We start from the raw sequence: 285,806 nt of genomic DNA, 5'->3' as shown, positions 1-285,806 counted from the left end.
GATGATCAGTGTCAAACCCTAGTGCTCTAATCAGACTCTGTGAGCAACCAGAATTCAGTGGAGTTACAGGCTCCAACCAATATCAGGCCCCCACTCTGCATACACATAGTAAGAGACAGTCCCTGCCCTTAAGAGCTTACAATCAAAATGGGCAATACAGAAAAAGGGTGGGTGAAATGGAAGGATCATTATTTAAACATGGGTAGCTGAGGGCCAGGGGGATAAAGTGACTTGGCACGTTCATACAAGCAGTAGACACTCTCTGCAAACTTTGGAGCCATACTCAATGAACCAGCATCCAAACTGGGACTCAAGTACAATTCCACATCTAAACTAAACCTTACGGGGACACAAGCAAGAGGCACTCGCTGGGGCTGAGGTGAAATTTGGGCTAGAGAAAGAATGGTTTTGTGATTAAGGTGTTACAACTACACAATTAATAATAATTATAAGTGAATTAAAACATGTGACAACTCAATGATCAAACAGGCAACTAGGGGAGTATTATTAGACACATTAAGAATTTCTAGTATTTCAGCTACTAACTGATAGAGAAGCATGTGATATGAGCGCACTGCCACCCAACCCCATGGGACAGAGCAACAGTTTTAATTCACATACCGCACAGGGAGGGATGGAATTGTCGGTTACAAACCCCGACCGTCCTGCCTGGATTACAAAACCGTAGCTAAACAGTCAGCCAGAATGTGCAAGAAATGAGCTGAAGAAAGAATCCTGAGATTTCCTGTTCTCATCCCGCAGCAGAATCCAAGGAGACTCCAGAGCCAGCAATACTGTCCACAGTGTTCACTGCGTTTTATGTGAGAGGGAAAGTATTGTGAGAGCCCCTCTCAGAGGACACAGAGAACATGCGGTAATCACACAGAAGAGATCTGATAGTTTGATTGCTGTGCTTGACAGAACTGCAGGACCAGTGGATGAGCAGTAAGTGGTCAGTGTGATATAACCAACCCTTGGTAACACATATGAGATAGTGTCTTACAAAATGTGACTCTCAAAATTAATTCAAATTGTGTGGAGATCTGGTCCAACAGAATTAAGACACGTAGCTCAGCCTTTCCCAGCGCAGAGGCCCCTGGACATCTCCCCGCCTCACCACGGGTTGTTTAGCAATTGGTGCACATGATTTCAGCAATGTATTTGAAAATTTTTTCCTTTTCCCCTGACCAACCTCCCCATGTACCTGCCCCGGCAGGGTGGCCAATGGAAACATCCTGCAGATGGAGGGAGAAAAGCCATCGATTCAGGGAGGACAGGAGCAGGCAGCCAATGAGGCACTAGCCCGTATAGAGGAGGCAGGGTATAAAAGGGCTTCCCCTGAGAGGGACAGGGCTGCCCACCCAGTTCTCACTGAATCCCACAGGGCACAGGATGGAAACCTGCCTGAAAGTCCTGCTGATCGTCAGGGTGGTCACAGCAGCCCCCACACCATCATCATCCCCTCTGCCAACCCAAGAGGATGCGGTTTTAGCTGCAGTTCAGATCTACAACCAGCCTATCGGCTCCTGGAAGCTGAGTCCTTGTCTACCCTACCGTTTAAAGAAAAGGAGGACTTGTGGCACCTTAGAGACTAACAAATTTATTTGAGCATGAGCTTTCGTGAGCTACAGCTCACTCCATCGGATGCATTCAGTGGAAAATACAGCGGGGAGATTTATATACACAGAGAACATGAAACAATGGGTGTTACCATACACACCGTAACCAGAGAGTGATCACTTAAGATGAGCTAGTACTAGCAGGAGAGCGGGGGTGGGGTGGTGGAACCTTTTGTAGTGATAATCAAGGTGGGCCATTTCCGGCAGTTCACAAGAACGTGGGAGGAACAGTGTGTGTGGGGGGGGAATAAACATTGGGAAATAGTTTAAGTTGATGTAAATTACATCACTCAGGGGTGTAAAAACCCACCCCCCTGAGCAACATTCCTTACATCAACTTAACACGGTATCTACACTGCGCTAGGTCAGCAGGCGACATGCTCCCGTCAACACAGCTTCCGCCTTTCACTGAGGTGGATTAATTATGTCGACGGGAGAGCTGTTTGCCAGAAGCTGGGAATGGGCAACAGGGGATGGATCACTTGATGATGACCTGTTCTGTTCATTCCCTCTGGGGCACCTGCCATTGGATCCTCTTGGAAGACAGGATATTGGGCTAGATGGACCTTTGGTCTGACCAGGTATGGCCGTTCACCAGACCCTCCGGCTAACTTGATGCCACTGCATCAATCGCAGCAGTGCGGATTTAGCATGGTAGTGAAGACAAGCCATAGCCTCAGCCAGACTGGGGGAGTGACCTGGGGAATTGCTTTGTGGCCTGTGTATATTCCATGCTGCTTGAGCTCATAGGGCCAGTCAATGGGAATCGCTGCCCTCTGATGCTAGGCTCCTGAATCTACAGTCTGGTATTTGCACCCTGATTGTTATTATCGAGGGCTGATTTCTGGTGGTGTCCCTATGGGCCTGGTACTTTCCAAACATTCAAGGACACTTAGGGAAATAACCTGTTTTAATGAAAGTCTGGATCCTGTGAGCTGCTGAGCACCCCCTGCTTGCAATGAGGTCAATGGAAATTGAGGGTGCTCAGCCCCACACAAGGGTGCTCAGAGCCATGCATGGTCAAGCCCAAAAGGAGGACACTTGGGGCCCAATCCTGCAAACACTTTTACACACAAGTCACTTCTGCAAGACAGGAACCTACATATGAAAATTACCGTGAGGCAATAAGACCTGGAATCCCAAGAGCTCACTTGGACCATCTCACTTTTCAAACCAGAATTGCACTTTCAGTAATTAAAACAAGTGCAGAAACACTGAGCGACTGGTCTTTCTAAAAGAACAGCAGGAGATGGGGGAGGAATTGCAAGATACTCATTATTTGTTCAAAACATCGTGCTGAAGACACATTGGCCAGACCTCTACTGCTGCAAATCAGCCCCATTTAAGACAATGGAGCTACACCAGATCTAGCGCACAGCATATGAAGTTACATTCCTGGATTAATATTTGAACTGCATTTGAAATATGCAAGGCCCTAGTCAACAGCTGAGAATGATTATTAACTTTTTACTTCAGTGGACAAGAACAAGTCAATGTTGCATTCTGATAGACTGGAATCTCTTTGGGGCAAGGGCCTTGCCTGCATATGTGTGTGACAAGCGCCCAGCACAATGCGGCTCTGACACCAATCTAAGCCTCTAGGCGATACTGTAACATAAAAGAAAAATATTTACAAGCTCAAAGTGGAGCCTGGTGCCTTGTCGATCACCATAAATGTTTATTTTGTTCTTTCATTGAATGTCTTCTTAGGACATGTCTTCAAAAACTATCCAAAAGCTGAAATTCACTGTTAAAGAGACAGTGTGCCCGGTATCAGAGAAATGTGACATCAACCAGTGTGAATTCAAAGAAGATGGGGTAAGGATCACTTGCTTCACTGAGACATCGCCATCTGCTCTTCTGTCTCACTGATCACACAGCTGCTTCTTGATAATAGTATTGCTCAGATCCCCAGGTCTCACAGAAAATGTATGTTTCCAGCAGAGACATAAAGGAAGGAATGGGGCTATGGGACAGTGCCTTTTCTGCAGTAGCCTGATTACTGATCCTTACATCAATGTCACAGACAACATACATCCATTCATCCAACCCCTAATTATAGGACTGGATGGCTTTTAATCTCTGGTTTGCTGTTGTCAGCTGGGGCACCGTTCTACTGGGGAACCCTCACTGAAGTCCAAAGGTGAAGGGGATGCAGCTCGTGTCTAATATTATTCGTGGTACACTAGCACTTTGACATCCCTAATGAGATCAGGGCCCCATGGTGCCAGGTGCTGCACAGACACAGACAGTCCCGGCCCCAAAGTGTTCACAATCTAAATAGACCAGACAGAGAGAGGCTGGCCGAGAGGGAGTGCTCTTATCCCCGTCTCACTGGTCGGTGATGTGACCCAGTGGAGAATTCAACCCAGGTGTCCTGAATCTGTGCCCTTCGCTGTAACTGCAAGACCCTGCTTCTAGTTCCATAAGCATGCTCTGCCCTAACAGCAATCCAGCCTCGCCTGGCTCAACTGAGTGTAGATTTTGACTCATTCTCTCCATGTCTATGTCTACATTTACCAATACACTTTTTTCTGTGTGCCCCTCTCACTCATCTGGAGTACACAAGGAATCCCACAGATTGCACAGTGACAGCTCACAAAGGTGCTATTGAACATGAGCCAGGGTTACCTAGATTGTGAACTCCTCGGGGCAGGGCCCATCCTTCTGGTCTCTGTACAGTGCCTCGCACAATGGGGTCCTGGTCCACTGTGATGCCCAAACCAGGCCCAAGGTCGAGCCTCCCAACCTCCTGCTGAACTTGTGACCAACCCACCCTGGGAAGCAGGTCTCCACATGCGAGTGGTCTGAGCGTTATCACTCCCTGACAGGCAGATGCTGAGGTCTCTTTTCTCTCCCTTGCAGCTGGTCAAAGACTGCTCTGGATTCTTCTCCACTGAAAAGGACCCCCCTTCCGTCATTATCAAATGTGAGGAGGCGTCTGAGGAGGTGGGTAACCGAGAGGGCCTCCTCTCTGCTCACGGCTGGGCTGAGGCAGGGTTACGGGTTTCCCTCACTGAGATCCTGGCCAGGTATTTCACACTGCACAAGTGTTCCCAGGACAAGTGTCCAGCTCCACCTGCTGGCAGTGAGCTGGCAAAGGCCGCCTGCCCTATGAGCCTGGAGGTGGAGCCCTACAGCTGCCAGCAGAACCGCTGGGAGCAAATTTTAATGTCACTGGGATACATAAGAAACCTAAAGCTCCAGATGGTGCCTGGGAGCGGGGCAAGGGCAGGGGGGCTCTGTGGAGGCTCCTCACCACCTACTTTTGTCTGGCAGCGACATTTACAAATGCTGTATGATGCAGACACTGAATGGCCCCTGGTCCCACACACAAGACAAAAGGCCCCAGCATGGCCCTTTCTTCTTGCTCTACAGCAGGGACCTGCCCTAACACGTGGGCCCAGGTGGGTGTGTGGAGCAGAGACAGCAAAGGGGGAGGGGATAGGAGTTGTTTATAATCATAGATCCTGCACCTTCAATGGCACGGCCCTAGCGCTCTGTCTCTCCAGGAGGCAAACGCCTGCCCCTTCCTGAGCCACAGAGCGATGTCACCCTCTGTCCAAGAGCTCACTGGTAACACTCACTCCTGAAGGCCACCCTTCTGCCCCATTAGCCACCTAGTCCTGCAGTGACACTGGCCGGGTGCTCTCTGTTGCTCTGGAGAGGCCATGTGCTCCAGGGGAGCGGGCACTGGACTGGGACTCAGGAGCCCAGGGCGCTACTCTTTGCTCTGCCACTGAACAGCTGTGGGACCTCAGGCATGTCACGCTGTTACCGTCCCACCCTTTGCCCCCATGTATCTTGAGTGTAAGCCCCTTGGGGCAGAGATGGTCTCCCAGTGTGTGTGTGTGTACAGTAACACCTGTAGCCCTGATCAAAGGTGGGGCCTCTAGTCATTGCTAACCAACAATATACAAAAGAGAACAAACTAACATTCCCTGAGCTGCAGGAGCCAGTGTCAGTCTGCGTGGAGATGCTAACCCTGACTTCTTTCCCCTCTAGCCTAATCTCATCTCACAGGGCTGCTGAGGAAATGGTGGTAGGTTTATTCGTCAAAATGCCTGGAACCTTATTCACGTCGGTCTTGCCCTTACTAGCTAGGAAGATCCAGAAAGAGAGGAGATGAAAGCGAGCCGATGCTGCCAGACCCAGCTGTGGCTCCATTTCCCCTCCACTGGAAGCACCATCGGAAGCCAGGCTCATAACAATCTCAACAGCTTCAGAGTATCTGCTTCTATCCGCCGCTTAGCACTTGTTTCAGTGCTGCTCTACGGGGCTCCTCTGCATAATAAACTGCCATGCTGCAAACCTAAACTGTTGTCCTCTTCTCCCCTATTGTAGGAGGAGATTAGGGACATGAACCAGAGTGAGTCACCAGACTGTGCAGCAGGCCAATGAAAGACCCCGACTAAGAGTCACACGCCACCCTCATTAAAGAGACCCAACCCCTGCCCTATTGCAACAGAGATCCAAACACTAAGGCCCAACTTGTTAAAAGTGACAAGAGATTTTGGGTGCCCAACACAGAAGGCCTCAAAGAGGCCTGGTTTTCAGAAAGTGCTGAGCCCCCACCCTCTGAAAACGAGGCCCCTTCAATATCTCTCTCATTGGGCATCCAAATTTTGAGCCACCCAAAACCAGCAGTCACTTGGGAAAACTTAGGGCCCAGGGCATGTAATGCTTTTATAGAATCATAGAATATCAGGGTTGGAAGGGATCTCAGGAGGTATCTAGTCCAACCCCCTGATCAAAGCAGGACCAATCCCCAACTAAATCATCCCAGCCAGGGCTTTGTCAAGCCTGAGTGTAGACTGGGACTTTCATTCATCCACCACATGGCACCAATTGGCCTCAGGTGCAGTAAAGGGAATGGGTGTAACTAGCACACACAAGCCCTGGCTTCAGTCACTGAGGATCTTAACTGGGTTAACAGTCACATCCATCATGGACTCACTCAGTCTCCCTGATTTACTGCAGGTTCCAGCCAGAAAGTGGTAACACCCTCTGCCCTGTTGGTTCGATGGTCCAGGTAGCCCCATAACCCTCAAAGAAATCACTACATGAGGGTTTAGTACACTCCAGCAAGGAGGGACTGACTGCATCCCATGTTAAAGGCTTGATGGTCACAGGTCCCTTTGCAGACTTGGGGTGAAATTTCCCCTAAAGAACAAGCTGGGGCTGCCCCAAGGTTTCTCCCAACCAGACACACCAGTAGAGTTCAGGCTCCTCGCACAGCTTTCAGTGAGGTGCTGATAATGAGAGTAGACCCCACAGCTCCCTTCCCACCTCCCAGTGCAGAAACCAAAAGGGACCAAATCCCACAGCAGGGTCATTAAGGGTACAATTCCACCAGACTAAAAACCCTCGAGCTGTTTGGCCTGACAACAAACCTGATTCTGCCGCCCTTATGCTCCAGCCTTAAAACGCTATGAATTTGGAGTCATGAGGGACAGGAAGTCTAGTGAGAGGCCAATATGGCTGTATCAGGAGCTCTCTAGGGACCTGAAAATCATAAAGTGGAATCATGGACAAATTGCTACGGATGAGTAGAAAAGAACAACCCAAGTATGCAGGGAGAAAACCAGGAAGGCTAAGACACAAAATAAGTTACACCTAGCAAGGGATATACCAGGCAATAAGAAGAGGTTCTATAAATACATGAGGAGCAAGGGTAAAATGAAGGAAAGTGCAGGTCTGCTACGTAAGAGGGAAGGAGAGCTAATAACTGAAGACATCAAGAAGGCGGAAGAGTTTGATGCCTATTTTACTTCAGTCTTCACTAAAGGAGTTGATTGTGACCAGATGCTAAACAAGAGGGGGGGGAGGAACACAAGCCAGAATAGGAAAAACAGATTAAAGAATATTTAAATGTTAGATGTTTTCAAGTTGGCAAGGCCGGATGCCATTCACCCTAGGGTACCTGAGGAACTAGCTGAAACAGTCTTTGAACCCGTAGCAATGATCTTCCAGAACTCATGGAGGATGGGTTGGGTCCCAGAGGTTGACACTGGTTGAAAATATAGTCATGAATGTTCACTGTCAAACTGGGAGGGTGTATTTAGTGAGGTTGTCCAGGGATCTGTCCTGGGTCTGGTACTATTCAATATTTTCACTCATGATGTGGATAATGGAGTGGAGAGTATTCTTATAAAATCTGCAGATGACACCAAGCTGAGAGGGGTTGCAAGCACTTTGGAGGACAGGACAAAAATTCAAAATCACCTTGATCAATTGGAGAATTTGCAGTAAGTATTATTTAGATTAGATATGAGGAAATACTTTCCAACTATAAGGATAGTTAAGCTCTGGAATAGTTTCAGCATTAACTGCTCTCTGACACCCTCTGCTCTGCCGTGGTTCCTGAGCACCCACAATTTAAGCACACACTAAACATTCCAGGAAGCACCCACCAGCCTTATGGGGTCCCTACCAGGCCAAAGTCTTTCTAACACTTCCGCGAAGGTTGGGGTCCCCCTTGGACAGAAGGCCCTGTCCATTTGCTGGATCAGAATCCGTGTCCGTTTAAACTCAGCCTTTTATACCAAAAGCCCGTTCTCTGATTGTCTCTGGAAATCCCAGTTTTGAACCAATCTATTGAAACCTCTCCAGAGGCAGATCCCTTTCTAGAATGGTTCAGGTTTAGTGACTTGCCTGAATCACCCCCTCCCCTGATGGTTGTAGTTCTGGGAGGAGGTCTGGTACCCCTCCCCCAGGGAGTAGGACACAAACACCAAAGCCATTCCTAGGTTTAACGCATTGGTCCCCAAAGATCCTGCAGGGGGTTGCAGTAGCTGTCACACCCAGTTCTTCTCCCTCAGCTGCTTGTCTGCTGCCAAGGAATGAATGTGGTGGCTGCCGTGGCCACAGTGACCCACCAACAGGATCATGCCACCTCTCCCCATCCAGTGCTGGGAAGGGCCATCATGCCGCCCCACTAGGACACCCCCAATTGTTACTCTGACCTTGGGAGATTTGTTGTTTGTACATGTGGGTTTTCCCAAAAGCTGTTGCTTCCTTTTGCAGGAAATACCTGTTGGCAAACGTGCCAGGGCAAGCAGAGATGGGAACTCAAATCAGCTGGGATCGTGGGGTTAGGCTGTACACCCCACGTTCAGAAGAGTGTACGGCTTTCAGTGTCCTGAGGTCAACAGCCCTTCTGGCTCCCTGTCAGGAATACTCACCATCAGGTAGATATCTCACCGTACCCACTCAGCTAGTGATCCTCCTGGGACAAATGTACCTGCATCTCTAGGCACCCAGGTTATAATCAATGGAAACCTCACCTGATGTAAATAAGCACAACTCCATTAAATTCAGTAGATCAAGAGGCACTTTTACCAGCAGGGAATTTATCCCCTAGGTAGGGTATGATTTTTTCCCATTGTTCGTGAAGGAATGTCTGCCTTGTGAGACTGTGTGTACAGAAAGAACAGGAGTACTTGTGGCACCTTAGAGACTAACAAATTTATTTGAGCATAAGCTTTCGTGAGCTACAGCTCACTTCATCGGATGTATGCAGTGGAAAATACAGGAGGGAGATTTTATATACACAGAGAACATGAAACAATGGGTGTTACCATACACACTGTAACGAGAGTGATCAGGTAAGGTGAGCTATTACCTTGCTTACAGACAGCCCCCCAACCTGAAGCAAATACTCACCAGCAACCACACACCACACAACAGAACCACTAACCCAGGAACCTATCCTTGCAACAAAGCCCGTTGCCAACTGTGTCCACATATCTATTCAGGGGACACCATCATAGGGCCTAATCACATCAGCCACACTATCAGAGGCTCGTTCACCTGCACATCTACCAATGTGATATATGCCATCATGTGCCAGCAATGTCCCTCTGCCATGTACATTGGCCAAACTGGACAGTCCCTACATAAAAGAATAAATGGACATAAATCAGATGTCAATAATTATAACATTCATAAACCAGTCAGAGAACACTTCAATCTCTTTGGTCACTCTATTACAGACCTAAAGTGGCAATTCTTCAAGAAAAGAACTTCAAAAACAGACTCTAACGAGAGACTGCTGAATTGAATTAATTTGCAAACTGGACACCATTAAATTAGGCTTGAATAAAGACTGGGAGTGGATGGGTCATTACCCAAAGTAAAACTATTTCCCCGTGTTTACTTTTCCCCCCTACTGTTCCTCAGACGTTCTTGTCAACTGCTGGAAATGGCCCCCCTTGATTATCACTACAAAAGGTTTTTTTTTCTCTCCTGGTGGTAATAGCTCACCTTTCCTAATCACTCTTGTTACAGTCTGTATGGTAACACCCATTGTTTCATGTTCTCTGTGTATATAAATCTCCCCATTGTATTTTCCACTGAATGCATCCGATGAAGTGAGCTGAGGCTCACGAAAGCTTATGCTCAAATACATTTGTTAGTCTCTAAGGTGCCACAAGTACTCCTTTTCTTTTTTCTCATTATAGTGTGTTTGGTAACATCCATTGTTTCATGTTCTCTGTGTATATAAAATCTCCCTCCTCTATTTTCCACTGCATGCATCTGATGAAGTGAGCTGTAGCTCATGAAAGTTTATGCTCAAATAAATTTGTTAGTCTCTAAGGTGCCACAAGTACTCCTTTTCCTTTTGCAGATTCAGACTAACATGGCTGCTACTCTGAAACCTGTGTGTACAGTGTGTGTGTGTGTGTGTTGGGAGGGGTGGGGACAAGACTGACGACTATGAGCATACATTTGAGACTGCTAGACACACTTTGGTGCAACTTGCGTGTCTTTATATGACTAAACTCCTCACTGAGTTTGACATGTGAGAGGCACTGGGACCAAGTGGATTTGGAATTTTCATGCAAAATGTCATCTGATGGACAGAGAGGAGCAAGAAGTCTCGTCCAAGTGATAGACGCTGCTGAGAAGAAGGTTCTTGTGCTAACAATGATGCGATTGTAAGGAGGGGCAGAGATGAGGGAGCTTCCAAGCTCCCACTGAGAAAGGAATTTGGAACCTCATCACATGTGTAACTGAAGCATTGCTGCCGACTTTCATAGCTTTCATACAGTCATAGTGAAGGCCAGCAAGGCCATTGTGGTCCTGTAGTCTGACCTGCTGCAGAACACAGAACAGGCCAAAGAACCACAGCCAGTCATTTCTGCATCAAGCCTGTAACTTCCATTTCTGCGAAAGCATCTTTTTGAAAGGAAATCAAATCCTGACGGAAAGCCTGCAAGTGATGGAGAATCCAGCATATCCCCAGATAAGTGGTTCCCGTGGTCAATTATCTTCACTATTTCAAAATGCACCATATTTCTAGTCTGAACATTGCAAGAGCTCCAACTTTTAGGCCCCAAATCTGCAGTCATCCCAAAGGACAGACCTCTGTGCCCACATGGACCCCATGGAAACCATCGGGTGCCACACGGGTGCCAGGGTCTGTCTGTCTGCACAATACTGGGGAATTGGGGTTTTATTTAGCACAGCAAAGACATGGACTGGAAACCCTATTCCAGTGAGCAAACTGCTGGGAGTGTTACCCAACTAACTTCTATTTCCTGCATTTGCAAAAGAAATACCATAGCATTTGGGAAGCAAACCTGCAACTGACATAATGTCACAGTGCTATACAGATTCACAGAATATCAGGGTTGGAAGGGACCTCAGGAGATCATCTAGTCCAGTGGTCCCCAACGCAGTCCCTGCGGGTGCCATGGGGCCTGCCAGGGCATTTTTGTGCACCCGTAGGGCACCCCGCTGCTGAAATGCTGCCGAGAAGCATTGCTGTTTCTCAGCGGCATTTCGGAGGCGACGCTTCGTGCCGCTTCTCGGTGGCATTTTGGCAGCAGGGTGGCTGGCAGATGTGGGGGACCACTGATCTAGTCCAACCCCCTGCTTAAAGCAGGACCAATCCCCAATTAAATCATCCAACCGATTTTTGCCCCATATCCCTAAACAGCCCCCTCAAGGATTGAACTCACAATGCTGGGTTTAGCAGGCCAATGCTCAAACCACTGAGCTACCCCTCCCCCCATTCTGAATAACCTCTGTCCTCAGCTCTTTCAGGTCGTAGTACTTTGCTCTAATAGCAGAATGTATATTACATTTTACGTACTCGGACATTGTCTAATTAACCCTCCCAACACTCCTGAGACCCGGGTCTAGAGAAATATTATAATCTCCATTTCAGGGAGTTCCAGGCACAGAAATGCCATTTATCTTTGTCTCCTCTAACGAAAGCATAACCCGAGAAAGGAAAGGCGCTTTAGTTCTCTGTAAGGTAAATCAGAGACTGTCCAACACAACAGGACACAACACACACGTGTAAGTCACCTTGGGTGTGTAGTGTTCTGATATATGTGTACTGTGTATGTGACGGGCACAGGGTATCTGAAAAATCCAAAGAGCCATTTCTAGGGAAAAATTCACAGCAAAATTATTTATTATCGGTGATTTGCATCACAGCAGCCCCTGTTCAGTGCTGGTATCAGAGTCTCATTGCGCCAAGCACCGTACCCAGGAACGAAGCCTGGACTTGGCTGGTAGCCAGCATCGATGTGAGCAGCCTTTAAGACCAGCCTGCACTGGGATGGCCCCATGGTCCCCTTTAAACCAACCTGTCTTAAAAGCACTTCATGCAAACATGAGGGGTCTCTCATTAGCTGAAGGCTTCAGGAGGACACACAAAGCTCTGTGGAAAACAAGTGGGGATTCTTGAAATCCGAGGCTTCCATCTCTGTGCTCCAGATCCTCCAAACTTTGGAAACAGAGTTCAAGGCCTGTTGGGGCAGCTCCCTCGCTCTTCCAAGGAAGAGAGCTGGGGAGCTGTGGAGGAGCCTGCTGCTTGGCACCGTTGTGGGGACCGTATGAGCAGCGAGGATTGTGTTGGAATCAATACTGGTTAGCCCTGGAGGGAGAGGCTGGATTCCAGGATCTGCGGAGTGGGGACACAGGGAAGATGCACTGGCTGGTAATGTAAAAGGCAGCTGCCCTCCAGATCTGTCGGACTGAGGATACAGGGAAGATATGCCAGTGAGGTCTGGAGAAAGAGGCTTCTTGAGGGACCCGGACAGCCATGAGGGATAAATGCTGGTCAGTTTCCCAAGGCCAGGTTGTGCTGCAAAGGGAGGGGTCTGTGCTCCACAGGACAAACCAAGATTTCAATTAAGCAGGAGTCTTGTGATAAACAGGGGTCAGTGATCCAGTTTGTGCTGGAGAGCAGCAAGGAGAAAGCAGGGAGACATCTGACAGATACAAAAGCAACATCTTGTTACAGATGCACCTGCAAGAATGAGACTGCAAATGTTTGTGTAACAAACACACCTCCTGGGTGTGGTGTTCTGTCCCATCTAGTGGCACCCAGGAGGTGCCTGGGTTACATTTGCAGGCCCCTTGGCTGAGCACTGCTAAACCTTAGGGCTGCAACAGAGCTGCAGTGGGACTCTCGGAGCAACCACTATTCAACAGAGCGCCAGAAACTGAAGACTGGTGACTGAATTCTTCACCGCCATGCACCTCAGTCTTATTTCACAGGACACTAGCACCTGCATATACCAACCAAGGTCTGTTATGCTAAGCGCTGTACGCAGACATAGGACAGGAGAGTCCTTGCCCTTATGAGCATTCAATCTAAACAGGCCACACGGAGGAAGAGTGGGAGAAAGAAAGGATCGCTATTCACAGAGGGGGAGCTGAGGCCCATCGAGATAAAGTAACTTGCCAAAAGTCACACATGGAGTTGACAGACTTTGTAAACTATTGGCCAGATTCAATCATCAACATCTAAACTTTGGATCAAATACAATTCTGCATTGAACCTAAACCCCAGGAGAGCACATGCAAGAAGCACTCCTTAGGCTGAGGGGGAAAATTCGGCGGGGCAAAACATGATTTTGTGATTAAGGTGTTACAATAATAAGTAATAATAATACGTAATAAGACTCAAGGATCAGTCAAGTTAACAGGGGAGTATTATAGGACACATCAAGAATTTCTAGCATTTCAGCAACTGACTGATAGAGAAGTAAGTGGTACGAGCGCACTGCCGCCCAACCCCACGTGACGCAGCACCAGCTTTAATTCACATAAGAACGGCCATACTGGGTCAGACCAAAGGTCCATCCGGCCTAGTATCCAGCCCAGTATCCTGTCTACCAACAGAGGCCCATGCCAGCTGCCCCAGAGGGAGTGAACCTAACAGTTAATGATCTAGTGATCTCTCTCCTGCCATCCATCTCCACCCTCTGACAGTCAGAGGCTAGGGACACCATTCCTTACACATACTGACTGATAGCCATTAATGGATTTATCCATGAATTTATCCAGTTCTCCTTTAAAACCTGTGTGACAGGGCGGACTGGCCCCGCACTGGGAATGAGAGGGTCAACGCTTCCCTGCTGGCAGAGGAAGCCACGCACCTGAGGCTCTGCTGGGCATGCTCCAACAGAGAGTCAAGTATAAAAGCCTGCAGAGCTGCTCAGTCAGGGCTGGCAGCTGAGGTAGGAAGACACCCAGTGGAGGCTCCAGCCCAGGAGCAGGGGCGACTCGTACAGGAGGGAGCCGAGGGGCCAGGAAGTGTGACCAGAGACTGGCAGCTGTGGGAACCCCAGGGAGTCCCAGGGGCTGAGGAACCTGAAGACCCTGATGCCACAGGGACTGCTACATCAGGAGAACTGGTCGGAAGTGACCCAGGAAAGGGAAGGGAGTGGTATCTCCCACCACTCTGAGGGCAGTGTGTTGCGGTAGAATTCCCCGCTGACCGGGGGAGGATCACGCCGTCAGTGACAGGGCCCTGGGTTGGAGCCCAGTGAAGGTGGGTGGGCCCAGGCTCCCCTACCGGAGGTCTCTAAGCCCCCCTGCCTTTTTTTGTGATGACATAATTCACCAACCCCTCTCTAACCTCAAAGGAGATAGATGAACTCCGGCTGCTGGGCTGCACTATCCTACGAGGGGAAGGGGACTGAGAGGGACTCTGGCCCTCAGGCCACACCGCTTTAGGAGCGCACTATAGAGACTCCGGCCGCTAGGCCATGCTATCCCACCAAAGGAAGAGAAATTTTGGGAGACTCTGGCCATTGGGCCACACTGCTTTGGGAGCACACTATAGGGACTCTAGCCGCTAGGCCGCACTATCTCACCAGGGGAAGAAGATTTAGAGGGACTCTGGCCATTGGGCCATACAGCCCTGACTACCAGGGAGGTTGTAGAACTGGCGTAGAAGCTGGGAGGTGGGGTTAACCTTGCCCCACCCCAGAATCAAAGAGGCAGACGAGGTACAAAACCCGCCACATCCTGTTATAGTCCTAGCCTTCACAACCTCCTCAGGCAAGGAGTTCCACAGGTTGACTCTGCGTTGAGTGAAGAAGAACTTCCTTTTATTTGTTTTAAACCTGCTACCCATTAATGTCATTTGGTGACCCCTAGTTCTTATATTATGGGAACGAGTAAATAACTTTCCTTATTCACTTTCTCCACATCACTCATGATTTTATAGACCTCTATCATAGCCCCCCTTAGTCTCCTCTTTTCCAAGATGAAAAGTCCTAGCCTCTTTAATCTCTCCTCATATGGGACCCGTTCCAACCCCCTAATCATTTTAGTTGCCCTTCTCTGAACCTTTTCTAATGCCAGTATATCTTTTTTGAGATGAGGAGACCACATCTGCATGCAGTATTCAAGATGTGGGCGTACCATGGATTTATATAAGGGCAATAAGATATTCTCCATCTTATTCTCTATCACTTTTTAATGATTCCTAACATCCCGGTTGCTTTTTTGACTGCCGCTGCACAATGCGTGGACGTCTTCAGAGAACTATCCACGATGACTCCAAGATCTGTTTCCTGATTAGTTGTAGCTAAATTAGCCCCCATCATATTGTATGTATAGTTGGGGTTATCTTTTCCAATGTGCATTACTTTACATTTATCCACATTAAATTTAATTTGCCATTTTGTTGCCCAATAACTTAGTTCACATACCGCACAGGGAGGGATGGAATTGTCAGTTACAAACCCCGTCCGTCCTGCCTGGATTACCAAACTGTAGCTAAACGGTAAGCCAGAATGTGCAAGAAATGAGCTGAAGAAAGAATTCTGAGACTTCCTGGTCTTATCCTGCAGCAGAATCCTGATGAAGGGGACTTCACAGCCAGGAATACCGTCCACACTGTTTACTGTATTTTGTGTACGAGGGAAAGTATTGTGAGAGCCCCACTCAGAGGACACAGAGAACATGCTCTAATCACATAAAAAGAATCTGACAGTTTGATTGCTGTGCTTGACAGAACTGCAGGACCAGTGGATAAAGAGGAAGTGATTGATGGGATATAACTGGCTCTTGGCAACACGTTTGAAACAGTCTCTCATGAAATCTGATTCTCAAAATTAATTGAAATTGGCTTCGGTAGGGACACAGCCACATGCACTGAAAATTGGCCAATGTATATACAGAATAAGGAAAAAGCGGTAGCAGCCTACAAAAGAGTTAACCCAAAGAGACGGGGATCCATTTGGAAAGGGGGCTAGGGGTATGACTAGGAGCAATGGGATAACATTAAGAAGGAATGGGTTCGGATGACTCATAGGAAGACTTCATGATGGTGAGATGTCTCCAGCTTTGGAACAGGGGCCTCCTATTGGATACGGGGGAGCCGCATTGCTAGGGATACAAAAGAGCAAGTTCGCCAGTGAGGAGCAGTCTGGTGTGTGGTTATCCATTGTTGATACACTGTACAGTCCCCTTGGATTTAGTGGTGGCACCATCAAAAACAATGACCTGGGCCTACTGACTGGCTCTAGGGGAATGCTTGTTGTGTGATTTCTGGACTGAGAGCTGACAGGTAAAGCTCTGGTTGTCTGGACTTTAGGGGAGAGGTGTTTTCTTGATATAAGTCAGCATAGATAGAGCAATGGCAACTTATAGCAGCTGAGGTTCTGGCCCAACAGATCCTCAGCTGGTATAAGTTGCCCTAGCTCCATTGGCTTTCATGGATCTATGCTGACTCACACCAAGACAGGTACAGGTACCTTGGCCTTTCCCAGTACAGAGGCCCCTGGCCACCCCCCAGCTATCGGCTGTTTAGCCATTGGTGCACACGATTTCAGCAATTTATTTGAAAAAATCCTCCTTTTCTCCTGACCAACCTCCCTCTGTGCCCGCCCCAGCAGGGTGGCCAATGGAAACATCCTGCAGATGGAGGGAAAAAAGTCACCTGTTAAGGGAGGATGAAGCAGTCAGCCAATGAGGCACTAGCCCACACGGAGGAGGCAGCGTATAAAAGGGCTTTCCCCGGGAGGGACAGGGTTGCCGACCCAGCTCTCACTGAATCCCACAGCGCACAGGATGGAGACCTGCCTGAAAGTCCTGCTGATTGTCGGGGTGGTCACAGCAGCCCCCGCGCCATCATCATCCCCTCTGCCAACCCACAAGGATGCGGTTTTAGCTGCAGTTCAGCTCTACAACCAAGAGCCAGATATAACACTGGCCTATCGGCTCCTGGAAGCTGAGCCGCAGCCAGACTGGGTGAGTGATCTGGGGAATCACTTTTTGGCCTATTAGATGATGCTTAAACTCATAGGGCGAGTCAATGGGAATCGCAGCCCTGTAATGCTAGGCTCCTGTACCTACACTTTGGTATTTGCACCCTTACTGTTATTATCCAGGGCTGATTTCTGGCTGTGCCAAGAAAGACAGTTTCTGCTCACAATCCAAGTAGGCAGTGGTTAGGGGAAGGGGAACGACAGGGAATTTATAGACCAGCCAACTCGAGTCACTGAAAGCAGCATGGCCAAAATTGGTTATAAAGAGGGAGTGAAATATGTGCAGGGATGGGTAGCAGCCAGACAGCTATTTCCATGTATTATCACACAGCAGCTTCCTGGTCTCACTGCAGAGGAAGGGCCTGAGAGCAGCAGTTCGTTCAGATTCAGCAGGCAGAGCACGTTTTCCATTTGAATTATACTCTGAGAAACTCGGGGCAGGGACCGTCTTACTCTGTGTTTGTACAGCGCCTGGCACAAAGGCGGTGGCCAGCCATAAGTGTTCAAAGAGAATGCGTCCGCCCTGAAAAAATCATGCAATTGGCTTAAAAATCACGATTTAATAGAGATACCAGTGCAGTTCTAGTGGGGTTGTTTTTTTTTTTTTTTTTGCTGTCTGGGTTCTGTAACTTTACAAATAAATACTGATTATTGGTCATTAAAAGATATGGCTCTTAGAAAGCTTAAAAAACTTTAGGAAAAGACCATTTGAATTCAGTGCCCTCCCTGGGTCTCCTTGCGAAGAGAATTCAAATTTAGTAATATGGAGAAGACAGATTTAATGTAAAGACATTTGTTAATCCCTTATTGTCATTATTTATTAAGTGGTAACAAAGCACTGGGCACTATTCTTCCCAGAGGGACCTAATTGATATATTTATATCCCAGCAGCATCTAGAGGTTCAAGCGAAGACCACAGCTCCATTGTGCTAGGTGCTGTACAAATACATAGTAAGATACAGTTCCTGCCTAGAAGAACTTTACAATCCAAACAGATAAGACAAAGGGTCGGAGAAAGGACATATTATTATCCTCATTTTAGAGGGGGAAACTGAGGCACAGAGCAATACCTTGCAATCAAAATAAGCATACACTATCCTATGTTCTAATGTATGTAATTTTTCATTAATGCCCTGTTCACTGACACCTATGTTGACCGCAAAAGTTGTCAGAGTTACCATTTATCTTCAGTACAAGTTTGTATTCGTTTTAAAATGCTGCCCTTGCTCTGAAAAGTGGGAGTGCCTAAAATGGCATCCCCTTGTTCAGCACAGTGGCTCCCTCTGCGTTTTCACAGTCAGAACTGTCGGCTATGGGCCAAGAGTTTTGTAAGTAACAAGTGATTTCAGGTGCCCAACTTGAAACACCTCAGAAGGGTCTGATTTCCAGAACGTTCTCAGCACCCGCACTCTGAGAGTCAGACCCCTTCAAATAAGGCACCCAATTGTGAGGCACACAAACTCACCAGCCATGTTCTAAAATCGTGGCCCATGGCTAACAGAAATGCTCACTCCTTTGTACTCCAGCTGGGTCTGCAGAGCGGGAGCTGGATTTTGTTCCTTCTCATACATTATCAACAGCACCTTGTTTCTTGGGCTCCCGTGATGAGGCATGAAAAGCAAAAGCAAGGCTTGAGCAAACATTCAATTGGCAAGACTGACAGTTAGGGAAATAACCATATTTTTAATGAAAGGCTTGATCCCGTGAGCTACTGAGCACCCTCTGCTCGCAGTGAGGTCAGTGGAAGTTGAGGGTGCTCAGCACCACACAGGAGTGCTCAGAGTGTTTCATGATCAAGCCCAAAAGGAGGACACTGGGGGTCCGATTCTGCAAACACTTGCACACACAAGTAACTCCTGCAAGACAGGAATCTACATATAGAAATTACAGTGAGGCAATAAGACCTGGAATACCAGGAGTTCACTTGAACAATGTCATTTCAGACCAGAATCGCACTTTCAGCAATTAAAACACATGCAGAAACATTCAGTGACTGGATTTTCTAAGAGAAGGGCAGGGAACAGGAGAGGAAAGGGGGAGGGATAAAGAGAATTGCAAGATACTAATTATTTGTTCATGCTGTAGAAACATGGGCCAGACCCTCATCTGATGCAAATCAGCTCCATTTAAGACAAAGGAGCTTACATCAGAGTTAGGCCGCAGCATATGAAGTTACATTCCTGGATTTAGAGTAACAGCCGTGTTAGCCTGTATTCGCAAAAAGAAAAGGAGTACTTGTGGCACCTTAGAGACTAACCAATTTATTTGAGCATAAGCTTTCGTGAGCTACAGCTTAAGCTTATGCTCAAATAAATTGGTTAGTCTCTAAGGTGCCAGAAGCATTCCTGGATTTATATTTGAACAGCATTTGAAAAATTCAAGGCCCTAGACTACTGCTGAGAACGATTATTAATAACTGTTTAGTTCAGTAGAATAGAACAAGTCAATATTTACATTCTCTTTAGGGCAAGGGCCTTGTGTGTGTGTGTGTGTGTGTGTGTGTGAACAGCGCCCAGCACAATGTGGATCTAATGCCAATCTGGGTTTCTGGGCAATACTGTAACATAAAAGAAAAATATTTACAAGGCCAAAGTTCCTTGTTGCTCACTGTGAATGTTAATTTTCCTTATTCATTGAACTTCTTAGGACATGTCTTCTAAAACTATCCAAACGCTGAGATTTACTGTGAAAGAGACAGTGTGCCCGGTATCAGAGAAACGTGACATCAACCAGTGTGAATTCAAAGAAGACGGGGTAAGGATCACTCCCTGCATGGAGACCCCTCCCTCTGCTCTTCTATCTCACTGACCACACAGATGCTCAACAGCATCTCTCAGATCCCCAAGCCTCGTAGAAAATATATGCTTCAAGCAGAGACATAAAGGAAGGAAGGGTGCTACAGTACAGTGCCTCTTCCGCTGTATCCTATTACTGATCCTTCCATCAAGGTCACAGATGACATACATTCATTCATCCAACCCCTAATTATAGGACTACGTGGTTTTTAATCTCTGGTTTGCTGTTGTCAGCTGGGGCACCGTTCTACCGGGGAACCCTCACTGAAGTCCAAAGGTGAAGGGGATGCAGCTCGTGTCTAATATTATTCGTGGTACACTAGCACTTTGACATCCCTAATGAGATCAGGGCCCCATGGTGTCAGGTGCTGCACAGACACAGACAGTCCCTGCCCCAAACAGTTCACAATCTAAATAGACCAGACAGAGAGAGGCTGGCCGAGGGGGAGTGCTCTTATCCCCGTCTCACTGGTGGGTGATGCGACCCAAGGTCACACACCAGGACAGAGGCACAGTAGAGAATTCAACCCAGGTGTCCTGAATCTGTGCCCATCGCTGTAACTGCAAGACCCTGCTTCTAGTTCCATAAGCATGCTCTGCCTTAACAGCAATCCAGCCTCACTTGGCTCAACTGAGTATAGATTTTGACTCATTCTCTCCTTGTTTATATCTACATTTACCCATATGCCGTTCTCTGTGGGCCCCTCTCACTCATCACTCAAGGAATCCCACAGATTGCACAGTGACTGCTTGCAAAGTAAGGCGCTATTGAACATGAGCCAGGGTTACATAGATTGTGAGCTCCTTGGGGCAGGGATCATCCTTCTGGTCTGTGTTTTGTACTTTCCCTAGCACAATGGGGTCCTGATCCACTGTGATGCCCAAACCAGGCCCAAGGTCGAGCCTCCCAACCTCCTGCTGAACTTGTGATCAACCCACCCTGGGAAGCAGGTCTCCACATGCGAGTGGTCTGAGCGTTATCACTCCCTGACAGGCAGATGCTGAGGTCTCTTTTCTCTCCCTTGCAGCTGGTCAAAGACTGCTCTGGATTCTTCTCCACTGAAAAGGACCCCCCTTCCGTCATTATCAAATGTGAGGAGGCGTCTGAGGAGGTGGGTAACCGAGAGGGCCTCCTCTCTGCTCACGGCTGGACTGAGGCAGGGTTACGGGTTTCCCTCACTGAGATCCTGGCCAGGTATTTCGCACTGCACAAGTGTCCAGCTCATCTGCTGGCATTGAGTTGGCAAAGGCCTCCTGCCCCATGAGCCTGGAGGTGGATCCCTACAGTTGCCAGCAGAACCGCTGGGAGCAAATTCTAATCTCAATGGAATACATAAGAAACCTAAAGCTCCAGACGGTGCCTGGGAGCGGGGCAAGGGCAGGGCGGTCTGGGGAGGCTCCTCACCACCTGCCTTTGTCTGGCAGCAGCATTTACAAACGTTGAATGATGCAGACACTGAATGGCCCCTGGTCCCACACACCAGGCAAAGGCCCCAGCATGGCCCTTCCTTCTTACCCTAGAGCAGGGACCTGCCCAAGGTGGCTGTAAGGGTTCCAGACAGCAAAGCGGGAGGGGATAAGGGCTGCTTATAATCCTGCACCTTAAATGGCACGGCCCTAGCACACTGTCCCTCCAGCAGGCAAGCTCCTTCCCCTCCCTCAGAGCCACAGAGCAATGTCACCCTCTGTCCAGAGTCCAGCAGCAACACTCGCTCCTGAAGGCTACTCCTCTCTCCCACTAGCCACCTAGGCCCACAGTGACACTGGTTGGATGCTCTCTTTTGTTCTGGAGAGGCCATGTGCTCCAGGGGAGAGGGCACTGGACTGGGACTCAGGAGACCTGGGCTCTACTTCCTGCTCTGCTACTGACCAGCTGTGTGACCTCAGGCATGTCACACTCTCACCCCTCACCCTTTACCCCTCTGTCTATCTGGACTGTAATCCCCTTGGGGCAGAGACTGTCGCCCACTGTGCGTGTGTTACAGCAACTACCGCAGCCCTCCTCAAAGTTGGGGCCTCTAGTCACTGCTAATAACAAATGAAACACAAGAGAGAACAAAGTAACATTCCCTGAGCTGCAGGAGCCAGTTTCAGTCTGCGTGGAGATGCTAACCCTGACTTCTTTTCTCTCTAGCCTAATATCGTCACACGGGGCCGCTGGAAAAGATTCTGGAGAGGAGCTGGCAAATTTTTTCGTCAGCATGGTTTGAACATCCTTACTGCTACTCTCAAAATGATTGGCTAACAAGATCCAGAAATAGAGAAGATCCATCTGTGCCTCCATTTCTCCTACACTGGAAGCCCCACTGGTAGCCAGGCTTATTACAATCTGAACAACTTCAAAGCATCTGCTTCGACCTACCACTTATCCACTCTTTCAGTGCTGCTCACCAGGGCCCCTTTGCATAATAAATTGCCATTCTGCAAACCTATACTGTAGTCCTCTGCTTCCATATTGTGGGAGGAGATTAGAGACGTGAACCAGAGTGAGTCACCAGACTGTGCAACAGGCCAATGAAAGACCCGGAGTAAGAGTCACATGCCATCCTCCTTAAAGAGATCCATCCGCTGCCCAATTGCCACAGAGATCCAGACACTAAGGCCCAACTTGTTAAAAGTGACTAGCAATTTTGGGTGCCCAACACAGGATGTCCTCAAAGGGGCCTGGTTTTCAGAAAGTGCTGAGCAGCTGCCCTCTGAAAATGTGGCCCCTTCAAGATCTCTCTAAATTTGGAGACACCCAAAATCAATGGTCACTTTGGAAAATGTAGGACTCAGGGCATGTAATGCTTTAGAAACTGGGATTTTCATTCATCCACCACAAGATGGCAAAATATTGGCCTCAGGGGGCCCTAAGGGAATGGGTTGAAATAGCACACACAGGCCCCGGCTTCAGCCACCAAGGGTCTTAATTGGGTTAACGGCCATAGAGAAGGAATGCCTGGCCACGGTGCTGGCCGCTAAAAAGCTGCAGCCGTATCTCTTTGGGCAGCGCTTTACTGTGCATACTGACCATTCGCCCCTGACGTGGCTTCACCAAATAAAAGGGATTAATGCCAAGCTCCTGAGATGGAGCCTGCTCCTCCAGGGTTATGGCCCATGTGAAGGGGAGTGCCAATGTTATAGCCGATGCTTTACCATGAGGCGGGGGCCCTGAACTTCCCCAGGTGACTGGCTAAGTGACCCCACTCAGTTCAGACTCAAAGGGGTGGGGAAGAGATGTGATGAAGCAAGGGGGGTTCCTGTTGTTTTCAATGGTTTGCATGCAGAGGGGAGTGAGACTCAGTTTCCCTGGGTGTTTCTGGTTTAACAAGGTGGTGGTGGGAGAGGGAGTTTGTTGTTACAGAGGGCCAGCAAATGGCCTGGAGAATGGGTACCCCAGCGACTGGTGACCTGGTTACCGGGAGGCCCAGCTTGGGAGTCACAGCCGGTTCTGGCCAGTGGGAGGACAATGGACCGTGGAGAGAGGTCCCCAGTGACCTGACCAGCCGGTTCCAGCCAGAGGGGAAACAAAGGATGGATGAGAGGAGAGGTTGAGAGAAGAGGAGGCCCAGGCGGCCTGTTTACCTGGGACAGAAGACAAAGGACAGAGGTGGGACTTGGGGGACGGTGATATCGGATGCCCAGCTGGAAGGAGGGGGTTCTGGGCTCGGAGGAGAGAGCAGCCAGAGCCCACCTGGAGACCGGAGAGACCTAGATGTACTGTGCTGAAGGATGCTAGGCCTGAGGCCCTGAGAGTTTCCTATGCTGTGTTCAGATGTTCAATAAACCCTTCTGTTTTATGCTGGCTAAGAGTCACTCCGGTCTAGAGATCAGGGTTGCATTATTCCCTCTGGGTGTGGAGGCCCCGAGGTCCAGAGCGAGTGGACTCCCTGAGGGGGCCCACGGCAAGAGACAGGCGAGCTGAGAGCTCAGAGAGGTGCAGTTCCAGGAGGCGGAGGGGCCTATGGCTTAACCGCCGAGGGAGAGTGGACCCCTGAGAAGGGCTGTCACACTGAAGGGGGTTCCTCCCAGGGACCGTACAGAGCCGAGAGAGAGCATGAGTCCTTTGAGTCTGTGACAAGAGGCCAATATGGCTGTATCAGGTGCTCTCTAGAGACCTGAAAATCATAAAGTGGAATCATGGACAAATTGCTAAGGATGAGTAGAAAAGAACAACCCAAGTATGTAGGGAGAGAACCAGGAAGGCTAAGACACAAAATAAGTCACACCTAGCAAGGGACATACAAGGCAATAAGAAGAGGTTCTATAAACCCACTAGGAGCAAAGTAAGATGAAGGAAAGTGCAGGTCTGCTATTTAAGAGGGAAGGAGAGCTAATAATAGACAACACCAAAAAGACTGAGGATTTTGATGCTTATTTTACTTCGGTCTTCACTAAAAGTGTTGATTGTGACGAGATGCTTATCAAGAAGGGGGAAGGAACACAAGCCAGAATAGGGAAAACAGATTAAAGAATATTTAAATAAGTTAGATGTATTCAAGTTGTCAAGGACGGATGCCATTCACCCTAGGGTACTTAATAAACTATCTGAAGCAATCTTTGTACCAGTAGCAATTATCTTCCAGAACTCATGGAGGGTATGTGGGGTCCCAGAGGACTACAGAAGGGAAAACATGGTACCTCTCTTTAAAAAAAGGGAACAAAGGGAATTACAGACAGTCAGCCTAACTTCAATACCTGGAAAGTTACTCAAACAGACCATTAAACAATCCATGTGTAAGCGCCTAGAGTAGAACAGCATGATGAGTAGTAGACAAAATGGATTTGTCAAGAACTAATCATGCCAAATCAACTTAATTTCTTTTTTTGTCAGGCTATTGGCCAGCGTGTGAGGTGAAGCAGTAGATGTGCTATATCTTGATTTTAGTAAAGCTTTTGACACAGTCCCACATGACATTTCATAGAATCATAGAAGATTAGGGTTGAAAGAGACCTCAGGAGGTCGAGTCCAACCCCCTGCTCAAAGCAGGACCCCACCTAAATCATCCCAGCCAGGGCTTTGTCAAGCCAGGCCTTAAAAACCTCTAAGGATGGAGATTTCACCACCTCCCTGGGCAACCCATTCCAGTGCTTCACCCACTGCAACTTGAGACCATTGCTCCTTGTTCTGTCATCTGCCACCACTCAGAACAGCCGAGCTCCATCCTCTTTGGAACCCCCCTTCAGGTAGTTGAAAGCTGCTATCAAATCCCCCCTCACTCTTCTGCAGACTAAACAAGCCCAGTTCCCTCAGCCTCTCCTCATAAGTCATGTGCCCCAACCCCCTAATCATTTTCGTTGCCCTCTGCTGGACTCTTTCCAATTTGTCCACATCCTTTCTGGAGTGTAGACGCAATATTCCAGATGTGGCCTCACCAGTCCCAAATAGAGGGGAATAATCACGTCCCTCGATCTGCTGGCAATGCTCCTACTAATGCAGCCCACTATGCTGTTAGCCTTCTTGGCAACAAGGGCACACTGTTGACTCATATCTAGCTTCTCATCCACTGTAATCCCCAGGTCCTTTTCTGCAGAACTGCTGCTTAGCCAGTCGGTCCCCAGCCTGTAGAGGTGCATGGGATTCTTCCATCCTACGTGCAGGACTCTGCGCTTGTCTTTGTTGAACCTCATCAGATTTCTTTTGGACGAATCCTCCAATTTGTCTAGGTCACTCTGGACCCTATCCCTACCCTCCGGCATATCTACCTCTTCCCCCAGCTTAGTGTCATCTGCAAACTCGCTGAGGGTGCAATCCATCCCATCATCCAGATCATTAATAAAGATGTTGAACCGGCCCCAGGACTGACCCCTGGGACACTCCACTTGATACTGGCTGCCAACTAGACATCAAACCGTTGATCACTACCTGTTGAGCCTGACAATCTAGCCAGCTTTCTATCCACCTTATAATCCATTCATCCAATCCATACTTTTTTAACTTGCTGGCAAGAATACCGTGGGAGGCCGTATCAAAAGCTTTGCTAAAGTCATGATATATCACGTCAACTGCTTTCCCCATATCCACAGAGCCAGTTATCTCAGCATAGAAGGCAATCAGGTTGGTCAGGCATGACTTGCCCTTGGTGAATTCATGTTGAATGTTCCTGATCACCTTCCTCTCCTCCAAGTGCTTCAAAATGGTTTCCTTGAGGACCTGCTCCATGATTTTTCCAGTGACTGAGGTGAGGCTGACTGGTCTGTAGTTCCCCGGATTCTCCTTCTTCCCTTTTTTAAAGATGGGCACTATGTTTGCCTTTTTCCAGTTATCCAGGACCTCCCCTGATCACCACGAGTTTTGCATAAGCAAATGAGAGGAATGTGGTCTAGATGAAATACTAAAGGGTGGGTGCAACACTGGTTAAAAAAAACCTACTCAAAAAGTAGTTATGAATGTTCATAGTCAAACTGGGAGGGTGTATTCAATGGTATCCTCCAGTGATCTGTCCTGGGTCCATTACTATTCAATATTTTCATTAATGAGGTGGATAATGGAGTGGAGAGTATGCTTATAAAATCTGCAGAGGACACCAAGCTGAGAGGGGTTGCAAGCACTTTGCAGGACAGGATTAACATTCAAAATCACCTTGATCAATTGGAGAACTTTTCTGAGATCAACAAAATAATATTCAGTAAAGACAAGTGCAAAGTACAACACCAAGGAAGGAAAAATCAAATGCCCAAATACATAATGGACAATGACTGGCTAGGTGGTAATACTGCAGAAATGGATCTGGGGTTACAGGAGATCACAAACTGAATAGAGCCAATGACAGGATGTTCTTTTGAAAAAGGTTAATCTCATTCTGGGGTGTGTTAACAGGAGTGCCATATGTAAGACCCAGGAGATCATTGTTCCATTCTACTGGGCACGGGTGAGACCCCAGCTGGAGTGCCGTGTCTAGTTGTGGGGGCCACACTTTAAAAAATACATAACAAACTGGAGAGAGACCAGAGGAGAGCAACCAAAATGATAAAAGGTTTAGAAAACCTGACCTATGAGGAAAGGGGGGAAAAACGGGGCATGTTTAGGCTTGAGAAAAGAAGACTGAGGGGGACCCGATAACAGTCTTCAAATATGTGACGGGCTGTTATAAAGAGGGTGGGGATCCATGGTTCTCCATGGAGACTGAAGGTAGGACACGAAGCAATGGGCTTTATCCACAGCTAGGGAGAGTTAGGTTATTATTATTAGGAAATACTAATTATTAGGAAATACTTTCTAACTATAAGGATAGTTAAGATCTGGAATAGTTTCAGCATTAACTGCTCTTTTGATACCCTTCCACCTCCACCCTCATTCCTGGGCACCCACAATTTAAGCACACACTAAACATTCCAGGAAGCACCCACCAGTCTTATGGGGTCCCTACTGGGCCAAAGTCTTTCTAACACTTCCGCAAAGGTTGGGGCCCCCCTTGGACAGAATCATAGAATCATAGAATCATAGAATATCAGGGTTGGAAGGGACCCCTGAAGGTCATCTAGTCCAACCCCCTGCTCGAAGCAGGACCAATTCCCAGTTAAATCATCCCAGCCAGGGCTTTGTCAAGCCTGACCTTAAAAACTTCCAAGGAAGGAGATTCCACCACCTCCCTAGGCAACGCATTCCAGTGTTTCACCACCCTCTTAGTGAAAAAGTTTTTCCTAATATCCAATCTAAACCTCCCCCACTGCAACTTGAGACCATTACTCCTCGTTCTGTCATCTGCTACCATTGAGAACAGTCTAGATCCATCCTCTTTGGAACCCCCTTTCAGGTAGTTGAAAGCAGCTATCAAATCCCCCCTCATTCTTCTCTTATGCAGGCTAAACAATCCCAGCTCCCTCAGCCTCTCCTCATAAGTCATGTGTTCTAGACCCCTAATCATTTTTGTTGCCCTTCGCTGGACTCTCTCCAATTTATCCACATCCTTCTTGTAGTGTGGGGCCCAAAACTGGACACAGTACTCCAGATGAGGCCTCACCAATGTCGAATAGAGGGGGACGATCACGTCCCTCGATCTGCTCGCTATGCCCCTACTTATACATCCCAAAATGCCATTGGCCTTCTTGGCAACAAGGGCACACTGCTGACTCATATCCAGCTTCTCGTCCACTGTCACCCCTAGGTCCTTTTCCGCAGAACTGCTGCCTAGCCATTCGGTCCCTAGTCTGTAGCGGTGCATTGGATTCTTCTGTCCTAAGTGCAGGACCCTGCACTTATCCTTATTGAACCTCATCAGATTTCTTTTGGCCCAATCCTCCAATTTGTCTAGGTCCTTCTGTATCCTATCCCTCCCCTCCAGCGTATCTACCACACCTCCCAGTTTAGTATCGTCCGCAAATTTGCTGAGAGTGCAATCCACACCATCCTCCAGATCATTTATGAAGATATTGAACAAAACCGGCCCCAGGACCGACCCCTGGGGCACTCCACTTGACACCGGCTGCCAACTAGACATGGAGCCATTGATCACTACCCGTTGAGCCCGACAATCTAGCCAGCTTTCTACCCACCTTATAGTGCATTCATCCAGCCCATACTTCCTTAACTTGCTGACAAGAATACTGTGGGAGACCGTGTCAAAAGCTTTGCTAAAGTCAAGAAACAATACATCCACTGCTTTCCCTTCATCCACAGAACCAGTAATCTCATGATAAAAGGCGATTAGATTAGTCAGGCATGACCTTCCCTTGGTGAATCCATGCTGACTGTTCCTGATCACTTTCCTCTCATGCAAGTACTTCAGGATTGATTCTTTGAGGACCTGCTCCATGATTTTTCCAGGGACTGAGGTGAGGCTGACTGGCCTGTAGTTCCTAGGATCCTCCTTCTTCCCTTTTTTAAAGATTGGCACTACATTAGCCTTTTTCCAGTCATCCGGGACTTCCCCGGTTCGCCATGAGTTTTCAAAGATAATGGCCAATGGCTCTGCAATCACAGCCGCCAATTCCTTCAGTACTCTCGGATGCAACTCGTCCGGCCCCATGGACTTGTGCATGTCCAGCTTTTCTAAATAGTCCCTAACCACCTCTATCTCCACAGAGGGCTGGCCATCTCTTCCCCATTTTGTGATGCCCAGCGCAGCAGTCTGGGAGCTGACCTTGTTAGTGAAAACAGAGGCAAAAAAAGCATTGAGTACATTAGCTTTTTCCACATCCTCTGTCACTAGAAGATCCTGTCAGATTGCTGGATCAGAATCCATGTCAGTTTAAACGCAGCCTTTTATACCAAAAGCCCGTTCTCTGATTGTCTCTGGAAACCCCAGTTTTGAACCAATATATTGAAATCTCTCCAGAGGCAGATCCCTTTCTAGAATGGTTCAGTTTTAGTGACTCGCCTTAATCACCCCCTCCCCTGATGTTTGTAGTTCCGGGAGGAGGTCTGGTACCCCTCCCCCAGGGAGTAGGACACAAACACTGAAGCCATTCCTAGGTTTAATGCATTGGTCCCCAAAGATCCTGCAGGGGGTTGCAGTAGCTGTCACACCCAGTTCTTCTCCCTCAGCTGCTTGTCTGCTGCCAAGGAGTGAATGTGATGGCTGCCGTAGCCAAAGTGACCCACCAACAGGATCATGCCACCTCTCCCCATCCAGTGCTGGGAAGGGCCATCATGTCACCCCACTAGGACACCCCCGATTGTTACTCTGACCTTGGGGGATCTATTGTTTGTGCACTTGGGTTTTCCCAAAAGCTGTTGCTTCCTTTTGCAGGAAATACCTGTTGGCAAATATGCCAGGAGTAGCAGATATGGGAACTCAAATCAGCTGAGATCATGGGGATAGGCTGCACACCCCACATTCACAAGAGTGTACGGCTTTCAGTGTCCAGAGGGCAATAGTCCTTGTGGCTCTCTGTCAGGGAAACCCACCATCAGGGAGATATCTCACTGTACCCACTGTGCTAGGGATCCTTTTGGTACAAATGTACCTGCATCTCTGGGCACCCAGGTTATAATCAATGGGAACTTCACCAGATGGTAAAAGGCATAACTCCATTAAATTCTATAGATCAAGAGGCACTGTTACCAGCAAGGAATTTATCCCATAGGTAGGGTATGATTTTCTCCATTGTGTGTCATGGCATGTCTGCCTTAGGAGACTGCGTACAGAGAGAGAGAGAGAGTGTGGGTGTGTGGTGGAGGACAGACTGACAACTTTGTGCACACATTTTAGACTGCTAGACACACTTCTGGGCAACACTCGCTTGTCATTATATGACTAAACTCCTCATTGAGTTTGACATATGAGAGGCACTGGTAAAGCCCAGGGACCGAGTGGATTTGGAATTTTCATACAATATCATCTGATAGACTGATGCTTGGTCCAAATGACAGGAGCTGCAGAGAAGAAGGTTCTCATGCTAACAATGATGCCATTGTAAGGAAAGGCAGAGATAAGGGAGCTTCCAAGCTTTCACTGAGAAAGGAATTTGGAACCACATCAACTATGTAACTGAACCGTTGCTGCCGACCTTCATAGTTTTCATACAGTCATAGTTGTTAAGTCCACCAGAGACCATTGTGGGCGTCTAGTCTGACCTGCTGTGGAACACAGGACAGGCCAAAGAACCTCAGCTAATCATTTCTGCCTCAAGCCCATAACTTCCATTTGAGCGAGAGCCTCTCTTTTAGAAAGAGATCCCGTCCTGACTGAAAGCCGGCAAGTGATGGAGAATCCAGAACATCCCGAGGTAAATTGTTCCCGTGGCCAATTATCTTCACTATTATAAAATGCACCATATTTCTACTCTGAACAGTACAAGTGCTCCCACTTTTAAGCCCCAAATCCGCAGTTATTCTAAAGGACAGAACCCTGTGCCCCCATGGACCCCAATGAAGACGCAATGGGGTGCCACACGGGTGCCAGGGTCTGTCTGTCTGCACAATACTGGGGAATTGGGGTTTTACTTAGCACAGCAAGAAATGGACTAGAAACCCTATTCCAGTGGGCAAACTGCTGGGGGTGTTACCCAACTAACTTCTATTTCCTGCATTTGCAAAAGAAATACCATAGTATTTGGGAAGCAAACCGGCAACTGCCATAACGTTACGGTGCTGTGTAGGTGAGGGTGAGAGACCCACTCTGAATAGCCTCTGTCCTCAGCTCTTTCAGGTTGTAGTACTTTGCTCTAATAGCAGAATGTATATTACATTTTACGTATTCGGACATTGTCTAATTAACCCTCCCAACACTCCTGAGACCCGGGTCTAGAGAAATATTATAATCTCCATTTCAGGGAGTTCCAGGCACAGAAATGCCATTTATCTTTGTCTCCTCTAACGAAAGCATACCCCGAGAAAGGAAAGGCGCTTTAGTTCTCTGTAAGGTAAATCACAGACTGTCCAACACAAGAGGACACAACACACATGTGTAAAGTCACTATGGGTGTGTACTATGCTGAGATATCTGTATTGTGTGTGTGATGGACAAAGGGTATATGAAAACTCTGAAGAGCCATTTCTAGGGGAAAATTCATAGCAAAATTGCTTATTATCAGTGATTTGCATCACAGCAGCCCCCATTCAGTGCCGGTATCAGAGTCCCATTGCGCCAAGCACTGTCCCCAGGAATGAAGCCTGGAGTTGGCTGGTAGCCACCATTGATGAGGGCAGTCTTTAAGGCCAGCCTGCACTGGGATGGCCCCACGGTCCTCTTTAAACCAATCTGTCTTAAAAGCACTTCATGCAAACTAGGGGTGTCTCATTAGCTGAAGGCTTCAGGAGGACACACAAAACTCTATGGAAACAATTTTCCTGAAATCTGAGGCTTCGATCTCTGTGCTCCGGATCCCCCAAACTCTGGAAACAGAGTTCAAGGCCTGTAGGGGCAGCTCCTTCGCTCTTCCACGGAAGAGAGCTAGGGAGTTCTGGAGGAACCTGCTGCATGGCATGGTTGTGGGGACCGTATGAGCAGTGAGGATTGTGTTGGAATCAATACTGGCTGGCCCTGGAGGGAGGGGCTGGATTCCAGGATCTGGGGAGTGGGGACACAGGAATGAGGTGCTGGCTGGCTATGAAGGAGGCAGCTTCCCTCCAGATCTGGGGGACTGGGCATACAGGGAAGATATGCCAGTGAGGTCTGGAGAAAGAGCTGCTTGAGGGACCTGGACAGCCAGGAGGGATAAATGCTGGTCAGTTTCCCAAGGGCAGGTTGTGCTGCAGACAGAAGAGCCTGTGCTCCGTGGTCGGAGGATTTCACTGCAGTGCAGACACGCTGGTAACACAGGGCAAACCAAGAAGAACCCCGCACATTTCAGTTAAGCAGGAGTGTTGGGATAAGCAGGGTGCAGTGATCAGGTTTGTGCCGGAGAGCTGCAAGGAGAAAGCAGGGAGACATCTGACAGATACAAAAGCAACATCTTGTTACAGATGCACCCTCAAGAAGGAGACTGCAAATGTTTGCAGGCCCCTGGCTGAGCAGTGCTAAACCTTCCAACAGAGCTGCAGTGGGACTCTCAGAGCAACCACTATTCAATAGAGTGCCCGGAGATAAAGACTAGGAGCTGAATTCTTCACCGCCATGCACCTCAGTCTTCTTATTCATAGGACACTAGCACCTACAGACACCAATCAAGGTCTATTATGCTAAGCGCTGTACACAGACACAACAGGAGAGTCCTTGCCTTTATGAGTGTTCAATCTAAACAGGCAATACGGAGGAAGAGTGGGAGAAAGTAAGGATCGCTATTCACAGATGGGGAACTGAGCCTCAGACAGATAAAGTGACTTGCTGGAAGTCACACATGGAGTTGACAGGGTTTGCAAAATAATGGCCAAATTCAGTCATCAGAATCCAAACTGTGACCAAGTACAACTCTGCATCAAGCTGTACCCCGGGGGGCACATGCAAGAGGCACTGCCTAGGCTGAGAGGGAAATTTTAGGTGGACAAAATATGATTTTGTGATTATGGTTTTACAATAATTATAATAAGTAAATTAAATGTTATCATGACACAAGGATCAGATGAGCTAATAGGGGAGTGTTATAAGACACTTCAAGAACTTCTAGCAACTGACTGATAGAGAAATAAGTGGTACGAGCGCACTGCCGCCCAACCCCACGTGACGCAGCACCAGCTTTAATTCACACACCGCACAGGGAGGGATGGAATTGTCAGTTACAAACCCCGACCGTCCTGCCTGGATTACCAAACTGTAGCTAAACGGTCAGCCAGAATGTGCAGGAAATGAGCTGAAGAAAGAATCCTGAGACTTCCTGTTCTTATCCCGCAGCAGAATCCTGATAAAGGGGACTTCTCAGCCAGGAATACCATCCACACTGTTGACAGTATTTTATGTAGGAGGGAAAGTATTGTGAGAGCCCCACTCAGAGGACACAGAGAATGTGCTCGAATCACACAGAAGAGATCTGATAGTTTGATGGTGCTTGACAGAACTGCAGGACCAGTGGATGAAGAGGAAGTGGCAGATAGGATATAACTGGCTTTTAGTAACACATTTGAGACAGTCTCTCATGAAATCAGACTCTCAAAATTAATTCAACTTTTCTTGGGTAGGGACACAGCCACGTACACTGAAAATTGGCCAACTGTAAATACAGGATAATGAAAAAAGGATAGCAGCCTACAAAGGACTTAACCCCGTGAGAGGGGGATACATTTGGAAAGGGGGTTAGGGTTATGACTAGGAGCAATGGGATAACATTAAGAAGGGACGAGTTAGACTGACTCACAGGAAGACTTCATAATAGAAGGTTTCAGAGTAGCAGCCGTGTTAGTCTGTATTTGCAAAAAGAAAAGGAGTACTTGTGGCACCTTAGAGACTAACCAATTTATTTGATTGGTTAGTCTCTAAGGTGCCACAAGTACTCCTTTTCTTTTCATGATAGAAAAATCTCTCAGGCTTTGGAACAGGGTCCTCCTATTGGACACAGGGGAGCCCCATTGCTAGGGATACAAAAGAGCAGGTTGGCCTGTCAGGAGCAGTCCGATGTGTGGTTATCCATTGTTAATGCACTGTACAGTCCCCTTGGATTTAGTGGTGGCACCATCAAAACCAATGACCTGGGCCTACTGACTGGCTCTAGGGGAATGCTTGTTGTGTGATTTCTGGACTGAGAGCTGTTGGGTAAAGCTCTGGTTGTCTGGACTTTAGGGGACAGGTCTTCTATTCATGTAAATCAGCGTAGATCCATGAAAGCCGATGGAGCTATGGCAACTATACCAGACGAGGATCTGGCCCAACAGAATTAAGACACGTAGCTCAGCCCTTCCCAATACAGGGGGCCCTGGATACCCTCTACCCACTACCATGGGTTGTTTTGCAATTGGTGCACACGATTTCAGCAATTTATTTGAAAAAATCCTCCTTTTCCTCTTACCGACCTCCCCTCTGTGCCTGCTCCAGCAGGGTGGCCAATAGAAACGTCCTGCAGATGGATGGGGAAAAGTCACCTGTTAAGGGAGGACCAAAGCAGGCAGCCAATAAGGCACTAGCCCATACAGAGGAGGCAGCGTATAAAAGGGCTTCCCCCAGGGGTGATTGGGCTGCCCACCCAGCACTCACTGAATCCCACAGGGCACAGGATGGAGACCTGCCTGAAAGTCCTGCTGATTGTCGGAGTGGTCACAGCAGCCCCCGCGCCATCATCATCCCCTCTGCCAACCCACGAGGATGCGGTTTTAGCTGCCGTTCAGCTCTACAACGAAGAGCCAGATATAACACTGGCCTACCGGCTCCTGGAAGCTGAGCCGCAGCCAGACTGGGTGAGTGACCTGGGGAATCGCTTTGTGGCCTGTGTAAATTTGATGCCACTTGAGCTCATAGAGCAGGTCAATAGGAAATCGCTGGCCTCTGATGCTAGACTCCTGTACCTACAGTCTGGTATTTGCACCCTTACTGTTATTATCCAGGGCTGATTTCTGGTGGTGCTGGCTATGGGCTAGGTACCCTCCAGGCACTTATGAAAACAGTTTCTGCTCACAATCCAAGTAGGCAGTGGTTAGGGGAAGGGGAAGGACAGGGAATTTATAAACCAGCCAACTTGAGTCACTGAAAGCAGCATGGCCAAAATTGGTTATAAAGAGGGAGTGAAATATGTGCAGGGACGGGTAGCAGCCAGACAGCTATTTCCCTGTATTACCACACAGCAGCTTCCTGGTGCTGCTGCAGAGGAAGGGCCTGAGAGCAGCAGTTCATTCAGATTCAGCAGGCAGAGCCTGTTTTCCATTTGAATTATACTCTGAGCAACTCGGTGCAGGGATCGTCTTACTCTGTGTTTGTACAGCACCTGGCACAAAGGCGGTGGCCAGCATAAGTGTTCAAAGAGAATGAGTCCGCCCTGAAAAAATCATGCAGTTGGCTCACAATTCTTGAGTGTTCTTAAAGTAATACACTTGTTTTGTTTTGTTCTGTTTGTCTGGGTTCTGAGCCTTTACAAATAAATACTGATTATTGGTGATTAAAGGCATGGAGTTCGGAAGGTTTAAAAAGGTTTAAGAGGAAAAATTATTTGAATTAAATGCCTCCCTGGGTCTCCTTGCGAAGAGAATTCATATTAAGTAGTATGTAGAAGACAGATTTAATGTAAAGACATTTGATAATCCCTTATTGTCATTATTTATTAAGTGGCAACAAAGCGCTGGGCACTATTCTTCCTGGAGGGACCGAATTGATATATTATTTATATCCCAGCAGCATCTACAGGTTCCAGCCAAGACCATGGCCCCATTGTGCTAGGTGCTGTACAAATACATACTGTCAGCCCTGGCGGATTGGGCTCATGCAGAAGGGCCGTGCACACCCGGGCGGTGGTGGGAGGGGATAAAGGGAACAGATGGAGTCCTGCCACTCTGGGGCTGACAGCCAGAGGCCCCGCCTCCCCGGGACAGTCACGGCCTGAATGCCGCTGCCCCGAGTCAGTCACTGCCAGAATCCTGCCACCCAGGCTCTCCCTCCCATCCCCCCAATCCCTCACCAGGAGACAGCCCAGGCTTGGGTTCTTTTCCCCATCCCGCAATCACTCACCCGGAGGCAATGGCAGGGCTCCCGTTGTCAGCACTGGGCAGTGGGGACCTGGCTGTCAGCCCTGGGGTTACAGCAGCAGTGCAGAAGTAAGAGTGGCAACGGGACACTAAGTGTGCTGTGAAAAGTGATATTTCACATTGCCACCCCACCCTTATTCTGCACTGCTGCTGGTGGGGCGCTGCCTACAGAGCTGGACGCCCACCCCGCAGCCGCTGCTCTCTGATCCCCTGGGAAGCAGTCTATGTATTTGAGTGGTGGGAGAGTGGGGAGGGATAAATGACTATAGATACAAAGAAGGGGGGTGTGATCAAATAAATCTGAGAACCACTGGACTAGAACAAGTCAATACTTACATTGTGCTTAGACTGGAATCTTTTTGCATAAGGGCCTCATCTGTGTATGTGTTTGAACAGCTCCTAGCACAATGCGGATCTGATGTCAGTCTAGGCCTCTGGGCGATACTGTAATAGAATAGAAAATAATTACAAGGCCAAAGTGGAGCCTGGTGCCTTGTTGCTCACAGTGAATGTTTATTTTGTTCTTTCATTGAATTTCTTCTTAGGACGTGTCTTCAAAAACTATCCAACCGCTGACATTCACTGTTCAAGAGACAGTGTGTCCAGTAAAAGAGAAACGCGACATCAGCCAGTGTGAATTCAAAGAAGATGGGGTAAGGATCACTTGCTGCATGGAGACACCTCCCTGTGTACCTTAAGTTGACCAATAGCATCTGTCAGGTCCCGAAGCTTCACAGAAAACGTGTGTTTCCAGCAGAGACATGAAGGAATGGGGCCATGGGACAGTGCCTTTTCCACAGTAGCCTCCTTACCAATCCTTACATCAATGTCACAAACAACATCCATCCATTCATCCATCCCCTAATTATAGGACTGGATGGTTTTTAATCTCCAGTTTGCTGTTGTCAGCTGGGGCACCGTTCTACCAGGGAACCCTCACTGAAGTCAAACAGAGAAGGGGATGCAGTTCGTGTAAAATATTATTGGTGGTACACTGATGTTCCTAATGAGATCAGGGCTGCATGGTGCCACGTGCTGCATAAACTCAGACAGTCCCTGCTCCGCCCCAAAGAGTTCACAATCTAAATAGACCAGACAGAGACAGGCTGGCCGAGAGGGAGTGCTCTTATGCCCGTCTCACTGGTGGGTGATGTGACTCACTCAGGGTGACACACCAGGACAGTGGCAGAGTGGGGAATTCCACCCAGGTCTCCTGAATGGCAGCCCAGTGCTTTAACTGCACGTCCACTCTTCCAGTTCTATAGGTATGCTCTGCCCTAACAGAAATCCTGCTTCACTTGGCTCAACTGAGTACAGATTTTGGCTCATTCTCTCCTTGTCTATGTCTACATTTACCCATATGCTGTTCTCTGTGGGCCCCTCTCACTCTTCTGGAGTACACAAGGAATCGCAAAGTGACTGCTCGCAAAGTAAGGAACTATTGAACATGAGCAAAGGCTACTTAGATTGAAAGCTCCTCAGGGCAGGGATCATCTTTCTGGTCTGTGTTTGTACAGTTCCTCTCGCAATGGGGTCCTGATCCAGGGTGATGTCCAAACCAGGCCGAAGACTGAGCCTCCCAACGTCCTCTTTAACTTGTGACCAAACCACCCTGAGAAGCAGGTCTCCACATGCAAGAGGCCTGAGCGTTAGCGCTCCCTGACAGTAAGATGCTGAGGTCTCTTTTCTCTCCCTTACAGCTGGTCAAAGACTGCTCTGGATTCTTCTCCACTGAACAGGACCCCGCTTCCGTCATTATCAAATGCGAGGAGGCATCTGAGGAGGTGAGTGGCCGAGACAGCCTCCTCTCTGCTCACAGCTGGGCTGAGGCAGGGTTAAGGGTTTCCCTCACTGAGATCCTGGCCAGGTATTTCACACTGCACAAGTGTTCCCAGAACAAGTGTCCAGCTCCACCTGCTGGCAGTGAGCTGGCAAAGGCCTCCTGCCCCACAGGCCTGGAGATGGAACCCTACAGCCGCCAGCAGAACCGCAGGGAGCAAATTCTGATCTCACTGGGATACATAAGAAACCTAAAGCTCCAGACGGTGCCTGGGAGCGGGGCAAGGGCAGGGGGCTCTGGGGAGGATCCTCACCACCTGCCTTTGTCTGGCAGTGACATTTACATACGTTGTATGATGCAGACACTGAATGGCCCCTGGTCCCACACACCAGACAAAAGGCCCCAGGCATGGCCCTTTCTTCTTGCTCTACAGCAGGGACCTACCCAAAGTGGGCGTAAGGGTTACAGACAGTAAAGGGCGAGGGGATAAGGGCTGAGTCTATAATCCTGTGCCTTCAATGGCACGGCCCTAGCACACTGTCCCCGCAGCAGGCAAGCTCCTGCCCCTCCCTCAGAGCCACAGAGCGATGTCACCCCCTGTCCAGAGTCCAACGGGAACACTCCTGAAGGCTACTCCTCTCCCCCACTAGCCACCTAGGCCCACAGTGACACTGGTTGGATGCTCTCTTTTGTTCTGGAGAGGCCATGTGCTCCAGGGGAGAGGGCACTGGACTGGGACTCAGGAGACCTGGGCTCTACTTCCTGCTCTGCTACTGACCAGCTGTGTGACCTCAGGCATGTCACACTCTCACCCCTCACCCTTTACCCCTCTGTCTATCTGGACTGTAATCCCCTTGGGGCAGAGACTGTCGCCCACTGTGCGTGTGTTACAGCAACTACCGCAGCCCTCCTCAAAGTTGGGGCCTCTAGTCACTGCTAATAACAAATGAAACACAAGAGGGAACAAAGTAACATTCCCTGAGCTGCAGGAGCCAGTTTCAATTTTGTGTGGAGATGCTAACCCTGACTTCTTTTCTCTCTAGCCTAATATCGTCACACGGGGCCGCTGGAGTAGATTCAGGAAAAGAGCTGGCAGGTTTCTTCGTAGACATAAAGGGAAAATCATTCGTGCCGGTATAGGTATCGCCCTTGGCTAAGAAGATCCAGAAAGAGAGGAGATATAAGCGAGCTGATGCTGCCAGACCCAGCTGTGGCTCCATTTCCCCTCCACTGGAAGCACCATCGGAAGCCAGGCTCATAACAATCTCAACAGCTTCAGAGTATCTGCTTCTATCCGCCGCTTAGCAGCCGTTGCAGGGCTGCTCACCAGGGCTCCTGTGCGTAATAAATTGCCATTCTGCAAACCTAAACTGTTGTCCTCTGGTTCATGTCCCTTATCTCCTCCCACAATATGGAAGCAGAGTGAGTCACCTGACTTTGCTACTGGCCAATGAAAACCCCCCAACAAGGAGTCACACACCATCCTCATTAAAGAGACCCAACCCCTGCCCTATTGCAGCAGAGATCCAGACACTAAGGCCCAACTTGTTAAAAGTGACTAGCAACTATGGGTGCCCAACACGGGATGGCCTCAAAGGGGCCTGGTTTTCAGAAAGTGCTGAGCAGCTGCCCTCCAAAAATGTGGCCCCTTCAAAGTCTCTCTAAGGTTTGAGACACCCAAAATCAATTGTCACTTTGGAAAATTTAGCACTCAGGGCATGCAATGCTTTAGCCTCCTTGATTTACTGCAGGTTCCATCTAGAAAGTGGGTAACGCCCTTTGCCCTCTTGGTTCTATGAGACAGGTAGCCCATAACACCCAAAGAAATCACTCCCTGACGGTTTAGTACACTCCAAGAAGGAGGGACTGACAATGTCCTGTGTTAAAGGGTTGATGGTGCTCAGGTCCCTTTGCAGCCCCTCTGCCATGGGGTGAATTTTCCCCGAAAGAACACAATGGGGCTGCCCCAAGGTTTCTCCCAACCAGGCACACCCATAGAGTTCAGGCTCCTTGCACAGCTTTCAGCGAGGTGTTGATCATGAAAGAGGACCCCACAGCTCCCTTCCCACCTTCCTGTGCACAAACCCACAGGGACAAAATCCCAAAGCCGGGTCATTAAAGGTACAGATTCCATCAGACTGAAAACCCTCAAGCTCTTTGGCCTGACAACAAACTTGATTCTGCTGCCCTTATGCTCCAGCCTTAAAAATCTATCAATTTGGAGTCAAGAATGACATGAAGCCTCCTGAGAGGCCAATACGGCTGCATCAGGCACTCTTTAGTGACCAGAACATTATCAAGTGGAAACAGGGACAAATTGCTACGGATGAGTAGAAAAGAACAAGCCAAGAATGTAGGGAAAAAACCAGGAATGCTAAGATATATAATAAGTTACACGTAGCAAGGGACATACCAGGCACTAAGAAGAGGTTCTATAAATACATTAGGAGCAAGGGTAAGACAAAGGAAAGTGTAGGTCTGCTACGTAAGAGGGAAGGAGAGCTAATAACAGATGACATCAAGAAGGCTGAGGAGGTTGATGCCTATTTTACTTCAGTCTTCACTAAAAGAGTTGATTGTGACCAGGTGCTTCACAAGAAGGGGGAAGGAACACAAGCCAGAATAGGGAAAAACAGATAAAATATTTAAATAAGTTAGATGTATTCAAGTTGGCAAGGCTGTACGCCATTCACCCTAGAATACTTAAGGAAGTAGCTGAAGCAATCTTTGAACCCGTAGTGATTATCTTCTGGAACTCATGGAGGATGGGTGTGGTCCCAGAGGACTACAGAAGGGAAAACATTTCTCTTTAAACTTAAACACTTTTAACATTAAACTTTCTCTTTAAGAAAGGGAAGAAAGAGGACCTGAGGAATTACAGATAGTCAGCCTAACTTCGATACCTGGAAAGTTACTCAAAGAGACCATTAAACAATCCATGTGTAAGAGCCTAGAATAGAACAGAATGATGAGTAGTAGATGAAGGGTGAAGCAATAGATGTCCTATCTCTTGATTTTAGTAAAGCTTTTGACACAGTCCCACACAAGCAAATGAGAGAAAAGTGGTGAAGATGAAATACTAAGAGGTGGGTTCTACAACGGTTGAAAAAACATTCTCAAACAGTAGTTATGAATGTTCACGGTCAAACTGGGAGGGTGTATTTAATGGGGCCTCCAGTGGTCTGTCCTGCGGCCGTTACTATTCAATATTTTCATTAATGAGGTGGATAACTGAGTGAAGAGTACGCTTATGAAATTTGCAGAGGACATCAAGCTGAGCGGGGTTACGAGCACTTTGCAGGACAGGATTAACATTCAAAATCACCTTGATCAATTGGAGAACTTTTTTGAGATCAACAAAATAATACTCAATAAAGACAAGTCCAAGTGCAACACCAAGGAAGAATAAATCAACTGCACAAATACGTAATGGGGAATGACTGACTAGCTGGCAATACTGCAGAAATGAATCTGAGGGCTACGGTAGATCAGAAACTGAGTATGAGCCAATGACGGGATGCTATTTTGAAAAAGCTTAACATCATTCTGGGGTGTCTTAAGAGATATGTCATATGTAAGACCCAGGAGATCATTGTTCCATTCTACTGGGCACGGGTGAGACCCCAGCTGGAGTGCCGTGTCTAGTTGTGGGGGCCACACTTTAAAAAATACATAACAAATTGGAGAGAGACCAGAGGAGAGCAACCAAAATGATAAAAGGTTTAGAAAACCTGACCTATGAGGAAAGGGGGGAAAACGCGATTAGGGTTATTTCTTTTATTTCTTATTGGCTTGTGGACTCCTCTGTGCTAACCCCAGATGCTTTTGTATGCTTGTAACCTTTAAGCTGAACTCCAAGAAAGTTATTTTGGGTGCTTAATTTTTGGAATTGCTCTTTTAAAATCTAGCAAAAGCCTAAGTTCCAGATGTATGTCTTTCTTTTTGATTTTAATAAAATTTACCTTTTTAAAGAACAGGATTGGATTTTTGGTGTCCCAAGAGGTTTATGCATATGCTGTTTAATTAGCTGGTGGCAACAGCTAATTTCCTTTGTTTTCTTTCTCAGCTCTTCCCTGGAGGGGTATGTGTGAAAGGGCTTCAGGGTACCCCAGAGGAAGGAATTCCCAAGTGCGCCTTCCTGGGTTTCAAAAAAGGGGTTTTCCATTTGGGTGGTGGCAGTGTTTCCCAAGCCAACGTCAGAGAAAAGCTGTAACCTTGGGAATCATACAATCATAGAATAACAGGGCTGGAAGGGACCTCAGGAGGTATCTAGACCCTCCCCCTGCTCAAAGCAGGACCAATCCCCAACTAAATCATTCCAACCTGGGCTTTGTCAAGCCTGACCTTAAAAACTTCAAAGGAAGGAGATTCCACTTTTACCTGGGAGTTTAATACAAGCCTGGAGTGGTAAGTATTTATTTTTAAAAATCCTTGCGGGCCCCCACCTTCTGCACTTGAAGTGCCAGAGTGGGGAATCAGCCTTGACAGAACCACATTAAATATGTAACTGAAGCGTTACTGCCGACCTTCATAGTTTTCATACAGTCATAGTTGTTAAGGCTGCCAGGGACAATTGTGGTCATCTAGTCCGACCTGCTGCAGAAAATAGGACAGGCCAAAGAACCTCAGCCAATCATTTCTGCCTCAAGCCTGTAGCTTCCATTTGAGCGAGAGCATCTCTTTTAGAAAGAGATCCAGTCCTGACTGAAAGCCTGCAAGTGATGCAGAATCCAGAACATCCCGAGGTAAATTGTTCCTGTGGTCAATTACCGTCACTATTAAAAAATGCACCATATTTCTACTCTGAACAGTACAAGTGCTCCCACTTTTAAGCCCCAAATCCGCAGTTATTCTAAAGGACAGAACCCTGTGCCCCCATGGACCCCAATGAAGACGCAATGGGGTGCCACACGGGTGCCAGGGTCTGTCTGTCTGCACAATACTGGGGAATTGGGGTTTTACTTAGCACAGCAAAGAAATGGACTAGAAACCCTATTCCAGTGGGCAAACTGCTGGGGGTGTTACCCAACTAACTTCTATTTCCTGCATTCACAAAGAAATACAATAGCATTTGGGAAGCAAACCTGCAACTGACATAACGTTACAGTGCTGTGTCGTTGGGAGCGGGTGACCCATTCTGAATAGCCTCTGTCCTCAGCTCTTTCAGGTCAAAGTACTTTGCTCTAATAACAGAATGTATATTACATTTTACTCAGACATTGTCTAATTAACCCTGTGACGGGTTCGATCACAGAAACCCACTTGGGAAGTGCCAAGACTACTTCTGCCCCTGCTTTCCCTGCCAGCCTGGGACCCCAGCACCCTGTCTTGCTGAGCCAGACATGCCAGCCTGCTCCAACACAGACCCAGGGTCTGAACCACGTGCCCCAAAGCTGCAGGCTTAAACTGAAAGCAGCTTAAGAAGTGTTCCTGTCTTTAATACTCAGTTGCCCAACTCCCAATGGGATCCAAACCCCAAATAAATCTGTTTTACCCTGTATAAAGCTTACACAGGATAAACTCCTAAATTGTTCGCCCTCTATAACACTGATAGAGAGAGATGCACAGCTGTTTGCCCCCCCCCCCCCCAGCCCCGGGTATTAATACATACTCTGGGTTAATTAATAAGTAAAAAGTGATTTTATTAAATACAGAAAGTAGGATTTAAGTGGTTTGAAGTACTAATTGGCAGAACAAAGTGAATTACCAAACAAAATTAAATAGAACATGCAAGTCTATGTCTAATACAGTAAGGAAACTGAACACAGACAAAAACCTCACCCTGAGAGAAATTCCAGTAAGCTTCCTTTTACAGACTAGTCTCCTTCTAGTCGGGGTCCAGCAATCACTCACAGCTCTTGTAGTTTCTGTCCTTTGTTCCAGTTTCTTTCAGGAGTCCTTGGGGGTGGAGAGGCTGTCTCTTGAGCAAGCTGAAGACAAAATGGAGGGGTCTCCCACGGCTTTAAATAGACTTTTTCTTGTGGGTGGAGACCCCCTCCTCTCTCCAATGCAAAGTCCAGCTCCAAGATGGAGTTTTGGAGTCGCATATCCATGCATGACTCATTTTGGAGTCACATATCCATGCATAACTCAGTTTTTACAGGCAGAAGCCATTGCTTATCTGCTACCTTGAACGTCTTCATGTAGACTTCTTATGTGGATTGGAGCCTTCCAAGATCCATTGTCTCTTAAGTGCTTCTTGATTGGGCACTTAATTTGCCCATTCCTTTCTCAAGAAGCTGACCAAATGCTTTACAAAGGCTACTTAAAAATCAAGCCAGTAAGCAGCCAATATCCATAACTTCGAATACAAAAATGACACATGCATACAAATAGGATTAATAGATTCAGTAGATCATAACCTTTACAGAGATGTGTTACATGGCACATGTAGCATGAAACATTTCTAGTTATGTCATATATACATTCATAAGCATATTTCCATAAAGCCTTATGGGGGGCACCGTCACAAACCCTCCCAACACTTCAGAGACCCAGGTCTAGAGAAATATTATAATCTCCATTTCAGGGAGTTCCAGGCACAGATATGCCATTTATCTTTGTCTCCTCTAACGAAAGGATAACCCGAGAAAAGAAAGGCACTTTAGTTCTCTGTAAGGTAAATCACAGACTGTCCAACACAAGAGGACACAACACACATGTGTGAGTCACAACAGGTGTGTAGTGTTCTGAGATATCTGTATTGTGTGTGTGACGGACACAGGGTATTTGAAAACTCGAAAGAGCTGTTTCTAGGGAAAAATTCATGGCAAAATTACTTATTATCAGTGATTTGCATCACAGCAGCCCCCATTCAGTGTCGGTATCAGAGTCAAATTGCGCCAAGCACCGTATCCAGGAATGAAGCCTGGAGTTGGCTGGTAGCCACCAATGATGAGGGCAATCTTTAAGGCCAGCCTGCACTGGGATGGCCCCATGGTCCCCTTTAAACCAACCTGTCTTAAAAGCATTTCATGCAAACTAGGGGTCTCTCATTAGCTTCAGGAGGACACACAAAGCTCTATGAAAACAAGTGGGGATTCCTGAAATCTGAGGCTTCGATCTCTGTGCTCCGGATCCCGCAAACTCTGGAAACAGAGTTCAAGGCCTGCAGGAGCAGCTCCTTCGCTCTTCCACGGAAGAGAGCTAGGGAGTTCTGGAGGAACCTGCTGCATGGTATGGTTGTGGGGACCGTACAAGCAGTGAGGATTGTGTTGGAATCAGTACTGGCTGGCCCTGGAGGGAGGGGCTGGATTCCAGGATCTGGGGAGTGGGGACACAGGAATGAGGTGCTGGCTGGCTATGAAGGAGGCAGCTTCCCTCCAGATCTGGGGGACTGGGCATACAGGGAAGATATGCCAGTGAGGTCTGGAGAAAGAGCTGCTTGAGGGACCTGGACAGCCAGGAGGGATAAATGCTGGTCAGTTTCCCAAGGGCAGGTTGTGCTATGGAGATGGAGGAGCCTGTGCTCCGTGGTCGGAGGATTTCACTGCAGTGCAGACACGCTGGTAACACAGGGCAAACCAAGAAGAACCCCGCACATTTCAGTTAAGCAGGAGTGTTGGGATAAGCAGGGTGCAGTGATCAGGTTTGTGCCAGAGAGCTGCAAGGAGGAAGCAGGGAGACATCTGACAGATACAAAAGCAACATCTTGTTACAGATGCACCCTCAAGAAGGAGACTGCAAATGTTTGCAGGCCCCTGGGCTGAGCAGTGCTAAACCTTGGGGTTCCAACAGCGCTGCAGTGGGACTCTCAGAGCAACCACTATTCAATAGAGTGCCCGGAGATAAAGACTAGGAGCTGAATTCTTCACCGCCATGCACCTCAGTCTTCTTATTCATAGGACACTAGCACCTACAGACACCAACCAAGGTCTATTATGCTAAGCGCTGTACGCACATGTAAGCAGCCAGGATGAGCTCCACCCTGACATCTGGTGATGAGGTGTAGCAAGTTGTGGAAAAGAACTTCAGGGGCTGATCTCATTTGCATAGGCACACCCACCCCGCCTAGAATGAGGCCATAGCTGCCCAAATGGTCACTTTGGCTGCTGTGGGATCCCCAGTGTCTCTGTTATTGGGGCAGGAAGAATAAATTGTTATTACCCTGATTATGGGAATCAAGGACAGTGGAACTGTACTTGGCCTTTTGTTATGATGGAGAGACTCGCCATCAACTAAGTAGCACTCGCTAGGCAAGGGACATGGGTTCCAAAACTCTGTGAATTGAGACAGGCTGGCGATAGGTATTAATGTGTGAGTGCATGGGTTCCCTGGTGAGGGTCTTACATGCTAATTGCACTTTCTTCTCTTGCTACTGTGGAATATCAGAGCTAATTTTGATTCTATTAGGAGTCTAGTTACAGGCTACTGAGCTGAATTTGCTTTGGGCTGATGGTGTACCAGCACTGAGGCTCCCCTACTACAAGCTAAAATCACAAAAGAGCTAAACTTACTAAGAGCTGAAATCACTGAGTGTTGTGTTAAGTATTGGGGAGCCTGAAGATATATGGTGGAGCAATTTGCAGGACGGCTGGTGGAGCAGAGCAGTTTGTGGGACGGCTGGCAGAGCGGAGCCCCTTTGAGAGGTGGGACCATCAGCTTTAGACCATGTAAGATGCCCCTTGACGCCCCCCGCCCCATCTCCACCCAGGTTGGGAGGTAAAACTCTGTAGATAAACTTTTGAACTCTGGGGCTGCCCTGACCAGGGACGGAGACTTTTGGGTCATTGGACTTTTGGGACTTTGGGTGATTTGGGGTTGCTGGGCTCAAGAACCAAAGGGAAAGGACATGCCCCAATTTGCTTGGGGTGGGTTTTTTTGCTCATGGGTTGTGTTATGAATCCTGTTGGTGGTGTTTCCCCAACATAATGCCACATTGTTTCTCTCTGTTATTAAAAGGCTTTTTGCTACACTCAGACTATGTGCTTGCGAGAGGGGAAGTATTGCCTCTTGGAGGCACCCAGCGGGGGTGGTATATATTTGTCCCAGGTCACTGGGTGGGGGCTCGAGCTGGTTTTGCATTGTGTTATTGGAATGGAACCCCTAGATACTGAACCCAGCCCTTGTTGCTGCCAACTCTGTCAGGCAGAAGGGTTACATACACATAGGACAGGAGAGTGTTCAATCTAAACAGTGTGTTTATGAGTGTTCAATCTAAACAGGCAATATGGAGGAAGAGTGGGAGAAAGTAAGGATCGCTATTCACAGATGGGGAACTGAGCCTCAGACGGATAAAGTGACTTGCTGGAAGTCACTCATGGAGTTGACAGAGTTTGCAAAATAATGACCAAGTCATCAAAATCCAAACTATGACCAAGTACAACTCTGCATCAAGCTGTACCCCGGGGGGCACATGCAAGAGGCACTGCCTAGGCTGAGAGGGAAATTTTAGGTGGACAAAATATGATTTTGTGATTATGGAGAAGTAAATGGTACGAGCGCACTGCTACCCAACCCCACGTGACGCAGCACCAGCTTTAATTCACACACTGCACAGGGAGAGATGGAATTGTCAGTTACAAACCCCGACCGTCCTGCCTGGATTACCAAACCGTAGCTAAACGGTCAGCCAGAAAGTGCAGGAAATGACCTGAAGAAAGAATCCTGAGACTTCCTGGTCTTATCCTGCAGCAGAATCCTGATGAAGGGGACTTCACAGCTAGGAATACCGTCCACACTATTTACTGTATTTCATGTAGGAGGGAAAGTATTGGGAAAACCCCACTCAGAGGACACAGAGAACGTGCTCGAATCACACAGAAGAGATCTGATAGTTTGATTGTGTTTGACAGAACTGCAGGACCAGTGGATGAAGAGGAAGTGGCCGATAGGATATAACTGGTTTTTAGTAACACATTTGAGACAGTGCCTCATGAAATCAGACTCTCAAAATTAATTCAACTTTTCTTGGGTAGGGACACAGCCACGTGCACTGGAAATTGGCCAACTGTGAATATAGGATAAGGAAAAAAGAATAGCAGCCTACAAAGGATTTAACCCCGTGAGAGGGGGAAACATTTGGAAAGGGGACTAGGGGTATGACTAGGAGCAATGGGATAACATTAAGAAAGGATGGGTTAGGCTGACTCATAGGAAGACTTCATGATAGAAAAATCTCTCAGGCTTTGCAACAGGGTCCTCCTATTGGATACGGGGGAGCCCCATTGCTAGGGATACAAAAGAGCAGGTTGGCCTCTCAGGAGCAGTCCGATGTGTGGTTATCCATTGTTAATGCACTGTACAGTCCCCTTGGATTTAGTGGTGGCACCATCAAAACCAATGACCTGGGCCTAAGGGAATGCTTGTTGTGTGATTTCTGGACAGAGCTGTTGGGTAAAGCTCTGGTTGTCTGGACTTTAGGGGACAGGTCTTCTATTCATGTAAATCAGCGTAGATCCATGAAAGCCAATGGAGCTATGGCAACTATACCAGACGAGGATCTGGCCCAACAGAATTAAGACACATAGCTCAGGCTTTCCCAATACAGGAGGCCCTGGACACCCCCTAACCACTACCATGGGTTGTTTTGCAATTGGTGCACACGATTTCAGCAATTTATTTGAAAAAATCCTCCTTTTCCTCTTACCGACCTCCCCTCTGTGCCTGCTCCAGCAGGGTGGCCAATGGAAAAGCCCTGCAGATGGATGGGGAAAAGCCACCGGTAAAAGGAGGACCAAAGCAGGCAGCCAATAAGGCACTAGCCCATACAGAGGAGGCAGCGTATAAAATAGCTGTCCCCGGGAGGGACAGGGTTGTCCACCCAGCTCTCACTGAATCCCCCAGGGCACAGGATGGAGACCTGCCTGAAAGTCCTGCTGATTCTCGGGGTGGTCACAGCAGCCCCCACGCCATCATCATCCCCTCTGCCAACCCACGAGGATGCGGTTTTAGCTGCAGTTCAGATCTACAACCAAGATCCAGATATAACACTGGCCTACCGGCTCCTGGAAGCTGAGCCGCAGCCAGACTGGGTGAGTGACCTGGGGAATCGCTTTGTGGCCTGTGTATATTCGATGCCGCTTGAGCTCATAGAGCAGGTCAATGGGAAATCGCTGGCCTCTGATGCTAGACTCCTGTACCTACAGTCTGGTATTTGCACCCTTACTGTTATTATCCAGGGCTGATTTCTGGTGGTGCTGGCTATGGGCTAGGTACCATCCAGGCACTCATGAAAGACAGTTTCTGCTCACAATCCAAGTAGGCAGTGGTTAGGGGAAGGGGAACGACAGGGAATTTATAGACCAGCCAACTCGAGTCACTGAAAGCAGCATGGCCAAAATTGGTTATAAAGAGGGTGTGAAATATGTGCAGGGACGGGTAGCAGCCAGACAGCTATTTCCCTGTATTACCACACAGCAGCTTCCTGATGCCACTGCAGAGGAAGGGCCTGAGAGCAGCAGTTCATTCAGATACAGCAGGCAGAGCCTGTTTTCCATTTGAATTATACTCTGAGCAATTCGGGGCAGGGACCGTCTTACTCTGTGTTTGTACAGCGCCTGGCACAAAGGCGGTGGCCAGCCATAAGTGTTCAAAGAGAATGAGTCAGCCCTGAAAAAATCATGCAATGGGCTCACTAAATTCTTCAGTGTTCTTAAAGTAATACACTTGTTTTGTTTTGTTCTGTTTGTCTGGGTTCTGAGCCTTTACAAATAAATACTGATTATTGGTGATTAAAGGCATGGAGTTCGGAAGGTTTAAAAAGGTTTAAGAGGAAAAATTATTTGAATTAAATGCCTCCCTGGGTCTCCTTATGCAGAGAATTCAAATTTAGTAATATGTAGAAGACAGATTTAATGTAAAGACATTTGATAATCCCTTATTGTCATTATTTATTAAGTGGCAACAAAGCACTGGGCACTATTCTTCCTGGAGGGACCAAATTGATGTATTATTTATATCCCAGCAGCATCTACAGGTTCCAGCCAAGACCATGGCCCCATTGTGCTAGGTGCTGTACAAATACATACTGTCAGCCCTGGTGGATTAGGCTCATGCAAAAGGGCCGTGCACACCCGGGCGGTGGTGGGAGGGGATAAAGGGAACAGATGGAGTCCTGCCACTCTGGGGCTGACAGCCAGAGGCCCCGCCCCCCCGGGACAGTCACGGCCTGAATGCCGCTGCCCCGTGTCAGTCACTGCCAGAATCCTGCCACCCAGGCTCTCCCTCCCATCCCTCCAATCCCTCACCAGGAGACAGCCCAGGCTTGGGTTCTTTTCCCATCCCGCAATCACTCACCTGGAGGCAATGGCAGGGCTCCCGTTGTCAGCACTGGGCAGTGGGGACCTGGCTGTCAGCCCTGGGGTTACAGCAGCAGTGCAGAAGTAAGAGTGGCAACGGGACACTAAGTGTGCTGTGAAAAGTGATATTTCACATTGCCACCCCACCCTTATTCTGCACTGCTGCTGGTGGGGCACTGCCTACAGAGCTGGACGCCCACCCCGCAGCCGCTGCTCTCTGATCCCCTGGGAAGCAGTCTATGTATTTGAGTGGCAGGAGAGCGGGGAGGGATAAATGACTATAGATACAAAGAAGGGGGGTGTGATCAAATAAGTCTGAGAACCACTGGACTAAAACATGTCAATACTTATATTCTGTTTAGACTGGAATCTTTTCGCAGGGTCTCATCTGTGTTTGTGTTTGAACAGCTCCTAGCACAATGCGGATCTGATGCCAGTCTAGGCCTCTGGGCGATACTGTAATAGAATAGAAAATAATTACAAGGCCAAAGTGGAGCCTGGTGCCTTGTTGCTCACCGTGAATGTTTATTTTGTTCTTTCATTGAATTTCTTCTTAGGACGTGTCTTCAAAAACTATCCAACCGCTGACATTCACTGTTCAAGAGACAGTGTGTCCAGTAAAAGAGAAACGCGACATCAGCCAGTGTGAATTCAAAGAAGATGGGGTAAGGATCACTTGCTGCATGGAGACACCTCCCTCTGCACCTTAAGTTGACCAATAGCATCTGTCAGGTCCCAAAGCCTCACAGAAAATGTGTGTTTCCAGCAGAGACATAAAGGAAGGAATGGGGCCATGGGACAGTGCCTTTTCCACAGTAGCCTCCTTACCAATCCTTACATCAATGTCACAAACAACATCCATCCATTCATCCATCCCCTAATTATAGGACTGGATGGTTTTTAATCTCCAGTTTGCTGTTGTCAGCTGGGGCACCGTTCTACCAGGGAACCCTCACTGAAGTCAAACAGAGAAGGGGATGCAGTTCGTGTAAAATATTATTGGTGGTACACTGATGTTCCTAATGAGATCAGGGCTGCATGGTGCCACGTGCTGCATAAACTCAGACAGTCCCTGTTCCGCCCCAAAGAGTTCACAATCTAAATAGACCAGACAGAGACAGGCTGGCCGAGAGGGAGTGCTCTTATGCCCGTCTCACTGGTGGGTGATGTGACTCACTCAGGGTGACACACCAGGACAGTGGCAGAGTGGGGAATTCCACCCAGGTCTCCTGAATGGCAGCCCAGTGCTTTAACTGCACGTCCACTCTTCCAGTTCTATAGGTATGCTCTGCCCTAACAGAAATCCTGCTTCACTTGGCTCAACTGAGTACAGATTTTGGCTCATTCTCTCCTTGTCTATGTCTACATTTACCCATATGCTGTTCTCTGTGGGCCCCTCTCACTCTTCTGGAGTACACAAGGAATCGCAAAGTGACTGCTCGCAAAGTAAGGAACTATTGAACATGAGCAAAGGCTACTTAGATTGAAAGCTCCTCAGGGCAGGGATCATCTTTCTGGTCTGTGTTTGTACAGTTCCTCTCGCAATGGGGTCCTGATCCAGGGTGATGTCCAAACTAGGCCGAAGACTGAGCCTCCCAACATCCTCCTTAACTTGTCACGAAACCACCCTGGGAAGCAGGTCTCCACATGCAAGAGGCCTGAGCGTTAGCGCTCCCTGACAATAAGATGCTGAGATCTCTTTTCTCTCCCTTACAGCTGGTCAAAGACTGCTCTGGATTCTTCTCCACTGAACAGGACCCCGCTTCCGTCATTATCAAATGCGAGGAGGCGTCTGAGGAGGTGAGTGGCCTGGAGGACCTGCTCTCTGCTCACAGCTGGGCTGAGGCAGGGTTAAGGGTTTCCCTCGCTGAGATCCTGGCCAGGTATTTCACACTGCACAAGCTTCCCCAGAACAAAAGTGTCCAGCTCCACCTGCTGGCAGTGAGCTGGCAAAGGCCTCCTGCCCCACAGGCCTGGAGATGGAACCCTACAGCCGCCAGCAGAACCGCAGGGAGCAAATTCTGATCTCACTGGGATACATAAGAAACCTAAAGCTCCAGACGGTGCCTGGGAGCGGGGCAAGGGCAGGGGGCTCTGGGGAGGATCCTCACCACCTGCCTTTGTCTGGCAGTGACATTTACATACGTTGTATGATGCAGACACTGAATGGCCCCTGGTCCCACACACCAGACAAAAGGCCCCAGGCATGGCCCTTTCTTCTTGCTCTACAGCAGGGACCTACCCAAAGTGGGCGTAAGGGTTACAGACAGTAAAGGGTGAGGGGATAAGGGCTGAGTCTATAATCCTGTGCCTTCAATGGCACGGCCCTAGCACACTGTCCCCGCAGCAGGCAAGCTCCTGCCCCTCCCTCAGAGCCACAGAGCGATGTCACCCCCTGTCCAGAGTCCAACGGGAACACTCCTGAAGGCTACTCCTCTCCCCCACTAGCCACCTAGGCCCACAGTGACACTGGTCGGATGCTCTCTGTTGTTCTAGAGTGGCCATGTGCTCCAGGGGAGAGGGCACTGGCTAGGGACTCAGGAGACCTGGGCTCTACTTCCTGCTCTGCTACTGACCAGCTGTGTGACCTCAGGCATGTCACACTCTCACCCCTCACCCTTTACCCCTCTGTCTATCTGGACTGTAATCCCCTTGGGGCAGAGACTGTCGCCCACTGTGCGTGTGTTACAGCAACTACCGCAGCCCTCCTCAAAGTTGGGGCCTCTAGTCATTGCTAATAACAAATGAAACACAAGAGAGAACAAAGTAACATTCCCTGAGCTGCAGGAGCCAGTTTCAATCTGTGTGGAGATGCTAACCCTGACTTCTTTTCTCTCTAGCCTAATATCGTCACACGGGGCCGCTGGAGTAGATTCAGGAGAAAAGTTGGCAGGTTTCTTCGTAGACATAAAGGGAAAATCATTCGTGCCGGTATAGGTATCGCCCTTGGCTAAGAAGATCCAGAAAGAGAGGAGATATAAGCGAGCTGATGCTGCCAGACCCAGATGTGGCTCCATTTCTCCTCCACTGGAAGCACCATCGGAAAACAGGCTCATAACAATCTCAACAGCTTCAGAGTGTCTGCTTCTATCCGCCGCTTAGCAGCTGTTGCAGGGCTGCTCACCAGGGCTCCTGTGCGTAATAAATTGCCATTCTGCAAACCTAACTGTTGTCCTCTACTTCCATATTGTGGGAGGAGATTAGGGATATGAACCAGAGAGAGTCACCTGACTTTGCTACTGGCCAATGAAAACCCCCCAACGAGGAGTCACACGCCATCCTCATTAAAGAGACCCAGCCCCTGCCCTATTGCAACAGAGATCCAGACACTAAGGTCCAACTTGTTAAAAGTGACTAGCACCTATGGGTGCCCAACACGGGATGGCCTCAAAGGGGCCTGGTTTTCAGAAAGTGCTGAGCAGCTGCCCTCCAAAAATGTGGCCCCTTCAAAGTCTCTCTAAGGTTTGAGACACCCAAAATCAATTGCCACTTTGGAAAATTTAGCACTCAGGCCATGTAATGCTTTAACCTCCCAAATTTACTGCAGGTTCCATCTAGAAAGTGGGTAACGCCCTTTGCCCTTTTGGTTCTATGAGACAGGTAGCCCATAACACCCAAAGAAATCACTCCCTGACGGTTTAGTACACTCCAAGAAGGAGGGCCTGACAATGTCCTGTGTTAAAGGGTTGATGGTGCTCAGGTCCCTTTGCAGCCCCTCTGCCATGGGGTGAATTTTCCCCAAAAGAACAAGATGGGGCTGCCCCAAGGTTTCTCCCAACCAGGCACACCCATAGAGTTCAGGCTCCTTGCACAGCTTTCAGCGAGGTGTTGATCATGAAAGAGGACCCCACAGCTCCCTTCCCACCTTCCTGTGCACAAACCCACAGGGACAAAATCCCCAAACCGGGTCATTAAAGGTACAAATTCCATCAGACTGAAAACCCACAAGCTCTTTGGCCTGACAACAAACTTGATTCTGCCACCCTTATGCTCTAGCCTTAAAAATCTATCAATTTGGAGTCATGAATGACATGAAGTCTCCTGAGAGGCCAATACGGCTGCATCAGGCACTCTTTGGCGACCTGAACATTATAAAGTGGAAACATGGACAGATTGCTACAGATGAATAGAAAAGAACAAGCCAAGAATGTAGGGAAAAACCCAGGAATACTAAGATATAAAATAAGTTACACCTAGCAAGGGATATACAAGGCAATTAGAAGAGATTTTATAAATACATTAGGAGCAAGGGTAAGATGAAGGAAAGTGCAGGTCTGCTATGTAAGATTTAAGGAGAGTTAACAACAGATGACATCAAGAAGGCTGAGGAGTTTGATGCCTATTTTACTTCAGTCTTCACTAAAAGAGTTGATTGTGATCAGGTGCTTAACAAGAAGGGGGAAGGAACACAAGCTAGAATAGGAAAAAACAGATAAAGTATTTAAATAAGTTAGATGTATTCAAGTTGGCAAGGTTGGACGCCATTCACCCTAGGATACTTAAGGAACTAGCTGAAGTAAACTTTGAACCAGTAGCGATTATCTTCCAGAATTCATGGAGGATGGGTGGGGTCCCAGAGGACTACAGAAGGGAAAACATGGTACATCTCTTTAAAAACGGGAAGAAAGAGGACCTGAGGAATTACAGACAGTCAGCCTAACTTCGATACCTGGAAAGTTACTCAAACAGACCATTAAACAATCCATGTGTAAGAGCCTAGAGTAGAACAGCATGATGAGTAATAGACAAAATGGATTTGTCAAGAATAAATCATGCCAAATCAACTTAATTTCTTTCTTTGTCAGGTTACTGGCCCAGTGGATAGGGTGAAGCAGTAGATGTGCTATATCTTGATTTTAGTAAACTTTTGACACAGTCCCACATGATATTTGCATAAGTAAATGAGAGAAATGTGGTGAAGATGAAATACTAAGAGGTGGCTGCAACAATGGTTGAAAAAACGTACTCAAAAAGTATTTATGAATGTTCACAGTCAAACTGGGTGGGTGTATTTAATGGGGTCTCCAGTGGTATGTCCTGGGTCTGTTACTATTCAATATTTTCATTAATGAGGTGGATAATGGAGTGGAGAGTATGTTTATGAAATCTGCAGAGGACACCAAACTGAGAAGGGTTATGAGCCCTTTCAGGACAGGATTAACATTCAAAATCACCTTGATCAATTGGAGAACTTTTCCGAGACCAACAAAATAATACTCAGTAAAGACAAGTGCAAAGTGCAACACCAAGGAAGGAAAAATCAAATGCACAAATACATAATGGGGAATGACTGAATAGGTGGCAATACTGCAGAAATGAATCTGAGGGCTATGGTAGATCACAAACTGAATATGAGCCAAATTGCAGGATGCTATTTTGAAAAAGGTTAATCTCATTCTGGGGTGTGTTAACAGGAGTGTCATATGTAAGACCCAGGAGGGAATTGTTCCATTCTACTGGGCACTGGTGAGACCCCAGCTGGAGTGCTGTGTCTAGTTGTGGGGGGCCACACTTTAAAAAATACATAACAAATTGGAGAGAGACCAGAGGAGAGCAACCAAAATGATACAAGGTTTAGAAAATCTGATCTATGAGGAAAGGGGGGAAAAACGGGGCATATTTAGTCTTGAGAAAAGAAGACTGAGTGGGACCCAATAACAGTCTTCAAATATGTGATGGACTGTTATAAAGAGGGTGGGGATCAATGGTTCTCCATGGAGACTGAAGGTAGGACACGAAGCAATGGGCTTAATTCGCAGCTAGGGAGAGTTAGGTTAGATATTAGGAAATACTTTCCTAATACTGTGGGACTCTTCAATGACTCCGAGCTTCAACATCCTTTTTACCTCGGCCTTGATCTCCTCCCCCTTTTTGCTGCTGGGACCCAATAGGGCCTTAAAGTTACCTTTGCCCCAGGGTCTGTGATAATGTGGTGATATGCTTCGGTGGTCCGACGTGGCTTGGTTGAAAACAAGTCCTGGTACCAGTTGATCATCTCAGTTACCTCCTTCTTCTGGTTTGGTGTCAGATCAGTGGATATCCTGATCTGCTCCTGCATGTTATTTGCCTGGATTGGTGTCTCTTGGGCCACTACACATGCCTCTCGTTGGTGCCAAGGCTTTAAGAGGTTCATGTGATAAATTTGTTCTTGTTTCCGACATCCTGGCTGCCGCACCTTGTAGGTCACTTCCCCCATGGGTTCAACCACCTCATAGGGCTCCTGCCATGGGGCCAAAAGCTTGCTTTCTGCCTTGGGTACCAACACCATCACCCGATCCCCTCGTTGGAACGGGCGGACTTTTGCCTGGCAATTGTAATGGGTTCGCTGGGCCTCCTGCGCCTTTTCCAAATGATCCCATACAATAGGGGTGACCTGGGCTATCCATTCTCGCATCTGCAACACATGGTCAATTATATTTCTCTCCTCATTGGGTTCCTCTTCCCAGATTTCTTTTGTGATATCTAGTATGCCATGGGGGTGGTGTCCGTATAATAGTTCAAAGGGGGAAAACCCAGTTGAGGCCTGAGGTACCTCCTGGATTGCAAACATAAAGTAGGGTAGTAGCGTGTCCCAATCCTTCCCGTTTCGACTTACCACTTTCCTTATCATTGCCTTGAGGGTTTGGTTAAACCTTTCTACCAGCCCATCGGTCTGCGGATGATAGACTGAAGTTCTCAGGGTATGTATATGGAGCAGCATACAGAGGTCCTTCATTAGCTTCGACATAAATGGGGTACCTTGGTCTGTTAATATCTCCTTTGGTAGCCCCACTTGGGCAAAGATCCCCACCAACTCTTTAGCTGTCGTTTTAGAGGCCGTGTTCCACAGGGGGACGGCTTCTGGGTAGTGAGTAGCATAATCCAGAATGACAAGTATATATTGGTGGCCCTGGACTGTCTTCTCCAGGGGTCCCACTAGGTCCATGGCTATTCGCTCGAAGGGGACCTCTATGATGGGAAGGGATACTAACGGTGCCCTCAAGTGGGGACGGGGACTGTGCAGCTGACACTCCGGGCTGGACGCACAGTACCTCCGCACTTCTTCATGTACTCCGGGCCAGAAGAATCATCGCAGGACCCGTGCCAGGGTCTTCTCTACCCCCAAATGCCCCCCAAAAAGATGGCTAGACTTAATACAGCATTCTGGTGTTTTTGAGGTACTAGGATCTGCTGTACCTTCTGCCCCTGTACTGGTGTAACCCGGTATAAGAGATTCTTCTTCATTATGAGGTAGGGTCCTGGTCCCTGGGTTTTCCCTTCCACGGGGACCCCATCTATTTCAGTCACCTCCTTCCTAATGTTGTCGTACCTTGGGTCTTCAGCCTGGTCCCGTCCAAAATTTCCTCTCCCAGGGCTAATCTGCCCGAGATCTAAGGGGCCAGTCTCTGTTGCCTCTACTGCTTCAGAGGCATTAGGGTGTGGGTCAGACTTGAGTGCTTCTCCCTCCTGGGTGGCCTCCTTTTCAGCTGCTCGGGTCCGCCTACCTACGAGAGCGACCCTCTGGCTTTGGGTCAGTATTCGGGTTCCCAAGGCCTTTGCTGCCCTCCTTTCACTTTTCGACTTCCTACCATGTCTGGGAGTGGAGAACAAATCTGGGGATATTTCAGAGAAGATTGGGGGTTGACAGTCTACTGTGGATGCCTCACTGACTTCAGGGTTTCCCCCTTTCTCCAATTCCCCTACTGGGAGTAAGTCTCCAAACCCTGGGAAGTCCCTCCCTATGAGCACCGGTATGGGAGTTTAGGGACTACACCTGATGCTACCTCAATAGTGTTCCCCTGAATCTTGATTTTTACTGGGATGGTGGGGTAATAACCAACTGTCCCATGGACGCATGTTATCCCCGTACGCTTAGCCCACAGCAGCTGACTACGCTTCACGAGCTTCCCCGAGACAAGTGTGATAGCACTCCCTGAATCAACCAGTGCCATGGTCTCTACCCCATTTAGCTTCACTGGTCTGGTGTACATATCTGGGGTTAGTGAGGCCCCCACAAGGTGGATTCGGGAGCATGGGTCTGCCCAGTTCCCCAGATTACACTGCATAGGCTCCTGGGCATTGGGACACTGTGCAGCTATGTGTCCCCACTTCCCGCAGGCGTAACATCTGTATGGAGCCCTAGGTGTTCCCCGGTCTCTTGGTTTGGGCAGTCTAACATCACGATCCTCTTCCCCCTCAGTGCTCCGACTCTTTGTGGCTTCTAGTGAGCCTTCAGCCCCTCTCTTTTTCCACCTGGGCTCTCCTGGCGGCCCAGTCACCCGAGCTCTAGGGCTTGGTGCTGTTAGTTTAACCCAGGGTGCTTCTTAACTGGTCGGGTCAGCTCCCTTGCCGTCCTTCGCCTTTCTGCCAGCGCGACAACCTCGTCGTAGGTGGAGGGTTCGTTCTGGCTTACCCAGGCGCGAAGGTCTGGCGGTAGTCCTCTCATGTACCGGTCGATGACCTGAACCTCTAGAATCTCCTCTGGACTCTGGGACTCAGTTCGTAATCACTTTCGTGAGAGATGGATGAGATCAAGCAATTGGGACAGCGGGGTTTTGTTTTCCTGGTAACGTCACTCGTGATACCGCTGGGCTCCGCAATGCGGTCGTTACCCCAGATCTGGCCAGGATCTCTGCTTTCAGCTGGCGGTAGTCTTCAGGCAGATCATAGTAGGCCTTCTGGGCCTCCCCACACAGGAATGGGGTGAGGATGCCAGACCACTGATCTCGAGGCCAGGCCTCCGGTAGGGCTGTCCTCTCAAAGGCCAGGAGATATGCCTCTATGTCATCCTCCCCCATCATTTTCTGCAGGCAATTGCTGGCCTGTATGATCTGCGTCCCATCATGGCCGTGGTTCATCTCTGTAAGGGCCTTTAAATGATTTACCAGTTCCCGCAACATAGCCCGGTCTTGAGCAGCCTGGTCCATCAGCAGGCGATTAGTCTCTTGCTGCAGCCACACTGCCTCCTGTTGGGCGGCTGCCCTGACACGGGTAGCCTCCTGCTGGGCAGCCATGGCTTGTATCAGTGCCCTCCTTTCACTTTTTGACTTTCTACCCTGTCTGGGAGTGGAGAACAAATCACACAACCAGTGATCAGGTGTTCTGGAACCTTCCCTGTTACCTTATCCAGGGGCAAGGGACCTACTTAACCTGGGGCTGATATATCTGCCTTCTATCACTCTCCTGTAGCCAGCTGGCCCGACCCTGTAACACCACAAAAGATAGATTTTAAGTGATTGTAAGTCAAAGCACAACAAGTCGGATTTGGTCAAATGAAATAAAAGCAAAATGCATTCTAAGCTGATCTTAACACTTTCAGTGCCCTTACAAACATAGATGCTTCTCACCACATGCTGGCTGTTGCCCTTCAGCCAGGCACTCCCCTTTGAGCAACGCTTTAGTCACTTGGTGGTGATGTCTGTAGATGGAGGTGGAAGAGAGAGGAAGAGCATGGCAAATGGCTCTCCCTTTTATCATGTTCTTTCTTCCCTCTTGGCTTTGCCCCTCCACTTCAGGTTTGCATGATCTCCTTGTAGACCCAAACTGTCCAAAGGAGGGGGGTGACTCACTCAAGAGTCCAACAGATCCTTTGTTGCTGTGAGGCTGGGCTGGGTTTGTCCCATACATGCCCTGATGAGGTGTGAACTGTTCCTGGTGAGTTTTGCCTGGGCTTGTTTTAAGCCACGAGGACACATTTTCAGCCTCATAACTATATACATGAAATTACAACCTATAACGTTACTATAACAACAATGCTCAGTGCATCATGAGCCTTCCAAAGACACCCAACATGACAAACTTTGCATTGGATACCACACAATCATATCATAAGGATGAACATGGGGGTGCAGGGTGTTCCCTTGAGATACAGTGTCACAGGGTTGTTAAGCACTGGAATAAATTGCCTAGGGAGGTTGTGGAACCTCCATCATCGGAGACTTTTAAGAGCAGGTTAGACAAACACCTGTCAGGGATGGTCTAGGTAATATTTAGTCCTGTCCTGAGTGCAGGGGACTGGACTAGATGACCTCTCAAGGTCCCTTCCAGTCTTACAATTCCGTGATTAATGCCACTTAACTTTGCCTTTAAACAAACCAGAGCCTGATAAGTAGGGCCCTACCAAATTCACAGTCCATTTTGGTCAATTTCATGGTCATAGGATTTTAAAAATCATACATTTCATGTTTCAGAGTAACAGCCGTGTTAGTCTGTAATCGCAAAAAGAAAAGGAGTACTTGTGGCACCTTAGAGGCTAACCAATTTATTTGAGCATAAAGCTTTCATGAGCTACAGCTCACTTCATCGGATGCATACTGTGGAAAGTTTAGAAGATCTTATTATATACACACAAAGCATGAAAAAAATACCTCCTCCCACCCCACTCTCCAGCTGGTAATAGCTTATCTAAAGTGATCACTCTCCTTACAATGTGTATGATAATCAAGTTGGGCCATTTCCAGCACAAATCCAGGTTTTCTCACCCCTCCCCACAAACTCACTCTCCTGATGGTAATAGCTTATCTAAAGTGACCACTCTCCTTACAATGTGTATGATAATCAAGGTGGAAATGGGCCACCTTGATTATTATACACATTGTAAGGAGAGTGATCACTTTAGATAAGCTATTACCAGTTGGAGAGTGGGACGGGAGGAGGTATTTTTTTCATGCTTTGTGTGTATATAATAAGATCTTCTAAACTTTCCACAGTATGCATCCGATGAAGTGAGCTGTAGCTCACGAAAGCTTATGCTCAAATAAATTGGTTAGTCTCTAAGGTGCCACAAGTCCTCCTTTTCTTTATACATTTCATGATTTCAGATATTTAAATCTGAAACTTCATGGTGTTATAACTGTAGGAGTCCTGACCCAAAAGGGACTAGTGTGGGGGGTCACAAGGTTATTGTAGGGGAACCGCAGTATTGCCACTCTTCTGCTCTGCGGCTGGCGGCGGTGCTGCCTTCAGAACGGGGTGGCTGGAGAGCTGCGGCTGCTGGCCAGGAGCCCAGCTCTGAAGATAGTGCCACCGACAGCCACAGCGCAGAAGTAAGGGTGGCCGGGTACAGTATCGCCACCCTACCCTTACTTCTGCGCTGCTGCCTGCAGAGCTGGGCCCTCGGCCAGCAGCCACCACGCTCCAGCCGCACAGTTCTGAAGGCAGCAGCGCAGAAGTACGGGTGGCATGCATGGGCGGCGGGTGTAATAGGCCATGGGAGGCTCTACCTCCCCCGGCGCTGCTGCAGCCACGGGACCCCTGATTGCGGGTTTGGTGGTGAAGTTTTTCCTTTATTATGCCCCATACTGCCTCCTCGGCTACCCCAGAACCTGCATGGGGCATATCAAAAGCATCTTCTAACAGACGTTTTTCACTGGGGCGGGGAGACCAGTCCGGGGATCTGTCAGGCGGCGGCAGCGGGGGGGCCTTGGGGCTGCGGCTGGCCCAGGACTCCTGCGGCCGAGAGGGGGCACGCTTCTCTGGGGCTGGGGGGGGGGCGGGGCCTTGTGGCTCCAGCCACAGGGGGGAGGAAGGGGTCTCAGGGCTCTGGCTGTGGGGAGGGCATGGGCAGAAGGGACGGAGCCAGGGGCTAGCCTCCCCAAAGGCAGCGAAGGAGGCAGCTGCCCTCCACATGCAGAGGACCAGTGAAGCTATACCAGCGAAGTCTGAAGAAAGAGGCTGCTTGAGGGACTTGGACTCAATGAAGGATAAATGCTGGTCAGTTTCCTAAGGCCAGCAAGGGCTGGAGCTGGAGGAGCCTGTGCTGCATGCTTGGAAATTCAGAATTTAGTGCAGACACCCTGTCAACACAAGGCAAACCTAGAGGACGACACCCCCAAATTTCAGTTAAGCTGGAGTTCTAGGATAAGCAGCGGTCAGTGATCAGGTTTGTGCTGGAGATCTGCAAGGAGAAAGCAGGGAGATATCTGACAGATTCACATGCAAGAAGGAGACTGCAAATGTTTGCAGGCCCCTTGGCTGAGCAGTGCCAAACCTTAGGGCTGCAACAAAGCTGCAATGGGACCCTCAGAGCAACCACTATTCAGTAGAGCGCCAGAAACTAAAGACTGGACCAGATTCTCCACCACCATGCATCTCATTCTTCTGATTATTTTACATGACACTAGCACCTACAGGTTCCAGCCAAGATCAGGGCCCTATTGCGCTAGGCGCTGTACATACAGATAGAAAGAGAACTTACCTTTATGGCCTTACAGACTAGACAGGCAATTCAGACGAAGAGTGAGAGAAAAGAAGGATCATTATGTATAGATGTGGAACAGAGAGGTAAAGTGACTTGCCTGAAGTCAGAGAAGGAGTCGACAGATTTTGCAAACCATTGGTCAAATTCAATTATCAGCATCCAAACTGTGATTCAAGTGCTACTCTGCATCTAACCTAAGCCCAGAGGGGCACATGCAAGAGACACTCCTGGGGCTGAGGGTGAAAGTTGGGCTAGAGAAAGGATGGTTTTGTGATTAAGGTGTCACAATAATACAAAGAAGTAATCATAACAAACAACAATAATAAGTGGATTAAAGAAAAGCATGACTCAAGGATCAGACAGGCTAACAGGGGAGTATTATAAGACACGTCCAAAACTTCTAGCATTTCAGCAACCCACTGATAGAGAAGCAAGTGGTGTGAACGCACTGCTGCCAAACTCTGCTTGGCACCAGTTTTAATTCACAAACCGCGCAGGGAGGGATGGAATTCTCAATTACAAACCCCGTCCGTCCTGCCTGGATTACAAAACTGTAGCTAAACAATCAGCCAGAATGTGCAAGAAATGAGCTGAAGAAAGAATCCTGAGACTTCCTGGTCTTATCCCGCAGCAGAATCCTGATGAAGGGGACTTCACAGCCAGGAATACCGTCCACACTGTTTACTGTATTTTATGTAAGAGGGAAAGTATTGTGAGAGTCCCACTCAGAGGACACAGAGAGAATGTGCTCTAATCACATAGAAGACGAGATCTGATCGTTTGTTTGCTGTGCTTGACAGAACTGCAGGACCAGTGGATGAAGAGGAAGTGGTCAGTGGGATATAAGTGGCTTTTGATAAAGCATTTGAAACTGTCTCAAGAAATCTGATTCTCAAAACTAATTCAAATTGGCTTGGGTAGGGACACAGCCACGTGCACTGAAAATTGGTCAATTGTAAATAAGGAAGAAAGGAGGTTGTGGGGTCTGTCTAATGGGACACGTTATGGTTTGATGCGAGGCTCAGACTTGTAAACAGCTTCATTAATGATCTGGAAGAGAAGAAAAGAGCCAGTGCAAATTTGGGGATGTCTACGGGAAGCCATGTTGTCAGAGAGTAGAGAGGTAACCGTCCCTCCCTCAGGGGCTCTACAGAAGCTTAGCACATGAGTAACTTTACTGACCCGTTGCATAAGGGTCAGCAGGATCAGGCCTTAGGGTTCTGCTTTTGGCTCTGGGCATCTTACCTCCAGAAAGGGACTGACCAACTGGGGAGGAATTCAGAGAACAGCAGCCAACCCGACCAGGGAGGTGGAGGGATCAACCCATGAGTAAAGACTAAAAGAGCTAAACACAGATTGCTGGCATAAGGGATGGCTGAGGGAGGACACGATGGCAGAGGGTTCACACAAAGTGAGGGGGATATGTTTGTAAAGGTGGGATATGGCAGCAATGGCATAAAATAAAGAAAGAGAAAAGTCAGCCCGGGAGACCGCCTGATAGTGAGATGTCTCAGACTATTGATGACAGGGATCACTTGGGACACAAAGGGCATGAAACCCTGGAAAATGGCCTGTCGGGAGCAATCCAGCGTGTGCTTATCCACTGTCACTGCACTGTACATTCTCTTGGATTTATGAGTGGTACCATCAGAAACAGTGTCCAGTGCCTGCCAATTGGCTCGAGAGGAATTTCGGACTGAGAGTGGATGGGTAAAGCTCTGACTATCTGGACTTCATAGGTGTATGTCTTCAGATGACATAAATCAGCATAGATCTGTGAAAGCCAATGGCAATTTATAGCAGCTGAGGACCTGGCCCAACAGAATTAAGACATGTACCCCAGCCTTCCCCAACAGAGGCCCCTGGCCACGCTCCTCCCCCACCCCCCATCGTGCATTATTTAGCAATTAGTGCACACAATTTCAGCAATTTAAATTTAAAATCCCTCCTTTTGCCCTGACCGATCTCCCCTCTGTGCCTGCCCTGGCAGGGTGGCCAATGGAAATATCTTGCAAATGGAGGGAGAAAAGCCACTGGTTAAGGCAGGACTGAAGCAGGCAGCCAATGAGGCACTAGCCCATACAGAGGAGGGACAGGGTTGCCCACCCAGCTTGCACTGAATCCCACAGGGCACAGGATGGAAACCTGCCTGAAAGTCCTGCTGATCATCGAGGTGGTGTCACGGAGTCCCCAGGTGATGCTCTGGAACTGCTCCCTACGAAGCCAGTCAGGACTCTGGGGAAGTCTCCTGTCTGTGAGCACTTTCTTCAGGGCAAACAGCTCACACAACTTCCACCTTTCTGGGTCTGACCTCGGAGCATTCAGCATCCTCTACCCCTCTGTGCGCTTCCCCCAGCGAGTCCGCCCAGGCGGGGTCCTGGGGAAGCCAGAGGATCCTGCCCCCCAACTTCGCAGTCAGACGCGACTCTCAGCCAGCCAGTAACACAGAAGGTTTATTAGATGACAGGAACATGGTCTAAACCAGAGCTTGCAGGTGCAGAGAACAGGACCCCTCAGCTGGGTCCATTCTGGGGGGCAGTGAGCCAGACAACCACGTCTGCACTTCACTCCATGTCCCCAGCCAGCCCCTAACTGAAACTCCCTCCAGTCCCTCCTCCTCTGGGCTTTGTCCCTTTCCCAGGCCAGGAGGTCACCTGATCCCTTTGTTCTCCAACCCTTTAGCTCTCACCTTGCAGGGGGGAAGGGCCCAGGCCTTCAGTTGCCAGGAAACAGTTCCATTCTCTGTGTCCAGACCCCTGCACACACCTGCCCTCTAGGGCTCTGCAACGATCATACACCCTTATCCCACCACCTAGATACTTAAGAATTGCATAGGGGAAACTGAGGCACCCCCACACTATTCAGAGGAAACATTGAGAACAGTCGCACTTTGTCACAGGTGGTCACAGCACCCCTGTGCCATCATCACTCCCTCTGCCAACTGTCAAAGTCAGATTCAGGACTCACATAATTTGTCAGCCCACTCTGTTTATTAGCAAAGCGCTTTGCCAATGCACCCAGATATGTGAGCCCCTCTCTGAGGCTCAAGATAACTTATTTATACAGCTAAGCCAAAGCCAATTTAACATCAGAGACAAAAGGAAGCGGAAACTGACAAATATACGTACATATCTTATTTGCATACTAATGTTTACCAATCTCCTAGCTCAGTAGGAGCTCTAAGTTAATTAGTTTGAGGACCCATTGTCTCACACTCCTTAATGTTTCTCTTCCTGACAACTATATTTCAACTAACCCTTCAAGTAGCATTTCTTTAATGAATTATAATTTCATTATAATTCATTCTACTTTCACACAACTCATGAGGGTCTCTTTCCCCCTCCATTGGCATTTACAAGCAAGAGCCAGGTACAACACTGGCCTGTTGGCTCCTGGAAGCTGAGCATCAGCCAGACAGAGTGAGTGACCTGGGGATTCCTTTCTGTCCTGTGTATATTCCATGCTGCTTGAACTCATAGGGCAGGTCAACGGGGAATCGCTGCCCTCTGATGCTAAACTCCTGTACCTAGTCTGCACCCTGGTTGTTATTATCCATGGCTGATTTCTGGAGGTGCTCACTGTGGGCTAGGTAGTTTCTAAACACACATACAAAACAGTCCCTGCTGTGAGACACTCACAATCCAAGTAGGCAGAGGTTAAGGGAAAGGGATTAACAAGAGGCAATATATACCCATCAGTTCAATTCACTGTAAGCAGCAGAGCTGATGTGGATATTAAAGAAGGCTGTATGGCTTGTCCACACATGTAAAATAGTCTGGAATAAATTAGGGTGTCAATTTAAAGTGGAATAGTGATTCTGGAATAACTCTGTATGGACTCTGGTTTAGCTTAGTCCACTTCCAAAGTGGATTAAGCTAATTTGGAAAAAGACACTGCTACAGCAGAATAAGAGTAGCCCACATGTGGAGTAATTCAGACAGAGCACAGATATGAACCTGGTCTTCTATGTCCCAGCTCTAACCACTGGGCTCTTAGCTATGCTGGGGTGGGACACTCTTACTCACTTTTTTGCAAAACAAAATTAAAGGTTTTGTTTTTATTTGACAAGGGAAAGAAAACAACTGTCCAAATCCCAACATTTTTCACAAAATTGAACAGTTGTTTTCCAGCCAGCCCTCCACAGAACCTCCCTCTTCTGTGCCTCTCCTCACAGCCACATCACTGTTAGCGCAAGAACCTTCTTCTCTGCAGCTTCTGTAATTTGGACCAACCTTCCTGCATCTCCCTATCAATCAGATACTTTGTATGCAGCTTCCAAATGCACTTAGTTCCTCCACTTTACCAGTGATTCTCATTATGGGCTAATTTCCCTGTTGGTATAAAGGCCTGTATATCCATTAACTTTAACAGTTGTTCTCATTCACATGAGATGAGGATCATGAGCTGATTTCAATTAGGAAGCCTATTTTGGTAAATTTGCAGCAGGACCATCACTAGTACAGGGGGTGCAGTGAGATATCTACCTAGCAGTGGGTTTGCCTGCCAGAGAGCCACAAGGGCTGTTGTCCTCAAGAAACTGGAAGCGAACATGAGATGTGCAGCCTATACAGAAGATTTCATCAGTTCTGAGTTCCCACCTCTGCTTGCACTAGCATATTTGCCAACAGATATTTTCTGCAAAAGGAAGCAACAGCTTATGGGAAAAACCCAAGTGCACAAAGAACAAATTTCCCAAGGTCAGAGTAACAAACAGGGCGTATCCTAGTAGGGTGATAGGATGGCCCTTCCCAGCACTGGATGGAGAAAGGCTTCCTGGTCATGCGGGTGGGTCACTGTGGCTACAGCAGCCACCACTTTCACTGCTTAGCAGCAGACGCTGAGCTGAGGGAGAAGACAGCCTTTTGGTTTGTCTTTTTCACCTTTTAAGCTCTTCTCCCTGATTTGACGTTCAGTCCATCACTTAAATTAAGATGAAGTTTTGTTTTTATCCCAAGGGAAACCATGTGAGCAAAAAGGGCATGAGCCAGCAAGGGCCTGATCCAAAGCCTGTTGAAATCAGTGGGAGTCTGGCCAGCGACTTCAATGAGCTTTAGATCAAGCCTCAAGACCTTGAAGGTTCAAATCTCCTGCAGTGCCCATACGGGGCAATTAGAGATGCGTCCGCAGTCAGATCTGTGAGTGGAGCCCCTCCCGGTGCAGGTCTGTCTGTGTCTGGCCCACAGAGTACAGGAACTGAGCATGAAGGGCTAGTTCTTCAAGGGGACTGTTACTTGGGTGAGAAAGGATGGTAAATTATGCAGTGGCTGGGGTTCAGGACTAGCATAGTGGATTAGGGAGAGACTCAGAGGAAAGTAGGTGCATCCAACTGGAATAAAACTGAAAATAAATAAAATAAAGCTCAGGGTAATTTAGGTGAACATGTGGGGGGAAAATCTGAAGAGTGAAGTTCATTAGGCTGGAGATTTTTGCAAAAAAATAATTGAAATGCCTTGGTTTTGTTTCAATATGGAATGAAAAAACACACAAAACTTTGATTTTTGTGTGAAATGCAATTCTAGTATTCCAGCCAGCTCTAATTATTAACCCCCTCGTAGATGGGAAAACCGAAGCCCAGAGGGATACCTTGCAACCAAAATGAGCTTATAATATAGGCTCTGTGGATGAGGGGAAAGCAGTGGATGTGTTGTTCTTTGACTTTAGCAAAGCTTTTGACACGGTCTCCCACAGTATTCTTGCCAGCAAGTTAAAGAAGTATGGGCTGGATGAATGGCTATAAGGTGGATAGAAAGTTGGCTAGATTATCGGGCTCAATGGGTAGCGATCAATGGCTCCATGTCTAGTTGGCAGCCAGTATCAAGTGGAGTGCCCCAAAGGTCGGTCCTCGGGCCGGTTTTGTTCAATATCTTCATAAATGATCTGGAGGATGGTGTGGATTGCACCCTCAGCAAGTTTGCAGAGGACACTAAACTGGGAGGAGAGGTAGATACACTGGAGGGTAGGGATAGGATACAGAGGGCCCTAGACAAATTAGAGGATTGGGCCAAAAGAAATCTGATGAGGTTCAACAAGGACAAGTGCAGAGTCCTGCACTTAGGATGGAAGAATCCCATGCACCGCTACAGACTAGGGACCGAATGGCTCGGCAGCAGTTCTGCAGAAAAGGACCTAGGGGTTACAGTGGACGAGAAGCTGGATATGAGTCAACAGTGTTCCCTTGTTGCCAGGAAGGCCAATGGCATTTTGGGATGTATACATAGGGGCATTGCCAGCAGATCGAGGGACGTGATTGTTCCCCTCGATTCGACATTGGTGAGGCCTCATCTGGAGTACTGTGTCCAGTTTTGGGCCCCACACTACAAGAAGGATGTGGAAAAATTGGATAGAGTCCAGCGGAGGGCAACAAAAATGATTAGGGATCTGGAACACATGACTTATGAGGAGAGGCTGAGGGAACTGGGATTGTTTAGTCTGCAGAAGAGAAGAATGAGGGGGGATTTGATAGCTGTTTTCAACTGCCTGAAAGGGGATTCCAAAGAGGATGGATCTAGACTGTTCTCAGTGGTAGCAGATGACAGAACGAGGAGTAATGGTCTCAAGTTGCAGTGGGGGAGGTTTAGGTTGGATATTAGGAAAAAGTTTTTCACTAGGAGGGTGGTGAAGCACTGGAATGCGTTGCCTAGGGAGGTGGTGGAATCTCCTTCCCTAGAAGTTTTTAAGGTCAGGCTTGACAAAGCCCTGGCTGGGATGATTTAGTTGGGGATTGGTCCTGCTTTGAGCAGGGGGTTGGACTCGATGACCTTCTGAGGTCTCTTCCAACCCTGATATTCTATGATTCTATATCAAATGTTCTTATACTAATGTAATTGTTCATCAATGGCCTATTTGCTTGCCTCGATGTTGATTGCAAAAGTTTCCAGAATCATTTTTTTATCTTCAGTTCAAGTTTTATCTTCAGTCCAAGTAAAACGCTGCTCCTCCTTTGAGGAGTAGGAGTGCCCCAAAATGCCAACCCCTTGCTCAGCAGAGCAGCTCCGTCTGCATATGCAGAGTCAGAGCTGTCAGCTTTGGGCCAAGATTTTGAAAGAGATGAGTGATTTTTTGTTCCAGCTCTGTTTGGTCATCATTTAAACTAACATTTCTTACGACTGAGTCTCAAGCAGAGAACGGAAGGAAAGAAGGATGGTATGGTACAGTGCCTTTCCTACTGTACTCTGATTACAGATCCTGACACCCACACCTTGACACCCACACCACACATGCTGGACCTGGATCACTCGATAATTACCCTGTTCTGTTCATTCCCTTTGAAACATTTGGCATTGGCCACTGTCGGAAGACAGGATATTGGGCTAGACGGACCATGGGTCTGATCCAGCGTGGCTGTTCTTACGCTCTTACCCATGTCATAAACAATGTGCGCTCATGTTATAGAGGGGTCTGGGACGGAGTTTGGGTGCAGGAGGGGATTCTGACCTGGGGCAGGGGGTTGGGGTGGAGGAGGGGGTGCGAGGTGCAGGCTCTGCCCGGGAGGCGCTTACCACAAGTGTCTCCCAGCCACCGGCGCAGCAGGGCTCAGGCTGCCTGTCTGTCATAGCCCCATGCTGCTCCCAGAAGCGGCTGGCTGCTGGCATGTTCCTGTGGCCCCTGAGTGGAGGGGGGCAGCCACAGAGACATGCCAGCAGCCAGCCGCTTCCGGGAGTGGTGTGGGGCCACGGCATGCAGGCAGCCTGCCTGAGCACCCCTTTTAGCAGCCCAGAGATTGCTGCCTTGATTTATTTTTGCGGGGCCCCCTTGAGCCAGGGCCCTGGGCTGCAGCCTCTAAAGCCCCTGCCTTAATCCGGCCCTGCTCCCTTCTCTATTGCTTCAAACATAAACTGCTTGTTTTCATTTTCAAGTCCCTTCATGGTCGATCCCCACCCTCCCTATCCTCTTCTCATTTGTTACTGAGCTGTCACTGCTCGCCTTTGGTGAGCCTATGCTGCTAGCCTCCATTGCCCATGTATTGCCTTCCTGCTCTCTCCCAGGCTGCCCCAGGCACTCGTGAGATGGCCGCATAAACATCTGCCAGGCCACTTCATAATCCACCTGCAGCTCGCACCTCAAAACTCTCCTTTGCCGTGATGCCTACGAAAAACAGCTAGGCTGCCAATGTGCTGAAACCTCTACCTACCATGCTGACGAGTAGTGTCCCATTGTTTCCTCGTCTGTCTGTCTCCAGCTGTTGTCCCTTGTCTTGTACTTAGACTGCAAGCTCCTTGGGGCAGGGACCATCTGACTGTTCTGTGTTTGTAAGGTGCCTAGCACAATGCGGTCCTGGTCCACCACTAGGTCTCCTTGGTGCTATGGCCACACAAATTATAATAATAATAATGAGCACGTGAAGAAATTACTAGCTCTGGGTTTAACGTACTCCAGAAAGGAGGGACTGATGGCATCCCATGTTAAAGGCTTGAGGACGCTCCAGGCCCTGTGCAGACTCTCTAGTGTGGGGTGAATTTCAGCCTAAAGAACAAGCTGGAGCTGCCCCAAGGTTTCTCCCTACCAGATACACCCACTATAGATCAGGCACCTAGCACAGCTTTGAGCAAACCCCACAGCTCCCTTCCCATCTCCCCAGACACACAGATCACCAAAAGGAACCAAATCCCTTAGCAGGGTCATTAAAGGTACAAATTCCATCACACTAAAAATACTGGGGCTGTTCGGTCTGACACCAAAAATGATTCTGCCACCCTTTTGTTCTGGCCTTAAAACCGTATGAATCTAGGAGTCAGGATTGGACCCTAGTATTGGCAACAGCCTGGAGAAATCACAATTTCAGTTCTTTGCACACTGACAAGGCTTCTTAAGGTATCTTTCAAACCTGGAGCAGGGACTGCAGAAGCAGAGGGGGAGCTGGCTCAGCATGAGCAGCAGCGTTGAACCTGCTCTGAGGCAGCAACTCCGAGGGGCGAGCGAAATATTCATAGGGGGAAATTCACCCCGGTCCAGAGGACCAGCACTGGGCCCCACTTACGTCCCGCTTTAGCACTATCGTCACAGGTACCTAGACCAGCCCTTTGCTCAGGATGCCGGTCACTAAGGGGGTCCTCAAGGTGACAGAATGCCTGCCGAAGCCATCAGTGTTGGTAGTCAGACGTAACAGGGTATTATCAGAAGCAACATATGCCAAGCAGGAGATTTTTATACCGAAGAGACAGTTGGCAGACAAAATTTTGGCATCCCCTGCAGCAGACAAGATTCCCGGTCGGTGGGTGCAGAGAAAGCATGTGACTGAGCAGAATAAACAAGTTTATCTCACATGTTAGCTACCTTCGGATCTAGCGGCCTGATTCAAAACCCACGGTCAATGGAAAGACTCCCCTTCAGTTCAACGGGCTTCACACAAGGCGTTACGTTCACATACCACTGCCCTTGAAGTCTACCCATCTAGAGTGAGATGATGTCCCGATTTTATAGGGACAGTCCCAGTTTTTGGGTCTTTTTCTTATATAGGCTCCTATTACCGCCACCCCCGTCCCGATTTTTCACATTTGCTGTCTGGCCACCCTACACCTGTCACATCTCTAAACGAACTCCTCCAGCACTTTGTGAGAACATCTTATGTTTCAATCCAATTCATATTTGTAAAGGGCTTTGAACAGGAAAAGCACCAAATGTCCTGGGCCAGACACCCAGCTGATGTCAATGGAACTACACTAATTTACACCAGCTCAGCATCTGGCTCTTCAAGTGCTGTTTGAGGCCAGACAGTTAAAAGCCGTGCTGCCTTTCACAGGCAGCGGGAGACTTCTGGACCTAACGGCACATGTAAATAGGAAAGCGTAAATTCTGCTTGGTTATACCAGGCTGGCATCAGCAGTAAAAATATCCTGAGTCTGTCACCTGGGCCTGTGTGTTACTGAGAACCCTGCTGAATGTGAAGCCCTGAACTGTAATTTGGGAAATAAGAGACGATTGCTTCATCTTTTCTTCTGCCAGTAGCATCTCCCTTCCCCCTCCTCCTCCCAGCATGTGTGTGTGCTAATCCAGCCAGGATTTGAGCAATAAAGCAAATCCACTGCACTCATTGTTCTAGCTGAGCTCCTCTGTTTTGCATGCCCTAGCGCTCTGGCCAGTTGCAATTTCCTGTAAGTGCAAGGGAAGGTTGCAGCCTTTGGGAAAACCCAAGTAAGTAGCCAATCAGTCACCATCCACTTTACCTGAGGTACCAGAGGAGGCAGGGCATAAAAGGGTTGCCCTGGAGCCACAGGGCTGCATTTCCACCTCATGCTGAAAAGCCTGGGACCAAGGATGGAGAGAGGCTGGGGAGTCCTAATGATGCTCGGGTTGGCCGTAGCAACCACCACATCACCTCTTCCACAGACACGGAGCTACGAAGTGGCAGTTTCCCATGCTGTTGACCTCTACAACCAGAAGGCACCTGGAGACTCTCTCTTCCGGCTCCTAGAGGCAGACCCTCAGCCTGGATGGGTAAGTACTCAGGGAATAATCAGGAGGTCAGACTAGATGATCAAATGGTCCCTTTTGGCCTTAAATTCTAATGAATTACTTCGGAGCCCAGATGTGTATTAGCTGCTGACTGAAATCATGGACCACTCTGGGCTTCTGCATACTCAGGCCAACTCAAACAGGGGTCCAATCATCTTCTTGGGCATTAAGCACCTCCAGCAAGGTGCAGACAAAAGCCCTTGGCTACTACTGATTTCCACACATGCAAGATCAGGCCCTGTTGTTTCAAACTCACTAGAAAAAATGTGCTGACACCAGGTTGTAGTTTCTGTTGAGTGGCTGAAGGCTGGTGCTGAGCTACTGGACATCAGGCCTGATCCAAAGCCCAAGGAAATCAACAGACTCCCAGTGACTTCAGGGGCCTTGGGATCAAGCCCATCCTGCTGGTGAATTGCAGCTGCTGGACAAGCACAACAGTGGGGTCTGGAACATTGCTGCTCCCCCAAAAGACTTTGTTTTGTTCTTTTATATCATAGATATCTGTCTTTTCATTTAATATCTTAGGACGAAAATTCTCAAAGCACTCAAGAGCTGAACTTCCTCATTAAAGAGACTGTGTGTCCAATGTCGGAGAAAGCTGTCACGGAGCAGTGTGACTTCAAAGAGGATGGGGTAAGGGATCACATGCTATATGGAAAATTGTGCATGTTTATTACTATTTACATTACATTTGAATTTAGAAACCCCAACCAACAGCAGGGCTGCGTTGTGCTAGGCACTGTACACACACACACAGTGAGAATCTGTCCCTGCTCCAAAGAACTTACGGTCTAAGCAAAGAGCGGGAGGTGAAACACACGAAGTGACTTGACTTGTCCAAGTTCATGCAGCAGTGCCAGGAATAAAGTCCTGGTCTCCTGATTCCCAGCCCAGTGCCCTGTCCACTCGGCCAAGCTGCTTCCCTATGAATTCATTGCTTCAATCTGATTTAAATAATTCTGCAGATCACCGATCAGCTCAGTCAAGGTTCTTCAGACCTTATATAAGGAACATTATCTCAGCGAGGTCCCCCACCCAAAGCCCATGCACTCACTCCAGGTACAAATAACACAGAATGGTACTTTCCAATGGATTGGTCAGTGCAGTGCATGAAAAAATTTCTGTTGACATTTTATGTGGGGCTGGAGGGGAGAGTGACAATTTTCAGAGTAACATTAACTTATCCAAATGGCACCTATCTATAGAGTAATGTTTCTGATAAGTAGCAAATATAACATGACAGACTGTTAAATGCACTATGTTACACATACTATATTGAAGTCTAACAGATTCAACATATAATATGTTGCATTTTCCCCATCCAGAGCTGCCAAATCAGTTCACAAATATTAATGAATTATTCCTAATGATGAGGGCAATTAACCATTGGAACCACTTCCCAAGCGGTGGGCCCTCCAGCACTTGGTGTCTTTATATCAAAACTAGATGTCTCTTTCTCAAAGGTCTGCTTTAGTTTAACCCTGGGTTACTGGGTCTGATGCAGCGATCACTGGGTGAAATTCTCTAGCCTGCAAGAGGTCGGATTAGATGATCACATTGTGGCCTCAAAATCTAGTAATTTCCCTGCGAGGCAGGTATTATAATCCTCATTTGCAGGTGGGTAAACTGAGGCACAGAGAGGGGACGTAATTGCAGAGCAGAAAGTTGTAAGGAGCTGTTACTCGATTGCAACCAGTGATACTCGGCCTGCTGCCCGGTCTCTCTGTGCCCACAGGTGGGGACAACAGCTCAGCAGCAGGAAAATCAATATGATCTAGTGAGCTAAGGTTAGAACTGAGAGCAAGAAACTCCTCTGATCGACCACTGACCCACTCCGCGGCCTTGGCCAAGTCCCTCAAAAACACCGTGCCTCAGTTTCTCCATCTGTGACGTGGGGATACTAATATTCACATTCCTTCCTAAAAGTAGAGGGCTGTAGCTATACCAAGATTTATTCCAGATGGGGGCAGAGACAATGGACCACGTGGGAAACACGAGGCCAAGAGACAGAGAACACGGTAGCAGAAGGGGGCAGAGACAGCAGAAGCAAGATCATGGAGTGAACTGAAGAGAGACGAAATCAGAGAGAAGGGAATGGTGCTTTTCAGAGGGAAAAAAAGGGGTTAAAGAGGGGGAAAGCCTAATGAAGCAGTGGTCTGGAGCTGGCCAGAATGTGCTGGACATGCTGGAGAGGGAAAGGGGTGACAGAGTTATTTCTGCTCCTCTGTGATAGAACACTTCCCCTGCAGATGGCCCCTAGCCCCGTGAGTGTGAGCAGCTCCCCTTATCCAGCCACAGAGCAGGCTGGTGGGAGCTGCATGATCGCTCTTGTTGCTCCTTCAGCCAAGCAGTCAGGGCCTTGCTGGGTGGTTTGGGTGAGAAATCGGGGCTGCAGAGGCTGGCTATTTTCTACTCTGTTTACAAAACATACCCAAGTTCCTGGGCCCCTAAACAGCAGTAGGAACAAAACCGCATGGAGGCCACTCCTTGCGGCAGAAATGCCAGATCAGATAGGGCAGCTGCCCCGTCCCGGGCTGCGGAAGCCTGTTTGCTCTGGCTTCTCGCCTAGTCTCCCGGGCTCCCCACAACCGCTTAGCACTGTTCCAGGCCCTGTTCCAGTTCCAGCACTGTTCCAGGCCCTGCGTTTGGAAGTTAGCAAACCCCCCTGGTTGTAGCTCCACGCCCTTCCTTTGGCCGCCTGGGTTGCTCTGGTTATCAGCCACCCACTCTCTGCAGTCAATCCAGCTGTTTTGCACCACAAGAGCCTGGGTTACTCCTGCTGTTGGTTCCCTGAGCACTTTTGCATGCAAGACCCCTGGGATGAGGAGCCATGAGCACCTTTCAGCAGAGTTATCATGCCCATGTTGTAACGTCCCTAGTTAAGCACCAGACCAGGAGACAGCTAACAGGGACACAGCCCAGGAGGTACCAACAAACAGAACTTTGCTGCAGCTTCTCAGAGACCAAACTATCTGAACTCTGTGGAGCTAGTTCCACTTCCTGGCATGTGCTATCGTCAAGGCACACTCCCCTACAGGAGACGGCTGGCCACCATGTGCTGGCTGATTTCCAGACATTTCAGAGGGAGGTGGGGTGGTCCCTGCCCCAGGGAGATCAGTCTATACCTCAGCAGACCCACCCCGACGCGCAAGGGCTGCTCCCAACATCAGGGCTGCAGAGATTAATAAACTGACCCTTGACCTCTTCCCTGCCTTTTCTGAGCTCTTATCACCTTTACTCCCTGGCAGCTGGTGAGAGACTGTTCAGGTTACATCTTCCCTGAGCAGCAGCTGGCCACCATCCTGATCACCTGTGACGCAGTGGCTGAGGAGGTAAGGAAGGTTTACACTCAGGTGATCTGCTGAGGGACCTGCATGGCCATCGTAGGGGCCTGGCAGAGTCAGGGCAGCCTTATCCACCTGGGTTCCTGGCCAGGGATTCCACACGGCATCAGCTCGGGGCATACTCCCATCGGACGAACAGATCCACATGCACCAAAGAAAGGTGCCATGCTAGGATCTATGGAGTTCACATGGGACTGAGGTGGGCAGGAAAGGGGGGGACTTGGGTCCCTCTAGGCCACCTGCTTCTAGGTGAGCCTGATGGGCTAGTGACTTTGGGAACATTATGGGATGAAGACCCCGATTACAGCAGGGGATGTCCCCATTCTCACTCAACAGCCCCAGCAAGGTTCTTCCCTCGCCACCTAGCAGGGCCCTTCACAGAGAGGTGGGGAGCAGCTGCAGTGTCTGGATCTTTACCTTTGGGCCACTATGAAAGTTCTTCTCCAGAACATCAGCCCTGACACTCCCCATCCCTTATAGTGCACATAACACATTGCCCTCTCCCAGTCAAGAGGGCAGGAGTCACACGCAGAGTCAGACCTCAGCTGGCATGAAGGGGCAAAACTCTACGGAACTCAACAGAGCTGCCACGATTTACACCAGCTGAGGATCTGGCCTGCGCGCTAAGGTTGCTCTGTTCCCCAAAGGTGTGAGTGCAATGGCAGGATTTTCCCCCCATATCCCGGTGTGCAAGTATCATCTCCTCCGGGCCCCCAGCTCTTCCTGGCCCCAGGATCAGGGGTGAAAAATCGCCCTTGAAACTCAAGAGCTCCCTCTTAGGGCAGTGCAAAGCAAGTAGGGATGGGCCGGTGCTGTTCTTAAAGGAGAACCCAGCGACACCTAACGACATTCCCTCCCCCCTAGATCATAAGTGCCAGACAGAGGAGTGGAGTTCTCTGAGCATCAGGTAGAGTGGCTCCCTGTCTCCCTGGAACCCCTTACGAATGTGCTTCTCTCTCTCTAGCCTACTCGTGTTCGGCGGTCCAGGTTTGGAAGATTTTTCAAAAAAGTGAGGAAGCAGCTCGGCCGTGTTCTCCGCCACTCCCGCATCACACTTGGGGGACGAATGAGATTCTAAGGCAGAACAGGGAGAAAGGCACAAACATCCCCACAGCAACTACTGTGTCTGAGCTGTGCGTCTGCCTCGATCCTGTCCCTTCGAGTCTCAATACAATAAATGGTCATTTTCAGTGGGTTGTATGTCACTCGCGTTCTCTTTACATCCCAGCTCTCCTCCATGCCTCTCCTTTGTGTCACGTGAAGGGGCCGGGAAACGTGACCCGTGAGTCACCTGACTGTGCTATTAGCCAATGGAAGGTCCCGGTGAGGAGATGTCATGCTCTAGTCCCCACCCTTTCTAAGGGTAATACTCCAGCTCAGAAACTCAATGCACATAACAGGTTTATCACCTGGCACTTCGACTAGGAGAACACCAGACTGGGAGAGCAACTGAACAAAGCCAAGTACCAAGGGCTGATAGGGGACCAGGGGTGACCTGCATGCGCAGCTATTAATTCAGTCCAGGAGGATGAGAGTGACCCAGATGTGGCAGCCAGGGCTTGCCCCACCCGCAGGTCCCACCCAATACGTGGTGTCATCTGCATCCTAAACAACCAAATGCCGGCCAGGTTTATAATACCCCTAGCAATCCCTCCCCAAATGACCATACGGGGAGTAGCTCCCTGCTGCATTCTGCATCAGCAACACAGGGCATGAGAGAACTCCACCCCCGTCCCCAGCTCCCCCCTTCAACAGGAAGAGAAAGAAAAGAGACAGCGTGAGTGCACAGTGACCCGTCCCCTCCTATAAATACATCCTCTGCAAATACAACAGCTGTCAAGCGGGATGTGTGGCCGACAGAGCTGGCTTGGGAGCAGAGCACACAAAGGGATGGGTGTATCAGGAGCGGAGCAGAGGGATGGGCACTGGCATTGGTGAAGCAGTCAGCTGGCAGGGAAGTGAATTACAGAGAGGGACTGTTAGACCCGGCCCCAAAGCTGCACATTCAAGAGGCTGAGATGTATCATTACAAGAAGCCAGGCATCCTACTGCCTCTATTGACCCTCTTGCCCTTGCTGCGATTGAGAGGCGTTCTTAGCACGTGCAAGCTGCCATGAGCCCAGTCCATCTGCCTGTAACAAGTCCATGGGACTGCCACACTGAAGAGGAGCAGTAAGGAGGGGCTGTACTGGAGGGTGGTCCAGTGGACAAGGTGCTGGCCTAGCCCTTGGGAAGCCAGGGTTCCACGGCAAGTCAATTAATCTAGCCCTGCCTCAGTTCCCCACCTGTAAAGCAAGGAGGACACTGCCCTGCCTTGCTGGGGTGCTGTGATGATCATGCTGTTAATGATGGTGATGCGCTCAGATGTTACAGTGATGAGGCTAGACAGATAACTACCCCCCCCCCAGCATTAATTCAGGGCAGCGCCGCGATGCACGCCTGCATTTGGGAGCGAACGTGTTACAGACACAGGACCTCCCTCACCATCTGCAGGGCCCTGCTTAAGGCAGCCGGTGTCGAACAGGGAGCACCGCACCCCTTGTAAAGATGAGCTTCAGTTTCTCTGCTCCTCTCCTTGCAGGGGCTCACCCATGACCTGCCCCTTTACAGCCAATCTCCCTTGCTACCAAAAAAAGGGAAGGAAACACATTTTAGTGTTATGCAACAACACAAGAGGTGCCATTCAGAACAGCTCACTCTTCTCCTCTGTTCCCTTAGAGCAGAGCTACTCAGACCTCAGGAGCCAAATTACCGAGCAACATTACCCAAAAGAGCCACAGGTTTGTGACTCCATTATAGCGCGCTATATTCCTATTTAAAGAGGATGACGGGGAAACACTTAGTTTATATATTAGTCTCACAGCAAAAGGACTGACCAAGGATTATTATTAGATCAACTACAGTTGGTTAACAACATAGGAAAAGCCTCCTGGTTGGTTAATAATGAAATCACACCGCTTTTTACAATTATGTGTTGCCAAGGGTTACAGGCACCACCTTGAAGAGCCGCCCGCTGTGGTTTGGGACCCTCAGGCTGAGGCTCTAGGAGAAATACTGCAGGTGGGAAGGCACGCGGGGTATTTGAATACTGAGCTGTTACAACGTTCGGTTACCCGTTCGGTGGCGGCATTTTCCTTACACACACCTAGGGCCTCCTTCCCCTCACACTTGCCGAGGTGTAAACGAGGAGCAACGCCATTGAAGCGAGCCCATCCCTCACTCCCCCTGGGCAGCAGCTCACTCCAGGCCCTGTAACCTGGTGTACTGGATTGCAGCGTTGGCAGGTTTGGCTGGCCTCCCTCCTGCGTGGTCAGGACGGAGGGGCAACTGGGCCAAACCTGGTCACCACACCTGGAGAGGGCTGCTGGACCCAGCCCCGCAGGAAAGGAGCTGCAGGAGCTGCCGCTGCGGAGTGAGTCACGGATGCCAAAAAAAAAAAATTAATTAATGGACAAACAGAAAAGTGACACTATCCAGGACTTTCTTCGCCTCCACGACAGACCATCAGCCTGAACCGCCGTCGATGGAGCTATTCCCGTGGGAACACTCAACAGTGACCACAAAGTGGGGATAGGTTTATTTGTGTCTGGTAGGAGGTGAAATTTCCCTCTCCCCCAAGACACACTCACAAGGACAAGTGCAGAGTCCTGCACTTAGGACGGAAGAATCCCATGCACCGCTTCAGACTAGGGACCGAATGGCTAGGCAGCAGTTCGGCAGAAAAGGACCTAGGGGTTACAGTGGACGAGAAGCTGGATATGAGTCAACAGTGTGCCCTTGTTGCCAGGAAGGCCAATGGTATTTTGGGATGTATAAGTAGGGGCATTGCCAGCAGATCGAGGGACATGATCGTTCCCCTCTGTTCGACATTGGTGAGGCCTCATCTGGAGTACTGTGTCCAGTTTTGGGCCCCACACTACAAGAAGGATGTGGAAAAATTGGATAGAGTCCAGCGGAGGGCAACAAAAATGATTAGGGGACTGGAACACATGACTTATGAGGAGAGGCTGAGGGAACTGGGATTGTTTAGTCTGCAGAAGAGAAGAATGAGGGGGGATTTGATAGCTGCTTTCAACTACCTGAAAGGGGGTTCCAAAGAGGATGGATCTAGACTGTTCTCAATGGTAGCAGATGACAGAACAAGGAGTAATGGTCTCAAGTTGCAGTGGGGGAGATTTAGGTTGGATATTAGGAAAAACTTTTTTACTATGAGGGTGGTGAAACACTGGAATGTGTTACCCAGGGAGGTGGTAGAATCTCCTTCCCTAGAAGCTTTTAAGGTCAGGCTTGACAAAGCCCTGGCTGGGATGATTTAGTTGGGGATTGGTCCTGCTTTGAGCAGGGGGTTGGAATAAATGACCTCTTGAGGTCCCTTCCAACCCTGATATTCTATGATTCTATGATTCTCCCTCACACTTTATATTTTTGCCCATCTCTTTCCTCCTTGTTTTCATCTCTCCCTGCCCCCTCCCTTTTGGTTAGATTCTTCCACCTTCCACCACCTCCGTGTGGAGGGCGGATGTGCCAGGAGTGGTATGGTTTGTCACAGCAGCTCTTGGAGGCCCCAGCCAAGATTGGGCTCAAGTCTGCTAGTACAACATAGTCCGTGCCCTAAAGAATGAACAGTCCAGGCAGACAACGTGGAGGGGGGGGGGGGAGGGTAAGAAATGAAGTGTTATTTTCATTTTACAGAGGGAAAACTGAGGCACGGAGCAACTAAGTGACTTTCTCGAGGTCACACAAGGAGTCTGTAGTCGAGATGGGAACTGCACCCAGGTCTCCTGATCCACTGCCTTAGCCACAAAACCACCCTCCCTTTCTACTCCCCCTCCATCCCTAATTTTCTTCTTTCCTTCAGTTTCTCTTTGCTGTGAAGACCACACATTGCACTGGCCAGAAGGACAAGACTCCTGCCCAGCATCCCCCCCTTCAGTCAGGTATAAACGCTGGGTTTATACAGGGAATGAATAAAGCTGCTTTCCCTTCCAGGAACCAGGAAACCACGGGTGCTTGGGGCAGCAGCAGGTATTCTGTGTGGTCAGAGAAGCAGCCAGTTTCTGGGCACTGCTACCAATTGCCAGCCAATCTTTCTAATCCACTCCAGGCCCAGCTATGCTGGGAACGAAGGCCCCCCCTCCGCCAAACAAAAATAAACACAAGATTTCCTCTTGTCGGGGAAAAACAGCTCCTTACCTAGGAGAAAGCCTTTCCCCTTCACTGCACACCACCCTTCTGCTGCTTGCTTCACATTCCTCCTTCCATTTTTCTCTTACTGGAAGAGGTTTTTAAAGGTCACAGGTAGTCCCAGGAATCCATAATTAACTTGAGGGCTTATAGGAAAGAGGGTTTTAACCATTCTAAGGCCGATGTACAAGCCTTCAACCACCCTTCCAGAACTGTCGGGTCTGACTTTGTCACAGATGCTGTGTCCCAAAGAGCTAATGCGATCCTGGGATGCAGAAACAGGGGAATCTCGGGGAGTAGAGAGATTATTTTGCCTCTGTATTTGGCACTGGTGTGACCACGGCTGGAATCCCGTGTCAAATTCTGGGGTGCACAATTCAAGAAGGATGTTGATAAATTAGGGAGGGTTCAGAGAATTGCCTCACGAATGATTAAAGGAATAGAAAGCCTGCCTTATAGTGACAGACTCAAGGAGCTCCATTTATTTAGCTTAACAAAAAGAAAGTTTAGGAGTGACTTGATTCCAGGCTATAAGTACCTACATGGGGAATGAATATTTAATAACTGTCTCTTCAGTCTAGCAGAGAGAGGTGTAACATTATCCGAAGACTGGAAGATGAAGCTAGACAAATTCAGACTGGAAATAAGACAAGAATTTTTCAGAGTGAGGTTAATTAACCATTGGAACAATTTACCAAGGGTTGTGGTGGATTCTGCATCCCAGACCATTTTTAAATCAATGTAAGAACATAAGAACAGCCATACTGTGTCCATCTAGCCCAGTATCCTGTCTTCCGACAGTGGCCAATGCCAGGTGCTTCAGAGGGCATGAACAGAACATTTCAAGTGATTCATCCCCTGTTGTCCAGTCCCAGCTTCTGGCAGTTGGAGGCTTAGGGACATGTGGAACATGGAGTTGTGCCCCTGACTATCATGACTACTAGCCATTGGTGGACCTATCCTCCATGAACTTATCTAGTTCTTTTTGTAACCCAGTTATACTTTTGGCTTTCACAACATCTCTTGGCAATGAGTTCCACAGGTTAACTGTGCGCTGTGTGAAGAAGTACTTCTTTGTGTTCATTTTAAACCTGCTGCCTATTAATTTCATTGAGTGCCCCCTGGTTACTGTGTTACGTGCAGGGGTAAATAACAATTCCTTATTCTCTTTCACCAGACCAAGACTGGATGTATTGCTAAAAGCTCTGCTCTAGGAATTGTTTGGGTGAAGTTCTGTGGCCTGTGCTATACAGGAGGTCAGACAAGATGATCACAATGGTCCCTTCTGGCCCTAGAATCTCTGAAAGGCTCTGGCAAGGGTGAGCTGCCAGAGCCTTTCCCCCCTACCGGAGCCTTTCCCTGCAGCAAGGACCCTACGCTACTAAAAATAGCAGTGTAGACATGGGAGGAACCGCGTGGGCGTGTGGAGAGCCATGCAGGGCAGTGGTTCTCAACCAGGGGTCCGGGGGCCCCTAGGGGCCTCGTGCAGGTTTCAGGGGGGCTCCAAGCAGGGCCAGCATTAGACTCGCTGGGGCCCAGGGCAGAAAGCCGAAGCCCCATCGCATGGGGCTGAAGCCCAGGCCCCTGAGCCTCACCACCCGGGGCTGAAGCCGAAGCCTGAGCAATGTAGCTTTGTGGGGGCCCCTGTGGCATGGGGCCCCAGGCCATTGCCCTGCTTGCTGCCCCCTAACGCCAGCCCTGGCTTTTATATGCAGAAAGCCAGCTACTGTGGCACAGGTGGGAGGTGGAGTTTTTATAGCATGTTGCGGAGGCCTCTGAAAGAAGAAGGTTGAGACCCTCTGATGTAGGGTACAGACCCTAAGGTTTTGGCTGGTCGTTACTCTACTCGCCTAAGAAGTGCCTCACCGTCTACACCGCTGTTTATAGCCATGCTAGGGTGGCACGCAGTGTATGCATTCTACATGCCGCCATAAAGCGTGTGCAGAGTAGACGTACCCCTCGGGGCACAGAGGCCTGTGCTCTCTTGCATAGGTAGGCAGGATTCCCTATATCATGTTGTGCACAGAGGGATGGCAAGATGTCCTCCAGGACACAACATCCCTAAGCCCTCTGCACTCCTTGCGCTAGTTTGAAGGGGGAAGGGGCAAGATTTAGCCCGTGCTTCACTTTGCATCAGTGCACACTACTGGCCAAAAGCCCTTCATGCAACAAAATAGGTCAAAATTTAAAAAGGAGGCAACTATGTTATGTCAGAAAGCAAACTGCAGTGTACGGATGCTGACACGCAGAAACCATGGTTCTCTGCTCATTTATAGCAACATAGGAATTGCCACATGGGCTCAAACCAATGAACCATCTCTGGTATCCTGTCTAAGGCAGTGCCAGGTGTTTCAGAGAAAGTTACAAGAATAAGCAATTATGGAATAAACGGGCCAGAAAGGAATTTTCTTCTTGACCTTAAACACCACTTTCTTCCCAGACTCCATGCTAGGGTGGCACGCAGTGTATGCATTCTACATTTAAGAGACCGCTACAGACTAGGGACCGAATGGCTAGGCAGCAGTTCTGCGGAAAAGGACCTAGGGGTGACAGTGGACGAGAAGCTGGATATGAGTCAGCAGTGTGCCCTTGTTGCCAAGAAGGCCAATGGCATTTTGGGATGTATACGTAGGGGCATAGCGAGCAGATCGAGGGACGTGATCGTCCCCCTCTATTCGACATTGGTGAGGCCTCATCTGGAGTACTGTGTCCAGTTTTGGGCCCCACACTACAAGAAGGATGTGGATAAATTGGAGAGAGTCCAGCGAAGGGCAACAAAAATGATTAGGGGTCTAGAACACATGACTTATGAGGAGAGGCTGAGGGAGCTGGGATTGTTTAGCCTGCAGAAGAGAAGAATGAGGGGGGATTTGATAGCTGCTTTCAACTACCTGAAAGGGGGTTCCAAAGAGGATGGCTCTAGACTGTTCTCAATGGTAGCAGATGACAGAACGAGGAGTAATGGCCTCAAGTTGCAGTGGGGGAGGTTTAGATTGGATATTAGGAAAAACTTTTTCACTAAGAGGGTGGTGAAACACTGGAATGCGTTGCCTAGGGAGGTGGTGGAGTCTCCTTCCTTGGAAGTTTTTAAGGTCAGGCTTGACAAAGCCCTGGCTGGGATGATTTAACTGGGAATTGGTCCTGCTTCGAGCAGGGGGTTGGACTAGATGACCTTCAGGGGTCCCTTCGAACCCTGATATTCTATGATTCTATGATTCTATGATTCCAACAGAGTTAACTCCTGATTCACATCAGCACAAGTGAGAGGAGAATCAGGCGCAGAATGGGGTTTAACTTTGCAACCTCGGACAGGAGTCGTGGGCATGCCAGGAAAAAGGACTGAACTATCCGTGATGGAAAGAGCAACAGTGAGGGGTTTTTCCAAGAAGTATTAAAAGGAGCCAGATTACAAAAGCCCGTGGGCCTTTACCAGTAGGGTGGTCAACAGTAAGTCTAGTGTTTTTACACAACCACTCCTCTGCAATAGTGTTGCAAGGTTATTTCTAAAGCAATCGGTTGTCAATATAATTACAGAATGTCAGAAGAAGGAACAGAGAGGAATTCTAGCCAACTGCCAAATAAACGGAGGGAAAACCATACCACCCTCTTTCATTATCTCAACTGACATTAATAAAAGAGAACTCTCTACAGATGACAGTAGAAAGCGGCTATCACCAGACAATGGGTAACACATTTGACAAATTCAGAAGCAAACACTGTACTGAACTCAAGCTGGAAAAACTAATTTAAGAGACAGTTTTCAGAGTAAAAAGAAGAGGAGTACTTGTGGCACCTTAGAGACTGACAAATGTATTTGAGCATAAGCTTTCGTGAGCTACAGCTCACTTCACTGGATACATGCAGTGGAAAATACAGTGGGGAGATTTATATACATAGAGAACATGAAACAATGGGTGTTACCATACACACTGTAACCAGAGTGATCAGGTGAGGTGAGCTATTACCAGCAGGAGAGCGGAGGGAGGGGGGAAACCTTTTGTAGTGATAATCAAGGTGGGCCATTTTTCAGAGTAACAGCCGTGTTAGTCTGTCTCAGAAAAAACAACGAGGAGTCCTTGTGGCACCTCAGAGACTAACAGATAAATAAACAAACATTTGTCAGTCTCTGAGGTGCCACAAGGACTCCTCGTTATTTTTGCTAATTTAAGAGGGACGACCAAGAGCATACAGTGCATTTGTGAGATTACCTATTTTCCAATACCACGTGCATTATCCCAAGATTGATTTCATTCTGCTATCATGAACAACATTAGCTGGAGTAATGGGAGGTGAAATAGAAGCCAGCTGCTGTTAATGACACTGCACCACATCACAGACTTGGTAATTAAGGGTATGTCTACACACCAATCAGACACTGCAGCTGGCCCATGCCAGCTGACTTGGGCTCGCAGGACTCAGGCTAGGGGTCTGCTTCACTGCTGTGTAGACTTCTGCGCTGAGGCCAGAGCCCTGGTTCTAGGACGCTGGCAAATAAAGTGTCACAAAAATTTTACCCAGCTCTATTCCCAACACTGTAGCAGATAAGCTCTGAGTGTCTAAGACAATATTCGGTACCAAAAATATGAATTAAATCAGCTGTAGCAGGCACCAGTAAAATCTGCGTTATTTAAACTCCAAAAGATACATGAGCCAGTTGTGAAACTTGTACCCAGGCCATTCAAACAAACAGGAAACAAAATAAAATCCCATTGGTGTTTAGGTCAGGAGGAGGGAATCTGATAGGAAGCAAGGGGATATTAACAGAATATGCCATTAATTACTCCAAAGCAGTTTTTGTTGCCCTGTGAGCTGCATGCGTTATGGGTCAGAAGCTACGTAGCAAGGAGATTAGAGAGGACCTGGATGGGAGATCTTCCAGGAAAACCCAGGTCCTCTAATAGGGATGATTCAATAGCTGGGGCTTGTAACCTAGGGCTACCGCAGTGCACAGACACGTCCCCCCACCATGGGCCCGCTGCAGCAGGATGTGGCTGTGTCCCACATTAATCCTGCACTCGCTCTTCATCAATATGCATTCGACCCACCTGGAACACGCAGGTTGATCTGTGTTCCCTATGCTAGAGCATTTAATACTCCCGCTCAGTAGTCAGGGTTCAGTGGGAAGCAGCCATACCCCTTCTCTCCTAGCTAGATTGTTGGATCATATTAAAGAAGTTCTGTATTAAAATCACAAATGAGTTTGATTCCCCATAGTTTAAATTCCAGGGTATTACTAATTAAGAGGTCTCTTGGTTTTTGGTACTGTTTCTCTCCCTCTATGTGTGAAACTTGCAAGCTGCTAATTGCATGAGTACATTCTAAGACAGAGTCTGTTCTCAAAGCAATTCACACAGAGAGAGACTCAAAGCAATACTCTGTAACAACAGAAACAGCACCCAGAGACTCCCCGCCCTTTTGTTGTATTAACAATTGTGATTAAAATAGAGATAGAGGATGTATGTGGGTGGATGCTTGGTGTGGATAATAATTGAATGATCAGGGAGGTGCCAGCCTAAGAATCCAGTGTCCATTGGCTGAAGAAGGCGTTAAGTGGAAATAACCGGAGGACCCTCCCCCGCCCCACCCCGGAGGGCAGACTGGAATCCACCCAACAGCCTCAAGAATGGGAGAACCAAAGAACAAGATAACATCTAGCAGCACGGAGCCGTCAGGAGTGTGCTATCTGCTGACTGATTCAGCAACAGCATGATGACGCAATTCCCACAGACTGGCCTAGGAAGAAACTCCTATAAAAATGGACTCTAGAAAGTGAGAACTTTGGGGTCTGATTCTGCAAACCAACTTCCAGGAGCATCAGATGAGCATCTGACAAGGCCCTGCTCCCTCTTCATGTCCAGGCCACCTGGCCAGTGGCTTGGCATGAGCAACTCTAAGGCTGGTAACTATGATAACAACCTTGCAGAACCTGTGTGTGTGTGTGTGTATGAATGAATGTGTGAATAAATATGAGATTGAATGGAATGTTATAACTATAACTAACTGCTTACTATGATTCTTTCTGTATTCACAATAAATGTGGTATTTTGCCTTTTTCCCTTTAATAAGATCCTGCTGGTTTTTATTTTATTGGTATAACAAGATGAGATGGGAAGGGGGCCTGGAACTCTATTCTGTTGTTACATGGGACCGCGGTCTGGAAAAGAGTGGGATTTACAGACCACTGATTTAGAAGGCAAACATAGGCCCCACGTGGCAGAGAGATTAATTTGATTTCAAAAGTGGCGAGTCTCCTTGGAGTCAAACACATCCAATTTTATAATGAGAGTTGGTTGGGAAAGGAAGCATATTTAGCAAAACAAAATTCTATAGATATTAACATTTTTGGTATAATTCAGTCTGGTGTCATTGACAGCCTGGTCAGCGGGTGGCTGAAGGACTAGCTAGAACAACACAAATGACGTTGTTCATCTGGCTCTGTGGATGAGGGGAAAGCAGTGGACGTGTTGTTCCTTGACTTTAGCAAAGCTTTTGACACGGTCTCCCACAGTATTCTTGCCAGCACGTTAAAGAAGTATGGGCTGGATGAATGGACTATAAGGTGGACAGAAAGTTGGCTAGATTGTCGGGCTCAATGGGTAGTGATCAATGGCTCCATGTCTAGTTGGCAGCGGTATCAAGTGGAGTGCCCCAAGAGTCGGTCTCAGGGCCTGTTTTACTCAATATCTTCATAAGTGATCTGGAGGATGGTGTGGATTGCACCCTCAGCAAGTTTGCAGAGGACACTAAACTGGGAGGAGAGGTAGATACGCTGGAGGGTAGGGATAGGATACAGAGGGCCCTAGACAAATTAGAGGATTGGGCCAAAAGAAATCTGATGAGGTTCAATAAGGACAAGTGCAGAGTCCTGCACTTAGGACGGAAGAATCCCATGCACCGCTACAGACTAGGGACCGAATGGCTCGGCAGCAGTTCTGCAGAAAAGGACCTAGGGGTTACATGGACGAGAAGCTGGATATGAGTCAACAGTGTTCCCTTGTTGCCAAGAAGGCCAGTGGCATTTTGGGATGTATACATAGGGGCATTGCCAGCCGATCGAGGGACGTGATCGTTCCCCTCGATTCGACATTGGTGAGGCCTCATCTGGAGTACTGTGTCCAGTTTTGGGCCCCACACTACAAGAAGGATGTGGAAAAATTGGATAGAGTCCAGCGGAGGGCAACAAAAATGATTAGGGGTCTGGAACACATGACTTATGAGGAGAGGCTGAGGGAACTGGGATTGTTTAGTCTACGGAAGAGAAGAATGAGGGGGGATTTGATAGCTGCTTTCAACTACCTGAAAGGAGGTTCCAAAGAGGATGGATCTAAACTTTTCTCAGTGGTAGCAGATGACAGAACAAGGAGTAATGGTTTCAAGTTGCAGTGGGGGAGGTTTAGGTTGGATATTAGGAAAAAGTTTTTCACTAGGAGGGTGGTGAAACACTGGCATGCGTTACCTAGGGAGGTGGTGGAATCTCCTTCCTTAGATATTTTTAAGGTCAGGCTTGACAAAGCCTTGGCTGGGATGATTTAGTTGGGGATTGGTCCTGCTTTGAGCAGGGGGTTGGACTAGATGACCTCCTGAGGTCCCTTCAAACCCTGATATTCTATGATTCTATGGACCGATCGATCAAGTTGATCAAGGTATAATTCATCATTTTTTGTGAATTTGGGTCTTTTTTTCCAACAAAAATTAAGGTTTTGGGCGTTTTGGAAGTATTTGAATCTTTTCTAAATATTTCATTTTATTGAAGAAATCCCCCTCCCTCCCTCCCTCCTCTTGTTTCCAGTGGGGGGAAAGGGAAAGAAAATTCCCACACGGACATATGAAACGAAACAAAACAAAACAATATTTACAAGAAATGAAATGTTGAAATGTTCCTATCAAAAGTTTTCAACCCCCCAAAATGTTGTTTTGCAATTTTTAGTCAAAACCAAAACATTTTGACCAAATTGGACATTTTTCGCGAGCATCTTTGCTTTGGTCAAAAGGATATTTTCTGGCAAAACGTAGGTTGACCAGTTCTAGGGATAACACCTGTCCCTTCCCTGTGTAATGTAGGACATTGTTCAAACTGGATTGCAAGCACCAGCCTGTAAATCAGCACTCCCTATTGCCCTTAATTCCACTGCCCATTTCCTAATATATTTTTTACCAAATAAACAGGATTTGACACAACATAAGAGTGCCGCATGTGAGTAGCTTGGTTGCCTGCAACAGAACTATCTGCGTGAATAAAGATCACAGGATCAGGGGTTTTAGACTAGTTTGCACTGCACTTTCAATATATAATTCTCTCCCCTCCGACCACCCCGGCCCAGCTCCCCTCTGTAAATGTTGTTTCACCTTCTCCGGTGAAAACAAAAGTCTCAAATATCGACAGAATTGTGTATTTTCCATATCCAGTTTAGTTACCAAGGTGCAGTGGGAAAAAATATTGGGATTCTGGCTTTAAAATTAATAAATTTAAATCCAACATTCTTCCCTTCCAGATGATGGATGCCAAAACACAAGAATGACAGGTTTCAGAGTAGCAGCCGTGTTAGTCTGTATTCGCAAAAAGAAAAGGAGGACTTGAGGCACCCACAAGTACTCCTTTTCTTTTTGAAAACACACGAATGTAATTCAATTTAATCAATTATTAATTAGTTACAATTACATTTAAAACTAATAAAAGGAAATACTTTTTCCACGCAAGGCAGAATTCTGGAGCTCATTGCCATAAGATATCACTGAGGCCAAGGGCTTAGCAAGATTCAGAAAGGAATTAGACATTTATAAGGCCAATGAGAATATCCAGAGTGATTATAGTGAAGATTATAGAAGAAACAAGAGTTTTGGAAGGGATACAAACCCTCATGCTTCAGGGCATAAATCAGCCTCTAACTAATTGGGGCAGGAGGAAATTTCCCCTCAGAGTAGGATACCCCATAATTGTGCACTGTAGGGTTTCTTGCAATTTCCTCTGAATCATCCGGTACTGGCCACTGTCAGAGATGGCATCCTGGCCTTGGTGGACCGTTGGTCTGATCCAGGGCAGAAATTCTTTGTTGGCTAATCACAATTTCCCTCCCAGTTGCCCAAAGTGTATATTTTATACCCAGCGATCAAGGTATAAGGAACAACTCTGTACACTGCATTCTGAAAACTGCTTAACACAGAGGTCAAAGGGTCTTCAACACCGAAGATACCTTGGTATGTGACTTGCTCAGCAAAGGCTCACACAATGCTTACAAAATGAAGGTTCTTCCCAGAGCTGGGTTCAAATCCTCATCCTCCTGCTTCTATTTCTGGATTGTCTTTTTTGCCTCTTGAGGAACAAATATCTCTCAGCTCCTTTAAGAAAGAAAGAAAGAAAGAAAACCCTGCTAGAGGGCTTATTCCTTCACCCACTTACTCCCCTGGTCCTTCTCACATGAACAGAGAGCAACAATACCCGAAGTCCAAAGGTGCAAACAATTCACTGTTTATTGGGGTGAACTTCCAGCAAGCATGATTCCAGTTTGCTTCCTTAGTGTCCCCCTTCCCAGCTCTGACACCACAGAGCCTTACACCTGTGTCCCTGTTCCCATTCCTGCCCTTAGCCAAACATGATTCTAATTTCCCCACCCCCATTCCCTGTTCCCATTTCCCCCCCCCCCACACACACACTTCCTGATTGACTGCAGACTGTATAGTAAAACTTGAGTTCTGCTTAGCTATACCTTAACCAATCATTTTCCTGAAATTTAACTAACCAATCCTCACATATTGTAACATGATTATTTAACCAATTATATCCCACCACCTCAATTAGTTTACAGCCAGCAAAATTAATTATACAGCAGACAGAAACAATCAGAGAACCAGACAGAGACCATGCAAATAAACAATAGCAAAGTGTGAACTATAATGACAAAAAGAAAAGGAGTACTTGTGGCACCTTAGAGACTAACCAATGAAGTATGCATCCGATGAAGTGAGCTGTAGCTCACGAAAGCTCATGCTCAAATAAATTGGTTAGTCTCTAAGGTGCCACAAGTACTCCTTTTCTTTTTGCGAATACAGACTAACACGGCTGTTACTCTGAAACCTGTTATAATGACAAAACAATACAGAAGTGAGGATTTCATATCCCAGCTATTGATAAGTGAGTTCTTGCCAGACAGGATGCTATCAAATTAAGTTTCCTTTTACATCTTCTAGGCACTTCCCTTTCTCTGGAGGCGACAGGCATTATCAGGACAGGACTGTATCCTAACAGCCCAATAGCACCTTCTGTCAATGTGACTAGTTTGGAATGTGAGGATCTGACCATTCGCTTCCCAGCTTAGGGCTGCCTCTGCTGCTTAGCCAGAGGCCTTAGCCTAAGCACAGGGCCTCAGACTGTCACAGTAAGAGAAGGACCTTACACCGGCAGAAAGTGATTTTGATTCTTTCTTTTATACCTCTATAACTAGCCAAGTGATAAAAATACACCTAAATTCTTAGAGTATTGACCTTTACAGACAGACCTGAATATCTATATCCTAACACTCCACCCCATTTTTTTCTTTTTCTTTTTCTTTTGGGATCCTCCTGGCCAGGTATCCCTGGAAAAGCATAGGACATATGGCGACACATTTCCTGATAGGGCCAGGCATCAAGGTGGAAGGTGTCGATATTTCATTTGTCCCACTGCCCCTTGTGTAGTACCGTGCCCTGCACCGTCTCTCGTACGGGCTTACCACACCTATTCCAATTAGTGTTCCAGACTTCCCATTAGAGTGGGCCCGAGAAGGTTGGGTCCGGGTTGTCTAGTACACTGTAGGGTTTGGAGGGCTTACTACATTACTTATAGGTTATCTCCATATGCAACGTAACACAAGTACAGTTAACAATTCAAAATCCACAGCAACTCCGAGTCCTGACCACTGCAGTATGGTCCAACATCCGAGACACCCCCAAAACACTGCCTCTCCTCCTTCGACAGGGTCAAGACTGTGTGTGTCCAGTTGCTGGCAGTTGCAACAAGCTGCCCCTGCAGGTTTTGCTTGCTTTTGTCCATATCATAAGTCCACTGAATGTTCACAGAGAAATGGGATATTGTCCAAACCAGCTTAACCACTTGGTATGGAATCAGGCCATAGGCTCTGATTTGATTATTCACAGCAATAAGATTCACAGATCCATTTGTGCACCAAAGTCCAGATAGCAGCATATAGATGGGTGTAGTTTGGTTATGGGCTGGTGTAATTGTGCCCCCAGTAATATGTACATTCCCAGCAAAACACCTTATACAGAGTACACCCAATTGTCCACCCCTTGCATAGGCCATTGATTCTGCTTCTCCATAGTCATAGGAGAGTGGCATATCCAAACATCTTCTGTTGATTTACACTATTTTACACACACCCCCATTAATTCCCAGTGAGCTCCTCCCCTTCTCATTATTTCCATAGGGCTTGTGGGGACCACCTTAGTTGCCATTCCATTTCCAGGTACCACGGTAGCTATTACACAGGTGTTGGCCTCCTAGTTGAGCATTTTGCATTCCCATACACATCTCCCCCCCACGGTCAGCCTTTTGAAGCCATCCCCCACCCATGTCATGAGATTTTCTGTTCATTAAAACACAACAATGCTAGCAACAAGACAAACACCACAGACAAACACAAAACACAGATCCATGGTATTGTGGGTTATTTTTCCGCTGGTGCCAGCTTGCTTGTAGAGTGTCTGAAAAACAAAAGAAACAATTTCCACCCACTGGTGGGGACAGATTATTGCTTAATAATAATAATACCACTTTATTTTACAAATTTCCTTGCTAATTGCAGGAAAAACAAAAGTATTACCTCCAGGCTGTCCTTATTTTGCTCTATAGTCAGGCTAGTGAACTACCCCACTCACTGGTCATTTATGAAATTCATGAGGTGGTGTACCCCAGTTTCCCCTCTTGTACAACAGACCATGTTTGCAATAGTTTCTCTGCTGTACCAAGCATTAAGTTTATTCTCAGGTAATAGCTGACAGACAGCTTCAGATTTTAGTACTACACACAAAATTTGTTTTTGCCTAACATCCCTTGCACTGTGATTACTCTTTTTTACACAACTGTACCCCGATTACACTTCCATCTTGTACAACTAGACACAACCAGGGGTAGCCAAGTTAAGTTCCAATAGAAACCCCTTACATCCTTTAGTGATTTTGATTACATTACCCAATACTCAGATAATTTTGATCAGATTATTTCTCCGCCTGCTGCCTGCAGCAGTCCCTTATAGACCATTTCTGTGGGAGAAGGGCCCATTTTCCTTCAGAATAACTGTAAAGCCTTCTGGGTACAGAAACATAGTGGTGGTAGTAGCCACTCTACCTGACCCCCTTGGATAATTTAATTACCAAGCTTCCATCCAATGTGATTGCACAGAGTTGCACATACAGTTACATTTATATAACTGGGTTTTATCATTAAACAAAAACTTCCTTCTTGTAACACCACAACGGTTACTCTTTAACATCTTCACAACAGTTACCTTTTACCATTTCTACAACTCCCAAATGTTTACTTTCCTGCAAACCCTGTATTATCAATTCCTGCAAAAGCTATTTGTAACTCACTTCTTTCAATCACTTACTCCTACATTTAGTTCTTTAAGGCAGTGCAATTTGTCTGTAACAACTTAGCCACCAAGTACAATTATTGCCACACAGCTGCCTTAACCTGTGCTGTCTTTATCATGACACTGTTCAAAGAGGCAGTAAAACATTTGTCTCCATGGATGCCCATGGATCTTTTACTCCAAAAATTCCAGTGGAATACAGCAGACCTCCGTCATACTTTGTCCAAAATAACCAAAAACAGCTCACATAAGTATCCAAAGTACCCTCCATTAAAGCTTCAGAAAAACAAAAGTGTGGAAAGACAGGGGGAGAGATGGAAAGAAACCAATTAAGCCTGTCAGGTCAGTTTAAAGTATAGGCTACCAGCAGCAAATTAAGTAAACCGAGAAAAAGAAGAAGGAAAAGAAGAAAAGGACATAGCTAGCTCTGAGCCAAGAGTAGGTTCCCTGGGTTGAAACAGTCGGGAACCCTTATCCCCAGGTTCTCATCCTGGCTCTGGGAGAAGAGTGGGAGTTGTTACCTGCTCCTGCAAACCCCCTGCCATTTTGCACTTTGAAACTTTTTTTTTTCTTTCCCTTCTTTCTCTCCACTCCCCCAGGACCAAGTCCCAGCTCCAGTCTCTAAAGGTCGTCTGTTAACTCTGCTTTTGACTTTAAACCCTGTTGTGCCAAATCATCTTTAACTACCCCTAACTAATTTATAACTCTCCAGCAGCCCTTGCTGAAGCAGCACCAAACTTGATAGATTCCTGGCAGCTTCCCATAATGCTGCCCTTACTTCAAACCTCTCACAAGCAGACTGAAGAGCCTCCTTTCCCTGGAAGGCATCTAGTCCCCATGTGCAGGGACCTTCTTCCGCTACCCATATACCAAGGAGGGTGGGCTCCGCAGCCACCCCCCATCCCTCTGGGTCCCCTAACACTTCCTCCATTTCCTTTTTAATCTCATCCCATGTTGACCCCAGCACCTGGTATGGGCCCTGGTTCTTCCTTATCCATTTATCCAAATCCTTTACCCTGGCTTGCCAGAACCCGCAACTACCATCACGAGAGTTCGCTATACCCCCTCCAAGCAGCTGCGCGGACTGTTGGGGAGGGGGACTTACAGGCTGCCACTCACCTATCCGATACTATCTATATCCTAACACCCCCACCAAAAATAGCTCAAATTTGGCTGAATCCTATGGACAAAAGAGGAATTTATTTGCTCTTCTGAATGTAAAAAATACTGCCTTACTAGTGACCACTGGAAAGAAAAAGACATGCCGTGCCATTGTGCAGCAGTGGAATGGAATTTCCTTTCATTGCTAAGGTGAGAGCCGTGATAGATATCGCAACCCCACACAATGGGTTTGCGAATCATCGTGTCTTAAATTTATGTATCACTGTAGGCCAGGTATTGTATGCAACTCCCGGGGAGGGTTACCAACAACTCCTCCAAGAACCAAAAACAGTGCGGGGTGATAAAAGTGAATCACGTAGGTTGTAAACATCCCCTGGGGCTTCCATATACTGGTTCAGACTGCGTTTTCCAGAGGCCAACAGCCAAAGATCTAGCAAACGACCAGGACCTTCTGTTCAAGGAGGCCCCAACCTTTGCAGAAGAATTGGAAAGACTTTGGCCCATTAGGGCCCAATAAAACTGATAGGCATCTCCTTGTAGGGTTAGTGTGTGTTTACATCTGTTTATTGTTTATTATCTGTTTTCTCTGTAATGCTTTTGCCTCACAAATAAAGATGCTTGCGTAGAAGAGCTGTAACTGCTTGTAGCTTGCCCAGTACTGAACTTGTAACTGCTGGCAACACACTGTTCATAGCCCTCAGAGACAGCAAAGCACAGGACTGGCTGGTAGGCAGGCTGGCTTGCTGGGAATACCACAGTATAAGGCAGGGAGTTGTGCAGACTTAAAATCCCAGCTCAGAAGGGAGCAGGACAAGGGTCCCTGCCCAGAGACAGGTGATAGCTGAGACCCAACTGGGCATTCTTAGAGTGGACTATGGAGTCGGGGGGGGGGATACAGGTGTAGTTACCCTGAAACTGTGACAAGAGTGCATAACCTTCTCTATGCTGCGTCTTACTCTGAACCTGGCAATTTCCCATCCACTGATTGTAACTATAACCCAAGGCTGCTGGAAAATCGCTAGAAGGCTTCCAGTAAAATTCTGAATCGGATAATCCATCTCCTCTCTGCTCAGTACTGGGCAGCCCAGGCTTCCTGGCTACATACCACACCAAAGCCCTTGAAAACTTGCCAGAACGGGGCCTCACTAAGACACTGCAAGTTTTCCGTTGGTGCTGTTGAACTGCTGCGATAGAAACACCAGGCATTCAAAATACCCTCTTACCATCTTCAGATAGATCACCGCACTCTTACTCTTAACCTGGGCCCAGGTTGCCCCTCCTGTGTGAAAAGCCATGGGTCAGGGGACATTTTCTGAGGAAATCTCCATGACAATTCCCCTGGGAAAACCAGTGGGGCCTGCCCCCAAATCTGGGGAATTTATAGGAGCCCCACTCTGGGGTAGGCCACTGGCAGGATGGCACCATTAGAGCTATCCCTGCTCTCTCCTCCCAGTCAACTTGGATTCCACCCCCTCCCCAAGAGAGGACCCAGGCCTGTACAGAGAACCCTCCACAGAGCCAGGGGGATGCAGGGCAGAGGACGGTGCCTCTGGTATTTAAATTAAATGGCTACTGGGGATCTGATTTCTTTGCTGGTCACTAGATGACCTCCTGAGGTCCCTTCCAACCCTGATATTCTATGATAGTTAGGTATCCCCAGCAAACCAGTTATTAAGTCTTTTTGTCTTGGGCCTGGTCTACACTTAAAAATTAGAGCAACCTAGCTACGTCACGCAGAGCTGCGAACAATTCCTTGCCCTGAGTGGTGTACTTCGGTCAGCCTCACCCCCTGTGTAGAGCTGGCTAGGTGAAGGGAAGAATCCTTCCATCAACATAGCTGCCACCTCTCAGCGAGATGGTTTAACTAATTAGACAGAAAAACCCTCTTCCATCGATGTGGGAAGCATCCATACTAAGGTCCTACAACGGCACCACTTCAGCAGCTGTCGTGTAGACAGGCCCTCAGACAGCTATTCATAAATGTCAGTGACCGTGATTAGAATAATGACTATTAGCAAGTACAAGCCGGTCACCTCTGCTCTTCTGTCTTACCCCGTTATTTGTAATGGATGCAGTTCAAGCTGTGAGAGGCTGTCCATTTTCTGGTTGCAGCTGTGGGATGGGGGAGTGGGTTTTGTCCCCTCAGTTGATTTTTTTGCTCCCCTTATTGCACTGACAGATACACGGCAAGGTTTCGAAGCCCCTCTCTTTGCAGGCACTGGCTCGCTGGCTGACAACGCTTTCCTGTGGGAGAAGGGGAAAGCCACAGCTTTGAGGAAGAGCTGCGCGCAGAATGAATAAGCCAATCATTCCCCCTTTGCACAAGGCTGCTGAAAAGGCAACGTATATAAAGTGCCCAGGCACTGCACTCCCACCTTACCTTGAAACAAAGAGGACCAAGGATGGCGAGCTGCTGGGCGGACCTGCTGCTGCTGCTTACCGTGGCCACTGCAGTCCCCGTGCAGCCCCCTCAGCCCTACGAGAAGGCCATCGCCCGGGCCATCGACTTCTACAACCAAGGACCGACGGTGAAATACGCCTTCCGCCTCCTTACAGCCACCCCTCCGCCTGAAGTGGTGAGTACTGAAGGGTTCCCTTCGCTAGCTGCTGTTTGAAACCCAGGCAGGGACCCAGTGAGACATGATTCTCCCTGACCCTGGGCCCCCGTCCCCTCTCGCCTGGATCACTCGGGGCCTGCTCTGTAGCCCGTGAAATAAACTCCAGTGTGGGTTGGATCAGACCCGCTGGCCTTTCGCTGTTCTAACAATGCTGAGAAGCGGTGTGGGCCGGTGGCTGAAACACAGGATTGGAACTGGGGGCCCCTGGATTCTCAACCTGGCTCTGCCACTGACCTGCAGTGTGACCTTGGGCCTGTCCCATCCTTCGGCTGCCTTGTGTAGTTAAATGATAAACTCCTTGGGGCAGAAATCTCTGCTTGTTTCTCACTATATGCATGCACAGGAATTAGCTCAATGGGCCCCCCCATCTTAGAGGAGGCTGCTAGATGCTAACAACAGTGACGACCCTCTCAACTTTGAGACTTCACACTCCCCCAAATTTACAACTCAGCAGCAACCTCCTAAGGGCAACCGGTCCCACTCCACTAATCAACCTGTCCTCAATAAGAATATCCAGCTCTTATCTAGCGCTTTGCATCAGTAGCTCTCAAAGGAGGCCAGTAGCATCATCCCCATTTTACAGATGGGGAAACTGAGGCACAGAGAGGGGAAATGACTTGCCCAAGGTCACCCAGCAGGCCAGTGGCGCAGCCAGGAATAAACCCCAGCTCATTAGGAATTAATGAAGCCGGGATTGCTTTCTATCCCCAAAACAACAGACACTGAAATAAAAAGGCATTTCAGAAGGGTTAACCATGGCTGGTCGTGGTGGTGGGGGTGCTGGTGGAACAGGATTAGCCTGACATACTGCACTCAGGTAGACACTGTACATACAGCATTACTGAAATATTCAAAGCTGGTTGAATGGTGCAGTTCTGTCCTACCAAATCCTCAGCGCTACATCTCAAGTAAATGCAACATTCATCCCACACTAATGAATACCAGTGGATTGCTTCAATATGCATTTATCACATCACATCTGAGATAAGGATTAGACACTGACATAGAGACTAGGAACAACAGGAGTTATATAAATTGGGGTAAATTTGTATAAAGGGTACAAAACTTTCCTGTTTCAGGGTTTAAGCCAACCACTACTTGCTGGAAGTTATGGACACCTTTCCTCTATGGCAGGTTATTCTGTAATTGTCCAGTAGGGGACTTTGATACCTTCCTCCGAAGCGTCTGGTATTGACCAATGTTGGAGACAGGAGACCAGAGTAGCTCACTGGTCTGATCCACTATGGAAATTCTCACAAGTAAGCTCACTGCAGAACATTGACACAAGGCTATCCTCTGCCTCCATCCGCCACATGATACCTTGCTTCATACCCAGGGTTTCAGTGGGACTGCTCGTTTAAGGGCACCAAGGTTGGGTCCCAAAGGCTCAGGCTGCATTTGGTGCATGCCATCGGCTGCTGAACAAAGGCAGTGGTTGAGCCCAGCGTGAAGCTACTCACCATGAGACGGTTATCTTGTTCCTTTACTGGTTTTCTCTTAGGCCCAGGGCACCATATCGAATACTCTTCAGCTGAACTTCACCATCATGGAGACCACATGCTCAGCATCAGACAAAGCCCCTGTGGAGCAATGCGCCTTCAAAGAGAATGGGGTAAGGAACAGCTCTGGGGGTGGAGATATTGCCATGTTCTCTTGTTTAGCGCACCTCTGCTGTGATGGGCAACAAGCTCTACTGAGTCCCTGAGGGCTACAGTGGACACCTGACAGGCTTTCACTGCCTTTGGCTTTACATTGTGATGTTATGAACTATAATGATTCAATGAATCATCACAGAACCTGATGAGCCAGATTCACTGCTGTAAATGAAGCTGCAGGTTTCTTTTGCTTGTTCCAGCAATGAATTTAGCCCCGTGAACAGGGGTGCTGGAACAATTTGAATAGTGAGGGTTCTGACAGCCATTGAACCAAACTGTGTAACCCCTGCATATAATGAAAACCACTTCAAACCAGGGGGAGCGGCAACCCCCACAGCACCCCTATTCCAGCACCTATGCCAGTGTGATACTCACAACTCAGAAAGATCTGTTCTCAGCTTCAGTCAGGTCTGTCAACCCACCAGCCCTAGCAGGGGGAAAAATTATGCTGAAGTTCAGGGAAAAAATGTTTGTGACCCAAGACAAAAGATGGAAGCCCCGGAACTAGAGATTCTGAAAATGGGGCAGGACAGAGAGTTAAAAAGTTCCTGGAGAGAACAAATGACAGGGAAATGGACCAAGTGATGTACTGGTTCTCTGCCACCTCTGCCCTCTGGGATATATGTGTGTTTGTTTCAGGTGAAGGGAGGGATGCAGATTCCCAAGGGTTTGGCAAACAATTTCACAGCCAGAATTTCAAAACTAGCCTTTCGTTTTGGGCGTCTCCATTTGTGGGGTGCTCAGCTTCAGGCATGCAGACACCCAAAGTTAGGCACCTGACATTCATTGTTAGGCCCCTAACTAAGCATTTGACTTTCAGAGGTGGCGAGTGCCCACTTGAAGCCCCAGTCGAAGTCAATATGAGCTACGAGTGCTCTGCACCTCTGGGGAAAAAAAGCACAACACAGACCCACAGTTCCTAACTTCCCCGAATGTCTTCAGCAGTCCCCAGACTGACTGAATATCAGAACAAAGGGAAAGAGCCAGGGAAGATCAAATAGAAACATATGAAAGAAGTCAGTAAGTAATGCCAGCTGCTGACCAGATTTCACCTCAAACTACAGCAGCTGCATGGTCTAGTGGACAAGGCAGTGACACAGGGTGACCAGATAGAAAGTGAAAAATCGTGACGGGGGTGGGGGGTAATAGGCGCCAATATAAGAAAAAGCCCCAAATTATCAGGACTGTCCCTATAAAATCAGGACATCTGGTCACCCCACAGTGACAAGACACAGATTCAGTGACTTAGCGCGACAGGAGGGGTGAGGTCTGATCCATACGTGCCTGAACACCTGCTTCCAGATGTGAGTGGTGGGGTGGTTTCCATCAGGAGAGAAGAGGAGGGTGGTTTTTCTGCTAAACGGATCTGTTTTGAGTTACTGCACCATGTGCTACAAGCCAAGAGAAGCACCATTCTATTTCTTTCCATTTTCGCACAAGAACCAGTCAAACAGATGAGCAGAAACAAGACCCTCCTCTCTCCCCATGGAAACCCCCCGCATCTAAGAGCAGACATCCAGGAACCTGTAGATCAGACCTCAGCCCCCCTGTGGAAATCAGGTACGTCAACGCTGCAGCCGGGAGGTGCCATCGCGGCACGGACTCCAGCCGGCTTGGCTTGAGCTAGATCAAAGCGAGCTCGAATAACCGCAGCAGCCAAGGTGGCTCTGGCTAGCGGCTCCCGTGTGATCCCAGGGTCCCCGGCAGGGTGCACTCAAGCGATGTCTGCACTTACAACACTACAGTGGCACCGCTGAAGGGCTGCCCCTGAGCTGCTGCAGTGCTTCAGTGTGGACAGCAGTGACGGGCAGGGTTCTCCTGTCGCTGTCGATAATCCACCGCCCCAGCTAGGGCGAGGGAAGAATTCTTGCACAGAGGGCCCAGCACAGAGGGCTAGGTGGGCATAACTACATCTCTCAGGGATGTGATGTTACCCCGAGAGACGTAGCTATGCCGCTGTAAATTTGCAGTGGAGACCAGCCCTCAGATTCCCCTAGATCTACCTAGATCAAAGTGACCTGGGGTATCCCTATGTGAGCTGCAGTCATACCGCCCCAACTGCCGTTTAGACAGACTCTAAGCTTTTGTCTCCTCCTCTTCCTCCCTTGCAGCTGGTCAGAGACTGCTCAGGACACTTCTCCACCCAGGAAGCATGCCCTGTCCTTGCAATCACCTGTGACGTCGCCCCTCCACAGGTGAGCTGTCCAACCAGATGATTTGGGGGGCGAGGGAGGGGAGAACTTATACCTTGAATGAGTGGGGCTGGGGCAGCATCTCCCCGGGGTGAAAATGCCACTGGGACATCTCTTTCTGCTTTGGGTACATTCACCTGAAAATACACCTCTGCCAAACACCTCCCCCTACCTGGGACCAAGACACCCCAGGGAAGGCGGATGTCCGAGATGGCTCTTTGTCGCTGCACGGCCAGGTCTAACAAAATGAGTGTGTGGGTTTCAGCAGAAGATCCCCTTAACCTCACACTACAGACATTAGGTCCCATGTTGGCTTCCCGGTCTCCCCACAATAGAATCTGCCTTAGCTGGGATGGGTCAACCCTCAGTCTAAGCCATAGAGCCTCATCCAGACATCAAGTGAAGTCCATGACAGTCTTTCCATTGAATTCAATGAGCTTTGTTTCAGGCCTGGAGAGAAAGTAGTACATGATTTGTATCCCCATAACGTTTCCCCAGAATATCAACCCTCCAGCTGGGAATCCCAGTTCCTCCCCAGCACAGACCCCATTAGTGTGGTGTCATCCAGCAGCCAAGAGAGCTTTCCTCCTGAAAGCGAGCCCTTTCCCCAAGTGCCCAGCAAGAGCCCCAGCTGCTATGGCAGTTGCTTCTCCCGGGACGTAGAATTCCAGCCACCCCTTCCTGGCCATTCCCAGCTCCTCTTGGTCTAGCTCCAGTCTCAAACTCAGCTCCCCAGCAGGGGCTGCACAAAGCATGTTAGAATAGGCCTCTCCCCTCACCCCCCAAACCAGCCCTCAGAGATTTGGCAAGGTGCAGATGATGAAGTGGAACACCATTAGAAGCCAGGTAGGTCTCCGTGGAGATGCTAACATACTTCGTTTCCCCCCATACAGCCCGTTCGCGTCACCAGGTGGTGGCCCCTTGTGCGCTTAGGCGCAAAAATCATCGGTCATGGCATTTCCTTTTTCCACTCGAAGAATTAATCCAGAGATTGAGGAGGGGAACGCAAGCTTGTCAGACCTGCCTGTGACCCACGCTGGAAGCTTACCAGGAATCAAGGCGCAAGTCAGAACCGCCTCAGGGATCGCACTTTTCCTCGTGGCCTAGCTACCCCCTTAGTCCAATTGCATCTGCTAGGGCTTCTCTGTACAATAAACGGCTGTTCGCAGACCCATATGATTGTGAATGTTTCCCCTCACCCCTCGCCTTTCCACGCTGCCGGGAGAAGGGACAGGAATCAATCCCCCACCTGTGCTTGCGGGCAGTGGAAAGCCCCCATTAGGCACTGAGCTGCCCCTCTTCCCCGGCCCATTGCCAGGGAGGGACAGAAGCCCAATGCATGGAATGGCTTTAACATCTGGACTTCAAGTCCAGCAGGGAGCTGAGTCACCACGCTAAACCCAGCACGCGGGCAGAGCCAATGTAAGAGGCCCGTATCCTGGACTCACCCAGCTTAGTGACATGGACCTTGGGCACCTCTTGCTTCCATCACTGCAGCTCCAATGGTGCAACCAGCCACGCCAGGGCCCACAAAATTATGGGGGCCCAACCAGGGTCTGATTTCAAATGCAGGAGTCCCAGGCTGGAGATCTCTGGGGATTGCAACCCTGACTGGGTGGACAGGACCCAGGCATCTGGCAGCCTGTATACCCACTGCCTGAAGGTGTAATCAGATCATAGATAGATAGAACCCAGGCGTCCGTGATCCGGGGGGAGGGCTGTCTGTGCTGGTGCTGCAGGGGGCTGCTGGCCATGGGGTGCTCCTGGATCTAGCCCACGTGTGTTCCTGCCACTACCAGCAGTTACTCCACCATGCTCCACAATGGAGAGAGGCCCCGGAGGAGAGCAGGACCCGCCGGCCATGCGGGGCAAATGGGGTGGCTAAGATGGGGTGGGGGGGTCTGTTTGGAGTGGCTCCAGGCATGAGCAGCCAGCAAGGACAGATGGGGAAGCCATGGTGGCACCGCAGCACTGGGAACAGATGGGGGGCCCAGCAGGCAGAGACAGGGGACATAGGCCCCCCTAGAGATGAAACACAAGGTAAAAGCACCGGCTCCTTTGTAGGGGGTGGAGCGGGGAGGGGGGAGCTAGATTGGAGCCAGAGGGGGACAGGTTGGCTAGATTGTCGGGCTCAACGGGTAGTGATCAATGGCTCCATGTCTAGTTGGCAGCCGGTGTCAAGTGGAGTGCCCCAGGGGTCGGTCCTGGGGCTGGTTTTGTTCAATATCTTCATAAATGATCTGGAGGATGGTGTGGATTGCACCCTCAGCAAGTTTGCGGATGATACTAAACTGGGAGGAGTGGTTGATATGCTGGAGGGCAGGGATAGGATACAGAGGGCCCTAGACAAATTGGAGGATTGGGCCAAAAGAAATCTGATGAGGTTCAATAAGGATAAGTGCAGGGTGCTGCACTTAGGATGGAAGAACCCAATGCACAGCTACAGACTAGGGACCGAATGGCTAGGCAGCAGTTCTGCGGAAAAGGACCTAGGGGTGACAGTGGACGAGAAGCTGGATATGAGTCAGCAGTGTGCCCTTGTTGCCAAGAAGGCCAATGGCATTTTGGGATGTATAAGTAGGGGCATAGTGAGCAGATCGAGGGACGTGATCGTTCCCCTCTATTCGACATTGGTGAGGCCTCATCTGGAGTACTGTGTCCAGTTTTGGGCCCCACACTACAAGAAGGATGTGGATAAATTGGAGAGAGTCCAGAGAAGGGCAACAAAAATGATTAGGGGTCCGGAACACATGACTTATGAGGAGAGGCTGAGGGAGCTGGGATTGTTTAGTCTGCAGAAGAGAAGAATGAGGGGGGATTTGATAGCTGCTTTCAACTACCTGAGAGGTGGTTCCAGAGAGGATGGTTCTAGACTATTCTCGGCGGTAGAAGAGGACAGGACAAGGAGTAATGGTCTCAAGTTGCAGTGGGGGAGGTTTAGGTTGGATATTAGGAAAAACTTCTTCACTAGGAGGGTGGTGAAACACTGGCATGCGTTACCTAGGGAGGTGGTAGAATCTCCTTCCTTAGAAGTTTTTAAGGTCAGGCTTGACAAAGCCCTGGCTGGGATGATTTAGTTGGGGTTGGTCCTGCTTTGAGCAGGGGGTTGGACTAGATGACCTCCTGAGGTCCCTTCCAACCCTGATATTCTATGATTCTATGATTCTAGGGGAGGGCAGTGGCAGCAGAACTGGGGGTCTGGACTGGAGCTGCTGAGGCTGGAGAAGGGGACGCATGGAGCTCAGGGGGTCTGGATCAGAGCTGGGTCCAATGCGGGATTGGAGCAGCTGAAGGGATCTGAGGGGAAGGAGCTGGGGGAGGGCTTGTGGGGGCCTGAACCAAGGCTGGGGGGTGGATCAGGGAAGTGGGGTCAGGAGGGGAGCTAAAAGGGCCTGGGGCAGGGGAGATGAGATCAGGGCTGGGAGAGCCTAGGGCTGGGCTGATGGAGGCAGGAGAGGGGTTGAGGGAGAGCTGGGGATGGGGCGGGGGCTGGAAAGGGGACCGGATTGGGGCTCTGGGGAAGTGAGCCAGGAGCTGGGTGGGCTGGAGGATGGTTATTAGTTACCCTGTACTTGTACCGCCTTTGCACCCAGAGGCCTCCAGCGACATCAGGGCCCCAAGGCGCTAGGTGCTGTACAAAACCAGCGTGAGCAACGGGCTCTGCTCAGAAGAGCTGACAGGCTGAATGGCCAAGACAGACAAAGGCTGGGGGGAAAGGAGGCGCCATTAGCCCCAGTTTACAGAGGGGTAGCTGAGGCCCCAGGCCAGACAGGGAGTCTAGGACCTTGACTTCCTGATTCCCAGCCGTGTGCCTTACCCCCAAGACCAGCCTTCCTTTCCTAAAGGCTGGAGGAGCTAAGGGTCTGCAAACTGACTCCTAATTGGGGTGGCTGTGCAGGGGAGTCTCCCTCCTTTTGGCATGTTGTTACTGGCTTTCCAGAGGCTGCTTTTGGGGGTGGTTCTGTGACTGGCCCTCCATCACTGACCTGTCATTGCCCCAGGCCTCGGACTGGCCCCTCTCTTCCCCCAGGCTCGGCTGCCGTCAGGCTGAGCGACTCTCCCCTTCTGGGGTCATACGGCTATGAAGCCAGCCATCAAAGGGTCTGGTTCCCTGAATGTGCTGCCCCGTCATATCAGAGCTCAGTGGTGGTGAGCAAAAGGGCTCCCACCAGCTGGGGGGAGCAGAGTGAAATGCGGTGGGCGGGGAAGGGGGGTCAGCTCGGCGCTGGCCCAGCCGAGGGGGATTGGGAGCTGGGGGGCAGCAAAGGGGAGCTCCCTGATGACTTGAATCCCTGCCTGAAGGCCCCTCTGAAAGTGCTCCAGCCTCTCAGCCCCCCATTGTGCCTGCCAGGCAGCCCCACGTCAAAGGGTGGCCAACCCCTAATGCTGCTTTGGAGAATGGGCCACATGGAAGGGACACCAGCCTGGGCTGTGGACCCAGCACTTGGAAGATGGAAACGCAGAGCCCCCATTGCCCTCAGGGAAAGGAGCAAGAGGCAGGAAGAGAACCCCGGGCCTGCGGGATTGATTTCACAGCATGATTGTCCGTTATCCCCATCTCTCAGGGACACCATGGAGGATTCATTCCAGCCTGGGGTTTGGCTGGTATGGGATGGCCGTGATGAGACACGGAGTCTGGAGTCTGCAGCATCCAGGGTACTTGGCTCAGTGCTCCTGGGATGGCCTGAAAAACACCCCGTGCTGCATCCAAAAGGCTTTACTCCAGCACTGCCATCACTAGGTTGTTATGTTCTGGGGTCCTGAGAGGCCCCAACCAAGAACAGTGTCCCATTGTGCTAGGTGCTGTACAGACACATAGTAAGAGAGTCCCTGTCCTGAAGAGCTTACAGTTTAGAGAACACAAAGTGAAGGAGGGGAAACAGAGGCAGAGAGAAGATCAGCAGCTGAGCCGGCAGCAGACCCCAGTTTCTCCGGCTACTAATCCAGCGCTCTATCCCCTGGACCATGCTGCCTTCCAAGAGCCACCAGCGCTGGTCTGGTCTTTCTTTCCTCCACAGCGGGGGGCCGCAGAGCTCATTGGGACTCAGCTGTGCGACATACTGAAACTAAACGCTGTGTGGACCTCCCAGGTCACCCAGCGCTGCTCCAAACCGAACTAGCTGACTGACGTTTGAGCCGGTCTCCGAGCAAGCCGCAGCAACGGGCCACAGGTCCCGTGCATGGTCTCAGTGTCTTTCATGGCAGCGGGGCTTGTCTGAACAATGCCAGCTGTGGTGAGACCCAGGGAGCAGGGCTGATGCACGTGTCCCAGTGGAGACCCGGGCGGGAGGATCCCTGCAGCAGAGACAGAGGTGAGCTGGAAACAGCAGCAAACAGCACTGGGAAGGCAATGACTCAAGTCAGGCACGCTAAGAATTCAGGCTGGTTCACCCTTGGGCAATGAATCACGCTCCCAGGAACATTCCTGGGACAGTGCAAGGCTCCCTGACAGCCTCTCTGATGAATCCCAGGCAGGGTGAACTTACCCAGGATCCCATCCCGTTACTGACACCGGAGGCCATTGCACTTCCCCGATGAGAACAAGACACAGTCCTGCGGCTTTAGATTTCAACCTAAACACTCATTAATTACTATTAAGGTCACACCCAGAGGTCCCATTCAGGATTCACGTCTCATTGGACTGGGCCTGTTCACACGCCAAGTAAAAGACAGGACCGGCTGTGAAGAGACTAGTGCCATAGAGTTCGGGGCAGGATCTGAATTCCTTGGGCTTCCTTGGGATTTTACTTTAGGTTCATCAGTACTATTAATATTAGCTCTTATTCAGGGCCGTTAAGGATCTCTCTCTCTCTCTCTCTCTCTCACTCACACACACGCACACAAGTTGGCTGAGTGGCAGCTGATTTGCTTTGCAATAAGCGAAGCTTCCTGTGGGAAGATCACTCAGGGACCCAGAGTGAAGATCCAGTGACTCGAAGTTGAAGTCACTCATGTTAACTTGTGTTAACTCTCCCAGGAGGGGAGAGTCGCTCGACCTGACAGCAGCCAAGCCTGGGGGAAGAGAGGGGCCAGTCCGAGGCCTGGGGCAATGACAGGTCAGTGATGGAGGGCCAGTCACAGAACCACCCCCAAAAGCAGCCTCTGGAAAGCCAGTGACAAGGTGCCCGTAAGTAAGGTGCCCGTTTTTAACAATGAGGGCAGCCGAGCTCTGGAAGAGCTCACCCAGAGGATGTGGTGGATTCTCATCTCCCAGAGCCTCTCAATCAAGAGTGGCCATCTTTCTGAACGGCCGACTCTGGTTCAGTCACAAGCTACCAGGCTTGGTGCAGGAATCGCTGAGTGAAAACCCCTGAAACCCAAGATGGAGTCTAGAGACATGTGGTCTGGCCATATGCCCTTGTACAGTCACAGCAGCCGTTACTTGGAGGCCATCTGTCGTGTTCTCAGGCAGGCTCCCCGGGTGGGAGATAAGCTTCTCTTAAGGCCTATTGTTTTTTCTTCATGGCTCATTGCCCTGAATAGGCCCTTCCCCAGCAGCTGTCTAGACTGAAAGCATCTTGTCTAGTGGGCATTACACAGGTGTAACTACATTTGAAATACAGATACATGGACAATATTCATAACTTCAGATACAAAAATGATCCATGCATACAAATAGGATAATCATATTCAGCAAATCATCACTTTTCCAGTGACACCTCACATGACTTACCTTGCATTATAATTATGTCATAATCCTATCATAATAATATCACTGCGAAGAATATTGATTGCAGTGTCACACCAGATACCTGGGAAATAATTCTCTGTAGTAACTCAGAGCCCAGGCCATCCAGTGTCCCGTTTCCAGCCATTGGCGATATTTGCTACTATCTGCAGCTGCAGATCGGCTACATGCCACTGGAGGCAGTCTCATTGTACCCTCCCCTCCATAAAATCATCAAGCTCAGTTTTGAAACAAGTTAGGTTTTTTGCCCCCACTGGGAGTTGTAGGAGCTAAGACAGTTTTTAAACAGGTGGAACTTAAAACCCTCCAAATCCACAGGTGAACGCCGCCCAATGTTTAGAAAATTCACAGATCCGGACCTAAATTTGAAAGCTGTTTCCAATCTGCATCACAGGCCAAACCCAACCCCTCGGTAGGTCCAAGGGCCTCTGAGCGGAGGAAGAATCAAACTCTGGATTCGACCACCCAATGCTAACGGATAATACAGTAAAGCAGTTTCACAGGACACTTCCCCATGGCAGGAATTCTGCCAATGTTCTTCACTCGTCCTCACTTATCCTGGTTTCACTCTAACAACACAAGGAATTCAGGGCCAGGTTTTCAACAACAAGTGCCATGGAAAGCGGGTAAGTGCCCATAAAAACATGATTGGCTAGCAACTGCTGAGCAGAATGACCCCATTTGTGTGCGCACTCATCCATGCAATTCATTATTGATCCATGCAATTGCAGGAATGCACATGTGCCTAGCTTTCTGGAAATCAGGCCCTGATCCCTTACAGTAATGAGCACCATCCCTCTAAGGGCAGGCAAATATGCAGGAGATATTGCAAATTTTATGGGATGCTGAAGCCCCAGTTGCATTTGAGCAAGAAGGGGAGGAGTGTCTATTTCCACATTCAGCATTCGAGAAAACAACCCGGACAGTAATGCTGCATGACATCTGGGGTGTGGGCCCCACCATTCACCTGCCTTGGGTTCTGTTCGATCTTAAGTTTTACAGAATGGTGCAAGAAAACAGCACAAGATACGTGCCCTTGTTGCCAAGAAGGCCAATGGCATTTTGGGATGTATTGCCAGCAGATCGAGGGACGTGATCATTCCCCTCTATTCGACATTGGTGAGGCCTCATCTGGAGTACTGTGTCCAGTTTTGGGCCCCACACTACAAGGATGTGGAAAAATTGGAAAGCGTTCAGCGGAGGGCAACAAAAATGATTAGGGGGCTGGAACACATGACTTATGAGGAGAGGCTGAGGGAGCTGGGATTGTTTAGCCTGCAGAAGAGAAGAATGAGGGGGGATTTGATAGCTGCTTTCAACCACCTGAAAGGGGGTTCCAAAGAGGATGGAGCTCGGCTGTTCTCAGTGGTAGCAGATGACAGAACGAGGAGTAATGGTCTCAATTTGCAGTGGGGGAGGTTTAGGTTGGATATTAGGAAAAACTTTTTCACTAGGAGGGTGGGGAAGCACTGGCATGCGTTACCTAGGGAGATGGTGGATTCTCCTTCCTTTGAAGTTTTTAAGGTCAGGCTTGACAAAGCCCTGGCTGGGGTGATTTAGTTGGGGACTGGTCCTGCTTTGAGCAGGGGGTTGGACTAGACGACCTCCTGAGGTCCCTTCCAACCCGGATATTCTATGACTCTATGTGCTGGGTTTGTGTGAGGACAGTCATCTCTCTATAGCTGGTGCTAGAGAACCTAACCCCCTAATGGATTCGTAACCTCTGTGGATCAGGCGGCGGGGGACACACGCTGAACAGCAGAGCACATCTGAGAGGCATAGGCCTGCCGACGAGGGGAGGGCAAAAGGGGCAATCACCGGGGTGGGCCAAAGGGCTCCTAGGCGGGCGCAGGGTGTTACGAGCAGTGGCAAAGGCAGCCGAGCAGGTATGTGGAAGCCCTGGCTGCCATAGGTGCCGAGTTTCTAATCTGCTGGGGGGGGGGGGGAGCGGCTCCCCCCGGCTCCGCCCAGTCCCCCGCACACGTACCACCCCCGCCCTGCTTCTTTCTTCCCCTTGCCTCTTCCTGCCCCCACCTGGCCCCATTCTGCCTCCTCCCCTGAGCACGCTGTGGCCTCGCTCCGCCCCCCCAGTGCCTCCAGATGCCGTGAAACAGCTGATCCGCGGCAGGCCGTATGCACTGGGAGGGAGCGGGAAGCGCTGATTGGCTGGGGGGAGGGAGAGGTTCTGTTGGGGGGCTGCCAGTGGGTGCTCAGCACCCACCATTTTTTCCCCTGTGGGTGCTCCAGTCCCGGAGCACCCACGGAGTCGGCGCCTGTCCTGGCTCTGCCGGAAGACAGCGCTGGGCACCAGAAGTGCAGGCGCAGCACCGCTCAGACATCAGGCGGATGGCGTGGGCGCACCAGCCGCCCCACGGGGCCCAGCTCCTGGCGTGGGCGCACCAGCCGCCCCACGGGGCCCAGCTCCTGGCGTGGGCGCACCAGCCGCCCCACGGGGCCCAGCTCCTGGCGTGGGCGCACCAGCCGCCCCACGGGGCCCAGCTCCTGGCGTGGGCGCACCAGCCGCCCCACGGGGCCCAGCTCCTGGCGTGGGCGCACCAGCCGCCGCACGGGGCCCAGCTCCTGGCGTGGGCGCACCAGCCGCCCCACGGGGCCCAGCTCCTGGCGTGGGCGCACCAGCCGCCCCACGGGGCCCAGCTCCTGGCGTGGGCGCACCAGCCGCCCCACGGGGCCCAGCTCCTGGCGTGGGCGCACCAGCCGCCCCACGGGGCCCAGCTCCTGGCGTGGGCGCACCAGCCGCCCCACGGGGCCCAGCTCCTGGCGTGGGCGCACCAGCCGCCGCACGGGGCCCAGCTCCTGGCGTGGGCGCACCAGCCGCCCCACGGGGCCCAGCTCCTGGCGTGGGCGCACCAGCCGCCCCACGGGGCCCAGCTCCTGGCGTGGGCGCACCAGCCGCCGCACGGGGCCCAGCTCCTGGCGTGGGCGCACCAGCCGCCGCACGGGGCCCAGCTCCTGGCGTGGGCGCACCAGCCGCCCCACGGGGCCCAGCTCCTGGCGTGGGCGCACCAGCCGCCCCACGGGGCCCAGCTCCTGGCGTGGGCGCACCAGCCGCCCCACGGGGCCCAGCTCCTGGCGTGGGCGCACCAGCCGCCCCACGGGGCCCAGCTCCTGGCGTGGGCGCACCAGCCGCCCCACGGGGCCCAGCTCCTGGCGTGGGTGCACCAGCCGCCTCACGGGGCCCAGCTCCTGGCGTGGGTGCACCAGGCCAGGCGCCGCATGGGGCCCAGCTCCTGGCGTGGGTGCACCAGCCGCCGCACGGGGCCCAGGTCCTGGCGTGGGTGCACCAGCCGCCCCACGGGGCCCAGCTCCTGGCGTGGACACCAGGCCAGCTGCCCCATGGGGCCCAGCTCCTGGCGTGGGTGCACCAGCCGCCCCACGGGGCCCAGCTCCTGGCATGGGTGCACCAGCCGCCGCACGGGGCCCAGCTCCTGGCGTGGGTGCACCAGGCTAGCCGCCGCACGGGGCCCAGCTCCTGGCGTGGGTGCACCAGGCCAGCCGCCGCACGGGGCCCAGCTCCTGGCGTGGACACCAGGCCAGCCGCCCCACGGGGCCCAGCTCCTGGCGTGGACTCCAGGCCAGCCGCCGCACGGGGCCCAGCTCCTGGCGTGGGTGCACCAGCCGCCCTACGGGGCCCAACTCCTGGCTAGGACAGCAGGCCAGCTGCCCCACGGGGCCCAGCTCCTGGCGTGGGTGCACCAGCCGCCCCACGGGGCCCAGCTCCTGGCGTGGGTGCACCAGCCGCCCCACGGGGCCCAGCTTCTGGCGTGGACACCAGGCCAGCCGCCGCACGGGGCCCAGCTCCTGGCGTGGACACCAGGCCAGCCGCCACACGGGGCCCAGCTCCTGGCGTGGGTGCACCAGCCGCCCCACGGGGCCCAGCTCCTGGCGTGGGTGCACCAGCCGCCCCACGGGGCCCAGCTCCTGGTGTGGGTGCACCAGGCCAGCTGCCCCACGGGGCCCAGCTCCTGGCATGGACTCCAGGCCAGCCGCCGCACGGGGCCCAGCTCCTGGCGTGGGTGCACCAGCCTAGCCGCCGCACGGGGCCCAGCTCCTGGCGTGGGTGCACCAGGCCAGCTGCCGCACGGGGCCCAGCTCCTGGCGTGGACACCAGGCCAGCTGCCGCACGGGGCCCAGCTCCTGGCGTGGGTGCACCAGCCGCCGCACGGGGCCCAGCTCCTGGCATGGGTGCACCAGCCGCCGCACGGGGCCCAGCTCCTGGCGTGGACACCAGGCCAGCCGCCCCACGGGGCCCAGCTCCTGGCGTGGACACCAGGCCAGCCGCCCCACGGGGCCCAGCTCCTGGCGTGGACACCAGGCCAGCCGCCCCACGGGGCCCAGCTCCTGGCGTGGACACCAGGCCAGCCGCCGCACGGGGCCCAGCTCCGGCCCATCCTGCACGAATCAAACCCCAGCCATCCCATTGCAGGGGGCCCATTGACTGTTCTGCCCTGGGGCCCGGAATTGCTGTCAGGGAGCCAGGAGAGGCCCCTGGGGGTTTTCAGAGCAGGAACAAGAGCCTGCAAAATTTCCCGTAGCAGCCCCAGGAACAATGTGTGCCTATTAGCTTACTGGCACCGCAGTGGTGTTGCCTTGGCAGGGCTGATCACAGCAGGTGAAGCAATAAATCCAAGGTGAACGGGAGGTCAGGAAATTACAGATTCTTGCCTCATCGAGAGCCCGCCCCCTCCCCTTCCAGCGTGTTGGTTTTTTTGCTAGTGAATCCAAGTGTTTTCAGCAACATCAGAAAATCCGCACCCTCTCCCTCTCCCTAAATCAAGCAGCTCCCTGGGCGGGCATGCACCAATTGGCCAAGAGGGGGTTCTCGGAACTGAAGGGAACCTGCCTCCTTCAGGAAAGCCCGAGGGCTTTCACAATCCATCACAGGCCACCTTGCATAAGGGACCAGAGGAGGCAGCGCATAAAAGGGCTTCCCCTAAGCCCACAGGGCTACATTCCCAGCTCACACTGCAAGGCCTAGGATCGAGGATGGAGAGCTGCTGGGGAGTCCTGATGATGCTCGGGGTGGCCGTAGCAACCACCACATCACCTCCTCCTCCACAGCAGATGCTGAGCTACGAAGAGGCTGTTTCCCTGGCCATAGACCTCTACAACCAAGAGCCACACATAGACTTTGCCTTCCGACTCTTAGAAGCAGAAGCCCAGCCTGACTGGGTAAGTACCTGGGGACATATGTAGTAAGTGCTGCTGGATATCAGAGACCAAGCCTTGGGACCCTGAGTTGTGACAGTCCCCTAAATGTATAGGCCATCCTAACCCCCTTCTTGGCTTGTAGATAGGGCCAGCTAGTTACAACACAGAAACTTCTTGCTTCCTGCGAACAACCAGCCGCACTTCAAATGCCGCATCATAGATCAGCCTCTCGTTTTGATTTAATGAGATAGGTGGGAATGGTCCAGCAGGCCCCCTCTTGATTTCACCCCCCTACACCCGAGCACATTAAAACGGTGCACCTGCTGCTCTCGCTGGACTTCAGCAGACGTTGGGGGTGGCTCATAACGCCAAGGATCAGGCCAGTTGTGTCGGCTGTTAAGTGGAGCAGGCATGTACTGGCTGCGTGGCAATAGCCAATGAAAAATCAGAAGGATGCTGAGTCTGGAAGTTTTCCTGGGGCGGGGAGGGGGGAGAAAATAAAGTTCTGGGTAGATCCTGGGGCTCCAAGCAGAGGTAAAATCCCACTCTCAGCTAGCGAGTGGAGTGACCTACTGCTGGGCCACTCCCACTGCCCAGGGATTTGAGGAGCAGGTTTGGATTGTTAAGGCTACAGCGGGGGAGTCTCTCTAAGTCCCACGACAGAGGTTAGGGTTACGACAACCCTGTGTGATGGTTACAGGGAGAGATGGGTTAGTGATCGGTTTAGGTCTTGCGCTCTGATTTACAAACTGGAGCTTTCTTTGCAATCTTGCCTGAGTTTTCCAGCCTGGGTCAGGTTCCCTTTTCTATATGTGCCCATAGCCCTTTGTTAGTAGTCATATATGCAAAGGCGGAGGGAAACCATAATGTGACTACATTCAGAACCCTAGACCCATCGGGTTACAAGGGACCGCAAGGGTGATCTAGTCCAACCCCTGCCAAAACGCAGGATTTGTTGTGCCTAAACCATGCCAGCCAGGTGGCTAGCTAGTCTCCTTTTGAAAACCACCAGTGCGTCTTTTCTGTGTTTGCATGCTGCCTAGCCCAATGGGGTCTTGGTCCCCGAGTGGGGCTCAGAGATACCATGCCAATTATAATCAGAGGTGGCTTATGTCTCATTGTGTAATTAACGGGCAATGAATAGGCTAGAGAAGTCTTATTCACATATCCTTAAACCATGTGCAACAATATGATTTATTTTCAATGTACAGCTACCGCCCGATTGAATGCTGACAGATACCGCAAAAGCTTGTTTCTCTCACCCACAGAAGTTGGCTCAATAAAAGATATTACCTGCCCCCCCCACCTCGTCTCTCTAAGATACCTCGATTGCAATAGCACCCTTTGCCGTGTATTAGTTACCTGCCAGCAGAGGAATTTCCTGCTGCACGCACTGGAGAGGTTAATTTAGCAGAGCATCTCAATGACGAGAGTGAATGCTCCCTAGCAGATAAATGCACATGGGAGCATTGCTACTGACCAGCGCAGAGTTAATGCCACGTTTTAATTTATTCTCAGGCCGCGACCAATGAAACCCTCCAGCTGCTGGAGTTCACAGTGAAAGAGACCGAGTGCCCTGTGTCTGAGAACCTGCTCCTTGATGAATGTGACTTCAGGAGCAACGGGGTAAGGAGATGCTCTGTGTTTTGAAGTGCTCCGTTTCCTCCTCCTAAGGATTGGGAACAGGACTGGGTTCTTGATGTCCATCCATTCTCGTTATTCCTAAATTCTATCCGGTATCCCAGGGAGCATCTGGGAGAGCCCCATAAACTGCAGCCTTCCGCAGCTTTGTGTTTGAGGCAGAGAGGTCCTGAGCCCTGATGGATTCAGATGAGAATCCAAACTTTTCCTCAGTTAAAGGGGGCTGGGATAAAGTACTAGGTTCAGGCTGGTCATTTTGGCCCAGGTAAACAACCCCCTCCAGAAGCCAGCATACCCGTGACAAACACAACGTTCTAAGGCTGCCGGCTGCACCCTGTCCTAGCTGTGTGGCAGCCTCCCCACGGACCCTCGAGATGGCTGCACCTGTAGGATGAGAAGGAGCAGTTCCAGGAGAGGGAGGATGGGCGTGTGGTGAAGAGCACTGGACACGGACGCAGGAAACCTATGTTTAATTTCTGGCTCTGCCATAGAACACCCTGTGCATCTGGGCAAGTCCCAGCCTCTCTGGGCCCCAGCTCTCCGCCTGTCAAACAGGGAATATCCCTTCTCCCATCCCTTGTCTCTTTGTGGGCGTCTACCTGTGGCTCTCGCATCATACTACTATGACCTAGCTCTTACACCGCACTTCTCAGCCGGAGATCTCAAAGTTCTTCCTGGTCTTTAATGTAGTTATCCTCAGAGAAGTGTTATCCCCAATTTACAGACACAGGGAGACTCAGTGACATGCCCCAGGGAATTGAACCGTGGAATCCCTAGTCCAAGGGCAGTCCTTAATTGCTAGACCAGCCATCCTCTGTGGCAACCTCTATCTCAGCTGGGCTCTCTAGGCGCTACCATAAGGCAAATAATAAGTAATAATAATTCCAGCTGAAGGCGCTTAACGAAAAGGCCCTAAAGAGAGCCAGGCCTTCCAATCCTGTTGTCCTCAGGACTCTAGACAGCAGGCAGCGTGACTGCGGGTCCCGGAGGCAGACAGAGTGGGCATGCTTAACAGCTTTAGCAGCTCCTCTTTAACGAGTCTGTCTCCTGAGCAAGAAACCGGGGGCATTTCAGAGAGATTTCACTGCAGCTCAAGAACTGAAATTCTGGAGTGTTCCCCGCTCCAGCCCCTCTCCCTTTGATATGTACCCATGGCCCCTGTGAGCGTCCCTGGAGATGTGGCTTCATATCGAGGGAAGAATGCATCCCCTCCTTGAGCTGCACGTGACACATTATCTGTGGCGATTCACTTGACTGCTGATCCTGGTCCCAGCAGGCAGCTAGGACAGGGTGTAGCGGGCAGGCTGTAACCCCCCAGCATGACCACTCTAAGACAACTTGCAGGCCCTTCCTTAGACGAGATGTCTCCCAAGAGTCCTGGGAACAAGACCTGTCTCCTCTGGGACATGTTAACAACAGAGGGACATCAAACACCAGAACACCTGGAACGGACCAGACACTTTGCTAAACGTCCCCTGCTCAGTCCCATGGGGGTTTGGTTCCACTGCCCACCTCTCCGCTGGAAATAAACCGATGGGACGTCCTGTGACACTGATTGTCTTCTCCTCTTTCCTCCCTTGCAGGTGGTGAGAGCGTGCTCAGGAACCATCTCCACTGAGCCGGAGGCCCCCTTGGTTTTGCTCACCTGCGACACGGTGGCTCAGGAGGTGAGCTTTCCATTCGGCTGGTGTGGGGCAGACTTGGGCTGGGTCAGAGAGTCCCCACCGTAATGCTATCCCCAGGATGGCTGCCCAAGGGCATGTGCTTGGGGCATAGTCACAAGAGAGGCTCTGGCCCGGTCTGATTGGCCATTGTATTTTGCAGCCCCTCCTCCCACTGCTTCATAAGGAGTCCGACTCTCCCCATACTTTGCAGGATTGAGGGGTGGGCACAGGGTTTGGAAAGTCAATGCTAGTGACAGTACCTGGCTCTTCTATAGCACCTTGCATGTTCAAAGCACTGTCCAGATGTGAACACTGAGGAATATTATGGGATAGAATCACCGATTCCAACATAGGACTTCTCTAAATAGACATAGGGGCCTGCTGCATGGCTTCTCTTCCCCATAGCAGGTCCCTCCCCGCTATAGAGAATCCATGCACTGCAGGTAACACGCACAACACCACATCTCCCACACTTGGGGGGAACTGGGTTAGAACCACCATTACCACCACCAGGTCCCTTAGCTCCAAACACACAGGCCTTGGCCTCTTGAGCCAGAGGAGACCTCCGTTAGCTAGTGGCAATACTAGGTCTCTTCTCCTTCTTATAGGCCAAGCCACTAGGGGACACCATCTCACAAACACACACGGAGCTGGAACATTACACCACACAAGTGGGCCAACACAGCCAGATCCTTCACAGCAATAAGAGGGGATATAGGGCCCAGATGAGAGGTTTATGCATCAGCTACTGGTGAAGGATTAGTCAAGCAAATGAAGCGATGCTCTTAGTACCAGACTTCCAGGTTCAGTTCCTGCTCTCAGCTCAAGCAGGACAATTCTGCTACATTCTTAAAAAAGGGGAGTCCGAACACCGTATCTAAATGGAGATTTCCCCCACATTGCAAGATGAAACATGCAAGAGTGGGGCAGGTGTAGGGGAAGGCAAACCCTGCCCTTGCAGAGCAGATGCCAGTCTCCCAGGAAATGCTCACTGGCTTTTCTCTCTTTCTAGCGTACTCGTGTCAGGAGGTCCATATTCAGAAAACTCAGGAGGAAAATCAAAAAGGGTCTTAAGAAAGGGATCCAGCACCTCCTGGCTGGTGGAAGACAAGGCCTACCCCAAGGAGGAAGACCAGGAATGATATAGAGAGCCATGGGCTGCCACTCCACTGAACCTGACAGCAGCTCTCCGTAGACCCACATTGGACGAACAAGAGGCCTGAAGAATCACATCTGACCATCTTTGGGCAAACTCCTGCCAGTGATAGCTGGGTTGTTAATTCCATGTGGTTCATTATGCGCGTTACAATAAAGTATGATGGCGTTTTAATTTGTAAAGTATTTGCCGTTGTCTCTTTACATCCCAGCACCGAGCTGTGCTTTCCCATCTGTGCTGGGGAGGGACAGATGACACACTCAGGTGGGGATCTGAACCTAAGGAAGGCACCTGTCCTTATCAGCAAATGAAAAACACTAGGCAGGATCGGTCTCCATTCCTCACCGAGGTTGCTAGGAAAGGAGCTCTCCAGCTGAGCTCAGAGCAATGGAGTTGCTGATTAGACTGGTTTACACGCTGCAGCAAAGCAAAGGAGGCCCATCCTCTTTGAAAGGGAAAAGACAAGGTGCATTGGTGAGCGCACACGAGCGTAACCAAAGGGGTGCTGGTGAGGGCGCAAGCCACCAGTCTGACATGACAGCTCACAGCTGATCACACATACAATGTAACCGATATCTTTATTACAGCTCACAGCTGCCCCCAACACAAACACAGCCAATGTTTTTTGCTGTACAATAAATCAGACAAGACACAGATGGGGGCAAATTTTCAAGAGCACCTAAGTCACTTAGGAGCCCAAGTCTCACTGACTGACACCAAAATGGGACTTAGACGCTTTTGAAAATTTTGCCCTGGATCTTCAATATTGGCAGTGCTTACATTCTCTGGGGGAAAACGACCGATTATATGCTATGATCAAGGAATGCAATGGAATAAGTCTATATAGGGCCGGGGAGGAACGAGGCTATACTGCATTGGTGCTTATTTCTATAGAGGATCGTGCAATTGTGCAGAAGCAGGCTTAAAAATAGTGTTAAACTGAGTGTTTTGCTGAAAAAGGGAAAAGGTTACAAGGGGAGGGCAGTTCCAAAGTAGAGCACTAGGGGGCACTGTTTACTGTAGCTCCGCACTGACCAGCAGCCCCACCTGGAGCAGGTGCGGGGCCAGAGAAGCTGACCTGGGAACGTATGTAGACAGTAGTATATGCAAAGTATCAGCAAGGGCGTCGGAGAGAGGACGGGGGAGATTGAACCTTTCAACATGACTGGAAGCCTTTTCCCCTTCACGGATTAAGCTGTTGGACAGTCCAAAGAAGACTCGGGGCAAAGCAAAGCTGGAAAGGGCTCTGTCTGAGAAGGCGGCCCTGCCATGGGGAGTTACTGGGGCACCAGGAGAAACCACAGCAGGTGGTAGTTTCTGTCTTATTGGAATGAAGTTCTGCTCAGCTCCTCACACAAGTATTTCTGGCTCTGTCTATTCCTCTCAGCCTTCCCTTCAGAACAGCTTCATGCAGCACGTCCCTTCCCTGCAGAGCCTCTGGCCCTGCAAGCTTCTGCTTTGCTTTTCCCCTCTGCTTATCGTAGAGGAGTGGTACCTAGGGAAATGCTTGACTCCCTATTGCCAGCCCCAAGCATTCCAAAACCATAGGTCAAGGATCCTGACAATCGTGAAATGGACTTAGCAAATCACAAGGCTTTAAAGCTACTACCCTTGGAGTCCTTTTATTCGCCTTTTGATTTCTGAGCCTCAGGGCACACGATTTCAAGCTTTTTTCTCCCACCTACAAGGGCTAGAAGCCTGCTTTTATAGATTTAAAATGAAAAGCCCAGATTCTCGTGTCATCACGTGACTCCAGGAGCTGGGTCTGTAAGAAAAGCACCAGCTGTCGTGACACTTGCAATAAGACCACGAGAGTTGGCCAGTAACTGTGGGAGTAACCATCCCCAGGCTCCCTACCTTGGGACTGGGCCGAGCCTTTGGTATGATGGTGCACCTCACATGAAGCTCCATCTCTTCCCAGCATTCTCATGTGTCACCCCTTTAGTCATGGGCTCAGAATCCAACTAAGGCCAAGATTTTCAAAACTGTCTAGCAATTTTGGGGTGTTCCGTTTCACACACCTTAAAACAGGCCTGGCTTTCAGAAGGCAGGTGCTCAGCACCTGCAGAAAATCAGGCCCCATTAAAGCATCTCAGATTTGGCACCTGAAAATGAAGGCACCAAAATGCCTAAATCTTTGGCAACTCAAGCAAAGGAGGCCCCGTGAGAACGGCTGTCTCTGGAAGGGAACCTGGCAGGGAGCCGGAGGGGATGGATATAACATGTCTCAGGTCTGCAAGCGAGGGGCAACTCTGCCACACACTTCAGTCCTTGTTGCGGCTTAGTAGAGAATATCAAAACAAAAAGGCTTCCCCCATTTTGCAAAGGCTTTTTGAGGCCTGCCTCTCAGTCATCCCAAAGCAAAGCAAAAAAACCAGTGAAAGAGACTAGCCAGGAATAACGTGGACCCAAAAGCTCTCAAATTGTCTGTCGGATGAGATGGTGGCGTGGCAGGAAAGCAAACAGGCCTTTTGAAGACAATGGCAGCACCCTAATTCGACATCAGGCAGACTGTGCGTTAGCCTTCTTCTGGTGCTGTCAGGGCCGCGGTAGAGAAAGACGATGGAAAGTACTCGACAGTCACTTTGGGGACGGACTGGGCCTTGGGTTTTGGTTTCTTGCTGTTTTTTTTCGCCCGCTGGAATTCAAAGGAATCAGAAGGATCAATATTTCCCCCCCAGGGTCCGGTTTCTATTTCATAGTTTTCAACCAAACCATCCGTCTACCCAGTTAGCTCATGATTGCCTCCTGCTGGAATAAATGGGAAATAATTTCCCAGGCCCTTGCCCAATCCTGAGTGGTTCCTGGACTGAAACCAATTCTATCCTTGGCCTCACCTCTGGGGCTGCAGCCACCTCTCAGAAGACTGGACAGGGTCATTCATCTTAACCCTGATTCTACCTCCTCCAGCCATGGTCAGAGTGAAGGACGGAGGAACCTATGGTAACTCATTCCTGCATTTCCCTCCCCTCTCGCACCAGAGAAAGGAAAACCCAGTCCCACAGGGACATGCGCTGCCGTCAGAGTTAATGAGCAAACTCCACTGAAGCCCACAGGAGCTGCAGATTGGGGGCATAATATGGGTCTCTGTCTTGGGAGCGACTAATATCCAGACATCTGGTGGGCCCACGATGCAGCTACACATCTCTACATAGGTCTAAAGCCTTCAGAGTGGGCCCAGCAGCACCATGTGTAACCATGGGGACTGCTATAGCTTCCTCCTTCTGGTGGCCCCATATGTTTAAAGAAAAGTTTCCATGTAGGTTTGTCCGAGGATGAGATGACCAATAGCCAGCCAAAGAAAACACGGAATGATTGCCTCATTGACCCATGTTGGTTCTGTATCAATCTCCTCTAGGGACAGTCAAGGGACAACACAAACCACTGTAACTTCATTACCATGGGGGCAGAGTGTACCTGGCTCCGTGACCCCAATGGAGCGCGCCTACCTAGACAGGTAACAGCTCACCTGTTCCTGGGTGCACTTCACAGATGTCAAAGGTGCCTCTTGTACGAAGTCAAGAACTGACACGTTGGCGGAACAATCCCTTTTCATCTGGGGAGAGAGTGAGGGAGAAGTACTTCAGTGAGGGTATCTGAGGAGCCCTGTTTCAAAGCTTCATGGAGTGTAGTTTTGCAATCATTTTCAACTCAGAGGAAGCCTCCAGTGACAGTAATAATCATGGTGAATATATATTAAGTAACACTGTAATACAGAACACCCGAACTGAGGGCAGGGCCCCATCGTTCCAAGAGCTGAAGACATATCGCAAAGGACAGTTCCTGCCCCAAAGAGCAGGACTCGCAATCTAAGTAAAGAATTATGTCTGAACTAGAAACATTGGCTGTCAAACAGTGAGCTCATCTCTAGAGTTGTGCAAATAACTGATTTGTCAGTTCAGTGGCTGAATCAAAGTTTTTTCCTGAGTTGTCCCATAGCAAATTTAAAAAAAAAATTTTTTTGGTGAAATAAAAGGATCAGAAAAATTGCACATCAGGTCAAATGAAGCATTTTGTTTGAGTTTTTAACCTGGTTTAATAAAAGTGAAGTAAAATTCAAACCAAAAGGTGGTTTAGGATCATAAATACAAAACGTTTTGACTTTTTTGGAATTGTTTTTTTCCCCGACTGACTCCACTTGCTGAATTCAACACAAATTCACAAAGTGTTTCACTCGACCCAAATATGTGTGAATAAAGTTACTTTAGAAAAAAGTTCTCCAACTCTGCTGTTGTCAACCTCCGCTCTAGCAGCGTTATCTGACCACCCCACTATTCTACTGAAACAGCTCCAAGCTACACTTCCCACTATTTCGCTATATTCACCGTGATCAGTAGCGACCATGTCTACCTCAGCTGAAGCAGCCATTTCACAGAGAGAACACTTTGGAATTCAGCCCCTGTTTGGAGACTGGTTTTCCAGGGTTGCTGTGCGGTTGGTTTTATTAAGGAGCGTAACTTATCTGACCACAAATGGGGCAATGCTGGTTTTTTGTTTATTAAATTGGGAACTATGTTTTTTGGAGTCCTGTTCTACCTAGGGTGACCAGATGTCCCAATTTTATAGGGACAGTCCTGATATTTGGAGCTTTTTCTTATATAGTCACCAATTACCCCCCACCCCGTCCCGATTTTTCACACTTGCTGTCTGGTCACCCTAGTTCTACCTCGTACTGCTGGAGATGGAGCCTTCTTGCCTGAATTGTTAATTGCTTGGCATCAACATTTAAGAGGATTCAAATCATTTTACTCCCTGCAGTATCTGCAGTGATTAGGAATGCCTTGTAGCTTGGGGCAAAAGACCCTTTGCAAAGCAACGTCTCCTTGAAGCCACTAGAGAGGCTGCAACATTTGGCTTAAACGCATCACTAGTTGTAAGTTCTGTGGCAGGTGTAATTCTCTGGCAATGCCACGCAGCCCCCGGCCGCTGTTGTTCTGAGGCAGGTGTGAGTACAGCAGGGGGAGTCTATTTTCTGTCACCATCCAAAGTCCTTGGTCAAAGTATAATCAAGGTCCAGACTCCAGAGAAGAAAGCTACACTAATGATTTTGGAGTCTGTTCAAAATCATCTGGTGGTTGGGATTTGGCCTGCGGTTCTCCTGTTGACTACCCCTGGAGTACAGGACCCTAAACAGTCCACAGCTCAAAGCTAAAGGGCAGGCGGCTTTGACAGTGAATACACTCCCGGCTCAGCACCAGTGCCCGCCGAGGATACAAACTACACATGCACAAAGGAAAGGTTCTGCAGCACTAGTGGATTCAACCATGTTCCCTAGAGGTGACCACCAAAAAAAACCCTACCCCTGGAACAGGCAACCTTGCAGGCACAGGCCAATGGCTGAAGAGGGCTGGACACCGATTTCCTCCTTCTTTCATTGGCGCTATGCGCAGAGGGTCAGGAGAACTGACTTCTTTTCTGCCACGGCTCGGCTGGGTGACCATGGGCCAGTCGCTACCCCTCTCTGTGTCCATTTGCCCTGCTATCCTTTCTTTGTCTTAGCGCCTTACATTGCAAGCTCTTGGGGGCAAGGACTGACTTTATGTACAGCACCTAGCACACTGGGGCCCGGATCTGGGTTGGGGCCTCTAGACAGCACCAAGGTACAAATAAACTCACCAGCCCTACATTCACTTGCTTACTAAAATAATGGCAGGGCTAGAAAGCCTGGGAAGGAGACCCTCTTGTGCATGCAAATAAGAACACAGGCCTGGGAGGGCAAATCACAGAAGATTAGGGTTGGAAGAGACCTCAAGAGGTCATCTAGTCCAACCCCTGCTCAAAGCAGGACCAACCCCAACTAAATCATCCCAGCCACGGCTTTGTCAAGCCTGACCTTAAAACCTCAAAGGAAGGAGATTCCACCACCTCCCTAGGTAACCCATTCCAGTGCTTCACCACCCTCCTAGTGATGTGTTCCCATGCCACAGCAATCTGCTTGGGTCAAAGCCCAGGGCCACCATCGTGCAGCAGTACCAACCCCACACACTTCCTCTCTGAGGCTGTTTTACGGAGACATGAAGATAGCATATGGCCAAGCAAAACATTTACAGGGATGTTTTACATATAACAACTACAGCCACTGGCATGCAAACACCTCCCCGGCCTCCGAAAACGGGGAGGAGCATCAGGATGGGGCATGATGGACATGGCGGGGCATGAACATCTTGCTGTGACTGGAACCACGTGAAGTGGGGGCTGCACCCAGAGTTTCCCTCTGAATTTCTGATTTGATCAAATGCTGCTGAACCTGCCAAAGTTTCCATCCAACAAAACCCATTGGTTGTCCCAGATTCCCCGTCACATGACCCAGGCATGCTGGAGACAACTAGGAACAGAGCTGTGCCCAGTGAAACCCAAAACCCGATGATCTGCCCCCGATTTCATTTATAGTTCAGCAAAACTCTAGTCATGCTGTAATGCCAGGTCAGCTGGAGTGGCAGACTGGTGAGAGACTCCATGGCTGAGGCTGCACTTAAGCCTCCCTTCACCTTCAGAGCTTTCTGAGTTATAGCAACAACCACAGCGACAATGTGTGTGTAAAATGTCTAGCTCAGATGAGCAAGAGCTCCCAAACTAGAACAGGGAAAACTGAAACAAACTGAATCGTACAGAGGGGCAATCAGGAACTTTTGTTCTCCCAGCCCCATGACAAAAAAACAAGGGCACATTCAATGACATTTAAAAGGCAGCACAAGGATTTTTTACCCTCACACAACAGCCTGTGGAACTCACTGCCACAAGACATCCCTGAGGCCAAGAGCTTTGCAGGATTCAAAAAAGGGATTATACATTTATACGGGTAATAAGGATTTCCAGAGTTATAGTATTAAAAGCAGACAAGAGTTTTGGAAGGGATATGAACCCTCATGCGTCAGGGCTCAAGCCAATCTCTGCTAAGGGTCAGGAGGAAACTTCCACTGAGGGGCTTTGTGCACCTTTCTCTGAATCAGCTGGCACCTGCCACTGTTGGAGACAGGACTAGACAGACTCGGGGTCTGATCCAGGCTGGCAGCTGCTATGTCCCAATGCTCCCAGTGAGAAAGGGGATGGTTTCAACAGACATGCCAAACCCGTGAAAAAAACGCAAAAATTGGGCTTGTTTTTGGCTTAATTGGCTTGTGAGTTGCTTGTTGGCTAATTTTTGGCTTGTAGCTTGTTGCTTCTTTTTTATATCAACTCCCGGGAAGCAGGGGCTAAGGGCAAGCAGGGACATGCGGGAGAGAGTCGGGGTGCACAACAGGCCCACCACAGTCCCAGACTGCACACCGGGGGTGGGGGGGATCTAGACACACAGATGTTGGGGTTCTCAGGGATTGGCTTGTTTTGGCCTTGTTTTGAAATGGGACTAGCTTGATTTTTGGCTTTGTGTGAAAGTTGGGGTGCTTATTTACTGCATGAAAGTTGGCAACTGTGTTTCACACCTACCCCATTTGGCCGATATCTGCAGTCCTCAAGGCGGTAGCTAGCCACGCTTTTCCAGCAGTTCGTCTCTTTGATGGTGAAGTTGATGCTGAAGTGCGTGCCCCAGTCAAATTGCTACAGGTACAAGGACAAATCTTTTAATGGCGTCACCAAGCAATGCCTAGTGCACAAGTCACGGCTCCCAGGCATCCGCTACCTGCCTGCTTGTGTCAGGAAAGCCACTTGCTTTTCGAAGAGCATAGCAACCCCACAGGGGGCTTTAAGGAGACCAACAGCTACTCCTGTGTGCAGTCAGGCGTCCATGAAGGGCTGATCTCTGGGTGCGTTTCTAATGGTGCACGCTCGTGCTCTCTTAACACGGTGGTCTTAGGCCAACGTGGTAGCATAGGGACCTGCACCACACACTCCCCTTGGTCACCAGCCATCCCTGCTTTCCCATCTGGAGCCCTGCCTGACTCCAGTCACGGTGGCTCAAGACGGATGGAGTTCCCTCACTGCCAGGGGCATGCACAATGTGGGGCAAGAAAGGACACAGGCCCCGCCCCCCCCCCAATAATTATCAGGGGCACAGATCTCCTCCAGCCATGGCCCGGGGGAGAGGGAGAGCGAGCTCCTTCGACCCCAGGTCTCGGCGGGGGAACAGAACGTGCCAACCCAAGAGGAGTCTCTCACACTCCCACGCAGGTCCCTGCTCACTGCCCTTCCTCCCCCGGCACCTCCTGGCGTCCTGTGGCATGTGCTGGGGCATGGGTCAGGCCAGGCCACCACCGAGCAACACACACTGGTGGATGAGGCTAGGGAGCAGCAGCAAGGCATCCACCGAAGGTGAAATTCACCCTTGAGCGAGTACCCGCACCGGCATCTGGGCCACTTGCCTCCTGCCCAAACCCTATTTGGAGGATTTAAATCAGGGGTGGGCAAACCCAAGCGCCACATCTGGGTATGGAAATTGTATGGCAGGCCGTGAATGCTCATGAAATTAAGATTGGGATGTGGGAGGGGGTGAGGGCTCTGGCTGTGGGTGCAGGCTCTGGGATGGGGTCAGAAACGAGGAGTTCAGGGTGCAGGAGGGGGCTCCGGACTGGGAAAGGGAGTTACGATGTGGGGGGTGGGGGTGAAGGTTCTGGCTGGGGGTGCGGGCTCTGGGGCATAGGAGGGTGCTCCGGGCTGGGATCAAGGGGTTCAGGAGGGGGATATGGGCTGGGGCAGGGGTGCAGTGGGGGGGTCAGGGCTCCAGCTGTGGGTGCAGGCTCTGGGGTGCAGGAGAGTGCTCCAGGCTGGAACCAAGGTATTCAGAGGGCAGGAGGGGGATAAGGGCTGGGGCAGAGGGTTGGGGCCCAGGAGGGGGTCGGGGTGCAGGCTCCCGGTGGCGCCTACTTCAAGCAGCTCCCGGAAGCACTGGCACGTCACCCCTCTGGCTCTTACGTGGAGGCATGCCTAGGTGGCTCTGCATGCTGCCCTGTCCGCACACGCTGCCCCCGCAACTCCCATTGGCCGCAGTTCCCAGCCAGTGAAACTGTTGGGGAGGCGCTTCGGGTGGGGGCAGCGTGCAGAGCCCCCTGGCTGCCCCTACACATAGGAGCCAGAAAGGGGACATGCTGCTGCTTCCGGGAGCCACGCGGAGCCACGTCATGCACAGAGCAGGGCAAGCCCCCGACCCCCTGTGGGAGCTCAAGGGCCAGATTAAAACATCTGATGGGCTGGATGTGGCCCGCAGTTTGCCCACCCCTGATTTAAATGGTGCATAGGTCTGTGACCAGGGGTGAACTTCAGCCAGCAACAGGAGGGGCACTTGCAGGCAGCTGGCACATTGGGGCAGGGGGCTTGTTGTGGGTATGGAGAGATGGGGAAAGAAACAGATGGCACCTGGCTCATTCTGATTAACAGATAGCCCTGCCGAAACTGGGACTGGCCCTAGCTGGGAATGTAAATGCTCCCGTCCTCCAGAGGTTGGGGGTTGATTTATTTGGGTTTCCTCCTGTAAAATAACCCTTGGTCAAATAGGAACATTCAAGATCGGTGTAACAGAGATTTCACCATTGAGGGAAGCTGTCCCCCTGCACACCCACATTATAATCTCTCCTCTCATTCCCAGCTCTGCTGTCCCCTCCACCAAGCCGGTTCTGCAGCAGCCCGTGGGTAGGAGTGACCAGCACACAGAGACACTGGCTGAGGCTGACCTGGCCCAAACAGAAACTGCATTTCCAAGCAGCTGTTTACACTGGCAGCATTGGCTGGTAGGCAGAGCAAGGGCCTGGAAGTCAGGACTCCTGGATCCCACCCCAGCCCCTTCACTTGTTCTGTGACTGAGTTCAGGCCAAGCTGTTTCACTTCAGTGCCTGTTAGTTTGTGAAGTAGTGATGGTACATACAGCAGTCAGACATAGAGTAAAGTTCTGTGCTGAAGAGCATCTATGTGACAACAACAGCTCCCTCCCGTTTGGAGTCACAGCTGCTGTGATAGAAATACCTCTTCCTTACGCTTTACTCCTAGCCTTGCAGAGCTGACATGGGGGAGTGGGGAGTGAGCTGCAGTCCGCTCCTCCTCAGAGGGGTCTTGGGATGCATAAGGTCCACTCAGCCACATCTGGGCAAGCCTTTCGGAGCCCATGGGGCTTCAGCGGGTGGCACAGAGTAGCCAGATGGGGACTTATCGCATCTGGGTTACAGGTCACACAGAAGAAGGAAAGCAGCCAGCTTGAGTCTCAGAACTCAGGCTGAGGGACAGGTCTGGGAGATGGATTTCTTTATCTTTTGTAAAGAGAGCACTGCAACCAGTACCGGGAAGTGTGTGTTCTGAATTGGAGCAATAAGGAGAGGCAGAGGCAATCTAGAGGCCAAATTATGTTTTATCTCAACTAGTTGGGATCTTGAGCAATCCTCTTGTGCAATCTTTCTTTACAGTTGACGGAATGTGTTGGCTATTTTCCCTCCCGTCCTTTCTCGATTATAGTCCCTTCGCTCTCTGATCATTTCTCTATTCCTGTCACTTCACCTTGTTTGCCTTAATATGCTCTCTGGACGTTTTGGTTTACAGTCATTTTCTTCCTTTTCCTACAGCTCCCTTCCCCACCACTGGCTCCCCACATACTGTGTCCCTTCTTTTCGGATGCCAGTTGCTGCCTTGCTTGCTACTGCCCCCTCCCCTCCCCCCAGTTCTAGGCAGCCTCCCTCCAGACTCCACCAGCTGTTTCCACTGCTCTGTTTGGCCAGCTCACAACAGTGCTCTGTGTTTCGGGGGGGGGGGGGAGGGGGTTGATGCCTGCTCTCCCCTGCTGGTTTTGATCCCCACACCGATGCACCAAAAAAGACATTCCATGAGTCAAGCTCACCCCACTTCAATGGCTCCAGAATCTTTAGAGTTCTCTAGGACCCTCCACCCCAGAGCAGCTGTTTTGGGGTCCCCATTAAAAAAAATCCATTCTGAACACCAGGAGGCTGCTTCTGAGCAGCCAACTTGAGTGGTTCCCATTGCTCGTTCGACCCACCAGCCTCCAGCACACTTGGGGATTTGCAGCCCCCTAGATCTGGAGTCCAGGAGAGAGCGAACGCAGAGCCCTGCAGAACCCTCTGCACAGCCCCTCTTCCCAGCAGAGCCACACTGAACTGGTCGGTCCAGCGCTTTGCAACCCCAGGGCTAGAGGAGAAGGGCAGCCTAGTTATCTAGAAGAGGCATTACTAAGGTCTTGTCTCCATGCAAAAGTCACACCAGTTTAAAACGAATTTTAAAACCAATTAGGTAAAAGTGGTGCAAACCCACATGGACACATTTTAATTTCAAGGTGGCTTATATCCATTCAGATTAAATCCATTTCCAATCTACTTAAAGCTACACTGAAATAAGTGCCCCCCCATACTGGCTTAAATTCACACCTTCCGTTAAACCCGGTCAACTCCCATGTAGACAAGCTTTGCCCATGGTGGGGAGGGGCAGAGAATTCAGCAGGAAATCTGGCTTTATATAGGATGTGATTTATAGGCTTCCTATATAGCACTCCTCATTGTACCTTCAGCACCTGCATTCCTGCCTCAGTTCTGTTCCTGGAGTTCTTCCTGCAATTATACATACACCTTAAAAACCTCCCTTCCCCCCAACCCCCACACACTATGGGCTAAAGTCAATGGGGAAAAGGAGAATGCAAAGCCAATGCGCTCTTACTGTTTTGTGGAAGCTTTTGAGCTTAAACAGCCTGAACACTGCCTGCGTTCCAGTTTCTTGATTATAGGCCTCGACCGCAGAACGAGCCACATCTCTGGGGGACAGCAGCTGAGCCTCCAAAAGGGGACTGGCAGTAACGGACACCCCGAGAGACGCCAGCAGGGCCACCAGGAATAGAACCACCGCCATGGCTGCTGCTGCTTCACTGACTCCGGCGGGTGGAATACGCCGACACAGCACTTTATTCCCAGAGTTAAAGACTACCAGGCTAATGGGTCAGTGTCACTGAACTCACTGCATCAAACTTGGCAAGACGCGCTCCTTTCAAAAGCAAACCTAAGCCTTAGCAGCACTCTCCGGGCTAAGTTTCAGGATGGTACCACATGTTTAAATGGGACTGATGCTGACTTCGCGGAATCCTAACTCTAAACAGCGATTTCCCAGAATCAGAGCCCAGAAGCACTTAAACAGGGGTATTTATGCAGCTGGAAAAAATTCTGGCCTTGGCTAAAGAAAAACAAAACGCAGCCAAACTCTTCTAGGTTTGTTGATGTGCAGCAAAGTTTGTGGGGCTGCTTTTTTCTCCCCTCCCCCCAAGAAAGAAGGTTCCCAGCTGGTCCAAAGCAGACGGGCCGGGAGGCACTGGAAACTCAGACCTCCGGGTGAAGTCATTCCTGTACTGACAGAGAGAATAACCATGCTGTATGCAGATTAATATTCTGCTGGGAGGGTTGAGTAGAAAGTAGGAGCTTCGTCTCCGTTGGTCCGAGAGTCAGAACCATAAAGCCGAGCCTAGTGACCGCCAAACTTGCCTTGCAATCATGGGAGAGAAAACTTTTGAAGGGGTTTAGAGAAGCATTTGGCCCTTTTGAAGGCACATCCCCCTGCTGAAGCCACTATGGAACATTCCACCTGGAGCCAAAACCACCTTCACTAGCTAATGAGGAGCTAGTGTGGGCTAGTGGACGGACCATAGGGCTGGGAGCCTGGAGTTCTGCCACTCAGTTGCTGCGGGATCAGGAATAGGTCCTATAACCTCCTTGCGCCTATTTTCCTGTCTTAAAAAAATCAAGATCATGCTTACCAGTCTCTGTTGTGGATGGGTTCGTTAGCTAACGATTGCACTGGCCATTGGAGATGCAAGTGCTACAAGAACCTGTTGCAAAGCAAATTGGCTTCAGTCGTCTTTGAATCAGGCTCCAAAAGGGCTGAGAGGTGCCAGATATTACTCCGAGTACTCCAGCGTACACAGCCAGGCAGGGTAAAACTCCACAATGCTAGGAGATCAGGCCAGCTGAGGCAGTCACCAACGCTAGTAATTTTTTGACCTTGCACCAAAAAGTTCAAAGACTAAATAGAGCATCCAAAGGGAGGGCCAATCCAGAGCACTGCCCAAACCCCCTTATCAAAGTCACGTCTCCAGCGCACGCAGAATTAGCACACCCAACCAGCCCAATTCTGAGAGACGCCACACAATCTGTGTACTCGAAACAGAGAATCCCAGTAGGGTAGGACCCGAAGGGACCTCAGTAGGTCAAATAGTCCCGTCCCCTGCACTTAAGGTAGGACTAAGTCCATTCCTGACAGGTGTTTGTCTAACCTTTTCTTTCCAATGACCATCACCTGCCTCTAAATTACAACGATCCACTGAGCAAGTTTGTTCCTTCCCCCCCTGCAGCAAAATCCTCCAAGATCCATTGTGGTAAGATCACTGGTTTCCTATTGTTCATCACCTGCTTCCAAAGGAACAGCACCTCCACCTTGTATGGCTCCTGAAGAAGGGAGTCAGCAGTTAACCCTAGTGATGAGGTACATGGGTTATGTAGTGACTTCAGACATTTCAGTCCTTGCCCTACTCCCACTACCACCAGCTACTTGGCTCGCATACACCCCAACACTCTCCTAAATGCTTCAACTCTGGAATGGCGAGGGACTGAAAGCCTGCAAAGGACAAGGAACTATTTGCACACAGGGGTGCTTTATGGAAGTCACCGAGCTCTAGATTTTCACCTTGGGGGACAAATGGCACGAAGCGTCTACGATGCCTCTTTCTACAGATGGAAACAGAGTGCAACAAGAGAAAAAGTGAGGATAGTCCCGGGAAAGGGAACATATGCATGGCATTTTCAATTCAGGTCTCATTCCAGGCACTGGGCCCACTGACCGACTCTGGACTAAGCTAGTGCAGAGGTTTCTGACCTTTTCTTATTGCGTACCCCTTTTCAGATCTACCAGCTGCCTGCGTACCCTCAGCTTTCTCATCACCGATACTTTGTGTGATACTTAACACTACCTGTCTTTAGCCATCTCTCCACATTTCATGGTTACGTACAGTTATAGTTACAGGGCAACGTTTACCACCAAACCCCTCCCTGAAGTTCTGAGTTCTTTTAGACTGGATAGTTGCTGGGCAACTGAACCCGCCCTGTATGGTGATTGGAGGTGAGGGCTCTGTACATCAGCATCTCTGTAGCGGTGTTCTCATTGGTACATCTTGAAGTAAATTAGCTACCATAATTTTATATAACAAATGCCCAACATTTTAAAGCTTCAACTGAGTAGTCTATTAGGAAAATGAAATAAATACACACATACATAAAATCCACCATAACACAATTTCTCCCATATACCCCCAGGGATACACATACACTAGCTCAGGGGTTCCCAAACTGGGTAAGCCCACTGATGTACAGGGTGAATTTAGCCCCTCAGACTTTTCAGAAGGAGGGCCTAATGAATCTACTGGTCTATTTTATTATCGTATCCTGCTGGTTTGCGTTAGGAGCCTTCAGAGGGGCAGGAAGTTAACGAAGCCTGGTCTGAAATCTACATCCAGGTACAGCAGCACACTTTTGCATGAGGATGGACTGGATGTTGGAGAACTTCCATACCGTGGCTTTGGTGGGGAAGCAGAAGGAAGGGATAAGGTGGGAACATGAATCAGTTAAAGGGAAAGGGATCGGCTGGATTTTAAGCTTGCGATTACACCTTCTTCCACAAGGGTGATAGGATTAATATTACTGGGTAGAGCAGAGCATGGCAGAAGCTTCTACCGGGGAGAGACGCTTCTACCAGGGAGAGACGCTTTCCCAACGCAGTTCAGTACCATCTGCAATTACAGGGTGGGTTCCCCCTCAGCCCCAGGCTCTGCCATTGCACTTTACTCCTACAGCGTCCACCACTGAGCAAAGACTAGGACACAACTGTGCTAGTAATGGTATTGGTCTGCGTTGTGCTATGTAGGAATATGGACTATGAGGAGAGAAACTCATCTCGTACACCAAGCAGGATCTGGCCCCAGGTCCCCTGCCTAAATAGTTGTTTTGTGTGCCCCCCCTCCCACCTTCCTGACACACAACACAAGATCTTCCAACCCCAGCACATTGTACAAGTCCTGGTCTCCCCTTGGAAGGCAATTTCTCAAACTGCATCCCCGTGTGCTTCCAAATTAAAATTAAAATATTATGCCAGCTAAACCAGTTTCTAAGTTGGGTCAGGTAGTGTAGATGGGGCCAAGGCAAATGGGAACCACATTTCAGTCTAGGGTTTTAAACACCATTCTAAAGCCATCTGGCCACAACAGCTGCCCCAGCATTGTGAACTGCCTTAGCTGGAGCCATGTTTAAAGACCAACTCTTAAGTGTTTAATCCTAGACAAGGCCACACCTTGTGCTGCGCTCAGGTTGAGCCTCCCCCACAATGAGATCAGGTTTAATATATTCTTCACTTCTGGGTGGAAAACCTCCTCCTTTCCATGTGATCGTTAGGGTACAGCATGTTTCATGACTAAGATGATACTCACAATTTAGATACGCAGAATTGTCATATACAACAGTTGGACGTCACAAGAGTTGGACAGACAATACATTTCTACCATTTTTTAATATAAAAAAAAGAATTAAGTTACCATAAAAGTGCCCTTTTCACATACACACAATGGAGAACATGATTAGCCAAGCGGGAGGGGAATTGGATCTTTGTGCACCAAAAAATACAATCAAAGCAATTCACATTTCTATTGCTCCGTCATGCGATGACAATAAATAGAAGCTGCAGAACTGGGGGTGGGATGCATTTTTGTTGTTTTTTTTTAAAAAGCAAATTTAAAAATTATGAAAAGTTTTGTTTTTTTTTAAAGTCATGATTATAGTACAATGCATTGAAACAAAAGGGATGTACGAAGTGAAAATGGCACCATTCCCACACAATTTATGTCCCACTTGCTTCCTTAATGTTCATTTTCCAGAAACAAATATTTTTAAGTTTTCCCCATCACTCAGAGAATTTCCTCTGGTATTGAAGGACCCAGCTACATGGGCCTGTTGGAGAATCACAGGCTCAGTATTTGCCTACATAAATAGTACCAAACTATGCTTCAGCCATCTTACCAAACTGTGTTACAGTCAACACGGCATTAGACTGGTCGCTATTCATGGCTCTGTTACTGACTGCATGACAGTGGGAAAGTCACTCAGATTGTAAGCTCTTTGGGACAGAGGCCACCTACTATTCGGTGCACAAAAAGGTCAAAGAAGAATGGGGCCGCAAGGCAGTATTGTAAGATCAGGGCAGTCATAGTTAGGTAATGTGGTTTATGTACGTTTTGGTCCAATCAGCAGAGAGAAGAACCAAATGATGTCATCATGCGGTCAGGCAGCTGAATATCCCTGATCGACCCGACCCCGTTCAATTGCACGTGCAGACCAGCTAGCTTCAGAGCACCTTGTGTGCTGACATACGCCTTCAAACTCGTTCTCAGAGCTTGCTGATCAGCAATTCGCAGACGAATGCTTAGACTGAACATTCCTTCCATCTCCCACCACGGAAAGCGGCCATACGTTTCTGCACAGTACCACCACCGCCAGCGACAGTGGGAGCACTAATGTAGACAGGCCACTCACCTTGTTAACACTGGACTGGCCAGACCCTGCTCTGAGCAAGTTTCATTGACATTGTAAAGATGTTGGCAGCTAGTCTACACTAGTTCTTCTCACCACTGGTGTGATGGCACCAGAGGAAGGTTTTCAGAAAGAGCTTAGTGTAGACGCTGCCTCGACAAAGGGTGGAAGTCCAGGAGGCCCATCACCCATGACTGGGACCATCTCGGAAGGTTTATATTCCCTTCACAGCTGGGTCCTGCAGCGAGAGGCTAAGAAAACCATAGCCACACCATATGAAGTGTATTTAAGATGGTAATTTCCTCCATTTTGTAAGGCTCACTAACATTCCATCTGTAATACTGGTACGGATCTTTGCCATAAAGTTTGGGAGCATCATGGTGATGTAGACAACTGTCCTATAGAGGAATGTGCCAATTCTGTGCCTCAATAAACCCTTTAAAGAGAATAAAATGACCCCAAAAGCTGTATTTATGCTGTTGGATACAGTCACAGCAGCTGCCCTAGAAAACCACCTTCATCCGTACACATACCCTCAGGGTGGGGCAACAGGCGGGGGAGATTAGGGATAGGTTTCTATATCAAAGGAGGTTGGCTGATTTGACACTGTACAAAATCCTTGGCAGGAATAATTGCGCTTACCCCCCGTTATCGCACATCAGAGCTAGCATGCATCGTCCATTTGAGCAGCCCAGCCTTGTCCGCTAGACAAGAGAAATACGCTGTGTCTTAAATGCAGGTCTGCTAAGTACAGAAGGCATCGCATCCATAGACCCTTCGCTAGCTGGCTTGCTAGGGGGCTCATTCTCAAGATGTGTCGCTAAGGCCTTCGCTTTCAAAGGGAGCCTCAACTTTCAGGTTTCCAACTTGAGGGGGACAGATCCTCAGAGGTGCTGACAAGATGCCACTCCCCCTGATTTCAGTGGGACCAGCAAGTCCTCAGCACTTGCCAAAAATCAGGTCCTGGATGTTTCATGCTTGAAAATATAGGCTTTAACTGGGCAGGTGTGTAACAATGCACTCCCCCCCCACCCCGACACACACACATATTCTGACAAACGAATGGCAGACGAGGCCTTTAAAGTTTCCCTAACAAAGAGGAACTCATTCAAAACAAACTCAATTCTTCTTTGAATAGTGGGTAAACCTCTGATTAGAGCAGCTCACCTGCCACCTAAAATATGCACAATGACTAAGATCATACTCGCCTTCAAAGAACAAGGTAACCTTGGTTCTCATTTCTCTTTGGTTCAGGAACACAGAACCACCATTCACAAAGAAGAGTCTCAAGAGAGGGGAACAGACTGACATACCGCAAGGGGAATCCTCAGAGGTCTCCTTTTCCACTATAGCCTTAGGGGATGTGGCCAGCCAGGTGGAAACAAGGCCCAGATCCCCTCTTCTCCCAACTGGTCTGCAGAGCTTTGGAACCAGACAGGAAGGCTAGCTAGTGGCTGCAGATGGGACTTGCCCTACTAGGTCCAGCAGACACTCAGAAGAAAGGATTGGGTAGTGGACGGGGGGAGATGCTAGGCTAAGACATTGCTGAACCCAGAGCACGGAGACTGCACATTGCCCCACAAAGAGGAGACCACTTTTTGGACCCTGTTTATACCTTGGAAGAGCAGGAGAAATTAAACACTTAATTTCTCCTTTGGGAATGGGTGACTTGCACCACTGGGGAACAAAAGCGCCCCTTCAACACCACACAAGAGATGGGACCTGCAACACCCCTGCCACAGGCATCAGGCAGAATGCTTGGCACGTGTCGGTACTTCACTAATGGTGTCTGAGCCAACATGGCCAACCACGTGCTCTCATGCCTGTTGAAAGCTGAAGCTGGAGAACTAAGCTGACTCAGTTATTTGTGGCAGCCCAAGGCAGCTGGCATGGACAGATAAGAACATAAGATTTGTCAAATCAGATCAGATCAATAGCCAATCAAGCCCAGTATCCCACCTCCTGCAGTGGCCATTAAAATTTAGACATAAAATGCTTTGATCGGGGTCAATCGTCGCCAAAAACAGAGCCCTCGGTCACCCATCTAGTCCCATCATTTCAGCAGTTAATATTCACCCAACCTTCAATAGCTCAAGAAACCCTAATCCGATCATATATACAAAAAGGAAGAGTCAAAAGGACTCACTTTGTCTTCTGTCCTGCCTCATGGATGTACACCCAGGTCAGCTTGTGTTGGCAAGGATCAAGAATGTCAGAGGAAAGGTGGCATTTACTGTCCTTTCCAAGAGTTGTTACAGCTGGACACAGTTATCATATTAACAGATCTCCCAACTTCTTTGAAGCAAACCCCTTCCAACCAGCTGCTCTGAGACCTAGAGCAAAATACGCATTAGCTTGGCTGAATTCATAATCTTCATGCCTGTCAGCTGTGATGCTAACCAACCATGACAAGTTATAGATTAATCCAATAGAGAAAAAAGCGAAGAGCCAGATTCTCAAATATTGGTTATCAGATAACAGCGAAAAAGCCCCCGCTGTCTTATACAATTGGCCTAGTATAAATACTTCCATATGCTTTTCTGCATTGTAACAGTCCTTCTGTTAATGAAGGCATCCGACTGCCACAGAGGAAGCAAAAAGCACTTTGTAAAACAGAAGGCATGTACATCCCACAGTTGCTTGTCACTTGGATTAAGAAGTGGACTGAGCCAGCAGGAAATCATGAGGTTGTGAGAGAAGTGCTTTAGAACTCCCCAACCCAGCTGTCTGTGCATTGTTTTGGGGAGGTACCACAAGTGTAAGAAGTGTGCTAAAAGCCTAGAGAAAATGCTCAGCAAGATCTGTAACACTGTGCTGCCATGTCCGGCTCTAGGAAGAGCCTAGTCAAAGAATTTGAGTGGCCCGAATGTTTCCAACCGATCAGAAGCTTAGAGTTGATTTAGCAACTTCATCCCTCGCAGGTTGTCACAGGAACACCCCATCCATATGGCTTTTTAGTTGTTTGGATAACTGATTAGAATATTAAATTTGTAAATACTATTAGTTTTCCATTAGTAAGCTATCAGCGAGAGACCTAACTAACTCTGCACTCTTCCATACCAGCTAATGGGCCAACAGCCTCCTACCCACCATAGTTGGGTATATAAGGGCATATACACTCTTTTACCAGCTCCTCCAGGTTTGGACAGATCACACCTTAGACCACGGACATGGAGGTTGTGAGAGAAGTAAGGAATGGAGCTCAGGGAATCGGAGAATGTGCTGAAGTTCAAGTATGCTCAGAGCCAGAGTCTCAGCTGGTGTAAGTGCGCCCTGCTCTATGGACTTCAATGTTTTGATCCACAGCTCTTCTACATGTATTTTGGATAGAATGGTGACCAGACAGGCTACCTACCAGTTAGGACTTGCAGGTTCAGAGTTGTGCGTTTCCCCTGGAGCAGTTGGTGCTATCCCAGACACCAGGCCAGAGGGACAGCACTCTTTCCCCAGCTTTTGGGAGGAGCTTGTAGAAGGCCAAGAAACAAATGTGAACTCAAGTCTTGGCGAGACGAGGAAGAGCTGATTTTCAAGGACTTCGCTTTACAGATGCATTATTGTAATTTAATTCGCTGTGGATTTGGGATTTTAAAACAGGCTGTTTGCCCTTCCTTGCCCCTTGTAACAGTGACCCAAAAAAGGAAGCAGTATGATCTAGTGGCTAGGGCACTGCACTGGAGTCAGGAGACCTGGATTCTATTCCTGGCTCTGACACGGACTGGCTATGTGACCTTGTGGACTCTGTGCTTCAGTTAACCCTCTCACCATTTAGACTGGAAACTCTCTGAGGCGGGGACTATCTTTTACCAGACACCTGTACAGCATCCAGCACAGGGGGCCCTGATCCTGGTTGTTAACTGTAATACAAATACATTGTAAAGAGAAGATGCTGCCCACTTTATGGGGAATAACGTTATGAGATATTAAACCTGCTGAGTGCACACGGCATAACCTGTGTCCCAAGAGGTGGGAATGCAGGCAGGCAGAGAACCCCCAGCAAAATTTCCCACCCCACCCTCCAAACTGAGCTCTTTGCTATTGCTTGTTGGTTCGGCTAGCCAGGAAGTTTGAATTTGAATCCCTAAATCACAGCTGTAGTGGATGAGGATTCCTGCAACCATCTGGCATTAAAGACATTACTAAAGCTGTGTTTGGAATACTCAATATCCAGATCTCTCCTGGTCTAGCTAACCCTCAGAACCGCTCTGAACACGGTTAGGAATCTGTTCTCTGCAAACAGATCTAACAGGCATAAGATTGACTTGGAAAATGCACAAAGCTTCCCTAATTAGCAAACAGGCTGCTGGAGTAACCATTAGCCCATCAGCTGTTTATGGGCATGAAACAGTGTTTGGCCAGGCAATTCCCAGTCAACTAGAAACACGTATCTCATCATCGGCATTCCAATCTCCCTGCCAAGTGAACTCATGGAAGGCATTCAAGGCAAGGCTAACGGAGACGGCTCGAGAAACTATGAGAACTATCCCAAAGTGATTCGAGATTAGCCAAAACACAATGAGACTAATTCCTCTATGACTCTCTTGTTCAGTATATCTAATTCATTCCTGACACGGCACAGTCATTTACTCATTATGGTACAAGCAGATCTACCCCAAGTAGGCCCAGTGGCACTCTAGAACTGCACCTACCAATCATTCTGCACATATGGTGGCAGTAAAGTTCAGCCTTACTCAAAGAAAGAGTCACAAGGGTAAATGCAGTTCTGAAAAAGTTTGACTCCTCCACTCCCCTTGGGTAACTTTTGATGGGCCTGCAGGATATCTACGCACTCAGTGATGCAAATACATTCTTGCTGAGGGGGAAAATTTGGGATGATGGATTAACATATGGGCAGGGGACAAACAATCCTCTCCCCTAGGAGAGCAACCCCATGATTATCACCATAGTTGCTCTACGGAAGCGGGCACCAAATGACTCGATAACTGCTGAGCCTTGCTGTATCAATGCAACACCCCTGCTAAGAAAGACACGGAAACTCTGGTATTAATAGACAGGTCAATGGGCCCCTAAAGAAATCTGCTCAATCAAACCCTTGCTAGTGAGGCTTGGCTGAGAGTGGAAAAACACAAGTTGGGAAGATGAACAGGACAGAAAGAAATTGCTAATTCCTTCCTTGCCACACCCTTTACTTTCAAAAGTAAATAAACCTAAAATCCCCCCTTCCCCCGCCACACACACTCCTTCCCCAAGATACATAGTTTAAAAGCCTTGCAGCTAATGGCAAACAACAATTTTATTTTTCTACCACCTTTCAGCTCATGGCCTGAAAACTACCTTAGTCTTGATGCCGACGTTTAAAAAAAGTCTTAGCAGCATGGAAATGCCAAACGAATGTTTATCCTCAAGCATGATCCATTGGTTGGTAAATGCATACAAACAGGAAATAGATATCGATACCTAGACAGAGCACCCACATTTATAACCACACACGCTCATATTATACATCTACAATATACATGGTACCTGAATATAGAGACATCCACATCCACACCCAAAGTAAAAAAAAATCTAAGCAGCACTGAGGTTTTTGATATGAACAAAAAAACCAACAAAGCCCAGAAATTCAGACTCAGGACCCCGTTTCAAGAGATGCAGAGCACGCTCAGATCCCACTGAATGACAGAAATTAGGGTGCTCCAGGTCTGACAAGATCTGGCCCTTGCAGAGGAAGGTTCGAACATAAAAAAGCGCACACAAAAAGAAATGGACATATATTTATCATTCCCCCGTGTCCCTGTGTGTCAATGGAAGAGATTAGTGTTTGAATACAGCATCCTTTCCTTCCCAGCTGCTCATCCCATCAGAAGCCTGTGTTGGTGTTCTCACAGACTGTGACCAGGGCTTCACTAAAGGATCATACAGGAGGAAGTAGGATGAGAAGGAAGCCCTAGATTAGTGGCAGACCATATTCATGCAAGTGAAATACTGAAGAGCTAATAAATACATTTCACATCATTTTATAATATTATCCCCGAGTTCAAAGGGGTCTCTCCTAGGCCACGCTGTCCTTCCCTCGTCCTGTTGTGTCTAGATATTGTATATACATAGGCTGTCAGTGTCATGCGTTCCTCTAACCCCGCTCTGATGTAAGTTAATGCAGAATGCTGGCTTCACGCTTAGACTGACTAAAGTGGTCACAGACCTACTTGGATTTTGAAAACTTTGTTGCTTCTTGATTTAGCACAAAAGAAGGTTTCAAAGAACTGTCCTCCTCCCAGTCGTGAGAGAACTCTGACGACTTGTCCAGTTAGAATACATAACCATACCATGTGCTGGCCACTCACATTTACCTCAATCAAATCATTGTGGGATGATCTACTTCCAAAAAAGTGGCAAAGTTTGTAACCTGGAGATATATATATATATATATAAAAAAAAATCATTGGAAAGCCGCATCTCGGTGCCTGAAGTAGCTACACGGCCAGCAATGTAGGACGAGACTCCAACTTAGACTTGGACCCAGTCATCCACTCCCCAGGTCTGCAAAGGAGAACAGGCATCATAAAGGCATCTGACAAGTCTCCAGGGCAAAGGTGCAGGTGCGAAGACTCCAAAGCATCTCTGTCAGGTGGTACGTGCCGCTGCAGTAAGAACACAAGGATCCATGTGTTCTTCCATTTGCAATTGTTACAGAAGAGGAGAGACAGGGATATTAAAAAGGCAAAGAACCAAGGAAGAAGGGGAAGAGAACACCTCATCTTCTGCCAGTGTAGGCTGCATGACAGGAAAACAACAGTGGGGAACATATGGGCACGGACTCCTGGGGAAAGACCAGACTGTCTGCTTGGTCGCTAATAGTCTTTCACATTCATCTCTCCTTTAAGTGAAGGATGTTGACAGTATCACACTTTTGCAACTGTCATTGTTTGGCTGTAAAAAGATGGCTGCATGGCTAGGTTAACAGATCATCAACCAAGCGTGCTGTAAAGATCTTTCCAGTGTAGCTAAACAGAAAAAGCTAGACACTGATTTAACAAAACCTTCGGCTGTGCTGAAAGTTTGTGCACGTGCAATTTTCCTGGGGCCCAAGTTATGTCCCTTGCACAAACCCTTATTGTCTATCCCTCGGCGTTATTTCTCTGTGAAGGCTCAGTCTGTATTTGAGCTTTCTTAAGTGAACGGCAGCTGTCAAACAGACCAACAACAAACACAAGAGCTCACAACACAGCAGGCCAAGTGCATATTTCAAAACCCACACAACATTTTTGTGAAATCAAAAACATCTGAATGCACAGCAGGAACTTTCCAAAACAAAGCACATGTGAGGTGCTACATTTTCATCTTTGCGCAAAAGATCAAAAGGACAGATCTTGACCATACTGGAATCCAGCTGTTTCTAATATGTATTTTGGAAACCAATGCCTAAGTTTTGTGAAAGGAAAAAAGCTTTAAAACAGATTTAATTTAAAAAAAAGATCTGTATAATTAACATTTTGGCAGTTTTCCTAGTTAAATATAAGTTTGCTGCTAGTGTCATTTATATTCAATTTTTTTCCTCAGCAGTCTTTTAGAACAGTTCGATGTTTTAATCTATTTTTTTTGTTTTTTGTTTTTTTGAGAATTTGAGAGGGGAAAACATTTGTCATCCTCCCTTAATGCTTACATCCAATTTTCCTGATCCAACAGAACAAAGTAAATTACATTCAAAAGAAGTAAATGAAATACATTGGTCATAGGGATAGATCCTCAGAAATTAAGGAGCAATGCATTTCCAAGGATTACCCCACACATGGGCTTCTAACAACCAACATTGGTGAGAAAGCCCCTCCTGTTTTGTAAGGGTGGGTAAAATCCAACGTGCTTGGTAACTAAACAGAATGAACTGGACTGTTTGTAATACTCAAGCTACTGTAGTTAATAATAAACTGAACTGTGGCATTAGGGTCATTTGCCCTGAACATACTGCATACGCGCTCTCTCCCACTGATCTGGCCAATATTAGTTTATGCAGGGTCAAACCAACATAGACTGCTCCACTGCTTCCCAACAGCATAACCAGAAGTAGACCACATCTTGATCAATGCAGTACCTGAAGCAAAGGCTAGGAGAAGGAAGCATCTGCCTAGCCTTAGATCCACGTAATGACTAGAGTGTGGGGGGAGGGAAGGGAGTAGGGGTTACACACACATGGTCTGAACGGTGAATATTCAACTGTGGCAGAGCCTCAGCCTGGAAAAATCGCAGGGCGACTTTCTTTTTAACTGTTTGTGTTCGTGAATGACACTTGAGCATCTAGAAATGTACCTCTGGATAGATCCCATCACAAAACCCTCGCTAAACCTCTCCAGAGATTGTTGCTTGGAGATGGCTGCCAATGCTTCCTTCTCAGATGGTGAGGAGCGGTACGCACCCCACACCAACCCCTCCCTCGTGGCACACCATAGGGGCCATGAACGTCCAGCGGTTGGTTTCTGGGTCGTACATCTCCACCGAGCTCAGGTTGGACTGTCCATCATAGCCACCCACGCAATACAGGCGGCCGCAGTTGGCTACCAGGGAGACGCGGCTCCGTCGGGTGTTCATCGGGACGATCAAGTACCACTGATCTGCCATGGAGCTGTACACCTCGGCGATGCTGAGGAAGCCGGACCCATCGTAGCCGCCACAGACAAACATCTTGCTGCCCAGGGAAGCAGCTCCGTGCCGACACCGCTTGTTCAGCATGCTTGCGACGGGGTGCCACGTTGCTGTGTGATGGTTGTAGTACTCCACCTGCAGTTAAGAGAGTGTCAACACATTGAGGGGTCCTGGCATTCAGAAACCTGCAATTGTGGGTTGCACATGGACAACGAATGAGAGCTGCCCTTGAGCCTAGGCAAGTATATGTCACTGAAGATAATTACAGGCAGACTCAGAAATTTTTATCGTGACTTCACAGATTTAGAGTTTAAGGCAGAAAGGGACCATCAATTCATCTCGTCCGGCCTCCTGTTTAACACAGGCCACTAAATTTCATCCAGTTATACCTGTAGAAAGCCCAATAACTTGCACTTGGATAAAGCATCTTCCAGAAAGGCAGCTAGTCTTCGTTTGGAGATATGGTGGTGGTGACTCCACCACCTCCCTCAGTAGGTGGCGTCAATGGTTAATCACCCTCAGAGTTAAAAAAAAGCAGGCCTAATGTCTAATTTGAACTTGACTGGCTTTAGCTTTCAGTCATTCTTGCTAACCTTTCTTATGGCATATAAAAGCATAGACTCGTAGGGGTGGAACAGGTCATCTAGTCCAGCCCCAACTTGCTAGACCATCCCTGACAGGTGTTTGTCTAACCTCATTCTTTAAAAACTCCAATGATAGGGATTCCACAGCCTCCAATGGGACTCTATTCCCGTGCCTAAGTATCCTTATAGTTGGAAAGTTTTCGTAATATATAACCTAAATCTTCCTTGCTTGCAGACTAAGCCCATTACTTTTTGTTCTTCATGTCCAAAGGTAGGACAATTGATCACCGTCCTCTTTATAATGGCCCTTAACATATTTGAGGATTTATCAGGCCCTCCCACCCCCACAGAGTCTCCTTTTCACAAGAAACAACATGCCCAGTGTTTTTTAATCTTTCCTCATAACCTTATGTCAAGCTTTCGAAACCTTTTATCATTTTTGTTGCTCTCCTCTGGACTCTCTCCAGTCTGTCCGCATCTTTCTTAAAGTGTGGTGCCTAAAATTGGACAATACTCCAACTGAGGCCTCACCTGCGCTTACTAGACTGGGACAATCACTTCCTGTGTCTTATATATGACACTCCTATCAATGCACTCCAGAATGATATTTGCCTTTTTTGCAACTCTATCACATTGTTGGCTCCTATCCAATTTGTAATCCCCTATAACTCCCAGTTCCTTTTCTGCAGTACAACTGCCTAGCCAGTTATTCCCCATTCTGTAGTTGTGCATTGGATTTTTCCTTCCTAAGTATACTACTTTGCACTTGTCTTTATTCAATTGCATCGTGTTGTTTTCAGACAATTCACCAGTTTATTAAGGTGATTTTGATTTCTAATCTTGTCCTCCGAAGTGCTTGCAACCCCTCCCAGCTTGGTGCCATCAGCAAATTTTATAAGCAAGCTTCCTACTCCATTATCCAAGTCATTAATAAAAATATAGAATAGCACCAGACCCAGGACAGACCCCTGCTGGACCCCACTAGATATGTCCTCCCAGACTGACAGTGAACATTCATAATCACTCTTGAGTACGGTTTTTCAACCAGTTGTGCACTCCCACCTTGTAATAATTTTATCTAGACTTGTACGAGGACAACTTGGATCTCAAAATGGTTTTTCAACAAGAAAATAGGGTGGCCAGAATGTATCTGTAGTAGCTCTGGAGTGCATGGTCCATCACCCCTCTTCTTGAACTGCAGCGTTAGACCTAACTGGCGGAGCTCAAGGAGGAACATGGCAAAGTTGTGGTCCAGGCAGGCCGATATGTTAGCCCAGATTCAGCTTTTGGGCATCCCAGGCTGCCAAACAATAAGATTTTTCCCTAGTCAGCTAGGGAAGGCAGTAATAGTCAATATTACAGCCCAGTCTAAAGGCTGGGCCTCCAACTGACAAGCTAATGTTCCAAGAGCAGTTAATGGGTGGCAAGACTCATTCAGATACAACAAACCACACTTCTGTTCCCAGTAGGGCAGAAGAGATCCCCCATAACAGACTTTTCTGAATAAAAAAAAAAATATAAGGAAGTCTGTAAGTTAGGACTGAGACCGGAATCAGACTAGGAATAGCAGCTCTGTCCTGCACGTGCAGCTCCCACTTCTGAGTTTGTTTAACGGGTCACGGGAGTTTCTGAAATGACATCCCACAAACAGGCAAAGAAAGCAGATGTAACAAATGTAGGCATCTGGGAATTTTAATGGTGCTTGAAACACTAAGGACCAAAGACACAAGGCTGGCTAAAATGATTTACTAAATGAAGAGGGAGGAAATGGTGAGAGCAGAGTCGACTTGTGCAGCAGTCTCACTTCTGGAAAGAGGCTCAATTCTTGGCTCAGGCCAGAAGTGAGCAGGAGTTGCACTCTCTCAGTCTAGCCTCCAGTGGGTATTTGTTTGGCTCAGTTAGCGGTCCCTGCTCAGGGATCATCCAGAACTAAATCAACAGGTGACATTAAAGATAAGGACTAAGGAGCTGTTTGCTTAGATTAGGGAGCTGTGTGAGCTTTCCCACCTGCCCTTTTACCGATCTCTGGTCAGTGCTATTAGTCCAACTTCATGGCACAAAGTTACAAGAAATCAAAGTGGTGCAGAACTGGCTCTGAGATTCAGACTTACACTGCTGAAAATTTGTAAACCGTCATGCCCTCCAGACACATAGATCCTGCCTTCGAACACGGTGACTCCAGCCGCGCTGCGATTCGAACTCATGGGAGTTGCTACCGTCCACCTTGCCAAGAGACAAGCAAACAGCAGAAGTGCAAGAGTCTCTTCCTTCCATAGGCAGAGCACATGTATCTCCACATAAACACATTCAATGAGCTGCTCCATGGATTATACAAAGCTTTCAGGAGACCCAGAAGCCTTTCAGGTACTGAGTTTCTAGTACTTTTCACTCCACCATCTATAAGCTCCGCACAAGGCCCTTCGTTCTCAGATTTTATTTTGTTTAAATAAACCAAAAATTTCCCTAGAATTTATCAGTGTTTACTATAAAGATTAATAATTGGGTGAATACCAGCACAATAAATTAGCTTCACTGATTATTGGGTAAATACTGGAGTTAATACTGGGGAACGGGAGGACAGAAAAAAGCAACATAGGGAAAAGAAAGAGTATTAAAAGTAAAAATAATGCTGTGGTTTATTTCATGAACTGTATGTTAACAGGACATACACATGTGTCTTCGACTATGTCATCTTACTTTAACAGTCTTGCATTTACACTTCAACTATTTGGATATTAACAAATAGATCTCTCATGTAATGTATTGAATTTTCTTAACACAAATTGGTATTTCCATGTACCTGGATGGTCCAAAATTTAGGTGGGGGGAAAAAAATCAGTAAACCCTGAAAACGAAGGGCCTTAGCTTTGTATCAAAGCTTTACTCCATTCACTTCTCTCAAGCGAGTGCGCATGGTTTGAAGCCAAATATAGTTGCTATACAGGAAATAAAAGGTTTTTCAGCATACTGTAGCTCATCGGTTTCAAAAACAGTGCTCTCGGCTGTTACTTCTATGCTTCAGGAGAAGGGCAGAACCCAGTGGGAGAAGCAGTAGTACGTTTAGAAGCTCCTACCTGTCTGTTTCTGGTGAGTACGTCTCCACGGAGTTGAGGGATGAGTTTCCATCATACCCACCGCACACATAGATCTGCCCATCCAGCACTACTGTTCCCATTGCACTGCAATGAACGCACAACCACCAGGTTAGATTCCTTTGGGTAAATGACCCATGTTGAATTATGAAACACATTTTTTCAACACATCTTGGCCGACACCTGGTGGATGAAACAGCTGAACAAGTCTGACAATCAGGTCGAGAGATACAGCTACTGAACTGCCTATTTATATAGCCCCCAAGACCACAGCATCGAGCTGACACGGGGACGTTCACAAATAAAGTCAACTGCCGCCAGTTAGAAAACAGCTTGAGAGATGTAGAGAAATTGTTTATAACATTCTGCAAATGCGCCTCAACCCTGCCCTGAAAGACTCAACTCTAGGGAGCGAAACATTTCGTCTTTGCTCCTTTTCAACTCTACCAAGTGTGGCTACCCATGGAGCTGACTGGTGGTGGAGGTTTTGCAAACTAGGAAGTGGTTTAAGATGGCCATCTCAACTGAGCACACTTTGGTCACTACTGACCTAATATGGAATCAACCAACCAGCCTGTGAGTGAAAGGCTCAGTATCCCACTACCGGTCTGCTAAACTACTTGTCTGGCCCCAAAGCTGGTTTCACGGTAACAGACCTTTAATGCCACAAATGTAACGTCCCAATACAAATGTCCCCTTTTTTTCCCCAAACCACTTCCAAATCCTATCCCAAAATACAAACCTTACCCCAAGAAGAGCTTTGGCCCTGAAAAGAGAGATGTGCCATAGACTCCATGAAGTCCACTAAGGACTTTGCTCTTGAGGTTGATTTTATGTGGAAGATGCTCAGGTACTATGGTGATGGGCTTCAGTATAAAACCCTTTACTGCTTTACTGTACCAGTGTCACCTCCATTAAGTTGGTCACCCTCCACTGTATTTGACAGTTAAACATCTGGCTCAAAATGCACATTAAGGAACGAGACAATGGGATAATGGAATTCCACCTTCAAATTAAACCTTCAGTTTCACATTTAAGTTCTTCCACCACCTTCCTCTTAGCACTCATCTTGCAATGAGAAAACCATTATGGACTGCAAAAGCCAAGCTCTTGGATACAATCCTTCAGGCGCACTCTGCTCTGTGTAAAACACCCTCTTATGGACACCCACTCTGCTTTGCTTCATAAGACTAAGTTTTAGCGAGGATGAAAGGACAACACTCTCATGATGCACACTCTAGTAAAGTGCAAGCAGAACAGGATCCTCATGGCAGGGTTGCAGCCCAGAAGGTTGTTTAGGGGATTAGCAAACTCAGCCGCTTCGTTACTGGTGCAAAGAGCAGAATAAGCCTACTACGGAAGAAAAGCAGTCGTCTTACTGGGGGAAAAGCTCCACACAAGGAACCTCATAGCTATGGAAAAACAGTTTTCCTACTCAAGATTATGATGTGCGTGGAAATGGTTTCAGGACTTTACACTCAAGATCGTTTCCAGAGCCAGACCTAAAGTCTTGGCCGTCTACCAGTCTGAACAGGGCTTACTTGGCACAACCTGCTTAACTCCTGGACTGTGCACTACAGATTTTAAATTGTATTTGCTTGCACAGAGCAGCTAACCACCCTGAATGAGCGCAATCCCAGCAGAATCGCACTGGTGCCACCAAGTATCCGGGTTACAAACAGAATTTCAAGTAACAAGATACAGGCAATATACTCTTCCCAAGTGATTAGCATTTGAAACCACATTAAAATCAGGCACAAACGATTATGGGGAAGACGTGCTGCAAAGCTAGCAGAAGTGGGCAATTTAAGAACGCTCAGTGACTGAGGAGCAGCAAAAAGAAACCAGAGTAAAAACACTGGAAGCCACAAACACGTTTAAATTTGGAAGGAGACAGACGAGCCACAGGCTGCTGTGGAGGAAGGGACAGTGCTGCCATGAGAGTTAATAGGTGGGTTTTCACATTGTTGACCACATAATGCAGTGTGCCTTTCCAAGTGCCACCACAACATAATTCCTAGGTTGGTGTGAACTGAACCAACTTCCCCTTGCTCAGCATATAAACCACCAGATCTTCTGCTCAGAGATAAAATCACTCAGGACTCATTTTGCAAAGCCTGGACTGCAAGCCCTGCATTGTGTAAATTGACTGCACTTTCCAGTGGAGGAGTCTATATGCTCAGCGATGCATGAGTGCACCAAAGAGACAGAAGACCCATGTGTCCATCACCCTGCCTGCCAGTGAATGAGTATTCCCTACAACACATTTTCCACTGCTTTATCCAGGCTAGTTTTAAAAAGGTCCCAAGCAACATGGCTTCCGCTACTTCCTTTGGGAATCTATTCCACATCCTTATAGATCTACCAGAAATTCTCTCTGATAATCAGCCTGTCTGCCCTGTCTCAATTTCATCTTATTTTTCTTTGTGCCACCACAAATAATTCTCTCTCAGACGCTGACACCAATAAGAGTTCTTTCTCCGCCCTTGGTCAGTGTGAGGGCACACCATACATATGTAGCTCTTCATATCTTTCCTCGTACATCAATCCCTCTAGACTCGCGCTGATGTTCTCTGAACTCCCTCCAGTGAGTCATTCTGGTAAAGAGGAGCCCAGAACAGAATGTAACATCCCAAGTGCGCTTCCACCAGAGTTATGCAAAGCGCAACTACTCCCTTCCTGTTCCATTCCTTTGATCTTTTTCCTACTGTATCGCCCTACAAACTCTGATCTCCCCGGTCACCTCAGCCATTTTCAGCACTACTGATTCCTAGATTTTTCCCTGCCCTTGTGAACATTTCATCTCTTCCTCCCCTCAAATTCTTTGTACGGAACGGGGTGTATGTCTCACGTACCTTCGTTTGCTGTTCATGCTTCCTACTTTGGACCAAGAATCCATCTCTGGGTTATAAACTTCCACTGTACTCAGTCTTAACTGGCCATCGTATCCACCAATGGCATACAAGAGTCCATTCACCACAGCCACACCCACTCGGCTGCGTGCCGTCGTCATCGGCTGGCACTTCTCCCAGTGATTTGCAATGGGGTCGAAGACTTCCACCACGTTCAGTGAATCACCTGCATAAAAATTTGCTACTCAAATTAAAAAAAGTGACAGATTTTTTTTCTTTGTGGAGCCTCTGCTGAATGGGGGCAGAAGCAGAAAGCGATGGACTTTTCCCATCTGTTCATCCATGCAAGGAAGGATGATGGGGATACAGGGTTCGCGCTCTGAGTGTTAAGGGAAAAACCTGGGCTCACTGCCTTGAGTATCTGTAGGGATGGCCTGTGTAGGCGGCAGTAGGGAAGGGATCTTGCCCCCCAGGCCAAGGGATGATAGTGGAGCCTCTAAATGGTCCCTACTTGAGTCTCCGGTTTGGCGTAGCCTCCTCAGCCCTGGCATGGCCACATTCCTACATAAATGTTAGCAGGTGCCAGAATACCCCATCAGCACATCGGCCCCATCTCCACCCAGCCCTGATGGGGAACTGCTCAACATTGGAGGGAGTTCCTGTAAATCTGGGCTCCACAATCCGAACTGTTTGCTGACCCCTTACACCCTGCCCCTGCAATCAAACCGCTGGCAGGACCCTCACAGCAGGTACCAGGCTTTGTGACTTAACAATTAACATCGCAGGGGCCAGTCGACTCCCTGGAATCACAGCAGCACCACTCCCGCATGGCTGACCTCATCCTTCTAGGGTACGGAATCCAGGCCTCATGAGGCAGCCCTGTAGTATGCGTGTGTTCACTGGATCCGTGGCATTAGTGGGCTGCTGCATGGCATTTTAAAAGGGACTGTAAGTTTCCTGGGTTTATGCAGGATGATTATGGGCCTAAAGAACTATGGTAAAGTCCAGTTTATCCGAGATCCTACTAGCTGAACCTCCGCGTTATCAAATTCCTTCCTTGTCCCCCGTGGCTCTCACGATGGGGGACAAGGCAAGGGTTTGGATAACTGGAAGGCTCGGCTCACTGAGGAGAGACCCCTGTCCAGGACTGCGAGGAGGACGAGTCCCCGTCCAGAGGGGAGGCTGCCCTGCTGCTGAACGGCTCCTGGGGCAGCGCAGGGAACCCGCTGCAGCCTGGCAGTCCTGGAAGGGAACGAGCGGGGCTGTGACAGCAGAGCTGCAGAGGGCTCCTTCCACTGCTGCAGGGCTGATGACATCTGATCCCTGCAGGCACCAGGTGCAGGGAAGGCTGCAGTCCTGGCAGGGCAGAGTCCTGGTCAGGGATCTCTGCTCTGCCTCACCCCTTCGGGTCTGAAAGGCTTGGGTGTCAATGGCTCTGCGTCAGCACAGCGAGCCCTCTGCAATCCCAGTGTCATGGGAGCAAACGAGCAGGGCAGTGCAGAGACCCCTGGCCAGGACTGCGAGGAAGAGGTTCCTGTCCTCTCGACCATCCAAACTCCTGATTAGTTGAATAGAACTTGTGTTAATGGGATAATGGGGAGCATACTGTCCTTGGAGTGACTCCATGTGTACCTGAATCAAAGAGAAGTTGAACTAACACATGCTCTTGTTCCCACAATGAAGCCTTGCGTGGCACGAGCCATGTTTTCATGGTTAAGGTACAACGGAAAGGTTCATAATGGAAAAGGAAACTGCCTTTACTACAGAGGCTTGACTTCTTTGAAACAGACCAAAGAGCACGGCAATTATTTTACCTGTTGTACGCTTGAATGCAATGCATTAATGCTGCCAATATGTTCTTCTATTACTGCCTTTGGGGTTCTCCACACTTACACTGGAGCCCGTAATTTTAAAGAGACAAATGCAACAAGTTGGTGCAGTTTCACACACACTGGAAACAATATCCCTGAACAATCCACCCAGCATTCCTAGAGTGAAAAACGTTCAAGAACCGACCACAGCCCCCTTCAGCATTCTGTCGGCGGGATGGCCTGAGTGTCAAAGGGCTACAGAAAAAGGGAAGAGCAGGAGAGACCGCTCAACGTTTTACGGGTGAAGCATGACGTTTACAATCTGATGCCGTTACTCAATGTACTCGTCACTTGGTAGCTGTGGGAAGTGGATATGCAAGGTACCTGCTGAATTAAGACCTCCAACAGCATAAATCAATCCTGCGATCGATGTGCAGCACCGGGGACGCGTCTTGAATGCCGGGAGGTGCGGCCGGCGTTCTGGCATTAGGTGATAGTCTTTTGCTTCATCCACCAGGTCCCTGAAATTAAGACCAAACATTAGAACGATAGTTTGGTGGGTCTTGGGACCACCATCCAAACTGGTCCCTCTGCTGAGGTCGCCAATGATTATGTCAACTGATCTCTTCTCTACCCTGCAGAGCTAATCCTTGCAGATGCTGGCTTAGCCTCGTCAGCAGGCAGCACGAGGGAATCGCTCTTCTCCTGTGTGTGGCGCTCCCACTTCATGGGGAGAGGATTTCAGGCTCTGGGACAGCCACTCCAACACACTATCAGCGTGGAGGCCCACACACACTGGACATCTCCTGAACAGCCCACAAGCGCTCACCGGCATTTGTGGCAGCAGCGGACAAGGTCATCTTGTTGCACACGGTCAGTGAGGAACTGAGGTCGACAAAGGGGCAGTCGGATTTTGGACAGTAGCTCAGGTAAGCAGGATTCCCTCTGATCTCGCTCGTACCGGACCCAGGCTAACGCAGCTTCGAATACCTGCCAGAAGAGAGAGGAGCCATTTCTTTGGTAGGTCTCTGCACTTCGGGTAGACACGAGATTTTGTTTTCTCTGTCCTGAAGCAGCTCACAAAAGGCGGGATGAAGACAAACTTGAACAGATGGACTGTAACAAAAGGAACGTCTCGCCAAGGAACACAGGTGTTCAGGAAAACAGAAGTCACTCGAGGGATCTAGAGCAAAGATACTAACACTTTGCCACTCAGAGCCCAGCATGTCTCCACTAACACCCAGCTCACCACATTATTCCTTCCCCATTCTTAGCATACACCTTTCAATCACAGAGGCCATCAATGCCGTTCCTGAATTCACCAGAGGGGTCCTCTATAACGCAGGGCATTCTTCATAAGGGCCCAGATTTGGAATTAATTCCCCACCCATTGGTCTGAAATAGCCCCAGTGTGTTGACCTTCTGGGCATGCAGCTGAGAGCTTCCATTTCAGGGGGCATTGTCCCATTGGTCTAACCAGGCTGCTGCCACTGCATCCAGAGATCCTGCTGGGCTGATCAGCAGTAGATAAGAATTTGAACCGAGGTGTCCACAATACTGATGTGGAACAGCATTAATGCCTTGAAGGCCAACAATTTACACAGTTCGGCCCCCTTCTCCCAAGAACTGAATTAAGAGATTACCAGAAAAAGTTTTGCTTTGTAAACATCTGATTATTGGCATTTGTGGTTACTGCTGCCACCTTGTGGTGTAACCCTGCCACTAAGCATCATGCACACATGCTAAATATTGGGTTGTCATGGAAAAAATTTGGATAGCCACACACATCGTTTCCAAGCCTTTCATTTACACTGGACAAAGCCAGAACCTCCCACTTCCGTTCTCTAGAGGTTTCTAGCATAAAGTATTTCTCCAACAGATCAGCTGGTAGTCATATCTTTAAACGCAACTTGCACCCCAGAAGACCCCAAAATGTTGTACAGTAGAACCTCAGCGTTACGAACACCTTGGGAGTGGAGGTTGTTTGTAACGCTGAACAAAACGTTATGGTTGTTCCTTCAGAAGTTTACAACTGAACACTGACTTAAATACAGCTTGAAACTTTACTATGCAGAAGAAAAATGCGGCTTTTAACCATCTTAATTTAAATGAAACAAGCACAGGAACCATTTCCTTACCTTGTCCAATCATTTTTTTAAAACTTTCCCTGTATTTTTTAGTAGGTTACATTTAACACGGTACTGTACTTTGTTTGCTTTTTTTTCATCTCTGTTGCTCTCTGATTGTGTACTTCCAGTTCCAAATGAGGCATGTGGTTGACCAATCAGTTCATAACTCTGGTGTTCGTAACTCTGAGGTTCTACTGGACAACTCAACTGTATGCTGCACCACACTAAAATGCAACACCATCTCAGAGGTGGAAGGTGGCAGCCAGTATGCTGCACAGCAGTTAGAAGGAAAACTGTCACCAAGGACATTGGGACAGAGTCTGCTGCTCACAAGGAGAGTCATGGGATCGTAACTGCTTCACACAGCAGGGAGGACCTCTTGTTTTAAAATCTTATGAAAGATACGAAGCCTGTGCTAAAGTTTACCTGCCTCAGAAGAAGGTGGCTTGATTTGAGCATGTGTGAAATTTGAACAAGAGGTTCTAAGGAGATAAGACGATTCAGACCTGATGTTTATACATAAGAAAGGCCATACTGGGTCAGACCAAAGGTCCATCCAGCCCAGTATCCTGTCTACCGACAGAGGCCCATGCCAGGTGTCCCAGAGGGAGTGAACCTAACAGGTAATGATCAAGTGATCTCTCTCCTGCCATCCATCTCCACTCTCTGACAAACAGAGGCTGGGGACACCATTCCTTATCCATCCCGGCTAATAGCCATTAATGGACTTAACCTCCATGAATTTATCCAGTTCTCTTTTTAAACCCTGTTATAGTACTAGCCTTCACAACCTCCTCAGGCAAGGAGTTCCACAGGTTGACTCTGCGCTGAGTGAAGAAGAACTTCCTTTTATTTGTTTTAAACCTGCTACCCATTAATTTCAGTTGGTGGCCCCTAGTTCTTATATCATGTGAACAAGTAAATAACTTTTCCTTATTCTCTTTCTCCATACCACTCATGATTTTCTATACCTCTACCATAGCCCGCCTTAGTCTCCTCTTTTCCAAGATGAAAAGTCCTAGCCTCTTTAATCTCTCCTCATATGGGATCTGTTCCAAACCCCTAATCATTTTAGTTGCCCTTTTCTGAAACTTTTGTAATGCCAGTATATCTTTTTTGAGATGAAGAGACCACATCTGTACACAGTATTCAAGATGTGGGCATACCATGGATTTATATAAGGTCAATAAGATATTCTCCGTCTTATTCTCTATCCCTTTTTTAATGATTCCTAACCTATACCTCTAACCAGGGACCTCTTTTTCCAACCCAGACTTTCTAAAAGTCTATTTTTCTCTAGGAATAAGCCCCCCGAACCACCACAGGGGATGCGATGGCTTGAACACTGGCAGCAAGATGCAGAGCCTTTCAGATGCAGATCTCCAGTTCAAATCAGGATCGCTGCTGCTATGGGTCAAAGTGGCAATGGTTATTCAGAGGCCTATGTGAAGTGACTCGGTGTGATTCAGTCCAGTTCCTTGTACAAAGGCCTCCATATTACGTAAGCCACCATCCCGACCGACCATCTCATTGGCAATTTCAGGAGGAAGATTCATTACAAAATGCTGTAGAGAATCTCGAAGGGATCCCTCCAGAATAAGGCTGAAACACTGTTTATTCTGTAGTTCTAGAGATCGCCTCCAGGGCAGAGATCCCAGCACCTTTCAACAGAACTGAAATTCACTCAGTAAAGCGAGAGTTCAAGATGTCACTAGAGTTCCGGACGTCAAGGGTTCTCAGCTGCGAACATTTCAGCACAGTTCAATGCCATGCTTCGCAAATAACGGATGCTCCCCAGAAGAGTGTTCTGATAACCAAGCTGAAAGAAGCCCCAATTCCCACAAGTTATGTACAGAGTGAAAGAGTCAGAGCACCATTATTCTAGCAAAGGGCATACACCCACCATCCACAACAAGGCCATCTTCTCAGCTTTGATCACTACATGGACCAGTTCAACTTCTCACCCAGATCTTGCTATGCCCCAAGGGTTTCAAATCCTCTGGTGGCAAAAGCTGCCTCTGCTATACCATTTACCAGCTGGTGCACATACCTGCTCCTCAGACTTGACATTGAGCTCTTCCCTTGAAACCAGCTCCAGCACATCTTCGAAGGGTAGAGCAAGGAACTCTTCAGACATGGACACCTCCACAAAGTGCTGGTGGATGAAGCTGTTGGCAGATTCGTAGAGCACGGCACACATCATGGTTTCTGCAAACTGACGTACGCCTAGGCAGTTCTTAGGATGAAGCCTTGGGGGATACAAAATAAGGTTATTTTAATAAAGGGGTTAACAATGTACACATTTTGAATGTGGTCCAAAGAAGCAGTGAATTTGAAATTGAATCAAGGAAACTGAACGTCAGAGAAAGTGTAACCTTGTGAAACTGATGGATGTGCCACATTAGAGAACTCACCCTTCCAACAGACACCAGTTTGCAGGTTAAACTGGCCAGTGTATGCACAGTCATGAAGATTGACTCATGCCAAATTAAGAGGACAGGGGAAATCGCACCGTAAGAACAATAAGCCCCCTTGCTGACATTCTCTGAAGTACCAAGGACTGACTGGACCTGGAGACTGATGCATGCTCTCCCCGGGCGGGCCTCCTAAAGTCAGGGCGTGACATGTAGGAGGAGTAGCAGTGCAAGAATCTACACAATGTCTATTCCATGCATAAGTACAACTTTAGATTCCAGGAATGAAACCTGTTGGTTTGACAGCAAGGGTAAGCATGTTCTTCAGAAACTTACAAACATAGTTTGTTTTCATCAGACACCTTTGCTAATTACTGAAGTGAGATGTTGGCCACCTCTTCTTACTTGATTTTCCTAACCAATAAAGCTTTACTGAGGATGTCTTTTATCTATTAAAGGTCAGAATACAGGAACAATCCCTGCAGAAATGAACTAGTGATCAGATCAGCTGAACAGGTGCTGCTGCATGCCATCATAAAGCAGCACAAAAGAACTGAAAAAGTATTGCTCCAGGCAGCTGTGTGGTGCAAGGAGCTTTCGGCGCAGATGTTTCTAAAAACTTGTAAAAATGCTGAAAATCAAGCCCACACTATGGGAGATTTGGAAACTCTCACATAAGAGAGAAATTCTGCCACCAGATCCGTGCATCTCTGTTCAACAGGAGATGACCATTCTGGTTGTTTCACAGTATTTATGGGTCATATGGATATGAGGCATGTCAGAATACTATTGTTAGTTTCTCTTATTCTAACCCAAATGAGAACAGTTTGTGGAAACATTTGGTACCACTCTTGCCTCACTATTAAACTCACTACACAATGCCCAGAATCAGACTCTGACAGAGATACCTCAACTTTTGCCTAACTGGGGACCACAAAGTCACCCATACCACAGCAGGGCAAACTCAGTGCTTTGAGCCAAGACCATGCACTACAGAAGCAGAAAACAGAATGCTCTGATCAAGATGGAGCCATGCATGCTTAGCATTTCCAGGGACCACACCTCCATATTTAAGAGCTTACTGGCTGTGTGTTACCATTAAAAGACTCCATAAACTGCCTTTAGCCCAAAGGTCAAATTTTGGGCACCTCCCTTTTATACTCTTCCTCCTTCTTTCAGTCCCAACGTCTGAATAATGGAAATAAACCCTACGTGCAAGTTTCCGCAGTCTTCAGAAGGGGTCAAGAGGAGATCCACCACAATGAAGCTGCCTGTTTGGATTTGATCCTCCGAAGAGGGAATCTTCACGGTTGCTTTCAAACTTTACATAACCAATTCTGAGCGCACATCAGCAGAGCATCCAAACAATGACCACGGAGAGGATGGGTACAGAACCCTGAAGGTCTGGCAATGCCAAGCTCTTACAGGGCATAAAGATCCAAACATTTAAAACAACACTGTGGCACGTTTAATAATGGAGTGAACCAAGAGTATTTTACAAAGCAAAGAGTTAGATATGGCGAGCGCAGGAAAAGCGCAGTCATTACCTGCCAAGCAAAGGTTTACACAGCCTTGGACTTTAAATCCTCGCAAACTGTGAGGTCACCAACACCCAGAAAATCCTCAGGAACACATAGCAAAGTTAAATAAGAAAAAACCCCAGTCATCATAACCTTCCTGTAAAAACTGGAACTAGACATGCATGTTCTGGCTATTCCTGAGGCAAGTGATCAGAGCCCACTGATTTTCAAATGTATCTCGTTATACATAAAAACCTTAACTACCCTCTCAAATCCATATTTCAGAGCTCAGTAAGAGTGGCCCACCATTCAAAGGTGCTCAGCATAAGCAGCTCCCATTAAGTTTAGGTGGAACTGTGGCAGCTCAGAACCTGTGGGGGAAAAAGAATCAGGCCACTTTTATTTAGGTGCCTAAAAATGGATTTGAGTCTCTAAGCGTGGCCCCAGCACTTCACCAGCGCAACCCAGTTCTCTCTGTTTGGTACCGAGCCCAGTGTGCAAAAATTAATTTTTTTGCCAGGAAAAACCAAGTATGTAATGATTTTACTAACTATTTGAGCTAATTATCTATGTTTTACACATAGTAGAGAACCCCTGGGTTCACATGGAAACATCTGAAACAGGCCCATAGTAAATTTCTTCTCTGAATCATGCATTTTGGGATAAGTCCATACAGAATGAAAAAAACTGGTTGAGATTTTGCATTTATTACGTATGTTTGGTGCAATACCATGGAATGAACTGAAGAGCTGCAGAAGAACACGGCATAGTAAAACATAAAAACTAAGTGTACCTGACACTTCTAATGGTGAACGTATGGTATATTTCCAGACACTAACCGAACTCCTTGATTTGTAGGATCTTGACATTTATTACTAAGATGGTCTTGTAGCTCAGGCACTGGACTGGACTCAGAAGACCTGGGATCAATTCCTTGCTCTTCCACAGGCTCCCTGTAGTACCTTTCATAAATCATTTGATCTGTGCCTGGTTTCCCAGTCTGTAAACTGGGGACAGTCCCTTCCTATTTCACAGGGTAAAATCGCCGTTTGAGGTGCTCAGATCTATTATGATGATGGGCAGTACAAGGTCCTACATCAAACCCCAGAGAAACATTTTAAGGGTAGATATAAAGCTGTGATAAAACTGTTCTACAGCTGCATTCAAGAAGTGGACCAAGAGAGTGCAATAGAACTGCAGAGCCCTTAGTAAGAGAGTCTGCACAATGAACCCTTACTGAGTGCAGTAAAACATGTCAGTTTAGCATTTCCATTTTCCGGTTTGAGTGATGTGACCTTTGTTCCAGACAGTAACTCATGCCCATCTGGGCCTGCCTCACCGCCCACAGCTGGACATGGAATGAGGATACACAGTCCTCCTCCACCCTTCTTGTAAAGGGCCAAAGGATATTTAACTTTTTCCTGAACCCACCACAAGCAACTGGAAGGAAGGACCACAGTTTAGCATCTTGTGCTCTAACAGCACAATTCCACCACCCTGTTCCACAGCAAGACCAGAACCCATGACCCCACGTTCTGAGGGAGCAGTCAAAGGCACAGGACCAAGGGGACCCTTACCTCTCTCTGAGAAAGGTACAGCAGGCATCTTTGATATTTTGCAGCTGAAGGAAACTTGCCCCCATCAGCAAAGACTGAACATTCTGCTGATCAATTGCTAGGTGTCCGTTGTAAGCAAAGTTGATCAGAGCCTCTAGTGCACTAAACAGGGTGGAGAAGAGCAGAAAAAGGGTCACTTGCGTTCAGCTCTATTAGATTATTTCAACTTAATAACAATCGAAGATGCTAGTAGCAACATACATTTATTTAAAAATGTGATTTATCTTAACCCTTAAAGGCACGTTTCTAAACCTATACATTTGCATTTGTGTGCAGAGATCGGCAAAAACATCATCGACAAGCTGTATTGGCTGTGGTCCCTTGGCTGCCCCAGGGAGTTACCTTGGATCCATTCCTTGCATGACAATCTCATCCTGTTTGCATTCCATCATGTCATTTGTAAACATAGCATGAAAGTAAGGGATGGAGGCTGCTAGTACGATCCGGTGGGCGCTGAATTTGTGGTCCCCTACCTATAAACAGACAGAAGGGGAACAAGGACAGTGAGCATAACTATTGGTCTAGATCGGGGTCTCAAACTCAAATGACCACAAGGGCCACATCAGGATTAGTACATTGGCCTGAGGGCCGCACCACTGACTACCCCCCCGCTGTCCCGCCCCCACTCCACCCCTTCTGTGAGGCCCCGCCCATGCCCTGCCTCTTCGCACGCCTTCCCTGCCCCAATTCCAACCCCTTCCCTGAAATAACCCTGCGGGCTGCATGTAGCCCACGTGTTTGAGACCCTTGGTCTAGATGATCCACTTTAGTGCGTTGACACCTTTAGGGGTAACCAGGGGTTGAAAAGGCTGTGCAAAAACTCTCTGATTTGACCTCTAGAGTAAGGCACTTAAATTAGTGGCCTTATTTTTAGAGGCGCTGACCTACAGCTGCAGCGAAAGTCATTGAGAGCTGCACGTATTCACCATCTCTGGAAAAAAAAAATCAAATCACTTCTATTTAGATGCTACATGTGGAAATAAGTTTCTAACTGTAGACACCAAAGCCCACCTCCCTCCTGCTCCAGTCTAACGTTTGGAACATTTTCATTCTCCTTTACCAGCCAATGTGACTATCTGCTGTTTGGCATCTGCTGGACCCTGTTGTAGATTAACAGCGGGGTCATCTCTGGATTGTTAATGATCAACAACCAAGGTCGATAGAGTCAGTTTACCTACAATAAGTCACTCGTTCAAGAATGCGCAACTTCTCTCGTCCCAGATCTGCCTCCCCCACCTGCTTCTGTACAGGAAATACCAAGCTGCCTGGGGAAACTGTTATAATCATAATTTTTCATATCACCCATCTACTGTCGGGGCACCCTATGCCAGGAAAACAGCCAGGTCATTTAGACCTGACATGAATCATGCATTCCAGTCATTCCACAGAATTCAAAGCTGGGCTAATCAGTCATTAGTTTTCTCTTCCCTCAGCCACCAATTACTAGCTGCTGGTCAACGTAAATCCACATCTTTATTTTAGGGTTTACATTCTGTGATTTCAGCCTCTGCCTTTTCCTTCAGCATGGTCATTATACCCCAATGCCTCATCTGTTCATTTAACTTCATTCCCACATAAACTCACTTCCCCACCCCTAATAGATCTGCTCATATTTACGTTCTCTGTACAGCCCTTAACCACATTTTACGCTTTGGCATGTGCATTAGCAAAATGGTTGTGTAGTTACACCATGTCTACACAACTTCGCATCGCAGACAGCTGGATGACTAGCTCCAAAGAAGAGCCATCAAACTCAGCACTTAAGACACCAGTGATGAGCGCATTATAAATGCAGTCAAACTGGGAAGAGTCACACAACATACATAATTATTTGTAATCTATGCTTATTTCTCTTTACAAAACAAATACCCTTGGCTATGTTATTAACAGATTGCTAGAGGTTTTAAAAGTCTATTTTTGCCACTAAGTTTCTTACTGCATCTCAACTTGTACAATAAAGTTTCACTTTAGACTTTTGTCATCAACAATTATAGAGATGTTTATCCTTTGTAACAAACCTAATTTATATTTCCACACAAACAGAATAAATCCTATCCATATGTAAAACACATTTTCCATCTCTCACCTACAAATATAACCTTATTTAAACTGCAAATAATGAAGTGGGCCTCTAGATCAGAGGTGGGCAAACTACGGCCCACGGGACCGTCCTACCCGGCCCTTGAGCTCCCTTCTGGTGAGGCTACCCCGGGCCCCTCCCCCGCAGCCACATGGGCAGTGCTCTGGACAGCGGGGCTGCATGCTCCTGCAGGGCAGTGCGCAGCGTGTCTGGCTCCGGCTGGGCGGTGCATCTGGCTCCGGCCGGCTGGCAGACATGCTGCTCTGAGGGACATGGGAAGGGGACTGGAGCCGGGGTGAGGGATCCCAGGGGGCGGTTGGATAAGTATGGGAGTCCCGGGGGGCCTCTCAGGGGGTGGGGGTGTGGATAGGGGTCGGGGTAGTCAGGGGACAGGGAGCAGAGGGGGTTGGATAGGGGCGGGGGGGTCCTGGGAGGGGGCAGTCAGGGGACAAGGAGCAGGGGGTTTTGGATGGGTGGGAGGTTTTGAGGGGGGCACTCAGGGGGCAGGAAGTGGGAGGGGTCGGATGGGGATGGGGGCCAGGCTGTTTGGGGAGGCACAGCCTTCCCTACAGAGCTCTCCATACAGTTTTGCAACCCCAATGTGGCCCTCCAGCCAAAAAGTTTGCTCATCCCTGTTCTAGATAGTAACACCACAATTAACAATTAGGAAGGCCAACTCAATAGTGTAAAGGTACTTCCCTGCTATTATTGTTCTGTCTATAAATCATGTAAGTAATATGCATGCTATACGTCACTTTCTAACTCTACGGTATTATTATTTATACACATTTCCTGCCCTTTACAGCTTAGTCTGAACAAAATACACCAAGTCACTAGACAGGAGTTCAAAGGAGGCTGAGTGTGGAGAAAGAGGAAAAACTGCTTGAGGAAGATTTCTACACACTTCTACAGCACCGTAGTACCCATGTGCCTCACAAACTTCAACACAGATGTCCTGCAATGGGACTCAGGCACAGGGTGATAAGTGACTTGCTCAAGGTCAGACAAGAAGTCTGTGGCAAAGCACCTAACCAAACGTGAATCTCCAGAGTCCCAGGCTAGTTCCTCAGGCTTATTTAAACTCCAAAGATTTGTTTCCATGGACGCTAAGGAGAGTAGAAGGGTTCCTGCTAAGGGTTTTATAAAGCCACTTTTGCTTAAAAGTGAACCAAAATCTTGCACTGAGCCTACCTGAGAGAACCCATTGAACACACACAAATACACCAACATAGAGGGTGCTTGGCGAGTCAAGCCCACAGAGAGGAAGGAAATTTTCAGATAAAGAGCCTCTGCACCTCAGGAAGTTAATGAAGTGTAACAGACTCCTACTATGCAAATGTTCTTTAATGGAATTTCCTATACCATCATGGTGAATTACCGCTCTCTGTGTCTAACTGTTGGAAGAGATTTTGTTTTTGCATAATCACTTCCATGTGGGTGAACAAATCCCGCCACAAGCGTCAGGCTGTGGAATTACTCAGCGCACAACGACGAGCAGGAAGAGTGGAAATGAGACAGCAACTGAGCCAGCTTTCAGGGGAGACAACGTTATCTCGTGGTCTGAATGCACTATTGGGATGCGGGATCAGCTGGGCCCTATTCTCAACCTGTCCACAGCTGACTTTGGCCAAATCACTGTACCACAGCGCCTCAGTTTCCCGCACCTATATGACTGAGTTGATTATCACCCACCTCCCAGGACCATGGAAGATAAGTGCTTCTACAATAGTTTGAAGGTGTAAAATGTATTAAAAGTCGATCAAGAGTCAGAAGTGGTGGAAAGCACGAAAAAGCATCAGTTCCACGGGGTTTTGGTAATACATGGTCTCACTAAAAACATCACCCAGCATGACGGCTCTGACTCTCCAATGCCAGCAGTCCCTGTGGTACGACAGCATGAGCAAGTGTTCTTTGAACTACTACACGTTTAGTACGTGCAGCAACAGTAAAGTGATTATTGCCCCCCCAGTTTAGGGTTTAGTAAAGCCATGTCAAGGCGCCACAGTTAGCGTGAGCATTCAGTACATGTTATTGGGGCCGTTCAGGTTCTGCTTTGATTTTGTAGGTCATCTTTCACATAACAGTGCAATTTTTTGAATTGACCATTATGCCCCCGCCTTTATCGGGGCATCTTACTGAGCCCAGTTTAAAAGCAGACAAAGAGGAAAGGCATTTACTTTTTGTTGTAAATTTAAACAAACCAATACATTCTAGACATTCATTGGACAGATCATTCCCTGGACTGAACGCATCCAAAGAAAAAAGGAATTAGATGGGCAGCTCAGTTGAAGTTAAAACAGTTGTTTCCAAAGAAAGTAAGAAGTGGCTAAATCTAAAGATTTGGTGTTTTGCATAGCAGCACCCCAAAACAGGGTTTTACAGAGCAATTGCTCTCACAAGGCAAACTGAAGCATTCTACTTTAAAACTCTATCACTGATGTGTCATTTTCAATATCTGCTGTCCTTTGTTCCATGTTACTAAGCGATATTTGCCTAAAACACGGTGGGACGTAGGCAGGCCAGATGCCAGCTCTTGCCCAGGCTGCAGGCATTAGCTAAGAATGAACAAACTCATAGCTGGAGACTGGCCAGTTCACCTGTACGTTTGTTTTGCTCAAAATAGGTATCAGTCTTGTAAGAATGCATCCAGTGTTTAGACTACGAAATGCTTGCATGCATTAATCTCATGTAATGTGTGTATTCCGGGCTATAAGAAAATATGTCAGTTTTGCTTTATAACTTTGAAAATGTTTGCTTTGAAGCTGTGAACCCAGGCACTGGAATCGTCTCCCGCACCCACCCAGAAGGACTATCAAAATCAGATGGGCCATCAAGGAACATCCCAATATAGAGAATTGGTTACTGGCCCTGTTGCACCATGGAAGTGCTATGAGCAAGGAAGCTTGTCCTGTGGACTTGGAAGCTGAATGAAGGAAATAAAACAAAGTCAGAGGAAAATTTTCCATCTTGCTGACTGTTTGAACTCTGACAATGCTAGAGACAAACTAAAGCCAGAGATCTTGAGCCCGCCCTGAGACACACTTTAAATTGCCAGATCACTACAACTCTGTCACTCTTAGGATTTAGGCGATAACTCACGTGTGTGTTTACTTGCTTTAACCTGTAAATAACTCATTTCTTTTTCCTAATAAACCTTTAGAGAGTTTATTACAGGATTGGCTAAAGGTGTTTTCTTTGATGTAAGATCAAGAGCACCAACTGATTTGGGGTAAGTGACTGGAAGCAATCGGAACATTTGGTTTAAGTGATCACTTATCATTACGCCAGTTTGTCTGGGTGGCAAGATGGACTGGCGAGTCTAAGAGGACTCTGTCTGTGAACCCATGATAAGACTGTTTTCGTGATCCAGAAGTTCACATGTGTTACTAGTTTGGTGAAATCTAATTATAGAGCACACCACCAGTTCAGAGTGTCTGCCCTGTTTTTGACAGTCTGCCCTAAGGAAGGCACTCAGTTGTGAGCCACTCCAGACAGCATGACACAAGGATCTTTTAAGATTTCATCCATACTTTAAGTCAGTAGCTTCCATTTGCAATGACCTAATCTGTGCCATGAGAACACCTGTGAGGTCACAAAAACACAGACACTCTTATGAGTTCATACAGATTAGTACATTCACCTTTCACTTTTACAGACTAACATTTAAGTTGGTCTTCAAGCACAACTGAAATGCCAAGGACTAAAGTGCTGTTGATAGGAGCCCCAGGAAGAGACAAAACAGGGCACTACTGGTCAGGATTCATAGAGCTGTTTGAGAGCGTCTTGTATATCACTTGCATGCTCCAATTAGCTCTTTTAACCCTTCAATTTCCTGAGCAAAAATCTTAGTAATAAAGGCCAAGGAGTCTGGTAAGAGTTTACAGAAGGATAAAACTATTTTAGAAATATTTTACAATCCATATTAGCAGGCGTCTTGAAGTTTCCTGGAGAAAGACACGGTTTACAGGGATTCAGTGGAACCCTTTACAGGCAGAATCACCCACGCAGTTTATTCCACTTCTGACAAAGGATATTATGCAATGTTCCTTTACAATGATGTGTAGTAGACTAATGAAAAATCATTCTCCACTACACACCCACATGCTTAAAATATTAATTAGTTCCAGCACATAATGGAGCCTTCTTCATAGAAAAACACAGTAGGTGTAATAAAAAGACATCTATTGTTTTCATGACAACAGGAGGCTGCATAACTGAGAAGCCATCAGTAAACCCCTTGGTGCAAAGATCTCGTCTTTTTTTTTTTTTTTGGTTAAACATCTTTAAAAGCCTTTGTTAACAGGACCACAGCTACCTAACGTGACACTGGACCTTTTTTTTGCTATGATTTCTGGGGCTATTACATTCTGAGGGAAAAGCGAAAGGGCAAAAAGACAAAGCAGTCAACTCTAGTGTAAATTAGAGAGTCAAAAACAGCATAAGCTTAGGGCAAGTCTATGCTATCGCGCTACACCGGGACAGCTGTAGCATGTCTGGTAAAGATGCACTATGCTGATGGGAGAGCGCTCTCCTGTCAGCATAATTACTCCACCTCAACGAGAGGCAAAAGCTATGTTGGCAGGAGAGCAACTCCCACCAACACAGCACAGTGTGGACACCGCTTTAAGTTGATGTAACTTACACCGCTCAGTGGGGTGGCCTTTTCACACCCCTGAGCAACGTAAGTTACATCGATTTAAGCGGTAATGTAGACAAGCCCTCAGATAGGAGGAAGATAATCAAACATTCCAATTTAGGGTATTGTCACATGTCACCATTCAGCCAATCACTATGTATAAAAATATCCCCTCATGTTCGATACAGGGTAACAGTAGTTAGATGTAAAAAAAAAATCTCTCATAAAACACAACTGACTGCAAAGATATCAATAAGCATCTAGAGCAACAGAAGAAAAAATGCCTTATTGGAATTACTAGGGCCAACTGATAGCTTTAAAACAGAGGGAAAATGGCATGAACAAGAAATTTAAATGGAACCTAACCCCCCCTATTTACATTAGATCCTCTTTGGGTCTTGCAGTAAAGGTTGTGAGTAGGGAATAGTTCTCTGCATAGTTCAAACTAATCAACAGCATTCCTTTTCACTGGCCATCCAGGAAAATTGCATGTATACCAGGCTGGAGGCAATCCACAGCAGATAAAGGAATGTAAGAAATTGGAGTCCAAAAAATCTACCTGGCTCCTCTGAGTTTAAAGTACAATACCACTGTGTGTTCCATTTACATTAATTCTTATGGGGAAATTGGATTTGCTTAACATCGTTTTGCTTAAAGTCACATTTTTCAAGACCATAACTACAACTTTAAGCGAGGAGTTACTGTAGTGGAATGGGGGCTGGGAGGAGAGGTGCGCACAAAATAGTATCTAACTTAAGGAGGGATCCACAATCTGGAAGAGTTTGAGAAAGACTGGAATAAGGAATGGCGTTTCAAGCCCCTGATTTTAGCAACCCAGACAAACTCTGTATGTTGGCGCAGAAATGAAAGGGCATGAGCCCTCAATGGGCACCTTGTACCCTAGCAGGGTGCGCTTGTGCCAGACACACAGCTCAACTTCTGCCCCAGAAACCTTGTGGTCAGAGAGATGATCATGAGGAGTGACAGACTTCCCCAAACCCAGCTTAGAATAATCAGAGATTTGACAGATCGAGTCAAATCAGCACTTCTTTGTCTAATCGCATCTAAAACAAGCTGCCACCTGCTGCTGAAACAGCACCATGGTCTATTGAGCAACCTGAATTGCAGCGGCAGTGATTCTCAGATGAGAAAACAAGTTGGAAGAGAAGTGTTGCAAGCCTGGTACAATGTTAAAGTTATCTTACAGGTTTCTCTCGGCAATGATCATTTGAATACTGCTGTTTGTTAATCATGCACTTTTCCATTAGACAAGTAGAGGTGTCAAATACCCAGCTTATTTATGTGGCCCTAATGACACATTCAGAGTCTTTCATTTTAAAATTAAAGTTTCTAGACACTATGGTTGTGAAATTATTTTTTCAAACATGAGCCAAATGTAAAAACTGATGTAGTGTTGTCAGCCTGAGGCCATGTCTACACTACAAAATTAAGCTGACCTAACTTACGTCAGCATACAGCCGCCACAGTAATTACATTGTTTTGTACGTGTCTACACTTTGCTCCTTGTGTTGGAGGTGCATGTCCTCCCCAGGAGCGCCTGTAATGATTGAGCTGTCAGCTTGGGACAGCTCCTGAAAGCCAGTAACAGTCAACGAAAGCAACGCAGTGCCTACAGTGACACCGCGTCAACCTAACTACATCAACCTTGACTCTACGCCACTCATGGAGGTCGAGCTATTAAGTTGGCGTAGGTCAATGAAAGGCAGCTTACATCAACCTAACTCTGTAGTGCAGACCGGGCCTGAGTATGCAAACAGACAAAGAGGATGTCTGAAAGCTGTGAACTCCTCCCGTCCTCCGACCTATTCATCTTATTGAGGCACTGACTCTAGAACTACAGTCAGCTAAGCACTCAGAAAAGAAGAAGAGCAAAAACCAGAAGTGGTCCCAAAGATTAGCACAATTAATGAGCCAAGTGAGATACAGGGACTTTAACAACAATGTACAAACCTCCTATTGATGTCTGTAGATCCAGAGTATTGTCCTAGATTCATACCCCAGGCCCACAGACTACAGTTAAATATTGAATTCAGCCTTTAACACAGGAGTTAAGACACTCCAAGATTAATTCATTGTAATCCAAATAATAAATAGTAAGTTTTCAAGTTTTACTATTCATCATATTAAATGAGCTCCTCTTTCAGTTATCGCCATAAAACTCATTTTTGTCACTGATTTTATCCCTTCTGTCTCTACTTACAGGAAGCAGAAAGTTAGGTAGAGCTAACACCACTGAACCACTTAGTTCCTGTCCACCCAGCAACCACTATCATATGCTAGGGGAATCCCATTTACAGCCATTGTCTTCCAACATGGTTAAAGTGCTGATCAACACTGGAGAAGAGACCCTTATTCAACTGATCTGTGCTATGGCCCACAAGATCAGTGGAAAAAGTACTTTTCATAAGTCAGCTATGTATTAAAGTGGCTGCTGTATCTACTTGAAAAACACTCTCAAAATTTGCTTCCATAATACCCAGTGCTGCATAATGAATAAAGCTGGAAAAGGCATCTTGTACTGAATGATCAGGAAGAAAGATTTGGCTTGAAGAGAATGAACCATGTAAACTCAACTGCTAAAGAACATGCAGGTCAGTGCTGAAAAGTGAGTTGACAGCCGGTGGAAGTGGCAGAGAAGTAGAATATTTCACTATCATGATTAATTACATGGAAAGACACTCTTGAAGAGAAAACAGTGTTACTGAAATAGCCTTAGACGTCAAAGTCTTTTATCAACACACAAGCTATTTCATAGGTATTGGCACTTCAAACCTCACCTCCTCCCCCTGAAATATGTATCAAAAGCGAGCTTGGGAGGATTGCTCAAGCCTCTGCCACAAAGACCACCAAGGGACCCAACTGTGATAGTGGAATTTGTGATCTAGCTTAGGCAGATGTAATGCTATAGCATCTAGACACAAAGGAATGTGGAACCGGACTAGTTTCAAATAAGTTAAAGACACATCAGGTGGCAACTACTTTAGATGCTACTAACATCTCAGGAGTGAGAGGCTTCCCATCTCCATCAGACATCCACACACACTGAGAAACACAGCGCTATATAGATAGAGGTCAATACTTTCTCTCTAAGAAACTACCAAGCATGATCATCTAAGTTGTGAAGGGGATTCTCTGATTATGGCTAGCAAGCCTATCCCAAACATTATATCTTAGGGTATGTCTACACCACGAAATTAGGTCGAATTTATAGAAGTCGGTTTTGTAGAAAGCGTTTTTATATAGTCAATTGTGTGTGTCCCCACACAAATGCTCTAAGTGCATGTAGTCGGTGGAGTGTGTTCACAGTACCGAGGCAACCGTCGACTTCTGGAGCGTTGCACTGTGGGTAGTTATCCCACAGTTCCCGCAGTCTCTACCGCCTATTTGAATTCTGGGTAGAAATCCCAGTGCCTGATGGGGCTAAAACATTGTCGCGGGTGGTTCTGGGTACATATCATCAGGCCCCCGTTCCCTCCCTCTCTCCGTGAAAGCAAGGGCAGACAATCGTTCTGCACCTTTTTTCTTGAGTTACCTGTGCAGATGCCATACCACGGCAAGCATGGAGCCCACTCAGCTCACTGTCACCGTATGTCTCCTGGGTGCTGGCAGACGCGGTACTGCATTGCTACACAGCAGCAGTTCATTGCCTTTTGGCAGCAGACAGTGCAGTATGACTGGTAGCTGTTGTCGACGTAGTCCTGGGTGGTCTTTTAACTGGGCGCCTGGGCAAACATGGGAGTGACTCAGCCAGGTCATTTTCCTTGTTTCGTCTCATGGCGATTGAGTCCTACCGGCAGTGCACTGTCTTTTAATCTGCAGCTAGCAGAAGACGATGGCCAGTAGTCATACTGCACCGTCTTCTGCCGAGCACCCAGGTGTTGACGATGGCAAGCAGTCGTACTGCACAGTCTGCTGCCAGCAAGATGTATAAAGATAGATGAAGTGGCTTAAAACAAGAAATAGACCTGATTCGTTTTGTATTCATTTTCTCCTCCCTCCCTCCCTCTGAGAAATCAACGGCCTGCTAAACCCAGTTTTGAGTTCTATCCTTGAGGGGGCCATTCAGTTTCTCGCAAAGCCACCCCCTTTGTTGATTTTTATTCCCTGTAAGCCAACCCTGTAAGCCACGTCGTCAGTTGCCCCTCCCTCCGTCAGGGCAATGGCAGACAATTGTTCTGCACCTTTTTTCCGTGCAGACGCCATACCACGGCAAGCATGGAGCCCGCTCAGATCACTTTGGCGATTAGGAGCACATTACACACCACACGCATTATCCAGCAGTATATGCAGCGCCAGAACCTGGCAAAGCGATACCGGGCGAGTAGGCAACGTCAACGCGGTGACGAGAGTGATGAGGACATGGACACAGACTTCTCTCAAAGCATGGGCCCTGGCAAGGTGGGCATCATGGTGCTAATGGGGCAAGCTCATGCGGTGGAATACTGATTCTGGGCCCGGGAAACAAGCACAGACTGGTGGGACCGCATAGCGTTGCAGGGCTGGGACGATTCCCAGTGGCTGCGAAACTTTCGCATGCGTAAGGGCACTTTCATGGAACTTTGTGACTTGCTTTCCCCTGCCCTGAGGTGCAAGAATACCAAGATGAGAGCGGCCCTCACAGTTGAGAAGCGAGTGGCGATAGCCCTGTGGAAGCTTGCAACGCCAGACAGCTACCGGTCAGTCGGGAATCCATTTGGAGTGGGCAAATCTACTGTAGGGGCGGCCGTGATGCAAGTAGCCCACGCAATCAAAGATCTGTCGATATCAAGGGTAGTGACCCTGGGAAGTGTGCACGTCATAGTGGATGGCTTTGCTGCAATGGGATTCCCTAACTGTGGTGGGTCCATAGACGGAACCCATATCCCTATCTTGGCACCGGAGCACCAAGCCGGCGAGTACACAAACCGCAAGGGGTACTTTTCAATAGTGCTGCAAGCTCTGGTGGATCACAAGGGACGTTTCACCAACATCAATGTGGGATGGCCGGGAAAGGTACATGACGCTCACATCTTCAGGAACTCTGGTCTGTTTCAAAAGCTGCAGGAAGGGACTTTATTCCCAGACCAGAAAATAATCACTGGGGATGTTGAAATGCCTATAGTTATCCTTGGGGACCCAGCCTACCCCTTAACGCCATGGCTCATGAAGCCATACACAGGAAGCCTAGACAGTATTCAGGAGCTGTTCAACTACAGGCTGAGCAAGTGCAGAATGGTGGTAGAATGTGCATTTGGACGTTTAAAAGCGCACTGCTGCAGCTCACTGACTTGGTTAGACCTCAGCAAAACCAATATTCCCACTGTTATTACTGCTTACTGTGCGCTCCACAATATCTGTGAGAGTAAGAGGGAGACATTTATGGCGGGGTGGGAGGTTGAGGCAAATCGCCTGGCTGCTGGTTACACACAGCCAGACACCATGGCAGTTAGAAGAGTACAGGAGGGTGCGGTGCGCATCAGAGAAGCTTTGAAAACCAGTTTCATGACTGGCCAGGCTACGGTGTGAAAGGTCTGTTTGTTTCTCCTTGATGAAACCCCCCGCCCCTTGGTTCACTCTACTTCCCTGTAAGCTAACCACCCTCCGCACCTCCCTTTGATCACCGCTTGCAGAGGCAATAAAGTCATTGTTGCTTCACATTCATGCATTCTTTATTCATTCATCACACAAATAGGGGGATAACTACCAAGGTAGCCCAGGAGGGGTGGTGGAGGAGGGAAGGACAAGGCCACACAGCACTTTAAAAGTTTAAAACTTTAAAACTTATTGAATGCCAGCCTTCTGTTGCTTGGGCAATCCTCTGGGGTGGAGTGGCTGGGGGGCCGGAGGCCCCCTCCCCGCGTTCTTGGGCGTCTGCGTGAGGAGGCTATGGAACTTGGGGAGGAGGGCGGTTGGTTACACAGGGGCTGTAGCGGCGGTCTGTGCTCCTGCTGCCTTTCCTGCAGCTCCACCATACGCAGCTCAACCATATTGGTTTGATCTTCCAGCAGCCTCAGCATTGAATCCTGCCTCCTCTCATCATGCTGCCGCCACCTTTCAGCTTCAGCCCTCTCTTCAGCCCGGCACTTACTCTCCTCAGCCCGCCACCTCTCCTCCCGGTCATTTTGTGCTTTCCTGCACTCCAACATTGTCTGCCTCCACGCATTCGTCTGTGCTCTGTCAGTGTGGGAGGACAGCATGAGCTCAGAGAACATTTCATCACGAGTGCATTTTTTTTCGCCTTCTAATCTTCACTAGCCTCTGGGAAGGAGAAGATCCTGTGATCCTTGAAACACATGCAGCTGGTGGAGAAAAAAAAAGGGATAGTGGTATATAAAAAGACACATTTTATAGAACAATGGGTACACTCTTGCATGGTAAACCTTGCTGTTAACATTACATACATAGCACATATGCTTTTGTTCCAAGGTCACATTTTGCCTCCCCCCAGCGCGTGGCTAGCGCCTCCTCCCTCCCCATGGCTAACAGCGGGGAACATTTCTGTTCAGCCACAGGCAAACAGCCCAGCAGGAACGGGCACCTCTGAATGTCCCCTTAAGAAAAGCACCCTATTTCCACCAGCTGACCATGAATGATATCACTCTCCTGAGGATAACACAGAGAGATAAAGAACGGATGTTGTTTGAACGCCAGCAAACATACACTGCAATGCTTTGTTCTACAGTGATTCCCCAGTATGTGCTACTGGCCTGGAGTGGTAAAGTGTCCTACCATGGTGGATGGAATAAGGCTGCCCTGCCCAGAAACCTTTTGCAAAGGCTTTGGGAGTATATCCAGGAGAGCCATGAATGCCAGGGCAAATTAATCATTAAACATGCTTGCTTTTAAACCATGTATAGTATTTTAAAAGGTACACTCACCAGCAGTCCCTTCTCCACCTGGAGGGTCCGGGAGGCAGCCTTGGATGGGTTCGGGGGGGTACTGGCTCCAGGTCCAGGGTGAGAAACAGTTCCTGGCTGTCTGGAAAACTGGTTTCTCCACTTGCTTGCTGTGAGCTATCTACAACTTCATCATCATCATCTTCCTCGTCCCCAAAACCTGCTTCTGTGTTGCCTCCATCTCCACTGAAGGAGTCAAACAACACGGCTGGGGTAGTGGTGGCTGAACCCCCTAAAATAGCATGCAGCTCATCATAGAAGTGGCATGTTTGGGGCTTGGACCCGGAGGGGCCGTTCGCCTCTCTGGTTTTCTGGTAGGCTTGCCTCAGCTCCTTCAGTTTCACGCAGCACTGCTTCGGGTCCCTGTTATGGCCTCTGTCCTTCATGCCCTGGGAGATTTTGACAAATGTTTTGGCATTTCGAAAACTGGAATGGAGTTCTGATAGCACGGATTCCTCTCCCCAAACAGCGATCAGATCCCGTACCTCCCGTTCGGTCCATGCTGGAGCTCTTTTGCGATTCTGGGACTCCATCATGGCCCCCTCTGTTGATAAGCTCTGCATGGTCACCTCTGGTGATGAGCTCTGCATGGTCACCTGCAGCTTGCCACGCTGGCCAAACAGGAAACTGAAATTCAGAAGTTCGCAGGCCTTTTTCTGTCTACCTGGCCAGTGTATCTGAGTTGAGAGTGTTGTCAAGAGCGGTCACAGTGGAGCACTCTGGGATAGCTCCCGGAGGCCAATACCATCTAATTGCGTCCACAGTACCCCAAATTCGACCCAGCAAGGCCGATTTCAGGGCTAATCCCCTTGTCAGGGGTGGAGTAAGGAAATTGATTTTAAGAACCCTTTAAGTCGAAAAAAAGGGCTTCGTCATGCGGACGGGTGCAGGGTTAAATCGACTTAACGCTGCTAAATTCGACCTCAACTCCTAGTGTAGACCAGGGCTCAGACAGCACAACTTTGTTCATGGCCATCACACAGACAATACACTGGTGAATGCTGCTTTACAAAATATTCTTGTGTATTCCTCATTTAGATGTACGTAACTCACACTACTCAGTGTAAGGAATGCAAAATCTATTTATTTATGTAAATCTCTTTCTAAGGCAGAGGGAAATGGGTGAAGAGTCTCAATCTGTGCAGACTGGGGAACATTTTAGGGTTTAATTCAATAGTATGAATTTTGTACTCACTGGACTGGTCACATGCTTTGAGCATGGCAACAGCAGCACTGTATACATCTAAAATCTCCTATTCTGTTATTAACTTTAAGAGGGATTCTAGCATTTTCCTCTGAAGGACCTGCTGTGGGCCACACTCAGATACTGGACTAGAGGGACCACTTGCCTGATGCAGTGTGGCAATTCCTATGTTGTACTTAGCGTGTTCAGGCTTCAGGGGTTCTATTCTTTTTCAGATAGTGAATTAAATGATCTTGAAAGATAATGGGTTGACAGTCCTAGAGACTGATTTTCCATTTCTCCACATAAGAGAAACAGTTCAGGTAGCAGCAAGCCAATTCTTCGCCCCACCAATGCGTGTCAACCCTGACGTAGAGTGACCACCCTCTGGGAATTAGAAGGGAGTACAATGTCCATGATTCGGTCAGTGCTTGGACTCTTGACTGAGAGGATCAATAAGGGTTCCAATTGCTGCTGTAGATTTTGTGATGTCGACACATCCACCAGACACTGGACTGAACTCCAAACTCATTTTGCTTTGGCCACTAAAAAAGTTGTAACAATTTTTTGCTACCACCATCCTGGGCGACGTCTGAATTAGCAGCCTAATGACAGTATCTGTCTTGCAGTAACCTCTCTACGGCTCACATATCTTAGCATCAAAGGGTGAATGCTATGCCAACCTGTTACTCTGATTTATAGGTTCAGATCAGTATTTCTCTATTATAACCACCTCTACATTTTGTGTGTGTACAGATCCCTGATTGTGGGACCTAGAAGTTACTGTAACACAATAAATAATATCTCCAAGCAGCAAAAACATAAGCTCCCTGAGTAATATTAATTTCTAGCATGCGTATTTTAGCTAAGATTCCTGCTTCACAACAGTGCTAGCCAGCCTTGCATTAGAGAGAATTGCGAGATTGACAGCTGTGGGAACATCTTAAATTAACAAATATTTCCTATGGCACCTCAGTGGAGAACACAGAACTATTCATCGGGTCACTCCTGGCATGCAAGGATGACTAGTGGCAAGTCATCTAAACAAATATTTAGGGTGAGAAGAACTGCACTAGATGACTCACTTGACGCACCTTTCCACCCAAAGGCATACGACGTGAATGGAGATTAGCAAACTATGGTTGGGCTGGACTTCAACTCCCCTTTGTATGTGACACAGTCTATAGCCTAGGCACCCATTTAAACAGAGCTGCTGCTTCTGCCTCCTGTGGGGGACGAAGGCTCATGGGATTGGCGCCACAAAGTGGTATAGGTATCGGGCCCCCCCATCCCATTGCCCCACGACCCTCACAGCTCTGCATCCCGTTCCCCGCCCCATCCCGTGTCACCCCCCCCGCACATTGGACCCCCCCCATCCCATCGCCCCATGACCCTCACAGCTCCGCATTCCGTTCCCCGCCCCATCCCGTGTCATACTCCCCCCCGCACATCGGGCCCCCCCATCCCATCGCCCCACGACCCTCACAGCTCTGCATCCCATTCCCCGCCCCATCCCGTGTCACCCCCCCGCACATTGGACCCCCCCATCCCATCGCCCCATGACCCTCACAGCTCCGCATCCTGTTCCCCGCCCCATTCCCCCATCCCATGTGCCCCCCCGCACATCGGGCCCCCCATCCCATCGCCCCACGACCCTCACAGCTCCGCATCCTGTTCCCCGCCCCATCCCGTGTCACCCCCCCCCGCACATTGGACCCCCCCATCCCATCGCCCCATGACCCTCACAGCTCCGCATCCCGTTCCCCGCCCCATCCCGTGTCACCCCCCCCGCACATCGGGCCCCCCATCCCATCGCCCCACGACCCTCACAGCTCCGCATCCTGTTCCCCGCCCCATCCCGTGTCACCCCCCCCGGACATCGGGCCCCCCATCCCATCGCCCCACGACCCTCACAGCTCCGCATCCTGTTCCCCGCCCCATCCCATGTGCCCCCCCGCACATCGGGCCCCCCATCCCATCGCCCCACGACCCTCACAGCTCCGCATCCTGTTCCCCGCCCCATCCCGTGTCACCCCCCCCGGACATCGGGCCCCCCCATCCCATCGCCCCACGACCCTCACAGCTCCGCATCCTGTTCCCCGCCCCATCCCATGTGCCCCCCCGCACATCGGGCCCCCCATCCCATCGCCCCACGACCCTCACAGCTCCGCATCCTGTTCCCCGCCCCATCCCGTGTCACCCCCCCGGACATCGGGCCCCCCATCCCATCGCCCCATGACCCTCACAGCTCCGCATTCCGTTCCCCGCCCCATCCCGTGTCACCCCCCCCGCACATCGGGCCCCCCCATCCCATCGCCCCACGACCCTCACAGCTCCGCATCCTGTTCCCCGCCCCATCCCGTGTCACCCCCCCCGGACATCGGGCCCCCCCATCCCATCGCCCCACGACCCTCACAGCTCCGCATCCCGTTCCCCGCCCCATCCCCCCATCCCATGTCACACTCCCCCCCCCCGGCGGGGCTCCCCCCCATCCCATGCGCCCCCCACATCGGGCCCCCCCATTCCCAGTGCCCCCCCTCGGGGTTCCCCCCGGCCGGTCGCCGCCCCGGTACCTTGAGGGTCACGTCGCAGAGCTTGCCCTGCCTCCGGATCTCGCCCATCACCCCGTAGCCGCGGCTGGGCAGGTCCCCCACCGAGAAATGCACCAGGTCCTCGGGGTCCAGCTCCGGCTCGGCCGCCGCCTCCAGCATCTTCCCCGCGCGCCTGCCCGGGCCCCGGCCGCCGCAGCGAGGGCAAGGCGCGAGGAGAGAGGCGCCGCCGTCCGCTCCAGCGCCGCGCTGGCCCCTCCCGGCCGCCGTAGCCAACCAGAGCCCGCGGGCCCCCGCCGGAAACGGCCTCCCCTCGCTTCCGCCTTCTCCCGCAGCACTTCCGGACGTGGTGGGAAGTGGCGGTAGTCATGGTAACGGTGTGTACACCCCCGGCCCCAGCCGCGCCCCGGAGCCTGCGGCGCGGCGGGAGCTGGCAGCGGCGGGAAGAGCGGCCGGTCCCAGTTCAGTACCGGGTGCCCGGGCCCCTGCCTGGTGCTGCACGGGCCTTCCCCCTCTCCCCGTCCCGTCTCCCCATCCCCCCAGTTCCCCCCCTCCCCTCCCCTCCCCTCCCCGACCCCTCCCCCTCTCCCCGTCCCGTCTCCCCATCCCCCCAATTCCCCCCGTCCCCTCCCCTCCCCGACCCCTCCCCCTCTCCCCGTCCCGTCTCCCCATCCCCACCCCTCCCCCCTTCCCGTCTCCCCATCCCCACCCCTCCCCCTCTCCCCGTCCCGTCTTCCCATCCCTTTCCCCCTCTCCCCTTCCCATCTCCCCATCCCCCTCCCCGGCCCTTCTCCCCATCTCCCCCCCCCGTTCCCCCCGGCCCCTCTCCCAGCGCCCCCATCCCCAGCCTCCTCTTCCCATCCCCCTTCCCCTCTCCCCATCCTTCCGGCCCCTTCCCCTCTCCCCATCCCCCCAATTCCCCCATCCTCACCTCCCAGTGCCCCCTTCCCCAGCCTCCTCTTCCCATCCCCCGGCCCCTCTCCCCAGCCTCCTTCCCCTCTCCCCGTCCCCTCACATTCCCCTCGTCCTCACCTCCCAGCGCCCCCTTTCCCAGCCTCCTTCCCATCCCCCGGCCCCTTCCCCTCTCCCCATTCCCCCCTCCCCTCTCCCTATCCTCCCCATTCCTCCGTCCTCACCTCCCAGCACCCGCTTCCCCAGCCTCCTCTTCCTATCCCCCGTCCCCTCTCCCCGTCCCTATCCCCCCAGCCTCATCCCTACCTCCCAGCCATCCCCATCCCTCTGTTGTCATCCCCATCCCAACTCCACCACCTTGTCATCCCTGTCACCGACCCCATCCCCCAGCCACCCCCATCCTGTCCCCACCCTGTCTCCCTGTCCTCATCCCCATCTCCCTGTCACTGTTCCCATCCCCGCAGCCATCCCTGTCCCCTGTCACCATCCCTGTCCCCTGTCACCATCCCCACCTCTCAGCCATCACAATTATTGCCTCCACTTCCCCACTGTCCTCATCTCAGCTATTCCCATCTCTGTCCCCACATCCCAACAATCTCTGTATCACCACCACCAGCCCCGCTCCCACCTATCCGTGTATTGCTACTGGTTTTGATCCCTCATCCCAGCCATCCCTGTGTTGCCACTGTCTGTGCATCTCACTGTCTCTGCATGACCACCATCACCACCCACACATCCCAACCAACCCCTCATCATCACCTCGTCCAACCTCACTTGCTCGATCACACCATCTTCTTCCCCATGTCCCAGCCATCTCCTATCTCATATTACCATTGCTCCTATGTCACCACCATCCTCATCCCTGTATCATCTCTGCCTCCATCCCCAATGTATCAGCTGTCCCTGATCTCACATGGCCATGGCTCCTGCATCCTCATGTTCTCATCCCTGCATCACCTCCATTTCTGTACCCACATCCCAACGATCCTCATGCCATCTCTAACTCCACAGCCCTGTGTCACCATTGTCTCTGTAACCATGTCCCAGGCATTTAAAAAATCTGGTTGACTGCATGGCTTGGGAGATTGGTAATGGACTATGGAGCCTTGCACTTCTAGGCCACTGGTTAAAACCTGTCTGAGTGAGTGATTGCTGGCAAAGCTGAAAGGCTGTTTGGTGGCCTGTGTGGAATGACTTCGGTGGATCTCAATCCACCGGATAGGTGCCCATGTGACAAAAACAACCATCACAACTGACACTAATTGGCATCCTTGTTGCAGTCACAGCAGAAAGGCCAAGGACTGAATGGGCTATGGAGACTGAACTCCCTTTCTTATCCATAGCTGAAAACTTTCTGTCAATGGTAAAGAATCACAGGAGTCACTTTCTTCTAACACTGAACAAGGAATTTTATTAGAATAAGGAAAATTGCATTAGCCCCAAGGCAATTCTCTTCCTCTCTGTGCTTCACCTTAGAGCTTCTGCTTAGAACCTTCTCCAGCTCCCTCTTCCTGGCTGGCTTCTTGCTACAGCTTTAAAGAAACAGTGCACCTATCCTCACAACCTTCTTGTCCAGGTAGAAGCCTATTGCTGTGGTACTGTGAAAGATTACAGTACCACTACCTGAACTGTACCTGTTCTCTGGATAAAGAAAGGACTTCACTCTCCAGGACCATCAGTCTTTCACTAGCACTAAATACATTTTAAAGTAATAACATAGAAACTGCATATTCATGTATATCTGTTTAATCTCCTCCAGGTGTCCCCAAAAGCTATTATCTGTATTAGCTGGTGAGTATCATGAGTCTGATGAGATGGTAAGAATTTTCCAATTTAAGGGTCTATCCTTGCAAGTCCTTAGTTGGTGAAACTGTCATTGAGTCCTGTGGGAGTTTTGTGCATCTCAGGCTCACAGGATTGTATCCTAAATTAGATTAACAGTATGAATTAGACACCGTGCCTGACATACCACCACACTATGGTCATCGGTCGATGCAATGTAAAGGGTTTAATAACCCTCTATGCTGGAGTATTGATAAAGAAGGAAATCTTGAGGTGTTTGGATCCAGATTATGTTCGGAGTTTGGGATCTAAACTGAACTGGGTTTGGATTGGGTCATTTTAAATTCTTGAAAATCAGCTATTCTTGTGAGATTTTCAATATCTTGTGCTAAAATTTGACAAAAATAGGTTTTTTCATGATATTTCTGCCATATTTAAACCAGAGCCAAAAAACACACTCATCTTTATTTTTGGGATCCAGTTTGGAAACACGGTTGTAGTGGTGTGTTTGGATCCGATCCCCATTTCAAAAAATCCTATTGGATTTGGGTTCAGGATTCCAGGTTTGGGCCTCGCTTAGTTTTAAGGAGGAATCTGAATGAAAAGAATATTGTCATTTGGTGCATTAAGAGACAGTTAATTGAAACTAGAATTTGACCTTCCAGATGTCCTCTATTTTAGGAGTTCACACCAAAAGCATTTGCATCCAACCATTACCAAACTCCAGGCAGAGAGAACCAGGATGCAGAATTGTGCAAAACCAAAAAGCCAAGGAAAATGACAAGGGAATAATTAGGTACAATTAAAGAGAAATCCCCCTCATATGAAATGAATACACATACATGCCCTGGGTTGTGTTTCTTGAGCCATTCAGATTGTTTGTAAAGTGCTTTGAGAGCCTCACAAGAAAGGTGCTTTTCAGTGATCATGAGACAAAGAAATGTCTATATTTTATTATTCATTTAAAAAATGAATCAGATGGATAATAAATCACTTGAAGCAGCGTAAGGAATGCAGAGCCTTGTTCTACATGGTAACAGTGATGTTGTAACCCTGTGTCAGGTAATTTGATCTTAGGTGAACAATAAACAAATAATCACCCTAGAAAGCTGATATGCTAACATACAACACCCCAGGGGTATTCACCCTGTGTAATGGCCACTTTGTGCTATCTATGCCCCTGGGAGGCTAAGAGCCCCTACAAAGGGGGCTGTTTTGGGATAGTCCATGAACAGGTGGGAGCAGGAGGTGGTGTGGCCAGAGCATTCCTAGTTATTCTGAATTATTCCCTTTTGCTCAAGGTCCACAGTGCCCATGCTAGTTGAAGCACAAGTTAAGGCAACTCTCAGATTGCAGGCTCTTTGAGGCAGGACCACATTTATCTCTCTGTAAAATGCTTAGCACAAAGTGGCCATAATCTTAATCAGAGAATCTGAGTGTCATAGTGAAATCATCATAATAATAATGAATGAATAATATAGCACCTTTTGTCCATGGATCACAAAATCCTATGTCTGATGTAAAACATTTTCATTAAAACTTTGTGGCTAAATTGTTGCTGCGGTAGCACTGCGCCTTTAACACATCCTCCTGTTACTGTAAGAATTACATGGTTGGGTCTTTGCATTTATACTCAGTGACTTCCAGTGCTCTGTTTACAGGTGAAAAGATTATTTTTCCAGCTGTCAGCATCACTTATTCCTCTTGGGATCTGAAAATCAAGCTGGTCTCTCCCTGCCTCTCAATTCACGAGTGATCAAAAGTTTGCTGACAGAACCTAGGGCCAAATTCTGCACTCAGGTACACCTCTGTCAAGCTGGTGTAACTGCATCAATGTCAACGGTTTTCTACCAGATTTGTATCAGAGAGCAGAATCCAGCCATTAGCTGAGAGTTGCACTGATGATGCATGAGGCAGAATAGAATCCATCTCATTCTCCTATAGCTGTTTTGTTCTGCAGGACTAGCAGGAAGAGAAGCTTGTTTGTGTCAGTAAATAACTAGTACTCAGATACACAAGAAGAAATTGTAATGACTAAGAAGGTTTTTGCATGTTCTATTTTTACATGTTCACTTTTCTGACTTTAAAATTTTCCCTGCTTAGGCTAGATGTGTGCTTATAGTTCCTCTTAATAAACCAGTTAGAAACTACAGTTTAACATTTGTAAACAGTTTATTTTAAAAATTGATGACACTGCAGCCTACCTTTTGCTGATGACAGCCTTTTAACTGTATTTTAGAGAACACTGTATTTTCTTGTAAACCTGATTTTCCCTTTCCCCCCTTCTTTTAGTTACAATGAGTGCAAAAGAAAATAAAGTACATGCATTTGTGCGAGTCAAGCCAACAGCTAATTTTCCTGAAGACATGATCAAGTATGGGCCAGACAACAAGGTAAAGGAACAAGAGACATCAGGAGCATAATGGATTTAGATTCTGATTTAAGTTATGGTAGCAGAAATGAGCAGTAACCCTGCTGCAGTTACACTGGGGCTGATTTTGGCCCAATCTCTCTTGTAGCACATCAACATTCTTCATCTCTGTCTTTTTAGAGCATAGATATTTACATCAGGAGAGATATTAAGAAAGGAGTCGTCAATAACAAGCAGACTGATTGGTCCTTTAAATTGGATGGTGTTCTTCACAATGCCTCACAGGATTCGGTTTATGATGCAGTAGCTAGGGACTTGGTATCCCAAGCTCTGAATGGCTATAATGGTAATTTTTTTATTGATATGTGTTATTTTAAGATATAGTGGGGCTCCTCATCTGAGGATAAGGTCCCTTTAATGTTACATTGGAGAAATGAATGAGTCCTGCTGAATTTATTGTTTTCCTTTAAACTTTTCTAGGCACTATTATGTGCTATGGGCAAACAGGAGCTGGTAAAACATACACCATGACAGGAGCAACTGAAAGCTACAAGCATAGAGGAATCATACCCCGAGCTATACAGCAGGTACCAAAGATTTGAATTAGAAAGGGGGGGAAGAAGGAGAAACTAGTACATCTGTCATATCATCTGTTATCCTCCCAGTCCTAAGAAATGTGTTGACCGCCCCAAACATGGTCACCACCAATTTATTTTAAGAGGAGATGGATATTATATGGTCCTTAAAGAAGTTGTGGGACAATAAAACATCATTATGTTGCACCTTGATGTTCCATTGTGATTTTTCATTGTAACACTGTGACCTTGTGCCGTGAGAGTGGTAACATTTCAATGCAATGTGATGACGTTGCATTGTGATATGCGGACATGTCATCCTGTTGCAACATAGACATGATGTCATGACGTGCAACTTTCTTAACCTCTCAAAAGGGTACTCTGTTGGATGAAGAGTCTTGTGCGCCTGCTCCCAGAAGCACAGCTGAAAAGCAGAGTGTAGGGCTGACATAACCTACACAAACCAAAGCTGGAAGGTGTTCTGCATTATTTGTTTCCAGTAGCTGCTGTGTTAGGCGTTTTCCAAGCATAAAAAAGAACCAATTCCTGCAACAAAGAGCTGATCTGATTAGCTCATTGTTATCTTGTCCTTAACTCCCGCCCGAATAATTTCTTACTAGTTATATTCCTTGGTGTTAGTGTAAGTGCTGTTCGTGCAATTAGAAAAAAGCAATTCAGCCAGCAAATGGAATGTTCTTTATTGTTTAGATAAAACACAGAAAACTCTTGTTTTAGGCTTCTTACCCTTGACACTATCCCTTTAAAGGTATAATATTTTCAAAACCAAAATAATTTTGAAAATCTTATTAGAGCCACTGCAGTCCTGCTGAGAGTGTGCCATACACTTACTGACTGATTTATAAGAAAAGAACAGGAGGACTTGTGGCACCTTAGAGACTAACAAATATATTTGAGCATAAGCTTTCGTGGGCTACAGCCCACTTCATCGGATGCATGCAGTGGAAAATACAGGAGGGAGATTTTATATACACAGAGAACATGAAACAATGGGTGTTACCATACACACTATAACGAGAGTGATCAGTTAAGGTGAGCTATTTACCAGCAGGAGAGAAAAAAAACCTTTTGTAGTGATAATCAAAATGGGCCATTTCCAGCAGTTGACAGGAACGTGTGAGGAACAGTAAGGGGGAAAAATAAAAATGGGGAAATAGTTTTACTTTGTGTAATGACACATCCACTCCCAGTCTTTATTCAAGCCTAATTTAATGGTGTCCAGTTTGCATATTAATTCCAATTCAGCAGTCTCTCGTTGGAGTCTTTTTGAAGGTTTTTTGTTGTAATATTGCGACTTTTAGGTCTGTAAGCGAGGGACCAGAGAGATTGAAGTGTTTGCCGACTGGTTTTTGAATGTTATAATTCTTGCGTCTGATTTGTGTCCATTTATTCTTTTACGTAGAGACTGTCCGGTTTGGCCAATGTACATGGCAGAGGGGCATTGGCGGCACATGGTGGCATATATCACATTGGTAGATGTGCAGGTGAACGAGCCTCTGATAGTGTGACTGATGTGATTAGGCCCTATGATGGTGTCCCCTGAATAGATATGTGGACACAGTTGGCAACGGGCTTTGTTGCAAGGATAGGTTCCTGGTTTAGTGGTTCTGTTGTGTGGTGTGTGGTTGCTGGTGAGTATTTGCTTCAGGTTGGGGGGCTGTCTGTAAGCAAGGACTGGCCTGTCTCCCAAGATCTGTAAGAGTGATGGGTCGTCCTTCAGGGTAGGTTGTAGATCCTTGATGATGCACTGGAGAGGTTTAGTTGGGGGCTGAAGGTGACAGCTAGTGGTGTTCTGTTACTTTGTTGGGCCTGTCCTGTAGTAGGTGACTTCTGGGTACTCTTCTGGCTCTGTAAGTCTGTTTCTTCACTTCAACAGGTGGGTATTGTAGTTGTAAGAACGCTTGATAGACAGACAGAGACAAACACCTAGAAGATCTCTGAGGGGTTGGAGCAAATGCAGTTGTATCGTAGAGCTTGGCTGTAGACAATGGATCGTGTGGTGTGGTCTGGATGAAAGCTGGAGGCATGTAGGTAAGTATAGTGGTCAATAGGTTTCCGGTATAGGGTGGTGTTTATGTGACCATTGCTTATTAGCACTGTATAATATAATATAACTAATATATTTGTTAGTCGCTAAGGTGCCACAAGTACTCCTGTTCTTTTTTCGGATACAGACTAACATGGTTGCTACTCTGAAACCTGACTAATTTATAGTGATTCACATTCTGAAAAGCCACAAATTGATAGGAACCTTGTTTGTGAACTCAGACTGTCATTGACCAGCATATGATCTGTGCAGGTGTTCAGGGCAGTTGAAGAACGCATTGATCAGTCCATCACTGTCCGAATGTCCTACCTGGAAATCTACAATGAGACTCTCTTTGACCTTCTCTCCACTATACCTCATGACATGTCCGGTGACACTCACATGGCTGTAGTGGAGTACCCCCAGGGTGTCTTTGTGAAGGGCTTATCTATTCATCCAGCCAGCCACGAGGAAGATGCTTTAAATCTCCTGTTTGAGGCAAGATAAAACAATGACTCACTATTATTTCTCATCCTTATTTTTTATATTTATTTTTGCTGATTTAGCTAAGGAAAGGAGAGTTGTCTTGGGGTTAGAGCAGAAGATGGGAAGTCATGACTCTTAGGGTGAGATCCTCACTTCTTCTCCAGTCCCGGCATAAAACCCCTGGTTCCTGTCAGGGAGGATTCCCTGGTGCAGATACTGTGGAAAACAGCATATATCTGCTGTCCGAGAACCCCCTTGCAAGTCCTGGTATATGGGCAGTGCTGTGGTGAGGCTGAAGGTGGAAGGGGTGTGTCTGGGGTGGGGCTGCATCACACAGTGCTGTGGAGATTCCAGGCAGCACTGTGGCCCATAGGGCAGGCCAGGGAAGCTGCTGTAACTTAAGACAGGTTCCCAAGGTTGTCTAAATTATGCTGCGGGCCTCCCTAGCCCTAGAGCAGCACAGGACTGGGAGTGCAAACTGGCTTGTTTTCAGTGTGCTGGTGATCACATTTAGGAAGTCAAGGAGCAGGTTAAGCAGAGTGCAAAGGATAGTCTGTAAGGTATCCTAGTTAGCAGAACCAATGTCTGAACCGTGTTGTTTTTCCTTTTTGAAAAAATGCTTGTCAACACTCTCCCATAGCAAGTGAAGACACTTCCCATTGACACTTTCTACAGATAGATGGGGCAGTCATGGCATGCCTACATCTAGGCAGTCATGCAGAGGGGACACTCAGATAGCTGGGCAGGTGAAACTAGGAGGCATACATACATCTGCATCAACTTTGCACATAGGGGCCTTAGCTTGGACAAGAGTAAGTTGAACAGTTAGCTCCATATCTAGAAAGCATGTTTCACCAACAACTGAAAAGCCCTTAAACCCTTCCTTTTTTTGCTTTCCAATTGCTGAGACTATGTTCAGGTGTTCTGATGAAGCTCAGGCTGGGTAGTCAGCTGGGTTACTAGTAACAATCATTCTTGATTTCTAGAACGGGAGACATACGGCTAACCACAAGATCTGGGAGTCAGGAGAAGTGCCAGAGCAGTTTATGGAGATAACTAGGCACTTAGACATCAAAATGATCTAAACAGCACCCATAGTTATTTGTGCCTGCGAATTGGGGGTACAAGAAGGGAGGCTGAGTTTTGAAAAATCTGTCCTTTGATCTCTGTGCTTCCATTTCCTCATCTGTAAAACAGGGATAAGAACATTTCTCTAAAGATACCAACTTGACTGGGTTCCTGTTTTGGGGTCTCAACTCCTTACCATGAGGCAGGCCAGAACTCCTCTCGTTCTCAAAGGCTTTGAGACACAGAAAGGCCAGCCGCCTTTTGAGACTAACTACAGGTGCCTTAGTGGTGCCCTCTAGAACTTCAGTTCCTGTCTCACCGTGCTCCACTGTGACGCTCCTGTCAGAACTGCAACCATCACAGACTGTCACAGCATCATTTTCAGTGACTGATGCATTTTCTTGTGGTCTCTTCCTATCCTATAAGTAATCTTGGGTGTCTCTTACACTTAGGGGAGATCTTTGCTTCATGCTTATCAAGGAACTGAAGCAGGCATGGACGCACTAAGTCTTGCCTGCTGTTCCTCGAAGGGCCACATTTTTTGAGGATTAGGGGAACTCTGGCCCCTTTCACACTAGGAACCTGAGCCCCAGGGATGGGAATCCAGTTAATATGGAATCTTCAGAGAAGCAGTATGACAGATAAGTAGTGATCCCTTACCTGTCTTCATGAGTGGAATATTTGCAGTGTGCTTTCATGCTAGAAATGCCTAGGATAGACAGATGTTGGGAGTGCCTCAGATAGAAGGCTGTGGATAAGTGACCAATTTTATTATTATCTCTACATATTGAAGATACAAGCATTGTTTGTTTAACTGTGACTTTAATAGTCTTCCTTTCGTATTTATTCTACTAGTATTTATTTTATTTTTTAATACAAATAATGTCCTGAATTTTGACTTCATTTTCAGGGTGAGACCAACAGAATAATAGGTGAACATACTCTGAATAAAAATTCATCCAGGTCCCATTGCATATTCACTATCTATATTGAGGTAAGGCCGCTGGCAGGTTTCCTGGGGGCTCAGAGATCTAGGGGTCTTTGGAATTTAAATGTGTACTCTACTTCTACCTTGTTGTGTGTAATGTTAAATACATTTTTTTCCCAGTCTCATTCCAGAATTTTGTCAGATGCCAAATACACTGCTTCAAAAATGAACCTAGTGGATCTGGCAGGTTCAGAGAGAGTGGGGAAGACTGGGGTAAGCAGATGGGGGGAAATGTTTGCTCTTTGTAAGAGATGGGTCCAATTGTTAAAGTGATGCATGTGGAGTCAGAGGACTTTTCCACTACAGTTAATGGAAACAGCAAAACTGAATTCCCTTTATGCCATATTGAACATTTACCTCTAAAGGAGGCTGGTAGTAAACATAATTTATATTTCCGCTTTAGCTGACTGAATTTTATTCTAGCTTGTTTCTGGGAATTTGGTGTCAGGACGAGAAGGAGCTTGATTCTGGTGTTAGATGTACGCTTCAGTTGTTAATCCCTAAGTATGTGTCAGCATCTCCTTACCACAGTTGCACATGTGGAACTGTAGATTTTTCAGGATCTATGCTTGACACAAGAATCAAACCCCTGGTCAGTAGATGGGAGGAACCATGACAAATCTCTACCCCATGAAAGCATCAGAGGATGCTCGGTTATCTTCCGTAGCTGTAATACCTTTTTATCAAGTCCAAATGTGCAAAACTCCATCCTCCATGCACCTGTCTCCTGCTTGATCATTCCTTCCAACAGTGTGATTGCTCAGTCTAGGCAAGAGCCTGAGCCATCAGCCTTATTGGGAACTCTTTGTAATTCAGCTTCATTCTGCAACTGCGCTGAAAGCAAAAATCCTTCTGCTTCTGGTGATACTATAGAGACTGATGCAATCACCTTTCTGAAACAATAGGGAACAACTTAAACTTTCACTGCTCCCATGTGATATACTATGTTGTGTTGAGCAAGAAATCCCCAGGCAGCCTTGTGACAAAGAGAGGATTTCCCCTTTCAGAACCAGGAAAGCCAATATTCTGGCAGACTTGTTATTGCCCAATCACAGCCCTGAAGAACTTGCTCTCAAACTGCAGAAAGCCCTTCAGGATCTAGAATCTCATAGTTAGTCTGTGTTGGACTCATCATCTCGTTTATCCTCCACTTCAATCAGAGCTGTAAGCCCAGTGAGGGACACACTCTATTTCGCAGTTCACCTAGAAAGATGCATGTGGAAACTTTTTGTCTTTTGGTCTTTCTTACAGTCTGAGGGGCAGGTTCTGAAAGAAGCCACGTATATCAACAAATCTTTGTCATTCCTTGAGCAAGCTATCATTGCACTGGCTGATCGTAAGAGGGACCACGTCCCCTTCCGGCAGAGCAAGCTCACACATGCCCTTAAGGATTCATTAGGTAAGGACCTGGAATCGGAAGAGAGGAATGAGAAAATATCTTGGTTTCAGTTCTCATGAGGAGATCAAGCCATGACCAAACATGCTCAGTCAATCTGTTGGCTTGTCTACACAGCGATTTAATGCATGGCCAGCCAGAGTGTGAATCTACAGCGCACTGGCTTGCTGTGCACTAAGTTGCCCTGTGGACCCTGTTATAACACACTAAAAGTTCCATAGTGCACTTTGACTGCCTACCATTTCAAACAAGCTAAACCAAGGCAAAGTGATTTCCAGATCACTCACCATTCCAGTGATGTGCGCCCATGTCAAACAGCAGTATGTCAAAGTGCACTACTGAATTTACAGTGCACTCTAGCATTGTCCACATGGCCAGTTAGTGCTTGGCAAGCCAGTGCACGATAGATTCATGCCCTGGCTGGCCATGTGCTAAATCACTGTGGAGACAAGCCCTCACCTAATAGTCTAACATATGAAAAATTAGCAGTGGTTTCTGTTTTTCTTACCTTAATGAAACATCAGGCGCACGTACACGCAAGCCTCATACTGATCAAGCCAGTAGAAACGTTACTAAATTTTTCTCAGCTGAGAATACTTTAAAAACACACCACAGTCCTTTCAAAGTTCTGATCCTGCAGGTGCTATCAACTCTCATTGAGCCCTGCAGAAGTTGAGGATGAGCAGGACCTGAGCAAACATGACAAATGCAAAAACTGTATTACATCTGGAATCTGTAGGACAGGTATCCACTTTAACAACAGCGTATGACACGGTCTGAATAGAGAAAGCCACTGAAGACAGGCTGTAGACATCGGCAGTAAGGAACTGAAATCATACAAATTAAGGGTGGAATTTCAAAGCTCTCAGCATTGGCCCAATCCTACTCCTCCCTCTGATTTCATTAGATGAGAGGCCAACACTGAGCGCTTTTAAAATCCCACCTTTCAGCTTTTACCCCACTCCAACCATTTACAGTTTGCATTGCCATATACTTAGCACTAACCCAGAAGGCTGGAGTCAGAACATTGACTGTTCCATTAACTCATTCCATACCTTGCTTATGAACATTATCTTTCATGTTCACCACCGATAACCCTTCCTGTTTTCTTGAAGGAAAAATTACAAACTAGCGATGTTCATTGTAGTCGTGATGTGTCTTTCATTCTTCACTCACTACAGAATGTAAAATTCTCCAGGAAGGAACCAAACACAGAGGAAGTCACATTCCTCCCCCTTGCTGTCTTTTTCAGGGGGAAACTGCAGTACAGTCCTGGTGGCAAATATCTATGGTGAAGCTGCTCAGATAGAGGAGACTGTAAGTGGAGAGAGTTCCTTCAGAAACAATGTCCTTCATTTAAAGACATTTTGGTCCTGTCTGCGCTACAGTCAAAATCATGCTAGCAATAACCATGATTAAATTGTAGCATCCAGAGCACCTTAATCTGAGGTCCCAGGGAAGTATCATGTCAAATTCAACAAAATCACTTGACATTGCATCAAATGCAGCATGGTGGGAACTATATGGGGCTGGTTTTTCCAGTCTGCTAAGGCCACTCTGTGGCCACATAAGCCATCCATTGAGGATGCTAATCTTCCAAGGGGAAAATGAGACCCATCCAGATAAATACTCAAGGCCAAATTCAGTCTGGATCTAAACATGCATCGTTTCATTATGTATTATTATTATTTGTACCTTTCCAGCAATGGATTTGGAACTGTACAGCACACAGTGAAGTTAATAGTTATACTTAAGGCCCTGTTATAATCGGAGATCTTTTTTTGAAAATGCCCAGTAGTGCCACGCATAAAGTGTTGATTTTCATAGAATATGCATGGCAGCAGAGTCCCTTGTGAAGTGCTGCAGTTTTTTCAATGGTGGGGAGGCAAAAGTGAGCATCTGTGCACATCAGTCTTCTGCTCAGCGCAGCTGGTAGTGCGCAGCATCACATTGGAAGAGCAGTTTGTGGGGGACGCATGTGAGACACAGTAGCCAGCGCTGCCGCCACTTGGAACACAAGCAGCTGTGGCCTCAGTGGGAAGGAAGAAACGGGCATTTGTGTTCTGGTCTTCTACTCAGTGTGATGCCTGGCACATGTCAGTGTCATGTCAGAGCAGCTGTTTGGGGGGCCTTGGCAGCCGGTTTTATGCAAGGCACAGTAGCAAGTGCGGCCGCTGCTTGGAACATGCACTACAAGTTACACAGAGCACAAGACTGGCATGTGCGGATGTCTGCTTCCACCTTCCCGCTGAGGCCACAGGTTGTTCATGTTCCAAATGGCAGTGGTGCTGGCTACTGTGCCTTACATAAAACTGGCCGTCAAGTCCCCCCGAACTGCTGCTCCAATGTGATGCTGCCACGGACTAAGAGCCACACAAAGCACAAGACCAGCATGCAGATGCCTGCTTCCATCTCCCCGCTGTTGGAAAAATCGCGGTATTGGGCTAATTTTGTGGTTTCCGCTCAGTCTGTGAAATTGTGATTTCCACAGGGCCTTAGCCCACTTTACACAAGGGCTGAATTTGGTCCTTGGTAGCAGCTACACAAACAATTTGGTATGCTAGTACCAGCAATAACCTCCTCATGGTGAGATCGCTTAGGCTTTGGAATAATTCTCCACAGGAAGTTGTTGGTAGCCTCATTGCTTGAGTCATTTAAAATTGGGCTGAACAAAACATGACCGTAAAGTATTGAAGGGAGGAATTCTGCAGTTTACCAGGGAAGGAGTTAGACATTTTTTGAAACTAAATGACCTGTCATACAATCTTCTCTGCTATTGGATATCATAATTGTTCTTTATTATTTGTGCTGCGGTGACACCAAAGGCCTCAGTCCCATTGTGGTAGGTGCCGTACACACATATAACAGAAAGGATGGTCCTCACCCTGAAGAATTTACCATCTAAAGATGAATAATCATCTAGAAGCAACCAGGCACTAGAAGACCTACTCCTGGAATGGGGATAGTGTAGAATGGTGGCCTACAATGATATAGCTTTTCCATTTCTAGCTTCTGGGATCCTATAGTATTAAAATAGCAAAGGTTTTTGAGTCTGGTCTGGTGACCCAAACTTGCTTCCTGGTTGATAGGCAAACTGTAATGTTTTTCAGCTGTCCTCTCTCCGTTTTGCTACCAGAATGAAATGGGTCACAACAGAGCCAGCCATCAATGAGAAATACGACCCAGAGGTATGTATATTTTTGTGGGGAAATGGAAGGAAGGAGGTTCTTTTTCTTAAATCCAGGAAAAATTAAGACAACGCTTCCCAAACTTCTTCATCATGTGTATCACATATTAATAGAGAAACTGTCTCATGGACACCTTCCCTCCCACTGAGAGGATCATCTCCAGTCCCATCTGAGACCCTGTAGACCACCTCCCTTCCCACGGCTGGTCACACAACGTCCCCGCAACAACTACAGCAATTATTCCTATGGAAAAGTAACATTAGAAAAGTAATCAATATATTTTAGCTTCTTTTAATGCACTTTAAAACAGGGAGGAGACTTAGAATTTTGTGTCCAACCAGCTCTCCTCAGACCACCAGGAAGTGCTCGATGAATTACTGGTGGTCCAAGGACCACACTGTGGGAAACACTGCTCCACAACACACGTGGCAGGAGAGAACCTTGCTGTACTGTACTGTCTGATTTCACGGGTCTGTCTACAGTCGTTGGAAGCAGAGAACCATATAGAGCAGCTTCCTCCAAGAGTTTTCAGACGAGGCTGTGGACTGTGCAACAAACTGTCTTTTCCCCTTCAGCTCCTTTTCTTTCGCTGTGTGATGAACTGAGTGGAAAAGAACTGAAATGTATTTAATGAGATTATTACATGTGGATGCTAAGTGGGAGCTTTGCAAAGGCACAAAGGGCAGTTTGGCAACTAATTCCCACTGAAACTCAGTGGGAATTGCCCCCTCAATAGCCAATGCTTTAAAATAGTCCAGATTAGGGAGACATGCTGGTCTCAGGTATGCAGTGTGAATCTGCTAGCATAATGCATTCCTGTTAAAGTCAGTGGTGAAACTGTCATTGCCTACAGTGAAAGCAGCACTGGGGCTCTGTGCCTTCTGTTTTCAAAATAATGCCACGTAATCCAGAAAGACCACAGTATGGGGGCAACATATCGGTGAAGCACTGAGTAGATAAACAGGTGGCTTTCCCTTTGAAAGCTTAAAGTGATTTTACAAAGGGTGGCTCCAAGACACAGCAAAGGAGGCTGCCTACTGGAAGCTATACTAAGGCAAAGTAATTTCCAGATCACTCACTCACCATTTCAGTGATGTAAGCCCAGCAGTGAATTCTCTGGGAGTTGGTATACAGCTGAGACATTATCCAGCAGCCATAGATGTAATTTGACTTCTATATTTGGGGTGTGGGGCCACTCCAGTCAGCCAATGGGGAGGCAAATTCCACACCTGCCTTAGGCTTGCAATTCTGGGGGGAAACACTTCCCCTGCCCCCCACCAAACTACACCCATGGCGGCAGCCAATCTGAAATGGCTTTGGACAGTTCTTTCTCTAGTAGCACTTGGTCACTTGGCATCTTTTTGTTTTCCTGTTAGCGGATGGTCAAGAATCTGGAGAAGGAGATCGCTCTTCTGAAGCAGGAACTAGCCATGCACGACAGCTTGGTAAGGAACAGGCTGCAGCGGTTAATTGCTGCCTATGCTTTTTCTCTAAACCAGCGGTCAGCAACCTTTCAGAAGCGGTGTGCCGAGTCTTCATTTATTCCCTCTAATTTAAGGTTTCACATGCCAGTAATACATGTTAATGTTTTTAGAAGGTCTCTTTCTGTAAGTCTATACTATATTACTAGACTATTGTTGTATGTAAAGTAAATAAGGTTTTTAAAATGTTTAAGAAGCTTCATTTAAAATTAAATTAAAATGCAGAGCCCCCCCGGACCCATGGCCGGGACCCGGACAGTGTGAGTGCCACTGAAAATCCGCTCGCGTTCCGCCTTTGGCACGCGTGCCCTAGGTTGCCTACCCCTGCTCTACGCCATCTTGCTGGGGATCTTAGTGTGTGCTTTATCTTGATTTTAATTTATCTCTAGGATCAGTTATATCCATGCTTGTCAAGCTTTTGCTTTCCCACTGTGTCCCCAGTGGAGTCCTTTGAGTTTAGAGTTCTGAGGGGTCCCCACCAGTTTTCCCTCTCGTTAATTTCCCATTTCACAAGGTTCCATGTCATAGTCATTAACCCCCAGAGTCCTGGATGACAGACAGCATAGCCTTTCAAACCCATCAGTGCCTGTCCTTAATTTGTTCAGAAGGGAGAGGCAGGGAGTGCACTACTCCCAGCCAACTCCAGAGTCCAGCGCCCAGCCAGTCTACAGGATGAGAAGCAAAGTCTAAGAATTAAACCTGCCGTGGCAAGGCAGAGCACAGCCAGGTGACTGTCAGGCTAGTATTTGCCCAGCTTATTGTAAATTGGCGCAGTTCAGCTGTTCACCTTTTTATTCCAAGGTCAACCGCTCTCTGGTGAATTATGACCCTCTGAATGAAATCCAGATAGCGGAGATTAACTCTCAAGTCCGCAGGTACCTAGAAGGAGCCACAGACGACATCGATGTGAGTAGCTACCTAACTGACAGGGGCTTGTACAACTTGTTCAGCTGGTTATATTTGGCTGGATTCCAGCCTCTTTCAGCTAGAGGAAATGAAATCAGTTTGTGGAGGAACTGAATTTAGAATTAAAGGCAGCACTAATTTTTTGAACACTTCACTGTTATTTACAGGGAAACTTGGAACACCTGCCTTCTCCTCTCATTCTCATCTCCCCTTAAGTGAGTAGGAAGCTCTAGGAGGCTTCCACCCTGGCCTCAAACGTAGTGGGATGATCTGCTTTGAGCTTCCTTATAAAGACAGTGTCAGAATTCTCCATCTGGGTAAAACCATGTCATAAGAACATAAGAGCGACCATACTGGGTCAGACCAAAGGTCCATCTAGGCTAGTACCCTGTCTTCCGACAGTGGCCAATGCCAGGTGCCCCAGAGGGAATGAACAGAACAGGTAATCATCAAGTGATCCAGCCCCTGTCGCTCTTTCCCAGCTTCTGGCAAACAGATGTGTTCCCAAAGTATCGTTTGAAAAGTATTCCACCTTTTATGGGAGAGGGGAACTTCTGGGGCACTACAGCCCATCTCTCTACTCTTTGCTTTTCTCCCATCCTCAAAGGTCCCAGAAAATTTTCCTGCAGCTGATGGGGGTTGAGGAGAGTTGGCTTCTGTGGAATCCAGGGAGTCTTTTAGGGTCAGAGATGGTCAGTCTAAGTAGAAGCAGGGAAGGACTGAGGAGTTTCTTATAGGGAAAAGATGTCCTTAGTGAGGTCATGGAATCTTTTAGAGGGAAGGATGCTTCTCTGGGAGTGGGGAGAATGTACTTCAGGACTTCCTAGAGAGGAAGGATGGTCCAGTGGTTAGGCCACTCGCTTGGGACTTGGGAGATCTAGGTCTCAGACTCTGTGTATGACCCTGTGTAAGTGCCTTAGGCCCGATCCGCAAAGGCATTTAAGTTCCTAACTTCTGTTGATTGATCTGGGCCTTAATCTGTGAAATGGGGATAATAGCATTGCATTAAAGCTTGTGAGGGGCTCAGATGCTCCGGCACTGGGAACCAGATAAGTACTTTAGATAGACTCAGCAGCATGTGAGTGAGGAGAGAGCTGCATGGCTTGGAGGGTTAGAAGCTGCCTCCTGCATAATGTTGTGTGTTACACTTTGGCTGATAATTTGTTAACAATTCCTGACCTCTGGGGTTGTACACAATACCTGCACAGCTGGCATCTGCCTCAGCCTATCAGATAGATTCCTCTGTTCTTAAAGCCCACTTAAGAGGCATGAACAATGAGTGATGGTCATAGCCACATGGGGCCTGATTCTCCCGGTGCAGGATACAGAGCTGAGTTATATGTATCCTGAGGCTAGAAAAGGGGGCCCTGGGATTCTATAGCATTTGAACCAGCCTTACAGAGCAAGTTTTTTTAAACATTGCACAGTGAATGTGACCACAAGCTCACTGACCTGTCTCCCATTATATCTTCCTTGTACATATCTCTTCCTCAGATAATGAACATCAGGCAAATCCAAGAGGTATTTAACCAGTTCAAAGTAATTTTAAGGTAAGATGTTGTAGCCAGGGTGTGTGCATTAGATAAGGAGATTTAGAAACTCTCCACCAAGCTTCTGTCTGTGACAGCACAGCACGGTGTCGTGACACCGCTGGTGATGTCATTGTAGAATATGCAGACAATAAATTGTAGTTGTGAGAAGCTCAGCCCAGCTCCTGATGGCTTGGTCAGGGGAAAGGTGCTGCCGGCTAACCCAGTGAAACCTATAGATCATGAGGCTGGTCCTTGGATGGTGGGCTCCATTAATTGGTTAAGTGTGCTCTGGTGTCTGATCAGGAGGGGTGAGATACTACAGTTACAAAAGTAACATGATGTCACAGCAGGAAGATTTGGGCTTTGAGGAGGGATGTGGCAAGTCTGTAGTATGTCACAGGGTGGCCATTCCTGTTCCACAGGAATCCAAACTGGTCCAGATCTCGTGGGTATTTGTGTTGGTGTTTTGCATGGATTTTGTGCCTCGGGGAATCCTTTTATGGGGCTAAAATAAAGCAAGAAGATCAGGTCTTCTCATGGTGGTTCCACCATCCAGGACCAAACTACTGTGGAGTTGTGTTATCTGGGCCATAAAAAAGGCTCCCTAAAGTATTTCAAAAGCTAGTGAAAAGTATATATGTCTGAACAGAAGAGATTTCCAGGCCTAAGGGACAGGGTGGGAAGAAAAAATAGAAGGAGGTCAGAAGAGGTGCATGAAGGAGAGCAGCTTGTGAAGAATGCAGGAAGCAGGAGGGGGAGTAGGAGGAAAGGAGAGCAGAGATAGACATAGGGGTGATATTAGGCACAACTTTCCTTTGAAGTATGACACATTTACAAGTTTGGGGCTGTATGAAATTTTCCCTTGAGCACAATGAAAAGGGCTGTTATCTCTCCCCAGCCAACAGGAGCAGGAAGTGGAAGCCAGACTACGAAACAAATACACCCTGATAGACAAAAGTGACTTTGCAGCCATTACTGCTGCTCAGAAGGTAGGGCTTTGGGACTTGACCTTCTGCCTCAAATTCTTCATACCCTACTTGAGAGGAACCATTGAAATATAAGGCCCTGAGCTACCATGGTGATGGGCATGAGAGCAGAACAGAGCTGGTGCAAGTCAATAGAGCTGCACCAGTTTCCACCAGCAGAGAATCTGGCCGAGTATTTTAACAGAGTGGTTTATAAAATAGAGAAAAGGAAAATACACAAGAACTATTACATCAAAAATGCCTGCATGCATGTCTGTCTGTTGTAAAATACAGGGCTAGATCCTCTGTCCCTGCTAGGCTCCCTTAGCACTGTTGGAGCAGCATAAAGGAAACTTACCCCACCCTAAAGGCAGATGTGGATTTCCTTGGGTAGCTTAGGATACAAGACATTTTTCACTATCAGCTTGTTTTTAGTTGGTCCTAACTTTCTGAAACTTTCACCTTCTGAGCTGATCACTTCCATGCTTCGACTATGCCTCAGTTTGTTCACTTATAAAATGGGTATAAGAATAATTATCTACCTTGCAGAGTTGTGGGGCTTAACTGTAGGCTCTTTGAAATCCTTGGAAGAAAGGCACAATAGAAATGCGAAGTATTATTATGACACAAAACTGTCCAATCTCCAGGCAGACCCCATTCCAGGCTTTAATTTAAAGCTGATTTGGAAAACAGAAATGAAATGTGAGTTAAACAGATTTCTGTGCTGAATGGGCTATTTAGCCATGCTGTTGAGGCACTGACAGAAATCAGATTTTACATATGAAATCCTCTTGCAAACTCCTCCTTCGTTGAATGAAGATAACCCAGAGTGTGTCATTCTTTGATTTTATTAGTGAACCATGAGGACAGCGAGATTTCTGGTATTTGTGAGGTGTCAGAATGAAGCATTCTGGGATATCATCAAAGAAACAGAAAATACAATAGGATTTAATAAAGGCGTGGGGAAGAAATTTTAAACATTCGTTTAAACCTATTTCTGTGATGTAAATCCCTACTTCTTCCAAACCTAGTTAGTGGGAGCACTCAGCACATGAATCTGAAAATAATTCCAAGGGCTTTTTTGCTTCTCAATTCACCTTTAAGATAATTTTTTCCACCAAGGTGCCATGAGGTGAATCTGGATTTAGATTAAGGAATTGGACAGATTTATCCCTCTGAGCAAAGTATTCAGTTCTCACAAGCTGGACATCCGCAGGGCTAATACTTCTCTATTCACATCTTCATCCCTCTCTGTTTTCAGGCAGGCCTGGTCGATGCAGAGGGTCATCTAGTGGGGGAAGTGGATGGACAGGGCTTCGGGATTGGAGTGGCTCCTTTATCCAAACACGGCGGGAAGAAAGTTAAAGCCAAGAAAGCCAAAGAGCAGCTTAGGTGAGTTGACATGTAAAACAGCTGTTCCCTCTCCTGTAGTCAGGTGTCTTTCTCCACTCATGAAAATCTTCCTTATGGCAGTGACATAACCAAGGACTTATGGGCTGCTTTACACTCACAGGGGTAAGTAGCTACCCAAGGGAGAAGGCTGTGGAGAAACAGCCCCAATAATCCTCGTGATATTCTGTGTTTGTTTCAGTGAGGAGGTCCCGGTCTACCAGGATTGGTGTTGATACATGGTTGGGGCTTGGTCACAAAGACGATGGGCTGCGGGTGAAGCTTCCCCTCGGGGAGGCTAGCCCCTGCCCCATCTCTTCTGGCCAAGGCACGTCCCCGCTTGCTGCTCTCAGCCCCCCCGCCCCCCCCACCACACACACACAATGGCCCTGTCTGGGGTGGGTGCGGAGGGGGCTGAGAGCTCGGCCCTGGCTGGGGTCAAGCTCTCAGCCTCAGCCCCTGGCCGAAGTTCCAAGCCTGGAGCCTCTCCCCCATTCCGCTCCTTCTGCCCATAGCCCCATCCCATTCCACCCCTTCCCCTGCGGCCCTGCCCCCATTCCACCTCCACTCTGCCTCTTCCCCCCCAGGCCCTGCCTCCACTCGCTCCTTCCCCTTCCTGCTGCTGCCCGAAGACTGGAAAAGCTCTGTGCCCCTGCCACGGCCCCAGGGCCAAAACAGGGAGTGAGAGCTCCTCCAGCCCTGTGGCTATAGCTAGGGTGACCAGATAAAAAGTGTGAAAAATCAGGACAGAGGGTGGGGAGTAATAGGGACCTACATAAGAAAAAGCCCTGAATATCGGGACTGTCCCTATAAAATCGGGACATCTGGTCACCCTAATTGTAGCAGGGGGAGATTTTTCTGGGGGTCTCAAATCCACTACTGCCCCACTGGTGGCAGGAGATTTGGGCAGGCTTAGCCTCCCCCAGCCTCCATTACACACTGCCCATGAGAGACCAAACCTGCCCCTCAGAAAATGTCTTTGCACAGTCAGTGTCAGACTCAATCCGTTTGGTTTTGTGGAAGTCTGGTCTGTGCAGGATTTACAGCAAATGACTATTCATGTTTATTACGGGTAGCACCTAAGGATAAACCAGGAATGGGTCCCCATTGTGCTAGGTGCTGTACAGACACAGAATAGTAGATAGTCTCTCCCATGAAGAGTTTACAACCTAACTAGACCAGGCAGGAACAGGATGGGGAAGGGGTAGAACACACCAGCAGAGTGACCAATGTAATGGCAGCAAATGGCATGATTTTGTTGTTGAGTGGGTATAGTTAGAAGGGGATCAGCAAAATGGGATGGGAAGGGAAGGGGGGTAAGAGGGACAGGGTAGGGGAGGAGAGGGTAAGAGGAGCAGATGTGGAGTGAAGCTGAGCTAAAGAGACTAGCAGGAGGGTTGTAGGAAACAGCCCATCAGCACAGGGCAGAGAAAGTCCAGAGGCCCCTATTCTAGCTGCTTCTGCTCCTGATGGCGGCAGTCTCTGGCTGGTTTCTCCTTGCAGTTATTCCGCAAGACCGCATGGGGGAAGGAGGCCCCACCTCAGTCCTAGTAGCCCTGAGTGGGGGACATCTCCCCTGCACGTTTCTGAGTCCAGGAGGGGTGCTGGGGTGTGCTGCCCTGGTTGATGCCCGAGTACTTCTGCACACTAACATGCAGCTTCCATTGTCATCTCTTTCATCTCACACTGGGTGTCCCTTGCTGAACAGACTCACGGAGGCCAGTTTAAGGAGACTCTCCACTCTTCTTCCTTAAACTGGATCGGGGGCTAAGCCAAGTCTTCTGGACTCTGCTACTGGGCTCCATTGAGGGTGGATGGGGGTCCACTGTCTGCTGCTTGCTCCAAGCAGACACTTGTATATTCAGTCTCTTAATGTGCCCTAGCCAGGTCCGTGTAACCTGTGCATGCAAATGGACTTCTTGGGAACCTTCACAAGAAGCTGATCCTGTGTGTGCTGCTATTCCTACAGATTTTATATTCAGGGAGGTCCCTCTAGGTTTGCAAGTAAAGATCCGTGACAATAGAGACAATGGCTTCTGCCCCATTGAAGTTGGCAGAACTTTCACTGTTCACGTCAGAGGAGCAGGCTCAGACCTCTAGTTCTTGAATCCGAACTGGTTTCTGCAGTGTAGTTTTCGTATCAGTGTTTTGTCATATGCAGGAAATTAACCATCTCTTTCCTCTTAGCCCCACTATCAGGAAGGAAGGATTAGGAAGCCCTGTTCTGGGGAAAGATCTGGATTTTGTTTCCCCATCAAAGAGTCAGCTGGTAACTTCCGCAAGGGATTTGGATGTGAAGGAGGGACTAATACGGGAGCAGGATGCAGCTAGTATTGAGACACATCACTCGGAGTCAGTGCCCAGGGAGGATTCCCACCGACCGAGGTAACCTTTCACCTTAATGAGGCACTTTCTATTTGCAGAGCTAAACAGGTGGGGTCATCAAGGTTGCAAAGCCAGACAAAGTGCCCACAGTTGCTGGGTCTGAAGAGGCTCAGTCTGTGATGGGGGCAGAGGGGACAGGGCCAAGGCTGAGGAAGCAGTTTCTGTTTAGCAAAAGGGACATGTAGTGTTAGCTATCCTCGCTCCAGGGTATTTTGGCCTAGGTTTCCTGCTTTTACACCTTGCTGTTCGCAGTGGTACTGTAACGGGGCACCATGCACATACATGGGGAGTGCTCGTGTGTGCATTTCAGTGGAGTAATGCATCAGTGTGGTTTGTCTCCTGATTTTGGATCTATTTGATTTGGCATTCCTGTCACTTGCCAGCTGGGGATTGACATTGCATCCCTGCTCTGGGTCTAGCTCTGACTAGCTTCGAAGTGAGCTGATGGGTAACTTCTAGCCATTGCACCCGGCATCCACCCTGCTTCTGCTCTCTGCTTTCGAAAACACGTCCCTGCTGCCAGCAAAGGAAGCAGTCCCATTAGACATGTTTTTCAGTAAGCAGCAGCAGCCCTAAAATTTTGTTCTGAACTACTAAATGTTACCATTGCTCAGTAACAGAGCTGGTGCTGCTTTGGGGCTTTACATTCGCAAACCACATTAACTAATTAAGCCTCACATCCCCTTTGTGAGGTACGGATGTATTATCACCATTCTCATGGTGGGGATATAAAGGCTTGACCAAGATCGGGCAGGATGCCATCTGACAGGCTTCTGTCTATCTTTGTAGTCCCAGTTTCTAGGGGATCAATACAGGGTAGGCTCCTTTAAGGTAAGAGATGAATGACTTGCCTGTGTCAGAAGACTTCTCTGAAGGTGAACCATGATTTCTATGGATTCACACTCCTCACCCCTCTTGTAGGTTTGCTCAAGGGCGTGGCTCCCTGTGGGATACCCATGGAAGGTTAGCCCAAGGGCGCGTGGCTCCCTAGAGGATACCGTGGGAGGTTAGCCCAAGGGCGTGGCTCCCTAGGGGATATCCATGGAAGGTTAGCCCAAGGGCGTGGCTCTCTAGGGGATACCATGGGAGGTTAGCCCAAGAGCGTGGCTCCCTAGGGGATACCATGGGAGGTTAGCCCAAGGGCGTGGCTCCCTAGGGGATACCATGGGAGGTTAGCCCAAGGGCGTGGCTCTCTAGGGGATACCATGTGAGGTTAGCCCAAGAGTGTGGCTCCCTAGGGGATACCATGGGAGGTTAGCCCAAGGGCATGGCTCCCTAGGGGATACCATAGGAGGTTAACCTAATATGTAGATCCATAGAAAATACCAGCACCCTCATAGATATTTGCTGACCTCTTTCTGGTTCTCCTCCCCTGGGTTCCCAGAGTGGCCTCAGAGGCAAGAAGACTCAGAAGTTTGGATCCATAAGATCCAACTTTCTGGGAAGATTCAACTGAGACAGCTGCTAGGGAACTTTGCTTCTGTGTAAGTAACTCTTCCTTCTTGGAGTGGTCGGGCTTGTCTACACTTAAAGGACTGCGCCTTTGCAGCTGCACCACTGCAGGGCTTCAGTGAAGACGCTCTGTGTGCCAGTGGGAGGGCTTCTCCCGCCAGCCCAGGTACACCACCTTCGACAGGAGAGGCCCTCCCGCTGCCATAGTGCCGTCTCCACTGTGAGTTAGGTGCATGTAACTGCGGCGCTCAGGGGGGCGGAAGAGCGATGTAGTCATACCAGCATGAATTGCTAGGATAGGCCAAGCCATCCAGGGAGAGAAGCAGGCATGAAGGTTAGCACAGTGAGAGCGCTGTGATGTTGCAAGTGTCGATAGATTCTGAAAGAGCCCCATGAGATGTCATTTGCAGACATTGATTATCGGTCCGCTCAGGTGCAATAAGTAAACCTGAAGCTGGAGCAACTGACCCTTCCTGTATTTTCTCTTTCTCTGAACCCTGGCGCAGTTCCCCTCCCTCTAAGCTGGTGGCATTTGAGGAGTTTAAAAACGAGCGAGGAAGTGAGATCAACCGGATCTTTAAGGAGAACAAAGCCATCCTCAGCGACAGGAAGAAGAAAGCAAGCGAGATCACCCACAGACTCAACCTAATAAAACAGGAGATGGACATCACCAAAGGGGCCCTTGGGGCTCAGAAGAAGGAGAGGGAGGAGCAGGGTAAGTGGCATATAGACTAGATCGGACAACACAGATCTGAGCAGGGAGAAGGGAGAGCTTGTTTCATTTCTCTGAGCTGTAACTGTTGGAACACATTACGTGTAGTGCTGGGTTTGCAGTGGCGCCATGGAGCCGGGCCCATGCTCAGAAGGGTCCCCGACCTGCTCTGCTTGCTGGCTCCCCCAGCCCACCATTTGCTCCTCTTGGCCTGTAGGGTTGTGCAGAGTGCTCTGCATTTGTGGGGGGGTGGGGGGGAGGTGTTGAGGGGGGGCCTCTGGTCATAGGGAGTCAGGGGGGTTGTTGCAGAGGTGCTGAATTTCTGATTTCCCCACAGGTGCTTGACCCCAAGGTCCTGCCACCCACCTCTTCCTGCCCCTGCTCCACCCCTGCCCCGCTTCTTCCTGCCCCATTCCGCACCCTCCCGCAGAGTGCCCCGCACCCTCCCCACCCAGCGCCCCCTGCTCGCTGCTGAACAGCTGATCAGCGGCAGGCGGGCAGTGCTGAGGAGGAGCTGACTGCGGGGCTGCTGGTGGGTGCTGAGCACACACTGGTTTTTTTTTTTCTGTGGGTGCTCCAGCCCCGGAGCACCCACGGAGTCAACACCTATGGGGTGTTGGGCAGGGGGTCTGTGTGGTGTGGTATGGGCTCACCCCCGAGGGGAAGGGGCATGCTGGCAGCACAGGTCTGGGAGGGCCACTGTGCGTCTGGCAACTGCCGGTTTGTAAATAGTGCCCTCGCACTGGGCTGGGCGGAGCGGGGCCACTCCTGCCATGCCATGCCCCATTGCCCCGGCTGGCCCCTCGCTCTGGGGCTGACCTCCCTGCACCATGCTCCATTGCCCCTATGGGGGCCCACAAATATGTTTGGCGCCAGGCCCACAAAACGTTAATCCAGCCCTGATTACATGACACCATTGTTGTGCCACAGGCTGGAGTGGCAGCCAAAGGGCCTATGCTGTAGCTCTTTAACCTGGCCTTTGGTTCAGCAGCCAGTTCCCCTGCCTTATTGCCTTGCCCTTCAACCACACGGAGCCCAGTCACTCAGGCTTTCTGCAGCTGAAGTGAGTTTCAGCCAGACTGAACACAAAGATATAGGGTCGAATTCTCCACATGGACTTCAGCGGAGTTATGCTGGCATAAAATTGGTGAAATGAAATGGAGAATTAGGTCAATGCACTGTAAAACCCATTAGATGTAGGGTTTCTCGTACCACGCTAGAGTAATGGTAACTTTGTTTTTGGGTAGACATCATTCTATTTGATTTGATGGGTCTGGATCAGTCCCTGACATATGAAACACCACACTCCCCGTTTGCGTGAGAATGTCTCAAGCATAAAACGCTCTAAAACAAAAAAAAAATGGAAATAAGACTCTAAAAGGCATCAAATTCGAAGAAGTGTCAATTCTTTCAGGCCCTGGTCCTGCAGCTTGTTGCTCGTACGTGTACTGCTACACCGGTATGCTGTCAGGCAGTTCATAGAGTCAGAGATTGTAAGCCCAGAAGGGACCACTGTGATCATCTAGTCTGACCTCCCAAATAACACAGGCCAGAGAACGTCCCTACAATAATTCCTAGAGCAGAGCTTTTAGAAGACCATCCAATTTTGATTTAAAAATTGTCAGTGATGGAGATCCACTATGACCCTTGGTAAATTGTTCCAACAGTTAATTGCTCTCATCATTAAAAATATACACCTTATTTTCAGTCTCAATTTGTCTAGCTTCAACTTCCAGCCGTTGGATCATTATACCTCTCTCTGCTAGATTGAAGAGCTCATTATTAAGTATTGTTTCCCATGTAGCTACTGACAGACTAATCAAGTCAGCCCTTAACCTTCTCTTTGATGAGCTAACTAGATTGAACTCCTTGAGTCTATCACTATCAGGCATGTTTTCTAATCCTTTAATCATTCTCACGGCTCTTCTCTGAACCCCTCAAATTTATCAACATCCTTCTTGAATTGTGGGCACCAGAACTGGACACAGGATTCCACTAGCAATCACACCAGTGTCAAATACAGAGGTAAAATAACCTCTCTGTTGCTACTTGAGATTCCCCTGTTTATGAATCCCAGGATCACATTAGCTCTTTTGGCCACAGAGTCACACTGGGAGCTCACGTTCAGCTGATTGTCCACCATGATCCTCGGAGGTTTTTCAGTGTCACTGCTTTCCAGGGTAGGTCCCCCATTCCGTAAGACTGGCCTTCATTCTTGTTCTCAAATGTATCAGGGCCTCAGTGATTTAATACTGAAGCTGTGACTGCACTTCAGTGTCTCTTCTCTTATCCACAGCTTGTATATGCTTATGGCTTAGCGGGCTTTTTTCACTTTGATGCTTTCAGAACTGGCCAGGTAACACTCCAAAAAAGAGAAGAGAAAAAGCACCTTCAGTTATATAGATAAGATATGGAACAAACTAAGTGAACGCAACAACGTGCTTGAGATTTTATACCCATAACAGTCAGGACATTCAGTGCTGCAGCAAAATAGCAGAATTGAGTTAATGCCAGCCAAAGGGATTCAGGGGGATCAGAAGGGCTTTTCTAATTGTAAAGGAAGTGCCAGACAGAAAGCAGGCCCACTAATAAATGAACAGGGGAATCTTATTTACTGTGCACCACCTTCTAATAATCTCCCAGTGAATCACATCCTACTCCACATGTCATCTCATTGAGGTCACTGCGCTGAAGTCACACTTGTGGAGGGAGGTGCTGCTCAGTGCGAAAGAGGGTATCAGAACCTGCCCTGACACTAATTGGACTCTCCTGGTTTTCACCTCTGTAAACACAGAGAGATTGTTGCCCAATCATTATAGTAACTTTTTTACCAGGAGCATCTTCATGTAGGTTCCAGTTCTGCAAAGTGCTGAGCTCTCTTGGCTAGCTAATGAGCAAACTCTGCCCCTGTTGAAGTCATAATGAAATGAGGGTGTTTAGCACCTCATAAGATCAGTCCCTTAGTTTGGTGACTTGGGTCTTTACTCTTGTATTTCATATGTACAAACTGGTTTATTCGGGAAGCTGGAAATCACTAAAGTAACATGATCAGAGGCAAACATTAGAGGCACAACTGCAAACTCTCCTGATGCGAAGGCAAGACAGGAAGAATAGTAAGAGGCCAATATGGCTCCATCAGGAACTCTTTAATGACCTGACAATCAAAAAGAAATCCCACAAAAAGTGGAAACATGGACAAATTGGTAAAGAGGAGTAGAGAAGAACAGCACAAGCATGTAGGGAGAAAATCAGAAAGGCTAAGTTACAAATGAGTTACACCTAGCAAGGGACATAAAAGGAAATAAGAAGTTCTTTAAATACATTAGGAGGAAGAGAAAGATGAAGGGAAGTGTAGGTCCTCTACTTAGCAGGGAAGGAAAACTAATAACTGATGACATCAAGAAGCCAAAGGTGATTAATGTCTATTTTGCTTCTGTTTTTACTAAAAAGGTTAATGGGACCAGATACTCAACACAATATAAACAAGGGGGAAGGAACGCAAGTCAAAATAGGAAGAGAAAAGGTTAAAGAATATTGATACCAGTTAGGTGTGTTCAGGTCAGCAGGGCCTGATGAAATTCATCCTAGGGTTCATAAGGAACTAGCTGAAGCAGTCTTGGAACCGACAGTGATTATCTTTGGGAAACCATGGAGGACAGGCGTGGTCCCAGAGGACTGAAGAAGGGCAAACATAGTACAGTAAAAGCTGTGTTATCTGGCACTTTGTCAACCAGAAAGCTCTATTAACCAGCATTTCTGATATCTCCCAATACAAATCTTCAGTCTAGTAACTGGGACTAGTATACTGCCCAGGAGGTAATGCAATTGCATATTCTGCACTCTACTTTTATGCAAAAGAGGCAGAAGACAAGCAAACAAGCTGATATCAAGGATTTATTCAAAAAAGCAGCTTCCAGGGTGTGTCATTGGGCTGAATCTGTAATGACCCTATCTCCTACACTTTCTACATCTACAATAATTGATGTTGATAATGATGACCCTGAGGCACTGCAAGATCCTGAAGTGACTTCTGAATAATCAAAGGAAGATTAAAGGATGCAGTATAGTTTTGGGGTTAAGCGTATTTTTAGTCATCTGGGTGTATGCCATGCGCTACCCATAGTGATATGTAGTATCATAAAATAACCTCCTGTATAGAAAACTTAACCTGTGTACACCTAAGTGCTTCAAGAAACCAACCACTCTGCAGGGCAGTACTTCTACTGGATTGGTGAGTACCTGTAAACTCTTTTATACTTCATTCATTTTATTGTATTCTAATTCTTTGAAAATTGGTTCCATTGGTAAGTATAACTCTTAACCAGCCAGAATTTTTGATTAACCGGCACCCCCCATTCTCCCAACATGCCGGATAACAAAGCTTTTACTGTATCTATCTTTAAAAGGGGGAACAAAGAGGACCCGACAGTTATGGACCATTTAGCCTAACTTTGATACCTGGAAAGATACTGGAATAAATTACTAAACAATCAGTTTGTAAGTACCTAGAGGATGATAGAGTTATAAGGAACAGCCAGCATGGATTTGTCAAGAACAAATCATGCCAAGCCAACCTAATTTCCTTCTTTGACAGAGTTACTGGCTTAGTGGCTGGAGGGAAAGCAGTAGACATGGTGTGTATTTTGATTTGAGTGAGGCTTTTGACACAGTCCCACATGACATTCTCAAAAGCAAATGAGGGAAATGTGGTCTAGATGAAATTACTAAAAGATGGGTGCACAACTGATTGAAAGATTGTATTAAAGAGTAATTATCAATGGTTTGCTGTCAAACTGGGAGAGCATATCTAGTGGGGTTCCGCAGTGGTCAGTCCTGGGTCTGGTACTATTCAATATTTTCATTAATGACTTGGATAATGGAGTGGAGAATATCTTATAAAATTTGCTGATGACACTAAGCTGGGAGGGGTTGCAAGCACTTTGGAAGACAGGATTTGAATTCAAAACAGCCTTGACAAATCAGAGAATTAATCTGAAATCAACAAGATGAAATTCAGTAAAGATAATTGCAAAGTATTACACTTAGGAAGGAAAAATCAAATGGGCAATGAAAATGGGGAATAACTGGTTAGGCAGTAATACTGCAGAAAAGGATCTGGGGATTATAGTGGATCACAAATTGAATATGAGTCAACAATGTGATGTAGTTGTGAAAAAGGCTAATATTATTCTGGGGTGTATTAACAGGAGTGTCGTATGTAAGACACAGGAGGTAATTGTCCTGCTCTACTCAGCACTGGTGAGGCCTCAGCTGGAGAACTGTGTCCAGTTGTGGGTGCCACATTTTAGGAAAGATGTGGACAAATTGGAAAGAATCCATAGGAGAGCAACAAAAATGATAAAAGGTTTTAAAAAAATAAAACTTGTGAGGAAAGGTTAAAAAAAAACTGGGCATGTTTAGTTTGAGGGGGGACCTGATAACAGTCTTCAGATATGTGACGGGCTGTTCTAAAGAGGGTGGGGATAAGTTTTGTTCTCCATGGCCACTGAAAGTAGGACAAGAAGCAATGGGTTTAATCTGCAGCAAGGGAGATTTAGGTTAGATATTAGGAAAATTTTTCTAACTATAAAGACAGTTAAATTCTGGAACAGGCTTCCAAGGGAGGTTGTGGAATCCCCATCATTGGTGGTTTTTAAGAACTGGTTGAACGAATGCCTGTCATGGATGGTCTAGATTTATTTGGTTGTGCCTCTGCTCAGGGGACTGGACTTGGCGACCTCTCGAGGTCCCTTCCAGCCCAACATTTCTCGGATTCTATGGAATTATGAGCAAGGGGAGAGGTTTTTAATGTGGGAGGTAGCTGGATGCTAACGGTCTCTGGGGGGTGACCAGTTTATCTCCAATGTCTTGCCTTAACATGCCAGTCCTGCTCTCAGTGACATCAGTGAGAGTTTTGCAATAGGAACAATGTATGCAAGCCCTAAGTGATACCTTCACACAATCTGTCTTGCAAGAGTTAGCAGGGCAACCCAATCGGCCCACTCTTAGTCATGTACCTCTTGGATTAGGGAGGTATCATAGAAGATTAGGGTTGGAAGAGGAACTGAGATCTCAGCTAGTTCAGGAGTTCAGTAACCACTCCATCCCTATGCCACTGGGGGTAGAACAGTGTATCTAAAGAAATGTCAGCTGTGTGGTCAACCTCCATGTATGATCCCTGTTCTTTGGCACTCTCCTTCCACTCATGAGAACCTGTCACGTCCTTCTCACGCTGCAGGGGAGTATGTGAATGAGGAAGGACAGATCATAATTGATGAGGAGGAATTTTTACTGGTCATGAAACTTAAGGATCTGAAGAAACAGTACAGGTCTGATTTCGATGAACTGCGGGACCTGAAAGCAGAAGTCCAGTACTGTCAGCATCTGGTGGATCAGTGCCGCAACAGACTAATCTCAGGTATTCATGTTGCTGGCCAGAGGTTTGGAAATGGCATGCACTTTCGCTGGTGAATTTGACAGCACTCAGATCTCTAAGCCCTGCATTGTGCTCACAGAACAGATGGGCATATATTTAAATGACATCATTTGTCCTGCAAAATTGGAAGCCTCTAAAATTCAGGTTTCAGAGTAACAGCCGTGTTAGTCTGTATTTGCAAAAAGAAAAGGAGGACTTGTGGCACCTTAGAGACTAACCAATTTATTTGAGCATGAGCTTTCGTGAGCTACAGCTCACTTCATCGGATGCATCCTTGCGTCCCAGTGACCCTGTAATGTGGTTTTGTTAATCACCATTGCAGCTCATATTTTATATATATTACTCAATTTCTAATGAGACACGTAGCTCCTACAGATTCTGTTCCTCCCATGTTAACAAAGTTGCTTCTGGATCAGATGCCGAGATGCAACTAGTAAGCATTGAATTCAGTGGGGCCAGGATTTCACCCATCGTTTTGTTTGACACAGAGACTTGTGGTGCAAGCACAGCACTGGGCCAAGGCTTGAGCCAGGTGCTGCAATTTTTGCACCTTTCCGAAGCCCATAAGAGTTCAGTGTGCCTCAAGTCCCAGTGTTGCAGGATGTGGCATGGTATCTGGGGGCATTGGTCCACACATTTTAGCATGCACCTCCTCACTGGTACCCTCCTCACTCGGATGACGCTTGTTTCTGGTATGAGTTAACTCGGACATATATGCAGCACCCCACTGAGGCACCCAGTTTGGGCCTGGGTCTATGCTTGGGGCCTGGATTTGACCAGTATGTTTGATGACATTAGATGTATCAAAGTGCTCAGCATTTGGAAACTGTGCAATGCTCTGTTTTCTACAAACATGCCGGGGCACAAGCTTGCATCTCTCAGGAGCAGCCCACACTGAAACAACTGTCTTGTGTTATTCAGGTAAGTACACATAGGGCCAATTCCTAACCACGCGGAAGGTTTTGCCATTGGCTTAAGTGGGATCAGGATTTGGCCCATATTTGGAGCTGCCGATGTCTATGTTAATTTGAATGTGCAAACAACAGTGTGACCGTTCGTATGAATGCACTCGGTGTTTTCATGGAATGCGGAGGTGACTCGTTCGGACCAGGGTATAAAGTCAGTGGTGTTATAGTCATGTCAGTAGTGCCTAGGAAAAGCAGGGCTCTGGTTTGGCTTTCTTCATTCTTCCATACTTTCCAGGACACAAAACAAACACAGGACATTCCTGGGGGTTACTGTGCTTCTCAGGGCTTAATTCCCTCAGATTAGGCCCTGAGGCAGAGCATGCCAGAGGAATGAGGCTTTAGAGACGTGTGCCTGGGAAATGCATATTATTAGAAATAAGAACAAGTTCCAGCTGCGCTGCTCTGCCTCTTGTGAATTCTCAGTTGCTATTATGGGATGGCAAGGGGCTATGATGCTCATTTAGCACTGGAGGCGAAGTCCGACCAAAAATGTGCTGACTGCTTAAAATTGTCAGATTGAAAACTGTTCTCATCTCTAGCACTGTGTAAGAAGAGCGACCTCTAGAGGCCACTCAGATAGTTCTAATCTCCACGTTCCCTATAGCTGTCACAGGGGGCAGAGACTGTGCCTGCTTCCCATTTAAAGGTGGAGGAATATGACCAGGCCCTAAACAGCATATTTCAACTGATGGCAGCATTCGGGTCACTAACTATGGTACAGATTTAGACTATTGTGGAGGTGCATGTCTAGTCATTGTGCAGCGTGCCAGGAAAAATACAAACCTGGCCCCCTTTGTTACCACAGCCCTGTTTATTGTCCCCTACTTTGTCTTACAGAATTTGAAATCTGGTACAATGAGTCCTTCCTTATCCCTGAGGATGTGCAGGAAGCTATAAAGCCTGGAGGCAAAATCAGACCTGGAATGATTCCCATGAACAGAGTCCTGTCTCTGGTGAGTTGTGCTGGGGAGTCCTGCCTTCCCTCCCTGCTTGACAGCGGTGTGTCATACTGTCGTCACAGGGACTACCAGTCCTGGTCGGAGGAGGGAGGTTTGCAGCTCTGGCCCTTTTTGGGGTCAGTGAGGTGTAGCACTGGGACACCAGCCGGGGGAAGCAGACGGCAGCTACTGGCACATGTCTTGTTTTTGTGGTATTGTTTTCTCTTGTTCATGGTCACACTAACAAAACATCCAAGTGCATGACCATCCGCTTGATGTCAACAATCAGGCGAGTGGTCAAGGCGGCACAGGGAGTAACTGAGGGGTTGTTTCTAGTGTCTATCATCAACTAAATTAAGAACATAAGAACGGCCATATTGGGTCAGACCAAAGGTCCATCTAGCCCAGTATCCTGTCTGCTGACAGTGGCCAATGCCAGGTGCCCCAGAGGGAATGAATAGAACAGGTCATCATCAAGTGATCCATCCCCTGTCGCCCATTTCCAGCTTCTGGCAAACAGAGGTTTGGGACACCATCCCTGCCCATCTTAGCTAATAGCTATTGATGGACCTATTCTCCATGAATTTATTTATTTCTTTTTTGAACGCTGTTAGTGTCTTGGCCTTCACAACATCCTCTGGCAAGGAGTGCCACAGGTTGACCATGTCTTGTGTGAAGAAATACTTCCTTTTGTGTGTTTTAAACCTGCTGCCGATTAATTTCATTGGGTGACCCCTAGTTCTTGAATTGTCATGTCTCCACCTACTGGCCATTGCCACTTAGCCAGACCGCTGTAGAGAGATGCAATCCCTGAACTTTTCTCCTGCCTGAGCATGGGCAGTTCTCCTAACTGTTCTCATTCTCCAACCCTTTTCTCATTAGTGTTGCTCTCCTCTGAATGCTCTCTCCAGGCTTCTTCTTTTTTTTAAAATGTGGGATTCAAAACTATAATGCTGTTTGACATTGACTTGGTGCCACCAATCCCAGAGAAGCTCAAAGCACGTCTCATCCTATACACATACAGTACCACTGAAATGCAGCTACCTCTGGGGTATAACATGACAGCTGAGACCAAACAGTATTGAGAAGGGTGGAGTTACTTTGTATTACATATTTGCATTCTCCCTGTTTAACCCTTGCAGATCCTGACCATAGCAAGGGGATCTGGCGGGTTTACTGTTTTAGAAGAAAAATTGAAAAGGAATTATTTTGCCACCAAATGTACCCTTATTTGGAATATAAAGCTCAGAGTTAAGCGCTACCTCCCAAACTGCTCTAGAAAGACACATTAGAGTGTTTTTCAAGGGCAGTCGTGGTAGGCACCTTCCCTCCCTATTGAATTACTCCACCTCCAGAGTATAAAGAGCAGGTATAAAGTGAGGGCAAATGAAACAGGTTTGTTATTAGTTATCGTTGAACTACAGACAAATACTTATACAAGGATCATGATAGATTTAAAAAAATAAAAATAGGTGTTAACTCTGTCCAGAAGAGCCCAAAGGGGATAAACACTCAGAGTGAATGTGCCTACTGAAGTCACTGGCAAAACTCCCATGATGCCAATGGGACTAGATTTCACTGTTCACATATACAAGAAGACACATCAAAAGTAACTTCTGTTAGAAGTAACGTAACTCTGTCTAGTTCTAGGACTATTCAGAAGTTGGACCAACCTCATCTCACCTAGTCTTGGTTTAGCCGGTCTCTAGGCTTCTCTTCCAACACCTCTTAAAGGAGAAAACCAGCTAAGGTCATGCAGCCTAGAGTCAGAATTCAGATGTCCTGGCTTCTCCTGTGCTGTTTACCAGTCCCAGACACCTCCTTGAAGTGTGTTTTCTAGCTCTGGGCTCCCAACTTTGAATCAAAACCATTCCCCACACAGGCGTCCTGAGTGGTTTCCAACCTTGGACTATTTGTCCTCCTTACGAGTCGAGCCCAAAAGGTGTGTAGAATGTGCCTTGCAGCTCCCTCTGACTTTGGATGCTACAGGTTTACATCACAAGGATGCCTCTATTAATACAACCCGGTGCAGCAGTTGCTTTGCTTTTCCTTTTGCAAGGCATTGCGTTATTCTTTTCTATTCAGCAAGCCCCAGCTCTGTCTCTGTGGGAGCATCACCCAGGCCTGTGCCCTTTGGTTTATAGTGGGGTATTTGATCATTTCATCCTGCTTTGAACCATTTTGCATTTGTCTGTATTGAATTTTAATTTAATGATTCCAACCCATTGCGGCAATGCCCTGGAGTGCCCCGTTCTGGGCAAGCATGCTTCTGCAGCACTCTACGGGCCTGTGTTTCCCTCACAAATTAGGGTTTCCAGATTTGGATTACACCAGGATTATCTGCATTTATGCCCAACCCAAGTTTCTTTATTGGTACAGGGTCACCTTATCCCTCCCCCAAACAGGAGGATTTACGTTCTTCTAAAACCCAGCGTCTAAGGACAACAGCAGTCTCTCCTCCTTACAATTCTCCCCGTTCACCCATTCTCAGGGCTCACTCCATGGAGACAAGCTGAATCTCTAGCCCAGGATTCAAACACAGTCCTTCAATATTATAGGTCCTGCCACCTTTTCCCAGCTGGTGCCTTTTCAGGGCTCTGGCCCTGGAGACAAGCTTCTTCTCTAGCCCAGAACTCCAGGTGCTTCTTACCAGGCTCAGCATCTTCCTCTCTTCTCCAAACACTCTCCTTACTCTTGTGCTTGGAGGGTTTGGCAGGCAGCCCCTCACCCCTGCTGCTGTTTCCCTCTTGATAAGGCAGAGGTGCTTTCCCTTTAGCCCAGTTGGGCAGGTGATAATCAGTCACAGGTGCACTAGCCTCCCCTGCTCCCTTTTAAAGGGCCAGTCACCCTCTGACATTCATACTATAGATTTTAGCCCATTCTCCATCCAATTTCTGACCCCTCCCATCTTTATATTGTTCATGAACTTGACTTCCATGCTCTCCAAGCCGTTCATGAGAAGACAGAATATATTCCTGAGGGTGCTCACTTGAGACCTGACCCAGCACTCTCCCAATCACTGTCAGATTTGAGTATCCTTCAAACGCACATTTCTCTTCATTGTCCTTATGCCCTCCATGCTGGCGTGCTGGACAAGTGCTGGGAGGAGAGATTAGAAGGTGGGCATTAAAGGAGAGGGCTGTTCAGATAAACACATAGGTGGGTGTCTGTCCGCCAGATCCAGTGAGTCAAAACCCACCATGCACATGTGGCATTAGACTTTAGACTGGGCAGATTAGTCCTTTTTCTGCTCCAGGAAGCCCCATGTCGTTCTTCCAGCCTGCCGCAGAGAACAGGTTGTCCTGGATGCAGATATCGATAGAGCACAGCCATGAGAAGATGCGGAGTTGCTCCTTGCCTACACCGGCTGGTGTGGCCGGCCAACAGAGAAATGATGGAACCTCCTGTCAGAGTCTGACTGGCCGCCTGTAAACTGCCCAGGGTTCCTCATATACCCCAGGCACTGAAAGGGAAAGAGCTCTCTCATCTCCAGTCCATGTCTTTCTCGCCTCTTATAGGGCCCCCAAGATCATACTATCTGAGTGCAGTATCACAGGAGACTAACTTCCATTCATGTGAAGGGCCCAGACTGCCCTTAATTGATAAGAGAATCAACTCTTCCATTTGCTGTCACAGATATGTCTGCAGCCTCCTGTCTAATCCTTCGTTGTTCATATAGGGCTGGGGCGCATTCACCAGCAGAGCGCCCCCCTGAGGTCAGGACACAGCATTGCAGGGACTTGTCCCACTCTGTCGCCCCCCCTTTTGTCAGCTGATCTGTTTCTGCAGTTGTCAGTTCTGGGTAGTTCAGCCTCTGGACCGGTCACAGGTAAAGCGCGATCCCATCCCAGCAGCACTGGGTTTACCATGGCGCCAGGCCCAGAAGCAGAAGAGGCCCTGGCCAGCCCGATCGCCCGGCCAGAAAAGCTGCCCCTGTCCCTTCTCCGCCTCTTCCCACCCCTGCTCCGCCACAGCCCCGCCCCCCCTCCGCCCCTTCCCCCTTTCAATTAAGTCACACAAATGAGGGTCATTTTTGTCAGTTGCCAGCTTGTGCCGATCAAGGAGTGACTGGTTCACATTCTTTTCCAGGTGCAAGGCACACTCCATTGCTGTCAACCCATTCTCCCAATCATCACGATCTGGTTTCTTGATGTCCCCTTCCCCCCCTTCCCCCTCCCTGCACTCACGGGGCAGCGAGAAGTGGAGCGACCCGGCCCTGGCCCACTCCGCCCCGCCGGCTCGTGCTGTAGGAGCAGTTCCCCTCTGCCCCCCAAGCCTGGGGAGGAGACGGAGCGGTGGGGATTGGGGAAGAGGCGGGGGGAAGGAAGGAGGTGGGATGAGGAGGAGATGAAGCGGTGGGGAAGGGGCATGGGATGAGGAAGAGAAGGGGATAGGGGAAGCAGGGGCAGTGGGAACAAAAGGGGTGGGGTGGGGAGGAGATGGGGCAGTGGGGAAGGGGCAGGGGATGGGGAAGAGAAGGGGAGGGGGAAGCGGGGGCAAGGGGAAGAGCCAGTGGGGAAGGAAGAGGGTGGGGTGGGAAGGAGATGGGGAAGAGAAGGGGAGGGAGAAGCGGGGGCAGGGGGAAGAGGCAATGGGGAAGGAAGAGGGTGGGGAGGGGAGGGGAGGAGATGGGGCAGTGGGGAAGGGGCAGGGGATGGGGAAGAGAAGAGAAGGGGATGGGGAAGCGGGGGCAGGGGGAAGAGGCAGTGGGGAACGAAGAGGGTGGGGTGGGGAGGAGATGGGGCAGTGGGGAAGGGGTAGGGGATGGGGAAGAGAAGGGGAGGGGGGAAGCTGGAGTCCAGCCTGCGGCATCTCCTTGGCAGAAGCTGGGGCCCCCCTGTTCAGCAGGCCCATCGAACCCTCACCCTGACAAGTCCCACTTCCCCTGCATCTGTACCACCCCGATGAGCCCCCCCAGACACCCTGCCCACTGAGCCCCAACCACCTGCACCCCCACCCAAATGAACCCCACCTCCCCTGCACCTAGACCCCCCCTGCTGAGCCCCAAACACCTTCACCTGGATCCCCTGCAGAGTCCCACTGCCCCTGCACCTGGAACCCCCCAATGAGCTTCTGTGCATCCAGATCTCCCACTGAGCCACCCGCACCCAGACTGCCCCACAGAGAACTCTCTTACCCCACCTGGATCCCCCCACACTAAGTCCCTCTGCACTTGGCTCCTGCTGCCGGGCTGAGCCTGCTCACCCGCGCCTGGTGGGCCTGGCACAGGGGGGCAGGGCCCCAGGGTGTTTCTGGGGCAGGCCTGGCCCTTGCACTATGTCAGGGTCGGGTGCATCCTCACTGCTGAGTCCCTGTCCCAGGGTGGGGTCAGGGGAGGCTGCAGGGTGATCTCCCACCTCCATGCAACCTGTGGCCTGTGCTCCCCACTGCTATGTTGGAGCCTCCACATTTATTTATTGACAGGTAAAATTTGCAGAATTTTAAAATATTGTGCGCAGAATTTTTAATTTTTTGGTGCAGAATCCCCTCAGGAATCTGGGGTGCTGTGCAGCTGTGATGGTGGGACTGTTAGGAAGGTGGTGGGCAGTGGGGAGGTGTATGGGCGGGGAGCACTGCGCGAGCAGCGTGGTGTGCAAGGGTGCTGTGCAGTTGTGGTGGGAGGCCAGGCGGGGAGATCTCTGGGAGGGGTGAGGGCTGGACCTAGAGATCTGTGGTGGAGGTCTCTGGGCAAGGGGGTGCTGGACATAAGGGCGAGGCACTGGGCAGGGAGGTGGTGTGGTGTGGTGCGGTGCGGGCCTGCCCTCAAGGGGAAGGGGCATGCTGGCAGCACAGGGCTGGGCAGGCCAGTGTGCTTCTGGCAGCTGTAGGTTCATAAATAGTGCCCTCCTGCTGGGCTGCGCAGAGCGGGGCTGCTCCCGCCACGCTGTGCCTCATTGCCCCCAGCCCGCCCTTCACTCTGGAGACTGACCATCCCGCCCCCCTGCACCTTGCCCCATGGGGGCCCACAAATATGTTTGGCCCTGGGCCCACAAAAAGTTAATCCGGCCCTGCATTCCAGGGTAATCAAAGTCTAACTAAAGAATCCAATTACATGTCCAAACAATGAATCTTCTGCCCCTGTTGGGTTATGTTTCATTTCCTTGCTCTACGCCCCTACTCGCAGGCCCTGCACCGCTTCTTCTCTGCTCTTGAGGCAGAGCAAGGCCTCTCTGGGCTTTCTCCCTGGAGGCTCTGCTTCTTAGCAGGTTTCCCCTCCCCTTCTCCCAGGGACCTCCCTGATTCTCTCAACCCCTATCTCAGGGCTTTCCACGGGACCCTAAGCTGCTCCCTGGGGTTCCGATCACAGGGTCTCTGACTGTGGTTCCTTGAGCCTTTTCGTTCTGGGGCCCAGGTGTTCACCACAGAGACCTCCACCACAGATCTCTAGGCCCTGCTAACACCTGGCCTCTTAGTCCCACCCCCTCAGGCTGGGATGCAGTTAATTGCTGCACAGGTGGGGCTGGTCCTAATCCCCCTCCAAGGGGCCAGTCACCCTGTGACAGCTGGGTTCTCGCCTTCTCTTCCTCCCAGGATGAAGATGAGCAGGAGCGGTTTGACCGGCTGCAGGGGGAAGTCCTGCCAGCCTGTCCAGATTCCACCTCATTCTACAATGCCAAAATGAAGACTGATCAGAAGGTAGCGTGAGTCGGTGCCGGGCCGCAAGCGGGTTTGTCAGCGCCTGCTGGTAGTGCAAACCTGTGCCAGGATTTTCTGTTGGGGGTAAACGCCCCCTGTGCGCAGCATGGGGCATCGGCAATACCCTCTGAAACAGCCCCTGTTCAGTTATACAGCACAAGGAGCTGTTTGCAGCCCCGTTCACCGCTCCCTCTCCCACCCCGGGGGCTGGCGCTTGGTGGTCGTATGCTATAGGATGAACTCTGAATTTCTTCCCATCACCTCAGCTAATGACTCTAAGGGCCAGAGCCTCAGCCAGTGTCAATGGCTGTGACAAGAGTGGCGCTACACTGATTTACCCCAGCTGAGGATCCGGCCACCGTGGCTTGGTCTGTAGTGCTCTGGCACTGCTATGGGGCAGTCTCATAATAAAGAGACACTCAGGACTTCCCCTCCCATGCTTGGCAGGGGCTGGGAGCGCCAGGCAGTAGGATGCTCTCAGCAAGTTACTGTGGACGTTGATTCTTGCTGTGACTTTTAACAAAGCTTGGGAAGGAACTCAGGATGTAGCTGCTCTCTGGCTCAGCGGGGAAATTCTGTGTATTCAGCTCTGTGCTGGGGAGCAACTAGGAAACCTGGTGAAAACATGATGCCTGGCGTAATCAGGTGGGGCATATCCTACAGTCAATCACAGAGCGTTCTCACCAGGGCAGCTAAGGCAGTGGGGACAGAGAACCTGGGCTCTGCAACCAGATCCACTTGCTTAATATGGTAGCAAACACGCACAATACGAGGTGCTTACACAAGGCACAATTAGCCTGTGGAACTGATTGTCACAAGATATCACTGAGGCCAAGAGCTTAGCAAGATTCAAAAAAGGACTGTATCTATATGGGTAATTGTCACAGGGTGGCTGGTCACCCCGTGTCTGGAACAGGTACAGCTCCCTTGTGCCAGAGCACGTGCTCCCGGCTAGCCAAAAGCAGGAGGCAGGAGCGAGGGGGCTATAAAGGATCAGAGGGAGTTCAGTGAGGGCACAGCTAGAAAGGGAATTGCAGAGTGAAGCTGCAGGAAGAGAGGGTCTCATGCAGGGAGTTGGGGCCAGGCAAAATAACCTTTGGGAGAAGGCAAAGAAGACAAGCCCAGCCCTGCATCTGCTCAGGCAGCAGGAAGGGGCAGTACCTCGGGGAGGAGGGGCCGTGCCCAGCTTAAGGTGGGGGTGGAAGATTTGTTTTTGTGGTTGCGTTTTACAACTTTGTGTTAATAAAGAAACCAAACCCCAAGAAGGGCTGTGATTGGCTGAGAGGCTGTGTGGAGTTTGTTTAAGGAGCCCTGGAGAAGGGGAAACTGGGGCAGAGCACGGCAGAGGCACCCCTGGCCCCAAGGGCTACTTGGGTGGTGGTCACCATGTTACAGTAGTGGCCACATCCAGGTTTACAGTAGTAAGGATTCTAAACCAAACACCCCCAAACCAACCTTCAGCTGATGGCGGTAAGGAGAAAACTGACCCTGGGGACAGGTTATCCCATAACTGCCCACTAGTGGGTTTTTTGCCCCTTCTTTGGAATCAGGTGGGACGGGCCTGTGTTGGAGATGGGTTACTGGACTAGGAGGGGCTCTGGCAGTTCCCATGTTCCCAATGAGGACAACTTTTCCAAATAAGCGTGACACGGGTGAAAGTAACGTTGTGCCGGCTCCGATAACCATCTCTGCATCTAAACTATAGGCCTGAAGACCTGGCGCCATTTTAATAACTAGATCTTGTTTTCTATTATCAGCGCAAGTACTTTAGAGCCATGGCCGCCCTCCAGCAAATGCACAAGAAACCTGGACTCATCACAGCTACGGTGAAGAACAAACCCCCAGCGGTGCTCCATGTCATATAGCAGGTGCAGGACAGAGCCATTTGCGTTGTGTTCTATACAAGGAAACGAACCAAACTGACCTCAGAAAACGGGTCAGCATTGATTTCCACGAGAGACTTACCAAAAAATAAAACTGGGCTCGTGACAAATGGCTTTGGCTGGCTAGAATGAAGGTTAGTGCTGGCTACAGTAGAGTCGTCAACGCCCAGAGAGGAAGATAAAATACACGTTCGTTAATTGAACCAGGAGAACTTGTTTCCCTGACTCTGAAAAGTGCAACGCCTTGGCAGGGCAGGTGTGTGCATGTTACCGGTGAGCTGCAGAGGAAAGAAAACCGAGCTTGTGCCTCTTCGCGACAGGTGAAAAGACCTGAAGGGTGGTTCTCTTTCTCGTATGTTTTACCGTTAGAAATACCAGGAGTGTCCAGGCCAGGCCCCTGGTGGGGTGGCCTCCTTCGGAGGACCCAGAGAATTCACAGCTTCTGAAACATCAGAATCTTACCCGCCACTCCAGCCCCTTAATGCCAGATAAAGTGGCCAGAATGGCACATAGGGGCTCTCAGCATCTGTCTACACTGCACATTAAGCCCGGGTCTGTGGGACCTGGGCTTATGGACCTGGTGTTTCCAAGCCTGTGCTTGAGTAGCCATGCTGCATTGCAAGCCTGGGTTTACGGTTACTGGACCGGGTCTCCCAGACGTGCTGACGCGTCCATACTGCGCTACGCAGGCCTTCTGACTCAGGTCTGCGGCTTGAGCTGTGTCCACGCTGCATAATGACAGGGCTGGGACCCAAGTCACAGCAGCACGCGGGCTCTGCTAGCAGGGGCCTAGGAGCCCAGTGCCTGCTGACCCGAGTCAGACTGATTGTGGGGGCGGGGAAGCGGGGCTTGAGCTCAAACCTGAGTCAGAGCCCGGGCTTAGTGTACAGTGCAGACACCCTAAAAGCCCTCGATCCAGCCAATGGAGAATTCTTGTCCAAGAACGGAAGAAGGCAGCCACAGGTGGTCCTATGAGGACCCCCTTCCTCTTGAGGGCACACTATTAAGGGAATAGAAAGAGACAAAACCTAACAACCTAGTGATGCTGGGGCACCTTCAGCCAGTACTAGGCAGCTGGTCAGGTATCATGTTGGGCCAGGGTTTTAAACAACCATCTTTTGACCTTGTGCACAATTGCTTCTTGGTACAGCTGGTTCTAGAGCTAGTTCTTGAGCCCATTTTCAGCTTAGTGGTAAATACATCACAGCCAGACTGGGTCAGACCAAGGGTCCATCTAGCCCAGTATCCTGTCTTCCGACAGTGGCCAGTGCCCGGTGCCCCAGAGGGAATGAACAGGACTGGTCACCATCAAGTGATCCATCCCCTGTCGCCCATTCCCAGCTTCTGGCAAACAGAGGCTAGGGACACGATCCCTGCCCATCCTGGTGAATAGCCATTGATGGACCTCTCCTCCATGAACTTATCTAGTTCTTTTTTGAACCCTGTTATGGTCTAGGACTTCACAACATCAAATAACAGGGTCCTTGTAAAACCTGCAGGAGGCGCTCTGTCAGATGCCCCAATGGAAGGGTGGGGTTTGCCCTTCCTGTCCCCAAACATTGCCTATGCAACGTGTCCAAACCTTTAGCCTGGTTAAGGAACATCTGAGGTCCTGTCTACAGGCCAAATTGCAAGCACGTTGTAACTGCGCCTTCTGCCTGGCTGTACAAGTGGAGATGAGTCAGGTCTTTACTAGTGTGTAGTCTTCTCCCTGAATAAATCTGCTCGGGTTTTGTTCAGCCCTCTAATTACCTGCTCAATCCCTCTGCTTTGTAACCCTGTCTGTTCGTAGCTTCAGCTTCCTCTCTGGTTTCCCAGGGACCAGATTAGGGACCAAAACCTGTTCCCCTTCGTCATGCAGGGTGGCTCCCCCTCTATGGAAGGTGCTAGGATTTGGCTTTAGCTCGAAGCTAAGGAGAAGGACCCACACCCTAGATCTCTCAGAGCCTTGTGTCACTATCCCAAAGTGAGTGAGATCTTCCGAGGCAAGGTGTGTCCAGGTGGTATGTTTATAGGCTTTCTTGGTGGCCTTGCCACATGCCCTCTGTCCTCCAGAAGCAAAGGCATGATTCCTCTACGACTCCCCTTTGCTCCAGGGGCATACCAACTTGCTGCTAATCCAAACCAACAGTAAATGACTACCCCTGCAATGCTGGCTCAGCTGTGCTGGCTGGCCCTGTGCTGGGGGGAGCCCTTCCCCTCCCATCACATATTGGGTGGGGTTGGTTCACCCCCTTATACCTCTATGCAATGTCTGGATAGCCTGTGCGGGGGCACGAAGGGGTTCTTGCTCTCCATACCACCCCTGCATGGGCCCACGGACCAAGAGGCAGTCGAGCCCACAGTCTGTTTTGCACACACTCACACTCTACCGGCTGAGAGGCGATTCTATTTGTCTAGTGTTGTGTGTCACAGTATTGATTTACAGCAGCATCCCCCTCATCGCAGAACCACCCCTTTCCCAGAGACCTTGGCACGATCTTTCCTGGAGGTTCTCCGGGCTCTCAGGAGGAAGGCTGACAGCCAGCAGCCTGGAAGTGCCAAAGCAGACAGCGTTATTCTCCCAGCCGGCTGTAATCGTCTGCCACAGAGCAGAGCGTCTCGAAGGCCTGCTGGAAATCCTCCTCCTCGCAGCCATATCGCCAGTACCAGTGGAGGCAGGCGTTGGTCTTGTACATTGCCTCTGCTCTGGCCACCACCTGCTGCAGGAGTTCCGCTGAGCTGCTGTGGTTGGCGCAGACAGTCAGCGAGTGACTCTGACATCCAGGCTCCACGATGTTGAGAGAGGCTGTGGGACGGAAAGTCATCTCTTCACCCGGACGTATTAACCCTTCACAAGCTACGTGTTCCCGAGAGATCTTCTCCCACCCGGAAAGGGTTAAAAGGGACATATGGCACCTCCCTCATTCCCGGAGGGGGAAAGCCCTCTGCATTCTAAACACCTAGCCTAGCTAAACTACAGTTCCGGTCTACCACTGTGCAGGTGAGAACTCTTCATAACGCTGGTCTTGCTGCAAAGTGCAGAGCGGAATTATACAAGAGCCTCATTTCCAATAATACGCACATGTGAAATCTTACAAGGCCTTATCCCGCGCCCCTGAAGTAAACAGCCACCACGTGACCGGGTACGAGCCACTCCTCTACCTCCCTCTCATTAAAGGGGAGATCATACTTCCCTCGTTGGAGTGGTGTGTTGCTTCATTAACGTGTGTAAAGCAGGGGAGATCCTCACTGGCCCCTAGCACCATCTCAGAGTCGAGGACAGTCCAAGAGGAAACTCAGCATGAACACACCAGTGGTTTTAGCCTCTACTCACTGCTCCTCAGTCGCTATTGGACAAGGGCCTCAAGAAGTGTATTGACCGGGGAATTGATTGTGCTGGGCCTGTTTCACATGCTTGGCTAACGTAACAAGGCAAAGGTGTGTGCAGCTTTCCGTTCTCTCCCTTAACCTGGAGTTACTGCTTTTTGTGTCTATATGAAATATTACAAATAAAAGCCTAATGACCCTACTTCTATGTAAAAAGTGTGCATTTCCCTGCTGGCTCTTCCCAGCATCACACTGAGGGTTGGTCTGTGTTTGTACAGCCCCTAGCACAATGGGCTCCTGGTCCGTAACCAGAGGCTACGGTAACACTACTAATAATGAATACACGGATTCAGAGGTTTCTGCAGCTGTAGTCCCTGCTGCTGGGTCTGCCTTTGTCCATCGGTTTTTGGCAGGCAAACAGCTGAGTCAGAAGGAAGGAGCCTTCCTCCATAAGGGTCACTGCAGCTCCTACCTGTTTTTGCTTTCAGTTTTGCTGCCTTTTCTCCCTCCTTTCCCATTTTGCCCCAATCTCTTCCCACTGTCCCCTCTTTCCTTCATTTCTCCCTTCCAATCCCTCTCACAACTGCATCATTTGGGTGCGAGGGGCTTATGCAAGTTCTAAATGAGGAGGTTTGAGGGTGAGCCAATGAATTTGAGGTCACCTCCCTCCAAATGTGGGTGACTTGACAGTGCTCCTGGTGTCTCCACTCAGCAGGGTCCCTGGACTGGACTAGCGAGGGTGCTGCGGCCAGGCCTGGGCTGCCTTACAGTTATGGGACAAAAGCTCCCACAAAGCCAGCAGCACCAACTAGTTCTGTCAGCCTCTCCCGAGCACCTCACTATGGAATGAACCAAGGATCTGGAGTCCCCACGTTCTTGGGGAAGCTACAGAATGAACTAGAGAGCCCAGCTTCCCCCCAGCTCTGGCGTCGGCGGGAAGAGTTGGAGGGGAGGTGCTGGTGACACTGCTCTCTGGGTCAGTCATGATCAGTGCTTCAGCACAGTGCTGGGGGCACCAGGCAGCTAGAGATCCCTTCCTGCTGAGCCATAAAACAAAGGCCTGAGCCACTCATGGCTATTAACTCTTCAAGCCCCAAGGATGCGTGGATTGAGTGGCCGTGAACTACACTGAGAGACTCCCAAGGAATCTGAGGGCAAGTCTGCACTACAGAATGAAGTTGACTGAAGTTATGTTTCTGTACGACCACCTGCAGTAATGAAATCGCTTTTGCATGTCCACTCTATGCTCCTTGTGTCGGCCCGGGGCACATCCTCCCCAGGAGACTTGCTCCAATTTGACGGTCAGCGTGGGGCACTGCAGGACGGCTTCTGAAAAGCCACAACGGGATGGTAAGCAACACCATATCTAGAGCAGTGGCGGGCAGGCACCACCCCCGCAGCTCCCATTGGCTGGGAATGGGGAACTGTGGCCAATGGGAGCTTTGGGGGCAGTGCCTGCAGAGAGGGGCAGCGCACGGCGCATGTGCCCCCAACCCCCCATGTTGGCCCCTTCTAGGAGTGGCATGGGGTCGCGGCATACAGGGAGCCTGTCTTAGCCTTGCTGAGCTGCCCATCGAGGTAAGTGCTGCCCAGCGTGAGGTTGCACCCCAGCCCCCAGCCCTGAGCCCCCCCCTGGAGCCAGCACCCCAATTCCCCTCCTGAACCCCAACCCCCTGCCCCAGCCCAGTGAAAGTGAGTGAGGATGCGGGAGAGCAAGCGAGGGAGAGAGGAGGGGGTGGAGTGAGCGGGGCGGGGCTTTGGGGAAGGGGCGGGCTAGATCTTAAATTCAAAAAGTGAAATTGGACGTAAAAAGGTTGGAGACCACTGATCTAAAGTGACACTGTGTCAACCTAACTACAATGACCAAAGCGCTACACCTCTTGCAGAGGTGGAGTTAAGTCAGCGTAGTGGGCGAGTTACGGCGGCGGGAGTGACATTTGAGTGTAGATTCTTACAGAGTTAGGTTGATGTAAGCTGCCTTGTATCGACCTAACGCTGTAGTGTAGACAAAGCAATATTCCGCTTCTCCTTCCTGCCTCAGCTCGCTCCGACCCTATATTGCCCACCCCATCTCACTCGCTGCCCCCTCCCTCCCCACCAAATCAGAGCTCTCCCACGTCTCTATCCCTCACCTCCACCCTTCCACCTGCAGGGACCCTTTCCCTCACTGCCAGCGTCCTCCCACTGCCCTTCGTCTGAGCCCCTGCTGAAACCTGCTTCCCCGGGCTGGCTTCTAGCCACTTGGACACTGGCCAGTCCTCAAGGATCAAATAGCCCCTGACTCCCTTAGAACAAGTAGGGATGTTAACTCCAGCTTGGCTCATTTACATTCTGCCTTCCAACAAAGCCCCCCCAGCCTTCCACCCAGCTAGGCTGGGCACAGTAGAGATTCTCAGGGTATGTCTCCACCGCAGTGGGCCAGCCGCAGGTGTCTAGTTGCTGTGCAGACAAACCCACAATGACCTCGAGCTGAATTCAGTCCTGGGGTACGTGGAGGCAGCTCCACTGAAGTCAATGCTGCTGCTTCCACCAGGCTTGAATTGGTTCCTCATGTACCAATAGAAAGGATGGTCTTGGGGTTAAGGCCTGGGAATCAGGAGACCTGGGCCCAGTTTCTGGCTCTGCCACAGACTTCCTGTCAGACCTTGGGCAAGTCCCTTAATCTCTCTGGGGCTCCCTTCCCTTTCTGTAAAATGGAGAAGAACGGTCCTTCGTTATGCATCTGTCAGGATAAATGAAAGTGAGTTTCTGAGGGGCTCAGATGCTACGGCGGTGGGTGAGATGCAAGTTCTTAGACAAGACCAGCAGTTAGTTCAGTGGACTTGGTGATGTCTATGCAGGTTTTCAGACGCTTCCCCAGCCTGTGACCTTTTCTCCAAAGCAAAGAAAACCTCTCTTGAGCACAAGGAATGTGACACACTCTGGTCTGACCTTTGCAGACTGGCTGCATTTGTCAGCCTGTCCCATATCCCCAGCAGCAATATGCACAGAAGAGGGCCCAGCGAGACTGACCTGTCCAGCAGGTGAGAGGGAAGGGATTCCAAGGAACACAGCGGTAGGCTTGCTTCAACTTCCTTAGCACCGAGTCACGGGACAGAAGAAAGGTGTCCTGTCGGTAGCTGTGGGCTACAGCGAGCACAGAGGTGCTATAATGCTGCAAACAAGGCAAGCTAAGGACAAAGGGCAAAGCAGATCCAGGAATGACCTTCAGAGCTTTCCCCCAGCCAGTGGGGAAGAATTCTCCTTTCCCGGCTTGAACGTTTCCCACCCTAGAGTTGCCAAGGCTGGGATTTGAATCTGCTGGACATTTCGATCACAAATCTAGTTGTATAGGGCAGGGAAGTCAATGGACTCATGGCCTACTGGCTAGAGCAGTGGACTAGGACTCAGGAGACCAGGGTTCTATTCCTGGCTCTGCTGGTGACCTTGGGCAAGTCACTTTCCCATTTCTGTGCCTCAGTTTCCCCCGCTATATAATGGGGATGATGATACTGGCCTCCCTTGTTAAGGGCTTGAGATGGATGGATGAACAGTGCTGTATCAAAGCTAGGACGTATTCTTCTCAAATCTAGTTCAGGAACTCCGTGGGGGTCAGATTTCAACTCCTGTCTAAGTGGCTGTGCTTGGGGCCTAGACGCTACTGCAGTAAATATCCCAGACAGCCTGAACAGATCCAACCCCTGCATCATGCAGCATTCCATCACCCTTCCCTGACAGATGGACCTCTCTCTGGGACACTGTGTAAAAGCTGCAAGGCAGGTCGGTGAATGTACCCCATCTCCTCTCCTTGGGCCAGCAGAGGTTGGCAAGTGGCAGAGGAGGCGAGGGAGTAGCTCACACCACTGCAGTGACCCTGACATGTGGGCTTAGTGAGGAACAGTACTGCAAACTCCAAAGCATGGGCCAGGGCTTCCTGCTCACGCCCTGCTGATGGACAGGTGACAGCAGGGACCTGAGGCCTTGAAGGAGGTGGTGGCACGGAAGTTATAACAGAGGGAAGAATAGTGGGGGACCTTTAAGGTTTTATAAAGGCTTTAGAGGATCCCTCTCCAGTGGCAGGGGTGAAGGCTGTGTCCATATCACCATCTGTACGATGGGGACAATAACACTCCTTTCCATCCGGCTTGACCGGCTAGACTCTCAGCTTCTCAGGACCTGCTAGGTGTCTGTACAGCGCCTGGCACAACAGGTCCCCAGCCTTGGCTGGAGCCCTCTAGCTTAGGGGTTCTCAAACTTCATTGCACCATGACCCCCTTCTGACAACAAAAATTGCTACATGACACCATGAGGGGGGACCAAAACCTGAGCCTCAGGCATGGGGGCCAGGGTCAAAGCCAGAGCCCCACTGCTCTTGGCAGGGGGGCCAACACCGAATCCCAAGGAATTCAGCCCTAGATGGGGGGGCTGTAACCTGAGCCCCCCACACACTCAGAGCTGAAGGCCTGGGCTTTGGCCCCAGGCAGTGGGGCTCGGGCTTCGTCCCTGGGGCCCAGCAAGGCTAATACCAGCCCTTGGTGACCCCATTAAAATTGGGTCGCGATGCACTTTGGGGTCCCGACACAGTTTGAGAACCACTGCTCTAGCTGGTACCCATAATACAGACAATAGGCATGGGAGGGACAAGCTCACACCTCTATCTTCTCAGCAGATCAGATTTTTAAAGAGACCAGTCCCACAGGCAAACTTCTGGGTGCCCAGAGGTCCCATCCTGGACTGCATTTAAATCTAGACGTTTCCAAATGTATTTCAAGGCAGATGAACAGAGGTAGGTAGGGGACGTCCCTGTAGTTAGCTGGGAAGTTTTGGAATGTGTAATCTTGATGACCCTGAATCTCAGCTTGAAGGTTGCAAGGAATAAACTAGAAGACAACTGGTTTCGCTTTCTCTTTTCTCCCAGCCCCAGCCAAGGTGCATAGAACACTCCTACAGGGCTTTGCAAGGGCCCTTTGGCTCAAGTCAGAGGCAGGTAAAGGGGAACTTGTCTATCTGGTTGATGTTCTCTCCCCTTCCTCCACCCGAGTCCCCAGTTCAGGCACATTTGGAAGACGCAGCGCTTGTGGAGAAAGGATACGGGCCGTCCTGCGTGAGACGCACGCGGCAACGAATGCACAACGGACGATGCCAGGCTGTCCCAAAATACTGTCCCCCTGGGAAATGAGAAACAAACCAAATTCACCAGGAGCTACGGCGAAAACTAACATGTCTGTTTCACTAAAAACTAGGGGGCAGAGCCTGGGCTTAGTTTGACTAAGGTAAGTCCAAGGAAAAAAGCACAAACAGCTGCATCAGTGCAATGTTACGGTAACACCAAAGCATCAGGGAGTGCAGCAATGGGAACGCTCCCACATTGGATGGGTCTCAGTCCCCTCTCGCACAATCAAGCAAGCCACCCAACAGGTACCACGGAGGCGGAAACGTTTCCAATGGCCGTGTGCTGGGTGCGCAGACACCAAGGGTGGAATGCACCTGTGTAATCACGCGAAGAAGAACTTCAGTTTTTGCATTTAATTTCCAAACAAAGGGGAGATAAAAGTGGCCCAAGCCCATTAGAAATTAAATGGGACCCCACTCAGCTTTGACCTCACTAAAATGACATGGGGACAACAAGCAGACCCCCACATGTCATTGACAACGACAGGGTGAGGGAGGGTCAGGGTCAAATCATTGCCGCTTTCATTCCCTGACTGGTGAAAGGCATTTTCTGCCAGGCTGTATTAGCAGGGCAGCGGTGCATCTGCAGTCTCGCCAGCCCCAAGTGAGTGGGGAGTCAGACTATGTCTACACTACAGCGTATGGCGGCAGAACTTACATAGCTCAGGGGTGTGAATACCCGCCGCCCCCCGAGCAACACAAGTTACAGCGACATAAGCGCTGGTGTGGACAGTACTCAAAAGCTCTCCCCTCGCCATAGCTACTGCCTCTCGCAGAGGTGGTTTTATTATGCTGCCCCGCTGTACGTGTAGAGAAGCCATCAAGCTCCTGGAGAAAAAATCCTGAGTTATTTTTAATCTCATGAATTTAAAGCTACACAAATAATCAATGTTGGCTTTTTCTTTGCCTGCTCTTTCTGAGCCCATTCGGGTCATATTTCCAGACTTTTCTCCGGAACCATGAGGTCTAGAAATTTACCATTTCCAAGCCGAAAACGGAGAGTCTCATACAACTACATGTTTCCAGCGGGAGCGCGGGGGGGGGCTTTAAGAGAAACACCAGCTATCGCAAGACTTGTGATAAAATGGAGACGGCCTCTGGGGGCAGCAGCAACATGAACTTTTCATCTTCTGGAGGACTGTGCAGTGTGTTAGTCAACGAGCCACTTACAATCTCCCTCCTGCAAATGGCCCATCACAAGCTGCCCCTGGCCAGTCACAGGAGTTTCAGAGCATCACGGGCTCTGCTTAAATCCACTGTGCGGGCGTCTGTACTTAAACCTGATGGTGGGCCACATTTTAAGACTCCACAGGAGTCTTGTATTGGTCTCTTAAACTAGCTGCTGGGCTACGGACTGACCTGGACAAGTAGAGTGAGAATATGAGACTCATCTGAGAGGCTCAGAATCTCTGTTCAAGTGGTGGGACAGGCCCCAGTCCTACCTCTTGCAGGCTTGAGGAATGTGAAGGAATTTCATAGTCGGCATGGGGCAGACAGACCTCAGCAGCTCCCAGGGTTCCATCCCCATGCTGATCCCACTGAAAAGCAAGGGAGAGACGTACAGTCATCTACCACCACCACGGTGATACTTAAGCAGCTACTGAGTAGTGCAGCCTTATCTCTCAGAACCTCTTTCATGCCCCACTCAGACACGGACAATCTTGCTAGCCTCTGCTGGCTTCTTGGTTTCCAGGGAGAGTGTTGCAGGCTAGTTATTCTGTAATATCCAGTTAGCTATGGCTGAGTTTAATAATAAGGTCTTTGGATGTTCAGGACTCATGCATACTGCTGTTGCTTTCGATGTTCATTTATCTCTGCTCCCTTGGTCCCTCCGTTCCCACACTGGGAATATTTTGACTGCACTTAGCAGTTTTTGCCTCCATGCCAAAGGATTCGCCTAAAGCTTTCTATGGACTAGATTTCATGGGCCAGATCCTCAGATGGTGACTACTGGCATAGTTTGCTTGTAACTGATAGAGTTATGCCAATTTCTACCAGCTGAGGACTGCAGTACATCTAGCGTCATCTGCAGAGCACCAACAGGGGTTGGAAAGAAGACAAATATCTGTGCTCGGTTCACCTTCCTATGGTGAAAGCCTTGAGAGGGTAAAGCAGCCCAGCAAGGCAGGAAGCAACGTAGGTGTTCATGGCGGAGAGGGAGACCTGGGGCAGCATGTCAGACACTGGCTCTTTCCTCGCAAGGAGAGCTGCTATCCTCCTCAGCACGGCATCGTTCTGGAACAGGAGGACGCCGTCACCGTGCCTAGACAGACATAAAATGGAGTCACGGTCCCTTTGGAGTTCGGGGTCTCTGCCACAAGCCCTTAGGCAGGAATCCCACGGAAGTTAGTGGGACTTCTGCCTGGGCCAGGACCGAGCAAGTCCTCACAGCTCGTTCCGGAGGCACATCAGGTGGCCGTGGGAGCGAAGCCCCATTCACTTGTATGAGCGGCGTGCTTACAGGGTCTAGCCAAAATTGGGGCCTCGCTGTGCTAGGCACTGAACAGACACAGCCAGAGACAGCCCCTGCTTGAAAGCTAAAGAGGCAGGACCAAGGGATGGGGAAAGGTGGCGTGATTGAGATGACGTGTCTTGCCCAAGGCCACCCAAGCAGTTCGTAGGAGATGGGGGAACTGAACCCAGCTCCACTAAATGCCAGGCCAGCGTCTTACACCTGCGACCTTCCCCCCAATCTCAGTAGTTCTGCCAAAACTTCCCTCGCCCAGTCAGGTTTCACTTGCTCGATATCCTAATTGTACCAGTAACTCCAGCAGCAGGGGCTGCAGGTCTCGAACCCCCAGCCACAGGGCTCTTAGAAGCCAGTACGTTCCAACCTACCACCCCGTGATCTGCTAGGAGTTGCCACAACTTGAAGCTCAACTTTGGCAGAGGACTCCCAGGCTGGGCTCTGACTGGTAAAACCCTGCGGGTCCTGATTGGTCCCCTGCTTCTATTTAACCAAGCAGAGAAACAGGAAGTTGTCTGTGTAGCTGGGTTTTCCCTGCTGAGGACGGACTGCCTGCCCTGCACTACCGGTTCCTGCTGCCTGACTCTGACCTCCTGGTTCCCTAACCCTCACTCCCAGCATGCCCTCTGGCCCATCTCAGACTCTGATCTCCTGGTATCCAGACCCAGCCTGCCTGCTGGCTCCCACCTGCTGCTTCACCCCCTAGGTCAGACAGCCCAGCCGTGACATCCCGTCATCAAGAGCACCTGCCAGGAAAAGCAGAGTAACTTAGTGTAGGTTATTCCATAGCTGCCCACTAGGCAATAGGTTTTATATTCTGTATTTCTCAGACAGCGAGCTCTTTGGGAGCAGGGAGCAGGCCTTTGCTCCACACTGTGGGAACCACCACTCCACAAGAGCCACCTTAGTGAATGGTGATCAGCGTCCGGCGCGTAGCATCACGATGTGCTGCTGACCTGTTGTCACTGCCCAACTCCCACAGCCCCCAGGAACGTACCTCTGGAGCCACGAAAGGCACAGCAAGGCGTCGTAGTGCTGCAGAGGGCTCTTGCCAGCCTGGTGAGGGGCTACCGTCACTGACAGGATCTGACCCAGGGCGTACTCGTCTTGGATCGCTTCACACAGCCGGGAACTGAGGCCTACGTGGAAAAAAGCCCCCAAGCCTGTTCATAGACATGATCGGCCTGGCCTAGCGCACAGAGCTCTGGCAATCGCCATGCTGGTCTTGTCCGTACGTGCCTGAGAGGCAGTGTGTTCCAATGGGAACAGGAAGCCAGGAAACCTGGATGCTAGTCCCAGCTCAGCCACTAACCCGCTGTGTGACCTCAAGCAAGTCAATTCAGCTTTCTGTGCCTCGGTTTCCCTGCCCATCCTTCATTTGCCTTGTCTGTTTGGACTGTAAGCTGTTGGGGGTCAGGGACTGTCTCTCGGTAAGAGTATGCACAGTGCCTCACCCAACAGGCCCAGATTTGGAGTAGGATCTCTATGTGCAACAATAACAGAAATAATACACCCACCGGTGGCCACAAGGAGGTGCTCACTGCATGGTGCTAGTTAAGAGCTGACTGTGTATTAGGATAGTAGCAACTGTTACAGTTAAGGTGGCGTAAGCTTTTCCATTCTAACTTCCTGTTTTCAGTTGGGGGGGGGGTATAAATAGAACTTTCACCTTTCCTGCTGAAATCTTCCAGAATTGTTCTCTTCCTGGCAGTGAATTTTTCTGGCAAGTTTGACCAATAATGATTGAGCCACTTTTGAGTGAGAGGAGAGTGGGGAAAAATATACTTTCCTCATTATAAAAAAAAATTCTTGAAACATCCTCTAGCTGATCTCACAAGGTGTTCTGCTGAGGCAGATTAAGCCACAAACAAATGTCAAACTCACTGAGCTGTGGGGGGCGGGGGGCGGGGGGGGAATGTAGTGAAAGCCCTCAGCAAATGAGGCAGGCTCTATCGGAGTTCCTGCCTTCTTCACTGCACCTCTTGCAAAGGCTACATAGGACCTCATGAGGAGATTAGACCCTCCTGAGGGTTTCTAACCAAGTATCTCCATAGTATAGATTTTTTTTTCCTATCCTTTTTCTGTAAATAAAAAAACCTTAAATTCCATCAATAAACTATGTTAAAAATGTTAACGTTGCCTGTTAAACACTCAACATCCAGGAAGGGACAGTTGCATGTACAACCTTAACTCTGCCCCCACAAGGGCTTGCCTAATTGTTCGGGTTTACCTAATATTTCTCAAATTATGCATTTTAATTAATACCATTTTTCTTCTACAACCTTAGATGCACATATGCAGCATCAGCTTGTAGTGTTGGGGATTGCTTTGTAGGTCAGAGTCCTTTGGAAAACCACTTACACAAAAGGTACAGAGTACCAAATACGCTGCAAGTAACAATGAAACACCACAAGAGTAACAGTGAAAATGTGACGGCAAATGTAATCCAGCTCAATTTGTTGGACAGTTACCTGCCATCTCCCCTGGATTGCACCTGTGTAAAGCAGGCTTCTGGTTGGAAGGAAGTTTGTATGGTGCAGATGGAGGGAAATGTGAAATAACCTGGGAGGACCTACTGAAAAAAATTAGTTCTCTTGTTTTCCCATCACAGCATCTACCTAGCCCTCCATCCATGAAGTATCCAAGCACCTTCCACATAAAACCAATTGCAAGGGCAAAGTCCCTACACACCAGCTCCTGTACCGCCGCCGAGGCTATGGAAAAGCACCGTCCCACAGTAACAGTCTCTGCGCTCGACCTCCTTCCGCAGCCTCTCCATCATCCTTTCTAGGAGGTTCTTCTCGCTGGCTGAGTGCAGGCCATGGTATCCTGTCAACATTAAACCATTTAGAGGCCAAGGTGAGCTCACCTCAGCCATCAGTGCTCAGACAGCTTCTGGGGTCACGCGACGTAAGGATTTTTTTTAATGATTCAACACCTCATTCATCTCTGCATTAAGGGCATATCGTCTATATCTGAATCCTTGTGCGTGTCACTGTGTCTAAACTAATCTCAGCAGAGCAACAGCTGCTTCCAGTGCAGGATGAGTGAAGGCCAGACAGTGCAAACACACCACTTCAGGCTACACCAGGAGTTTACACACTGGGGTGCACTGGCCCCAGGATCAGGGGAACCTAAAACCACCCTGGCCTCCCACCCCTATTGCCATGCACCAAGCAACACTCAGTGCGAGTGGATGGATTTATTTCAACACGCTCAGGAGGCTGAGCTCCAGCTACCTCCTAGCGTGGTGAATCCAGATCCTGTGTGCACGCATCAAGAGCATCTGCTCTACCGTGGCCAGGCCGCTCCAGGGGCAGAACAGAAGACTGTCCCTCCCAAAACACAGGTCTGCCAGTATCAGGATGCAGAGGAACTACTGGAACACGAGCAGGGAAGGGGCTAGCTTTGACTGCGTATCTGTAGGTGGAGGTGGGTGGGGCAAGGGGCCTGAAAGCCCAGTAAGGAGGCTTGCAATTCAAAAAAAAACCAAAACACAGCTCTATAAATTATGGGCTAGAGAGGAGAAGCAACCTCCAAGGAGGGAGAGGAAGGGCTGCTTTGTCTGTGGGCTGAAAAAGGCCTTTTTATTACTGTTTGTGATGGATGTGGGCATGTTGAGATATTTTTGATGCCTGTGTGCGCCTCGGTTTCCCTCTGGGCTTTGCACTGCCATGCACTGAGTGTAAAAGGAAGGGATGAAGGGTTGTCTGAGCAGCCTGGTTGGAAACCAGAGTCATAACAAACGGAACAAAATCGGCACAGGTGAATGGAGGATCCAAAGGGTGAATGGAGGATCCAACAGCCAGGACAATCACACTTCGCGACCACAGCCAAGAAGAAGCAGATTCTCCCCCCGTGCATCCCCACAAGAAGCAGAGCAAAGCCCCCCCCCCCCCATACACACACACACAAGAGGGAGAACAAAGGGGGAAAACGGTGTCAGGTGACCACGTAAAAAGCTGAGCTCACAGAGATACCGCATGCACAGTCGGAAACGGAGACAAAACAGAGAGAAAGAGACAGGGCCAAAATGGATTTTGCAGCAGCTTGCCTGGAAGAGCCCTGATGCTGCCTTAGCTTCTCTAGGCTGACCTAAGGACTTTCAGATTCTGTAGGCCAGGTGACTAACACACTGTTACCTGGTTCTGAAAAGGCTGCCTGATGTCCCTGCAAATACTCACTGGGAGCATGGAAGGGGAACAGGGCAAGCCCGCTGCTGGAGTCTGGCTTTGCTGGAGGGAGCCATGGAGACAGACATGGTTGGCTGGCACCTGAAGGCCCAGTTTTGGAGTCCTGGAAGTCACAGGCTGGGGCCTAGACTGGACCTTGTGGATCTGTGACCTTATTAAAGCCAAACAGCGCTACGTGCTGGCGAATACAAACTAAGGAAAAAGACGTCCTAGTAACAGACATTGGGACATCACTGGAGCAGTGCTAATTGCTATCCACTGAATATCTTACTCGTCTTGTTTTGCTGATGGAGGATGTGGGCTGACTGTCATTTTATCAGAGAGCCAAAGGAGCATTTCCATTAGCTAGCAGTAGTATTAAGGTTTTTACAGCCTTATAATAGAATATCAGGGTTGGAAGGAACCTCAGGAGGTCATCTAGTCCAAACCCCTGCTCAAAGCAGGACCGATCCCCAACTAAATCATCATAACATGTAGGAACGCCAGTCATGGACCAAGACCCCATTGTGGTAGGCACCATACAAACCGAACAAGACGACAGTCCCTGACAAAAGGAGCTCACAACTGAAGTACAAGACAGGAGATTGACACAGACAGGTGGACATGGGAGTACATGGAAGCAGCGAGACAAGACTGATAGGCTGTGGTCTTGCACACCAGCAGCCGAATCTGATCAGTTATAACGAGAGAGGAGCAGCTTGCCTTGCCATTGCTTCCAGCAGAGCACAATGGCACATGTATGTCGCAGCCGCAGGCGTGAGGGAGGAGCTGCCTTAGGAAGCAGGTGGCTCAGAGCTGCACTGCAGATACGTATTTTTTTCAAACCTTGATGGACTTCTTCCACACCCAGAAACATTTCAGCGAGGGGGAACTGAAAGATGGACTCTTACCATAAGCCCAGTTGCCTCTTCCTTGCTTCCCCACGATAAGATTGGTCTCCCTGAAAGAGCTGGGAGAGGAGTTAGGATCTAGTCTGTGCGGAGGACAATCACACTGAGCCTTTCACACACGACTCTTGAGCAGTTTTACCAACTTGACAAGGGGAAGTCTAGAAGATTCTCTTGGGAGGCAGGGGGAAGCAAACAGAGGCCTAGACTTCTCTCGGCCCCTTGCCCCAGGGATGTACGAGGGGGGTGTGTGTGTGTATGTATGTGTACGCAAGATGCAACCCAGCTCCTTGCAACCTCTATGCTCCCACCAGGCACACATAATCCTATAGGGGGCAGGAAAGACCAGGGAGGAGTAAGCCCGTGCAGTCAGCGCACTGGGAGGTATTGCACCAGGGACTACTGATTTGATTTATTTAGTGTACCAGTTAATTATTGTATATGGCACCTAGTACCAGGGCAGCCGTGCGCTGGGACTTCAGCCTGGGTTTCAAACGAATGAGACAAGCCACTGTTCTCTTACCCTCTCCTGACTCGTTTCTGCAGCTTCCTCACCACTTTGGGTTCACTGTCCACGCAGATAGCACTTAGCTTTCCATCGGGGGAGCAAAACGGATATCTGAAAAGGACACGAGCTGTGTGTATGGGGAGCCCTCTTCCCTGAAACCTGATCTGGACTCCACCTAGCAGGGTGCTCAGCACAGGAGTTCAAGAGCGTCCATTCCTGAAGGTGACTTGGTAAATACACTGCAAGTGGACTCCCAACAACTCTGATCCCCACAGCAAATCCTTTCTGAACTCAGGGAACAGTCCTGCCCTGCCCTGGGAAGATGGGCTGGATGACCTACTCTATCTTCTCCATTTCTCTTTTCTAGGTAGCTGTTACTTCTCAGTTACTCCTGAGGGCATTCTGTGCCAAACAATTAAAAATTCTGCACCAAAAAAATAAAAATTCTGCAAAGTTCTGCAAATTTTATTTGTCAAATAAATATTTAGGCTCCAGCATGGCATTGGGGAGCACCGGCCACTGGCTACACAGAGGTGAGAGATCACGGTACAGCTCCCGCCCTGGGACATGGACTCAGTGGTGAGGCTACACCCAACCATGACACAGCACAAGGACTGGGCCTGCCCCAGAAACACCCCAGGCCCCTACCCCTCCTTGCCAGTTGTACCAGGTGTGGGCAGACAGGCTCAGCAAGGCAGGATCCAAGTGTGGAGGGGCTTAGTGTGCTGGATCCAGGTTTGGGTTGAGAGGGTACTGTGTGGGGCAATCTGGGTGTGGGCAGCTCAGTGGGGGATCCGGGTGTGGGGGTGATCTGGATGCACAGGGCCTTGATGGGGGGTTCTGGATGCAATGGAAATGGGACTCTGCAGGGGGTCCTGGTGAAGGTGGTTGGGGCTCAGTGGGAGATGGTCTGGGTGTGAGGGGGATAGAGCTTGGCAGGGGGGTCTGGGTGTGTGGGAGCTCAGTGTGGGGTCCAGATGCTGGGGGAGGGAGGCTCAGTGGGTTGGGGATCCAGGTGCAGCTGGTTGGGGGTCGGTGGGGTGGGGATCCAGGTGAGGGTGCCTTGTCAGGGTGGTTGAAATGTAGGGGGAGTGGGGCTCATGGTGGGGGGGTTCTGAGTGCAGAGGGCTGAGGCTTGGTGGAAGAGTCTGGGTATGACGGGACTGGATGCATGGGAGTTGGGTGGATGGGGGTACAGCTCCCTGTACAGGGATACCTCCCACTGCAGCTGAGGAGTGATGGGTGTAGGAAACTGGGGTGGGGGAGGAGTTTGCAGAGCTTCCTGCAGCTTGGGGAGAAATCTGGGGGTGGGTCTAACCTGGCCCTGGATGCCGTGCAGGGGAAGAGGAAGTCCTATTCTCCCCAGCCCAGCTGGGACTAGCAGCTGAGCCTGGAGTGGGATAGGAGCCACCAGCTAGGTCTTTCCCAGTCCCGCCCCCTGCCCCACCGTGATTTACCTCTCTGCCAGCTTCCCTGGGCACCCAAAACATACTGCTGGGGAGGTCTGCATGACCGCTCTTGTGGCTCCCCTTTGCTTCCCCATCAGAAAGTCATTTTTCTGTGGGGAAGCAAAGAATTCTGCGGGTGACATAAATTCTGCACATGCACAGTGGCACAGAATTCTCCCAGGAGTACTTAGAGCAGTTCCAGGGGTACTTCCATCCAAGGGTAGAAACAGTTACATTTGTTCATATTTATATTGGAATTTGGACTCTAAACCCAGAGTTTTACATACCCTTCCTTCGGCTCAAACATGCTGGCAGGGGGAATACCTGCCTTTGATCGGAGGCCAGCAAGGGAAGGTTTTGATCAACAGCATTAATCCCTCTGCCCCACCTTGCAGCATTCTGGTATTTAAAATGGTCTGTGGAAAGTGAACTAGAACAATGATCTTACTGTTATCAGAAATATAAAGCTAGGAGCACTCCGCAAGGGTGCATGCGGCCTTGTGATAGGACTGCCAGTTGCACAGAGAGTGCAGAACTCCTAAGATTACCCTCTGTTAAGAGCAGGGATGGATCAATTAACTCATTTGACTCCAAGTACTAGCAGGCATAGGCTCATGAGTAGCTTAAAACTGGTTTCCTCCTTAGAACTGCAGAGTTACCATACCTGTCAGCCTCTGCATGCGGCACCTTCTCACTGGTTAGGATCTGCCACCACTCCTCGCCAATCTGATTGCCACATTGTCCAACATGTAGCCACACAGCAGACATTGCCCTGAGAGCAGAAATACACACACAAAAATGTAGGTGGTAAATACCTTAAAGAGTCAATGTCAAGTCCTTAAACTCAATTTCTGACCTGTCAAGAATGTATTATAATCTAATACAGCGGTTCCCAAAGTGGGTCGCAACGCTGTTTTAACAGGGTCACCAGGACTGGTTTAGACTTGCTGGGGCCTGGGGCTGAAGCTGAAGCCTGAGCCCAACTGCCTGTGGCTGAAGCCAATGCCCGAGGGCTTCAGCTTTGGCCATGGGTCGTGGGACTCAGGTTGCAGGCCCCCCCACCATGGGGCGGTGAGACTGGGGCAGGCTCAGACTTTGGTCCCCCCTCCTGGGGTCCTGCAGTAATTTTTATTGTCAGAGGTGGGTCACAGTGCAATGAAGTTTGAGAACCCCTGGTCTAACACATTGCTGCCAAGGCTAAACAATATACACAAATTACCAGTTCTGCAGACCCTACAATAGCCCCATGTTTTGTGCTTCTGCAGGGGCAATGAGCTAGCAACAGAGAATTGTGTGGGGCACTAATCGATGAGGCTGGGCCAAAAGAAAGAATAGGCCAGATCCTCAGGTGGTGCAAATGGATGTTGTTCCAATGAAGAGCAGACACAATATATTTCATGCCTCATAAAGGCAAAAAGGACGGAGGTTCACAGGAGAGCCACTGACTTCAGCCAGGCATTGTGGGGGTTCAGCACTTCTGAAAGAAATCAGGCCCTAAAAGCAATGTGAGTTGTTGTTAACTAAACAGTCATCATCCAAACGGACTCTGTGCTCCCTTGGAAATACAGGGATGGGGCAGCAGAGGGGGAATTGACATTTGCAAAAGGGCAAATGCTACAATGAACAGGAAAAAATAATTATTTTCAAATTCTCTCTCAGGGTCAGAGCCACAGGTCCTCAGCGGGGGTCATTGCCTGTCTGTAGCTGTAGGGGACAGAATCAAAGCTGTCTGGATGGCTGATGAAAGACTAGCCCCCACCTTCCAGACACTCCCTTGGTTTTGTTCTGCCTCTGGTAGCTACTGGCAGGGTAGTGGAATCCAGCATTTACTGCGATAGGCAGAACATTAATTAGTAATGTGGGATAATATTTGGTCTAATTTGGACATATTGGTCACCCTAAAAAGGGGCGGGGGGCTTAAGAGGCTGTGTTTCTCCTGTCTGGAGTTATCACAGTGCACCCCACACCGCTGGATGGCGGAGAAAGGTCTAAAGAGGAGACCAAGGCTCTGTCCCTTCCACTCTGTTCCCCTGCCAGAAGGTGCAGGAGGAGAGGTTTGCACCTTATGCACTCCGGCCTTCTCATCTGCTGGGACTGGGAAGGATTTGCTTTGGCCCCCTTCTCTGACCCAGGCATCAGGTCCACATGAGTTCCCCACCTTGGGGAGTCACACAACCAGGCTGTGGCTGTCTCGAAGGATGATAGGAAAAAGAAGAGAGCCATCCAACCACCAGAGGTGCTTGTGCCAGAGGACAGTGGCCTGGTGTGGGAAAACCATAAGCAAGAGTGGCCGAATCCACCACAGATGGAGCAAGGAGTGGCACAGAAGACCACTTGTGGCATGCGTCCCTGCATAGCGCAGATCTCATCATCTCCCCCCACCCCCTTGCTGGGCAGTTCGGTCTCGATCCCTTAGGAAGTTAGGAATTATGCATGTGTAAGCAGTGTCAGGATGAGCTCCACCCTGACATCTGGTGGTGAGGTGTGGCAAGTTGTGGAAAAGAACTTCAGGGGCTGATCTCATTTGCATAGGCACACCCACCCCGCCTAGAATGAGGCCATAGCTGCCCAAATGGTCACTTTGGCTGCTGTGGGATCCCCAGTGTCTCTGTTATTGGGGCAGGAAGAATAAATTGTTATTACCCTTATCATGGGAACTGTGCTTGGAACTGTACTTGGTCTTTTGTTATGATGGAGGGACTCACCATCAACTAAGTGGCACTCGCTAGGCAAGGGTCATGGGTTGCAAAACTCTGTTAATTGAGAGAGGCTGGGGACAAGTATTAATACTTGGTGGCATGAGCCCCTTGGTGAGGGCCTTACATGCTAATTGCACTTCCTCCTCTCTCCACTGTGGCATATCAGAGCTAATTTTGATTTCATTAGGAGTCTAGTTACAGGCGCTGAGCTCACTTTGGGCTAACAGTGCACCAGTACTGAGGCTCCCCTACTACAAGCTGAATTCACGAAAGAGCTGAACTGACTAAGAGCTGAAATCACTGAGCGTTGTGTTAAGTAGTGGGGGAGCCTGAAGACGTAGTGTGGAGCAGTTTGCAGGACGGCTGGAGTGCCTTGTGGACAGGCTGGTGGAGCAGTTCGTGGGATGGTGGGAGCTACTTGTGGGCTGCGGAGTGGAGCTAAACGAAGGAATTCGTGGGGCAGCTGGTGGAGCGAAGGCCTATGGAGCTGTGGGGCGGTCAGCTTCAGATCATGTAAGGTGCCTCTTACCCCCGTCCCATCTCCACCCAGGTTGGGAGGTAAAGCTCCGCAGATAAACTTTCGAACTCTGGGGCTGCCCTGACCAGGGACAGAGACTTTTGGGTCACTGGACTTTTGGGACTTTGGGTGATTTGGGGTTGCTGGATTCAAGAACCAAAGGGAAAGGGGCATGCCCCAATTTGCTTGGGGTAGGTTTTTTTTGCTCATGGGTTGTGTTATGAATCCTGTTGGTGGTGTTTCCCCAACATAATGCCACATTGTTTCTCTCTGTTATTAAAAGGCTTTTTGCTACACTCAGACTATGTGCTTGCGAGAGGGGAAGTATTGCCTCTTGGAGGCGCCCAGCGGGGGTGGTATATATTTGTCCCAGGTCACTGGGTGGGGGCTCGAGCCGGTTTGCATTGTGTTATTGGAATGGATCCCCTAGATATTGAACCCGGCCCTTGTTGCTGCCAACTCTGACGGGCAGAAGGCAGCAAGGAAACAAAACAACCAAGCAGGATTCAAAGCAGTATGGGGCTGTTTAGCCCCAGGGGGGCTCTGCAGCTGGGTTGCTCGAAACCCCTTCGGATAGGGAGGTCCCTGGCAGCAGCAGCTTGGAGCGTAGCATGTCTGGGCAGGCCTCTCTGGCAGAACACTTCATGAGCAATCAGAGGAATAGAAAGGTTGGCAGGAAAGGGGGGCGGGGCGGGGGAAAGGCCTAGGCTAACCAGACCCCACTTAAGCTGCAGTCAGCCATTCCACAGCTGCCAGGCTAACAGGACCCTGCTCACTGAGGGTCAACCAAGTTTCATGGAGTCAGCCTCAGAGGGCTCAAAGGGAGAGCAGCCCAGAGGTGGAGGAACAAGCAGGCGGCAAGGGGCCCCCTGGCCCACCACTTATTTCTGACTAAATTTATCTGCCAGCTTTAACCAGGTGTGAGTCAGCCCTTTTAGAAGCCTGAGTGAGAAAAGGAATAGCCAGCCTTACTACAGGCCAAAGTATCCTTTTCACGGCTACTTCTCGAAGCACAAAAAGCAAGGCTACAACAAAAGCTGATGAAACAAGTCTAAGTCAGAAAGGGAAGAGATCTTCTTTCCTCAATGCAAATTCCAACACTAGAAGTAACCCCTGACTGCAGTCAGGAGAGGTCCATCAAGCACCTCCCAGGGGACGGGGGGGGGGAAGGGGAGGATATTAAAATGCAAGGACCAGTGGCCTCTCTCAATGGTGGATAGATCAGTCCTGGATGTGGCTCGACAAAGGAATGGCAAACTTTTCACAGAGTCCGAATCATCGTTTTCTCCCTTCTCCACTATCCTCAAAAGATGCAGAATATGCAGAAGGCCATAGACAATCATTTGCAAATAGGTATAACAGAGAGAGAGAGTTCCTGAGGCAGAGGAGATGTTTTCCAGCCATTACTCAATCTTATTTCTGGTACCCAAGAGATTCGGGGAGGCTAGAGTGGTGTTGGACTTAACACTTGAACAAGTTCATAAGGAGGACCAGGTTCAAGATGGAGACCTTGAATTCGATACTGGCGGTGATTTGCCAGAGAGATTAGCTTTCATCAGTCAACCTGAGGGAGGCTTACCTTCATGTGCCAATTCACTAGCCACACAATGATAGTCAATGGGCCACGGTAATAAGAGGGTACAAAATACATAGGAATGAGAGTAGGTTGTGCTGGTAGGGGAGTGGCACTATATGTGAGAGAAAGCGGAGAGTCAAATATAATAAAAATCTTAAGTTAAACTGTACCATAGAATCTCTATGGATAGAAATTCCATGCTTGAATAATAAGAATAAAGCAGTAGGAATATACTCCTGACCACCTGACCAGGATGGTGATTGTGAAATGCTCAAAAAAATTAGAGAGGCTACAAAAACACACACATGAAAACCCAATAATAATAATGGGGGATTTCAGCTATCCCCATATTGACTGGGTACATGTCACCTCATGACGGGATGCAGAGATAAAATTTCTAGACACCATAAATCACTGCTTCTTAGAGCAGCGAGCTAGTCCTGGAACCTGGAAGGGAAGAGGCAATTCTTGATTTAGTCCTACGTGGCACACAGGATCTGGTCCAAGAAGTGACTAGAGCTGAGCCCCTCAGTAATAGCGACCATAATGTAATTAAATTTAACATCCTTGTAGGGAAGAAAATACCAAAAAAACCCACCGCACTAGCATTTAACTTCAAAAAAGGAAACTACACAAACATTAGGCTACTTAAACAGAAACTGAGGGTTACCAAAAGAAACTACAGCATTTGCTCAAGAAACTCCCTGAAAAAGCACAAGAAATCTGCACAGACACACGCCTGGAACCCCGACCTGGGGTATTCTATCTGATACCCAAGATCCATAAACCTGGAAATGCTGGACGCCCCATCATCTCAGGCATCGGCACCCTGACAGCAGTATCGTCTGGCTATGTAGATTCCTCCCTCCTCAGGCCCTATGCTACCAGCACTCCCAGCTATCTTCGAGACACCACTGACTTCCTGAGGAAACTACAATCCATCGGTGATCTTCCTGAAAACACCATCCTGGCCACTATGGATGTAGAAGCCCTCTACACCAACATTCAACACAAAGATGGACTACAAGCCATCAGGAACAGTATCCCCGATAATGTCATGGCAAACCTGGTGGCTGAACTTTGTGACTTTATCCTCACCCATAACTATTTCACATTTGGGGACAATGTATACCTTCAAATCAGCGGCACTGCTATGGGTACCCGCATGGCCCCACAGTATGCCAACATTTTTATGCCTGACTTAGAACAATGCTTCCTCAGCTCTCGTCTCCTAACGCCCCTACTCTACTTGCGCTACATTGATGACATCTTCATCATCTGGACCCATGGAAAAGAAGCCCTTGAGGAATTCCACCATGATTTCAACAATTTCCATCCCACCATCAACCTCAGCCTGGACCAGTCCACACAAGAGATCCACTTCCTGGACACTACGGTGCTAATAAGTGATGGTCACATAAACACCACCCTATACCGGAAACATACTGACCGCTATACTTACCTACATGCCTCCAGCTTTCATCCAGACCACACCACACGATCCATTGTCCACAGCCAAGCTCTACGATACAACCGCATTTGCTCCAACCCCTCAGACAGAGACAAACACCTACAAGATCTCTATCAAGCATTCTTACAACTACAATACCCACCTGCGGAAGTGAAGAAACAGATTGATAGAGCCAGAAGAGTTCCCAGAAGTCACCTACTACAGGACAGGCCTAACAAAGAAAATAACAGAACGCCACTAGCAGTCACCTTCAGCCCCCAACTAAAACCCCTCCAACGCATCATCAAGGATCTACAACGTATCCTGAAGGATGACCCAACACTCTCACAGATCTTGGGAGACAGGCCATTCCTTGCTTACAGACAGCCTCCCAGCCTGAAGCAAATACTCACCAACAACTACACACCACACAACAGAACCACTAACCCAGGAACCTATCCTTGCAACAAAGCCCGTTGCCAACTGCGTCCACATATCTATTCAGGGGACACCATCACAGGGCCTAATCACATCAGCCACAATATCAGAGGCTTGTTCACCTGCACATCTACCAATGTGATATATGCCATCATGTGCCAGCAATGCCCCTCTGCCATGGACATTGGTTAAACCGTACAGTCTCTACGCAAAAGAATAAATGGACACAAATCAGACGTCAAGAACTATAACATTCAAAAACCAGTTGGAGAACACTTCAATCTCTCTGCTCACTCGATTACAGACCTAAAAGTGGCAATACTTCAACAAAAAAACTTCAAAAACAGACTCCAAGAGACTGCTGAATTGGAATTCATTTGCAAACTGGATACAATTAACTTAGGCTTGAATAGAGACTGGGAGTGGATGGGTCATTACACAAAGTAAAACTATTTCCCCATGTTTATCCCCCCCCTCGCCCCCACTGTTCTTCACATGTTCTTGTGAACTGCTGGAAATGGCCCACCTTGATTATCACTACAAAAGGTTCCTCCCCCGCCCCCCGCTCTCCTGCTGGTAATAGCTCACCTTAAGTGATCACTCTCGTTACAGTGCGTATGGTAACACCCATTGTTTTCATGTTCTCTGTGTATATAAATCTCCCCACTGTATTTTCCACTGAATGCATCCAATGAAGTGAGCTGTAGCTCACAAAAACTTATGCTCAAATAAATTTGTTAGTCTCTAAGGTTCCTTTTCAAAAAGGAACCGTTACAAGAGTGAAATCATTGCAAGCTGCACGGAAAATGTTTTATAAACCACCATAGAGGGTCACATTAAATTAAGTATACCACAAATAAAAAAAGGACCAAAAACGACACCACCATGGCTAAACAGAGTAAAAAGAGAGAGAAAAAGGCATCCTTTAAAAATTAAATCAAGATGTAACATGACACGTTATCTGTGCCTTACATCTAAGGTTCCAAGGCACAACTTATGAGAAACTTTCACAGAGGAGGCCACAAGTTCTCCCTGTCATTCTGCTAAGGACCTGATTTCTTTTCCAATAGGTTTCTGGAGCAGCATGTCCTTCAAAAGGGAGGGAGGTCACTGCTGAATATACCTTAGGGCTGAAGGTCAGAGTTTTGCTTTGGCAGCAAAGTGCTGGTAGAACTTGGCTAAGCTGGTAGCAAGGGCAATGCAATTTCAGGCATTGCCCGGGTGTAACTGAATGCATTGACGGAGAGTGGGGGGGGGGAGGGGGGAATCAAGTTAGAGTCCTACTCTGCCAAGATGAAGGCAAGCTCCCCAGAGATAGCCGGTGAGGTGAAGGTCTTCTAAGAATGTTGGTGATATTCCTACATAGGAACTGCAAGTCCTCCGTCATAAATATAAAGGGAAGGGTAAACCCCTTTAAAATCCCTCCTGGCCAGAGGAAAAATCCTCTCACCTGTAAAGGGTTAAGAAGCTAAAGGTAACCTCACTGGCACCTGACCAAAATGACCAATGAGGAGACAAGATACTTTCAAAAGCTGGGAGGAGGGAGAGAAACAAAGGGTCTGTGTCTGTCTGTATTCTGCTTTTGCCAGGGACAGAACAGGAATGGAGTCTTAGAACTTTTAGTAAGTAATCTAGCTAGGTATGTGTTAGATTATGATTTCTTTAAATGGCTGAGAAAAAAACTGTGCTGAATAGAATGACTATCCCTGTCTGTGTGTCTTTTTTGTAACTTAAGGTTTTGCCTAGAGGGATTTTCTATGTTTTGAATCCAATTACCCTGTAAGGTATCTACCATCCTGATTTTACAGAGGTGATTCCTTTACTTCTAATAAAAGTCTTCTTGTAAGAAAACTGAATGCTTTTTCATTGTTCTAAGATCCAAGGGTTTGGGTCTGTGGTCACCTATGCAAATTGGTGAGGATTTTTACCAAACCTTCCCCAGGAAGAAAAGGAGTACTTGTGGCACCTTAGAGACTAACCAATTTATTTGAGCATAAGCTTTCGTGAGCTACAGCTCACTTCATCGGATGCATACTGTGGAAAGTACAGAAGATCTTTTTATACACACAAACCATGAAAAAATGGGTGTTTACCACTACAAAAGGTTTTCTCTCCCCCCAACCCACTCTCCTGTTGGTAATAGCTTATCTAAAGTGATCACTCTCCTTACAATGCGTATGATAATCCAGGTGGGCCATTTCCAGCACAAATCCAGGGTTTAACAAGAACGTCTGGGGGGGGGGGTAGGAAAAAACAAGGGGAAATAACTTACCTTGCATAATGACTTAGCCACTCCCAGTCTCAAGCCTAAGTTAATTGTATCCAATTTGCAAATGAATTCCAATTCAGCAGTCTCTCGCTGGAGTCTGGATTTGAAGTTTTTTTGTTGTAATATCGCAACTTTCATGTCTGTAATTGCGTGACCAGAGAGATTGAAGTGTTCTCCGACTGGTTTATGAATGCTATAATTCTTGACATCTGATTTGTGTCCATTTATTCTTTTACGTAGAGACTGTCCAGTTTGACCAATGTCCATGGCAGAGGGGCATTGCTGGCACATGATGGCATATATCACATTGATAGATGTGCAGGTGAACGAGCCTCTGATAGTGTGGCTGATGTGATTAGGCCCTATGATGGTGTCCCCTGAATAGATATGTGGGCACAGGTGGCAACGGGCTTTGTTGCAAGGATAGGTTCCTGGGTTAGTGGTTCTGTTGTGTGGTATGTGGTTGTCGGTGAGTATTTGCTTCAGGTTGGGGGGCTGTCTGTAGGCAAGGACTGGCCTGTCTCCCAAGATTTGTGAGAGTGTTGGGTCATCCTTCAGGATAGGTTGTAGATCCTTAATAATGCGTTGGAGGGGTTTTAGTTGGGGGCTGAAGGTGACGGCTAGTGGCGTCCTGTTATTTTCTTTGTTAGGCCTGTCCTGTAGTAGGTGACTTCTGGGAACTCTTCTGGCTCTATCAATCTGTTTCTTCACTTCCACAGGTGGGTATTGTAGTTGTAAGAATGCTTGATAGAGATCTTGTAGGTGTTTGTCTCTGTCTGAGGGGTTGGAGCAAATGCGGTTGTATCGCAGAGCTTGGCTGTGGACAATGGATCGTGTGGTGTGGTCAGGGTGAAGGCTGGAGGCATGTAGGTAGGAATAGCTAGTCTAGTTGGCAGCCGGTGTCAAGTGGAGTGCCCCAGGGGTCGGTCCTGGGGCTGGTTTTGTTCAATATCTTCATAAATGATCTGGAGGATGGTGTGGATTGCACTCTCAGCAAATTTGCGGATGATACTAAACTGGGAGGAGTGGTAGATATGCTGGAGGGCAGGGATAGGATACAGAGGGACCTAGACAAATTGGAGGATTGGGCCAAAAGAAATCTGATGAGGTTCAATAAGGATAAGTGCAGGGTCCTGCACTTAGGACGGAAGAACCCAATGCACCGCTACAGACTAGGGACCAAATGGCTAGGCAGCAGTTCTGCGGAAAAGGACCTAGGGGTGACAGTGGACGAGAAGCTGGATATGAGCCAGCAGTGTGCCCTTGTTGCCAAGAAGGCCAATGGCATTTTGGGATGTATAAGTAGAGGCATAGCGAGCAGATCGAGGGACGTGATCGTCCCCCTCTATTTGACATTGGTGAGGCCTCATCTGGAGTACTGTGTCCAGTTTTGGGCCCCACACTACAAGAAGGATGTGGATAAATTGGAGAGAGTCCAGCGAAGGGCAACAAAAATGATTAGGGGTCTGGAACACATGACTTATGAGGAGAGGCTGAGGGAACTGGGATTGTTTAGTCTGCAGAAGAGAAGAATGAGGGGGGATTTGATAGCTGCTTTCAACTACCTGAGAGGTAGTTCCAGAGAGGATGGTTCTAGACTATTCTCAGTGGTGGAAGAGGACAGGACAAGGAGTAATGGTCTCAAGTTGCAGTGGGGGAGGTTCAGGTTGGATATTAGGAAAAACTTTTTCACTAGGAGGGTGGTGAAACACTGGAATGCGTTGCCTAGGGAGGTGGTGGAATCTCCTTCCTTAGACATTTTTAAGGTCAGGCTTGACAAAGCCCTGGCTGGGATGATTTAATTGGGTATGGGTCCTGCTTTTGAGCAGGGGGTTGGACTAGATGACCTCCTGAGGTCCCTTCCAACCCTGATATTCTATGATTCTATGATAGCGGTCAGTATGTTTCCGGTATAGGGTGGTGTTTATGTGACCATCGTTTATTAGCACTGTAGTGTCCAGGAAGTGGACCTCTTGTGGGGACTGGACCAGGCTGAGGTTGATGGTGGGATGGAAATTGTTGAAATCATGGTGGAATTCCCCGCCCCCCCGACGTTCTTGTTAAACCCTGGATTTGTGCTGGAAATGGCCCACCTTGATTATCATACACATTGTAAGGAGAGTGATCACTTTAGATAAGCTATTACCAACAGGAGAGTGGGGTTGGGGGAGAGAAAACCTTTTGTAGTGGTAAACACCAATTTTTTCATGGTTTGTGTGTATAAAAAGATCTTCTGTGCTTTCCACAGTATGCATCCAATGAAGTGAGCTGTAGCTCACGAAAGCTTATGCTCAAATAAATTGGTTAGTCTCTAAGGTGCCACAAGTACTCCTTTTCTTTTTGCGAATACAGACTAACACGGCCGTTACTCTGAAACCTTCCCCAGGAAGTGGGGTGCAAGGGTTGGGAGGATTCTGGGGGGAAATACGTGTCCAAACTACGTTTCCCAGTAAACCCAGTTAAAGTTTGGTGGTGGGAGTGGAAATTCCAAGGGCAAAGGGTAAAATTAATTTGTACCTTGGGGAAGTTTTAACCTAAGCTGGTAAAAGTAAGCTTAGGAGGTTTTCATGCAGGTCCCCACATCTGTACCCTAGAGTTCAGAGTGGGGAAGGAACCTTGACATCCTCTATCAGAGATACAAGATAACTCAGGTACTTCCTTTGGGATATCCTCCAATTCAGATCCATCAGAATCCTTGTCCTATGCCAGTTTGGGGCACCCTACCATCACCTCAAATGAGGAAAGTGGGAAGATGGAGCTAAAACTCTCAGCAATGTCCGTCAGGCTTTCATAATTTGTGTCCATGGCATTAAGGAGAATGTTATTAGAGGTTGCATGAACCAAGATAGCTTGACCTTGGGTGGCAAGCTAACAATAGATGCTTTCTTACATGATGTAGCTGGTGTGCTTGTCTTAAGAAAGGGAGGAAGATATGAAGGCCCTTCCTTCAGTCAAAGTTTTACTTATGAAAGAAATATGTTTAGGAATAAAAGACATTGGAAGGCATCTGATGAAGAAATAGCCAGGGTGAGATTTCCTCCCTTTTCAATAGGATGACAGCTGCTGAGAAAGCTCTATCTGGGCTTCCAGACACTGAAGACTTGTGAGTAACAGAAGCCTCACTGAGCATCTTGGATGACAGAGTCCTGTGAACATGAGACAAACCGACCTGCTAACAGCACATCAGGAAGGTTCCCAGCAAGATAACCAGACTCCACTTCCCCTAAGTTCTTCAGCCACATTTACTAACAGTCACACTTACTAACAGTTCATTGTTGTGTATTTACACAGAAGGAGCAGGTGTGGGATTCTATGACTCAATGAAGTAGAGTAAGACTGGAGAACTCAGAAGATACAGGGTATGACCTAGAGTTTGTTGCTTCTGCCTATGTCACCATCAGCCTAACCACTCCAGAATGGTGAGTGGAGTTGCAGAATTCCATGCTTGTCATGAAGAAAAGGAGTACTTGTGGCACCTTAGAGACTAACCAATTTATTTGAGCATGAGCTTTCGTGAGCTACAGCTCACTTCATCGGATGCATACCGTGGAAACTGCAGCAGACAGCAGTTTCCACGGTATGCATCCGATGAAGTGAGCTGTAGCTCACGAAAGCTCATGCTCAAATAAATTGGTTAGTCTCTAAGGTGCCACAAGTACTCCTTTTCTTTTTGCGAATACAGACTAACACGGCTGTTACTCTGAAACCATGCTTGTCATGATTTGTTTTGCTGCCTTGAGGCTTCCACTTACTGACAACACCTTTTTAAAGAAAGCAAAGAATTTTTTTTTCTTTTTTTTTTTGCAGCTGTGGTATGAAACAGAGAACAGAACTGGAAACCGCCTTCCACTCACTAATTGCAAAAATGCTTCAGTTCTCAAGACTTACACAACTATGAGAAAAACCCACAAGCTCTTTCAGCTAGCCAAGTTCATGTAATACTTTCTCAAGAAGCTACACTGTACCTGAGGGCACTGGACATTTATCCCCTACAGAGAGTCTGAGTCTAAAAATAACCTCCAAAGAAGCTACAGGAGAAATAGGCTCAGGTGCACCATACTCCAATTGTATAGACCTGTCATTTGTCTGAACAGAAGAAACACCTGATGCAGTGCAAGGAGCCACCTTTGCCATCCGCTCTGTTTTAACATACACGTAGCCCTGTAAAAGTCACTATGTGAGTGACAGCATCTCAGTACTTAGCAAGACTCACAAGTAAACCACCACTGACGTTTTCTCATCTCCCTCTTCTCAGTTGCATTCAGTCAATTACAGCTTTTCACTATTAAACTGAGACGGTAACACGATGATTCAATAATACATTTCCCCTTTGCAGCAATTGGGCTGCACTATGTGTTTCCTGCTACTCTAAACACTTTGAAAAGAGTCTATGGATGCAAGTCCCTTAATGGACAATTGTGCCCTAATGAGACTCTTCAAAGGACTTTGGATCAGGGCCTTGCATGCCAAAGGAAGCACTATTTTCCCAACCCCAGGCAGTAAGAGGTCAGCTTATGTTCTGAAATACAAGGTTTTATTATAGTCCTTACAGATTTTTATCCTAATGTAGCTGCAGATTTTCTTGTTATTCATATAGGCTCTGATCCAGCAAAAACTTTAAGTCTCATTGACTTTGATGGGACTACTCATGTGCTTAAAGTAAACCACATGCTTAAGAGCTTTGCTGGTTCAAAACTAGCAAATGTCTAGATAAAAAATAGGAACAGATGGTCCATTTTCTGTTACTGATCTTACCAGGGACTCTCAAATTCTCTCCCTTGTGTGGAGCGCATCTTAACGGGCATTGTCTTATGGACACTTCCCTCTTGTTTATGATCACATGAGCCACCTCCACTCCCATTTGTAATCGAATAACATACCTTTGGCAACTATGGCAGTTGCTTCCATGGAAAAGGACTATTAAGAAGGTATTTAATGTATTTTTAACTGCCATTCCATGCAATTAAGTAGCTGGAAACAAGGATCAGAGATAGCACTACATGACCAAGTAGTGTTCAGTACACACCCACACTTCAGGCACTTATGTTTTATTCAATGACTGATCCAAGACTTCTCATTCCTATGACTCTACTTAGTTAATTTAATAGCCTCTGAGGATGCAATTTATCCAAGGCGCTTCAGAATTCCAAACAAATTAGACCTCCCAATTCTCCTTTGTCTGACTCTCTTGAAAAAGCCCTACTAGGAGGAGGCGTACATTTAATTACATTCAGTATAATATCTACAAACACTTTCTGCACATGTACCCACCCAGGAAAGCTTTTGTTCAGCTATAAGATCTGGTATCCAGCTAGGTTTGTTTTTTTAAAACTTCACTTTCCAACTGAATTGCACAAAGAGATGAAGTGACTGATTCAAGGCCATAATAACTAAAAGCAGTTGAATGGGTATTTATTTCACTTTATTACCCCCTTTGAAATCACCACCAGGTCACGGTGTCAGGCAGCTTTTGCAATACAACTTAAAGAAAAAACCCTCTTGTAAAGGGAAATTCACCAGATACCATCTAACAGCTGAGTCTAGTCTCAAGTTAGAGGTAAAATTGTTCGCCAATTGTGAGAGGTAATCCCAGTTGCTAGTTCTCTTAGATCTTCCAACCTCCCATCTTTGACCATGATGCGCTGTTCAGTAGTGATTGGGAAGCTGTGGTATTTGATTCCGTCACTGAACTCAAAAGGAAAGATGGAAAAAAACAAAGTCTAAGTAAGCCATCATCTGGGCCTTCTAGCGAGGGACTATGTTCAAGTGCTCAGTGAAGGACATTATTAGGGCCAAGTAGTTGTCCCTGTAAGGGGCAGAATTTTCTGATGGGAATCAAAAAGAAGAAACCTGTGGTGATAATCTGCACCAGGACACCTTTTAAAGTGCCAGCCAAGCTATAGGAAAGGGTAGCAAGGTGGGTTTCCTCTTGCCTGTAGTGTGGGTAGGTCAAACCAACCAACCAAATACTGTTCTTCCCTTGATGTGGGGTTTCATCTTGTTTTAGAAGGATTCCCCCAGTCAGCCCCTTCCCCTGTCTCCAGACTACAAGCAGAAAAAACAAAACAACCTCCACCACACAGTTCTCCCCTTTCCAGGGTACAAACAGAACTCACCCATCAGGCCCAGTTCACCACTGTGTAGTTTGCCCCCATGCAAAGGGAGTATAAAAACACCACCATTCTGATTTGGTAACATTTTACACACACTGTGCACTGGGGGAAATACTGCACCAGGTGCCGGGCAGTGGGGAATCAGGACCAGAGAATTCTCATCGTTCGAGAGTGCCAGCTGGGCCAGCCAGGCTCCCCCATCAGGCTGAGGCCTGGTCTATACCTAAAACTTAGGTCAACTCAGCTATGAAAAAAGAAAAGGAGTACTTGTGGCACCTTAGAGACTAACCAATTTATTTGAGCATAAGCTTTCGTGAGCTACAGCTCACTTCATCGGATGCATACTGTGGAAACTGCAGAAGACATTATATACACAGAGACCATGAAACAATACCTCCTCCCCACCCCACTCTCCTGCTGGTAATAGCTTATCTAAAGTGATCACTCTCCTTACAATGTGTATGATAATCAAGTTGGGCCATTTCCAGCACAAATCCAGGTTTTCTCACCCTCCGCCCCCCCCCCACACACACACACAAACTCACTCTCCTGCTGGTAATAGCCCATCCAAAGTGACCACTCTCTTTACAATGTGTATAATAATCAAGGTGGCCATTTCCAGCACAAATCCAGGTTTTCTCAGACACACCCCCCGCCAAAAAACACACACACAAACTCACTCTCCTGCTGGTAATAGCTTATCCAAAGTGACCACTCTCCTTACAATGTGTATGATAATCAAGGTGGGCCATTTCCAGCACAAATCCAGGTTTTCTCACTCCCTCCACCCCCATACACACACAAACTCTCTCTCCTGCTGGTAATAGCCCATCCAAAGTGACCACTCTCTTTACAATGTGTATGATAATCAAAGTGGGCCATTTCCAGCACAAATCCAGGTTTTCTCAGACACCCCCCCCCCAAAACACACACACACAAACTCACTCTCCTGCTGGTACTAGCTTATCCAAAGTGACCACTCTCCCTACAATGTGCATGATAATCAAGGTGGGCCATTTCCAGCACAAATCCAGGTTTTCTCACCCTCCCCCCGCACACAAACTCACTCTCCTGCTGGCAATAGCTCATCCAAACTGACCACTCTCCTTACAATGTGTATGATAATCAAGGTGGGCCATTTCCAGCATAAATCCAAGTTTAACCAGAACGTCTGGGGGGGGGGGGGAGGGTAGGAAAAAACAAGGGGAAATAGGCTACCTTGCATAATGACTTAGCCACTCCCAGTCTCTATTTAAGCCTAAATTAATAGTATCCGATTTGCAAATGAATTCCAATTCAGCAGTTTCTCGCTGGAGTCTGGATTTGAAGTTTTTTTGTTGTAAGATAGCGACCTTCATGTCTGTAATTGCGTGACCAGAGAGATTGAAGTGTTCTCCGACTGGTTTATGAATGTTATAATTCTTGACATCTGATTTGTGTCCATTTATTCTTTTACGTAGAGACTGTCCAGTTTGACCAATGTCCATGGCAGAGGGGCATTGCTTGCACATGATGGCATATATCACATTGGTGGATGTGCAGGTGAACGAGCCTCTGATAGTGTGGCTGAATTTATTAGGCCCTGTGATGGTGTCCCCTGAATAGATATGTGGGCACAGTTGGCAACGGGCTTTGTTGCAAGGATAGGTTCCTGGGTTAGTGGTTCTGTTGTGTGGTATGTGGTTGTTGGTGAGTATTTGCTTCAGGTTGGGGGGCTGTCTGTAGGCAAGGACTGGCCTGTCTCCCAAGATTTGTGAGAGTTTGGATGAGCTATTGCCAGCAGGAGAGTGAGTTTGTGTGAGTTTGTGCATCCGATAAAGTGAGCTGTAGCTCACGAAAGCTTATGCTCAAATAAATTGGTTAGTCTCTAAGGTGCCACAAGTACTCCTTTTCTTATTGTAGGGAGAGTGGTCACTTTGGATAAGCTATTACCCGCAGGAGGGTGAGTTTGTGTGTGTGTGTTTTGGGGGGGAGGGGTGAGAAAACCTGGATGTGTGCTGGAAATGGCCCACCTTGATTTTCATACACATTGTAAGGAGAGTGGTCACTTTGGATAAGCTATTACCAGCAGGAGAGTGAGTTTGTGTGTGTGGTTTTTGGAGGGGGGGGGGGTGAGAAAACCTGGATTTGTGCTGGAAATGGCCCAACTTGATTATCATACACATTGTAAGGAGAGTGATCACTTTAGATAAGCTATTACCAGCAGGAGAGTGGGCTGGGAGGAGGTATTGTTTCATGGTCTCTGTGTATATAATGTCTTCTGCAGTTTCCACAGTATGCATCCGATGAAGTGAGCTGTCGCTCACGAAAGCTTATGCTCAAATAAATTGGTTAGTCTCTAAGGTGCCACAAGTACTCCTTTTCTTTTTGCGAATACAGACTAACACGGCTGTTACTCTGAAACCTGTCAGCTATGAAAAATTCTCTCCCCTGAGTGATGTAGTTAAACTGACCTAAGCCCTGGTGTAGATACCACTAAGTTGATGGAAGATTTCTTCTGTCAACCTAGCTACTGCCTCTGAAGAGGGTGGGTTTACTACAGCAACAGAAAAACCCCTCCTGTCACTGTAGCAAGTGTCTGCACCACAGCACGACAATGACATAGAGCCACTGTCACAGCTGTGCCCCAGGAACACTCGCAGGGTAGACGTACTCTGAGACTAGCATTTCCCCATCAGCCATACCTTTCCTGTTCCTCCTTTTTTATACCGGGCACTGGACACTGTAACATAAATGAGACCCACCTACCTCAGTTCTCCAGCCAGTTGGCCCTTTCCAGAGCTGGCTCCTGATAGTGGAAGGACTTACATATGTGCTTAACTGTATGCACTTTGAATACAGCCATTGAAATCAATGTGATTACCTGCAATGCTTAAAGCACATGAGGAAGTCTTTCCAGGATTGGGGCCCTGGTAGGAAAACTAGGTGGTGAGGTTTGGCCCTACCTGGGCAGCGTTGCACCAAATGACTGAGGGCCTCCTGAGAGCCAGACGGCTAGCATACCTTGTCACTGAAAGTCAAACAGCAGGGCAAAGGGGAGTTTCGCCGCTGACTTCAATGGGAGAAGGATCAGAACCAGAATTAGGGTAGCCAAAACTAGAAAAAAATTCTGTCTTCAGTGGGAAGAGCATAATCAGTGAGCTGTCAACTACTGGGAACCTGGCGTATTTCATTAGTTCAGTACAGTGCTTTGAACATGTTAAAGCACAATATGAATGCTATTATTAATAATTATTAACCTATTAAGGCTTATGGTTACATAGTTAATTACACAAGTCTGAAATGTAGTAATTAAGTAAATATGCTGGTTGCAACAGTATTATTAGAAAAACTGGGCCTAATTTGTCAGTGAAGTTATACCAGGGATGGCACTAGCAGATTCTCTTTTCAACACTTGTTAAGCAACTGGCATTCGATAAGTGAAAGGTGCAGAATGTTACATAGATGTGGCAAGATGAACCTACACTGAGGCTTAATTGAGGAGAAGATGTTTGCTTGAATATGACGTCATAATGTCTCCACCCTAAATTCTTCCAATCCTTCTGCTTCCGTGGTAAGCCCCTTGTGGAGGGACCCTGGGGCACAGACAGTAGTGATATAAGTGGTAACATAAGTTGGTCAGCAAATAGGTGCAAGGGATAGGCCTCTCATGGTCTATCTCCACCCTACTTATCTCCCATTTGTTATCAAGATGTCAACTCCTGCCTCCCATTGGCCCAGGATGCCCGCCTCCATCACCCACTTATTTCAAACAAGCACCTTTGTGCTTTCTTCAGTGCTGCCCCTCCCACTTGGGAGGAACTCTCCATCAACATTTGCAAAACTAACTCCTGATCCTCCTTCAAACCCTCCTCAAACTTCTCGTTTGCTGTGATGTCTACAAAACACCTGAATGGGTAGGCTGCTGGTGTGCTGAGATCATAGCCTATCATGCTGACCAATACTATCTCAATGCTTCCTTGTATTTCCCTGTCTGTCTGTCGCCACCTGTTCTCTCTCGTCTTATATTTAGATTATAAGATCTTTGGGGTAGGGCCAATCGTATTGTTCTGTGTTTGTTCAGGTCTTGGTCTATGACTAGGCTCCTAGGCAGTATGGTAATACAAATAGCAATAGTAGTCTAGGACTAGCACAGGTTTGACGTTCAGTGGGTGTTGCAAATTAGTATAATTTATGCAGATTTGATAGTTTTAGGCCTAAACTCTGTCCTTGGTATAAGCAGTTCTCATTGAATAAATGGCAGATGTTACACCATGACTAAATTTGGATCTCAAAGGGTTAGAGACAGTCACGGTGGAACTCATCTGGGGCTTGCATTATCCTAAACTATTTTGTTAATTCTTTTCCTGCTCTAATCCCTTAGTACATCAATTACACTCATTTTGCACCCCCACTGAATGCCACGTTAGTACAAGTTACACTAGGCCATTTACACACCTGTCTTCTCACCAATTTACTTGCATTGCTTACTCCAAGCTGCTCACCAGAGCCAAACACCCTGCCATCACTCCACATACAACAGAGCTGTCAATTCTTCATGTTGTATCAGGACACGCAGGCACGTTGCTTCGTTGCCACCTGACTCAGCTCAGTGCTCTCGAGCTCCTGCAATATATCTCATATGAGCTTAACCATCCAGTTCTGCCCTCTGTCTTGCTCATTTCCTCATTCCATAGGAAATCAAGAGTGGCTAAAACAGTAATAACTTATAAGTTAAGCAAATGATTTCCTAGATATCCCCCTAACATAAGTTAATCACAATGTGAAGGAGTGCGCAAGCTCTTCAGAAATCATTAGGGAAAAAGAAAAAAATCTTTAAAGACAAGAAACACCCCAGCTCAATATCTAAGCTGGAGCACATGCTCATTGGCCTTTGGAAGGTGTCAGAACGTACAAAAGTCACAAGATGTGGCCCAAGGAATCTGAAGACGCCATAGTGAATCGTGATCTTAGTCTTGCCTTGTGTATCTTGCCTTGTTTTTTTTTTGAAAAAGTCCAGAAGAGGGGGCGGCCTTTCAACTCTGTCCCAGGCAAAAATGAGATAGGAGTTTCATTACTGACCTGGTTAGTCAGGACAGGTGACCATCTTATCTTAAAGAAGTAGGGTGACCAGGTGTCCGGTTTTCGATTGGAACACCCGGTCAAAAGGGACCCTGGCGGCTCTGGTCAGCACCACCGACCAGGCCGTTAAAAGTCCAGTCAGCGGTGCTGGTGTGCGTGACCAATTAGGTATAATTCGTAACACTGGGGAGCTAAGGCAGGCTAGTCCCTACCTGTCCAGGCTCCGCACCCCAGAAGCGGCCAGCAGGTCCAGCTCCTACGTGGGGGGAGTCACAGGGCTCCGCGCACTGCCCCCACCCCGAGCACCGACTCCGCACTCCCATTGGCCAGGAACGGCAGCCAATGGAAGCTGGAGGGGGGGGCATGCCTAGGGGCAAAAGCAGCGTGCAGAGCCGCCTGCTGAACCTCCGCCTAGGAGCCAGACCTGCTGGCCGCTTCCAGGGCACAGGGCAGAGTCAGGACAGGCAAGAAGCCTGCCTTAGCCCCCGCACTGCGTCGCTGAATGGGAGCCACCCGAGGTAAGCCCATGCCCCAACCGCCTGCCCCAGCCCTGATCTCCCTCCTGCATCCAAAGCCCTCATCCTTGGTCCCATCCCAGAGCCTGCACCCCCAGACGGTGCCCTCACACCCCCCCCCCACCAAAACCTGGAGCCCACTCCCACACCCTGAACCCCTCTTTTCTGGCCCCACCCTGGAGCCCGCACCCCCAGTTACAGCCCTCACCCCCTCCCACACTCCAATCCCCCGACCCAGCCCAGTGAAAGCAAGTGAGGGTGGGGGAGAGCAAGGAATGTAGTGGGGCAGGGCAGGGCCTTGGGGAAGGGGCAGGGCTAGGTTGTTCAGTTTTGTGCGACTAGAAAGTTGGCAACCCTATGAAGAAGCCCCATTCAAAGTGAACCAGTAAGAGGTTTGTCTCCTCTCATAAGGAGGACAGATGGAAACAAGTGGACCAGTCAGGCTTCTGTTCTCCAGAAGCCCAAGGAAGAAGCACTATAACATGTGGTTCAGCTAAGACAAGTTGTTTCTTTTGGCCTTCATTTTGAAAAGTTCTGAGAGGGAGAATAGGCCCTGTGACTCAGGACTCTGGTATTTTTATTCTGTAACTCGATACTAAATACAAAATGCAGGAAGGGACTTTTTCCTTTCACCTGGAAAAGCTGGTGTGTTGTCCCTATGCTGATCATGGGCCTTCCAAGAACAGCATAATCGAAACCTCAATTAACTGAACAAGGACACCTTTGTGCACGAACAGCTCTCTTAGGGTATGTCTACACTATGAAATTAGGTAGAATTTATAGAAGTTGGTTTTGTAGAAGCGTTTTTATACAGTCGATTGTGTGTGTCCCCACACAAATGCTCTAAGTGCATGTAGTCGGCGGAGTGTGTCCACAGTACCGAGGCAACCGTCGACTTCCGGAGCGTTGCACTGTGGGTGGCTATCCCACAGTTCCCACAGTCTCCGCCGTCCATTTGAATTCTGGGTAGAAATCCCAGTGCCTGATGGGACTAAAACGCTGTCGCGGGTGGTTCTGGGTACATATCGTCAGGCCCCCGTTCCCTCCCTCCCTCCGTGAAAGTCAGGGCAGACGATCATTTTGCGCCTTTTTTCTTGAGTCACCTGTGCAGACGCCATAGCACGGCAATCATGGAGCCTGCTCAGCTAACCGTCACCGTATGTCTCCTGGGTGCTGGCAGACGCGGTACTGCATTGCTACACAGCAGCAGTTTATTGCCTTTTGGCAGCAGACAGTGCAGTATGACTGGTAGCCATGGTCGACGTAGTCCTGGGTGCTCTTTTAACCGGGTGCCTGGGCAAACATGGGAGTGACTCAGCCAGGTCATTTCCCTTGTTTTGTCTCAGGCGATTGAGTCCTACCTGCAGTGCACTGTCTTTTAATCTGCAGCTAGCAGAAGATGATGGCTAGTCGTCATACTGCACCGTCTTCTGCCGAGCACCCAGGTGTTGATGATGGCTAGCAGTCATACTGCACAGTCTGCTGCCAGCAAGATGTATAAAGATACATGAAGTGGCTCAAAACAAGAAATAGACCTGATTTCTTTTGTATTCATTTTCTCCTCCCTCCCTCCCTCTGTGAAATCAACGGCCTGCTAAACCCAGTTTTGAGTTCTATCCTTGAGGGGGCCATTCAGTTTCTCGCAAAGCCACCCCCTTTGTTGATTTTAATTCCCTGTAAGCCAACCCTGTAAGCCACGTCGTCAGTTGCCCCTCCCTCCGTCAGGGCAACGGCAGACAATTGTTCTGCACCTTTTTTCCATGTAGACGCCATACCACGGCAAGCATGGAGCCCGCTCAGATCACTTTGGCGATTAGGAGCACATTACACACCACATGCATTATCCAGCAGTATATGCAGCACCAGAACCTGGCAAAGCGATACCGGGCGAGTAGGCGACGTCAGCGTGGTGACGAGAGTGATGAGGTCATGGACACAGACTTCTCTCAAAGCACGGGTCCTGGCAATGTGGGCATCATGGTGCTAATGGGGCAAGTTCATGCGGTGGAACGCCAATTTTGGGCTCGGGAAACAAGCACAGACTGGTGGGACTGCATAGCGTTACAGGTCTGGGACGATTCCCAGTGGCTGCAAAACTTTCGCATGCGTAAGGGCACTTTCATGGAACGTTGTGACTTGCTTTCCCCTGCCCTGAGGTGCAAGAATACCAAGATGAGAGCAGCCCTCACAGTTGAGAAGCGAGCGGTAATAGCCCTGTGGAAGCTTGCAACACCAGACAGCTACCGGTCAGTTGGGAATCCATTTGGAGTGGGCAAATCTACTGTGGGGGCTGCTGTGATGCAAGTAGCCAACGCAACCAAAGATCTGCTGATATCAAGGGTAGTGACCCTGGGAAATGTGCAAGTCATAGTGGATGGCTTTGCTGCAGTGGGATTCCCTAACTGTGGTGGGGCCATAGATGGACCCATAATCCCTATCTTGGCACCGGAGCACCAAGCCGGCGATTACACAAACCGAAAGGGGTACTTTTCAATAGTGCTGCAAGCACTGGTGGATCACAAGGGACGTTTCACCAACATCAATGTGGGATGGCCGGGAAAGATACATGACGCTCGCATCTTCAGGAACTCTGGTCTGTTTCAAAAGCTGCAGGAAGGGACTTTATTCCCAGACCAGAAAATAACCACTGGGGATGTTGAAATGCCTATAGTTATCCTTGGGGACCCAGCCTACCCCTTAATGTCATGGCTCATGAAGCCATACACAGGCAGCCTGGACAGTATTCAGGAGCTGTTCAACTACAGGCTGAGCAAGTGCAGAATGGTGGTAGAATGTGCATTTGGACATTTAAAAGTGCGCTGGCGCAGTTTACTGACTCGGTTAGACCTCAGTGAAACCAATATTCCCACTGTTATTACTGCTTGCTGTGCGCTCCACAATATCTGTGAGAGTAAGGGGGAGACGTTTATAGCGGGGTGGGAGGTTGAGGCAAATCGCCTGGCTGCTGGTTACACACACCCAGACTCCAGGGCAGTTAGAAGAGCACAGGAGGGCGTCGTGCGCATCAGAGAAGCTTTGAAAACCAGTTTCATGACAGGCCAGGCTACGGTGTGAAAGGTCTGTTTGTTTCTCCTTGATGAAACCCCCCGCCCCTTGGTTCACTCTACTTCCCTGTAAGCTAACCACCCTCCCCACCTCCCTTCGACCACCGCTTGCAGAGGCAATAAAGTCATTGTTGCTTCACATTCATGTATTCTTTATTCATTCATCACACAAACAGGGGGATAACTACCAAGGTAGCCCAGAAGGGGTGGTGGAGGAGAGAAGCACCAGGAGGGGTGGTGGAAGAGTAAAGGACAAGGCCACACAGCACTTTAAAAGTTTAAAAGTTATTGAATGCCAGCCTTCTGTTGCTTGGGCAATCCTCTGGGGTGGAGTGGCTGGGAGGCCGGAGGCCCCCTCACTGCGTTCTTGGGCGTCTGGGTGAGGAGGCTATGGAACTTGGGGAGGAGGGCGGTTGGTTAAACAGGGGCTGTAGCGGCGGTCTGTGTTCCTGCTGCCTTTCCTGCAGCTCAACCATACACTGGAGCATATTGGTTTGATCCTCCAGCAGCCTCAGCATTGAATCCTGCCTCCTCTCATCATGCTGCCGCCACCTTTCAGTTTCAGCCCTCTCTTCAGCCTGGCACTTACTCTCTTCAGCCCGCCACCTCTCCTCCCGGTCATTTTGTGCTTTCCTGCACTCCAACATTGTCTGCCTCCACGCATTCGTCTGTGCTCTGTCAGTGTGGGAGGACAGCATGAGCTCAGAGAACATTTCATCACGAGTGCATTTTTTTTTTGCCTTCTAATCTTCACTAGCCTCTGGGAAGGAGAAGATCCAGTGATCCTTGAAACACATGCAGCTGGTGGAGAAAAAAAAAAGGGGATAGTGGTATATAAAAAAAGACACATTTTATAGAACAATGGGTACATTCTTTCACGGTAAACCTTGCTGTTAACATTACATACACAGCACATGTGCTTTCGTTCCAAGGTCACATTTTGCCTCCCCCCAGCGCGTGGCTAACCCCTCCTCCCTCCCCGTGGCTAACAGCGGGGAACATTTCTGTTCAGCCACAGGCAAACAGCCCAGCAGGAACGGACACCTCTGAATGTCCCCTTAAGAAAAGCACCCTATTTCAACCAGCTGACCATGAATGATATCACTCTCCTGAGGATAACACAGAGAGATAAAGAACGGATGTTGTTTGAACGCCAGCAAACATACACTGCAATGCTTTGTTCTACAGTGATTCCCGAGTACGTGCTACTGGCCTGGAGTGGTAAAGTGTCCTACCATGGTTGATGGAATAAGGCTGCCCTCCCCAGAAACCTTTTGCAAAGGCTTTGGGAGTATATCCAGGAGAGCCACGAATGCCAGGGCAAATTAATCATTAAACATGCTTGCTTTTAAACCATGTATAGTATTTTAAAAGGTACACTCACCAGAGGTCCCTTCTCCGCCTGGTGGGTCCGGGAGGCAGCCTTGGGTGGGTTCGGGGAGTACTGGCTCCAGGTCCAGGGTGAGAAACAGTTCCTGGCTGTCGGGAAAACTGGTTTCTCCACTTGCTTGCTGTGAGCTATCATCTTCCTTGTCCCCAAAACCTGCTTCCGTGTTGCCTCCATCTCCATTGAAGGAGTCAAACAAGACAGCTGGGGTAGTGGTGGCTGAACCCCCTAAAATGGCATGCAGCTCATTATAGAAGCGGCACTCGGACCCGGAGTGGCCGTTCGCCTCTCTGGTTTTCTGGTAGGCTTACCTCAGCTCCTTCAGTTTCACGCGGCACTGCTTCGGGTCCCTGTTATGGCCTCTGTCCTTCATGCCCTGGGAGATTTTGACAAATGTTTTGGCATTTCGAAAACTGGAACGGAGTTTTGATAGCATGGATTCCTCTTCCCATATGGTGATCAGATCCTGTACCTCCCGTTTGGTCCATGCTGGATCTGTTTTGTGATTCTGGGACTCCATCATGGTCCCCTCTGCTGATGAGCTCTGCATGGTCACCTTCAGCTTGCCATGCTGGCCAAACAGGAAACTGAAATTCAAAAGTTCGCAGGCCTTTTCCTGTCTACCTGGCCAGTGCATCTGAGTTGAGAGTGTTGTCCAGAGCGGTCACAATGGAGCACTCTGGGATAGCTCCCGGAGGCCAATACCGTCTAATTGTGTCCACAGTACCCCAAATTTGACCCAGCAAGGCCGATTTCAGCACTAATCCTCTTGTCGGGGGTGGAGTAAGGAAATCGATTTTAAGAGCCCTTTAAGTCGGAAAAAAGGGCTTCGTCATGTGGACGGGTGCAGGTTTAAAATCGACTTAACACTGCTAAATTCGACCACAACTCCTAGTGTAGACCAGGTCTCAGTGCACCAGAAGTCACAACTTGACCTTTTCGTCATAAATCAAAGTGTGGTGAAAGTCAAATTTTTTCTTGACAATGCCTTAGTATTCCCATTTATCATTTTCAGATAAAGGTAGTGGATTCAAGATATGGCTGGAGGAGGAGTCAATGCAAAGGGGACAAGATTACAGCCTAAGCATAATGAAGAAGAGGAAGAGAGTGCCACTTGGCAAATTTCTATTTGACAGGAAAAATAATTGTTTTTGAGATTGTGTATAACACAGGCCTTCTGCAGGCGCTTACAGGGGATCTGCAGAGTGGGTGAGAAAGGTGGTGTTCCTCTTTTTGTTTCTTTATGATATATAAGAGACTGAAAGGACAGGATTAATTTTAAGTCTGCTTGCTTGTATATTGTTGCTTGCTGACATGAAGAAGAGCTCTGTGTAAGTTTGCTTCTCTTACCAACAGAACTTGGTCCATTAAGAGAGAGATTACCTCATCCACTTTCTATCCGCTTTCACATTACAAATGTAGCTCGACTGCACTGTTGAGTTTTTGTGCCTGTGTTTTGGTTTTTCATTTCCCCCCCCCCCCCCGGAAGATTGAAGGACAATTGGACAAGCGGCACAATTCTGAGATTGCAAGAACCAAAAGAGTGAAAGCTGAGCAAATGAGAGTGAGAGGGGTTTTCAGTAAGATGGTTTAAAAAAGTTCTTTGTTTGTGGTAACACCAATGCATGAATTAATCACAGTATTTCAAAAATGCTGGGCTGGAAGGAACCTTGAGAGGTCAGCTAGTCCAGCCCCCAGCGCTGAGGCAGGACCAAGTAAACTTCGACCACCCCTGACAGGTCCAACGTGTTCTTAAAAACGTCTAAATGACGGTGATCCCACAACCTGCCTTGGAAGCCTGTTCCAGAGCTCTTTACAGTTAGAAAGTTTTTTCTAACGTCTAACCTAACTCTCCCTTGCTGCAGATTAAGCCGATTGTTTCTTGTTCTACCTTCAGCAGATATGGAGAACAATTGATGACAGTCCTCTTATAGCAGCCCTTAAGATACTTTGAAGCCTGTGATCAGGTCCCCTCCACAATCGTCTTTTCTCAAGACTAAATAGGCCCAGTTTTTTAATCTTCCCTTGGAGGTCAAGTTTTTTAATCTTCCCTTGGAGGTCAAGTTTTTTAAACCTTTTACCATTTTTATTGCTCTCCTCTGGACTCTCTCCAGTTTGTCCAAATCTTTCCTGAAGTGTGGTACTCACAATTGGTCACAGTACTTCAGCTGATGCCTCACCAGTGCCAAGCAGAGCAGGACAGTTACCTCCTATTAATACACCCCAGAACGATACTAGCCACTTATTCCCCATTTTGTAGATGTTCATTTGATTTTTCCTTTCTAAGTGCAGTACTTTACACTGGTCTTTACTGAATTTCAGCTTGTTGATTTCAGACTAATTTCTCTAATTTGTCAGGATCATTTTGAATTGTAATCCAGTCTCCAAAGTGCTTGCAATCCCTCTCAGTGTGGTGTCATCCACATATTTTATAAGATACTCTCCAGTCCATTATTCATATTGTTAATAAAAATATTGACTAGTAGTGGACCCAAGACAGACACCTGTGGGACCCAATTAGATACATCCCCCCAGTTTGACAGTGAACTGTTGATTACTTTTTGAGTACAGTCTTTCAACTAGCTGTGCACCCACCTTATAGTAATTTCATCTACATGACATTCTAATAAGCAAACGTGATGTGGAATGGTGTCAAAAACCTTACTAAAAATCAAGACTATCATGCCTACAGCTTCCATCCTATCCAGTAGACCAGTAACCCCATGAAAGAAGGAAATGAGGTTGGTTTGGCATGATTTGTGCTTTACAAACAAGCTGACTATTCCTTATAAACCCATTATCCTTTAGATGCTTACAAATGGATTGTTTAACAATGTATCAGTATTTTTCCAGGTACTGAAGTTAGGCTGACTGGTCTAATGTTTCCCAGGTCCTCTTTGATCCCCTTTTTAAAGATAGGTACTAAGCTTGTCCTTCTCCAGTCTTCTGGGACCTCACCCATCCTTTGCTAGTTCTTGCAAATAATCACTGACGGTTCCAAGATTGCTTTAGCTAGTTCCTTAAGTATGCTAGGGTGAATTTTGTCAGGTCCTGCTGACTTGACTACACCTAATTTAGCTAAATATTCTTTAATCTGCTCTTTCCCTATTCTGGCTTGCGTTCTTTCCGCCTAATATCTGAGAGAAAAGATCCCTTTGTTGAAGATTCAATACCCTTTCTATTAAGAACTAAGAAAACAGCAGCGCCAGTTCTCTGGAGTTCCAAAGTGTCCTCCAGCAGACAGTTCTAAGGTACAATAAACCTAGCAGGAAACAAAAATTAACAAAACCCTTCCAAGTCCTCTGTATACATTAAAATAAGTGAAAAAAAGAGGACACAAACCCATTTTATCATCCTCTATAGGTCACCTTTAGAATACCCCTCAGGCTGTATGTTCCCATGGTTAACTCACGTAAAACAGTGGATGTCTGTTTGCAGTCCTAGCAGAGGATTTTCAACTGCATTCAGTGTTGGCCCCAATCTGCTGCCATTGAAGTCAGTGATAAAACTCCCACTGCCTTCACTAGGAGCAGAATTAGGTGAAGGCGGAGTGTATTTTTTAAAATGCCACCCTTCAAGCTTTGATGAAATAACCAATTTTAAGAAGTGCACACATTAAACTTGCTTCAGAGTAACAGCCATGTTAGTCTGTATTCGCAAAAAGAAAAGGAGTACTTGTGGCACCTTAGCGACTAACCAATTTATTTGAGCATAAGCTTTCGTGAGCTACAGCTCACTTCATCGGATGCATACTGTGGAAAGTGTAGAAGATCTTTTTATACACACAAAGCATGAAAAAATACCTCCCCCCTCCCCACTCTCCTGCTGGTAATACCTTATCTAAAGTGATCACTCTCCTTACAATGTGTATGATAATCAAGGTGGGCCATTTCCAGCACAAATCCAGGGTTTAACAAGAACGTCAGGGGCGGGGGTAGGAAAAAAACAAGGGGAAATAGGTTACCTTGCATAATGACTTAGCCACTCCCAGTCTCTATTCAAGCCTAAGTTAATTGTATCCAATTTGCAAATGAATTCCAATTCAGCAGTCTCTCGCTGGAGTCTGGATTTGAAGTTTTTTTGTTGTAATATCGCAACTTTCATGTCTGTAATCGCGTGACAGAGAGACTGAAATGTTCTCCGACTGGTTTATGAATATTATAATTCCTGACATCTGATTTGTGTCCATTTATTCTTTTACATAGAGACTGTCCAGTTTGACCAATGTCCATGGCAGAGGGGCATTGCTGGCACATGATGGCATATATCACATTGGTGGATGTGCAGGTGAACGAGCCTCTGATAGTGTGGCTGAATTTATTAGGCCCTGTGATGGTGTCCCCTGAATAGATATGTGGGCACAGTTGGCAACGGGCTTTGTTGCAAGGATAGGTTCCTGGGTTAGTGGTTCTGTTGTGTGGTATGTGGTTGCTGGTGAGTATTTGCTTCCGGTTGGGGAGCTGTCTGTAGGCAAGGACTGGCCTGTCTCCCAAGATTTGTGAGAGTGTTGGGTCATCCTTCAGGATAGGTTGTAGATCCTTAATAATGCATTGGAGGGGTTTTAGTTGGGGGCTGAAAGTGACGGCTAGTGGCGTTCTGTTATTTTCTTTGTTAGGCCTGTCCTGTAGTAGGTGACTTCTGGGAACTCTTCTGGCTCTATCAATCTGTTTCTTCACTTCCGCAGGTGGGTATTGTAGTTGTAAGAATGCTTGATAGAGATCTTGTAGGTGTTTGTCTCTGTCTGAGGGGTTGGAGCAAATGCGGTTGTATCGTAGAGCTTGCCTGTAGACGATGGATCGTGTGGTGTGGTCAGGGTGAAAGCTGGAGGTATGTAGGTAGGAATAGCGGTCAGTAGGTTTCCAGTATAGGGTGGTGTTTATATGACCATCGTTTATCAGCACTGTAGTGTCCAGGAAGTGGATCTCTTGTGTGGACTGGACCAGGCTGAGGTTGATGGTGGAATGGAAATTGTTGAAATCATGGTGGAATTCCTCAAGGGCTTCTTTTCCATGGGTCCAGATGATGAAGATGTCATCAATGTAGCGCAAGTAGAGTAGGGGCGTTAGGGGACGAGAGCTGAGGAAGCGTTGTTCTAAGTCGGCCATAAAAATATTGGCATACTGTGGGGCCATGCGGGTACCCATAGCAGTGCCGCTGATTTGAAGGTATACATTGTCCCCAAATGTAAAATAGTTATGGGTGAGGACAAAGTCACAAAGTTCAGCCACCAGGTTAGCCGTGACATTATCGGGGATAGTGTTCTTGACAGCTTGTAGTCCATCTTTGTGTGGAATGTTGGTGTAGAGGGCTCTTGTTTTTTCCTCCCCCCTCCCCCCCCCCGATGTTCATGTTAAACCCTGGATTTGTGCTGGAAATGGCCCACCTTGATCATCATACACATTGTAAGGAGAGTGGTCACTTTAGATAAGCTATTACCATCAGGAGAGTGGGTTTGTGTGTGTGTATGGGGGGGGGGGAGGGGAAGGGGGAGAGAAAACCTGGATTTGTGCTGGAAATGGCCCACCTTGATTATCATACACATTGTAAGGAGAGTGATCACTTTAGATAAGCTATTACCAGCAGGAGAGTGGGGTGAGGGGGGGAGGTATTTTTTCATGCTTTGTGTGTATAAAAAGATCTTCTACACTTTCCACAGTATGCATCCGATGAAGTGAGCTGTAGCTCATGAAAGCTTATGCTCAAATAAATTGGTTAGTCTCTAAGGTGCCACAGGTACTCCTTTTCATTAAACTTGCTGTTACTCTGATTCTCTCTCTAACCAATACCCAAGTACAACATTATCCTAACACTTCCTATCCCAACCAGGCCAAATCACCACCTTTGTTTCCTCCATCAATAGTTCATTATTCTTCAGTCTGAACCCGCCCTGCCAATTTACTCCTCATTCCCCTCCACTGCTGAGAAGGAAGCTATGTTCTTCCGCCTCTGAGAGATGGGGCGGAGGGTGTGGGGAGAAGTAAGAGGATGTCGCTAGTCACGCTTCCACTCACCGATGGCACAAGTGTCCAGCACCCCCCCATTTTGTTGTTTGCTTCTTCTTGGACCAATTGGCACTTCCAGCAGTCATAGGACTTTCTGATCCAATATTTTTCAATCTTCATTTAAGGAGGGACATTGCCCTACATTTTTCTCACTGTTTAAAACACTCTAACCTCAGAAAAGACTTGGTTTTCCCCCCCTATTTCTAATCAATGAGAGGCTAATCTAAATTACAATTGAATATAAGGAAAGCCAAGAAACTGGATGTTCACATCATCTTTTGGCATATTAATTAGTCAAAACTGTTAGGCTTAATTTAGTGAACTGTGGCACAATCACATTAGAATAGTGTTATTTGCTCACTACAACCCTACAGTTAATAGCCTGTAAATGAGCCTTTCCTTTATAATAATCCATTTCCAAAGGCTTATTATTTTGCTGTAAAAATTCAGTCCACACTGAATCGTTACACTTAAGATCTCAGCCTGGGAAAAGCTTCTTTACAAACTGTCCTACATATCCCTTTGGGGCTTTGAGTTATTGCATGTAAAAAAAAAAATTAATCTTATTTTGTGCTTACAACTCAGCTGTGGCCGCTAAGATTCTTACCAAATTTGGCAGGGCGTGTTAGTCTATAAAAGTGCCCCTGCGTTTAACAAGCAAAGAGTGACTTCAACATCAAACAGCCACTGAAAGCAAAAAAAACAATCCAAATATGTAGTGACTGTTAGTTATCCCTATCTGATGATGGTTCAATTTTTTATATGCTGTAACTTGGTGACTTCACTCCAGTTCCAGTTGGATTGGTATCCACAGGCACACAAAAAAGTGGGTACCCTGTTGGCACAGGTCAGTTGAATTGCCTAGTACCAAATGGGTCATGGAACCCATACTACGATTTTACCCCTTGTGACGGAGTCCACTCACCACAGCAGCGCCTCCTGCTGGTCATCACAGGGATTAGCTCTGCTAGCCAGTACTCCCTCTGGTGGCGCCACTCCTGTCATCTTCTCCGCCTGCAGACTTCACTCAGTCCAAGTACCGTAGTGTCCTCTTCATGACTCAGCCCTCCAGCCATGTCACCATCTGCAGTTATCCCCTTCTGGGAGGAGGGGAATTAGTATAACAGTCCAAATCCTGACAGGTTTCAGTATCCTGCCACTTCCCCAGTGGCAAGCGGGGTGGGGGGGACACCTGGGTCCCCCCACTACTCTGGGTCCCACCCAAGAACCCTGTGGATAGCAGCCTCCTGCTGCATCTCTTTAACCTCCGTCTCTGCTGCTTCAATTCCCTGGGCCACTTCCCCACGGCCCCAGCACCTTCTTCGCCCTCTTCCCTGGGCATTCAGCCAGCAAGTGCCAGCAGCCAGCAAGGAGCTCCCTCCTGTTCCCCTGGTCCCTGCCAGCAAGTGCTCTCTCTGAGGTGCTACCAGTTCTCAGCCCCTCAGGGACACAGTCGTCACTTCCTGAGCACCCAGCAGCCACTAACCCTGATCTTCCCTGCAGCTCCCTTTTATGTGAGCCCACTAAGCCCTGATTGGCTGCTTCCTGCACAGCCTCCCTAGGCTGCTTGGAGGATTCACCTTCACTGCTCCTTTCTGGGCCAGGGTGGCAGGCCCATGAGGCATCCATTAACTCTTTCTTCTCCAGTGTGGGTTGAACACCCCATCACACCCCCACTGATGCTCCCTCCAGAACATGGTTAAGGCACATTGCCAGTGTCTTTCAAATGCCACTCACTGTCATGTTGTGGTGGGTGAGGGCCCCCTTGAGTCCTCACTAGATCACAATTTGGGCTGCTCACAGAGTCCTTCCCTGCTTGTGGCATACAAGAGATTCTCCAAACAAAAAGGTTCTTTCCCCTCTCCGTCCCCTGGGAGAGGGAGAATCAGAATAAAAGAAAGGCAAAGGTGGTCAGTTTCTCAGGCAGTCTTTTAGTCACCCCTTTGGGGTTCAGCTTATCTGCAGATTCTAGTGGCCTTGGTCAGGGTTAGGGTTTGCCTCCAGCCCTTCTTTTTGCTCACCCCCATTTTATACTTGGTCTATGAAGCCTCAGGGGCAGCAGGTCTGCAACTGTCTTCCTCTTTGCTGATCTATCCCTGTCACCAGCTGTCTCTGAGGCACAGCCTTCTTCCCCTAGCCGCCCCTTTTCTGGTGGCATGCTTTCCTTTTCATCTCTCCAGGCACAGCAACCTTTACAGGTGCGTCTGCTTAGTGCTGGCTGAGCCCATAAGAGCTCATTAGCCTCCTCTGAGAATGCCCCCTCACAATCCTACCCCTCAAGTTGGAAAGGCCATCTTAAGGCTGGTCATCTTCGTCTCTGATTTCCTGCTGAAAGAAATCGGTACTAGTATGGTCTTTTCCCTCCCAGTGCTGCACTTTGAGACTATAGGGTTGTAGTACAAGGTACCATCGCATTATACGCAGGTTCGCGTCTTTTATGATATGGAGTCAACATAGGGGGGCTTGATCTGTGGTCAAGGAGAAGGGGCTGCTCAGAATCCACCGCCCACTAATTTGCCTCCTCTTCAACAACTGAGTAGGCCTTTTCCTCTAGGGAAGAGCTTCATGCTCAGGCATAGGATTGGGTATTCCTCCCCTCTGAAGTCCTGTGAGAGCATGGCACTGGGACAGACACCTGAGGCATCTGTGTGCAATATGAATTAATGGCGGGAAAACAATAAGGGCTGAAGAGCAAGGGCATCTGGCACAGTCGTGTTTGCCGCTCGTTAAAAGCTTCCTCACGTTCCCACTGTATCGGATCTTCTCTGAGCTGTTGCCTTTTATGAGGTCTGTAAGGAGGGCTCCAAATGAGGCGAAGCCGGGGATAAACTTCCAGTAATACCCTGTCAGGCCAAGAAAATGCCTCACTTGTCTGGGGAACTGGGCATCCGTTAGGACCTGTACCGTGTCGATCCCTGGTTTCATAAGGCTTCCCCCAATGCAGCACCCCAAATAGGTTACTTCAGTCGTGGCTATTCAACATTTTGTGGGGTTGGCTGCAAGACCTGTGTCTCAAAGGGCTTTTAACGCTGCCTTTAAGTGCTGTAGATGGTCTCCCCAAGTAGGACTGTAAACAACATCATCTAGGCTGGCAACAGCATACTGATGATGCGGACTGGGGATCCTATTCATAAGTTGGAAAGTTGCAGCAGCCCCATGGAGGCTGAAAGGCCTCGTGTCGAACTGGAAATACCTGAACGAGTTTGCGAAAGCAGTTTTCTTCTGTGAGGATGGGGACAGAGCGATCTGCCAATAACCTTTTGTCAGGTCAATAGTGCTCAGATACTTTGCTGGTCCCATAACTCCTCTACCCTTGGCATCGGGTAGGCACCAAACGTCAAAATGGAATTAACCTTCCTGAAATCTATGCAAAACCAAACTGTCCAGTTTGGGAATTAGAACTATAGGGATCTCCCATTCATTTACGGACTTCCTAATTATCCTCATCTCCAGCATTGTTCATATGTGTCCCACATCCTCCATGGGAACGGTAGAGGCTTCTCTCTGACTAGCTGGCCCGAGGTGATCTCTAGGTGGCATTGGAATGTGTTCCCCCACGGAGTGCGAGGAGGAAATACAGTTCCAAAGTCACTGGTCAATTGGAGGAGTTGCTTCTTCTGTGCAGGGGTACAGGCACTGGTGTCACTTCTTGGCCACTGGGTACTTGGGGCCCTAATTTGGGCTCTGTGAGGGAGGGAATTATCAGCAGGGCCTCTTTTGTCTTCCAAGGTTTAATAAGATTCACGTGATAAATTTTAGTTTTCTTCTTTCTACCTGGCAGTTTTGTCTCATAGTCCACTGGCCCTGCTTGTCTAACAGCTTCAAATGGACCCTGCCACTGGGCCATTAATTTTGACTCAGCTGAGGAAGCCATAGAATGATCCAGTCATCAAGGTAGGTCTGTAGTTGTGCCCCTTAATTATAATTTTGTTCCTGAGTATGTTGGGCCTTTCTCAAATTCTCTCTTGCAAATACTCCTAGATTCCCAAGTCATTCCCTTACTTGTAAGACATATTGGGTTGCACTTAAGTTGCCTATTCCCTGTTCCTCTCAGCCCTCTCGTAACAAGGCCAAGAATTCCCTGTGGTTGGCAGCCATAGAGTACTTGAAGGGACAGAACCCTGTGGAGGCCTGCAGCACCTTCCTTAGGGAAATCAGGATTGGCAGGAGTAGCTGGTCCTAGTGCTTGGGGTATTTACTAACGAAGTGTCTCAACATTCTCTTCAGAGTCTCATTAAATTGCTCCACTAGGCCATTTGTCTGCAGGTGGTACATTGAGGTTTTCAGGGACACAACCTTCAGAAGGGAGCCTAATTTGCACATCAACTGGGAGGCGAAGTTAGTCCCTTGATCCATTACTATTTTGTGGGGAAATCCCACACGTGAGAAGAGCTTCAGGAGCTCTGGGGCTATCACTGTAGGTTTCACAGCATGAAGAGGAACACCCTCCACATACCTGGCTGCTTAGTTCACAATAACTAATATGTACCTGTGCCCTGATGCCGTTCTTTCCAGAGACCCTGACAGTGACAGTGTTCAGAGGTTCTTTCAAGGGGCATCTCAGTCAAGGGCAGAGGGACCACGGATGCCTTCAGAGTCCTGTCATTGTTGGCTAGCGAGCACTCCGGACATGAGGCACAGTATTCCCTCACCTCCTGATGCATGCAAGGCCAGCAGAACCGGACTAGTACCCGTGCCATTGTCATCTCTCTTCCCAGTGCACAGGATGTTGTGCACAAGCTGCAACACTGTCTAGTGATACTTGCGTGGCACCAGCAGTTCTGTCTTCACTATCACAATTTGCTGATCCCTTTCGATTTGATAAAGCTGCTTTTTCCTCAAGCACAAAGTGCGGATACTGCTTGACCCGCTGAGGCTCTGTTACTTCCCCATTTACCGAGGTCAGCTGGTCATATGCATGACTCAGCGTAGGATCATTTCTCTGTTCCTGCACTAAACTCCCACCCTACAAGAGAGCTTCCAGGTCCGGACTGATTGCCTCTTCTGTCCCTTGAAGGATAGATGATCATACTGCTCAGGATGTTCCCTCCTCAGGGTCTTCTGCTTCCCCAAGGTTTACCATGCTCTGGGGCGCCTGCTGCAATGATTGACCCGTATCCCTGTTCCCTGGACAGATCTGTTTGTCAATGTTTGTTGAAAAAAACAAAGGACAATCATGGACCAGGAGTATGGGGTAGGCTGATCCTTCAGCTAGAGCTACTTCTTTCACCTTGGTAGGCATCCCCAGTGTTAGTCACAGACATTGGCTGGGGTATGTTTTCATATCGCCCTGTATACACTATAAGTGGACTGACTTTGTATGAGTGTTGTCCTCTCCTATTAGGGAGGCTTGGACCACCATCTGACTACAGCTGGAGTCCAAGAGTCCTTGAACTATCACTATCAACTTAGCAGGGAGTCCTTTTCCGTGTGCGGGTTTCTGTTGTCCAGCCCTGGGCATATCCACTTTCCAAAAAAGGGCATTTGTTTCATGTGTCCTGTCTGCCCACAGGAGTAGCCAATTATCCGGCTGGCACTGCCTGTACTTTTCCTAGCTGGGGGTGAACTCAGTCGTGGAGCAGTGGCCAAACCCTGTTCTACAGATTCTATTTCAATTGTTTGAGGTGCTTGGCAGTCCCACTGGCGGTGGTGGGTGTGAGCCCAACTCCCTTGGACTTCCCATGGTCTAAGGGGCTCTCTGACCTTCTGGAAGGACACCCTCAGGGTTGGACTCCTCAGAGTGGGTGTTACTGGTTTGAGGTCACCCTCCCGGGTGTCACTCCAGTCCATCCTGTGAACTGCCAAGGCCCTGGGGGACTCTGTCTCTAGCAATCCCTCAGATTCCAGAAAGTCCTCCATCACCCACACCACATCTGACAATGTCCCAGGGCAGTGCTGTAATAACCACTTTCTGCCTTTTACTGGTAATATCCTTATTGTTTGGTCACAATTGCCTTAGCTACTTGGGCCCCAGAAGGTCTTCTGGATGGAGCCACTTCCAAAGGTGTCGCCTCAAATGCTGCGCTACTATCCGGGGTCTGGCCTTTTTGGGGTAGATCTTGGATCAAAATATTGCCAATGGGTTTCCCTCAGGAGTGTCCAAATAGTCCAAAATGGCAAACCTTACTTGTTTACAGCCCTTAGCCTCCTCTAAGTCCAGGCTACGGTAGGCCTGCCTGTGCCAGACCAGTCAAGTGTGAAACTAAAAAGCCCACTGCTCAGAGGGCCACAGAGATGCTAGTGCCACTCTCTCAAATGTAACTAAAAAGGCCAGGATCATCGTCTGGTCCCATCTTGGTTAGCTTCACAGGTACAGGTGGGGGACCCACCTCAGCGGAAGTGTGACCCACTGGTACTCTGTGGGGGGGTATAGGGCCAACACTATCTGTTGTATCATTTCCTTGTATAACTCCTTCTGCTGGGTCTTCAGTTCCCTCAGCAGCTGTTGCTGTTGCGTGGTTGGAACTTGCTGTCGGGTAGCCCACTGCTGCAGCAATTGCTGCTGGAACTGTCACTGCTGAGCCCCACGCTGCTGTCGCATGTCCACTAGCCATCTACACCACTGCTCAGGTTCCATCTTGCTCAGAACTGCTAAGCTCAGTAAATACCCTTATATCAGGTGTAGTTATGCCCACATTCTTCACCACTTGAGGTGGGTGAGGGACCCTTTGGGCTGCTCACAGAGTCCTTCCCTGCTTGTGGCATACAAGGGATTTTCCAAACAAAAAGGTTCTTTCCCCTCTCCGTCCCCGGGAGACTGAGAATCAGAATAAAAGAAAGGCAAAGGTGGTCAGTTTCTCAGGCAATCTTTTGGTCACCCCTTTGGAGCTCAGCTTATCTGCAGGCTCTAGTGTCCTTGACTAGGGTTAGGGTCTGCCTCCAGCCCCTCTTCCTGGTTACCCCCCACTTTATACCTGGTCCATGAAGTCTCAGGGGAAGAAGAGTTTGCAAATGTCTTCCTCTTTGCTGCTCTATCCTTGTAGGCCACTTTCTCCAAGGCCTCTGCCCTAGTCACATCCCCTTCCTGTGGCAGGCTTTCCCTTTTCAAGCTTCCTCCTTCCGGGCACAGCAAGTCTTACAGGTGTGTCTGGATAGTGCTGGCTAAGCCCATAGAGTGTGGGCGCGCACCCTCACACATGTCCTGTGGAGTACCTGTTCTGTGACAGACAGAAAGCTTCAGTTCAAGGCTGTCTCTCTGGCTGCTTTTGTCAGGCAGCTGTGTTTCTTAAAAGGGTATATATGAACATGAGTACGGTGACTAAATGCGCTTCAAAAATACAGTTAAAACTCACATATGTATATAAAGCAAAGCAGCAAATGCCAGTCTCAGGGCCCTGGGACCTTCCATTCTAAGCGTGTCACAAGTTTCAAATAGTCTGGTTCTGACTGATATCATTGCCACGTATATGATTTGTGTGTCTGCTTTAATTTGCCATTTCCCCCCACAGGGCAACTACCACAGCACCATTAGTATGTCACATAACACCATACTCAAACCTGATGGTTGTGAAGAACCACTGGCTATTGACAGTCGAAAGAGTGGTGGGACTGTGGGACAAAGTACAGACAGAAAGCCTGCAAATGTCAGGGACAGTGCGGTCTTGAGAAGGAATAAAATGAATAAAGACACTGGGCCAAAAGGGCATAGAGCAGAGAGATACAGAAATACAGGCACCTCTGGGCCACACGCTATTATTTGGTCAACACCAAGAACGCGCTTGGCGCTGCACAGCACATAGAAAGAAAGAGTACCTGCCCCAAGGAACATACAGTCCAAGGCCTCAATCCTGCTAACGCTTACGCCTGTGCTTAACTTTAAGCATGTGAAGAGCCAAGCGATGTCTCATATGCTTAAAGTTATTATAACCACCTCTCGTGATGTTCTAGGTCTCAGAACATTTGGTGTTTTTCTTAAAGTGCCAGTTCCTGTGAATAAAGAAAATCTGAGCTTTTTATTTTTTTTTTTGGGCTAAGAATTTTTTAGCCCTCTTGATTGTGGAGAAAAGCTTGAAAAAGTGAAACCTAAAGGCTCGAAAACCAGAAGGCAATTCAAAAGAACCTCCGACTTTTTTTTTTTAAAAATAATCTCATGAATTTTGAACACTTGGTGTTGGCAGCACTGAATTAAGCAAGTGCATAAGTGTTTGCAGGGCTTAACAGAAGACGAGGTACGCTAGGAAATTCGGAGGTAAACGTGATTTTTTTTTAAACTAAATCTACATCTTGTGCTTAAATACTAATCCCAATATTATGTTTATTCACCACACAAAATCTTGCTGTACCATTTTTCCATATGCACAGGAGACTGACAGGAGAACCATGAGAACAAAGTATTATCATCTTAAGAAAACATTTTAAAATTCTGTATTCATTTTTTTATTGACAGAGTTTTTATACAAAGAGAGAAAATGAGACCAGGCTCTGGAAACAGAAAGAGAAAGCAAGTGGGGGCAATGAAGGCAGCTGGAGAGACACAGAACTGCTGCAGCAGTCAGAAAACATGTCCAGAGTCTGAGGTCAATCAACAAGGTGTAAATCCACAATAACTCCAATGGAGATACACAGACAGTGGTAACAGTTCAGAATATGGACTTAGAAGAAAAGGCACAATGAGCATATTAAACCATAAAAAAGGAACATAAAATATTCATTAGACAGTTTCTGGTAAAAATATTTTACCTCGGATTTAGGAAGCTATTCTGTATGGAGTCCAATATTAAACCATAAGTACAATCAATTGGACACGACAGTAACAATTGCTATCTCCTGCACGTCACCAACTCTCCTTATTTTATTGCAATTGATAAACATGATACTTGGCACTAATCTTAAAGCCCTTGCTTCCTGAGTCATGTGAATATCCAAGACCCTTAGCTGTCATGGTTGCAGAAAAGAGCTTGACAACATGACTAAAGTGTAACCTAAGGACTAAAAAAACAGAAGGTAAAGATAGAGAATCCAATTTTTTTTTTAAATCTCATGATTTTTAAGCCAATCTAATAATTGGGGTTTGACCCATGATTTTTAAATGTCTGTGGTTGGCAATACTGCTCCTATTATGCAAGCACATAGGGTTCTGAAGCTCAATAAAAATCTGTCTAATCATACCAGTGACTACAGAGTACAATTAGGACAACAGCCCTGCGCTAGCCCTACCTCAGCAGTTTGTCTGGGGAGATGTTGCCTGTAGTGAATATTGTTTAATTCATTTTGGACAAGGTACCTAATGGCCTTCAGGCACAGAGCACTAGGGTAACTGTGTGAGCTGATTCCTGCTGCCCATGCAAAGCCCATCTGAAGTCCATGGGACTCCACATGGATGCAGGATTCTGCAAAGACAGAGCTCATTGGAGGATCGATGCCTAAAATATTAAAAAGTTGAGTTATCAAAGTAACAGATAATGAAGTTCTAATTACAGCCCAGGAAAAGTGACAACAATAAATTCCGTTATGTACTGGCTTAATGGTTTGCAGGAGTAGAGTCTACATGTGTACAGGATCAAGCTCCTAACAATTACCGCTGGTTGAATAGCAGTGAAAATATTGTCCGATGTTGACAAATGTTATTTCTCAAGTCAGTTATTCATATTAAATCAGCTATAAAGATGACCAAATACTTAAAAAAGTGATTTGTCAAATAACAACAAATACCAGCATCAAGACATATATTCCAGCAGCTGACTAAGATTTCAATTCTGCAAACTTAACTTTAAGCACACAAGTAACACCTAATAGGGGGCCTAGTGGTGATGTTACACAGACCAGAGAAAAACATCATTTAACTAGTAGATCCCAGGCTGGGTTCTTCACACTAACCGAAGAAACAACTTTTCATTCATAAATTGAATACATTTCACCTAGAAATTGTTGACATTAACTATAGAAGCCCATAATTCCTTTTTTCAACAGTCACTTTTCAGAATGAGTTGACTAACTTATAAGGGAAAGCTTTATTAGTGACACCACACAAGTGAAAGACAGTACTTATATCACCATGGGAAATAATGATGCAGAGAATCTTTTCCCATGGGTAAGCCTATTTCAAAGAAGCAACACCTAAATGCTTTACTATTCAGCCTAAATAAACCTGCTGGCTTACCTCTGACTTCCTTTTTATCACCCCACAGCTATTGGCGGTAGACCCTGGGCATAACACAGGTGGTGACTTACCACGGCTTCTTGTTAGCCCCAATAAAAGGGGAGAGCAGCCAGCCTCCCTCCCCCTAGGGAAATCAAAAACCCAGCTGTGTACTAGCACAGCAATAGGGCATATACTGAGGGAACGTTACATCAGGTAAGAGGATTAATAAATTCTACTGTATGGGCTTATTTTAGAAAAATAATTTATTAAAAGTTGGGGTTACTTTCATGTCCCCATAACCAACCACCAATGGGCGATTTAAAAACTCATCCTCCTAAGCCTGATTGAAGAGTCCCTTAATTTAAGAGATCCTCAAAGTTAAAATACAGTTGAAATAAAACATTTGAATTGGATGGGCCCAAATACAGTGTAGTCTACTGGGAACTCTTTCCCCAGCTGTAGACAACACAGGCAGCCTAAAGTCACTTTTGGTGGCACATCCACTGTCCTTGATCACACTTTGCTTGCTCCTGCTTCTTAACAAAACCAGTATCCTTTTTTCTGCTCTGCTCTTGTATAGCCACTATCATTGCTAGACAGTAGACACCAGAGCAGATACAATCAATTGAGCTGCCTATGGGGAGATGATTTGGGTGGTGCTGATCATGCAAACATTTATGCATGAGTGTGGGACTACGCACGTGTACTAATCAATTCAGTAGGGTTGCTCAGGTGGATAGTTACTTGCATGAATATTTGCATACAAGATTAGGACCTTGTAGCTTCCTGTATATTACTTGGACCTTCTGTGCCAGGACCTCATACCAGAAAAGCTAATATGGGAAACTCCCTCTAACCAAGCCCCTTGTAGCTGGGCTGGGCTTGTAAACTATGAAGGTTGTTCTGTGTGTATTACAATTACTTTCTCTGCTGAATCACTATTTTTGGCTCCTATCCCTAACAGACCATGTTCAACCATGTATTATCTACATGCTAACAGTCACCACACAATAGCGTATTAAGTAATTTATTTGTGGATTATTTAATTAATTGTACACAATATCCAATTAACAACTAACAATATACACCACTGAATGCTATCTGACAAGTGTACTGAACAGATTGTGTGTTGTATTGAATATCGCATTGAATGTTGCAGCACTATCAGCTTGATCCAAATCCCAGATTTGGAGGGTTTTTTTTTTTAAAAAAAAAAATCTTCATGCAATTTTAAATTTCAGCCAATAATATTGTAATTTAAACACTCCCCTCCCCCACTACAGCCTAAATAATATTATCATTAGAAAATGCAAATGTACAATGGAAAGTAGAGCAAGATTAGATTTGAAAAGTTCCTTGTTCTAAGAATTTCAGATGCTAAGGCAGAAGTAAAGATATGTCTATCTTTAATAAATTGTTATTTCTAATATTTTTTATTAATAAAAGTTAAATTGCTTCCTCTGGCTTTCCCAGGGCATCCTATCTTCTCTGAGTCTATCTTTTAGACCTCAATCCAGTGAGTTGCTCCACATGGGTTCTCTTTACCATTGACTTAAATGTCTTTGACCCCAATCCTGCACAAATTCACACGCATGTTTAACTGTATGAATTATGCCCTAACACTGCCATGAGTTTTGTGTGTGGTGGATCTTCACTGTAATCAACATGCCTGTGTGTGCGCACAGGTCTTCCGTGCAGAACTCGCTGCAGGTAAGGGTGTAAGACTCATTGTAGTGAAGTTAAACGTAAGTGTTTGCAGAATTGGGACCTACACGTGTAAAAAGTAAACATGTGTAAATGTTCATGGGATCAGAGCCTTAGGCCACAATCTTACAACTTGTTACGTACAGGAGAACCTTTGTACTCATGTGTAGACCCACTGAAGTCAATGCGAGTCCACACAGGCACAGCAGTTCACCTGTCCAGAACAAATTGCAGGTTCAGAGCATTGCCCTGTAAACTCATTAGGAGACAACTGTCTTTGTTGATATCTGTACAGTACTGAGAATGATGTTTTACTTAACGATTAATTGATAATGATTATGGCCGTATCCCTTTCATGATGCATTAAGAGGTAATTGTCCCTTGTATTGTAGATCTTTTATATTGACTAAATAGCATTCATTATTTATTGCTGTTTTTAAAGTAATTTTTGAGGAATAAAATTATTTTAATTTGCCTAAATAGCAGGCTTTATTTTACTGTTGCTGTAAAAAATGAAGGATAAAATCAAAGAAAATTTTCCAGCCCTTTAATTTAGTAAAATTCTAATTATGACATTTTTCAGGTGCACCTCCAAAATTTTGTGTATGATTACCAATCAGCTTTGGGTGTCTATCTTACTTGAGAGACTCCACTTTGCATCTTACGTAATATTTCATCATCCACAAATCTCTGCTGGAGGTTTAAAAAACTGAGTAGCTAATATCCCATTTAACGTTAGCTTGTATACGTGAATACTCAATATCTGTTCAGTAACAATAACTCCTTTTCAAAGATTCTCTTGCAAATGCGTCTCAAAATCACATTTCAAGATTAAGGCCCCAGTTCAGCAGTCAGCTCTGTGGGAGCTAGGTCCTTGCACCTACAAACATGCAGATATAATTGCAGAATTGGAGCCTTAATTTTGTAACTTCTTAGGATACTACCAGGTACTTTAGGGTCAAGATTTAATTCTTGATTTTTTTCCCCACAAAAATTAATTAACAGAAATGTTTTTGTTTGGTTCAGACTTCAATGAAAACTGTTTGCCCCCGACCCTGCAAGCTGTTCCACATGCATGGACCTTTGGGCCACCTGAAATCCCATTGACTTCAGTGGGACTCTGTGCAGGTGCAGAGATCTGCTCACCTGGATCAGCTTGTAGGATCATGGCATGTTTGGATTTAAACCTTATATGGCAGTGTCTATAATATAAACATTGCAGTTGCTGTGCAAGTGCAGGAGAACCAGCAAGCAAAAATGACTAATCTGCTTTTATTATCCAAGCTGAGTGAAATGCAAAGCCTAAACAAACATAAATGGTGAAAAATAAGACCTCGATTCTGCAATAAGCTCAATAGGGCTATGTCAGGGCATGAGAGTCTCCCCATCCATTAATAGCTTCATGGAATTTAAATCCAGATGGGACAATTATGATAACCTAATCTGATCTCCATTTTATACAGACCATAACATTTCACCAAGTGATTCCTTCATCAAGCCCATAACTCCTGGTTGTGCTAGAGCACATCTTTTAGAAAAACATCCAGTCCTGACATGTGGAACTTATTGTGGGATAGGGACCTAATTTAAATTCCTTCTGTTTTAAGACTCAGAGACCAACATGGTTCAATGGTTCATGCCAGAGATCAGGAAATTCTGAATTGTACTTCTGGCTTTCCCACTAGATTCATGGTTGAAGTGTCCAGCTCAACTAGAAGTTATAGTCTTGAGGCAGGAATTATTGGGTGAAATTCTATAGCCTGTGATACTCAGGATATCAGACAAGATTACAATAATGGTCCCTTCTGGTCTTAGATTCTGACATGACATTGAATCTCTCTGCCTCAACTTCCCTGTTTGTAAAATTAGAATAATACATGCCTCTATGGTGTGCTGAGGATTAATGTTGAACATGATATGCCATGTAAGTACGAAGTATATTTTTATTAATAAGAAGCTAAGATGCTAACATTGGTAAAGAAACATCCTTGATACAAATATTAGAGAGACAAGGTGGGCGAGGTAATATCTTTCATTGGTGCAACTTCTGTTGGTGGGAGACACAAGCTCTCAAGGTTACATAGAGCTCTGAAAGCTGGTCTCTCTCACCACCTTGTCTCGATGATATCCTGGGACCAACATGGCTACAACAAGACTTGACAAAAATATGATTTTTAACCTGAGAGTGTGTCTGCAGGGGAGGACTACCATGTCCACTGACTAGTAAGTCAACCCACATGAGTGACTTGTTGTATCATAGTCTTAAAATGCACCCGACTACCTTTTCCTGTGAACTGGGGGCAAGCAGTGCAATGGCTACTAGAGAGGAGGGAAATCATGTAAAAGTACTAAAGCTGTGGATGTAGGTAAATAATGTGCTGTAACATGTTAGCAAATGATTATGGCAAAATTCTCAGAAAATCTATCGAAGACAAAAACACAGCCGTTGGGCTGGGGAAATCACTGAATGTTTATATCCATAGAACAGGTACTTTAGGAGGGAGAGGGAAATGCTCCTAGTTCCCAAATGTAAAAAAAAAAAAAAAAGAAAAGAAGGCTGCAAACTACTCATCCGGGAAGAAAAACCTGATCTTCAATAAAAGCCCCAAACCAACAAAACAGACATGTCTCCTTTAATAGTGAGCTTCCTGCTCCATGTTTGTTTCCACGACATGAAATTGCTTCTTTACCTTGCAGAGAAGGAGCAGCAGCTTGCATTTATGGCAGTTGCTTGCTTTGGGGCCTTGTCGCTGTTTCTCTCGCTCTCTGTATTTTCTGTTACTCTCTTAGTAGGAAGTAGATGAGTTACAGTTTCCGTTTGTGTTTCAGAGCAGGAGGAGGAGGGAGCGAGGAAGAAGCCTCTGAGCTCAGCCACCGCTAAAGAGGAAAAATACAGTATACGGGGGAGGGGAGAGCTATTACAAATATAATCCACTTTCAACTCCCAGAACTACATCATAAGGGGCTGTGAATCCCCCCCCTCCCCCCTTCCTCCAGGGCATCGGATCGGACACCTGGAGCAGAAGAGGAGCAGAAAACCGAATCAGCGACGGGGGAGACGCGTTCGTCCACGTCTAAACTCGAGGATTTACAGTTACTGAGGGAAGGAGGTTTCAGCTGGGTTGATCTTTTTCTTTTTTATTTTATTGCTTGGCTGGATTATTTCATTGGAAACGAAGAGTGGCTCCTTTTCGGGGTGGGGCCTGGATCTCGGTGGAGGACCCAGCCCGCCCGCTCTCTCCACCACCCCGGCAAGGCGATCGCTGTTGGAGGGAGAGGATTATTGCTAATTATAAATTGGCGTCTTTCTGCGGCCCCCCCCAAGCCCCGGGCGCGGGATGGAGGGCAGCCCCGTGGCCTGGGCAGCGGCAGGTTCCTGTCCCTGAGCCGAGGGGGCTGATCGCGGTGCATGGGAAGCGTTTCGTGGCCTGAAAGGGGGTGGCCCTGAGACACCCTCCTACCACCAGGAGCTCGCCGCCGCCGCCGGGACGTTCGCTGGTGCCCGCTGGGGTGTCCCCAGCCCCGGGGAGGATGTGAAGGCGGCGGCCGGGGCAGGAGAGCGCGCACCCCCCGATCCCACCCACCCCACGGAGGTGGTTTGGTGTCTCTGGTGCGCGGGGACCCGGAGGAGCGGAGCGGGGGGGGGGGGTTTGTCTAACACCCTCCCCTGCCTCCCTCCCGCTCTCTCTCTATGCGGGGCGGGGGCTGCTCGGATCCTCGCTGCTGCCGCCGCCGCCGCCGCTGCTAGAGGGGGAGGCCGAAGATGGGGGATTTCTATGATCCGGAACATCCCACCCCTGAGTAAGTATTGAATTTCCCCACCCCCCCCCCTTAAGCCTGCTCAAGGGGGGGGCCCCACCCACCCCCCCTCAAGCCTGCTCAAGGGGGGGGCCCCCACCCACCTGAATTGGCCTGCCGGGGGGGCCCCCACCCACCTGAATTGGCCTGCTCAAGGGGGGGGCGGGGGCTTACGTTCCCCCAGGACAGGCCTGCACATGGGTTACCCGCCGGGCCGGGCCTGCTCGTGGGTTCGCCCCCAGGGGACAGGCCGGCCGGCCGGCCGGCGGGGGGGGAGCGGTTTAACCTCCGGCTGCAGGGAGGCAAAATGGTTCCCTGAGCGGGCTGGGGCCCCGCCGCCGGGCTGAGGGGCCTGGCGCGGGAAGGGCGGCGGCGGCGGCGCGGGCAGGTGCGCGCGGGGCGAGATTGGGGCTCGTGGGCCTGTCGGAGCCGGAGGGCGGGCGGGCTAGGCCGCGCATCCCCGGCCTCGAGTGAGAGCCCGGCCCGGGAAAGCAACGGCTGAGGCGGGGAGAGGGGCAGTGTGGGGGCGGGGAGGAGCCCACAGCCAAGGGCAGGCGCTGCCCCCCCTCACCCCCCCGGGGGTCTGCTTGTGGGGAGGGGGCCAGGGCGGGTCACTCTCCTTGTCAGCCCCCAAGTGTGGGGGGGAGGGGCTGGGGGTCACTCTCCCTGCCACCCGCCCAGGGGGAGTCTGTTTGTTGGGGGGGGGGGGGTCACTCTCCCTGCCACCCGCCCAGGGGGAGTCTGTTTGTTGGGGGGGGGGGGTCACTCTCCCTGCCACCCGCCCAGGGGGAGTCTGTTTGTGGGGGGGGGTCACTCTCCCTGCCACCCGCCCAGGGGGAGTCTGTTTGTGGGGGGGGGGGGTCACTCTCCCTGCCACCCGCCCAGGGGGAGTCTGTTTGTGGGGGGGGGGGGTCACTCTCCCTGCCACCCGCCCAGGGGGAGTCTGTTTGTGGGGGGGGGGGTCACTCTCCCTGCCACCCGCCCAGGGGGAGTCTGTTTGTGGGGGGGGGGTCACTCTCCCTGCCACCCGCCCAGGGGGAGTCTGTTTGTTGGGGGGGGGGGGTCACTCTCCCTGCCACCCGCCCAGGGGGAGTCTGTTTGTGGGGGGGGGGTCACTCTCCCTGCCACCCGCCCAGGGGGAGTCTGTTTGTGGGGGGGGAGTCACTCTCCCTGCCATCCGCCCAGGGGGAGTCTGTTTGTGGGGGGGGGGTCACTCTCCCTGCCACCCGCCCAGGGGGAGTCTGTTTGTGGGGAGGACTGAGGGTTACACTACCTGTCATTCCTCCGCCCCTGGGGACTGTGGGGGAGGCAGAGCGGGTCCAACTCCCTGTCAGCCCCTGGGAGTGTATGGTGGTGGTGAGGAATCATTCTCCCTGCCACCCCTCCAGGGGTCTATTTGTGGGGGAGGTCGTTTTCCCTGCCACCCCCCCAGGAGTGTATGGGGGAGCAGGCTAGGGGTGGTCATTCTCCCTGCCACTTACAGCTCTCCCAAGGAGGCTCTTTCTCCACTTTTTTGTGTGTGGATAATTAAATGGCTCCTCTCCCTGCCTGCTGCTTTGTGAATCCTCCCCAGTTTCCTTATGGATGGGTAACTGGTTGGGATTCAGGCTCTGACCAGGTAGGTGAACATGGCATTCTCAGGGAAATACTGAAGTTGAACTAAAGTCATACCATGCCCCTGCCCCATTTTCTAGCTGAAGGGAAAAATGGTCAATGAGATACAAGCCTGAGGAGGGGACAGTCTAATGGCTGATGTTTGTTTGTTTTTCTTTCTGCCAGGGATTTTCACCAAAACATACACACACACCAATCAGCATGTCAGGGCTGCTGGTTTCATCGCCTCTTGGAGAAGGTGGTTCAGTAGCTAATAGTGCTTTTCGTCTTCTTCCTCAACAGTCTAACAGTTAGCTACTGGTCCTGAATAATATTTTGTGTTTATAACATGCTTTGCATCCTGAAGGATCCCAGAGTGCTTCATAAAATTTATACATGCAGCATCACTGAAATGCAGTCACCTCTGGGATGGAAGGAGGCAGACAACTGGCACATAGCACTCTTCCAGTGCAATAGTTGGATGGGTGTGAAGGGTAAAAAGGGATATTTTGAACAGTGCAAACATTTTAAGCAACATGCTACAAGATCTCTAATATTCAAGGAGAGCAGATGGGATTTATGTGTCACCCAAAATGAGGTTTTGCTGAATGATGCTTACATCTGATGCTTCTAAAATTAGTAAAATGCCAAGGATTTCAGTTTGAATTCAGGTTCTGTTTTACTAAGCCTAGGTCACAGGGTCTCTTATTTCTTCTAGCAAATGATGAATAGGTGTATGTAGAAGTGCTCATTCATTACAGATAATCCTAATTGTTGGTGTAATTTTTGGTATTCCAGGTCATTTCAGTATTAAAATAAGTAGCTCATATTAAACTCATACATGTTAAAAAAATCTATTTATCATCTTGCATAGTCACCAGTCACTTAGAACAATCTCCAAACATATTGTAAACCTGATTTATAAAAATTCATATTGGCTTTATTTAACAACTTTTAGTTACAAATATTTCTTTAATATTTCATCTCAACAGGGGTTTGTTACCTCTTAATAAATTTATTATGGGCTGAGATTTTGAAAAATCTTCAGCAGACAAAAGTTATATGTTAGAGAA

General features: G+C 48.4%; 9 protein-coding genes across 12 annotated transcripts; 6 read left to right on the top strand and 3 right to left on the bottom strand.

The window, feature by feature from the left end:
• The first annotated feature begins 16,858 nt into the window (after nt 1-16,858).
• Nucleotides 16,859-38,987, top strand: LOC144260799 (uncharacterized). Its single transcript, XM_077809543.1, has 8 exons — nt 16,859-17,126; nt 19,790-19,897; nt 20,967-21,054; nt 30,705-30,715; nt 34,421-34,627; nt 36,451-36,558; nt 37,606-37,689; nt 38,729-38,987. Exons 1-8 carry the CDS (start codon nt 16,947-16,949, stop codon nt 38,840-38,842), a joined length of 900 nt encoding a protein of 299 aa, XP_077665669.1. The 5' UTR covers nt 16,859-16,946; the 3' UTR covers nt 38,843-38,987.
• Nucleotides 38,988-48,457: 9,470 nt separating this feature from the next.
• Nucleotides 48,458-52,878, top strand: LOC144260798 (cathelicidin-2-like). Its single transcript, XM_077809541.1, has 4 exons — nt 48,458-48,658; nt 50,482-50,589; nt 51,641-51,724; nt 52,765-52,878. Exons 1-4 carry the CDS (start codon nt 48,479-48,481, stop codon nt 52,876-52,878), a joined length of 486 nt encoding a protein of 161 aa, XP_077665667.1. The 5' UTR covers nt 48,458-48,478.
• Nucleotides 52,879-72,332: 19,454 nt separating this feature from the next.
• Nucleotides 72,333-77,034, top strand: LOC144260797 (cathelicidin-2-like). The gene is made up of 4 exons (XM_077809540.1): nt 72,333-72,536; nt 73,080-73,187; nt 75,803-75,886; nt 76,863-77,034. Exons 1-4 carry the CDS (start codon nt 72,333-72,335, stop codon nt 76,974-76,976), a joined length of 510 nt encoding a protein of 169 aa, XP_077665666.1. The 3' UTR covers nt 76,977-77,034.
• A 20,159-nt stretch (nt 77,035-97,193) lies between these two features.
• LOC144260796 (cathelicidin-2-like) lies at nt 97,194-102,363 on the top strand. Its single transcript, XM_077809539.1, is given in 6 exon segments — nt 97,194-97,325; nt 97,327-97,367; nt 97,861-97,911; nt 98,910-99,021; nt 101,176-101,259; nt 102,190-102,363. Coding segments are annotated over 6 exon segments (594 nt in total).
• Nucleotides 102,364-112,948: 10,585 nt separating this feature from the next.
• Nucleotides 112,949-117,565, top strand: LOC144260795 (cathelicidin-2-like). Its single transcript, XM_077809538.1, has 4 exons — nt 112,949-113,134; nt 114,632-114,739; nt 116,338-116,421; nt 117,431-117,565. The coding sequence occupies exons 1-4, from the start codon at nt 112,949-112,951 to the stop codon at nt 117,563-117,565; spliced, it is 513 nt and encodes a 170-aa protein (XP_077665664.1).
• Nucleotides 117,566-118,150: 585 nt separating this feature from the next.
• LOC144260023 (cathelicidin-2-like) lies at nt 118,151-129,434 on the bottom strand. The gene is made up of 4 exons (XM_077808494.1): nt 129,155-129,434; nt 125,000-125,110; nt 121,044-121,130; nt 118,151-120,212 (listed from the first exon to the last, which is right to left on the bottom strand). The coding sequence occupies exons 1-4, from the start codon at nt 129,341-129,343 to the stop codon at nt 120,093-120,095; spliced, it is 507 nt and encodes a 168-aa protein (XP_077664620.1). The 5' UTR covers nt 129,344-129,434; the 3' UTR covers nt 118,151-120,092.
• Nucleotides 129,435-139,387: 9,953 nt separating this feature from the next.
• On the bottom strand, nt 139,388-176,250 carry KLHL18 (kelch like family member 18). 2 transcript variants are annotated; one of them, XM_077808491.1, is made up of 10 exons: nt 176,034-176,250; nt 159,008-159,138; nt 158,627-158,767; nt 155,166-155,364; nt 151,816-151,976; nt 151,371-151,507; nt 149,179-149,416; nt 146,306-146,410; nt 145,343-145,454; nt 139,388-142,782 (listed from the first exon to the last, which is right to left on the bottom strand). In XM_077808491.1, the coding sequence occupies exons 1-10, from the start codon at nt 176,169-176,171 to the stop codon at nt 142,396-142,398; spliced, it is 1,749 nt and encodes a 582-aa protein (XP_077664617.1). In that variant the 5' UTR covers nt 176,172-176,250; the 3' UTR covers nt 139,388-142,395. The 2 variants fall into 2 exon arrangements, with proteins under 2 accessions (XP_077664617.1, XP_077664619.1); XM_077808493.1 differs by having other exon boundaries at nt 149,179-149,401.
• A 97-nt stretch (nt 176,251-176,347) lies between these two features.
• Nucleotides 176,348-220,929, top strand: KIF9 (kinesin family member 9). Of its 3 annotated transcripts, XM_077808487.1 has the most exons (23): nt 176,348-176,386; nt 178,681-178,712; nt 180,365-180,503; nt 180,996-181,096; nt 181,255-181,420; nt 181,555-181,661; nt 183,967-184,191; nt 186,158-186,241; nt 186,356-186,448; nt 187,487-187,634; nt 188,884-188,948; nt 190,742-190,819; nt 192,196-192,264; nt 193,102-193,206; nt 194,701-194,756; nt 195,637-195,727; nt 196,965-197,095; nt 199,280-199,477; nt 201,436-201,644; nt 207,880-208,059; nt 209,883-209,998; nt 216,515-216,619; nt 218,377-220,929. In XM_077808487.1, exons 4-23 carry the CDS (start codon nt 181,001-181,003, stop codon nt 218,482-218,484), a joined length of 2,430 nt encoding a protein of 809 aa, XP_077664613.1. In that variant the 5' UTR covers nt 176,348-176,386; nt 178,681-178,712; nt 180,365-180,503; nt 180,996-181,000; the 3' UTR covers nt 218,485-220,929. The 3 variants fall into 3 exon arrangements, with proteins under 3 accessions (XP_077664613.1, XP_077664615.1, XP_077664614.1); XM_077808488.1 differs by lacking the exons at nt 176,348-176,386; nt 178,681-178,712; nt 180,365-180,503 and having other exon boundaries at nt 180,903-181,096; XM_077808489.1 differs by lacking the exons at nt 183,967-184,191; nt 186,158-186,241; nt 186,356-186,448; ... (12 more) ...; nt 216,515-216,619; nt 218,377-220,929 and having other exon boundaries at nt 181,555-181,791.
• A 128-nt stretch (nt 220,930-221,057) lies between these two features.
• Nucleotides 221,058-282,409, bottom strand: LOC144260021 (tubulin delta chain-like). The gene is made up of 11 exons (XM_077808490.1): nt 282,033-282,409; nt 237,130-237,237; nt 235,033-235,128; nt 234,513-234,571; nt 232,121-232,258; nt 230,427-230,568; nt 229,043-229,225; nt 228,405-228,500; nt 226,883-226,958; nt 224,824-224,965; nt 221,058-221,290 (listed from the first exon to the last, which is right to left on the bottom strand). Exons 2-11 carry the CDS (start codon nt 237,231-237,233, stop codon nt 221,058-221,060), a joined length of 1,269 nt encoding a protein of 422 aa, XP_077664616.1. The 5' UTR covers nt 237,234-237,237; nt 282,033-282,409.
• Between the last annotated feature and the right edge of the window lie 3,397 nt (nt 282,410-285,806).

This window comes from Eretmochelys imbricata, chromosome 2 (genome assembly GCF_965152235.1).
Source record: "Eretmochelys imbricata isolate rEreImb1 chromosome 2, rEreImb1.hap1, whole genome shotgun sequence".
Classification (NCBI taxonomy): Eukaryota; Metazoa; Chordata; order Testudines; family Cheloniidae; genus Eretmochelys; species Eretmochelys imbricata.
Note: the sequence above shows the minus strand (reverse complement) of the source record. Positions and strands in the feature narration are given on the sequence as shown.

Coding starts and splice junctions, on each gene's coding strand:
- LOC144260799 (XM_077809543.1), top strand. CDS start 16,947: ATGGAGACCTGCCTGAAAGTCCTGCTGATTGTCGGGGTGGTCACAGCA. Junction 36,559..37,605: donor GTGAATTCAAAGAAGATGGG/GTAAGGATCACT, acceptor TCTCCCTTACAG/CTGGTCAAAGACTGCTCTGG. Junction 37,690..38,728: donor GCGAGGAGGCATCTGAGGAG/GTGAGTGGCCGA, acceptor TTTTCTCTCTAG/CCTAATATCGTCACACGGGG.
- LOC144260795 (XM_077809538.1), top strand. CDS start 112,949: ATGGAGAGCTGCTGGGGAGTCCTGATGATGCTCGGGGTGGCCGTAGCA. Junction 114,740..116,337: donor GTGACTTCAGGAGCAACGGG/GTAAGGAGATGC, acceptor CCTCCCTTGCAG/GTGGTGAGAGCGTGCTCAGG. Junction 116,422..117,430: donor GCGACACGGTGGCTCAGGAG/GTGAGCTTTCCA, acceptor CTCTCTTTCTAG/CGTACTCGTGTCAGGAGGTC.
- KIF9 (XM_077808487.1), top strand. CDS start 181,001: ATGAGTGCAAAAGAAAATAAAGTACATGCATTTGTGCGAGTCAAGCCA. Junction 199,478..201,435: donor GAGGATTCCCACCGACCGAG/GTAACCTTTCAC, acceptor ACCCTGGCGCAG/TTCCCCTCCCTCTAAGCTGG. Junction 201,645..207,879: donor GAAGGAGAGGGAGGAGCAGG/GTAAGTGGCATA, acceptor CTCACGCTGCAG/GGGAGTATGTGAATGAGGAA.
- LOC144260021 (XM_077808490.1), bottom strand. CDS start 237,233: ATGTCTGCTGTGTGGCTACATGTTGGACAATGTGGCAATCAGATTGGC. Junction 235,129..237,129: donor CCGCATGCAGAGGCTGACAG/GTATGGTAACTC, acceptor TGTCCTTTTCAG/ATATCCGTTTTGCTCCCCCG. Junction 224,966..226,882: donor CGTCTCACGCAGGACGGCCC/GTATCCTTTCTC, acceptor CCTTGTTTGCAG/CATTATAGCACCTCTGTGCT.
- LOC144260023 (XM_077808494.1), bottom strand. CDS start 129,343: ATGGCGGTGGTTCTATTCCTGGTGGCCCTGCTGGCGTCTCTCGGGGTG. Junction 125,111..129,154: donor TCAAAAGCTTCCACAAAACA/GTAAGAGCGCAT, acceptor TTGTACCTGTAG/CAATTTGACTGGGGCACGCA. Junction 121,131..124,999: donor GCAGATATCGGCCAAATGGG/GTAGGTGTGAAA, acceptor CTCTCTCCCCAG/ATGAAAAGGGATTGTTCCGC.
- LOC144260797 (XM_077809540.1), top strand. CDS start 72,333: ATGCTGAAAAGCCTGGGACCAAGGATGGAGAGAGGCTGGGGAGTCCTA. Junction 73,188..75,802: donor GTGACTTCAAAGAGGATGGG/GTAAGGGATCAC, acceptor ACTCCCTGGCAG/CTGGTGAGAGACTGTTCAGG. Junction 75,887..76,862: donor GTGACGCAGTGGCTGAGGAG/GTAAGGAAGGTT, acceptor CTCTCTCTCTAG/CCTACTCGTGTTCGGCGGTC.
- LOC144260798 (XM_077809541.1), top strand. CDS start 48,479: ATGGAGACCTGCCTGAAAGTCCTGCTGATTCTCGGGGTGGTCACAGCA. Junction 50,590..51,640: donor GTGAATTCAAAGAAGATGGG/GTAAGGATCACT, acceptor TCTCCCTTACAG/CTGGTCAAAGACTGCTCTGG. Junction 51,725..52,764: donor GCGAGGAGGCGTCTGAGGAG/GTGAGTGGCCTG, acceptor TTTTCTCTCTAG/CCTAATATCGTCACACGGGG.
- KLHL18 (XM_077808491.1), bottom strand. CDS start 176,171: ATGCTGGAGGCGGCGGCCGAGCCGGAGCTGGACCCCGAGGACCTGGTG. Junction 159,139..176,033: donor TCTGCGACGTGACCCTCAAG/GTACCGGGGCGG, acceptor GTCTGTTTATAG/GTAGGGGACCACAAATTCAG. Junction 142,783..145,342: donor GTTTACAAATTTTCAGCAGT/GTAAGTCTGAAT, acceptor TCTTAACTGCAG/GTGGAGTACTACAACCATCA.